The sequence below is a fragment of the Delphinapterus leucas genome, chromosome 2 (genome assembly GCF_059928025.1).
Source record: "Delphinapterus leucas isolate spDelLeu-1000000601 "Yukka" chromosome 2, BTC_Dleu_Yukka2, whole genome shotgun sequence".
Classification (NCBI taxonomy): Eukaryota; Metazoa; Chordata; class Mammalia; order Artiodactyla; family Monodontidae; genus Delphinapterus; species Delphinapterus leucas.
Window position 1 is genome coordinate 178460587 of NC_143130.1, and position 245759 is coordinate 178706345.

Consider the following 245759-nt stretch of genomic DNA (forward strand, 5'->3'; position numbering starts at 1 on the left):
ACAAGGGCACAGACTGTGAGATTCCATTTAATATGAATTTCTAGGGACTTCCCTGGTGGTACAGTGGGTAAGACCCCGCGCTCCCAGCGCAAGTGGCCTGGGTTCGATCCTGGTCAGAGAACTAGATCCCACATGCATGCCGCAACTAAGAGTCTGCATGCTGCAGTGAAGATCCCGTGTGCCACAACGAAGACCCGGTGCAGCCAAAATAAAATATATATATATATATATTTTAAATGTAGACATTTGAATTTCTAGAAGAGGATACAGGGAAACAAAACAAAACCCAGAACAGTGGCTACCTGCGATGGGGATGGAGAACTGAGTAAAAAGGAATATGAAGGAATTTTTGAGGGTGACAGAAATGTTCTATGTCTTGATTACATGGAGATATCTACTTGGCAAAATTATACAGTTAAAAAACGTGCATCTCTGGGCTTCCCTGGTGGTACAGTGGTTGAGAGTCCGCCTGCCGATGCAGGGGACATGGGTTCGTGCCCCAGTCCGGGAGGATCCCACATGCCGCGGAGCGGCTGGGCCTGTGAGCCATGGTCGCTGAGCCTGCGCGTCCGGAGCCTGTGCTCTGCAGTGGGAGAGGCCACAGCAGTGAGAGGCCCGCTTAACGCAAAAAAAAAAAAAAAAAAAAATGTGCATCTCAACATATGCAAATTTTGCCTTTAAAAAAAAATAAAATTGTTGGGACTTCCCTGGTGGTCCAGTGGCTAAGACTCTGCACTCCCAATGCAGGGGGCCTGGGGTTTGATTCCTGGGCAGGGAACTAGATTCCACATGCCACAACTAAAAAATCCTGCACACTGCAACAAAGATCCTGCGTGCCGCCAACTAAGACCCGGTGCAGCCAAATACATAAATAAATATTTAAAAAAAAGAATTGTATAATAATAACCAAGTGGGGAAGGAGACTGGATGGAGGTATAGGTTAAATAAAAATCACAAGGGCTTCCCTGGTGGCGCAGTGGTTAAGAATCCGCCTGCCAATGCAGGGGACACGGGTTCGATCCCTGGTCCAGGAAGATCCCACATGCCACGGAGCAACTAAGCCTATGAGCCACAACTACTGAGCCTGCGCTCTAGAGCCCGCAAGCCACAGCTAGTGGAGCCCACATGCCACAACTACTGAAGCCCATGCGCCTAGAGCCAGTGCTGTGCAACAAGAGAAGCCACCGCAATGAGAAGCCTGCCCACTGCAACGATGAGTAGCCCCTGCTCACCGCAACTAGACAAAGCCTGCACATAGCAATGAAGACCCAACGCAGCCAAAATATAAAGAAAGAAAAAGAGAAATTTATTAAAAAAAAAACAAAAACAAGAAAAACAACTTGGTCGTGTTGCAGACCTTACACAAGTAACTAACTTCATTATCTCCAAACTAAGACTTTGAGCCACTGAGGAAAACGGTCCTCAGGAGCTGAAAGCACGCCTCCTGACACAGTACTAATGAACTGGTTTATTATACCTTACCCGGACTTCATATGAGCAAAGATTACTGCAAAAGCCATCAATTTCTGGGAGGAGGTGGGGTCAGAGGCTCCAAAACCAAGCTCCTCCGGCCTGTGTGACTCAGTGTGCTTTTCCCGTTACTGACTCTTGTTTCTCACATCACCCACACAGCGGCACGAGTTGAATGTGAGGGTTCAGTTAGGCAACGATAAGCAGAGCAGAAATGGATTTTTAAAGGAACCTAAAATTATTCTTCAAGTGAATAAGATTAAACTGTTTTATAGTGATGATAGATACTCTGGAACTCTAAAAGCTAGAGATATTATTTTCACAGTTGAAAAACAAAAATAAAACCAAAGAACAGCATAAAACTTGTGGATCAAGGATCAGTGACACTGGACCATCCAATAAATTATTAGCAATAATATTCCTAGAAATGACACCAAAAGCAGTTGTCTTTCTTCTAGAACTTTCTTCTAGAAACTATAAAGTCATTTCTTCCTGTAAATCAGAAATAACAGCAATACCCTTTTCAACGTTAGAAGCTATGTGCAATATGACTCATTCCAGGTCCTCTATGGTCATTTTCTGTTTGTTTTGATTTTTTTATATAAGTTTATTTATTTATTTTTGGCTGTGTTGGGTCTTCGTTGCTGCATGCGGGCTTTCTCTAGTTGCGGCGAGTGGGGCTACTCTTTGTTGCGGTGCGCGGGCTTCTCACTGTAGTGGCTTCTCTTGTTGCGGAGCACGGGCTCTAGGCACGCGGGCTCAGTAGTTGTGGTTCACGGGCTCAAGAGCGCAGGCTCAGTAGTTGTGGCGCACGGGCTTAGTTGCTCCGCGGCATGTGGGATCTTCCCAGACCAGGGCTCGAACCCGTGTCCCCTGAATTAGCAGGGCTAGAACCCGTGTCCCCTGAATTAGCAGATTCTTAACCACTGTGCCACCAGGGAAGTCCTGTTTTGATTTGTTTTTTACTTTTAATTTTGAAATTATTTTAGACTAACAGAAGAGTTGCAACAATAGTAAAGGAAGTCCCCTTCACCTGGCTTCCCCTAATGTTAACATCTTACATAACATTTATCAAAACTAAAAATTAACATTGGTACAAATCTATTAACTACACTAGACACTTTATTTGGATTTCCCCGGTTCTTCCATTAATGTCTTTTTCTCTTCCAGGATCCAGAAGACCACACTGCAATTAAGATGTCACGTCCCCTCAGTCACCTCCACTCTGTGACAGCTCCACAGTCTGTCTTTGTTTTTCGTTATCTTCACAGTTTTGAGGAGTACTGGGCAGGTATTTTGCAGAATGCCCCTCAATTTGGTCTCTTCTGATGTATTCTCATAATTCAGCTGAGATTATGGATCCGTGGGAAAGAACACCATGGAGGCGACATGCTCTTCCCGTGCCGCTTTATCAGAAGGTACATGATATCAATATGTCTTATTACCGATGATGTTAATCTTAATCATTTAGTTAAGCTGGTATCTACCAGGTCTCTCATTGTAAAGTTACTATCTTTCCCTTTCTATTTTCTATTCTTTTTCAGCAAGTCAGCAAGTCCAGCCCACAGTCAAATGGAAGGAAATTAAGCCCCACCTCCTGGAGGAAGGACTATCAAACAATTTGTGGATATAAGTTAAAACCACCACAGTAATTAATAAATATCTGGGAGGAGATCACTCGAGGCTGTGCAGAAATTCCGTCCTGTTTATTTATTTAAACTTTTTTTGGCCACACCACAGGGCATGCAGGATCTCAGCTCCCTGACCAGGGATCGAACCCGTGGCCCCTGCAGTGGAAGATCGGAGTCTTAACCACCGGACCACCAGGGAAGTCCCAGAAATTCTGTTCTCTTTAAAGTTTCACCTTACTAATTTTAGCATTCATGAGGTTATCTTGCCTGCAGAAATTATTACTATGTATTCTAATGATGATTTTCCATTTCCCTCATTCCTCTGTATTTATGAATTAGAATTCTTCTGTAAGGAAGAATTTTCCCTTCATCCCAATTTGTTTATTCATTCGGCCATTTATTTACATCAGTATGCACTCATGGTTATTTGAATGAAGAGGGAGAGAGAGAGGTGCACACATGGGTTAGTATACATACACACTAGCTCTGTCTGCTCAGAGGACCCAGACGTGCTGACATTGCAGGAGCAATGAGCATACCTGGTGCCAAGGCCTGATTTTCTAAATACCTTTCTCCGATAAAAGGGACCAAAACTCCTTTGAGAAATGGAAGATTCTAGGGGCAGGGAAAATACAAGATGAGCTTAGAGAATCTTGTAGTACCAAAAAGTAAAGTGTTAAAAAAAAAAAAAGAAAATGCTGGGTGATGTCAAAGGAACATAGGAGCCAACGTGAAAGTGCTCCCCACAGCCAGAGCGGGCTCAATTTTAGCTGGAACAATTCTCAAATAATGATAGCACTGGATTATAATCGCCTATAGTTTTGGATATGTGTATCAAGAGCAAATGAGAACTCACAAGAGGAAACCCAAAATCCAATTCCCCATGGGTTTAGATTACACAGGCTAGCAGACACCTATCAGAACTAAACTGGAGACTCCATCACTGATTCTGGACATCAAAGGGCCACAGGCCACCACCAGCTCAAAGTGCATTTCCTTTTAAGTAAAGGAAATATGTGACAATGGTTGACAATAACTCCCCCCCAACACACACACACAAACTTTGAAAAAAAAGTAAAGTATCACTGATTCAGTGGTATTTTATTTTAAAATATCTTTACTTATTATGGGATTTTAAAAGAAAAATATGTGTTCTAATCAACCACTTTTAAAGTTAAGACAATGAATTGTTTCTGAAATATGACAAACAATCACACGTCCTGTAATGCAGGCCACCATCTACTGAGTGTCTATCACGTGCCCCACGTTGCCAGCTCCTGTCTCCTCACTGCCTTGGTCAGTCCTCCAGCGTCACACGACAGGAAGCCAAGGCTCGGGAGGATGAGGCACTTCCAGCATCGGGGACCTGATGGATCCAGGACATGCTTCACTGCTAGGAAACCACGTCCCTCAGGTAACTCCACATTCTCCCCAGGGATTCAGGTTACCCGAAGGTACTTTTCCAGATAAACTGAGTGTTTCCGCCTCCCCAGGGAATTGCCCTCAAAGCATTCTAATCTTCTTTCATGGGAACATTTCTAAAATGTTACAGATCTCTCTACCTTCCTGAAGGCACATCGGTGACCCAGTATGACCTCTCCTTGACGGCTGGCTCAAGAGAGCGAACCCGACTGTGCATCGTTCTGACACAGCAACAATCCCAGGAGCACCTAAAGTCTGCAGGCTGTATGTCCGGTCCACTTTTGTATTTATCTCTTCACCAAAATAGCACCTGGCAAGTCCTGCTGTCTGCAAGTACATCTACCCCTGAGCCCGACAGCAGGAGGGACAGGGATCCGGGCCTCTCCGACGGCACAGATGCATCACACCTGCCGCTCAAAGCCCCTTCTCGGCTCTGCTGGGTTTGTGGAGCATTTCTCCAAGGCGGCTGATTCAGGCAGTCTGCTCTTTGGATATGGGATCATCAGAACACTGTGCGTCAAATTCTCTACCACGAGTAGTTTAAAGGTAAAGACGGAATGTGGGTGGGGGGAGGCGGGAGATAAAGAAGTACAAAGAATTCAGAATACACAGAGGAAGCCATGATAGAAGAGAGGAAAAGCAGAAGCCCCAGTGACTTCAGAGTCTTGGCAGTGGTAGGTAAACACCATATGCTTTGGCCTGGCTCTGCCCACCTAGTGACCTAGAGTGACAACTCTCTAGTAACTTCACATCACTAACCACCTTTCCTCACGTGATTACGCCTACCGTCTGGGGATGTCATGAGGATGACATTACTGTTCTCCATGCTCCCTGACACGGTTAACTGGCCTATACTCCTTCCTGATCTGAAAAACTATCTTTCATACTAAGAGTTTGAAATCAAGGTCTATACCCCAAAACACTTCGGAAGGCTCTACATCAATGTAGGGCAATTACTGTGTTTTTTAAAAACTTTGCTTTAGATATTTAGAGGCTTCAATTCCTTTGAGATTAAAAAAAAAAAATTGAAACCAGAGTTTCAAACCTTTTTTTTTTTTTCCCCATTTTTTTTTTTTTTTGGCGGTACGCGGGCCTTTCACTGCTGTGGCCTCTTCCGTTGCGGAGCACAGGCTCCGGACACGCAGGCTCAGCGGCCATGGCTCACGGGCCCAGCCGCTCCGTGGCATGTGGGATCTTCCCAGACCGGGGCACGAACCCGTGTCCCCTGCCTCGGCAGGCGGACTCTCAACCACTGCGCCACCAGGGAAGCCCCAAACCTTTTTATTGAAAAGTTTAACAGTTGCAGTGAAGCCATCGTTTACTTCGTTATTCTGACAGAGTTTCCTAAACACATCTGGTCTTGGACTCCTTAGTGTGACACATGTGAAGAAGCTGTAAGCTCAAGCACTTTAGAAGGCTGCTCTGTGGGAGAAGCCCCAGCAGTCTCAAAGGGGCTGATCTAGAACCGGAGAGTTGCCCTCTCCACAAACTGCAACTGGTCACTCCCAGGGAATACATTTCTCTAACCCTATCTGAAACTTATTTTTCAATATATTCAATAGTAACTGATTTACAACTAATTAAATCACAAGGACCTCTAATATCTTTCTTTTTAACTTTCTTTTTTTTTTTTTTTTTGACCACATGGCATGTGGGATCCTAGTTCCCCGACCAGGGATCGAACCCGCGCCCCCTGCATTGGAAGGGCAGAGTCCTAACCACTGGGCTACCAGGGAAGTCCCCGGACCTCCAATGTCTGAAATCTAAGGTTTCAATTATAAAAATCCAACATACACACAACTCTTAGGAACATATAAACTGTTTAAAGTGAGGCATACTTCTACCGCTTAAATTCTTTGTGAACATCAATCATTGATATTGTAGTAAACTTGGACATGAACAAACTCCAGTATGATAATATAAAATTAGCCTATAATCCTCACTGCCCAAAGAACTCTGATATGACATGTTATCACATGAATACAATTTCCCCATTAAGTTGCTCTCATCGATTTAAACCTGTGTCTGCAGATGTAGAGAACAAACGTATGGACACCAAGGGGGGATGTGGCAGGGGTAGTGGTGGTGGTGGGATGAACTGGGAGATTGGGATTGACACGTATACACTAGTATGTATAAAATGGATAACTAATAAGAACCTGCTGTATAAAAAAATAAAATAAAATTCAAAAAAACGAAAACCAAAACCTGTGTCTGTATTTAGTCTCAAATAGGTCTCACGTTGCCTACCTTTCAAAGTGCTGCTTCATTTGTTTACATGCGTAATAGTTTCCATCTCTCAGGTTCTGCATCTTCACAACTTCAGAAAACGTTCCCTCTCCTATTTTGCCAATTGCTTTATAGTCTATAAATGAAAACAATTATAAAAATAAAAGTTTATTTATGCATCTGTTTTGTACTCACTTCCAGATAGCAGACGTCTTTATCTGTAAAATAATCCAACGGCAATGTATTGAGGATACTTCGCCTATGTTTTCTAAGGTTCAGTGTTTCCCTCATTTCAAGAGAGACTGGGTTGTATGTTGGCAACACGCAGTCTCTGCTCCCGCTCGTGCAGCGGGGAACCACATGACCTGAATCCTGACCAGCGAGGAAAGGCTCAGCTCCCCTACGAGATGCTCGCAGACCAAGCATCCACTGAGCCTGTCGGCCCAGGGAAAGTGGCGGGAAGAGTCAGAATGACAGTGCGTTGAACACTACTGACTGCCTGGGCAAGAGATCTCAGGACAAAAGTGAGCTCAGGAGAAAACAGCTACTTTCCAAGCAGAAATGGAAGCAATGAGAGAAGCCCAGAAAGCAAAAGTCTCTTTAGGTTGGAAAAGCTTCCGCAGCCCAAATAATAGGAGGATAAAACCAAAAACATCTTGACAGAAAGCAGCTGTGAGACTTGACAAACAACCTAGTCAGCCTTGCACCAAGGTCACGGGAAGGCAGCCACTCCCCACCCAACCCAGGCGCTTGCCTCAGAGAGGAAGGAGGCTCCTGCAGATTGAGACAGAGAAGCAAAGCAGCAAGGCCCCAAAGAAATAAGACAGGCTTGAGAAGAATGTTTAGAAAAGAACCTTGAGTGTGGAACTGACCAGAAGCAAACAGATCAGAAACCTATTAAACAAACTTGGACCAAAAGGAGCCCATCACCTTTGGGTCCCAAACCGACATCAACACAGAGCAGGCTTTTAAAACTGTCCCCGCTCCAAAGGAGGGCCTCCCCTTCAACACCTCTTTTAGACAGAGCACATTTTTAACACCTTGTGTGAATTCTGATTTGAACAAACCAACAGAAAAAAGGCACAAATGTTTTTAGAATAATGTTTTTTAGAAATGATATGTTTAAAGATTTTAAAAGTCCTTATCTGTTAGCAAGAAGTACTAAACTGTTTTAGGATGAAATGATACTACGTTTAGATTTGCTTTAAAAGTCTATACATTCCCATTCACTTCTGCCGGAAGTATAAACTGGTATAGTCATTTTGGAGGGCAGTTTGACAATATCTATTAAATATTTTAGATGTGTATATCCTTTGACCCAGCAATTCGAATTCTACAACTTATCCTGCAAAACATACTTGCTCAAGTATATGTGAGATGAGAATGTTAGCGTAACATTACTTAATAGGGAAAAACTAAGGCCCCCAAACAGAAAACTGTATAAATTAAATACGGTTTATCTATATAATGGGATGTATTGAATATATTTGAAAGAATGACACAGATACACAGATCCTTAAAAATAATGTCCTTAAAGGCAATACACATACACACACACACACACACACACCAGTTTGTGGCTGCTCTGAGGGATAAGGTTGCAGGTATTTCACTATCTAAGTCAGGTATATTCCATAATGAAAGTACTATTTTATTTAAAAAACAACAATAAAAAATAAAGACTCCAGGAAAAAAAAGTGATGGGGGTAAAAATGACAAAATGTTGATCACTGTTGAAACTAGGTAACAGATACACAAGAGCATTCACTCTACTAATTTCTCTACTTCTGGCATGCTTAAAAGTTTCCATGATGAAAAGTTAAAAGAAAAGGGCAAAACCTCCTCCAGGATCCTCCCTGTCAATGTCCCCTTGTGACTAGCCAGAATAGAAATGACCTCCAGGAGACCTTGGGAGTCATGACATAAAGATGGTGGAAAAGCCACCAGGAAAGACTCTCAAACAGGAATACCCACGTAGGACATTCATACGAACAAGAGAAATACCTTTCTGGTATAAAGGCCATGAGAATTGGGGGTTTAACCATTACAGCACCTAGTAAGCATTATCCTAACATACTAATATATAAATAAATGTCATAATTTACAAAACATATAGAACAGTAGACTTTTCAGAATTTGTATTTGCAAGATTTCACTTGTTTATATTTGTCTGAGATTTTATCCCACTTGTAAGTTACTATCTTAGCCTGCCACTGTTTCATGGATGCTGGCAGAAGACACAGCCTCTTGGGTCAGCGACAAAGGACTTCATTTCTCATGGTACAGCAACATATATGAGCATCAGCATATTAGCATTGGTTCCCGTTGCCCCGAAGTCCCACAGGGGTGACAGGATGGGCCCACGTGACACCTGCACACGCAGTGGATTGCTTTACAGGAGAGGAATCTAGGGCCAATGGCCCAGCACTTTTTCAACAAGCAGTAAACAAGATGAATAGCCCTTGCCATCTGGCACACCCAGCAAGAACACGCAGGGAAGCTCAGGGCCTGAGGCAAATTGTTTACCCAATGGTTCATTACAGTTTAATACCTACATTAATTAACCAGTTTTGCTGATACAGGGTACTTGGTATGGTATTACTCTTATAAAAATTCATATATAGGTAATATTGATTTTAATGCTGTTTTTTTTTCTTCTTTTTTGGCTGTGTTGGGTCTTTGTTGCTGTGTGCAGGCTTTCTCTAGTTGCGGCGAGCAGGGGCTACTCTTTGTTGTAGTGCGTGGGCTTCTCATTGCTGTGGTTTCTCTTGTTGCACAGCACGGGCTCTAGAGCGCAGGCTCAGTAGTTGTGGCGCACGGCCTTAGTTGCTCCGCGGTATGTGGGATCTTCCCGGACCAGGGCTCAAACCCATGTCCCCTGCATTGGCAGGTGGATTCTTAACCACTGAGCCACCAGGGAAGTCCCTAATGCCAATTTTTTTTCTTTTTTTTAGCAGATATTCATTTTTAATTATTATTTATTTATTTATTTTTGGCTGTGTTGGGTCTTCGTTTCTGTGCAAGGGCTTTCTCCAGTTGTGGCAAGCGGGGGCCACTCTTCATCGCGGTGCGCGGGCCTCTCACTATCGTGGCCTCTCTTGTTGTGGAGCACAGGCTCTGGACGCGCAGGCTTAGTAGTTGTGGCCCACGGGCCCAGTTGCTCCACGGCATGTGGGATCTTCCCAGACCAGGGCTTGAACCCGTGTCCCCTGCATCAGCAGGCAGACTCTCAACCACTGCGCCACCAGGGAAGCCCCCTAATGTCGCTTTTTAATCTTACTAAAAAATAACAATTTCAGTGTACATTTTCATATATACTAGCTTCAGGCCATGCAAAATAAGAAAATCCTATTTGTAATCACATATTTGTAGAAATTGGAAAAACTACTTTTCCCCAAAAACAGCATCTAACCATGTTATTACCATTCAAAATACCGTATACCACTACCAGTCTGTAGTAACTGTCACAGGAAGAAAGAAGAACCTGTAACTGCTGTGCATATGGTAGATGCCCAACAACTCCTGAAGAGAAGGTTTGAAGAAAATAATTCTTAAAGCTTTACACAGGGCTTCCCTGGTGGCACAGTGGTTGAGAGTCCGCCTGCCGATGCAGGGGACACGGGTTCATGCCCCGGTCAGGGAAGGTACCACATGCCGCAGAGCAGCTGGGCTCGTGAGCCATGGCTGCTGAGCCTGCGCGTCTGGAGCCTGTGCTCCGCAACGGGAGAGGCCATAGCGGTGAGAGGCCCGCGTACCGCAAAAAAAAAAAAAAAAAAAAAAGCTTTACACAAAAATTTATTTTCCAAAGATGATTTCTAGGGAGGAAAATAAAAGCACTGAGAGTGTGAAGTGTGTTGAATGGTGGTCCCCAAAACGACATGTCCTTGTCCTAAGCCCCAGAACCTGTGAATGTGACCTTATTTGGAAATAAGGTCTTTGCAGGTGTGATTAAGTTAAGGCGCTTGAAACGAGAACATCCTAGACTCTCTGGGTGGGTCCTAAGTCCAATGGCAAGGGTCCTTATAAGAGACACACAGAGAAAGTAGAATGGTGGCTCCAGGGGCTGGTGGGAGGGGGAAATGGGGAGTTGTTACTGAATGGGTACCGAGTTTCAGTCATGCAAGATAAAAAAGTTGTAGAGATTTGTAGTACAACAATGTGCACACAGTTAACAATACTATACACTTAAAAATTTATTAAGAGGGTAGATCTCACGTTATGTGATTTTTACGACAACAAAATAAGAGAGACACACACATGCAGACATAGAAGAGGAGCCCGTGTGAACACAGGGGCAGAGACTGGAGGGACGCGGCCACAAGCCAAGGGACGCCCGGAGCCACCGGGGGGTCGGGGTGGGGGGTGGAAGGAGGGGTCCTGCCCTGGCGGCCTCGGAGGGAGCGTGGCCCCGCCCACACCTTGATTTCAGGCTTCTGCCTCCAGAACTGGAGAGAAGAAATTTCTGTTGTATTAAGCCACCAAATTTGTGACAAAGTGTTGCAGCAGCCCCAGAAATTTAACATAGAATGTAACGGATATCTTTTTTAATCTAAGGAAAACATTCATTTTTTTCACTAAAGGAAAAAGCCTTTCTAAGCATAACGAGGTAAGAAGTCACTCAGAAGAGGCTGATTTATTTGACTACATAAAATTAAAAAGTCTAGCACCTCAAGAAACACCCGAAAAATGGTTAACTAAATTATGAAAAAGCCATACAAACGACTATTATATGGCAGATAAAGAGGGGTAAGGCAGCTCTTTAGCTTCTGACAGGGAACATCCTTTCAAGATATAGTATTAAATGAAAAAGACAAATGAAAGAACGGTGTGTAAACCGTGTTAACATTGCTTTCAAAACAGTTTACACACTGTATCAGGCAGTATGACGGCGCCCAACAATGTCCGTGTTCTAATCCCTGGAGCCTGTGAATGTCAGGCTGCACAGCAAGAGAGAGTTAACGGCTAAGACTGCTGAGGAGCCGGCCTTAAAACAAGGGTATGATCTTGGATTTACTGGGTGGGCACAATGCGTCAGCCACAGGGAGCTAGCTCATCAGTGGCAGAAGGAGGCAGAGGAAACAGAATCAGAGACAGATGTGAAGACATGACGCTTTGCAGACGGAAGACAGACGGGAAGATGTGACGCTTTGCAGACGGAGGACAGACGGGAAGATGTGACGCTTTGCAGACGGAGGACAGACGGGAAGATGTGACGCTTTGCAGACGGAGGAGAGGCTACAAGTCAAGGAGCACAGGTGGCCTCTGGAAGCTGGACAAAACCAGGAAACAGATTCTCCCCTGGAGCCCCCAGAAGGGACGCCACCTGCCAGCAACTTGATCTCAGTCCAGGGAGAGTCGTTTAAGTTGTGTGGTTTTAAGCCGCTGAGTTTGTCACAATTTGTTATAGCAGCAATAAAAAACTTATACACACAACACTCACACATTTATGCTAACCTATACACAGAAGGAGCACAAGAAAGTGCCACAGTGGTTACCTTGCGGGGGAGGGTCTAGATGGGTGGGAGGGCAGGAACGGAAGAGAGACTCACTTTTCACTATATATAAATCTGTGCTTCTTTTTGTGTTACGCTTTGTATATGGATTAATTTTTTATTTTTTTAATTTTTATTTTATTTTATTTTATTTTATTTGCGGTACGCGGGTCTCTCACTGCTGTGGCCTCTCCCGTTGTGGAGCACAGGCTCCGGACACACAGGCTCAGCGGCCATGGCCCACGGGCCCAGCCGCTCTGCGGCATGTGGGATCTTCCCGGACCGGGGCACGAACCCGCGTCCCCTGCATCGGCAGGTGGACTCTCAACCACTGCGTCACCAGGGAAGCCCATGTATTAATTTTTTTAAGTAATTAAAAACAATTTTTAAAGGGTGAGAGAGATTTTCTTTGTGATTCCTTTAAGGAAAATGGCATTTGAGATTAAAAGCTAAGTATATTTATTTTTATATAATATCATCGTAAAGAAAGTGGCAATTTATGAGATATAAAGAATTGACAAGAAAATTAAAAACAACAAAAACATAAGACACCACTTCACACCCACTAGAATGGCTAGACTCAAAAAGATAGATAATAACAAGTATTGCTGAGGATATGGATAAGTGAGAACTCTCATACATTGCTGGTGGAAATGCAAAATGGTGCAGCCACTGTGGAAAACAGTTTAGCAGTTCAAGATATTAAATGGAGTCCCACATGACTCAGAATTCCACTCCTAGGTATATACTCAAGAAAAATGAAAACATATGCCCAAACAATAACCTGTACACATATGTTCACGGAAGCATTATTCATAATAGCCAAAGGTGGAAACAACACAAATGTCCATCAGCTAATGAACGGATAAACAAAATATGGTCTATCCATACAATGGACTGTTACTCAGCCACAGACACATGGACGAACCCTGAAAACGTTACGCTAAGTAAAAGCAGCCAAGCGCAAAAGGCCATTTACATGAAATGTCCAGAAGAGGCAAATCCACGGACACGGAAGTAGATTAGTGGTTGCCTAGGGTGGGTGGGGTCTGGGGGAAACGGGGAACCGATGCTAATTTCTTTCGGGGATGAAAGTGTTTTAACAGATGATGGTGGTGGCTGCAGCCCTCAGTAAAAGCACCTAACCTCACTGAACTGTATCCTTTAACTGGGTGAACTTTACAGTATGTAAATCGTATCTCAATACAACTGTTAAAACAAACAAATCTGTGGTGCCCGAGTCAGAGCAGCGGTTACCCTGGGGACCTCCAGGACACGGATAACGCTCTGTTCCTTGATCCTGGAGCAGGTTACACAAGCAGGTTCACTTTCTGAAAATTCACCAACCTGTACTTGTAATCCGTGCAGTTTTCTGGATGTATGTTATACTCCAATATTTAAAAATCGGAAGAAAAAAAGCAAGCCAAAGTTAGGAATAAGCAGGAAGTATGAGGAACAGAAAAGATATACAATAAAGAGTATATTCAAGGAAAGGCCCAAAGAAAAACAGATTCAGATCATATTAGTGTCGGAATAATCACATCCACAAATTCCCACTGCTGAGACCCAACAAGGAGCTGCTTTCACCACGGTTCTGGTTCCCAGGAGGGCCAGGCCTTCCTGCTCTAGAGTGTTCCTGTTCTCAAGCTCACCCTTAATCGACTGTTATAATTATAATACACTTCCATATTGTGAACTGTAGTCTGACTTACTGGTCTTCACAACTGAAGCAGACTAAAACAACCTCTTGAATGAGAACAAAGTTTAGGGGCCACGTATATTCTTCAACAGACGCCCCCAACGGGGAGACTGGTTATCCTCTGCCATGGTTAGCTTCAGAGAGCCTCTTCTGGTTCCCTGCAACAGGTCTCCATCCTATTTCCCAGGCGGCTCCTTTGTCCTAAGTGAAAACCCTCTGGGAAGGACTGCCAGCCCCAGCACTAACATTTCTTAGTCCTGGCAACTAACAAGAGTTGGAGATAAACTACATTGCACCAAGACAAAGAAACACATAAAAACAACAGCAGAAACAAAGAATGCTTGGGGCAATGGAATATGATTTTAGTACTAAGACCATTCCATTCATAAGTAAGGAAATCTGTACACTACAAGCCACAGCCCTCAGCAAACACTGCGATGGAAGCCAAGCCTCGTGATCGCCTGTGCTTTGTGTGAGAAGAGGGTGGGCCATCACACCGGGAGGGGCCTCCCTGCACGTCATCAGCAGGGAAAACCACCTGAGGGTGCTGAATCTCTAGACTAGCATTTTCTGAATTGAGTTCCTCAAAACACTAGTACCCCCCAAACACTAATGGGTATTCCACAAAAGGGGGTTCTATGAGCAAATAAATCTAGGAAATGCAGGGCTAAATAAAGAGAAACACGTTTGACTACAGACCTCAGTCCTTCTCTCTGAAAAGGCAGTGTGTCTCCAGGGCACCAAGCAGCACACAGGAGGGGTGTGCTGTGTGCAAGCAGACATGTCTCCCAAGAATACCAGTTAATACCCCAGCGCTGCTCTATGCCCGCAGACTGAAGACCTTTAAACTAAGCTAGCAGAATCCCTCTTAACCACGTCTTCCCTGAATAAAAAATTAACTGGCCTAGTTCCCAGCAAGGCAGGACTTCAGAGCTATTCTGCCAGTTTTACAGTCCTCCCCGCTCGCCCTCTAAGAGAAGCTGGCTAGAGCAAGGCAGGGCTCAGCCCTGGTGGAGTCTTCAGGACTGAAGTGTCAGATCCCTGCTGATAAAACTCAGAAGCTGTAACTTGCTTGACAACCACGGCTTAAACTGAATCCCAGAGCCTCTCTAAAACAGGTAACCTGCGCAGTAAGTCCTGGAAACAAGACAAGTAAGATTCTTGGGTGAATCTCCCGAAAAGCTTCTTCAAAACAAACTGAACAAAATACAGGCCCTGTGGCTTACCACTAATCTGTCCAGTTTGGAACTTTACAAAACAACTTTGACCAATTTCTCAAGGAGCCTCCAAACTTGAAATTCTGCGGGAAAATTCAACCAGCTGGACCCTTTTACTGAGTCATACATCCTCCTGCCCTCGAGAAGACCCACCCTGAGCTGCCTAACCCCACTCTCACTCGTCAAGCAATAGCCAGGGAAGAGCTGCTGCTTGTTAAAACAACACCAACCCTTTCCCTTCTCTTGGATGGACTAGACTGGAATGCCCAGAAATTTCCCTGAAAGGAGACACAGTCTATTACTGTGCAGAAAAGAGCTCACATGGCAGGCCTAAGACCGCTCTCCGTCTGCTTGCAAGGTTGGCCCTTGGGCAGGGTTTCCACCAGTCCCTGCACAATAAGAGTGACCCACTCCGACTCACACTGTCGGAGCGAGAAATGGGGTTTACGCTGAATCTGCTTTCCTCCTGGGAGCTGGGATTTGCTATGTTCTGGGCAGAGGGTGCCTACGTTATCAGCGCCCAATAAAAATCCTGGGCACTGGGGCTCTAATGAGCTGCCCTTATAGAAAATATTTCACACATGTTGTCACAGTTTGCTGTTGGAAGAACTAAGCGCGTCCGTCCTGTGTGACTCCACTGGGAGAGGACTCTTGGCAGCTTGTGTCTCGTTTCCTCCAGACTTTGCCCCATGTCCCTTTCTCTGCTCATCTCGCTCTGTGCCCTCTCATTGGAGTACGTCGCAGCCGTGAGTATGAGCATATCCTGAGTCCTGTGAGTCCTCCGAGCAAATCATGGAACCAAGGGGTCATCTTGGGACCCGCCCCCCCAACGCAATTTATGCTGTACTTCAGCCTAAATGAATTAAACATCCCTGGTGGTATGACTACATCATTGTGGGTGTCAATAAAGATTTATTAGCATCAGCTATGCACTGTGCCATGCACTGAAGACACAAAGATCAGTAAGACACAATCCCTCACACTGAGGACTTAGAGTGTGTTCCCATGCCCCCAGAGAGGCAGGGGAGGGGCTTCCCTGGTGGCGCAGTGGTTGAGAATCCGCCTGCCAATGCAGGGGACACGGGTTCGATCCCTGGTCTGGGAAGATCCCACATGCCACAGAGCAACTAGGCCCGTGAGCCACAACTACTGAGCCTGTGCGTCTGGAGCCTGTGCTCCGCAACAAGAGAGGCCGCGATAGTGAGAGGCCCGCGCACCGCGATGAAGAATGGCCCCCGCTTGCCGCAACTCGAGAAAGCCCTCGCACAGAAACAAAGACCCAACACAGCCAAAAATAAGTAAATAAATAAATAAATATTTTTTTTAAAAAAAGAGAGGCAGGGGAGAGAGCCACGCTCCTGTTTAGATAATATTAAAGGCCAAATTAATGAGTACACGGTATCCAAAATTGAGTACATGGTGCTGTAGATTCTAATCCCCCAGGACCAACCCGGTAGGTAGGCGTTAGAGCAGATGTTTTTCCACCTTCTGTATGTACCCTGTCCTCTGTCACAGACCTGCTCATGGTCTGCTTTGCACCTTCTCTCCATAGGGCCATAAGCCTCTTAAAGGCAAAGTCTACTATCTATTCTCTTTCGTGCCCTGTACATACTCAACAAATGAATCAAAGAGGAAATGTCAGGTCACATGCCCCATAATCTAATATTCCTATAATACCCCGGACATATACTGCAGGGGGAACTTTGCTGACAACTGAATCACAAAATTATTACTATTGACTAATTGGCAACCAACACTTTTTTATTCATCTGTCTTTAAATATTGGGTATTTCTGATCACAGTGAGAGAGAACTCTTGTCCCTTAGGTTACCTCCGTTCCCAGATCAGACCAGCCACATAAATGTAACAGTGAGATTAGAAGGGTAAGAAGAATAAAATGACTGGAAGGATGCTATTTAAATTAACTTCATAGTCCTCTTTTATAAATTTATTTATTTATTTTTGGCTGCATTGGATCTTCGTTGCTGCGCGTGGGGTTTTCTCTAGTTGCGGCGAGCGGGGGCTACTCTTTCGTGGCGGTGCACAGGCTTCTCATTGCGGTGGCTTCTCTTGTGGAGCACGGGCTCTAGGTGCACGGGCTTCAGTAGTTGTGGCTCATGGGCTCTAGAGCGCAGGCTCAGTAGTTGTGGCGCACGGGCTTAGTTGGTCCGCGGCATGTGGTATCTTCCTGGACCAGGGCTCGAACCTGTGTCTCCTGCATTGGCAGGCGGATTCTTAACCACTGCGCCACGAGGGAAGTCTCCAAACTGTCTTTTAGAATATGTTTTCATTAATATTAGTATGGATCCATGGATATTTATTTTATACTTCGGGATAATCTAATACTACTTTATCTTGTTGCTTCAAATTGTTCCAGCTTTGGCCTTAGGGAGCTCTTTCAGTTGGCTCCTTTGTCCCTTTGACATGCTCCCATCAATAAGGGGTTTGTTTCTTTTTCAGTACTTTCTTACTTTCTAGCACTACAAAATCTTATGCATTTCCTGCTTCAGTCCTAGGATAAGCCGCTTCACCAAGGAGCCCTGGCTCCTTCTATCGGAAAAAGATATTTATTAAACACCAAGATCTGAACACTAGGTACCAGGCACCATTTTTCACTTAGTCATCTCAAAAATCCCATGCAGTAGGCATCCCATTAACCCATCTTACAAACGAGGAACTAAGGCACTGAGAGGTCAGGTAGCCTGCCCAAGGTCACTTCAATAAGCAGTAGGCTTTAAACACAGGGAGTCTGACCCCAGAAGCATTTCCCAACCACGCTGCCACTGCGGTCTTCCCTGAGCAGAACACTGCCCAGGAGACACAGATAAAGTCACACAAATGTACTTATAAGAGCAGTGACCACGGTAACAGATCCTTTCCAAAGTAACTGGCTCAGCTGACAAGGTCCATGACAAAAGCAGAATCTGGGAACCCCACTGCCAATGACATAGGGACACATTCTTCGGTGTGAGGAGCAGAGAAAGCACAGCTCCAGCTGGGAGTGGAATAATGATCTCTGGAGTCGGGAGTAGGGAGAGGGGGCTGACTGCAAAGGAGCACAAGACAACTTCTGGGGGTGACAGAAAGGTTCTATGTCTTGTTTTTGTTTTTCTGGGTTTTTTTTTTTTTTTGGCCACACGATGCAGCTTGCTAGATCTCAGGTCCCTGATCAGGATTTGAACCTAGGCCCTCGGCAGTGATAGCACAGAGCCCTAACCACTGGACCACCAGGGAATTCCCAAAGGTTCTATCTTGACTGTGGAGACACTACTGTCTATATTTGCCAAAACTCATCAAACTATACTCTTAAAATAGGTGAATTTTATTGGGTGCAAATTATACCTCAATAAAGCTGATTAATCTGGAGATTTCACATTTAAAAATTCAAGTTAGATCCTTATTCCACAATACACTTAAAAATTGGTAAATGAGAATTCCCTGGTGGTCCAGTGGTTAAGACTCCACGCTCCCAATGCAGGGGGCCCAGGTTTGATCCCTGGTCAGGGATGCTGCCTGCTGCAACTAAAATATCCCTCATGCCGCAACTAAAAGATCCCGCATGCCGCAACTAAGACTCGGAGCAGCCAAATAAATAAACTAAATAAATAAAGATTTAAAATAATAATAATAATAATAATAAAAGCTGGAGAGGGTGTGGAGAAAAAGGAACCCTCCTACACTGCTGGTGGGAATGTAAGTTGGTGCAGCCACCATGGAGAACAGTTTGGAGGTTCCTCAAAGAACTAAAAATAGAGTTACCATGTGATCCAGCAATCCCACTCCCATGCATATATCTGGGGAAAATGTTAACTCGAAAATATACATGCACCCCTATGTTCATAGCAGCACTATTCACAATAGCCAAGACATGGAAACAACCTAAATGTCCATCAACAGATGAATGGATAAAGAAGACGTGGTACCTATAAACAATGGAATACTACTCAGCCATAAAAAAGAATGAAATAATGCCATTTGCAGCAAATGGATGGACCTAGAGATTATCATACTAAGTGAAGTAAGTCAGAAAGGGAAATACAAATACCATATGATTTCACTTATATGTGGAATCTAAAATATGACACAATGAAATTATCTATAAAAAAAAAAAGGCTCGGGCTTCCCTGGTGGCACAGTGGTTGAGAATCTGCCTGCTAATGCAGGGGACGCGGGTTCGAGCCCTGGTCTGGGAGGATCCCACGTGCTGCGGAGCAACTGGGCCCATGAGCCACAACTACTGAGCCTGCGCGTCTGGAGCCTATGCTCCGCAACAAGAGAGGCCGCGATAGTGAGAGGCCCGCGCACCGCAATGAAGAGTGGCCCCCACTTGCCACAACTAGAGAAAGCCCTCGTACAGAAATGAAGACCCAACACAGCCAAAAAAAATAAATAAGTAAATTAATAAATTCCTACCCCCAACATCTTAAAAAAAAAAACAACAAATAGGAAACAGATTTGTGGTTACCAAGGGGAGGGGGTGGGGGAGAGATGGATGGGGAATTTGGGATTAGCAAGGTCCTACTGTATAGCACAGGGAACTATGTTCAATATCCTGTGATAAACCATAATGGTAAAGAATAAGAAAAGAATATACATGTGGGCTTCCCTGGTGGCACAGTGGTTGAGAGTCTGCCTGCCGATGCAGGGGACACGGGTTCGTGCCCCGGTCCGGGAAGATCCCACATGCCGCGGAGCGGCTGGGCCCGTGAGCCATGGCCGCTGAGCCTGCGCGTCTGGAGCCTGTGCTCCGCAACGGAAGAGGCCACAACAGTGAGAGGCCCGCGCACCGCCCCCCCCCCAAAAAAAGAATATACATGTATAACTGAGTCACTTTGCTGTACAGTAAAAATCAACACAACATTGTAAATCAACTATACTTCAATAAAATAAATTTTGTTAATGATGCTTTCAAATAACATTTAACAATATAAGAAATTGTTCACCCATAATTTAATACTAAGTGAAAAAAGGATGGTAGTGATCATACAAATACATATACATGCAGACTTGCTTTAAAAAAAAAAGTCAACTCTGCACTTTATTTATTTATTTAGGCCAAGCCCCACAGCTTGCAGGATCTTAGTCACCAACCAGGGATTGAACCCGGGCCACAGCAGTGAAAGTGCCGAGTCCTGACCGCTGGACCACCAGGGAATTCCCAACTCTGCATTTGAAAGTGGTTTAAGTACAAACTCCAAGTGTGCGCCAGCATTCCAAGCTGGCTCCAGACCATCATGACCAGCCAGCAATAATTGGAACCCATGGCCCTGGAGATAGCCGCGGGGGATAAAGAATTACTTGTTTCCTCCATGGTCTTCTAATAGACAAAGGGTCTGGGTGTAACAAGGATGAAAGGCAGGGAAGAGAAAAAGAGAAACACCCCTATGAGAAAACACTTAGGAAAAGTATCTTCCTATTCTCTCCAACAGGATGTCGCATATTTTCACAGGCCTTTACTGTTAGATAAGAAACATTAAGATGAACACAAAGCACAACACAAAGCTGTGAAGGATATAGAGCTATGCTAGCAAAAACAATCCTGCCCCACATCAATGGGAATAGAGAGAGTAAACAATCACTAAAAAACAAACCAACCAGAAAATCACCCAGACGCAAGGACAAAGAAAAGTTTAAATAACATAGCTATATGACAAGGGTAGAGAGGGACTTCCCTTGTGGTCCAGTGGTTAAGACTCCGTGCTCCCAATGCAAGGCGCCCAGGTTCAATCCCTGGTTAGGGAACTAGATCCCACATGCCGCAACTAAGACCCAGTGTGGCCAAACAAGTAAAGATTAAAAAAATAATAAAAGACAAACTCAAGGGTCAAGACCTAACAAAATTAATACTTTTTAAAACAGGGTAGATAGAACAAGGAGGATAAATAGGTCCGTTCATATTAATTAAGATTCTATTCATTTTTACCAAACCAAGGCTTGTTTAAGTGGAATTTAAGCCTTATTTAAAGCATGAAAATGGAGTTCAGATTCATTTTTTGTGAAATTCTAAACCTGTCACACCCAAATCCAAATATTTGTATTCAAACACTGCTTCTAAAGATTTTAATCAAGGCAGGTGATAAGCATCAGAACGATGGGGCTTCACCAGTGGAGGGGTGAAAAGAATTGAGGGAGGTTAATTAGTGAGTATAACCCTCAACTAGAGTTTAAAAGGAAGAGGATTCAGCTTGTAATTCCCACTCTCCCTGAGAGATTAAGTAATTCAAACCAAATCACTAAAACAAGGTCAGGAACCTTCAATAAAGAAGGCTGTGCCCAATTAATGACTTGCTGTAGTGTGGAAAATTGTGACCTGAATTACCAAACATAGTGAAAACACAAAAGGATGTAAAAGTATTCATAAACTCATAAAAATGGTGATCATTTTGTAGTGTGCAGAAACACTGAATCACTATGCTGTGCATCTGGAGCTAGCATAGCGCTGTAGGCCAATTATACTTAAAAAAAACTTAGACTTTAAAATTTAAACTGCACCCTTTAACCCAATCAATGTACACCACTGATAAACATGAATTACTCAAAGGTCTATGTTCAAACATCCTCATTGAAGCATCGTCCTAAGAGGTTACAGTACAACTTATCTAATATAATCACGTCTAATTTTAGAACAAATACCTACATATACACACACACCCACACACAATATGCACAGAAAATGTATGGACGTACATCTAAGAAAATGTTAACCAGGACGGACTCTGCCCAGTAGGGAAGGGTCCTGAGACTAATTTAAAACCTTTCACTGCTTGAATTTATCACAAAGCTATGATCATTTTTCCTTAATTTTGTTTTATTTAAAGAGAAAAAGTTGCTAGTTGATGCATCTATTTATAAAACAGAAGGTGATATGCACACTAGGAAGGAGAGCATGGAACAACATTATGTGAAGTACCTTGCAACTTTGATTCTATAAAAATACTGACATAAATTGTTACCGAACCAAACTTGGGTCCCCTCGCCAGTTTGCAGTAAAGCCAGTCTATTGACACCAGGTTGTGGTGAAGGAAAGCACAGCATTTATTGTAGGACGCTAGATAAGGAGTCCAGGAGAGCTAGTGCTTAAAATACCTGAGCTCCCCAATGGGTTTAAATGCACAGCAAAGCATTTTAAAAAAAATTTTTTTTTTTTAATTTCTATATATTTATTTATTTATTTATTTTGATTTGTCTGCACCGGGTCTTAGTTGCAGCATGCGGGATCTTCCTTGCCATGTGTGGTATTTTTAGTTGCGGCATGCAGGCTCTTAGTTGCAGCATGTGGGATCTAGTTCCCTTCAGGGATAAAACCCGAGCCCCCTGCATTGGGAGCGTGGAGTCCCAACCACTGGACCACCAGGAAAGTCCCTCAGCAAAGCATTTTTAAAGGCCCAGTGAGGGAGAGGTGTCCCAGGGTATGTGATCAGCTCATGCACAATTCTCTGATTGGTTGATGGTGATGTAACAGGGTGATGTCACAGGGGTTAACATTATCAATCCTTAGGCACCAGTAGGTCTGGGAGCTATTTGTTTATGGTCATCAAGTAGTTAATTTCTCCCATTTGGTGGTGGTTTTAGCACCTGTAAAACAACTCAGGAAATGTGCATCAGATACTCTTATCTGGGTGCTTCAGAGCGGAGCTAAAGCAGAGGACATGGGGGAGGGGTCTGTTCTGGGAAGGCTCCATAGGGTCCTGCTCAGTTACATTATGAGGGACAGAAAGCTTAAACCTCACTGCAATTACAACAGATAATTTTTAAAACTCTCTCTGTGATATAATAGCAAACTGTTACCGCCTTCAGAACATGTAGTTTTTTCTCTTTTTATAGATACATTTTGAATAATCCATTAAAAAGTACAGACAGGAAAAAAATTGATACTCCCATTAGATTAGGTAAGGGTAAGTTTTTTCAAAGTAAGGATCTGACTGATGTTTGCCATTCTTTCCCCTTTTACATCCTTGCCTGCCATCCACTGGGATAGCAAATGATAACTCATTCACATTTTACCATGTACCAGACACTATGCTGTAAGTTTTACGTAGATTATCTCATTTAACTTTGAAACAATCCTATAAAATAAGTATTATTATGCCTGTTTAAAGATGAGTGTGGAAGGTTTTGTTTTCCAAAGATGGCAGCCTCTAGCTATCCCATGCCACATGCTCATCTTACTATGTGTCTTTGTCACTCCTCCATCAAGAGGTGGGATCTATGTTCTCTCCTCTCAAATCTGAGGGATGCAGAAGTAACATTATGCCACTTCTGAGGCTAGATCAGAGAACGTAATGCTGCTTCCACCTCAAACTCTCGGGATGCTCATTCTCAGAACACAGCTGCCATACTGTGAGGAGGCCCAAGACACATGGAGATTCTGAGTGTTATGTTCTGGCTGACAGCCCATGCTGAGGTCCCAGCTGATAGCCAGCATCAACCACCAGACACTTGAGTGAGGAAACTTTTGAGATGACTCCAGCTCCAGCCACCATCTAACTGCAACCACATGAGAGACTCCAAGTGAAACCTGCCTCGTTGGGTCCAGGCAACTCACAGAACCATAGGAGAGAATAATGATTGTTATTGTAAGCCACCAAGTTGGGGTAATTTGTTACACAGCAACAGAAAACCAGAATGATGAAGAAAAACCAGCATAAGAAAAGAAAGGTCGGTAACCTGCCAGAGGATACCTTGTCTGCCTGGCTCCAAAGCCCACACTCTTAGCAACTAAGCTGTGTTACTCCTTGGTCCCTACTACTGCAAATGATGCAAAGCAAAAAAGAGGTGGTCAGGAATAATCCACAGAATGATCAATATGTCCCCAAGCACTCGGTCATTGCCTGGAAAACAAATAAGAAAATACATCTAGGGGCTTCCCTGGTGATGCAGTGGTTAAGAATCCGCCTGCCAATGCAGGGGACACGGGTTTGAGCCATGGTCTGGGAAGATCCCACATGCCGTGGGGCAACTAAGCCCACGCAGCACAACTACTGAGCCTGTGCTCTAGAGCCCGCAAGCCCCAACTACTGAGCCCACGTGCCACAACTACTGAAGCCCGTGCGCCTAGAGCCCATGCTCCACAACAAGAGAAGCCACTGCAATGAGAAGTCCGTGCAACAACGAAGAGTAGTCCCCACTCTCCACAACTAGAGAAAAACCCGTGTGCAGCAACAAAGACCCAGCACAGCGAAAAAAATAAATAAAATTAAAATTAAAAAAAAAGAAAATACATCTAGAAAACCGCAAAATAAAGACCAGCATGATAATCTAGCACTCCCAGCCCCACTCAATGACCTCAAGCTACAAGTCCAATTTCACCATTACACACTCTTCCTGTTCATTCTAATTCCAAGACTCTGTGTCTGTGACTTTCTGTTCTGGAATATTCTCTCCACTGTTAACTATTTGTTCAGTATTTAATGATCAGGACTTAAACCTGAAGGACAATAGGTTACACCAGTTCTCAGACTGGATTTTAAGGTAGAAAGAAGGGAGAATAAAGATGCATCACTAAACCAAGTAATTAAAACTACCAAAATGGCCATCTAAAAGAACATATCAAGTAATATCTAATATATATTTTTAAAACCCCAGAAGTTTAAAGGATATAAATCATAAAATGCAAATGTTAACATATATATCAATGTATATATATACGTGTGTGTATATATATAAATGCTAACATCAGTATTTTTAAAAGAGGCTAGATACACAATAATTTACGCATACACACATATATATAGACGGACAGGAAACTGGTAAGAGTGGTTGACTCTAGGAAGAGAAGCATGAAGCGTCTAAGAGGCAAAGGTGAATAAACGGAACGATCAAATGATCAAACCTAGCTTCAACAAAACTAAGACACGCTGACATCGGACACTCTAGATGGGACACAGTGACAGGGACACGACTTCATCTCTGACATATTCCTGACAAAAATATTTAAGCTAAAGCTAATCATGAGGTTTAGAAAACCGGAAGTGCTCATGGCTGTCATGCAAACCTTGTCCTCCGAGCCTAGCACGAGTCACAACCACTAGCTGTTTGCTTCCTAGGGCACAAGGACCGTCGCTGCTACCTTCAAACATCTACCTTATTAACATGCTTGTGAGATCTTGGCTCCCAGGCCGGACGTCAGGCCTGACCTCCTGTGGTGGGACCTCCAAGTCCAAACCGCTGGACTAACAGAGAACCTCAGACCCCAGGGAATATTAATCAGAGTGGGCCTCCCGGAGGTCCTCATCTCAGCACCAAGACCTGGCTCTAACCAACTGCCTGCAAACTCCACTGCTGGACGTCTCAGGGCAAACAACCAGTAAGACAGGAAGACAGTGCCACCCATCAAAGAAAATAAAATGAAACACAAAAAAATACGTTACAGATGAAGGAGCAAGGTAAAAACCTACAAGGCCAAATAAATGAAAATGAAATAGGCAACCTACCTGAAAAAGAATTCAGAGTACTGATAGTAAAGATGATCCAAAATCTCGGAAACAGAATGGAGAAAATACAAGAAACATTTAACAAAGATCTAGAAGAACTAAAGAGCAAACAATGATGAACAACACAATTACTGATATTAAAAATATTCTAGAAGGAATCAATAGCAGAATAACTCAGGCAGAAGAACGGAGAAGTGACCTGGAAGACAGAATGGTGGAATTCACTGCTGTGGAACAGAATAAAGAAAAAAGAATGAAAAGAAATGAAGACAGCCTAAGCGACCTCTGGGACAACATTAAATGCACCAACATTTGAATTATAGGGGTTCCAGAAGAAGAAAAGAAAAAGAAAGGGACTGAGAAACTATTTGAAGAGATTATAGTTGAAAACTTCCCTAACATGGGAAAGGAAATAGTCAATCAAGTCCACGATGCACAGAGAGTATCATACAGGATAAGCCCAAAGAGAAACACACCGAGACACATATTAATAAAACTATCAAAAATTAAATGCAAAGAAAAAATATTAAAAGCAGCAAGGGAAAAGCAAAAAATAACATACAAGGGAATCCCCATAAGGTTAACAGCTGATTTTTCAGCAGAAACTCTGCAAGCCAGAAGGGAGTGGCAGGACATATTTAAAGTGATGAAAGGGAAAAACCTACAACCAAGATTACTCTACCCAGCAAGGATCTTATTCAGATTCAATGGAGAAATTAAAACCTTTACAGATAAGCAAAAGTTAAGAGAACTTAGCACCACCAAACCAGCTTTACAACAATGCTAAAGGAACTTCTCTAGGCAGGAAACACAAGAGAAGGAAAAGACCTACAATAACAAACCCAAAACAATTAAGAAAATGGTAATAGGAACATACATATCGATAATTACCTTAAATGTAAATGCTCCAACCAAAAGACAGACTGGCTGAATGGATACAAAAACAAGACCTGTACATATGCTGTCTACAAGAGACTCACTTCAGACCTAGGGCACATACAGACTGAAAGTGAGGGGATGGAAAAAGATATTCCATTCAAATGGAAATCAAAAGAAAGCTGGAGTAGCAAGCCTCGTAGCAGACAAAATAGACTTTAAAACAAAGACTAGGGCTTCCCTGGTGGCGCAGTGGTGGAGAGTCTGCCTGCCGATGCAGGGGACACGGGTTCGTGCCCCAGTCTGGGAAGATCCCACATGCCGCAGATCGGCTAGGCCCATGAGCCATGGCCACTGAGCCTGCGCGTCCGGAGCCTGTGCTCTGCAACGGGAGAGGCCACAACAGTGAGAGGCCCGTGTATCGCAAAAAAAAAAAAACCACAAAAAACAAAAAAGACTATTACAAGAGACAAAGAAGAACACTACATAATGATCAAGGGATCAATCCAAGAAGAAGATATAACAACTGTAAATATTTATGCACCCAACACAGGAGCACCTCAACACATAAAGCAAATGCTAATAGCCATAAAAGGGGAAAGCGACAGTAACACAATAATAGTAGGGGACTTTAACACCCCACTTTCACCAATGGACAGATCATCCAAAATGAAAGTAAATAAGGAAACAAAAACTTTAAATGACACATTGAACAAGATGGACTTAATTGATATTTATAGGACATTCCATCCAAAAACAACAGAGTACACCTTCTTCTCAAGTGCTCATGGAACATTCTCCAGGATAGACCATATTTTGGGTCACAAAGCAAGCCTTTGTAAATTTAAGAAAATTGAAATCATATCAAGTATCTTTTCTGACCACAACACTATGAGACTAGATATCACTTACAGAAGAAAAACTGTAAAAAATACAAACACATGGAAGCTAAACAATATGCTACTAACTAATCAAGAGATCACTGAGGGAATAAAAAAATACCTAGAAACAAATGACAATGAAACCACAACGACCCAAAACCTATGGGATGCAGCAAAAGCAGTTCTAAGAGGGAAGTTTATAGCAATACAATCCTACCTCAAGAAACAAGAAAAATCTCACATAAACAACACCTAAAGCACCTAAAGCAATTAGAGAAAGAAGATCAAAAACACCCAAGGTTAGCAGAAGAAAAGAAATTATAAAGATCAGGTCAGAAATAAATGAAAAAGAAATGAAGGAAAAAATAGCAAAGATCAATAAAACTAAAAGCTGGTTCTTTGAGAAGATAAACAAAATTGATAAACCATTAGCCAGACTCATCAAGAAAAAAAGGGAGAAGACTCAAATCAACAGAATTAGAAATAAAAAAGGAGAAGTAACAACTGACATTGAAGAAATACAAAGGGTCATGAGAGATTACTACAAGCAACTCTATGTCAATAAAATGGACAACCTGGAAGAAATGGACAAATTCTTAGAAAAGCACAACCTTCCGAGGCTGAACCAGGAAGAAACAGAAAATATAAACAGACCAATCACAAGCACTGAAATTGAAAATGTGACTAAAAATCTTCCAACAGGGCTTCCCTGGTGGCGCAGTGGTTGAGAGTCCTCCTGCCGATGCAGGGGACACGGGTTTGTGCCCCGGTCCGGGAAGATTCCACATGCCGCGGAGCGGCTGGGACCGTGAGCCATGGCCGCTGAGCCTGCGCGTCCGGAGCCTGTGCTCTGCAACAGGAGAGGCCACAACAGTGAGAGGCCCGCGTACCCCAAAAAAAAAAAATCTTCCAACAAACAAAAGCCCAGGACCAGATGGCTTCACAGGCAAATTCTATCAAACATTTAGAGAAGAGCTAACACCTATCCTTCTCAAACTCTTCCAAAATATAGCACAGGGAGGAACACTCCTAAACTCATTCTAGGAGGCCACCATCACCCTGATACCAAAACCAGACAAAGACGTCACAAAAAAAGAAAACTACAGGCCAATATCTCTGATGAACACAGATGCAAAAATCCTCAACAAAATACTAGCAAACAGAATCCAACAGCACATTAAAAGGATCATACACCACGATCAAGTGGGGTTTATCCCAGGAATGCAAGGATTCTTCAATATACGCAAATCAATCAATGTGATACACCATATTAACAAAATGAAGGATAAAAACCATATCATCATCTCAAAAGATGCAGAAAAAGCTTTTGACAAAATTCAACACCCATTTATGATGAAAACTCTCCAGGGACTTCCCTGGTGGCACAGTGGTTAAGAATCCGCCTGCCAGCACACGGGACACAGGTTCGAGCCCTGGTCCAGGAAGATCCCACGTGCCGTGGAGCAACTAAGCCCGTGTGCCAGAACTATTGAGCCTGCACTCTAGAGCCCATGAGCCAAACTACTGAGCCTGTGTGCCACAACTACTGAAGCCTGTGCACCTAGATCCCATGCTCTGCAATAATAGAAGCCACTACAGTGACAAGCCCGTGCACTGTGATGAAGAGTCACCCCCACCTGCCACAACTAGAGAAAGCCCATGCCCAGCAACGAAGACCCAATGCAGCCATAAATAAATAAATAAATGTATTAAAAAAAACCCAAAACTCTCCAGAAAGTAGGCATAGAGGGAACCTACTTCAACATAATAAAGACCATATATGACAAACCCACAACCAACATCGTTCTCAATGGTGAAAAACAGAAGCCATTTCCTCTAAGATCAGGAACAAGACAAGGTTGCCCACTCTCACCACTATTACTCAACATAGTTTTGGAAGTTTTAGCCACAGCAGTCAGAGAAGAAAAAGGAATAAAAGGAATCCAAATCAGAAAAGAAGAAGTAAAGCTGTCACTGTGTGCAGAGGGTATGATACTATACATAGAGAATCCTGAAGATGCTACCAGGAAACTACTAGAGCTAATCAATGAATCTGGTAGAGTAGCAGGATACAAGATTAATGCATAGAAATCTCTTGCATTCCTATACATTAATGAGGAAAAATCTGAAAGAGAAATTAAGGAAACACCCATTTACCTCTGCAACAAAAAGAATAAAATACCTAGGAATAAACCTACCTAAGGAGATAAAAGACCTGTTAGCAGAAAACTATAAGACACTGATGAAAGAAATTAAAGATGATACAAACAGATGGAGAGATATACCATGTTTTGGATTGGAAGAATCAACATTGTGAAAATGACTACACTATCCAAAGCAATCTACACAATCCCTATCAAACTACCAATGGCATTTTTCACAGAACTAGAACAAAAAATTTCACAATTTGTATGGAAACACAAAAGACCCCGAATAGCCAAAGCAGTCTTGAGAAAGAAAGACGGAGCTGGAGGAATCACGCTCCTGGACTTCAGACTACACTACAAAGCTACAGTAATCAAGACAGTATGGTATTGGCACAAAAACAGAAATATAGATCAGTGGAACAGGATAGAAAGCCCAGAGATAAACCCACACACAGATGGTCACCTTATCTTTGATAAAGGATGCAAGAGTATACAATGGAGGAAAGACTGCCTCTTCAATACGTGGTGCTGGGAAAACTGGACAGCTACATGTAAAAGAATGAAATTAGAACACTTCCTAACACCATACACAAAAATAAACTCAAAATGGATTAAAGACCTAAATGTAGGGCCAGACACTATAAAACTCTTAGAGGAAAACGTAGCAGAACACTCTATGACATAAATCACAGCAAGATCCTTTTTGAACCACCTCCTAGAGAAATGGAAATAAAAACAAACAAATGGGACCTAATGAAACTTAAAAGCTTTTGCACAACAAAGGAAACCATAAACAGGACAAAAAGACAACCTCAGGATGGGAGAAAATATTTGCAAATGAAGCAATTGACAAAGGATTAATCTCCAAAATATACAAGCAGCTCATGCAGGTCAATATCAAAAAAACAAACAAACAAACAACCCAATCCAAAAATGGGCAGAAGACCTAAACAGACATTTCTCCAAAGAAGATATATAGATTGCCAACAAACACATGAAAGGATGCTCAACATCACTAATCATTAGAGAAATGCAAATCAAAACTACAATGAGGTATCACCTCACACCAGTCAGAATGGCCATCATCAAAAAATCTACAAACAATAAATGCTGGAGAGGGTGTGGAGAAAAGGGAACCCTCTTGCACTGTTGGTGGGAATGCAAATTGATACAGCCACTATGGAGAACAGTATGGAGGTTCCTTAAAAAACTAAAAATAGAACTACCATATGACCCAGAAAACCATAATTCAAAAAGAGTCATGTACCACAATGTTCATTGCAGCTCTATTTACAATAGCCAGGACATGGAAGCCTAAATGTCCATCAACAGATGAATGGATAAAGAAGATGTGGCACATATATACAATGGAATATTACTCAGCCATAAAAGGAAATGAAATTGATTTATTTGTAGTGAGGTGGATGGACCTAGAGTTTGTTATACAGAGTGAAGTAAGTCAGAAAGAGAAAAACAAATACCGTATGCTAACACATACATATGGAATCTGAAAAAAAAACAAAAGGGGGCTTCCCTGGTGGCGCAGTGGCTGAGAGTCCGCCTGCCGATGCAGGGGACACGGGTTCGTGCCCCAGTCCGGGAAGATCCCACATGCCGCGGAGCGGCTGCGCCCGTGCGCCCGTGAGCCATGGCCGGGAGGGGCCACAGCAGTGAGAGGCCCGCGTACCGCAAAAAACCCACAAAAGGTTCTAAAGAACCTAGGGGCAGGACAGGAATAAAGACGCAGATGTAGAGAATGGACTTGAGGACATGGGGAGGGGGAAGGGTAAGCTGGGACGAAGTGAGAGAGTAACACTGACATATATACACTACCAAATGCAAAATAGATAGCTAGCGGGAAGCAGCTGCATAGCACAGGGTGATCACCTCAGTACTTTGCGACCACCTAGAGGAGTGGGATAAGGAGGGTGGGATGGAGACGCAAGAGGGAGGGGATATGGGGATATACATATGCATATAGCTGATTCACTTTGTTATACAGCAGAAACTAACACAACATTGTAAAGCAATTATACTCCAATAAAGATGTTAAAGGAAAAAAGAAAAAAAAATAAAGCTAATCATGAGGAAATTATCAGACAAATCCAAATTGTGGGACATTCTGCAAAACACATGGCCTGGATTCTGGAAAAATGTTGTCATCAAAGACACAAAAGGCAAGACACTGTGCCAGCTAAAGGACACCAAAAAGATATGGCAACAAAGTGCAATTTGTGATTTTTGACTGGGATCCTGGAAAAAATAAAAACACCTGTAATGGATATTATTGGGATAACTGGGAAAATGTGAGATATAGACTGCATATTACATAACAGCATTGTATCAACATGTTATTTGTACTGTGATTATGTAGGAGAATGTTCTTCTTCTTAGGGGATACTTGCTGAATTATTAGTGGTGAAATGTAATGACATCTACAACTACTCTCAAAAGGTTCCGCGAAAATAAATACATAATTGAGAGAGACAGAGAGAAAGAAAATGCCAGAGCACAAGTGAGATGGCACACAAACATAAGGCAAAATGGTGCACCTAGGTGAAGGGTGTATGAATATGCAGTGTACTCTTCTTGCAACTTTTCTGTAGATTCGAAATTTTTCAAAATAAATAGTTGGGAAGGAAAAAAGGAATACCGTAAAAAATATGTGTATATAAGTCCACACTTTATGTTGGTATATGCCATATACCAACTACCAACTGACAATTAGAATACAATGCAAATTAAACATTATAACTACACCTAACATAATTTAATCTTTTCACAGCAAGAGGGGTCGGAATTTTTCTGCACCTCTGGCTCACAAGCGTAAATGACAATTATATCTGTAAAGTAATGTAAAAAAAAAAGAAGACCGTTCTAGTTGTTACACATGGATTGTCCATAATCCACAAATCGAAGCACAGGTAAATGTCTTACCCCTACCTCACTTCACAACTTCCCAGTACACTCTTTCACTAAAGAGTTGTTTCAAAATTTCTATAAGGAAGTTCCGATAAAAACACTACTGCTTGACCCAAAAATAATAATAAAAGAAAATATACACAGCCCAGCTTTCCTCTCAATTGTCCACTAAACCAATGTCAATAAAAGGCAGGTAGCCACACAGTAACCGCTCACTACATTACTGCCGAAAGTTCAAGAAAAGAATCTCGGGTTCAATCCAGCCTTTTAAAAAATTAAAAAAAAATTTTTTTTTTCAGTCATCTCCCCAGACTCTAACATAACCTCGCACCAAAATAAGTCTCATCTGGACTCGGGTCGGCGCTGTGGGACCCCTCACGGCCCCCAGAGCAGCCCCGAACCCCTCGGGCTACCCCAGCAGGCTGGGGTTTCGAACAGCCCAGGGAGGTTTGGGGTCCCCACCCTCGGTGCCTCCCACCGCCCTCTGAGAGGCTGCGGAAGCCGGCCCCCGTCCCGCCGCCACTCTCCCTCTCGTCCCGCCCCTCCCCAGCCCCACTCAACTCTTCATCATGGATGCGGAAGCCGGCGACAACCCCTGGCCGATAGTGGAAGGAGAAGAAAGGGACAGAAAGGGTGGCCCTTGGCTTCCACTCCTTTGAGGCAGGGTCCCGAACTAGGACCTCCACGGTGGTCCCTAGATGGAGAGCGTTAGGATCCGGCCGCCATGTTGTATTCCTGTCACCCTAGCAACCGTCTGGCCCTGAACTCCTCGAGGCCTTAGCCCGCGCGTGCGCAAAACGCCCTGTCCGCGCCCGCCAGGCCTACGTGTACGCGTGCGCACTGCGGCCCGCCTCCTCCCTCTAGTTGCTAAGCAATCCCCGGTAGCTTCAGGCAGTTCCCTGCCTAAATTATTGTGTAGACGGCCTTCCCCGGGATCGCTCACCGCAGCGGTCCTGAGAATTTAGCAATTTGGGACCTAATGCCTGGACAACAGCCTTGAGCTTTAACTGGGCTGGGACACACTAAATAATTGTCAGTTGATACCTGTTCTTTGCAGGTATTGTTCTCATCTTACTATTGAACATCCACTAACTTTAATATATTAATATAAAATAGGTAATACATTCACATGATTCAAGATTCAAAAATAACAAAAACAGAGCCAACAAAGTGGAAATCCTCCCTCCCACCCCTCTGTCCGAAGTTCCTCTCCCCATAGGGTAGATCTCCCCAAAGATCTCATGTTATATGAGATCTTTTATTCCCTTTTTCTTACACCAACGGTAGCATAGTATAGACTCTGCTCTGTTTTGTATTTTTTACTTGACCCTTTAACTTGGAGATTTTCCCCTACCAGTACCCAAAGAGCTTTATTATTTTATTTAATGGCTATACTAGTTCATGGTTGTACCATCCCTTATTTAACTTGTCCCCTACTGATGGTCATCTAGATTGCTTCTTTTTTTAAAATTTATTAATTTAAATTTTATTTATCTTTGGCTGTGTTGGGTCTTTGTTGCTGCGCGCGGGCTTTGTCTAGTTGCGGACAATGGGGGCTACTCTTCCTTGTGGTGCACGGGCTTCTCATTGCAGTGGCTTCTCTGGTTGCGGAGCATGGGCTCTAGGCGCACGGGCTTCAGTAGATGTGGCATCCAGGCTCAGTAGTTGTGGCTCGCTGGCTTAGCTGCTCCGTGGCATGTGGGATCCTCCCTGACCAGGGCTCGAACCCGTATCCCCTGCATTGGCAGGCAGATTCTTAACCACTGCGCCACCAGGGAAGCCCTAGGTTGTTTTTAATAGCCTGATCTTTCAAACACTGCTGCAGTGACCAGCTCTGAATATGCATCATTTCCTATACGTTTACGTGTACCCATAGGAGAAATTCCTAAAGTGGAGCTGCTGAGTCAATGCATATCTACCTTGATTTTTTTTTTTTTTTACTTCTTGTGAGTCAAGGGCTTCCCTGGTGGCGCAGTGGATAAGAATCTGCCCGCCAATGCAGGGCACACGGGTTCAATCCCTGGTCCGGGAAGATCCCACATGCTGTGGAGCAACTAAGCTGTGCTCCACAACTACTGAGCTTGTGCTCTGGAGCCAGCAAGCCACAACTACTGAGCCCGTGTGCCACAACTACTGAAGCTCGCGTGCCTAGGGCCCGTGCTCCGCAACAAGGGAAGCCACCAGAATGAGAAGCCCATGCACCGCAACAAAGAGTAGCCCCCGCTCGCCGCAACTAGAGAAAGCCTGCGTGCAGCAACGAAGACCCAACACAGCAAAAAAATAAATAAATAAAAATAAAAATTATAAAAAAAAATGTGAGTCAAAATTCACATAATGTAGAATCAACCATTTTAAAGTGTGACATTTAGTACATCCACAATGTTGTGGAACGATCACCTTTATCTAGCTCCAAAACACTTTCATCACCCCAAAATGAAACCCTAAACCCATTAATCAGTCTCAAAAACATGATGCTGAGTGAAAGAAGCCAGACACTAAAGGCCACCCTATTGTATGATTTCATTTACAGGATATTCCCAGACTAGACAAATCCATAGAGACAGAAAGTAGATTAATGGCTGCCAGGGGCTGGGGGAATGGGTGTGAATGCTAACAGGTACGGGGTTTCTTTTTGTGGTGTTGACAATGTTCTGGAATTAGATAGTGGTGATAGTTGCACAACTTTGTAAGTCTACTAAAAGCCGCTGAATTGTACATATCAAATAGTTAGAATGGTATGTTATGTGAATTTTATCAAGTAAATTGAAAAAAACAAAGGGTGGTTATTGCTGGTATTATTATTGTTGATGGTACTGTCTTTGTTGGCTCTGAAAAGCCACATCTAATCTCTCCAGATCACTGGAATTTGACTTCTCTCTTCTTACCTCCTTGTGGTCTTTCCCCTTATGTGGGGACTTGTCTTTAAGTCACATTTATCTTTCTCTCACTGTCTCTTTCATGTTCCTTTCTGCCACCCAGGTAGGTTCTAAGCTCCTTGGGCAGCCCACCCACCTGTCTTTCATCTCTTCTGGAGGCAGAGCCAGTTTCTGGATATTCATTGAATACTTGTTAAACAGGCGAATGCAGTTAGCAGGTGAGCCCCTGCCTCATCGATTCCAATGTGCATTTTCTGTTCACCTTCACTGTGGACAAGTAGTAGTGAAATCCTAAAGAAGACCAGGTGGGTCCTGATCCTGAGGAGGCGTTAGAGCAAGGCACCCCCTGTAAGTAGACGCAGCGTTGGTGTGCCTCCCCAGGTGAGCAGGGGCTAGTGGACTTCAGCCCTCAAGAGCCACGCAGACTGCACCCTGGTCCACAACCTGCACTTCGTACCTGGAGGCCCTGGGAGAGGGAGCGTGGAAGGGCCTCCGGAATGGAAGATCAAAGGATACAAACAGGGACCTTAGCAGGAAGACAGAAAGGGAATTGGTGCGAGATTTTGCCCAGAGCAGTGGTTTTCAATCTTTAGCCTGCACCGAAATCACCTGCCTTCAGGTGACTCTGGATTCTGCAGGGCCCCACACCCAAAGCTTCTGAGTCTGTCATTCTGGGGTGGGGTTTGAAATTTCCCGTCTCTAACAGAATCCCAGGTGATGCTGCTGCTGCACTTTTTTTTTTTTCCCCCCCCCGCACTGAGTGGCTTGCGAGATCTTAGTTCCTCGACCAGGGATTGAACCTGGGCCACGGCAGTGAAAGCGCTGAGTCCTAATCCCTGGACCACCAAGGAATTCCCAGCCTTATTCTTTCTTTAATTCTAAATAGACTAGGAAATGTTACTTCGAAAAGCAATTGCTGAAGAAGGTCTCTCCCTATAGTTTATAGACAGAGGGGTCAGCCTCCTCGGGTTTCAGCTGTGTGGCCTGGTTAACCTGCTTCCTTAGACCACTCATGCCCTAAATGACAAAAGAAAGTGGCAGATGAGAAATAACAGGCTGTGAGCTCCTCCAGGGAGGGCCCCGCCCTGAGCCCCTTGCCGGCCCAGCGCACACAGTGCCAGCAGCCAGGCATATATTACGTGCTCAAAAGATGCTTGTGAAATGGAGCCAGCCTGCATCCTAGGAGCTCTGCTTTTAAAACTCTGCCTGAACACTACCTAATTATAGCCACTTGCACTTTTGACTCATTCTAAAACTGTTCCTCAGACAGTTCATCCTGTATCCTAGCATTAGCTTTTCGCTAATTCCCAATGTCAAGAGATTCAGCCATTAGGCTATGTTTAGCAGACAATCTGTTTCTGCTGAGCATCTTAATTACGTTCAAACCAGGAAATGGGCAGAAGTTAGAAAGAGAAATTAGGAAGGACAGAAATTTCAAACATGTTAACCTTGGTAAGGTGGGTAAAATGCAAATCTACCTACAGATATTAGAAATTAGATTCATTTTAGAAAATAATAGGGGGTTCCCTGGTGGCCTACTGGTTAGGATTCTGAGCTTTCACTGATGAGGCCCGGGTTCAATCCCTGGTTGGGGAACTGAGATCCCCCAAGCCACGCCACACAGCCAAAATAATAGTAATAATAATAATAAATGTATCTCAGAGGAAACTAAGCATGAGCAGGAATATGAAATAAGAGCAAGGAGAACATTAGACATTCAAATTAACACGAAGAATCGTGGTTAACCAAACACTATGAATGAGATTGTGGTCTAGTGTGGATGCAAAAGAGGCCCAATGTCAGGCTAGAGAGACATCTATGCACTTTTCTTACAAAAAGGCACATGGAACAATAGATTTTTTTTTTTTTTAACGCAAGAAAAGTTTTCCTACAAGGAGAATAGAAAAGTTCTTAAAATGCGGACTTCCCTGGTGGTACAATGGTTAAGGCTCAGTCCTTCCACTGCTGGGGCACGGGTTCTATCCCTGGGCAGGGAAGTTCTGCATGTTGCAGGGTGAAGCCAAAGAAAAAAAAAAGTTCTTAAAGTGCTAGGGGAGTGAGGATCGCACTGGGTGACCCCAGCCAAGTTACAGGACCACTGTTTCCTCATTTCATGTACAATGAGGATAAAAATACAGTCTCCAAACAGTGGTGGTGAAGATTAAATACCATGTCCGTGGTGCACTATACAATACTGTTTGATTTTTGCCCAGAGTCTGAAACTGACTAGGACCCTGTGGGGCTCCAGGGCACAAAAGTCTTTCTGTGTACCCCATTTCTTGTTTGCAGGAAATACACTTCATTCAGCCTCCACGACCTTCCCTGAATTACAAAGGGGAGGTTCAAACAGTTGCTAATCGGGAAGGGAGGGGACTCAGAGAGGTGCGGGGTGGTCTGGGAGTTTGGGACTAGCAGATGCAAACCGGTACATATAGGATGGATAAACAAGGTCCTACTGTACAGCACAGGGTACTGTGTTCAATATCCTGTGATAAACCATAATGGAAAAGAATATGAAAAAGAATGTGTATATGTGTATAACTGAGTCACTTTGCTGTACAGCAGTAATTAACACAACATTGTAATTCAACTATACTTCAATAAAAAATAAATTAAAAAAAAGAAACAATAGTGCAGCCTTGGGGCGGAGTCCTGGTTCCCCCTCAAGGGACACACATAACAATATCTTGGGCTTCCCTGGTGGCAGAGTGGTTGAGAGTCCACCTGCCGATGCAGGGGACACGGGTTCGTGCCCCGGTCCAGGAAGATCCCACATGCCGCAGAGCGGCTGGGCCCGTGAGCCATGGCCGCTGAGCCTGCGCGTCCGGAGCCTGTGCTCCGCAATGGGAGAGGCCACAACAGTGAGAGGCCCGCGTACCGCAAAACAAAAACAAAACAATATCTTGAGCCGTTTTGCAGATACTGAAGCCCCCACCAGCCGGGAAGTTAACTGTCGGCTGCCCGCAAGCACCAGTTGGAACCAGAAGGTTGATGATGCCGACACCCACTTACCTCACCACCAACCAATCAGAAGATTGTCCACTAGCTGATCACGCCCTCTGTGAACCGTTACTAGAAAACTACCCTCTCCAGGTTGGGACACACAGTTTTGAGGGCATTAGCCTACTGTGGCTCCCTTTGCCTGGCAAAGCAATAAAGCTATTCTTTTCTACTTCACCCAAAACTCTGTCTACGAGGTTTAATTTGGTGTCGGTGTACAGAGGCCAGATTCGACAGCAAGTCTAACACAGGCCTGGCACAGAGCAAATGTTCAATAGATGTTGTTGACTAATCAAGAAACATCATCAACTGTCACGTGCTCTGTCATTCCGCTATGACAGGGGCAAGGGGATTTTCACTGATTATTGAGCATCTAGGACAAACCTTAATCATTGATAGGGAAGAATGAAACAGGCAGACTGACAGGGTGTAGAAGCCATGTGGCCTGTTGTTGGGGACCCAGAGAGGGGAAGGGCTTTGCCAAGCTCACCCACTTGCTGGTGGCCACCCGGGGCTCTGACCCGAGTCTTCAGCTTCCAGCTCCCTGTGCCTCTATAGCTGTCTCTCGTGTCTAAAAGAGACCTTTGTAAAAGCTTTGCAATGACTGTACATACTCTAAGGAAGTACATTTTTTTAAATTAATTTATTTTATTTATCCTTTTTTTTTTTTGGCTGCGTTGGCCATTGCTGCACGGGGGCTTTCTCTAGTTGCGGCGAGCAGGGGCTACTCTTCGTTGTGGTGCACGGGCTTCTCATTGCGGTGGCTTCTCTTATTGCGGGGCATGGGCTCTAGGCGTGCGGGATTCAGTAGTTGCAGCACGCTGGTTTAGTAGTTGTGGCGCACGGGCTTAGTTGCTCCACAGGGTGTGGGATCTTCCCAAACCAGGGATTGAACTGGTGTCCCCTGCATTGGCAGGTGGGTTCCTAACCACTGTGCCACCAGGGAAGTCCCAGAAGTGCATTTTTTAAAGTCCCCGGAACCAACTGATTTGTTGTAGCAAATTAGAAGCAACATCTGAAAAACCCTTCTATTTTTTGTCTATTTTTCTTTTGTATTGTATAACAGCTTTGACATAGTACATATTGTACAATGAAGCATTTCATTTCTCTTCCCCCCCTTCCTTTCCTTTTTTTCCAGAATCAACTGGCAAGAAGTGAGCTTCAATAATGAAAGTGTTTTGCTTTCTCCTTGTCTGTGTGTACCAGGGCCCCGAGTCAAAATAAAAATGTAAAAAGAAGGTTGAAAAAAAATTCAAGGAAATTGTCCAGGAGACAGACAAAAGAGAGAAGAAAATTAGAGAATCAACCCAGAAGGTCTGACCTCTGAAGAATGGTGTTCCAGAAAAAGAAAAGAGAGCATATGAAGTGAAGGAGATGGTCAAATCTCCTTCAGGAACATTCTTCATCAGAAATGTTGCCAGGATGAAAGGACATATTTCCAACTTGAAAAGTCCCGTGGGATGCTCAGCACAATGAATTTAACATTCATTCAACAAATACTTATTGAATACGTCCTACGTGCCTGGCACTGTTGTAGGAAGTTGGGATCCATGAATGGAGGCAGAGATCAGACTGATGCTTCTACAAGCGGAGGGACATCAAAGATAGCCAGCAAACCACCAGAAGCTGGGGAAGGGGCATGGACCAGATTCTTCCTCAGAGCCTTCAGAAGGAACCAACCCCAAGGACACCTTGATCTTGGACTTCTGGCCTCCAAAACTGTGAGAGTATAATTCTGTTGTTTAAGTCACCCAGTTCGTGGTATTTTACTATAGTAGCTCTAGGAAACGACTACAGTGTGCCTTTATTTTCATACCAAAGGATCCAACTTATAAGCAGAATGACAAGTTTTATAAGTTGAATTTAAAGCAAATGACTATTTAAAATCCAAGGTAGCGGCATGAGCCAAAGTCCCACCCTCGGACATTTAAAAACCCGAGTAATAATACTCAATACCGTTTAATTCTGATCATGTATGTTTGCGTTTTCCTAACTCAAAGAATGAAAATTGGGGCTTGTTTGTCTTGGAAGTCCTGTAAGGTGGAGTGAGAATAGCTGGACGAGTTCAGAGACTTTTGGAGAATAGCGGTGGGTAAAGGCCCAGCCCTCCGTCAGCACCGGGCTCCGAGGAGCCCGGGCGCCCAGGTGCGGAGCTGACTACGTAGATCTAGGGTGCCCCCTGCCGTCTATATTCAGTCACTGTGTCTCCCCAACCTCGGGTCTTGGCCTTGGAATATAGACTTGGCCAGGAGCGCCCCGCCTACTCAGGACACGCGGCTGGAACACCAGGAAGGAGGGTGATGGTGGCAGAGGGAGTGGGGGAAAGGAGCTGGTTAGGTGGGGACTTTCAAACGGCTGTTACTGTGGCTGCGGGATGGACAGATACGGTACAGGATGCCCAGTTGAAGTTGAATTCCTGATCAACAACTAACAAGTATGTCCCAAATATTGCATGGGACATACTTACTATGCTAAATTAGTTGCTAAATCTGGCAACCCTATCGGGGCTGGGCCAGAAGGGGAAGGTGTGAACAGAATAAAATAACTTTATCTGACTTGCTTTTTTGTTGTTGTTTTTGATGTGGACCATTTTAAAAGTCTTTATTGAATTTGTTACAATATTGCTTTTGTTTTATGTTTTGCTTTTTGGCCCCAAGGCATGTGGGATCTTAGCTCCCTGAACCTGCACCCACTGCACTGGACGGTGAAGTCTTAACCACTGGACCACCAGGGGAAGTCCCTATCTGACCTTGCTTTAAAGTGTAAGATAATTTTGGAATTAGCTATTTCATCCATTTTGTAACTGAGCACAACCCTATGGGGCCTTCTCGGAACAGACCCCTCCCCCATATCTTCTGCTCCAGCCCCTCACCTGGCCTTTAAAAATGCTTTGCTGAAACCCATCGGGGAGTTGGGGTATTTTGAGCACTCACACTCCTGAATTCCTTGCTTGGTGCCCTACAATAAACGCTGCACTTTCCTTCACCACAACTGGGGGTCAGTAGATGGGCTTTACAGTGAAGGGGCGAGGGGACCCAAGTTTGGTTCGGTAACAACCTGATTCCTATTTATTAAACACATATTATTGCAGACAGAGTGCTAGGCTCTGGGCATTCAGCTGTAAGCAAAATGGACAGGATGGCTGCCGTCACGGGCAGCTCACTCTACCGCCTTGGCCTACATTTATCTGTCCTAGTCAAGTGTCCCAGTCTCCAGGAACCTGCTCAACCCTCCACCACCAGCACAGTTTACTTACAGCACAGCACCTAAACCTCTCCACTCACTCTAACACCTGTCTTTGCTAAACTGAGCTCCGTGAGGACAGGATTCGGCCTGTTTTGCTCACAGCTGATTCCCTGGGGTTAGGGCATTGCCAGGGTGAATGAGTATGTTTTGACCGAGTGGCTCTTTGTCCGCACTTGGTTCTCCAGCCTTCCTGGTGGTGGGGTGAGCTACTTCACATCTTTTCAGTTAAATCTCTTCTGTTAAGATTAGCTAGAGTCTGCTTCTGCTGCTCGCAACAGGGAACCTTGATGAGACATCTGCCGTGGGAGATGGTTACAGTTTTTTGGAGTAATCAGACCAGAGCCGTGGACAGTGTGAAAAGCTGGTGTTTCTCTCCTGTACTTCTGGAGCGTCTGCCCCAGCAGCACAGGCGGCTAGGGCCTCTCAGAGACCAAGAGACCCCTGGGACATACAGGTGGGGGAATGGACATCTTTGAGTTTTGTCTTTCCAGCATTTTTTCTCCTTTTTTTTTTTGCATACAGACCCTATCCCTTTGCAGTGGCTGTCATATTGCCCATTCTGCCCCTATTTTATGATTTATTCATGTGCTGTATAGCAAGAGAGGACAAAATGACAACAATTTCCAGACATTCCAGAAGGAGGGGGAAGGAAGAACTATGCCTTACCTACTTGAAGAAACACTGAGGAACCATTTAAAATGACATTTTCAATTACTGAACGACATGCTTATAATAGAATATTAAGTACAAAAAGCAACATAAAAATTATATTCTCAGGGTTTCCCTGGTGGCGCAGTGGTTGCGAGTCCACCTGCCGATGAAGGGCACACGGGTTCGTTCCCCGTCCCGGGAAGATCCCACATGCCGCGGAGCGGCTGGACCCGTGAGCCATGGCCGCTGAGCCTGCGCGTCCGGAGCCTGTGCTCCGCAACGGGAGAGTCCGACACGACAGTGAGAAGCCCGCGTACCGCAAAAAAAAAAATTATATTCTTTTTAACAAGGTTGAATTGAATCATATATATATATATATATAAATTTTTTTTTAATACACCGTACAGTGAAAAAAGATTGGCCAGAAGGATGCCAAGTCTCCAGTAGCCGTTGTTTCGGGGCGGTGGGGAATTCGGTGGTTCTTTTGTCCTTTATCTGGTTTTCTGCATTTTCCAAGCTGTATTTAGCCTCGCCAAATGCTCTTGATACACGAAGTTTCCATGCCGCAAGGATTCTCAGAGATGAATAAAAATTGCACCGAGTTGCAATATTGGAAAATCCTGCTCCCGAGTTAAGTTTTAAGATCAGCTTGCATTTCCCCTGCGAAAGCCTCCGATTCGCTGTAAGAAGTCACTTCCCTTCTCCTTAAAGGCCCCGGGTCTCAGTTGTTTCATCTGGCCAATGGGGATGACAACAGCCCTCCGCGGGAGCCGGCTGGGAGTCAGCACGGCTGACTCCGCCTAGAGGCGCTTGGCCAGCTCACGGCCTGGAGCAGGCGGAGAAATCTCATAGGTATGTCGGCGGCGCGGGTGCGCTCAGTGGCCGGTTAGCTCAGTTGGTTAGAGCGTGGTGCTAATAACGCCAAGGTCGCGGGTTCGATCCCCGTACGGGCCACAGGTGCCGGTTTCCTTTTCCCTCCCCCACGTTATGGGTTGGTTTTACAACTGTAACTGGCTTTGAAAAATATGCCTTTTGAGTGCTGTGAGCCGCGTGCAAACAGGAGGGAGTCGCGGAATCATTCTGGACTCGGCCCGGAAGTTGGGGCAGGCTACCGGGTGGGGAGGGAGGGCAGGATCCCGCGCGGGCTCGGGCTTTGACTAGTTACCCCAAGTCCCCGCGCGTTGCAAGCCTGCAGCCCACTTTGGGTCCTTTTTTAGGATGCTCTCAGTTGCCACCGCCGGTTGCTACCTAATGCAGAGCTTCTGAGGGTCCTCGTGGGGAGACCTCAGTTTTCTGGAGTTCTTAGAATTGAAAATCCAGGGTTGGAATTCATTCATTCCACACAACTTTTTTTTTTTTTTTTTTTTTTGCTGTTGTCTTGTTTTTTGAATATGGAACGCTTCAAGAATTTGAGTGTCATCCTTGCGCGAGGGCCATGCTAATCTTCTCTGTATCCTTCCTATTTTAGTATATGTGCTGCCAAAGAGAGCACATGTCCACACATGTTAATGGAGAGCCTACTGCATGCCCGGCACCCTAGTCTAGGCAGGGAGCAGTAAATGAGAGACACAAATTCCAACGCACATGGAGACAGTGACCAGCCAATGACTGCCATGTTTTTAGTGAGGCCCTTCTGGTTGTGGAAGTGTAAGCAGGTTGGGTAGCAGGTGGGAGAAAGAGAACCAGGCATGGCTTTCTTGACATGAGAGAAGCCCTTTCAGGCCTAAGTCATTTTGTAATCTAAGCCTGGCCACAATGCTTGCCCTTGAACAGGTCTCAGTAACAACGATCTTAAGGGAACGAAAGAACAAACTGTTATTGGGCTAGAGAAGTAACAATACCAAAGATAATAAATCAGTTGTAAAGACTCCCAGTTCTGTTTCAGTGGTAAAGATTAGCCGGAAGCACTTTCTTGAGCTGTTTTGCAGAATCTAAACTTTCTTCACCGGATCTACTGGAACCTAAAGATTCATGATGTCGACCTTTTCTGACCCTCGTGATTTCAATCAACAACTCTGCCCCAATTCTAGGCTGAATTCTCCTCTGCTCAAGCCCCTTTATGAATATGCATATACCACCCAAGCCCCTTCATGAATATGCACATACCACCCAAGCCCCTTCATGAATATGCATATACCACCCAAGCCCCTTCCGCAATTTTGCTGCTTGGATTGACACCGCTTTGGGAGAGCTCCCTGGTGTTCTCCTTACTCTGCAAGTAATACATCCTTCCTTCTCTCAATTTTTGGCTTGGTTGTCTTTTGGCTCCCCACCCACCAGGAGGCGAACCCAGTTTTTGGGTAACAGAAGCATCTGGAAACCTCTTGCTGCTTTTTTGTTTTTCAGAGAGCTCTTAGACTTCACGTTTCTTCCTCCTGGTTCTGCAGTATGTAGCCAGAGGGTCAGCTGGATGAATTTCTCACTCATAGTCCAAGTCAGGCATTTTTAGTTTAACAAAGTCTAGCTTTTTAGGGTGAATGCCATATTATATCAGGGTCCAACTGTAACCGAAAGTGGGGTCTGGCTGCTCGCTGCTCAAAAGCCAATAAAGAGGCAAGGTTGGTGGAAAGGAAAGTTTGCTTTATTTCAGTTGCCGACAGTGAGGGGAGGCGGGTGGCGGGGAGTGAGGCCGGACTCCTGTCCAAAGGCCAACTCCCCACCACTGACAGCCAGTGGGCAAGAGCTTTTATAGACAGAGGGAGGGGGCTACATGCAGAAACAGCACAGTCAGCTCTGACAGTCATCTTGAAATCTGTCGTGCGGTGCTCTGATCAGCATCATCTTGATTGTTTTCAGTACAGTTCATCTTCAGTTCCAGGGTCGGTTTGTTCCCATTTCTTTGAGGCCAATTCTCGGAGTTGTGGCAGCTTATGTCATGGCTACGGTCTGGTCATCATGGAGTTACTTTCTTCCACCTGGTGGGGATTTCAGTACCTACAAGACAGCTCCCAGGATACGGCTCAGAATACTATGTATAGCCCTTGAGGAGGAACTAAAGCTCCTTGACTTTGCTTTCTGACTAAACTATTATTGTTTTGTCCTGTTTGACTGTTTTCCTTTCTTCTGTATTTTCTCACTTCTCTGGTCACGCTTATTCTTTGGCTAAAGTTTTTCTACAGACAAAAGGCAGGTGGAGGACATGGCGGGGAAAGACCATACAGTCCTGCTCCATTTCAGAACCATGCTTGAAAAATCTCCAGTGAGAACATCTACTAGATCATTCATTCTTTTTCCCAAGCCCTGCAGCTTGCTCGACCTTAGTTCTCAGACCCGCCCGGCAGTGAGGGCACCGAGTCCTACCCACTGGACCCCGAGGGCGCTGTTCTCAGCTTGTCACGGGGCCATGGGGGCAATCATTCATTCTTTCCTCAAATAAGTCTTAAGCTCTGACTTAAATCTGTAACGGCTCAAGGCTTAAAGCCACAGACCACAGGCTTAAAGCCGTTGGCAAGTGCTCAGTGTGTACTAAAAGTGCCCATTAAATGCCAGCTATGGGACCGTTGTTATTATGAACAGTTAGAAGGAGAACCTAGGGCTGCTGACCTCTAGAATAGACACCCGTACACTGGTTGCATTTCACACCTTGGATGTGTGTTACAGGCACCCTGTTAGATGCGGGGACCTTGCAGAGGAGGAGCCAGCTGAGGTTGCTGCCCTCAGAGCCCGTACTTTCCTAAACAAGGGCTTGAAGGGGTCCGGAATACACCTCTGTGGCATAAAAATTATTTTGAGCAGAAGCCATTTGAGTTCCTGAGAAGCCTCATCTGCCTAAAGTAGAGCCTTCCAAAAGAACTCAGAGCAATTCAGTTGTCATAAATCCCAGGAAACAATCAGGCAAGACTGACTTTTATCACTGGAGAGGAGAAGCTGGCATCACCTAAACAGGCATTGTCTTAAAACTATCTTATCTCCCATCTACTCTAGGTAAGAGCCTATTTATCTTTCCTAAGTTGTTTGTTGTCCGGTAAGTGCCCTCTCCACCCATCCCCTCCCCTGTTAAGATAATACTATATAAGCCCCACATTCTAACTGCCTCTTGGAGTCACATTTTTCTGTGAATTCCTGTAGGTACATGAATAAAAATACATTATTAAAAATGGTCTTTTTTCTTGTTAATCTGTCTTTTGTCAGTTTAATTCACACTCCCCCAGAGACTGAACCTGAGAGGACAGAGGAAAAGTTTTTCCTCCCTTCCAGGCTCAAAAAGATAAATGGGATACTGTGTTCTAGATGAGGGGCAGTTCTTGGCTTAGAGATCAGAGAGGATCTTTCTGACATCTGAGCATGGAAGGATGAAAAGATCTTTCTTTCAAAAGTTTAAAAAAAAAAGAAGAAAGAAAGAAAGGAAGGAAGGAAGGAAGAAAAGAAAAGAGAAAGACAGACAGAAAGAAAGAAAACAAAAGGATTAAGAAATTGAAATAGGGACTTCCCTGGTGGTCCAGGGGCTAAGACTCTGCGCTCCAAATGCAGGGGGACCCCGGTTCGATCCCTGGTAGGGGAAATAGATCCCACTTGCTGCAACTTAAAGATCCCGCATGCCTCAAGGAAGATCCTGCACGCTGCAACAAAGATCCTAGATGCTGAGTGCCGCAACTAAGACCCGGCGCAGCCAAATACATAAATATTGAGAGAAAAACAAAAGAAAGAAAGAAAGAAATTGAAACAAATTCCACAAATCTAATCTCCCCTTTGGCCAATCCTTAGTGAGGCTACTAATGATAGACACTGCAGGGAGCATAGCGAACGCAAGAGTATTGACTACGATGACGATGCGATGGTGGTCCTGTGGAGAGAAAAATGATCAGCAAGTTCACTGGAAACTTCTCAGACACCAGCCTGGCCCCCAGCTGCCCCCACCATGAGCATCATGGCATTCATCATATCATACAGCAAATGCTGGTTTTGTCTTCCTTCTTCCAGCCTAGACTGTATACAGAGGGCAGCGATGATGACTCACCCAACAAGCGCTTAGTGTTTGTTGACCAATGGCTCTACTGCCCCCTTGAGACAGGTGCACGCACTAGCGGCTACAAGACACGCGGAATCAGGAGAGTAAAAGGAGGGGAGATTGGGAAAGGATGGGCCGAAGAAGTGGGGGCGGTAGAGCTGCGGACTGAGCTGTGAAGAGGGGTGGGGCTGTTCATTCGCTCGTTTGTTCATTCATTCATATTCGTCCATCATTCATTGGCTGAGCGTGCACCGCTGGACACTGAATGAGTAAAACTACACCCTCGAGGTGCGCCCCGCCTGGGTGAGTGGGTAGGGAGGAGCGGGCGGCATGGAAACAATTTCGGGGTTGGGGAGCACACTTGTTAAAAATGCACACTTTGAGGGACTTCCCTGGTGGCGCAGTGGTTAAGAATCCTCCTGCCAAGGCAGGGGACACGGGCTCCAGCTCTGGTCCAGGAAGATCCCACATGCCGCGGAGCAACTAAGCCCGTGCGCCACAACTACTGAGGCCGCGAGCCACAACTACTGAAGTCCGTGCGCCTAGAGCTCGTGCTCTGAAGAGAAGCCACCGCAGTGAGAAGCCCGCGCACGGCAACGAAGGATAGCCCCCACACACACCACAACTAGAGAAAGCCTGCGTGCAGCAAAGAAGACCCAACGCAGTCAAAACTAAATAAATAAAATAAAATAAATTTATTTTAAAAAATTCACACTTTGAACCACCTCTCGGGTATATTAAATCGGAAGGTCTGGAGGTGGGGCCTAGGAGTCTACGTCCAGGCAGGGTCTTCACGTGACATTGAGAACATTTGGCCAGGGTGATGTTAGGGCCGGGGCTCTGGAACCTCGAGGACCTTTGCCTGAGAGTTCCCGGACAGCTCCTGGAGGAGGTGATATGTGAACGATAAATACGTCTACGACAAGCCATAAGAAAAGTCGGCCGGGTCCTGTTGTTGGTGAAGCGGTGGCAGAGCCGGGCCGGCTCAGGCCCCGCCTACCGATCTGCTCGGTCAGGTGCATTCGCCTTCCGAGGTGTCTTGGCCTGCGGGGCACTCGTAGCTGCCCCCCTTTCCCAGGTGACGCACATTTGAGCGGTCGGAGCTCAGTGACTGGGGTTCGAGTCCCCGCGTCGGCCGTTATGGCGGACGCGGAGCCTGAGGCTGAGGACGGCAGTGAGGATGGCGGCGGCGGCGGCGGCGGCGGCGGCGGCGGCCGGGCTCCCGCAGGCCAGAGAGGCAGCGCCGCGCGCGTGGCCCCGCTGGGCCCCGAGCAGCTGCGGCGGGTCCTGGAGCAGGTGACGAAGGCGCAGCCACCCGCAAAGCCGCCGCCGCCGCCGCCCTTCGTGCTGCAGGACGCGGCGCGGCGGCTGCGGGACGCGGCCCAGCAGGCCGCCCTGCAGCGGGGCCCCGGGGCCGAGCCCCCGCGCCCGCGGCGCCTGCTACCGCCGCAGGTGAGGCGCCGGGAGGGACCTCCGGGGAAACTGAGGCCCGGAGTAGGACGAGGTCTCGCGGCGGGCAGGCCGGAGCCCGCGCTTCCCCTCTTAGGCCTTAGAGGTGCTCAGCCCGAGAGACCGGTGTCCGCCCGCGTTACAATTCAGGGCGTCCCCACACTCAGCTCCATGGGGACCGCAGGCCACCCGCACCTGTCACCGCCCCAGCGTTTTCAACTCCTCCCCCGCTCCGGGCTCTCGGAGCCTGTGCCCATGGCGGCCCCTGCCTGGGACCCAGCCCTGCTCAGGGCTCCTCCGTGCCGCCTGGCTCCTCTCGCAGGCCTTCGTCCGTTCATTCGCCTTGATCACTCACGGTGTTCCGGACCCTGCCCGAGGCGCAGCGTCAACCACAGCCCTGAAGGATGTGAGGCGTGTTGTGGGCCTGACACGGGGGCTGCTGGAGAGTGAGCAGTCCTTAGGCCTGACACCGGAGTGGAGACCAGAATGGGTTAGAAGGACATTAAGAGGAGAATTTTCCATGTGGAAGGTGCTGCAAGTGGCACGGACGAGACTCGGGACAGAATTAAGTACATTACAGTAACTTGGTGCAGGGCTTGTGGCAGTGCCTGTGTTTGTAACCCCAGTTACAAATGGCCCAGCACGTGCCCGACATTCGCTTAATGAATGAGACACGTGAAAGCACTCTGTATACTAGCCAACATCCCTTCTCAGCGGCGCTATTTTCCCGTCACACAGCTCTTGGCTGCTAGGGAAGCTGGATCTAGAACATGGTCTTCCGAGCCCAGAGGGTCCGGTGTAGCACCTGAAGCCTGAGGTCCTTCCCATTACGTGTAAAGGCATCCCCTTTCAGCACTGGGCTTGTAAAGGACAATGCTTCTCACTTCAAAATTGCCATAGATTTTTCTTCCACTAGAATAAATAGGTAGAGAATAGAATCAGCGATCTTCACGGGGTTTCCCTTACGGTTTTGTTTTTTTTTTTTTTTGCGGTACGCGGGCCTCTCATTGTTGTGGCCTCTACAGTTAGGAACACAGGCTCCGGACGCGCAAGCCTAGCGGCCATGGCTCACGGGCCCAGCCGCTCCGCGGCATGTGGGATCTTCCCGGACCGGGGCACGAGCCCGCGTCCCCTGCATCGGCAGGCGGACTCTCAACCACTGCGCCACCAGGGAAGCCCCGGTTTTGTTTTTGACTGAGTGATTTTGACAGTTTAGGGTCATACCCAGTTGGTCATCAAGACTGGAAAGGTTGTCTCACTAAAGTTTGGGAAGACAAGTATGATTCTGCTCAAATGCCATACTTCTTAGAGGTGTGACCTTGGGTAACGCGACCTCTTTGGGCTTTAGTTTCCTTATTTGTAGGAGGTTTGGCTCCTTGGGTGAGCTTTCCAGCTCGTACTCTGCTGTTGAAACAGATGCCTCTCACATAAGCCCTGCACAGCAGGTCTGTGGAGTCAGAAGGGTGCCAGTGGCTCATTTGCTGGCCTCTGCTCCGTGCCTGGCACTGTGCTGAGCCGCTTGGTTCTCAGCAGCCACACAGAAGTGCTTTTATCAGTGTTTTACAGATGAAGAACTAGCTCAGAGGGGTTGAGTGATTTTTGCCCAGGGTCCCCTAGGTGTGGCTACTCTCCAGGGCCTGTTGAATGTGGCTACAGCTTTTTGGGTTTGGTAGCTTAGGAAAGAGTCCAAAAATGACGTATTCCAGAAAATGAAAGCAAACTTAGGTAGCATGGTCATGTTCGGTAGCTAATCTAGTTGGAATGCTATAAATTCTACTTGCATTCACGACGATGTAATTTTGCAGTCTGTTCAGCTAATATTCTTTGCCCGCCTGCCCCCCCCTCCCACAAGCTGTGCCATGGAGGCCACAAAGACAAATCAGATGTGTACCTTGCCCCTAGGGAGGTTATGATGTTACCAGGCAGGTAAAACATGACTCAGGATAACTTCTGATCAAGGCCAGAAAGCTAGAGGTACGATAAAGAACTAAATGCATTGAGAGAAAGGGAGAGGTTATTTCTGGCTGAGGGGATCAGAAGAGGTGGCATCTGAACTAGATCTGCAGGGTGGGTCCAAGTTGAAAATACAGGAGAGGAGAGGCAGTGCTGGAGGTGGGGCAGGGTGTGCCTTTGGAGATCCCAGGCCTTGTGGTTCTCTATCGGGGGTGGTGTGGATTAGAAGGCACAGACCAAGTGGACACACTCCCACAGGTCAGCCCCTATCCCTCCCATCCTTCCCATTCCTGCCCCACAGAAACATTTCCAGTTTCCTACCACACAACGTGCCCTTTTTCATGCATCCCTGCATTCACACGTTTTTCCTTACACCTAGAATAGGTGTTCCATCTGGGAAAAATTCTACTCAGCTTTCAAGGCCCCCCGTGGAGGTCACCGCTTCTGGGAAGCCTACCAGGCCTGAACTGTTCTGCCCCTCTTACTGCACCTGTTGCACCTTGGTGTTGCTTTCCTATCGGTGTTCCTTAGGAAACCTAGTCTGCTTTCAGAATCATCAGTGGAGCTTTGAAAGTACAGATTTTGAGGCAGGATATCCTGAGTCAGCAAGTTTGTAGGTGACTGAGGTGGGGCAGGGGAAACACCCCCTCCCCAAGGGTGAGGCTGGGACTTAACTTTTGTTTGTGTATTGACACCCAGAGATACTTAGTAAAACTTTGTTGAATGAAATAGACATATAACAAAGTATCAAGTATAGTACCCACTTGGTAAACTGGTCTGGAAAGCAGATGAAAGAATTAGACCAGCTTGGCCACTTGTGGTAATTCTAAAACAATAGGATTTGGCCTGGGGGGGTGGGGGCGTTCTATCTGTCTGTCTTTAATGGCATTATCTGGTAATACCCCAAGAGCTTAGAGACACATTCGAAGTGATTGGTAGTAAAGTGAAACAAATGTGATTCTTAAAAGATGTGCAAGTAAATCTAGCTGTCATTGGATTCACAGTAGCCCAGGACCAGCTCTGTACCCTTCCTCAAAAACCAATATGTTGACTTGTCTCTGCTGTTTGTAGTAAGTGTATAACATGCACTCAGACAGATACACTCCAGCTTGATTTCAGTGAGGGTTTCCATTCTGTCCTGTGTGATATTTTTATTGACCCTCTACTTGGTAGAGGGTTGAGTCCAAAGAGGGCCTGTTGGTGACCCCAAATTGGTGGTTCTCAACTGGGGGCAGTTTTGCCCCACGGGGGGCGTTTGGCGCTGTCTGGAGCCATTTTTGATTGTCACAGCTTGGGGAGTGCTACTGGCATCTGGTGGGTAGAGGCTGGGATGGTGCTCAACAGTGCACAGCACACCTGCCACGACACACTTACTGGTCCGAAATGTCAGTTGTGCTGCAGTTGAGAAAGCCGCTCTGGGTGATGAGGTTTGTCTGTCTTTTCTCCCTGGAGAAAGATGCTCATTGTTTCTGCTTGGTGAGGGCAGGAGCCTTGTTTTGCTGCCCTCGTCTGAGCCCATGACAGCATTTAGTCTCCGTAAAGCGCTGTGTCGGGCACCCGGTCACTGCTCAGTATTTGTGGAACCTTGTTGGCAGCAGCCCTCCCCTTTGGTGGGTGTTTTGCTGTTACAGACAGTGCTGCCTTGAACCTCCCAGACATACATCTTTGTGCCTGTGCCGGTGTTTCTTCTGGGATCCAAGAAGCAGGATTGCTGGGGATCAAAAAGCACATGCGGGGCTTCCCTGATGGCGCAGTGGTTGAGAGTCCGCTTGCTGATGCAGGGGACGCGGGTTCGTGCCCCGGTCCTGGAGGATCCCACATGCCGTGGAGCGGCTGGGCCCGTGAGCCGTGGCCGCTGAGCCTGTGCGGCCGGAGCCTGTGCTCTGCAACGGGAGAGGCCGCAGCAGTGAGAGGCCTGCGTATTGCAAAAAAAAAAAAAAAAAAAAAAAAGCATATGCATTTAAAACTTCATTAGATGTCAAAAAAAAAAGTTGGTGAAGAAATGCAGCCCCGCTCCTAGGTGTGTGCCCTGGAGGAACTCACACATGTATACACACACATACGTCACAGCACAGAGCAGACCAGAGAGCGCAGGGTTGGTGACCACCTGTCCTCTGACAGGAGAACATTGTTCTCATGCTGCAGAGCAAATGAACGCCTGAGAGCTGCACACCTCAATATGGATGAATTTCACAAACAAGATAGGGAGGAAAAAGCCCCAACAAGATACCGGAGATGATATTCACTTACCTAAGCTTAAAAACACATCAAAACAGAACTGCATATCTTTAGGGATATCTACAAGTGTAATATAAAGAATGCATGAGAATGGTAAAGAGCAGATTTAGGACAGGGTGAAGAAAAAGGCATGCGGGTTGGGGGCATAGCAGAGGGCTTTCCCCGGGTAGTAATGTTGCATGTTGTAAGGTAGGTGGTAGCAACCTGAATTACATAGTTCTTTATGGCTTTTTTGGTTTCCAGAATTTCACTGAAAACTTTTAAAAAAGAGGCCACATATTGAATTGAGTCCAATTTAGAGTAGTAAGAACTCCAAGTTAATACAAATATGGTAAAACTATAAAGAAGGATATTCATGAGCTTATTAGTGGATCTTGACTGGTATTTTTTTTTTTAAAGTGATGTAGAGTAGATGCTATCAGAAGGCCTTTATGTAGGAATGGTAAGTGCATGAACGTTCTATTTTGTTTATATATGCAAATGTTTCTGTAAGCACGAGGGGTGTGACGTAAAATAGATTACTGTGGACTGGGCAGAAGGGTTGAGAAACACCACTGTAAACACTACAGATACATTATATAGACTCCTTTCTATGTAAGATGTATAAGTTAGAAAAAAATCTCAACAGTGGATTTAAGATGAGAGTAAAATTGTAGAAATGTTGATAAGCATAGTCCTTTTCTCTTTCTGTGTTTAAGCAATTGGAAGCCATCTGTGTCAAGGTTACATCTGGAGAGACGAAAGGTCAGGAAAAGCCGATGCCTGCACTGGCCACCATCCAGCCCAAGACAGCCAGGCCGAGCCAGCCGCTAGGGAGACACTGCAGCGTGCTGGGGCTCAGCGTCGCCAGCTCTCAGCCGCTCAGGGCGCAGCCCCTCCTGAGCACCGGGCCACAGCCGCGTTTCCTGAGTCACTCACCTCAACCTCCTGTTCAGGTGTTCGTCCAGAGGCCACTGCTCGCCCTCCGACCAGACCCTGCAAAGAGAGTCTTGGCCTCTGAGGCCCTGAGTGGACAAGGCACCACGTTGTCCCCTCTGTCAGCCTCTGACCCGCCAGCAGGAACATCTGTTTCATCCAGTCCAGCAAATTTATTTATTTCCAACTCGCAAACAAAATGCACCAAGAAACTAAAAAAATCTTTAAAAGTGAAAACACGTTCTGGACGGATATCTCGACCTCCCAAGTATAAAGCTAAAGATTATAAATTCATAAAAACAGAGGATTTGGCCGGTGGTCACCCCTCAGACTCTGACGACTATTCAGAACTGAGCGTGGAGGAAGATGAAGACCACAGCGGAAGGCAGGTGCTCTTTGATTTATCGAGCTGCTCTCTGAGGCCCAAAACTTTTAAGTGTCAGACCTGTGAAAAGTCATATATAGGAAGGGGGGGGCTTGCCCGGCACTTTAAACTGAATCCAGGCCATGGCCACCTGGAGCCTGAGACGTTGCTGTCTAAGAAAGCCAATGGGAGCATGATCCTGGGCCCCACGGAGGGCAGGACCACCAGCCTGGCATCTCGGGAGCTGTCCACGCCAGCTCTTCTAAGTGAGGAAGGGGCCCGCTCAGCACGGGGTGGCCTGCAGGTAACGTTTCTGTCTGGTGATAGCGTCCTGATTCCTGCCCATCCTTTTTTTTTTTTTTTTTTTTTTAATCTTTTTTTGGCCACGCCACACGGCATGTGGGATCTTAGTTCCCCGACCAGGGATCGAACCCACGCCCTCTGTATTGGCAGCATGGAGCCTTAACCACTGGACCGCCAGGGAAGTCCCCTGCCCATCATCCTTAAATTAACTTTACATTGTCTGCACTGCTGCCAGATAATCGAGGAGAAGTGTGTCTTCCGTCCAGTGCCGACGGTTTACTGATGGGAACGCAGGCATCAGTCCTGTAGATCCGGTCAGTAAAACTAATCGCAAGCACTCTCGGCTCATGCTGACATGACTGTGGGCCTGGGAAAGGTCCAAGTGGGGGGCGCCAGTCCACAGGGCTGCTGCCTGGGGCGTCCGCAGTAAGACGTCTGCTTGCCGTGTTCTCTCCTTGCTTTGCCCCTTCCGAAACTCAATCAGACAAAGCAGATATGAGTCACCATGAGTTTGCATCACCACGTCAACGTTTATTTACTGAAATTTTAACTTACCCAACATGTGTGGTGAGCATTTGTGTGCCATGTACAGTAGGTCAGTTATTTAAAAAACAGCAGGTGGATCACTTTAACAAGTGGCTGGCCTCTGTGGTCGCCCTCATCCCACTTTGTCTTAAGCTTCCTTCCTTTTCCTTTGACTTGTGTTAGCTGTTGTTCGTTATTTGTAGTTTTCAGACGTTAAATAGAGAAACCGGTGTTGGAATTGATGTGACTACTTGATGGGAGTTTGTGACTTTAGGGACCTGGGAGCTGTTGAAAATGCATGTTTGCCTGCTCGTGGCGACCTCATTCCCAGCAGCAGACGGGGTTCCTGCGGGAGGGCTGAGGCCAGCGGCTGCTTCCGCTTTCACATCCGCTCCTTGGGGCCTGAACAGACACCTCCTGGGCCCAGGAGATCTGTACTGAGTGAGGCCTAGTGGTAGAACCATGGGACAGCCCTGTGTTAGGATTCAAAAATATTGTCTCACCTTGCAGCCTCAGTAATAATAGTAATAACAGTAATACCGTTTATTGCACGCCTGCTTTGGGCAGGAACATCACATACGTTTTCTCATCCTGTGAGAGCCCTAAAGGCAGGTGCAGGAGTCTCTACTGGAGACGAGGCGCGTGGGGCTCAGAGGGGATGACGGGCTCCCCGTCGAGGCACGCCTAGGACTCTGTCCAGGCTGGGGTTACACCCAGGTCTTTTGACCTCAAAGCCTGCACTCTAGGCCCGGCTGCCTCTGCTAGGAGGTTCTACGCCTCTCACAGCTGGCAAGAGCCCGACTTTCGAGAGACCTCTAACTTTTCTTAAGTTGTAGTAGGACCAGCATGACCATGTAGTTTGTCACCTAAACCCGGACATTCTGAGAATGAAAGGGGCACTATTAATCATTCCAAGGGACAGCAGGCACAGCCAGGACTGCCTCCGACAAACTGGACGACCAGGCCGGCTGGCACCTTCCATTTCCTTCAATAATGAAATCTTACACCACAGCAAAAGCAGCTTCTGGATATCTGACTTCTGGAATTGAGGCACCTAGCCTTGCTCCAGATGGCTTTGAGGCCGTGGGGTCCCAGAGCGGCTCCCTCCAACCAGAACTATGTCTCGTCTCCTCTCCTGAGTCGGCCGTGGATGGCCACGTGGTGCTTAAAGCCACAGGCAGACCTGGCGTTCCTCCTGAGGCTCCATTTTAATGAAGATTTGGAGGGAAAATTCTTTAAGAGGACACACTTTGTGCTACCTTTCCTTGTATTTAACCTTCCACCAGTCCTGGGAGATGTAGGTGTATTATTCCTATTTTCAGAGGAGGAGGGAATTGGCACAGAATGAGGAAATAGCTAGATAGTGTTAGATCCCGATTCTTTTCACAAAGCTGTGCAAATCCATGGAGACAGAAAGTAGATTAGTGGCTGCTGGGTCTGGGGGGAGGGACGAATGTGTGATAATGTGTAGGGTTTCTTTGGGGGATGATGAAACTGTTCTGGGATTAGATAGTGGTGATGGTTACACAACCTTGTGAATATCCTAAAATCCACCTAATTGTATATTTCCAAAGGATGAACTTGATGGTATTTGAAATATATCCAATAAAAAATAATTTAAAAAATCTAAAAGTCATGGGTAAATTATGAATTAACAAAATTCAGGTCAATTTTTAAGATGGTAGTGACATCAGAAAAGTCTTTTGTTTCATTTTGGGCAACACCCCAGGGTTAGGGTTTGTCAGCCCTGACCTGCAGGGTAGTATTCGTCTGGTGTCTTAAAGGGATACTTGGTTTACCTGTAAGATGCATTGATTATAGTTAATGTGTCTTAATTATGCAAAGAAGAAGAATTTAGCAAGTTCCTTGCTTTTGACTTGACATTTTTCTGCTTTAAGGTTTTCATCATGGTGTATAAAGCATGATTATTTTATTTTTGTTTGGGTGTGCAACCCTATCTAGAATGGTCAGTCCGTAGACGTTGAAGAGGCGCTGGTGCCTGAACCAAAAAATGGAAGTTTTTCAGCCCTTTTGGGATCAGAGAGACACCCCGGACGTAGAAGAAGCGGCTACTCCGTGGCCCTCCCAGAGCCCAGCGCAGCCGTCCTGGAGCAGAGTGGAGCGGTTGGCCCGCAGGTGGGCGTTGGGGCAGCGTGTGTACAGGGCCCGGCAAGGAGCAGAGCCAGGCTCCTGGAGGTGCGTCGCTCTTAGAACCCTGTTCTTGAAACCTGTGTCTCTGGCATGGTACGTGGCAGTTCACTATTAGGTTTCTGGATTTAGAAGTAAAATACCCAGTTTAGGTCACCTGATGTGTAATTAGATGAAGTGTGTAATAAATTCAAAGACAGCATTATCTGAAATGACTCCTAGGTGTACCTGTTTGAAATGACCAGAGGGCCTTAAACATAGAGCTGCTTGCCTTTTTCAGTTTTAGAATTATTATAAGCTGTGTTTTCATGGAAGCAGTTTAGAAAACAACAGAAATGGTTTTCTTTTTTTTTGTAAAAAGTTTCAAGGTATAAAAGCATGTTTCAGGTTTTGAACTCTAGAATCTCCATTCCATCCCCTTGAAAGTAAGTTTATCGAATTTAGTTGGATTGGCTTAGAAAAGCGGAAACCCAAACTTACCCGAATTGTCTTTGACTAGGATGTATTTATTTGCCTGCTAATGGCTGGATGAGTATCTTAAAGAAAAGAAGTGAAAAACAGCAAGAGAGAGCACGAGATAAGTTAGTGAGACAACTGGCCCCAGAAAGAGTGGTTTGCTGTCAGCAGCCCCGCCTCCCAGCCCCGACCACGGGCTTCCCGCAGGCACCGCAGCGGCACAGCTGCTGTGCCTCGTTTCACTGAGTCCCTGACCATAGTAGCTCCACTTAGGTGAGAAACCTGAACCTCACAGGGGCTGTTAACTTGTACCCGGTCACCCCGCAGGTCGGTGGCGGATCCAGAATTTGGATCTGAGACCAGTGAGGTGACCCTAACACGTCACCTTGACTCGCAGTGCCGCACCTTTCATACTGAGAGTCGAGGACTGCTCCGAACAGCACCGCTCTTGATCTTACAGATGGGAGTCTCCCCAGAAACGGGCATTCATTTATACAGGAACTGGGTGTCCGTCCAGTAACGGGCCCTGTCCTGGCTGGGCGGGGACGCTGTGCAAGGGGAGAGGTGGCGGCCAGAGCAGTCAGTGGCAGCACGGCCAGGTGCGCGTGGCTGGGAAGCGGGGAACTGAGGAGGTGCCCTCTCTGCTGCTGTGATGCGCGTCCTGGACGTCCGGACGTGGGCCAGGCCGCAGAGGGGCCATGCCCCACACACCCACCTTCTCACGCCTCCTGAGTGCTGGAAACCAGCTGGTCGTTTTGCTCTAAGGGCTCTTGAAAGTCACGATTAGACATTTTTATCTTGCAAATGAAAAGGTTTTCCTTTTGCTTTTTGACTGTTTTATGACCATCTGTGGCTTCCTCGGAACCCCTGCCAGTTTGCAGCTCCCAATTGATGGCCCTTCCTAAGCCCTGAGCCCGTGACCTCCCTGAGCCTTGTATGACTGTTTCTAGGACTTGTCGGTTTCGCCCTGACATTCTTGCCTCCCTGGGTGATCTCACTCAACCTCCTGCTTTCTCAAACTACCTTCCGTCTGCTGACTCTCACGCCTGTACTTCTGTCCAGACCGCTCCGGAGCTTCAGAGCTGATTTCAGGCATCCCCACCTGCTGTCCTGTAGAGCCCTCCACATCCTGCCGGAGCCCACAGTCTGGCTTCCTGCCCCACCCCCTATTATCAGGGGTCTGCCTGGGTGCTCAGCTGGGTGCCCAGAGGCACCCATGGCTCCTCTTTTCCCCCTTCACTCACCCCTCCCCCATCCTGAGGACTGAGGATGGTGCCCTCCCTGCATCCTCTCCCCCCCTCCCCCCCCCTCGTCTGTCCTGCCTGTACGTGTGCTTTGGTGGTGGTCTCCTGGCGGCGGGCTGCCCCGGGATTTGCTTGCATTTTCGTCTCGGGCACTAGTTGGTGAGCCCTGGAGAGCAGGAAGCACATTTCCCCACCGCTGTGTCCTTCTCCAGGGCCTGGCGCCCACCGCTCGTTCAGTGCTGTCGCACGGGAGCCAGACTCTGAACCCACCGTTGACCACGGGGCTTTGTCAGCGGGTGAGCAAGTGCGATACTTAACAAGGCAGAACGTTTACAGTTGAGAGGCGCGTAATCACTGAGAATTTAGGGAACTTTCTGCCTTCTGTGTTCTTTGCTACAACAACTCGTTGGCTGCTGGGAAATTCTTTCCATACTGTCAAAGATGTCAAACGCTTTCTTCTGGTAGTTTCTCCACCAGTGTGACCGGGAGGATCTAGTGGAGTTGGCTCTGCCTCTGCTGGCTCAGGTCGTGACCGTGTCTGAATTTCTTCTGATGAAGGTGAGTCTCCTTAGTGTTTCTAAGTGATTGAGGGGATGATTTGAAGTTATTTAGAAAGGTGTCCTTCATATTTACTTAGAAGGAGCCAGGCCCGTGGAAATCCTCTCCCTCCCCCAGGACAGAGCTAAAGTGAGCCTGCCGGTCCTGCCCGGATGCCCAGCACACGGCTCTCAGGCAGGCCGCTCGTGGACCCGTGACTGTTTTCACTTTGTGGGGAGGAGCGACAGTCACCTTTCTCCTGGCTCCCACCCACCTGCCAGCCTCCTCCACTGCAGCTCTGCCCCCGATGAGCCCGCTCTGAGATGCGGCCTCACCGCCGGCACCCACGCTCCCTGGAGGCGCCCCAAGGAGCAGAGGCCTGGCCCTCCCTGGCCTGCAGGCCCTGGAATGTGCCCGTTTTCGTCCTCAGGGCCTTTCTGCCTTCCCATACCGCTCCCCTGGCCACCATCCTCTTGTGGCCCTCATCTGGGGTGGTTTGTTTCCTGGGCTGCTTCTCCCAGGCCCATTCTGGTGCCCCGCCGAGCACAATGCTGGGCACACATAGGCTCTCGCTGGGGAGCGAAGGCAGTGCCTGTGTTCATGGCTGCTGAGGGCTGAGGAACTTGAGTCCTTCCCTCTTTCAGATTTCTCTCTGTATTTTCCATTTCATTGCCTTGGGTTTAAACATTTTTTTTGTCATCTTTATCTTCACTAAGGTTGAAAAAGGTCATCTAGCAAAACCTTTCTTCCCAGCTGTGTACAAGGAATTTGAAGAGTTGCATAAAATGGTTAAGAAAATGTGTCAAGATTACCTCCATAGCTCTGGTCCCTGTTCTCTGGAAATAAACAACAGTAAGGTAACAAGCTCACAAGAGAGACTCGCTCTTATAGCCAAAAGAAGGCTGTCCATTAAAAAGGAGGATATTTATTTTTGTAGTGACATCTTCCCAGTCAGCTTCTTCTAGCTTTTTCTACTGTCAAGTGCAGGGTTTTTTTCTTAATATAAAAGCGATACATGCTTTTTTCAGAAAATTCGGAAATGCAGATAAATGCAAACACCCATAATCCTCCCACTCACCAATGATCACAGTGAATAGACTGTGTCTTTCTTCAGTGTGTAGGTGTTTGCAAAGGGCTGAGTTACACAGGGACCAGTAGTTATTTTTTGCGGTTGTGTCGACAGAATTCTCATTTCAGTGTCATTGCCTTTAGCTATATTGGGTCCTTGACAAAATATGTCATGAACTGATGAGGATTTACTTGTCTCGGATCAAACCCTTTTCTGGGCAGAGTGTGGCCCGTGGTCAGGTCACCCAGGGGCCTCTCACTGTGTCCAGCACGGAGACTCAGGTCTGCGCCTCCACCGAGCAGCTCACTGACTCCCGGCAAGTCCCTGCACCCTCCACCCCTCTGCCAAAGGGCAGCACTGAGCTCACGGGCTTTTCCGGCTCTCACGTGCCGGGGCTGTAATAGTCTGGTTTCGCCAGACTGTTGAACAACACGGATGGGCTTGGAGGGCATTATGCTGAGGGAGGTAAGTCAGAGGAAGACAAATGCGGTATAGCATCAATTATATGCGGGATCTAAGAAATACAACCAGCTAGTGAATACAGGTACGTAAGTAAGTAGGTCAGAAGGTAAATAAGTGGTGTCAGGTTTACTAAAAGGTCACTCACACAACGATGAAGACTGCTTAGGCCATGGTGACTTCGACTGCTCCTAACGTGATCACACTGACGATGGAGCTGCCTGTCTGTGATTGGAAAGGTGAGTGTTTTCTCAGTACAGAGCAGTTAGTTGCTTCTGTAGCAAGAAGTCTTAATCTACAGTGTAATATAATACATGGGTTTTTTGGGTTTTGTTTTTTGGGGTTTTTTTGGCCATGATCATTAGTTTTATACAAATTCAATATTTAATATAACCTAATAAACTCTTGTGTTTTATTTTCTTAAATCATATATTTTTAAAATGCAATGGATTCTTTGCTAGGCCTCCCATAGATGCCCCAGTTGGCAGTGGTCACCTACCTGTTCATAAACTGTGGGTTAAGCCGGTGTGGGTACCATCCTGTTACGGAGCAGACAGGACGTGCACGAACGCTGTGCATGCTCACTGGGACCCTTTGTGGGCAGTTCGGGATGTGACGCAGCCTCTTTGGAGCGAACACAGTGGCTCTGTTGGTAGGGGACACTGTCAGGTTGTTGGGCACTAAGCTTGCCGACCCCTGTTCTCTAGCTTAACCTTGACCTGCTACCCTTCCTTCCTTCCCCACCCCTTGCCTGCTCTGTGGTGTTCTCTTTATGCTGTCCAGGTATCAGTGATGATGGCTGTTGGTTATTACCTTAACATCCAGTGCTTTACGTAGGTTTTGCATAGGGAGTCTAACCTAATCTTTACAAAGTCCCTTCAGGGCAACTGTGGTCTCCCTCATAAGATAAGGAGACTTAGCAGGTAGGTGGCTGCCAAGGTCACCCAGGTTCTGAGCAGAGGTGCTGGGGTCCAGCTCTGGCTCTCAAACCCACATCTTTTCCATCAACTGGGAAAGGAGATCTGGTCCCAGAATAGGCAGGATTATCTTTCTGAAGATACCAGTGAGAATTCAGAAAAGGAGGAATAATGGGCAAGAAAGTTACCATGGTGTCAGACTAACATGATGAAGCTTGTGACGACAATTTATCTTCATTTTCCCCACTGTTTAGGTGGCACCTTGCTGTACAAAGGGACTTCATAGATTTAAACTCAGCCCTTTGTTCTTAAGTGTTGACATGATTCCGAATCTTGTGTTTTGAGTGGAGCGTCTCTGTGGGCCCCTTTCTGCTCAGGTTGCCGAGTCCTTAGGAATCACAGAAGAATTCCTGAGGAAAAAAGAAATACACACGGACTACACTCCTCCCAAGTGCAACAGCCGAGAGGACGACCCGGAGGACCTGGAGGGTGCTGGCCCGCAGAAGAGGGAGAATGAGGTGGGCGTGGCCGTGAGGGGCGCCCGGCTACTGTCTGCTCCACATTGCACTATTGGGGTTGGATCTCTTCAACTCACAACACTGTTTTCCAGGAAGAAAAGGTGCAAGGTGGCCTGTTTCTCCCTAGTCTTAGCTGGTTGCATCTTCTCTTCCTAGACCGCAGAGGACAGGCTGGCTTCGGTGAAAAGGACCAGAAGAGAAACTGTGCCCCAGGACACCACAGAGTATTCTGCCGACAGTGGAGGCCGGCAGAGGCTGGCCTCTTGTGCCCCAGCTGCCAGTGCGGGTAAAAGACTCTTTGCGGGGTGCACCCTGGGGCTCAGAGGCCTGCTGCTCGGGTGGGTGCCCCTATGGCCACATCTCAGAGAACCCTCTGGTTTCTCAAGAGTTTTACCCCAACCTCCCAGTGTTCTGTGGTTCCATGTTTATTCCCCATGAGTCTTGGGGTCTTTGGGGTTTTCTTGGGTCCTTTCTTGAAACGAAGACCTGCCTCGTGGTACTGAGTCGGTTGTACCTGGCGGGGGTCCCAAGAAGTTAGGCAGACCTGAGACCAGGGACAGGTCCCAAGGACACACCAAGTCCATGGCTTGGCTTTCGTGAGACTTGGCTCTAAGTGCCAGCTGAGGGTTAACGTTCGAAAATGGGACGTGTTCCGGCTTTATTTCGCCAGAACTGATCAATGAGACAGCCCTGACGTACGGCAGGCATGCTGAGAATGGTTATATAACTTTTTAAAATCTTATCAGGGCCGCCTGATACCTCGCCTGATCCTAAAGTCTCTAATTTAAAGAGGCATTCTCCCTTCTAGAACTTATTACTTAATTCTTCCGGAGGGGAGGGCAGATTTATTCATTGAGAACCATGAAAACCCTCTGGCACCTGCTTGGAACACAGCTCCTCTCCCCTAACTAGTCTGCGTTTCCTCTTTTAATTTCATCCATTCTTGGAAGCTACCAAGCAACAAGGAGGGTTTATGTTTTCATCTTTGGGCAGGAAAATGACTTTGGACTAGCTGGTTTTGCGCAGTGAATACAGTGACCGGCCATAGCAGTACACACATGATTGTCTGTTTCTCCCAACTGTTTAGGTTTTGCCGCTGGAGTAAATGGGGGCGCGTCTCACCTACCTGAAGAAAGTCCCACGATGCCCGTTTCTGAGCTCGACGGCAGCACAGCACAGGCGGGCCAGCAGCTGAAAGCATTTGCTGGCTCAGCCGCCGGGAGTGGGTCTGCAGACCCTGCTCTCTTGTTTCGAGAAGCCCGTGGGCTGGGGGTTTATACTCAGTTAGGAGAACCAGGGTCTCTGGCCCAGGAACACTCGCCAGAACAGGATGCTGGGGACGGCCAGGGAAGCCGGGCTCTCTGCGGCACCTCGATGGCCCTGCTGCCTGGCCGGCCTGGAAATGCAGAGGCGGGAAGCCTTCGCGAGGTGCGCGGCTCCCACCTGAGCAGCCCGCAGTCCGGCCCCAGCGAGGTCCTGCTTCTGGAGGCCGCGGCCCCGCCGCAGGAGAAAGCATGGTCCGTGGACGTCATGCCAGCCGGCTATGCCTACGGCACCACGTCCGAGCCGGGGCCTCAACCCAGCCGGGGTGGATTTCTGGGTCCTGAAGGGGGCCTCACAGGCCACGCGGGGGACTTGGACCAGTCGCCCTGTGGGACCGAGACACACGCTGACCGGAGGGAGCTGGAGGGCATCACTGCTGTCAGGGAAGCCCTGGCTTTCGAAACTGCCAGTGGGGGCCCCACGTTGCCGCCCCAGCGACAGGAGCAGGTGTTTATCCCAACTCCTGATGGCGCGTCTCGTCCCACCCAGGCTCCGTAGTGTCTGGGGAGGGGGACGTTGTCATAGTGACCGACACAGAGGGGCCTGCCCTGCAGCCGGGCCCCTCGGAAGGGGGTCCTCTGGAAACCATGGAGACGGAGCCCTCTCAGTGAAATGGAGCCAGAACCGCAGTCCTAGATTTGTATGTATTTTACCTGGACGTCTACTTCAAGGAATGTTTATTTTTCTAATGTGAGTACTGATACAAGTGAACATTTTATTTATAAAGAATAATGTCTTTCTACCCCACTGTCTACCTTTTCCTACACCTTCCTCATTGTAATAATGGCAGATACGTTACCTGATAACAAATTCCCGATACATCTAACTCCTAGGAGCTTTTGATCACTATTGCAGTTAATACCACTACACTGTTTCTTGAATCTCCCCTGCTCCCCAGTTCCAAAAAACTACGCCCCCTTTCTCTTCGGTGATATGCTGCTCTTTCACCAGACTTGGTCCATACTAGAAGCTTCTTTTGGGCTCAATAAAAAAATAAATACGTAAGCTTGCCATCTGGGCAGCATTTTATTGGGAAGTAGGAAAGAAAGTTGTTTCTACTGACACTTTATGGATGAGGAAAGTGAGGCATAGGGATGGGACCCCCAGTCCTTTGATGTCCCACGTGTAAAGTCACTTATCAAGATCTCTCTTTTTTTGGAATGTTTTCCTTGGCTCTATTACAGGGAGAGAAAGGGAGGGCCATTTGCCCACACGCAGACGACAGCATCAAGAGGGCACAGCTGTCCTCTGCCCCCACTGGCAGAGACTGTCAGCAGAGGCCCTGGGCAAGCGGAGCTGTGGGTTGTGGGCTGCACCCCCTGGTTCTGTGCTCCCGTCAGGCCCGCTGTGGAGGGGCGGGCTTTATTCTTCGGGGGCCACATTGCCTACAGCCCTCTCAAGTGACTGGGGGCGTCTTCCTGTCCTCTAACTTGATATCAAAGCGGGTCCAACAGGAACGGAAGGGTGGGCATCCCTGCAGGATGGAATGAGTAAACCACAGCTGCTCAGGAGAGTCGGGCTCGAGGGTCAGGCCGCGGCACTGATGCCGAGAGCTCAGCTTCTCTGCACACTGGTGCCCAATCGAATCTCAGAGACAGAGTTTTGGGTGAAGTAGAAAAGGACAGCTTTATTACTCTGCCAGACAGAGGGGGACACAGTGGGCTCCTGCCTTGGAAAAACTATGTGTCCCAGCCCGGGAGGATCTGATAAGGAGCTTTATAACAATACCTCCCAAGGGCGGGGTTGCTGACAAGATGAGTGGCCGCGGTCTCAGGCGCGGGCCTCCTAGCCTTGATGAGCTTCTCGAGGCCTTGCTGAGCTTCTCGGGTCCCTGTGATCTCGCCTCCTAGCCTTGGCCGCTCCTCCCTTGATTAGCAGCTGTTCGAACCTGCCCTTTGGCACTCAGGGGAGGTCATGGAGGCTGGAGTCTTGCCTACAAGAAACGGGGGACAAGAAGGCCTCCATGCCCGGAAGCCCCACAGGGCCCCGCTTGGTTTCAGCACATCCTGTGGACTCGGGCACTTCTCGGGAACCCAGAGCCGCGCGAAACCACTGGGGGTCCAGTCCTGGGGGGCTGGGGCGTGGGGGTTAGGACTTCAACACACGAACCTGGGGGGACATATCCAGAGCATGGCACCTCTCAAGTAAAAATGTGAGCCGGTGGGCATTCAGGGAGTTGAGTGGCTCTGCTCCAGAGGTGGTCCAGACCGAGGTCGCTTCCGCACCTAGGGTGGCCCTCTTCCCAGAGGTCTCAGAAGGCTCGCTGCCCCGTGTGTCTGCTCCATCCCTTGGAGAGAGGAGCCTGTGAGGGTCACGATCTGGGAGATGCACACAAGGCCTCTGCTCACATCTCATTGGTCCTTGGCCACACCTTGCTGCAAAAAAGGCTCTGAAACCTCCTCCTAAACTGGTAGCCATAGCCAGGTAACACTTAAATGAAGCAGAGAATCAACACCAAAGGAGGACCAGCCAAACGCCTCCCCCTAGAGTGGTTAAAATTGCTTCAGGTCAGTCTGGAGAGGTGGTAGTAGCAGCTCTGATAAACCTCAGCAGCTCGAAACAACAAAGGGGTGTGTGTCTCCTGCTCACAAGTCATGTCACTCAGAGGTCGGTGGGGGACCCAGCAGGGGCAGCCACATCTCAAGCACTGCTGGTGGCGCCACCAGAGGGAGAGAGCTTTGGGAGAGGTTAGACCCACCACGAGAGGCACTTCAGTGGCCACATGGTCCCACCCAAGCCCAAGGGCACTGAAGTGCAGGCTTTCCATGGGCCGGGAAGGCAGGAGTCTGGGAATATTTGGTGAATAGCGTGAGTGGCTGATCAACAGAAGTCACATTATCACTGTTCACAGCTGTGCTGTGTTCAGTACCTTGTGATTACTTTCGTGGTTTGTCTAAGCTTTTGTGTTTCCTGGAAAGAGAGAGAGAGGGAATTTGTTTTTTAGTTTTCATTAAATGTACTTATCGTGAATTCATCTTGAACTGCTTCCCCAACCCAGTTCTGTTTTTGTGGATTCTACCTGTTAATATTTCTTTACTGTCTATTTCGCAAGATTCCCAGAGGCAGAGGAGATATCTGGTGATCAATCCACTATGCTTAGAAGTCCAATATGGGTTCTCCAATGGCTTCATTGTTCCTTTCAGATAGAAATTGTCCTATAGTTGTGTAATGACTCTGGAACTCAGCAAACTCAACAGCCGAGAGCTCTTCCATCAATCTGATGCCTCTTCCGCTGTGTGAGGGACCCCTGGGCTAATGCCACTGGACACCTGGCTCATTCACTTGTTTGTCCTTTGCAGTGAAACGGAGCAGGACCCTGTGGGACTCCTGGGCACAAGTCCTTCCATGTCACCCATTTCTTGTTTGTAGGAGATTGGTTTCACTCAGCTTCCATGGCCTTCCCTGAGTTCCAAAGGGCAGGTTCAAACAGCCGCTAATCAGGGAACGGAGGGGATGCAGAGACAAGAGGAGTAGTCAAGAAACAATAGTGCAGCCTTAGGGCAGGGTCCTGGTTCCTCCTCAAGGGATACACAGAACAATACCTTTGAGCTCTTCTGCAGAACTAAAACCCCCAACAAATAGAAGACGCTGACTACCTGATGAAGCACTCTTTACTCCAGAGAGGCCACAGTTCGATGATGCCAGATATTTGGACTGAAGGAACGAGGGCCCTGCACACACTCTATCCTTATCAGCAACCCCACCCCAGGTTGGGACACACAGTTTTGAGGGCATTCGCCCGCTGTGGCCCCCTTTGCCTGGCAAAGCAATAAAGCTATTCTTTTCTTCTTCACCCCAAACTCTGTCTCCGAGATTCAATTCAGTGCTACTGCACAGAGGTGGGGTTTTGGCACCAGCAGCATTGATCGTTTCCATTAGTTCTTCTGGGCAACCTGGGTGTCCGAGGACGAGGCATCACGAACACAGGAAATGTCCTAGAAAGGGCTAGAAATTCTTCAGGGTCTCCTCTGAAGAGCATTTGTTCTTTAAGTAACCACACCCCACCCCAAACACAAAACTGACCTCGTGCCTCGGAGGGCCCCGTCCTGCCTGTCTGGCTCAGGACTGCAGCCTGCTGTCTAAGCCGCAGGAAGCAGGGGGCAGGGTGCCACTTTTGCCGAATGCTGACCAGGCGGTTTCCAGACTGCAGGACATCTGACAGGATGCTTTTCTGATGGTTAGATTTTAATAAATACTGCAAAGGAAAGAGAAATTCTAAGACATGTTGCCTTTAAATGCTTTGGCTATGCCAACTTACGCAGTGAGATATCCTTTCGCTCAAAATACATTCCCATGATATATAAAGTCTTTTATTTTGGGAATATTTTCTTTCTTTGCCTGGGATGCTAGAAGTTCAGTTTCATGAGGCTACATCCTGTATCACACAGCACGAAGTTTCTTAGATTTCTGTTTCTGGGGAGCAATGGCAGGACTGACCCCGGATATCTGGTTGTAAATATTGCCAAACTATAGGATTTATGCCCGGAGAATGACATGGAAGACACTTCACTTGGCCTGTCACAGCCTCAGTACAAAAATAGGGGTAATTTTTTGGTAGCCAGTTTTCATTTCCATGATGCTGGTCTTTGCTCAGTGACTCTATGGTACTTTAAAGATTAGTTGTGATTACAAAACTAATACGGTCCCACAGTTTAAACAATACGCAAAAATATTAAACCAGGGATTTTCTAAATAAATGTAATCTATGTAAAATACACCTAATTTACAAAAACAAGATCACTTAGTCATTCTGTTGAGGAACTCATTTATTTCGGGCAGAAGTCTTCATAGTGACACATTCACAGTAGGTGCAGATGACGCTGAGTGGTGGACGGCAGGCAGCAGCGATAACCGCAGAGAGCTGGTGAAATGATCAGGTCTGGAAGATCCTAAGGTCAGTGGGTGGCTGAGCCAGAGCACAGGTGAGATCCCAGGTTGCGACAGGGGCCGTGACCCCGGCGTAAGGCAGGGGCCGTGATTGGGGTGAGGCAGGGGCCGTGATCCTGGGGTGCGGCAGGGGCGTGATCCCGGGGTGCGGCAGGGGCTGTGACCCTGGCGTAAGGCAGGGGCCGTGACCCCGGGGTGAGGCAGGGGCCGTGATCCCGGGGTGTGGCAGGGGCGTGATCGGGGTGTGGCACAGGGCCCACCCGAAAGACCGTCCGCCGTGGGAGCTGCAGAAGCTGAGGTCCAGAGCCCGGAGGAGCGCAGAGCCACGCTGGGAGGTCACAGCGCTCGGTGCCCGGTTTCAAGCAGCATGCTTTCCAGAAGCAGCCTGCTGTCGCCCTCCACGTAGGGCTGGTGCAGCCACATGGACAGGTAGCTCAGGGCCAGGTCACGGTCGGCCGTGTGCGCCAGCTGCTCCACGACGGTGCGCTTCAGGTGGAGCTCCCGGCCGTACATGTCGGAGAGCTTGCGGGAGACCTCGTCTGAAAGGAACGCGAGCCATCCTTGAACAGTGGCATTCAAGGGGGTACCCTTGACTAGGGACGACCCGCCACTTTTTTTTTTTTGGCCACGCTGCGCAGCTTGCAGGACCTTAATTCCCAGACCAGGGATGGAACCCGCACCCTCTGAAGTGAAAGCACTGAGTCTTAACCACTGGACAGCCAGGGACTTTGCAAAGCTCCTCCTTAAAAGCTAGAGTCAGCGACAGCACAAGAGGAAGAAGGGCTCCAGCCAGTGCAGATTAGAATCAGATAACAGGGTAAATAAGTGTCATGAAATTAAAAAGTACCTGTTACCTTTCCACTCGACTCTTAGGAACTGGCAATCACTACACATAGCAGATTGACCTCGAACTGACAATCTTCAATAAACACATTACGTGAGGTGATTTTCTCCCTTATTTAAGTCTCAAAGCAACATCAAATAGCTTAGTCCTTCTTTTAAACCAATAAAGCAAAAAAAACAGCCCTTACCTCACAGCTTATTTATGTAATGGAGTTTGTTTTCCCAGCGGTCCTCTTCCATGGGGCGGGCTGAAGTGACCCCCACCCCCCCGCCATGTACTTTTTAAATAAAACAAAACAAAAAGCAAAAACCCATCCTTCTTGAAAAACAAAAACGAGATTTCTGCCTCTACAGAGGAGGCAAAGTGCATTCTACCCGTTGGCCTTAAAGGGCTAACAATGGCAACTTGCTTCATGGGTCTCTAATTACATTTAATATTCTTTGCTTATTAGTAGGTAATTAAAGGCAAGAAGAAACCCTCCTCTAAGATGTCCTCATCTCCTTCCTTCCCAATGGATCCTATTCAATTGAATTTCAAAGGCTGTCAGCTTCTTAGAGGGCCAGATCTAAATGACACCAAATGCTCTCATAACCTACCCTTGAAAATCAACGCAGGAAGAACTACTTACAAAAATAGGCTGTGGGCCACGTGTGGAACAGGGGGGGCCGTTTTCTCTCCTCCCCGTAATGGTAATCTTCTAGCTCACAAATCCCCTTGGTAGTGGAAGACAGCTTTTCCATTTTCATCTGTATTTTGGTCTGAAAAGATATTAATTTAGAATATGAGATTGTTATTTGAAATCCTGTCTTAGATTCAATAACTCTAAGATTTCAAAGCTAAGAAATGTAAGTCTGTTGAGATCGTAAGTCCAGTGATCCAACACCATTAACTCCATGTGCAGCAAATTTCCAGGGAGAAGGAGACTGACAGTTGCTACGATTTCACTAATTTGGATTACTTCAGTAATAAAGCCCACATATCCAGTGCTGGAGAAGAGGAAGCTTGCTGGGTCCCGCTTCATTAAGATTTCCAAACATCACTAATCTTTAGCACCACAGACCTGGAGGGGTGGCAAGGCAGGCTCTCGCTTTTATGGAATGAGAGGAGAAGAGGCATTAAATGAGCTCATTTCTGACTCTTTTTTTAAAAATTAATTAATCTTTGGCTGCGTTGGGTCTTGGTTGCTGCGCGCGGGGGCTACTCTTCATTGCCGTGCGCGGACTGCTCACTGCAGTGGCTTCTCTTGTTGTGTAGCATAGAATCTAGGTGCACCGGCTCTGTAGTTGTGGTTCGCGGGCTCTAGAGCGCAGGCTCAGTAGTTGTGGCGCACGGGCTTAGTTGCTCCGCGGCATGTGGGATCTTCCTGGACACCAGGGATCAAACCCATGTCCCCTGCCTTGGCAGGCGGATTCTTAACCACTGCACCAACCAGGGAAGTCCCTCATTTCTGACTCTTATGAACTGCCTTTGAGTTTAATGCCAAAAGCTCGGCCTCTGTGCACCAGTGTCGAGTCAAATCTTGGAGACAGAGTTTTGGGTGAAGCAGAAAAGAATAGCTTTATTGCTTTGCCAGGCAAAGGGGGACACAGCGGGCTCCTGCCCTGAAAAACTATGTGTCCCCAACCCGGGAGGATCTGAGAGGGGTTTTATAGCAACAGTTCAAGGGTGGGGTTGCTGATAAGATTCGAGTGTGTGTGGGGCCTGCACTCCTTTAATCTGGTCTCACCGATGGTCCTCTCCTAATCTTTTTTTTTTTTTTTTTTTTTTTTTCCCGGTACGCGGGCCTCTCACCGTTGTGGCCTCTCCCCTTGCGGAGCACAGGCTCCGGACGCACAGGCTCAGCGGCCATGGCTCACGGGCCCAGCCACTCCGCGGCATGTGGGATCTTCCCGGACCGGGGCACGAACCCGTGTCCCCTGCATCGGCAGGCGGACTCCCAACCACTGCGCCACCAGGGAAGCCCCTCTCCTAATCTTGATGAGCTTCTCGGGTCCCTTTAATCTCGCCTCAGGTGGTTTCTTGGCTGCTCTTGCTTTGCTCAGCAACTGTCTGAACCTGCCCTTTGGAACTCAGGGAAGGTCATGGAGGCTGGAGTCTTGTCTACAAACAAAAAACGGGGGTCGGAAAGGCTTCCGTGCCCAGGAGCCCCACAGGGTCCTGCTCTATTTCCAGTTTACTGAAACCTCTTTGAGGCTTGTTTCCTTGTTTATAAAATGGTACTAACGAAAGGCAGCCCTACACACTTGACACAGGAAGGAAGTGGTGAGGATGTGATGTGGACGGTGCCTCAGCGCACGCCAGGCTCTGTGCTGCACAAAGTGGCGCTTCCACGGGGTGTCGGGGGACTAAGTTAGTACTTGTGGAGCACCTGATCAGAGCTACGTAAGGGTTTGTTAAGTAAGACAAATGGGTGAAGTAACAAGGATTCCAGATATCAGTAGCATGGGTCTACTAAGACCACAAGTCTAGGTCCTAAGTATGTCGGGGGACTAAGTTAGTACTTGTGGAGCACCTGGTCAGAGCTACGTAAGGGTTTGTTAAGTAAAACAAATGGGTGAAGTAACAAGGATTCCAGATATCAGTAGCATGGGTCTACTAAGACCACAAGTCTAGGTCCTAAGTATGGAGTTAGCTTTATGTACACAGGGGGTACAAGCAAAGATATATAAATCGTCAAAATCTTAATTCCTTGCACTTAGTCCTTCAACCACCCTCCAATTACATCTGAAGAGGCATATGCACTAAATTTAGCGAACATTAATTTTTAAAGGACTAGACTCCTTTTCCCAAATCTTTCCAGGTTCGATATGTCACTTGACCCAACCCCAAGAGGCAGGACTCATCATTTCCGTACCACAGGTGGGAGAATTCTCTAGGTTGCTGAGCTAGGGAAGGACGAGGCCAGGACTTGATAACACGCTTTCTGACCCCAAGTCTCTTGACACCCAATCCTGAGCTCTCTCCTCTGTGTCCTGCAGCAGCTCCACCTAATGCTAAGAAAAGCTGATAAAGGTCAGGAGAGCCAAGAAAATCCTGGAGGCTTGACACCACCGGGCCAGAGGTGCCAGCCGCATTCTGGGGCTCATTCATCAATGATGATACCAAAGTCTCACGCACGTGCAGCCCTAAAGTGACAGCAGCTGGACACGCTCTCAGCTCCACGTCCCCTCCCAAAGCCAACAGCCCACACCTCGAGACGTTCGTCCAGCTTAGGGACAAGGGTGCCTCCACCCTCTACCAATTTCAGATTCAAGACAAAGTCAAGTTTGGGAAACCATTCTCTCTAAAGGATGGAGGAAAATAGGAAAAATAATATCAATATCCTTAAGGATCAACATTGGTTTTGAACCTAAGAATGAGAACTAATTCTCAAATCACTTTATTTTACTTTATATTTTGGCCGCGCTGTACGGCTTGCGGGATCTTAGTTCCCTGACCAGGGAGCGAACCCAGACCCCCGGCAGTGAAAGTGCAGAGTCTTAACCATTGGACTGCCAGGAAAGTCCCTCAAACCACTTTAAAATAGAATAAATTCACTGGAGCAGAACTTTGGGGCCTGACAACTAGCACCCGTGGTCAGCCCAGGCTTTGTCTGAAGACCTTGGGAACTCAGGTCACTATGGGCACGCAGTCACCTAAAACCTTGCAGCCACTTTCAGCTGCCCTGCCAGGCCACACCCCCTCACCCTGGACCCGTGCTGTGGGTAGAGGGACCAGGGACAGGACGTGTCACCTGTTACTGCTCAGTCCATCAAGCCGCTGGCTGGATGTTCTGGACCTTGACTCTACCTCCTAACATCCTCCCAGGCCAACCCCCCTCCGTGCGGGTCAGTGGGACTGAGGAAGGGGTCCCGTGGTACCAGACAGCCACTTAAGAATGGGGAGAACCAAGGATGGACAAGTAAAACCAGTCAGTCATTCCTGACATGCCTGAAATGGAAGGCAAAATACCTCTTCCCCCTCGTCCCGCGCAGGCGCTCTTCCCTAACGAGGTGTGCATAGGTACAGAGTTATAAATGAGGACTTGTGAACTAAAGAAAGCCAAATGGCATTTAGAAACAAAATCCTTCCCAGGGTTTTCACATTTTATAAAAGTCACATTAGTATATGTCAAAAGTGTTTCTCATTTTAACCCAGTTTGGGGATTCTGTGAAATGTTTGTTTTTTTTTTTTGCGGTACGCGGGCCTCTCACTGTTGTGGCCTCTCCCGTTGCGGAGCACAGCCTCCGGACGCGCAGGCTCAGCGGCCATGGCTCACGGGCCCAGCCGCTCCGCGGCATGTGGGATCTTCCTGGACTGGGGCACGAACCCGTGTCCCCTGCATCGGCAGGAGGACTCTCAACCACTGCGCCACCAGGGAAGCCCTCTGTGAAGTGTTTTATGCCAGAAAGGAAGATGGAAGGTCAAGGATGAAGAGGTTCTGGTGGGAGTGTTGCCACATCTAACAACAAATGACTGAGCCCAGCATCGTGTGTTTAACTTTGTTGGCTATTTAAAGTATTTCAGTATACACAGGGAACTATATTCAATATCCCGTAATAAACCATAATGGAAAAGGATATGAGAAAGAATATGTATTTATATGTCTAACTGAATCACTTTGCTGTACACCAGAAACACAACATTGGAAATCAACTATACTTCAGTGAAACAACAAAAAGAAAAACTGACAATTAAAAGCTAAGTGTGGGACTTCCCTGGTGGCGCAGTTGTTAAGAATCTGCCTGCCAATGCAGGGGACACGGGTTCGAGCCCTGGTCCAGAAAGATCCCCAATGCCACGGAGCAACTAAGCCCGTGTGCCACAACTATTGAGCCTGCGCTCTAGAGCCCACGAGCCACAACTACTGAGCCCGCGTGCCACAACTACTGAAGCCCATGCGCCTAGAGCCCATGCTCTGCAACAAGAGAAGCCACTGCAATGAGAGGCCCACGCACCACAAGGAAGAGTAGCCCCCACTCGCCGCAACTAGAGAAAGCCCGTGCACAGCAACAAAGACCCAAAGCAGCCAAAAATAAATAAATAAATTAATTAATTTTAAAAAAAAAGCTAAGTGTGACCAGGAAATAAATAAATAAAATATTTCAATATAGGAACTTAGCCATTCAGTTTCTTCTCTTTCAAACAATATGTGTGCCCATGCTTGGTCCAAACAAAACCACTTGCCATAATCAAATGGGTTAATTTGGGGAAAAAACATACATGTGGTCAGTTTTCAATTGGGTTATTCTGGAAATTTCGATTGATTACTCTGCCTGTGTTAATTCTCTACTGGTCCAGAAGTCTAGGTCTAGAACTCAACTACTGGAGACACAGCTGTGAACCTGGAGATAAAACAAGGAAAACACCAAGCTCACACACCTTATCCTCCAGCCTTCCTGTGAGTGGGGCTTAAAACAAAGTGACTGATGACCCAGGCCTGTCTTGTTCCTGCTTGAGCACGAGGTGGAGAGCCTGGGCAGGGGGGGCAAGTGTTTCTTATCACAGCACAATCCACAGGCAGCATCACAAAACAGACGGGACAACTACAAAAACCTAATCATTTATTTAGAGGAGACAAATAGCCCCATACAGGGCAAGATATCTTGAAGACAATATTGCATTTCAAGCAAAGAAAAGGCTAAATCACCAAAATGTTCTCAATGCACTATTTATTTTTCTCATTTTAATGTTTCAGAAACCATTACATCTTACAATGGATGTGATGTTTAAAAGGGCAGTGCTTCTTTCCTGAAAAACTCTTAAACCTATAGTCTGCCTCATAATATGTGGCACCCTAACTTTGAATAAGTGGTATCTTGAAGAAATACAATTATATTTGACATATTCTGTTTAAAAAGGCAAGGAAGCATGTAAAACATTAGAAACATTTCCATCAAGAAACGTTAAACTATACAGACTTTCTATGTTTGTGGGAAGCTTTAGTTAGTTAGTTCAAAGATGTGCAAAACCTTATCCCTGTGTCTGGTTGAGATGAGGTGTTTCGTGCACATGTGGTGGCCAGCATGGTGGGTACTGGCATCCAGACTTTAAACAAACATATAAGAGCATCTCTTATGTGCAAGATCAAGGCTCACAGGCCCAATCCAGCTTAAAGCCTATTTCTGTGTGTCCCTTGAGCTAAGAATGGGTTTTACATTTTTAAGTGGTTGGAAAAAAAAAATCAAAAGCAGAATATTTTGTGACACGTGAAAATTATCTGAAATGCAAAGTTCAGCATCCATAAATAGAGTTTTATGGGAACACAGCCGCACCCACTTGCCTCTGTACTGTCGATGAGTAGAGGTCAGAGTGCCTGCAGGGTCCCCAAAGCCTGACACACTTCCTGTGGAGCCTGGGAGTGGGTGAAATTGCCCTGGCAACGTGCAGAACCAGAAGAACCAAGGTCTAGGACAGCCTCTTGGGAAACAAGATTTATGGGACACGTGGAGCGAGAGAGACCAATGGAGGAGGTTGAGGAAGGAAAAACGAAAGCTTGGTGAAGGAAAGCACAACCAACCACGTGGAATGCTGCAAGGTGCTTGTGCAAACGCGACACCCGAGGATCCCTGCACCTTACCAAAGCATCCAGGGTGGTCTGCAGCCCCTCGCACAGCATCTCGAGCTCCCTGCTGTATTCTGGGTGCTCCTTTTCTGCATTTTCATCAGAAGCCAGGCTGCTGCTCTCTAATCCTATCGTGTCTTTGCTCCTGGACAAGATGGAAAAGAGTGGGAACAAAATACACTCCACAGGCTCGCTTCATTTCGTTGTGATGAACCCTCGAAAACTCAATATCCATGTACTGACGTCATCATCGACTTTTTCCATTGGCGTCATTTCACGTCATCACGTTTACATGTTATTTATATACACAACGAATATGTCCATCCGCTACTCAATTCTGCCCTAGAACAAGTCAATTCAATCCAGCCCTGTGGCATCCTCAGGGGGTAAGACACGGATCATTTCCTCAGAGTCCACCAGCTAGGAATGCATTTTGTAAACGGAAGGCTGTGACCCACAGCACCTGAAATAAATCTAGTGGGGCCACAATCAACAATTAAGGAACAAAATTAGGGACTTCCCTGGTGGTTCAGTGGTTAAAACTCTGTGCTTCCACTGCAGGGGACAAGGGTTGGATCCCTGGTTGGGGAACTAAGATCCCACATGCCGTGCAGCATGGCCAAAAAAAAAAAAGAAGTTTAAGGAAAAAAATTAAACATTAGAATAGAAAATATCAGAGAGCATCTTATGCAGTAAGGTAAGAACTGTTTCATAGAACTTGCTAAGCAGGAAAAGGCGGCAGAGGGCCGACGTGTGAGATATGTTTGAAAGAACTGGAAAGAGCCAGGGGCCCAGGCCAGAAAGTTAAGACTCTAGACTCTGGCCAGTAGACAAAGATATACAAATATATAATTACAACTTTGAGAAATTAAAACTACACATATATAGATCCATACTCATGTTTCTCTTCAGATCATATAAATCTTTTGCATTTTACTAAAGATTCTCGTGGGTAGGAACAAGCTTGAGTCTTGCTTAAATTTTTTGAGGTCTTGCATAAGCAAAGCTGATTAAAAAAAACCAAAAACCTATATATAGGAAAGTGCAAGAACAGTAAAGCAAATCTTCCAATTAGAATTGGCAACTGTCAACAGTTTTTTTCCATAACCCGTCTTTTTTTTTTTTAACATCTTTATTGGAGTATAATTGCTTTACAATGGTGTGTTAGTTTCTGCTTTACAACAAAGTGAATCAGTTATACATATACATATGTTCCCATATCTCTTCCCTCTTGCGTCTCCCTCCCTCCCACCCTCCCTATCCCACCCCTCTAGGTGGTCACAAACCACCTTGCTGATCTCCCTGTGCCATGCGGCTGCTTCCCACTAGCTATCCACCCTACGTTTGGTAGTGTATATATGTCCACGCCACTCTCTCACTTTGTCACAGCTTACCCTTCCCCCTCCCCATATCCTCAAGTCCATGCTCTAGTAGGTCTGTGTCTTTATTCCCGTCTTACCGCTAGGCTCTTCATGACATTTTTTTTTCTTAGATTCCATGTATGTGTTAGCATATGGTATTTGTCTTTCTCTTTCTGACTTACTTCACTCTGTATGACAGTCTCTAGGTCCATCCACCTCATTACAATTAACTCAATTTCGTTTCTTTTTATGGCTGAGTAATATTCCATTGTATATATGTGCCACATCTTCTTTATCCTTTCATCTGTCGATGGACACTTAGGTTGCTTCCATGTCCTGGCTATTGTAAACAGAGCTGCAATGAACATCTTGGTACATGACTCTTTTTGAATTATGGTTTTCTCAGGGTGTATGCCCAGTAGTGGGATTCCTGGGTCGTATGGTAATTCTCTTTCTAGTTTTTTAAGGAAGCTCCATACTGTTCTCCATAGTGACTGTATCAATTTACATTCCTGCCAACAGTGCAAGAGCGTTCCTTTTTCTCCACACCCTCTCCAGCATTTATTGTTTCTAGATTTTTTGATGATGGCCATTCTGACCGGTGTGAGATGATATCTCATTGTAGTTTTGATTTGCATTTCTCTAATGATTGATGATGTTGAGCATCCTTTCATGTGTGTTGGCAATCTGTACTCCTTTGTCTTTTTAGAAGAACTTGCTAAGGGAAAACATGCTCTTGTGTGTCTCCTCTGCTCTGAATACCCCTCTCTACTTCTGACACCTGGTCATCAAAGGGAGGGGGGCGCTTCTCCACACCAAGCAATTCTCAGGTTCTCCAGACACCAGCTGGGTGTCTTACAGTGTAACTCAATCCTGATACTATCTATCAGAGACAGCATCAGATCCCACAGGTTAAGGGCTCTGTCCCACAAGACTGCCCCCGTCTTAACTTCAGACACCAATCACAAGTTCAGGTTGTTACCTGTGCTTAGGACGGAGCAGCTGTCAATTGGAAGTTCCCACGACCCCCTCCTTGGGTTCAATTAATTTGCTAGACCAGCTCACAGGACTCAGGAAAACAGTTTACTTTCTAGACTACTGGTTTATTACAAAGGATATTAAAGGATACCAATATCCTTTATTCGTATCCTTTATTCATATACCTGTAGACAAGAGGTACTCAAGCAAGGTCTGGAAGGTTGAGCAAAGGAGCTTCTGTCCCTGAGGAGTCTGGGGTACATTTCCCTTCAGGCACATGGAAGCGTTCTGGTTCCCCAACCCAGAAGCTCTCCAAACCCCTGTCCTTTTAGGTTTTTACGGAGGCTTCGTTATGAAGGCATGATTGATTAAGTGATTGGCCATCGGTGATTAATTCAACTTCTAGCCCTTCTCACCTCCCTAGAGGTGAGGTAAGGGGGTGGGGCTGATAGGGCCAACTCTAGTCACGTGGTTACTGCCTCCCTCCTTAGGGTTTTCCAGAAGCCCCCTCATTAACACGAACTCAGGTGTGGTAGAAAGGGGTTTGTTATGATAACAGGAGACTCCTTTCCCCTTTACCACTCTGGAGCTAGTCCAGGAACTGGAGAACGAAAGAACAAATCTCAGCATAACTAAAGATTCTCCCATTGCTCACATCCCTAAGGATATTATAAGGGTTTTAAGAGCCGTGTGTCAGGAAGGGACAAAGACGAAACATATGTATTTTTTACTATAAATCACAATACCACAGAAATAAAATGCAGCATTATGAAGTGATACTTCTTCCTAGAAGATACCAGTGTCATGAATTGAGTCTGTATCCTTCCAATCCATTTTTATAATTTTATATACAGATGTAACCATGAACAATTTGTAGTATAATTTTGCATTTAAAATGTACATACACAGTTCATAGTTGCATGCACTATTTTATCACTTGCTTTTTTTGCTTTATATAATTTATCCATGTTCCTAGAGACTACCCTTCCCATTCTAAAAGACTGCCATGAAATTTCTGCCCAATCATTAAGGGTGAAGCATACAGAGCACACTTTGTAGGTACTTACAATAAACTGATTTTCAGGTTGGCAATATTATTTGCAGTTGCAAAACCTCCATCATTGAGGGTTTCCCATTTCAGGATTAAATTATGCCAATCGGCCGCATTGTCCTTAATTTTCCTTGCACTGACAGATAAGACAGGTTTCCTGGGCGTTGCACTTCCAAGAGTCTTTGCTGATAGGGAGCAAAAGAAACATAATATTATGAAATTCGTGATCGCGGTTGGGGGGAAAACCCAAACTATTCTAATTTGCAACAGTAAAACTATTGGCAACACTACATCCACTGAACAAAACACGTAGTGGAAACGAAGACGTGTGGGTGAATGTGAAAGTCCCTGCAACAAGACGAAACAGAATTGCTTTTATGTTTTTTAGGTCTCACCAGATATACAAATCCTCTCGAAGTTTAACGGCTCCACAAAGTTTTACCCCGAACACTCTGACCACTTTCAAAGGTTGGGAAGGAGGTGGAACTGTGACTTTCCGCTGCGAGGCTCCGATGCCCCTGCCTTACCGCGCCCGTTCTCCAGTCTCTGGAACTTTGATACCTGACGTTTGCTCAGAGCTTTGTGGGTCACCAGAGTTCATCACTCCAACACACTGACAAGCTGAACCCCAGAGATGCGGTGATGATCTCCACGCTAGGAATGCAGGAGGAGGTCCAAAGTCCTTCAGGACCTGGCTACTTCTCTGCCTCAACACTCACCTCAACCCCGACCTTGAAGCCCCTCGATCTCTAGCTAAAGTCAACTACTGGCAGCTCTTGAAAAGTCCTTTGCATGTGCAGTTCTCTCTGCTAGAAAGCTCTTTCCTTCCTCGGGCTAATGCTGCCCATACCCCAGGATTCACCCAGATCCCAGCTCCTGTGGGAAGCAACACCCAGACCACTCAGGCTCTTTGGGCCCTCCCAGCCCTCCTGTGCCCTCTCTTCTTCTCTACTTAGAATCCTTCAAAGGCGTCTCATGGCCCACAGGATAAGGTCCAAATTCTGAGAGAGGCCCCTTAAGGAATCCAGGACAACCAATGGCAGTATAGTTTGGAGTCTAGACTCTGAAGACCAGAATGACTGGGTTTGAATCCCAGCTCTGTCACTGCCAGTTGTACAATCTTGGGTTAAGTTAGTTAACCTCTCAGAGCCTCAAAGTGCCTATCTGTAAAATGGGGATAAAATATATCTACTACAAAGAGTTGATGTGAAGATCAGATAATATATATGAACCTAGGAGTTCCTTGGCAGTTCAGTGGTTAGGACTCCACGCTTCCACTGCAGGGGGCGCGGGTTCGATCCTTCGTCGGGAAACTAAGATCCCACACGCCACACAGCGCGGCCAAAAAACCCCCAAATAAAACATATACATATATGTAAAGCTGTGAGGGTGTGAGGGCCTGGCACATGGCAAATATCCAGCATAGGATGTATTACCACAAGGGCATCTCCAACGTGTTTTTCCCACTACCACCAAGCAGTAAATTCAATTCTGACGCTATCTATCTGGAGACGGCATCAGATTCCACAAGTTAATGACTCAGTCCTGTAAGACTCCTCCCCCGCCTCCACTTTAGACACCTGTCTCAAGTCCAGGTTGTCACCTGTGCTCCTGACCTACCAGCTATAGGTCGGAGGTTCCAAAGACCCCCCCCTCCCTAGGGTTTGATTAATTTGCTAGAGTGGCTCACAGAAAACTCAGGAAAACATTTTACTTACTAGATTACTAGAAAGAGCCAGATGGAAGAGATGCATAGGGTAACGTACGTGGGCAGGGGTACAGAGCTGACAAGCTCTCTCCAAGTGCCACTCTCCCTGCGTCTCCACCTGTTCACCAACCTAGAAGCTCTCACAACCCTTTGCTTTTGTTTTTTTATGGAGGCTTCATTACATGGGCAGGATTGATTAAATGACTGACCATTGGTGACTGATTTAACCTCCAGCCTCTCTTGCCTTGTTGGAGATGGGGCTTTGGTGGGGTGGGACTGAAAGTTCCAACTCTCTAATCACATGGTTGGCTCCCCTGACAACCAGCCCCCATCCTTAGGTTACCTAGGAGCTCCACTTTTAAATATCATATTGATTTTTCATTCACTCTTTACTTATACAACTAACCAATATTCGCCAAGTGCCTACATTATGCCAGCTGTGGGGGCTGAAGTGACTAAATTAGATAGACCAGGACCATTTTCATGGAACTTACTTTCCAAAGATGAGGTGGATAACAGACAATTAGATGATCGTCAGTTTAGATCATAAGTGCCACAAAATAAAACAGGGTCTTGTGTTAGCGTGAACCCCTGAGACGTTGTCATTTAGGCTGAAACCTGAATGATGACAAGTCAACAGCAGAGGCCCTAAGGTGAGAATGAGCTTGGTGAGTGTGAAAAAAGAACAAGACCAGTGTGGCTAGAATGAAATGGAGAGAGAGGAGACAGTCAGACAGCTAGAAACTTATAGTCCAAGATAATAAGTTTGGGTTTATTCCAAGTCAATGGAAAGCAAGCAGTAAGCTTTGAGTTGGGAAGTGACATGATCTGATGTAGGTTTTTAGAAAGTCACTTCCACAAAGAAGTCCTCCTAGATCCACAGGTTGGGTAAGGACTCACTGCACTATATATCTGGAACACGCTGTACTTCATTCAGCTTCATTCATGACACTCACCAGTGTAGTGTATTTGCGTGTTTAATGTCTAGTACATTCCTTGATAGACTGTTAAGTTCCACCAGAGTAGGGACTAAGACTGTCTTGGTCCCTCTCATAATCTCAGCACCTAGTAGGTGCTGACTAGAATGTGTTAAACGGAAGAAAAGCTCTTACCACCTGTACTATAATCTTCTAAGGGTTTCCCTCCCCCAGTAGGGGCTCCTTGCGGGCGAGGACCACGTGTGATTCATCGTGTCTGACCCATACCCAGCACATATTTAGGAATCAAAACCAATATTCTGACTTCAAGAAACTCACAGTCTAGCTGGGAAAGATCAGTTATCAATCACAGGGCAGGGCAGTAGTATAGTGACTACGTTACTTATCCCCTCCGAGCCTCGACTCCCCACCTGTTGACGTTACTTCATGGGATCGCTGTGCGCCTCAAACGATCTGATCCACTGAAAGTACTTAGAACACGACTTGGCGCACAGTGAGCGCTCGCTGAATGATAGCTTTTATTACAAGCAGAAAGCTCTGTAGCCGGGAATTCTGAGGGGAGTTCAGGGAAAGTGCTCCGCTGGTGCTAATTTATAACGACAATTAGAATTTGAGTGTCAGGATCTGCTAACACTCCTTTGCATCATCTCGTTCTACAAATGAAAAAATCGAGGCTCGGCAAAACTGAATCCCGGGCCGACCGCAGAGCCTGATCGGGGCCAGCGGGCTGGGCTGGGGCAAGGGACGGACCGCCATTCAGCCCGAAGATCAAACTATAACAATGGTACCCTCCCTGCCTGGGGGAACTTGCCCTTCTCACGCACCTTCCATGCTGGCTGCAGAGATCCCAGGAAAGAGACCCGGAGCCCCGCCTACGCACGCCGGAAGTCCGTCTACGTCACTTCCGTCCCGCCCATCGCCTCCTGAGGCTCTGCCGCTCTAGCCGCCGGCGGAGCCAGCTGCCGCTCGTCGTTGCCGGCCCCGTTGCCCAGGGAACGGGCTCCCGGCAGTCCCCGCGGCTCGGAGTTCATCCCGGCCTCCTCCGGCCCGGCCGGGCCGAAGAGTCCGGAGGGGCTGCAGCGGGAGGTGAGTCCCGCGACGCCGCCCGCGACGCCGCCCGCCCCACCGCCCGGCCCCGCGCCCCTTCCTCGGCCTTCCCGCTGCCGCTCACGCAGCCCCTGGGCCACTCTCCCTCGCCTCAGGGTCTCATTGCCCGTTTCCCTCCGTTTCCCGGACTCCGTCTCGCCCGTGCCGGACGGCCGAGGCCGAATGCCGTGGCACACGAAGCGCCGGGCTGCCAGCCTGGCAGAAGCTGTCAGTCCGCCGAGGGAGTGGTCGTCGCCCACCTCTCCTGGGCGCCGCGGGTCGGCCGACGCCTCCCGCGGGCCCTGCGCCCCACGCGACCCGGCTCGCTCGCCCCTCCCCTTCCGCGCTTTCCCTCCCCTGTGCCGCACCCTGGCATCCCCTTTGCGCCGCGGGCCCGAGGCGCCGAGCTCCGTGGTCTAACGATTGACGCTGCGTCTTATCCCCCGACCCTCTCAGTCCCCCCTCTCAGTCCCCGTCCCTTCATCCGCCCACCAGCGCCTGGCACCACGCCTTGGCATGTACCCAGTAGGTGCTCAGTAAGTGTTCGTTAAATGGATAAATGAACGACTCGTCTCCCAGTCCTGCCTTAAGGCCTCAGAGGCAGAATAGTGAGTGCAGGTTGAAGAGTGGGGTACCCTCGAGTCAGACCCGGCTCACAGTGCTGCCCCTTCCTAGCTGTGTGCTCAGGGCAAGTGATGTCTCACTAAACTTCAGGTTCATTATCAGTAAAGTAGGGATGGTAATAGTTTCTAGCTCTGGCTTGGTGGAAGGATTAAATGGGTCAGTGCGTGTGAATTGCTCAGCACCGTGCCTGGCACGTGGTCCATTTCAATAAAGGCTAGCCCCTGCTCTCCTTACCCACATACCCTACTTCCTTTTCTCTTCCCTTCCCTTTGTTCTTCCTCACTTTGTCGCTGAGATTCAGGAATTTTATTCTGTTCTGTTGCTTCTGTTAACATTTGTAGGCAGAACGTGGGGTACCAGCATGGATGCACCTTTGCCTTATCTGCTGGAGTGATCAGTTGCCCTTGGGGTTAACTTCCTCCTTGTAGCCAAGGTCTTAAGAACTTTAAGGAAAGGAGTTCTGGAAATCCCCAAACCCAGATCCCAGCATGGGCAGAATCGGGGAATAAAGCCACTGTAGCCCTTGTGGTCACCAGTGACTCCTGCAGGGAGCTGCAAGGCATTTTGTACTTTCTCTCACCCAGCTACAATGTACCTTGACAAAGTTCTGACCTTGCTTTTTTTTTTCCCCAACATCTCTTGTTGGTTCATTCAGCAGATCGTTATTTGGGGCCTGTTGTATGCCAGCCACATACCAGCTTCTAGGGATGCTGTGGTGGACCAGACAGACCCAGTCCCTGCCCTCAGGGAACTTTCAGACTTGAGAACCAGCAGACATAGATACAGGGGATGCTCTATTTGAGTTTTCAGGACTGGCTTGGAGACTGGTGGTGGGATAAGGAAAGTCCTCTTCTGAAGGAGTGACTAGTAAGTAGCTTTTGTTAGGTTTAAGTTATTTTGTTGTCACATTGTCTTTTTCAATAGAAGATTGGCTCCTACTGGATTTGTTTTCAGTTTTCTCTTAGAGAAATTACACTTCAAGTTTGAGGAAGGTCTCATTTCATATTAGCTTCTATGTAGTTTGAGCAAAATGGCTCCTGGAACTTCATGAGGAAAAAGGGAAGGAAACAGGTGTCAGGCAGAGCAGTTGATTAAACTTAGAATAAGTGAAGAACAGATGAGGAAACAGTTACATAATGAAGACAAGCTTCGGAGTCAAGGATGGAGAGATTTCTAGATATAGTGGAGCTCAAGGAGCTTGATAGAATCCAGAGGGAGTAGTTGATGGCTCTGTGAACTGCTGAGGTAGAAGTGAGCTGTTGTTGCAAGTGTGTGTCAATTTTAAATGAACGTATTCTTTGGATCCAGACATAAGAGACCAGTGAATTTTTGCATAATCATGGACGTAACTGAGGTAGAGTGGCTTTCTGTTTCGTTCTGTCAGACTTGGGGAATTCTGGCTCAGTGTTTTGAAGGAGATTAATTCAGCAGATATGTGTTGAGCGTTGATTGTACCACACTCCCTATTGGTCTTTTGAAGCGCTGCAAATTTGTGGATGAACAGGATGTAGATGAAGACTAGAAAGAAGCCATTGAGGAAGATAGAGAACAAATCATGATGGTGCCCTGTGATAACTGCCCTCATAGCGTTCTGTGAAAGAGGGAGGCTGAAGGCTTCCTGTGGAGAACTTGTTCTTACAAGATGTGTATGGGGGACGGGGAAGGAATGAAAGGGACTTTGCAAAGACACACAGGTCATGGTGTGTTCAGGGACTGTGGTGGGAAGCTCACTGTGGCTGCAGTGTGGAGTATGTGGATGGAAGAGTGGCCTGAGATGAAGCTGGATGCGGACCGGTTTGTTGAACTGCTCAGCTTCATACTGTCATCAGGCTTTAGATTCTGAGCACTGGCTAGCCAGCGGGCTTGGGATCAGAAAAGTGACAAAACCTCATCTGGAAGATAAATGACTGCCTCCATCTCATTATGTTCAGCCATAAGATTTTAACATTTAAAAGAACAGTGGATGTTGTAGCCAGACTTTAAAAATAGACTGTATGGGAGGGAGACGCAAGAGGGAGGAGGTATGGGGACATACGTATATGTATAGCTGATTCACTTTGTTGTACAGCAGAAACTAAAACACCATTGTAAAGCAATTATACTCCAATAAAGATGTTAAAAAAAAAAAAGACCCTGCAACAGGGAGTGACTAACTGTCACTTCCTAGAGATTTTGGATAGAACCCTTAAACCATTAGAGCTGTCAGGGTGCTCTGGCAACTTCCGATCGTTGTACTAAGTGGATGATTTAGACTATGTGTTATTAGTCCTAGCTCCAGTTTTTAAAAACTGCCCATCAGGCATTTGGGTGCTATCAGTCAGCGTGAAGGTCAGCTTCCACCTTCCAGGTGTATGGGATTGTGGTGTTAATGGGGGAGAGAATTATCCTGCCTCAAAGAAGAATGTTTTGATGTTTTATATTTTTAATGGAAATATTCAGAACCAGGGAAGCATTATTGATTTTAAAGATTGGATTGAGATATTTTTTTGCAGTAAGACCTGAAGTTAACATTTTACTTATTCATTCAACAAATCTTTACTGAACATCTACTCCGTGCCAAAGATATTGTTAACGTACAAGGCTTTTCATTGGTAAACAAGAGAGGGTTTATGTTGCTTACACTCTCATGAGAGAGATGATCATTAAACTGTTTATCAAATAAAGTAATTAAAGGTTGTGATGAGAATTATGAAGGACATAAACAAGATGATATGTTAGAAGGAGGAGGGGACTGATGGATACTGTGAGTGATCTGATCAGGGAAGGCCTTTCTGAAGCCTGGTGTGTGGAGAGAGATGAACGATCGATCGTAGGGGGAGTAGTCAGTTCTGAAGCCTGAGGAGGGCAGAGTGGACCAGTGGAGCTAGAGCTTGGGGGATGAGTGGAGAGAGGTGGAGATGTGATGGGGGAGCCAGGAAGGGGTCAGACCACACAGCCTGTAGGCCACAGAAGGGTATTTGCTTATTCTCAGAGCACTGGGGAACCACTGTAGAATGTTGAATAGGGTGAGTGGTATGAGATCCACCCATTTCTCTTTCAAAGAACTTCTTTTTTTTAGACACTTTTTTTCAGAGCAGTTTTAGGTTCACAGCAAAACTGAGGGGAAGCTACAGAGATTTCCCGTTTGCTCCCTGCCCCACCCGCGTGCATAGCCTCCCCCTTTATCAGCATCTCCCACCGGAGTGGGGCGTTTGTTACAACTGATGAACCTGCAGTGATACAGCGTAATCACCCAGAGTCCATCGTTCACCTTAGGGTTGGTGGTGTGCGCTCTGTAGGATTGGGCCAATGTATAGTGACACGTATCCATCTTTATGGTGTCAGTATTTTTATTGCCCTAAAAATCCTCTGTGCTCTGCCTACTTATCCCTTCCCCTCCCCCACACAAACCCTGGCAACCACTGATCTTTTTACTGTCTCCATAGCTTTGCCTTTTCCAGAAGGTTCCAGAGTTGAAATTATACAGCATGCAGCCTTTTCAGATTGCCTTCTTTCACTTAGTAATGTGCCCTTCAAGTTCCTCCGTGTCTTTTCATGGTTTGAGAGCCCATTTCTTTGTGGTACTGAATAATATTCTAGTGCCTGGATGTACCAAAGTTTATTTATTCATTCACTTACTAATGTGCTAGTTGCTTCCAGATTTTTACAATTATGAATAAAGATGTTGTAAACATTCTGGTGAAGGTTTTGTGTTGGCATAAGTTTTGAACTCGTTTAGATAAGTACCAAGGGCTGCAACTGCTGGATCATATGGTAAGATTATGTTTAGTTTTGTAACAAACCTTCAAATTGTCTTCCTAAGCGGCTGTACCATTTTGCATCCCCAGCAGCAATGAATGAGAGTTCCTGTTGCTCCACATGCTCACCAGCATTTGGTGTTGTCAGTGTTCCAGATTTTGGCCATTCTACTAGGTGTGTGATGGTATCTCGTTTTAATTTGCATTCTCCTGATATATGATGTGGAGCATCTTTTCATAGACTTATTTGACATCTGTATGTCTTCTTTGGTGAGGTGTTTATTAAGATCTTTGGCCTGTATTTTTTTTTTTTTTTTTTTTTGCAGTACGCGGTCCTCTCACTGTTGTGGCCTCTCCCGTTGCGGAGCACAGGCTCCGGACGCGCAGGCTTAGCGGCCATGGCTCATGGGCCTAGCCACTCCGCGGCATGTGGGATCTTCCCGGACTGGGGCACGAACCCGTGTCCCCTGCATCAGCAGGTGGACTCTCAACCACTGCACCACCACCAGGGAAGCCCTGGCCTGTATGTTAATTGGGTTGTTGAGTTTTAAAAGTTCTTTGTATATTTTGGATAACAGCCCTTTATCAGATAGGTACGTTTTGCAGTTTTTCTCCTAATCTGTGGCTTGGCTTCTCCTTCATTTGACATTGTCTTTTGTAAAGCAGAAGTTTTAAATTTTAATGAAGTCTAGCTTATCGGTTACTTCTTTCGTGGGTCATGCCTTTGGTGATATTATTTAAAATGTCATCACCATACCCAAGGTCATCTAGGTTTTCTCCTGTATTGCCTTCTAGAAGTTTTATAGCTTTTGTGCTGTACATTTAGGTCTGTGATCCTTTTTGGGGGGCTGCGTTTGGTCTTCGTTGCTGCGCGCGGGCTTTCTCTAGTTTCCGAGTGGGGCCTACTCTTCATTGCAGCGCTTGGGCTTCTCATTGTGGTGGCTTCTCTTGTTGTGGAGGACGGGCTCTAGGCACGCGGGCTTCAGTAGTTGTGGCTCACGGGCTTAGTTACTCCGTGGCTTGTGGGATCTTCCCGGACTAGGGATGGAGCCCATGTCCCCTGCATTGGCTGGTGGATTCTTAACCACTGTGCCACCAGGGAAGCCCCTGTGATCCATTTTGAGTTAATTTTTGTGAAAAGTCTATGCCTATATTCACTTTTTTACATGTGGATGTCCAGTTGTTCTAGCACCATTTGTTGCAAAGGCTGTCTTTGCTCCATTGTATTGCCTTTGCTCCATTGTCAGAGATCAGCTGGCTGTATTTATGTGGGTCTATATCTGGGCTTTCTCTTCTGTTCTGTTGATCCATTTGTTCTTTTGCCAGTACCACTGTCTTGATAACTGATGCTTTATAATAAGTTGTGTAGTTGGGTAGTATCAGTCCTCTGACTTTTTCTCCTTCAGTATTGTGTTGGCTATTTTGGGTCTTTTGTCTTTCTATACAAACTTTAGAATTATTTTGTTGGTATCCACAAAATAACTTATTGGGATTACACTGAATCTGTACATTCAGTTGGGAAGAATTGACATCTTAACAATATTGAATTTTCTTATCTGTGAACATGGGATATCTCTCTATTTATTTAGTTGTTCTTTGATTTTGTTCATGTGAATTTTATACTTTTCCTTGTATAACTCTTTACATATTTTGTTAGATTTATACCTAAGTGTTTTGTTTGGGGGGGATGCAAATGTAAATGATACTGTGTTTTTAATTTAAAATTCCACTTGTTCATAGCTGGTATATAGGAAAGTGATTGACTTTTGTATATTAATCTTGTATCCTGAAACCTTGCTATAATTGCCTATTAGTTTCAGGAGTTTTTTTATTGAGTCTTTCAGATTTTCCACATAGATGAACATGTCATCCACAAACATAGTTTTATTTCTTCCTTCCCAATCTGTATACCTTTTATTTCCTTGTCTTATTGCATTAGCTGGAACTTCCAGTAAATGTTGAAAAGGAGTGGTGAGAGGGGGGACATCCTTGCTTTGTACCTGATCTCAGTTGGGGAAGCTTTTTTTTTAAATTTATTTACTTATTTATTTTTTATTTTTGGCTGCATTGGGTCTTCGTTGCTGCGCGCGGGCTTTCTCTAGTTGCGTTGAGCGGGGGCTACTCTTCGTTTCGGTGCGCGGGCTTCTCATTGCGGTGCCTTCTCGTTGCGGAGCACGGGTTCTAGGCGCATGGGCTTCAGTATTTGTGGCACATGGGCTCTAGAGTGCAGGCTCAGCAGTTTTGGCGCACGGGCTTAGTTGCTCTGCGGCATGTGGGATCTTCCTGGACCAAGGCTTGAACCCGTGTCCCCTGCATTGGCAGGTGGATTCTTAACCACTGCGCCACCAGGGAAGCCCAGTTGGGGAAGCTCTGGGTTTCTCAACATTAAGTGTAATGTTAGTTGTTAGGTTTTTTGTGTAGATATTCCTTATCAGGTTGAGGAAGTTCCCCTCTGTTTCTGGTTTACTGAAGTTTTTGTCATGAATGCATGTTGGAGAGCTGATTCTTCTTTTTTTTGTTTGTTTTGTTTTTTGGGGTTTTTTTGGTGTGTTTTTTTGGGGTAATAGCTTCATTGAGATTTCACATACCATATATATTAACCATTCAAGGTGTACAATTCAGTGTTGTTTAGTATATTCACAGAGTTATGCAACAATCAGTTTTAGGACATACCACCCTAAAAAGAAACACCATGTCCTTTAGCAGTCATGCCCACCCCCACTCTCTTCTCTCGGCTTCAGGCAGTCATTGCTGTGCTTTCTGTCTGTAGATTTGCTTATTCTGGCCATTTGCTATTTCATATAAATGGAATCCTGCAAATGTGTGGTCGTTCGTGTCTGGCTTCTTTCACTTAGCATAATGTTTTCAAGGTTCATCATATTGTAGCATATATCAGTACTTCATTCCTTTTTATTGCTGAATAATAGTCAGTTACATGGATATACAATGTTTTGTTTATCCATTCATCAGTTGATGGACAGTTGGGTTGTTTTACTTTTTGGCTTTTATGAATAGTAATATGAAATTCTGTATACAAGTCTTTGTGTAGACATACGTTTTCATTTCTCTTAGGTATATAACTAGGAGTAGAATTGCTGGGTCATATGGTAACTGTATGTTTAACCTTTTGAGGAACTGCCAGTGACTGCCACATTTTATTTTCTACCAACAATGTATGAGGGTTCCAGCAATGTTCCAACAATGTATGTGTTTCTCCACATCCTTGTTAACACTTATCTGTCTTTTTGATTATAGCCATCCTAGTGAGTGTGAAGTGATGTCTCGTGGTTTTGTTTTGCATTTTCCCTGATGATTAATGATATTGAGCATCTTTTCATGTGCTTATTGGCCATTTGTATGTCTTCCAGGGAGAAATGTCTATTCAGATCTGCTGCCCACTTAAAAATTACCTTTTGGGCTTCCCTGGTGGCGCAGTGGTTGAGAGTCCGCCTGCCGATGCAGGGGACATGGGTTCGTGCCCTGGTCTGGGAAGATCCCACATGACGCGGAGCGGCTGGGCCCATGAGCCATGGCCGCTGAGCCTGCGTGTCCAGAGCCTGTGCTCCGCAACGGGAGAGGCCACAACAGTGAGAGGCCCGCGTACCGCAAAAAAAAAAACAAAAAACCACCAACAACAAAAAAAACCCTTTTAATTATTAAGTTTTAAGCATTTCTCATATATTCTGGATACAAGTCCTTTGTCAGATGTATGATTAACAAGTATTTTCTCTCATTCTGTGGGTTGTCTTTTTACTTTCCTTGATGATGTCCTTCAGAGCACAAAAGTTTTTAATTTTGTTGAAGTCAGAGAGCTTATTCTGACTGCTCTGTATGAATCCGGATTCCAGGGACAGGTGTAGAAGCAGGAGAGCAGTTGTTACAAGAACAATGCCGTGGTCCACGTGAGAGGTGTACTGGATTTGTCTCAGGCATGGCCACAGAGTTGGTGAGAAGGGGCCAGCTGTGAGGTAGGTTAGGACATAGAGCTGATGGAACAAGGTGAGGGATTACTGTAGGGGTGAGGGAGAGGGAGAAATCATGGATGAATGCTAGGGTTTCAGCTTAAATAATTTTGATCCAAAATTTGATTATGCTGTCTGTTACCTGCTACAGAATTATGATAGTTTTTAATGGAGTTTGGCCAGCGAGTCCTGCACTCCCTTCTTACACATTTGAAATTGCTTTTGATTGTATGATCACTGATTGTGCCAAGGAGATGGTTCCAGAGACTCTGACCTTCCATATTATCCTCTAATACTGCCTACGCCACCTCAAATAAACATATTTTCTAAGTGAGACTAGTGTGCCTGCTTTACAAGTGCAGTTTCAAGGCAAGTCCTCTGCCCCCTTCTAACCAGACTGCAACCTCAAAGCCCCTTCTGTGTAGAGATTATGGAACTCTCAGTGAATAGTATCAGTTCAAGGGAATGAGTTTTTGAAATCTAAATGTCATAATTTGACAGGGCTACTTTGAGGAAAAAGACTTTTAAAGGAGGAATTAATATCCGCTGACATTTGTGAAGTGCTTCGTACCTCTGCTTGCTTCCTAGGAGATCTCATCAGCTAAAGTGGAAATTAAAACACTTTGAGAAAATCTTGGTTTATGACTGGAGCATGTTCTCTGCAGTTTTTTTATATGGTCACTAAAAGTCTTATTCTAGGGAAGTATTTAATGACATGGCAAATGCTCATGATTTATTAAGTGAAAAACCCTGTGTGTGTTTACACACATGTAGCTGTACCCTATCTATATATGTAACATGTCTCTACGATGGGGTTATGAGTGGCATTTATTTCATTCTTTGTACTTTTCTATATTGCTACGTTTTTGATAGTGAACATTTATAACTTTTATAAAAATAAAATTTTATTTTAAAAACATCACGTAAATTATGGCACATCAGTGTTTGTGTGCACACACCCATCAAGGAAATACATCTTTTCCTGCTCCTGTGATGCCCTTCTGCTTGAAGGTGGAGAGGAGCTGTTGAAATGAGAACATTTCTCGCCTGTAAAGTGGAGATAACAGTGGTGCCAACCTCCTGAGGTTTTTTGTGAGGATTTAATGAGTTCGTGTGCTAAAACAGTTTCCGTTAGGTAATAGTGTTTACTGTTACCACTGTTGCTACTTTCATTGTTATTTTGGCTTTAGTGTCCTCCTTAAAATGATCTACGTGCTTTCCCAAGGTGTCTGATTGTGGCTGTCCTCGCTTGTGTTTGCCTGATAGCCGTTTCATTTTCATTTGATTTCGGGGTCATGTGGGTTTTGCCCACCTCTCTGGAGTACTTGTACAAACCAAAGATTGGGGAGCATGGATATCTTTTAGCCAAGGCAGTCTTGACCTTACAAAGTTGTAAATTTATGAAGTATGCTGCTGTATGGACAGGATCAACATTCACTGTCAAAATTTCACTTAAAATTATATGACCCTGGGCAAATTTCTGAACCTCCCAGAGCTTCAACTTCTGCTAAAAGAGGGTATATTAATGTTCTTAACCATCGCAGAGGGACTTACTACTGTTTACTTACCTCTAGGAAAGGTGTTTGTGAGTTACCCTGCCTGCTTCACTGTGTGTTTCATCTATCATGACTGTCAAATGAAATAGGAGTCTGAAAATGACCTAGAGGATGTTTATTCCAGCGTTGAACTGGGGCCATATTGGAGAAAAGATGAAATTTCGTTTCTTTTCCATTCTTGAACTCACTCCTTCCTTGCAGATTTTCCTTTTTTATAACTCATTCATTTATTCAATGAATACTTAGTGTGGGACTTCCCTGGTGGCGCAGTGGTTGAGAGTCCGCCTGCCAATGTAGGGGACACGGGTTCGAGCCCTGGTCCGGTAGGATTCCACATGCTGTGGAGCAACTAGGCCCATCCCATGCGCCACAGCTGCTGAGCCTGTGCTCTAGAACCTGCGAGCCACAACTACTGAGCCCGCACATTGCAACTACTGAAGCCCGCACACCTAGAGCCCGTGCTCCACAACAAAAGAAGCCACCGCAGTGAGAAGCCCGCACACTGCAATGAAGAGTAGCCCCTGCTTGCCGCAGTTTGAGAAAGACCGCGCACAGCAACGAAGCCCCAATGCAGCCGAAAATACATAAATAAATAAAATAAATAAATTTATAAAAAATTAATTAATTAATACTTAGTGCCTCCAATGTGCCTGACCCTTTTCTAGGTTCCAGGGGCTAGAGGGGTAAATGAGGTGGATGTGGCCTCTGCTCTTGGGCTTACAGACCAGTGGTGGAGGGGACCAGGCAGAGATGGCCATCAACAGGAGAGGAAGAGGATGTGTGGAGAAAGAGAAGCAGGGGGTGGGGATGTGATAGAGAGTCCTTTGGAAAGGGCTGAGGACTTGAAGGGCAACGGCCTAGATTCAGGTCTTGCCCGTGTGGTCTTGAGCAAGTCTTGTGACCCTCTGGCCCTCAGTAGCTTATGTAAAAGTTGTTTTTTTTTTATTAGAATATAATTGCTTTACAACGTTGTGTTAGTTTTTGCTGTACGATGAAGTGAATCAGCTATATGTATACACGTATCCCCTCCCTCTTGGACCTCCCTCCCACCCATCTAGGTCATCACAGAGCACCGAGCTGAGCTTCCTGTGCTTTATGGCAAGTTCCCACTAGCTGTCTGTTTTATGCTTGTTAGTGTATTTATGTCGATTCTAACCTCCCAGTTCATCCCACCCACCCCTTCCCCTCCTGTGTCCACATGTCCATTCTCTGCGTCTCTGTTCCTGCCCTGCAAATAGGTTCATCTGTACCATTTTTCTAGAGTCCACATATATGTGTTAATAAACAATATTTGTTTTTCTCTTTCTGGCTTACTTCACTCTGTATAACAGACTCTAGGTCCGTCCACATCTCTACAAATGACCCAACTTCATTCCTTTTTATGGCTGAGTGATATTCCATTGTATGTATGTACCACATCTTCTTTATTCATTCATCTGTCTTTGGACATTTAGGTTGTTTCCATATCCTGGCTATTGTAAACAGTGCTGCAATGAACCAGTTGGGGTACGTGTGTCCTTTTGAGTTATGGTTTCCTCAGGGTATATGCCCAGTAGTGGGATTGCTGGGTCATATGGCAGTTCTATTTCTAGTTTTTTAGGGAATCTCCATACTGTTCTCCACAGTGGCTGTATCAATTTACATTCCCGCCAACAGTGCAAGAGGGTTCCCTTTGCTCCACACCCTCTCCAGCATTTATTGTTTGTAGACTTTTAAAAAATAAATTTATTTACTTTATTTATTTATTTTTGGCTGAGTTGGGTCTTTGCTGCTGCCCACGGGCTTTCTCTCATTGCGGCGAGCGGGGCTGCTCTTTGTTGCGGTGCACGGGCTTCTCGTTGTGGTGGCTTCTCTCGTGGAGCACGGGCTCTAGGTGCGCGGGCTTCAGTAGTTGTGGCTTGCAGGCTCTAGAGCGCAGGCTCAGTAGTTGTGGCGCATGGGCTTAGTTGCTCTGCAGCATGTGAGATCTTCCTGGACCAAGGATCGAACCCGTGTCCCCTGCATTGGCAGGCGGACTCTTAACCACTGTGCCACTAGGGAAGCCCTGTAGGTTTTTTGATGACGGCCATTCTGACCGGTGTGAGGTGATACCTCATTGTAGTTGTTTTTTGTTTGTTTGGGATTTTTGGCTGAGTTGGGTCTTCGTTGCTGCAAATGGGCTTTCTCTAGTTGCTGAGTGGGGGCTACTCTTTGTTGTGGTGCGCAGGCTTCTCATCGCAGTGGTTTCTCTTGCTGTGGAGCATGGGCTCAAGGCACACCGGCGCAGTAGTTGCAGTGCGTGGGCTCTAGGGCGTGCAGGCTTCAGTAGTTGTGGTGCGTGGGCTCTAGAGTGCAGTGCTCAACTAAGCACATGGGCTTAGTTGCTCCGTGGCATGTGGGATCTTCCAGGACAGGGATCGAGCCTGTGTCCCCTGCATTGGCAGGTGGATTCTTAGCCACTGTGCCACCAGGGAAGTCCCCTCATTGTAGTTTTGATTTGCATTTCACTAATAATTAGTGATGTTGGGCATCCTTTCATGTGCCCCTTGGCCATCTGTATGTCCTCCTTGGAGAGATGTCTGTTTAGTTCTGCCCATTTTTCAATTGGGTTGGTTGATTTTTTGATATTGAGCTCCATGAGCTGTTTGTCTATTTTGGAGATTAATCCTTTGTTCCTTTGTTTGCAAATATTTTCTCCCATTCTGAGGGTTTTCTTTTCGTCTTGTTTATGGTTTCCTTTGCTGGGCAAAAGCTTTTAAATTTAATTAAGTCCCATTTCATTTGTTTATTTTTGTTTTTATTTCCTTTACTCTAGGAGGTGGGTCAAAAAAGATCTTGCTGTGGTTTATGTCAAAGTGTGTTTTTCCTATGTTTTCCTCTAAGAGTTTTATAGTGTCTGGTCTTACATTTAGGTCTTTAATCCATTTGGAGTTTATTTTTGTGTGTGGTGTTAGGTAGTGTTCTAATTTCATTCTTTTACATGTAGCTGTGCAGTTTTCCCAGCACCACTTATTGAAGAGGCTGTCTTTTCTCCACTGTATGTTCTTGCCTCCTTTGTCCTAAATTAGGTGACCATATGTTCGTGGGTTTATCTCTGGGCTTTCTATCCTGTACCATTGATCAATATTTCTGTTTTTGTGCCAGTACCATACTTGTCCTGATTACTGTAGCTTTGTAGTATAGTTTGAAGTTGGAGAGCCTGATTCCTCCAGCTCTGCGTTTCTTTCTCAAGATTGCTTTGCTCTTCGGGGTCTTTTTTGTTTCCATACAAATGGTAAAATTTTTTGTTCTAATTCTGTGAAGAATGCCATTGGTAATTTGATAGGGATTGCACTGAATCTGTAGATTGCTTTGGGTAGTATAGTCGTTATCACAATATTGATTCTTCCAATCCAAGAACATGGTGTATTTCTCCATCTGTTTACGTCATCTTTGATTTCTTTCATCAATGTTTTATAGTTTTCTGAGTACAGGTCTTTTGTCTCCTTAGGTAGGTTTATTCCCAGGTATATTATTCTTTTTGTTGTGATGGTAAATGGGATTCTTCCCTCAATTTCTCTTTCTGATCTTTCATTGTTAGTGCATAGGAATGAAAGAGATTTCTGAGCATTAATTTTGTATCCTGCAACCTTACCAAATTCATTGATTAGTTCTAGTAGTTTTCTGGTGTCATCTTTAGGATTTTCTATGTATAGTCTCATGTCATCTGCAGACAGTGACAGTTTTACTTCTTTTCCAATTCATATTCCTTTTATTTCTTTTTCTTCTCTGATTGCCGTGGCTGGGACTTCCAAAACCATGTAAAAGTTTGTAGGGTAAGGATTAAATGGGTGAATGAACACTTCATAAAGTATAACACGCTGTGTGATGATATATAACACACTTCCCTTTATTGAGGGAAGCTTTGAATCCAAATTTTCAAGAGGTGTGGGTGTCAGTGCAGAACAGATAGAAGGTGTTGTGTAGCTGATGTTCTGAGTGCTGTGGAAGCTGTAGCTATCCAGCCGGGGGACACGTTTCTCCACCACCTCGACACAGTGAGCTTATTCCTACGTCTGGATTGGTCCACTGTTCTTCTAGTACAGTGTCTTTACTGTTTTTTTTCCACACACTTTTTTTTTTGGCCATGCAGCTTGCGGGATCGTAGTTCCCTGACCAGGGATCAAATCCGTGCACCGTGCAGTGGAAGTGCGGATTGCCAGGGAATTCCTCTTCTCCACATTCTGTCCTTCCTGGTGGGCTTCAGAATTTTGGATGTTTCCGGTGAAGCTTTCTCCACTCTCTAGTCCACACTGCTCTCTCCCTCTTCTCATTGAGACCCACAGATTAGCACCTAATCACATCTGGTTTTATGTCTCTTCACAGTTTCTTTTGCCTCCCTAACTAGATCATAAGCTACTTGAGATTAAGAACTGTTTTTAATATTTTTTCCACCCCTTCCCCTCCATAGCATTTATCACAATATAAATTACAGGGGCCAGCACATATTGAAGTGAGTTTTGAATTAAAATGCTCAAAAGTGATCTTAATGGCACTTGGTTACTTTCTCTGTTTAATTCAGCTCTGACTATAATTCATACCCACCTGAAAGTTCCTCATTCCCACTATTATACCTGACTTCTCTTTGCATGACTAGATGTTGAAAGCATTATAATGCCTTGTTCTTCAGCCCCCAGGTTTCCCTAGATGCCAGTTAAAATTCCTGTCCTGCTTGAAGATCATCTGTGGAAACGTTGGCCATGGCATCCGTATCAGAGTCTGTTACATTCAGAGAGTTCTGCCCTTTGTACTATCTCCTCAATGCCATTCCCACAAAGATCCAGAAGGGGTTCCGCTCCATAGTGGTCTACCTCACGGCCCTGGACGCCAACGGGGACTACATTGCCGTGGGCAGTAGCATTGGCATGCTCTACCTGTACTGCCGGCACTTGAACCAGATGAAGAAGTACAACTTTGAGGTGAGTCTTGCTTGTCCTCACCTGAGCATGTGTGAGCCCAGGCTAATGTTTAACATGCTTGTGAGTTCCAGGATGGGGTAATTTACTTCTGATTTGCTAGAATATGGCCTGAGTGCCCTTCCCAAACAATACTTTATGACCTTTTTTTTTGCCGTACGCGGGCCTCTCACTGCTGTGGCCTCTCCCTTTGTGGAGCGCAGGCTCAGTGGCCATGGCTCACGGGCCCAGCCGCTCTGCGGCATGTGGGACTTCCCGGACTGGGTCACGACCTCGTGCCCCCTGCATCGGCAGGTGGACTCTCAACCACTGCGCCACCACGGAAGCCCCGACCATTTTTAATTGAGGTGGAGTACAGCTAAAAATGTTGATGTTTTAACTTTTTTTCCTGCCTCCAAAAATCCAGAGTTACTTTAAAAGAGAACATTATAGTGTTTAACACTTAATAGAAAACTTTGAAAGTAGGCATGTTTTTCTAAGTGTTTTCTTTTGGTTTTTTTTTTTTTTTGGCTGCACCATGCGATATACAGGATCTTAGTTCATCGACCAGGGATCGAACCTGGTCCCCCTACAGTGGGAGCGTGGACTCTTAGCCACTGGACCACCAGGGAAGTCCCTCTAAGTGTTTTCTAAGTGTTTTGTTTCTCAAAATACCTTACCTGACTTACTCAAATAATCACTAGCTATTCTGGTGAAATTATTGTGAAAAAAGGATCAGGATCAATGTTGGCTAGCTGCCAGAACACGTACGTCTTAACTGAGGTCACTTCTGTAGAACACTGCCACTGGGGTCCTGACCGACCTCTGTTCTGTGTTGGTTGGCTCAGGCATCTCTGTGTATTGTAGTTATTGGGGAGGTGGACTGAATTCACCCGCTGAGTTGATATCTGTGATTTATGAGTGCTCAGGTTTTGTGAGAGACTCAAGGGTGACTGAGTTGTGGCTCCTGCCTCACAGCCTTATGGGGTTCTACTCTGCCTGTGGTTAGTAGACTTTTACAGCCTAAGACAAGGCTTTTGTGTTTAAGAGAAGTATTTACAAATATCTATATTTTAATCAATATTCAACTTAAAGCTTAACTTAAAAAGTTAGTTTTTGTTAAGCCTCTATACTCAATTTAAAATAACACAAATGGTTAGCATGTATATAGCACTTACTATGTGCCAGGCATTATTGTAAACCTTTACATATATTAACGCATTTCATCCTCACGAGACTCTGTGAGGTAGATGATGTTTTCTCATCCCCATTTTACCAGGGAGACAACTGAGGTACAGAGAGGTTGAGTGACTTGTGAGGTGGTTAGGAAGTGGTGGCACCATTGTCTGAACTTGGGCAGCTTGGCTCTAGAGTTTACATTTGTATTTTTTGTACGAAAATGAAAACTATTGCTATTTCTTTTCTTTATTTAATAGCTCATGGATTTGACTGCTCAAATTCCCCACACATTTAAAACCATTACATAGTTAATCTTTAAAACTATGGTTATGGATTAATATATCAGCTCTCTCAAATACTTCAACACTTAACAAAAAAGACTTATGAATCCAGCAGTGAACCCCTAACAGGATAGACCAAAGAAACCCATGCCCAGACATACCCTAATCAGACTTCTAAAAACTAAAGACAAAGAGAAACCTTAAAAGTAGCCAGAGAATGACACGTTACCTGTAAGGGACAATGCTTTGAATTCCCGAAAATTTCTCATCAGGAACTATGGAGGCTAGAAGACAGTGGTACAACATTTATAAAGTGTTGAAAGAAAATAATGGTCAGCTCAGAATTTTTACCCAAGAAAAATATCTATTAGGAAAGAAGGTGAAATAAAAATATTCTCAGACGAAGGAAAACTAGGGGGATTCATTGCCAGCAGACCTGCTCTAAATAATTGTTTCAGGAGATTCTTTAGGCAAACGAGAAATGATACCAGAAGGAAACTTGGAACATCAGTAATGAAGGAAGAATAATAGTAAATACAGTAGACTGTTTCTCTCCTCTTGAGTTCTTTAAAATATACTTGACAGCAAAAATTATAACACTGATCGAGTTTTCAGTGTGTATACATGTAGTAATATATAAGATAACTGTAACGTAAGAGGGGAGAGTAAGGGACCTATATGATAGTAAGGTTTCTACATTCTTTTTTCTTTAATATATATATAATTTTACTTATTTATTTATTTATGGTTGTGTTGGGTCTTCGTTGCTGTGCGCGGGCTTTCTCTAGTTGCAGTGAGCGGGGGCTACTCTTCGTTGTGGTGCGTGGGCTTCTCATCGCCGTGGCTTCTCTTGTTGTGGAGCATGGGCTCTAGGTGCATAGGCTTCAGTAGTTGTGGCACGTGGGCTCAGTAATTGTGGCACGCGGGCTCTAGAGCACAGACTCAGTAGTTGTGGCGCACGGGCTTAGTTGCTCCATGGCATGTGGGATCTTCCCGGACCAGGGCATGAACCCATGTCCCCTGCATTGGCAGGCGGATCCTTAACCCCTGGGCTACCAGGGAAGCCTGGGTTTTCTACGTAGATGATCCTGCTTTCCTCTGAAGAAAGAGTTTTACCTCATCTTTTCCAGTCTGTATGCCTTTAATTTTTTACTTGACTTACGGTGCTGGCCAAGACCCCAGTATGGTGTCTGCAGTGAGAATAGATATCTTTGCCTTAGCCTTGGTCTTCACCATTACATTAGCTATAGATTCCTCACGGACGCTTTTTATTTCTGTTTATTTCTATCCTAGTTTTCTGAGAGTTTTTATCATGAATGTGTATTGAAGTTTGTCAGATATTCACTTGAATCTGTTGTGATGATATGATTTCCTTCTTTATTTATGTGTTATGTTACATGAATTGAGTTTTGGTTATTATTCCAACCGTGCATTAATCTTTTAAACCCCATTTTGTCATGATATATTATCCTTTTTTTTTTTGGCCTCGTGGCACAGCTTGTGGGACCTTAGTTCCCTGAACAGGGATTGAACCCAGGCCCTGGCAGTGAAAGCACCAAGTCCTAAACAGTGGACCACCAGGGAATTCCATATTATCCTTTTTTTTTTTTTTAAATCTTGCTGTATTCCTTTTAGTAATATTTTGTTCAGATTTTTTGTATCTGTATTCATGGAGGAATATTGGTCTGTAGCTTTCTTATGATGTTTCTGTCTGGCCTTTCTTATTATACACATAACTATCTAGTGTTTTCATTCTATATTTAACTGCTCAAGTTGGACATTATTATTATTATATTTTATAGTCACTGTTTAGATTCCTTCACAGTTTTGCCAACGTCTTTACTCACCATCCCTTGTTACATCTCAGTTCTTCCCTTTGCAGCCATTCTCCTTGCTGGAGTACATCCTTTTTTTTTTAAATTTTTGGCTGCATTGAGTCTGCGTTGCTGCGTGTGGGCTTTCTGTAGTTGTGGCGCACGGGATTAGCTGCTCCACCGCATGTGGGATCTTCCCGGACCAGGGCTTGAACCTGTGTCCCCTGCATTGGCAGGCGGATTCTTAACCACTGCGCCACCAGGGAAGCCCTGGAGTACATCCTTTAGTAGTTCTTGTGTTGAAGTCTTTTGGTGGTAAGTACTCTTGATTTTTTTGTTTGTCTGAATGTCTCTCTGTCTTTGAATTGTTTAGAGGTATACTATTCAGGGCTAACAGTTTTTTCCTCTTAGCACTTTGAGGATGATACATCTCAACATCCATTGTTGAGATGTCTTTTGTTAATAATTGTTCATATTTAGTTATTTCCCTTTTTTCTCTGACATATTAGTATCTTCTCATTGCCTTTGAGGTTTTACTGTTTCACTACAAGGTGTGTATGTGTGTATTTCTTTTCATGAGTCTTGTTCAAGGCTTGTGCTTCTGAGGATATAGGTCTTTCATCAGTTTTGGGTAATTTTTAGCCCTTATCTCTGAAGATGTTTCCTTCTCTTATCCTCTGTTTTCTTTCCTTCTGGAATCCCAATTAGATGTAGGTTGGACCTTCATATACTATTCTCTATGACTCTTATCTGTCATATTTTTTTTTTTTTGGAAAGAGACTCCACCTCTATTTTTTATTTTTTTTTAATTTTTATTTTATTTTATTTTTTTTTATATGTTGGGGGTAGGAGTTTATTAATTAATTAATTTATTTTTGCTATGTTGGGTCTTCGTTTCTGTGAGAGGGCTTTCTCTAGTTGTGGCAAGCAGGGGCCACTTTTCATTGCGGTGCACGGGCCTCTCACTGTGGCGGCCTCTCTTGTTGCAGAGCACAGGCTCCAGACGCACAGGCTCAGTAGCTGTGGCTCACGGGCCTAGTTGCTCCGCGGCATGTGGGATCTTCCCAGACCGGGGTTCGAACCCGTGTCCCCTGCATTAGCAGACAGATTCTCAGCCGCTGCGCCCCCAGGGAAGCCCATCTGTCACATTTTTTCTCTCTCCTTTGCCGCACAGATCTGTCATCTGGTTCAGTAATTTTCTTTCATCTGTGACTGGGCTGCTACTTAGTCTACCCCTGACATTTTACATTCTTTCGGTTCTTTTTCATTTCTGTTATTTCTGATAATAGTTTGGTCTTATGTTTCAATTTCTTTTTACATTTCTTTAACATTTTTAAGCATATTTCTTTTTTATTACTGAAGCATAGTTGATTTATAATGTTTCAGGTGTATAGCAAAGTGATTCAGTTATATATTCTTTTTCAGATTCTTTTCCATCATGGGTTATTACAATATTGAATATAGTTCCCTGTGCTATACAGTAGGTCTTTGTTGTTTATTTTATGTATAGTAGTGTGTATCTGTTAATTCCCAATCTTTCCCTCCCCTTAAGCATATTTCTTTTATGTTCTGGGTCTCCTCACTCTACATGAAATGCTTGAGTCAGGATGAGGAGTTGTCCAATTCTGTTGTTGCTTTCTTTAGTTGATTTTTCTTGAGGGGACCTATTTCCCTGTGGTCATGTCTAATTGTGAGGTATGTGGCTGATCCTAATATGTGGGAGTGCTGAGGGGCCTGGGTTGAGACTGTTCCACAGATGGGGTTGATGGTCACTCTGCCAGCCGCCTTGGAGTGCTACAAACACGGAAGCATGTCAGGTGAAGTGCCTGGCATGAAGGTTCTTTTCAGTGGGAAGGGAGAATAAATTCAAACTCTGGTGCTGGATATGGCAGCTTTGTGATTACAGCATCTTTTTTATTCACTCCAGTCAATGCCTGAGATAAGACAAAGGTCCTTGTCAGCTTCATTTCCCAGCAAATTGATTTTTCCCTAGTTTACACTTTCACTGAGAGTTAGGTCTTCAGGGATTCTGGTTTTAGCAGGGGATGTCAGTTCCAGCTCCCCACGTCACCTGGCCTGAAGCCTTGTCCTCATTAACCGTCCTCACCTCAGAAAATCAAGGGTGTAGGCGTTGGCCAGATTGCCCTATGGAGCCTGTAGCTTCAGGGCTGGCTTCTGTTCTAGTTTGACAGCATTCTTTCTGTTTTCGGCTCTTGTAGATTTTCTTTACTTTTCTAGAGATCAGCTATGCGTTTAAAAGAATGTTTTATGTATCTTATTCAACATTTCTAGGTGTCTGGAGAGGAATGCTTTTTCAGAATAGCTAGAGTGGTATACCGTGAGAAGTTGAAACTTCATATTTTGTTTCTGTCTGAAGTATAGTTAGATATTGATAATCTGATTCTTCGGATGTTTTGGTTCTTAAGTCAAGAACCAAATCTATTTAATAATCATATTAAATAACCTTAAGTCAAGTTTAGTACATTGGTTTATTAAAAAGCACGTGTACAAGCATTGCATATAGATATTCAGGCTTCCAGCCCATCTGAGCAATGATTTTGAAACCATTCATTCAGGAAAATTACACAACCGTTTTGATTTTGTGCTACGATGTGGCAAGATCTCCAATAAGTGATTTTGATTCTTGTTGTAGTAGCAGTTTTTATAATTACAAATTCCCAGGAAAAATATTCTCTTTTTAACATTCTGTTGCTATGTCAGATGATACACATCTAAAGCATGTTATGTTACTTTCTTCCCTCAAAGCAGAGATGGAACCATCACTCACATTCCTGCACTCCTTTCATTCTCCTTCTTTCCCACAGCCGACCACACCTTCCATCTCCACGGCCATGGATCTGCTCAGAAGGCATAGGGCAGCGAGGCAGAGCAGGGCCTCTGTAGGGTCACACTTGGGTGTGAGTCCTGACTATTGATTCTCTCTAGCTTTGTGACCTGAGACAAATCGCTTCACCTTTGTAAAATGAGGATAACTCCAGCACCTGCCCTCTTGGTGGTTTGAGGACCCCAGGAGATAATGCCTGTGAAGCGCTGAACAGGGTGCCCAGCACAGGACACGTGCGACTGACAGAGCGTCCCTTACAGAGAGAGTCGATGTGCTCTGTTCATCACTGCTGCCCTCCTTCTGACCGGGTCTTCATACTCTTCTTTCCTCGTCAGGGTTTACTGCCCTTGCACCTGTTCAATTTGCCACTTCCCTTGACTGGGTGCATACTACCTCCACCTGAACTATCACAGGAGGCTCCCAGCTGGTCCTCCTGCCTGCCTGGTCCCACGCCTTCCTCCTTCCATCCTGTTCCTAATGGGGTTACCAGAAACACCTCTGACTGATACACCTGCAAAAGCAGGCATCTTCAAGGGTCCCCCTTTTCCTTCCTGTAGGTTGAGATCCAGGTCCCTTACCCTGTATCACGACGTGGCACCAAGTGTATTTATAGCCCATGAACATACGCTGCAAGCTGTAAAGTGGCAGGTGAAAGTGAGCTCAGTCGCTGCCACCCCCACTCGTGGGGGGCAGCTCTTCATGTGCACGTCTCATTGCTACAGCTCAGCTGTGAGAGGGCGGGCCTGCGCCCTACTGTGTATTACCACAGCAGCTGACTCAGTACCCTGAATGCAGAGATTGATTACCATCTAAATTACTGCATCAGGGATCAAAATGGCTTATGGAAGATCTTGCCATATGTCTTAGTGAGGTTGAAATGGTTGTGTAATTTTTCTGAATGAGTGGTTTCAAAATGAAAAATGATCATTCAGATGCTCTGGAGGCCCGAATATCTGTATTCAGTGCTTGACGTGTGCTTTTTAATAAACCAGTGTGTTAAGCTTGAGTTAGTGTTATTTAATGTGATTATTGATATGAGAACCAAAACACGCCAGGAATCAGTTTATAAAGCACTCTCAAATGTATTGTCTCACTGATCCTCAAGCAAGCCTGTGTGGCAGGTACACACCATGGACTACAGTCGGTGGATGACTTGTCCACGTTGAGAGAGAAGAAAGGAGAGCTTGCGTCTGGGATAGCTCTTCTGACTCCAGACTCCAGTTTTGAGGGGAACTACCTCTCCTATCCAAGTTCCTTAGTACTCTCTTGATAAGAGCTCAGTGTATTCATACTTGATTGAACAGTATTTCCTTTCTCAGAAATGCAGTTTTAAAATTTTGTCATTTCAGGGACTTCTTTGGTGGTCCAGTGGTTAAGACTCTGCACTTCCAGTGCAGGGGATACAGGTTCAAATCCTGGTTGGGGAACTAAGATCCCACATGCTGTGTGGCACAGCCAGAAAATAACACAAAAACAATTGTCATTTCAAAGATAAAAAACCTAGAAAGAAAAAGAGATTAATTATCTTTCTGAATTGTATACATTTTCAATCAGGAATATATATAGGCTGCAGTCCAATGAGGTTTTCCATTCCATTGGTAGGTAACGTTTCATAGTCTGAAAGCTGGCCTGGTGACAGGCCCATTTGTTTTGTTTTTTTGTTTGTTTTTTTTTAACATCTTTATTGGAGTATAATTGCTTTACAACTTTGTGTTAGTTTCTGCTGTATAACAAAGTGAATCAGCTATGTGTACACATATATCCCCATATGCCCTCCCTCCCCACCCCTCTAGGGGAACACAAGGCACCGAGCTGATCTGCCTGTGCTATGCGGCTGCTTCCTACTAGCTATCTATTTTACATTTGGTAGTGTATATATGTCCATGCCACTCTCTCACTTCGTCCCAGCTTACCCTTCCTCCTCCCCGTGTCCTCAAGTCCATTCTCTACGTCTGCGTCTTTATTCCTGTCCTCCCCCTAGGTTCTTCAGAACCTTTTTTTTTTTTTTTTTAGATTCCATACATATGTGTTAGCATACGGTATTTGTTTTTCTCTTTCTAACTTACTTCACTCTGCATGACAGACTCAAGGTTCATCTACCTCACTACAGATAACTCAATTTCGTTTATTTTTATGGCTGAGTAATATTCCATTGTATATACGTGCCACATCTTGTTTGCATCTTTTTTTTAATTTGTTTATTTTTGGCTGCATTGGGTCTTTGCTGTGCTCTGGCTTTCTCTAGTTGTGGCGAGCAAGGGTTGCTCTTCATTGCGGTGCGCGGGCTTCTCATTGTGGTGGCTTCTCTTGTTGTGGAACATGGGCTCTAGGCGCATGGGCTTCAGTAGTTGTGGCATATGGGCTCAGTAGTTGTGGCTCGCAAGCTCTAGAGCACAGGCTCAGTAGTTGTGGTGCATGGGCTTAGTTGCTCTGCGGCATGTGGGATCTTCCCGGACCAGAGCTTGAACCCGTGTCCCCTGCACTGGCAGGCGGATTCTTAACCACTGCGCCACCAGGGAAGCCCGTGCCACGTCTTCTTTATCCATTCATCTATTGATGGACATTTAGGTTGCTTCCATGTCCTGGCTATTGTAAATAGTGCTGCAGTGAACATTGTGGTACATGACTCTTTGAATTATGGCCCATTTGTTTTTGAATGTTTCCTCTTTCAGGGGAAAACGGAATCCATCACGGTGGTGAAACTGCTGAGCTGCTTTGATGACCTGGTGGCTGCAGGCACAGCCTCTGGGAGGGTTGCAGTCTTTCAACTTGTATCCTCGTTGCCAGGAAGAAATAGACAGGTAAGTACTAATCATTTTAGCATTTCTTAACTTCTTGGCAAATTCCTCATGTCTTTTAAAATGAGGAGTCCTCATCTGCCAAGAAAATACTTGCTCAGAAAAGCCTCACTCTGTGCTCCTTATAATCAGATGACATTTTTGTTCCTGGTAGGACACTTGGCAAAAAGCGTATATGGGTAATTTTGCTTAATGTTCTCTGGCTCTTCTCTGTCAGTTTTAAAGGTGGACCCTTGTGCAGGTTTTTGCATGGAAACAACTTGGGAACACCAGCTTTTCCATAAACAGTAGGGATTGCGTACCACCTTGTTCACATCTCACAGTGTTTATCCTTGTCTTTTTCTTGTGTGTATTTTCATCGTTTATTCATAGCTTCGGAGATTTGACGTCACTGGTATTCACAAGAATAGCATAACAGCTCTGGCTTGGAGCCCCAATGGAATGAAATTGTTCTCTGGAGATGACAAAGGGAAAATTGTCTATTCTTCTCTGGATCTAGATCAGGTAAAATTATTTTCAGAAATATTGGTTGTCTTATATTTGGAGAAGTTGGTCAACTTGAATTTTTGATTATTGTCCCTTTTTAAAATTTTTATTTATTTATTTATTTATTTGTCTGCCGTGCCGGTTGGCTTGTGGAATCTCAGTTCCCCAACCAGGGATTGAACCCAGGCCACAGCAGTGAAAGTGTGGAATCCTAACCTCTAGGGCACCAGGAACTCCCCATTGTCCCTTTCTAATCTCAACTGTTGTTTGTAACATTTTCTTTCAAGGGCTTTTCTAATGCTTTATAAGCTTCTACTTCTGTATCTAAAGAATTGGCCTTTGTTTCTTCTGGAACATGCACTTTTTTTATTCTCCTGTTTTCTATTGCTACCAATTAGAAAAGTAGCCACTATCAAACGTATTTCCTTGGAGAGTTTGTAGGAGGATGTGAAGCGTTTCACAGTCATGACTATTGTCAACTGAAAAAAAAAAAAAAAGCACAACCTAAAAGTCGAGAATTTTTATTCCACGGACTTACTGAGGACTTAAGCCCGACAGACAGTCTCTCACATGACTCTGAGGGACTGCTCCAAAGAGATAAGGGAAGAGCCAGGATATATAGGAGTTTTGCACAAACCAGGTAGTTGAACATCAAGATTTCTGCTAATTAAAGAAAAAACAAACATCTCAAGTTAATGACTTTAGTGCTTTTCTATGTATGGGAAGATACCAGAATCTGGGCTCATTGAAATCATTCCTTTGATATACACCTTAACTGTCTAGGGCCAGTAAGTATCCTGTTCTTTTCCATCTTGAACCCCTTCAGCTGCACTGTTGGGGGAGGCTGCAGTGGCTGATAGCTGCAACATCCTTTGCTCATCTGTATGGCGGGCAGCATTCTTTGTCCACACTGTGGACAGAGGTCAGTGCTTCCAGTGGGTGGTGAGCTCACCCCCAGCCAAGCTCTGGTTGTGTGGGATAGAGTGGTGGGAAAGGAGGAGGGTTGGTGGCAGCAGGGAGCCTAGCCCCACCCTCGTATTTGTCATTTTATTTAAGCCTCACGACAGAGCCCTAAGCTGTGTGTGCTGATCTTCAGCCAGTAGATAAGAAACCCAGGCGCCAAGGGATCCAGTCACGAGCTGATGCCTGGCAGAGCTCAACTTCAAACCTAGGGTGTGCTCCCATCGCGCATGTGGTTTTATGCCTGCCTGTGCTTTGTTTTGTCATACCTCTGCTCAGTTAGAATGAACCCCTTGGTGGCACGGTCCTTTCGTTTTCTTATTTGTAGCCATCATTCCTAGTGCATCTAGGAATTCAGCAATTACTAGCTGGATGACTTTTAGTCCCTCTGATCCAAGACTGACCTGTCTTCTACGAATATTCTCTAGCAGTAGTTCTCAAACATTTTGGTCCCAAGACCCCTTTACACTCTTAAAAAGAGGATTCCAAAGAGGTTTTGTTTGTATGGGTTTTATATCTACTGAGTGTACTATGTTAGAAATTAAAACTGAGAAATTAAAAAATTTTTATTTTATTTTGAAATAATGAACTTATTATATGTTAACATAAATAACATACTTTTGTGAAAATAACTATTTTCAAAACTACTGCTGAGAATTCCCTGGTGGTCCAGTGGTTAGGACTCTGCACTCTTACTACAGAGGGCCTGGGTTCAGTCCCTCGTTGGGGAACTAAGATCCCACAAGCCGTACGGCGCGGCTGAAAAAAACAAAGCAAAACAAAACTTCTACTGCTGTTTGCAAGAGTAGCATCGGTTTACATTTTTGCAAATCTCTTTAATGTCTGCCTTAATAGAAGACAGCTGGATTCTGCATTTAGTCTGTCACAATACATTGTTTTGGTTAGAGTATGTAAAGAAAATCTGGCCTCACACAGACATGTAGTGGGAAACAGGAGGAGTATTTTAATAGCCCTTCCAGAGAATTGTGGACATTCTTTAACCACATCCCCAAATTGACTAATGGCAGTTTCTTTAAAGATTGGTTACAACGTGGAATCTGAAAGCATATAGATGAATTTTTCTCACTCTGTTACAGTGAAATCTATTGGTCTGTCTTGCACTTAGGATGGCTCCTTGACCCACGTGTGATTTTGTAACATCTTGCATTGATCACTTGGAAAATACTGACCTACTGAGTGATGCACATCTTCCAAATGTTGAAACATTTAATTATATAATATCAAAGAAAGCACCTTTGTTAATATTGCCATCATTCTGATGAGAAAAGTCTTTAGCTGTTGGGAATCTGTCAGGTTCACAAGGGTGGATACAAGTTTTCAAATTCTAATCTTCACTTGTAAACTTGCATTTTGTTATCAGCAACAAATACTGTTACTTATTTTCCCTGAGTTGACAGGCTTACTTTGTTCTTTCTGAGAAGATGCCTGCCAAATACCCAAGTTTGAATAATTATAGTATTTCAAGTAAAAATGTATTTTGTGAAAAAAAGCAGCTGGTTGAGCTCACAGCTCATACAACCACACAAGTGCTTCCTCCTTGAGAGAACCGAAGTACTTCAGCATCAGCAGGAGGGCTGCGTGCATGCCGTTTTGTCACACAGAATACAGAGATAGGCGTACACAAGGGTCAAGATGAGATGGAATTATCATTTTCCTGCGTCAAAGACCTTCTGAAGTGAAATTCATGTTTTTGCTGCAAGTGCACAGTGGCTAAGGGCACCGTGGCAGCTACCGGATTTTGGTGCCCTGCTCATCTTGGGCCCGTTTGAGCTTTCAGTAGCTCTACCAACCATCAGTACAAACCACAGCTTGGTGGAAAAGGCAGATAAAACCTAGTATTATAAAGAAAATGGTTTTGACCTCGCCTGGGGACCCTCAGGGACTGTGGACCACACTTTGAGAACTGCTACTCTCCAGGAAAACATTTTGTTAAGGTTTTAAGGGTCCCCATATTTGTACTTGCCTGCTGTCACTGCCCCAGCCTGAGTTGCACAGAGGGGACACTGCTCATGCATGATGTCAGGAAATGGAGAGAAAAATCACACACAGAAAGCACTGTCCTTAGCATGCTGATCATTTTTTTCCCAGCTTTATTGAGGTTCTGATCATTGTTTTTTGGAGACACAGGTATTTCATGAGATTTGCAAAAAAGACGTGTGTTTTTGCACAATACGGTACAATAAATTTAATTCCATTACAAGCTAAGTCAAAAATTGAAAAGCTACAGTCTGCATAACTGCAAAGGTGGGAGGGAAATCTGCCTTGATGTCCTTGATGTTTGCGGGGTAGTGGGGATTTCCCTGTCTTGATTGTGCTGGTGGTTACATAACTGAATGCATTGGTCAAAATGCATAGAATTGTGTATCTAAAAAGAGTGACTTTTACTGTATGTAAATCTTGCCAATGGATCTGATCGCTGCTCCCTCTTTCCCTGCAAAGGTCTGTGACATTGCACCAGTATCTCTAAACAGCTAAAGGAACGGCTTCAGGAGAAGAGCGGCTTATGGCAGCAAATATTTGACCCCAAGAAACACAGTTTGCGTTAGCAGTAAAGCGCCTTCTAGAACTTTACTTTGTTCTTCAATATGCTTACTACCATTTTAATTTCTTTCTAACCTGTCTCTTCTGGCCCTTTCAGTAGGCAAGGATATAATGTCCCCACGATTGCTTTGAACCCTTTGTGGAGGAGGAGTGCGATATGGACTTTGACCGTTGTCATAGTAATATTATAGAAAGCCCCACTGTGTTCTCTTGGAATTAAATACACATGGCGCAACATATTCCTGCTGAATCTTTATGGATTCTTCTTTGAACCGCGTACTGGGAACATTTTTAAAAAATTATACAGAATTTGTAAATGTTTCTTGGCCAACTTGATGTAGCCTGACATAGATGGTAACCCTGACTGTTTTCTCATTAGTGAGGACTTTTGCAAATAATTTCATTGCAGTGGGTTGACATTGAATCTGGTGAGAATTAAAGCATTCGTTTTAAGGTAGACATTGATCAAAGTCAATGTCAGGCACAGGAGGGACGTGGGCCAGTCCTCTCAGACTGACGTGGGGTCACTGTAGCCTGCTGCGCTGCGTGCCTCACCTGTGAGCCTCACCTGGCGTCTCTCCGCAGGGCATCTGTCATTCCCACCTGGTACTGGAGGAGCCGGCTTCCATCGTGCAACTGGACTACAGCCAGAAGGTGCTGCTGGTCTCGACTTTACAGAGAAGTCTGCTTTTCTACACCGAGGAGAAGTCTGTCAAGCAAATCGGAACACAGCCAAGGAAAAGGTGAGCATCACTGGTGTCGAGGCTCGTGGTGACGCGGCTCCAGGCAGGTCCCCAGCCTGCCCGCCACATGTGGCTGCTGCAGTCTGCTCCCTGCGGGCCCCCTCCTCCACAGCCTGGGTAGGAGGTCAGGGGTCAGGCTCAGGGTCGGGTGGGAGCTCGCCCCTCACTCCCTCCGCGTGCCGCGCCATCGTGAAAACGGAGTGACCTCGGCAGGGGAGGTGCTATCAGTTGTGTCACCTGCTGTGGAGCCGAGTGGGGGACGCAGAAAGAGTTCATTCACATGGGCTGTAGCCCGGCCTGGGGCCGGGAGGCATCCTGAGGGAGGGGGCGGGTCTGGAAGGGGTCAGGGCTCCTGGCCGGGAGAGGGCCCCTCCCTTGACCTGCTCCCTGGACAAACAGCGGCGAGCAGGGTCGGTCCAGTCCCAGCCTGCCTGGGGGAGAGGCGGAGGGGCAGGACGGCATGTGGGCCAGGGGCACGCGGGGGCCTGGGTGGCGTGGTGCTGGAGAGTGGGTAGGAGGTGGGCGGGCGTCAGTGAGGGCCAGCTGGTGGTGCTGGGGGTGCCAGCCTCCGGTCCTCTCAGCGTCCGTTGTGCTGTGTCCCGGGCTTTGCAGCAGCACAGTGCAAGTTTATTCTTTTTCTGCGTGGCGGTCCATGGCTATTAAAAGACACTCGCGCTTCCCCTTTGGCTTCTACTTTCCACGCTGAATACCCCCCTAATTCCACCAACAGTCTGGTGTCTCTGTAACAGTGATCTCCCTGTCGGCCCCGGATCGCTCAGCAGAATCTGTAGCTGGGCTTAGTGGTGTGCAGAACTTGGTCGTGACTTTCCCTCTGCCAGGGTCCCACTCTTCTGCTTGACGTCTCGTCCTGGCTTGTCTGTCAGTGTCTTACTGCCTTGTGTCTTTTTGGAAGGAAGGTGGAGTGTAAAAAGAGAGATTTAAAAACCAATTACTGCCACGTGGATCGTATACCCAACAGTCTTTCTCTTCAAACCTGGCCTTGTAACCTCCTGTGTGAAACCTGAGCAACTTTGCGTGAACCTCTCCTGGTGCGTTTGTGTAGCCAAGTCTTTCGGCAGCTTGCATTAGAAGCATACTCTTGCCAGGCACCGTTTCAGGATATAGAAACAGATAAACGGGTCCCGTTTCTCCTAGGGAGCTGTATTAGAGAAGTGAGGGATGATAGAATGAACAGAAACGTTTTTAATCTCTGTGTCCTGAAGGCTTGTGTCTGTCGTGTGCTGTGTTAGGCTGTGGTTAGAAAAGGACGTTGGCCATGTCTGCCTCCTGGAAGTGGTGCCCCATGCAACAGTGTCCCTCTGGGTGGCACACGGTGGGACAGTGGTGAGCCAGGGGACGGGCCTCTGCCCTCAAGTAAGATAAAGGTCTAGGCTGCGGTCAGTGATATAGAGGCAACATCAGAGTGAGGTGTCGGCTGGGGGCAGGGCCTCTCTTAGACAGAATGGTCAGGAAAGGCCTCTGGGTAAGAGATCTGTGGGCTGAAGCCTAAAGCGTGGGAAGAGCGTTCTGGTCTCAGGGGACAGCAGATGCCAAGGCCCTGGATCGGGCCAGGGCCTAGAACGTTCGAGGAGCCAGGAGGGGGCTGGGGTGGCTGCAGAGCAGTGGGCCGGGTGCTGAAAAGGAGGGCCTGAGCCTGCGTGAGGCGAGGGATGCTGTCAACCGCGTTATTCTAGGTGAGATGGAAAGCCAGTGGGGGGCTTCAGGCAGGAGGAGGACTATCTGGGCTACCCTGGATCTGCCTGGAGACTTAGTTGGAGACGGTCAGGCAGGGAACAGTGAGAAGGCTGCTGCAGGAGCCCAGGAGTAGCACGGAGGCCTCGCCTGGGTACCTGCATGGAGAGGAGAGGGGAGGGGGATGGAGGGTAATGGGGTGAATCGGATGTAGGGGAAAACGGAGAGAAAGGAACAATAAGAAAGGGTTTCCGTGCCCTTGGCTAAAGCAACTAGACAGATGGTGAAGCCATTTAACTGAGATGGGAAGACCAGGGTTAAGGTCTAGGCTTCAGGAATTCTGTCTTGGGGCTGTTGCATCTGAGATGCCTGTTAGGTAACTAAGCAGGAATCACAGTCCAGCGTAACATACACAGGTTGGAAACTCAGGGAAGGGGTTTTGGCCAGAAATGAAAGTGAGGTCATCAGATGCAGGTGACATTGAGACCCCTAGCCTTGGATGAGGTCACCCAGGGAGAGTGTTTATTCATTCAACATTGGAAAATCCTTACTAAGTCTCTGCTGTGTGCCAGGCGCCCTTCTCAGTCTGGGGAGACAGCTGTGAACAAGGGGGACAAGAGCTCTGATCTTAAGGAGCTCATGTCCTGTGAGGGAGACAGACATTAAATGTGTTCTAGAATGTTCAGTAGTAATAAATGGGTATGGAGCTAGCGAGGATGCCTGCCTTAGCGGGTGTGTGTTTAGGGCAGGCAGGCGGGTGGAGCCTGAGCAGATTCCTGAGGGTGGATGGGAGGGGCGGCAGAAGCCCTGCCTGTACGAAGGGTCTAGGAGCACAGACCAGGCGCTGGGGGCAGGGGTGCTGGGGGCGGCCCATCCTGTGGGCCCTGCTCAGGGGCTGCTTTATGCCACTGCCATCAAGAGACATGAGCGGCCTTGACCCGGGGAGTCAGTCCTGCTGCTGCGTGAGGGGGGTGAGGGCTGCTGCTCAGGGAGGCTGGCGGGGGCTCCCGGGCGATTCAGGTGACAGCAGGGCCTCATGCCAGGCCGGGATGGTGGGGGCGCTTTGAAGGCAGAGCCAACGGGTGTGTTGGCTCCTGGGTGTGAGAGAGACGATCCCTTGGAGATGGTGGCCTGAGCACTTGGCTAGGCGGGGCTGCCGGCTACTGGTGTCGAGAAGGCTGGCGGAGGAGCCCCAGCCGATCTCAGGAAGCAGGTGGGGCCGCAGCTGTGCACGCTGGGGAGCCCGTTAGCCGATAGACAGTGTTCAAAGCTCTGGGACGGAGGAGCTCACCTGGGGAGTGAGTGTCACTAGGGAATGGGGAGGCCTCGCATTCTGGGGCACTCCATTGCTTCCGTGTCAGAGAGAGCCGTGTCGGAGCCGCTGATCGGCCCGAGAGGTGGGCTGAGCCGGGCCTTTGTGTCTGGCAACGTGGCGGCCGCACGTGCCCACCCTCGTGGGGCACAGGCCGTGGCATTGGAAGGGCGGAGGGAGGGGGAGTGGGCAGTGAGTGTAGGCAGGACTCTTTCTGTGTAGATGGGAACGCAGAACTAGCGGGTGCCTGGAGGGGACCGTGCGGGCTGGCGAGACGTTGGGCGGCTGCTGTGGGCCAGCGGGGAAGCCGGGCTCGGGGACAGGCGCAGGGAGTGCCGGAAGACAAGGTCGTCCTCTCCTGACCCAGTCTGCGAACCTCCTCAGGTTGACAGAACAGCGTGCATGTTTCTCCTAGAAAAATCTCGAAGTCCCCAGCCATCCCCCGACGTGTGTTCCGTCTCGGTTCTCCTCTGTGTGTATGCTGGCGCCCTCCCCGTGCCTATCGCTGTGTCCTGCAGTCCAGTCGGGAGGACTGTCCTGGGTCGGCAGCGCCTGCGTGTTGCAGTCCAGGCCGGGTGTGGGGTGTGGAGCCTGCGCCCCCGCCAGAGCCACATCGTGCCCGTCTGGTGGCCTTTGGGCATTTGGCTGTGGAGACAATTGTCCCGGCTTTGACTCGTTCTCCCGTTTCAGGCTCTCTGTCTGTGCTCAGCATTATTAAACATAAGTTAGAAAACACCATTTGCTGGTTCGAATTTGATCACCGGCAACACTTCTTTCATATTAATGTGGCTCATAAAGGGAACTAAGGTGTCTTGTAAAGTCATCAATGGATTTTCTAGAAATCAGCTCCACCAAAATTAAGAAACTAAGTTAATGTGTTTATGATTTTAGAATCCTGCGGTGCTCAGACCTTAGAAGTTGGAGTTTTTGTGTCTGATTCAGAACGGCATCAGCAAGTGCTGCAGAACCACCCTGCAGTCAGGCGATGGCCGAGTCTGGGGTAGAGGACAGTCTGCGCCCGGCTGCAGATAGTTATCCCCAACTTAACTGCCTCCGCCCAACCCGCTCCCGACACATTTCCGCGGCGCCTCAGAGGCAGCCCCACGCCAGGCCCCCGCTCAGCCTGCCCTTCCCTGGAGTGCCCCTTCCCCTTTCTCAGTCTGGTCATTGTCCACTCAGTAACCGAGGTGTAGCCTTTGATGCCCAGGTCAGAACGTGTCCCCCTTGTCTGTAGTCTTCGAGCAGCCCTCTGAGCCTCAGAGATGGCACCTCGCAGACGTACGTCTGCTGCAGGGCGTTCTAAGACAGGGCCAAGACCTTCCTTTTATGCATCTTTCACGTTGCCTGCAGCGCATAGTCTCTTACATGGTTCAGGAGCTCACTAAATGTTTGTTGAAATGAACGCTTTAGTCACCTAAGGTGAACTGACAGGAGCTTTTTTTAAAACAATTTATTTATTTATTTTTGGCTGTGTTGGGTCTTCATTGCTGCACGCGTGCTTTCTCTAGTTGCGGCGAGTGGGGGCTACTCTTCGTTGCAGTGTGCGGGCTTCTCATTGCAGTGGCTTCTCTTGTTGCAGAGCGTGGGCTCTAGGCGCGTGGGCTTCAGTAGCTGTGGCTCACGGGCACTAGAGTGCAGGCTCAGTAGTTGTGGTGCACGGGTTTAGTTGCTCTGCGGCATGAGGGATCTTCCCGGACCGGAGCTTGAACCCGTGTCCCCTGTGTTGGCAGGTGGATTCTTTACCACTGCGCCACCAGGGAAGTCCAGCAGGCGGATTCTTAACCACTGAGCCACCAGGGAAGTCCAGCAGGCGGATTCTTAACCACTGAGCCACCAGGGAAGTCCGATGAGAGATTTTTAAGAGGACTTATTAGTAGAAGAAATATAGATTTGAAAATTGGATCACCAAATAGAAATTGATTTGACAGGAAAGGCAGGAGGAAGAGGTTACAGGCTACCGTGCCAGAGTTCCTGGGTGTATATTTCATTATTAGGCTTCAAAGCATATATATTCTTTTGTTTGTGTTAGATATTTCATGATACTAAAAATAGAAGGAAAAAAACCCAAGCCGGAGGATCAGAATGGAGATTGGTCCCTGTGATGGGTTTAAGAGAAATTCTGAAAGTGCTGCCCCAATTCTGGACATAAAGCTCATTCACTGGGATGTTGGGGTGAGCACAGCAGTCAGATGTTAGAAGGAACAGAATTTCAGAGCAGGGAGAGGATGGTCAGTCCTGGGTCTGTCACCTCTGCCTCCGTTTCCTCTTCTCTGAAACGGGAGTCGTGATACTTGCCTCACAGGGCTGTGTTGAGGGTTAAAGGAGAGTGGAGATAAAGCACTGTGTGCAGGGTAGAGGCATAGAGTTGGTGGGGTGGGATGAGCCGCGCTACAGGTGGGGCCGGGGAGCCGAGCGGGAGCCACGGCCGGTACAGTGGTAGCGGTTGGACTGACCATTGCTGCTGCGGGTTTTGCAGGGGGTTATGCTTTGCAAGCCATGAAGCATATGGGACCTCAAGTAAAACAAGTTGTTCAAAGTCTGCCGAAATCTGCCTTTAGTGGTGGCTATTACAGAGGTGGGTTTGAACCCAAAATGACAAAACGGGAAGCCTCATTAATACTAGGTGTAAGCCCTACTACCAATAAGGGAAACATAAGAGATGCTCATCGATGAATTATGCTTTTAAATCACTCAGACAAGGGAGGATCTCCTTATATAGCAGCCAAAATCAATGAAGCTAAAGATTTACTAGAAGGCCAAGCTAAAAAGTGAAGTAAATGTATGATAAATGTTAAGTTCTTACTCATTTATGTATATGAGTACCAGCTTTTTATAATAAAACGCCTCAAAGCTACACATTTTAAAAATTAGCATAAGCTAAATCAAAGCCTTGGTATAAATTGGAGGATTTGAAATCGGATTATGGAATATTTGTAGGTTAATACTCAATAATTATGGATAAATGCATGCCATTTGAAGTGTTGTTCATTACTCATTTGTCAAATAATTTGGTACCTGTTTCAAGACAAAGTGAACAAGGTAGTCTCTCCCTGAAGGAATCCCCAATCTGATGGGAGACTGATAAAGTGATAATTAAAATACAATGTGATAAATATGATGGAATTAGCACAGGTTGTTATAGTAGGGGCTCATCTCATCAGGACAGAAGGCTGTTCAAGGTACAGAGGACTCCCCCAGTCACTTAGAACCTTGAACTTAAAAGTCAATTTAGCCACAACTTAACCTAAGAAACTGATCTAGGTATGTACTTATCACTTTGTCAGTGATGAATCTAAATTGTTTCAGATTAAATACATTAAAAACTATAACAGCATGATTTAAAAAAAGAAAAAGCACCGTGCGCAGTAACTGTGCGTGTGCTTAGCGGGGCGCACGCTTCTGAGGGTGCTGTAGGGGGTGCAAGACAGAGACCGGCTCCTCTGTGGCCTCGGGGTTGGCCAGGCGGTTCAGTTAACCAAAAAATACACTGTAGAAAAGGGTTCGAAAAAGAATCAATCTTGTTTTGGCTTAGTCCAGAAATTCTTGTTAGAGTTAATATCGGGAGTTGACAGCTAGCACTTTAAATCAGTCCATTCTCTTTCTTTCTTTCCTCCTTTTTTTCTTGTAATTTCAGCACTGGGAAATTTGGTGCTTGTTTTATACCAGGACTTTGTAAGCAAAGTGATCTAACCTTGTACGCATCACGGCCTGGGCTCCGGCTGTGGAAGGCTGACATCCATGGGACCGTTCAGGCCACGTTTATCTTAAAAGATGTCTTTGCTGGAGGAGTCAAGCCTTTCGAGCTTTACCCGCGCCTGGAATCCTCTGACAGGGGAAGTTGCAGCTCACCCGAGAAACACCTGGGGCTTGTTTCATGTTTCTTTCAAGAAGGCTGGGTGTTGAGTTGGAATGAATATAGTATTTACCTTCTAGACACCGTCAACCAGGTAAGTAAAGTGATTGTACCACATCTTTGGTGTCTAGAGGCAAGAGAATGTTTATGGACTATTCTGCTTCATTTCTCAGACGATAGAAGGAACAGTGTTGATTCAGATGCTTTGCTTTTTCCACTGGGCCAGTCAAGGAATCCAAATGAAGGTTTGGTTGTTTTTGTAGATTTGAAAAAATATTTGGTTTAAATATTCATAGTCCTGTCCCCTGCTAAGAAAGTGTGTGTGTGTGTGTGTTTTTGTTTTTGTTTTTTTTTGCGGCACGCGGGCCTCTCACTGTTGTGGCCTCTCCCGTTGCGGAGCACAGGCTCCGGATGCGCAGGCTCAGCGGCCATGGCTCACGGGCTCAGCCGCTCCGCGCGGCATGTGGGATCTTCCCGGACCGGGGCACGAACCTGCGCCCCCTGCATCGGCAGGTGGACTCCCAACCACTGCGCCACCAGGGAAGCCCTGTGTGTGTTTTATTTAAGCACAAAATTAAACTTGTTCTTTATAATTTCTTTGAATCACGTGTTTTCTGACTACCAAATTACTGTGAGCGTATTAAATGAAAACTCAAACATGACGGAAACAGTAAGATAGGGACTCATTCCCCAAGGCCTCCGCAGGGCAACACTGAGTTGGGCAGGGGGCTGTTTCTCTAGCTTTCTTGCCACCCTGTTCTTTTACCCTTATTTCTCCTACCCAAATGGAGCCACACTGTTTTGCCGTTTTTCCCCACTTTACTTACTGATGTATTTGGACAACTTTCCAGCGTTATTAAATCATGGTAGGAAACAATTTCTGTTTAAATCAGGCTGGTGAGAGGTAATTGCCAACAGAGGTGAAATTAGGAATTAAAAAAAAACAAAGCTGTGTAGTTTCAGTTTATCCTTAAGAGCAGAGCTTTTGCTGTTTTGTACGTCATCTCCTCACCCCACCCCCCACCCCCATCCTGCTCACGTTCTTCCTTCTTGAAGTCAGCAGGCCTCTAACAGACGCCCTTTTCTTTATAAGCAGCACTTCACTGTAGAAATCAAAGGGTTTTCTTAGTTGTGTGAACAGAAAATGAAATTCGTCTACAAGGCTTCTTAATGATTGTTATCAGCCATGCCTGGTACTACTGGTTTAGTAGAAAGAAAAACTGACCTTTTTCTTCTTCCTGGGAGATTCTGGTCTGGTTCCACCTATAACCAGGAGTCTCTCGTCTGCCTGGCTTGGTTTCCCTACCTGGAACAGGGGGAGGGGACTGGTGAGTTGGGTTAGGGAATCACCAAGTTGCCTTTTAGCCCTGAGTTTGTTTCTTTTCTTAAGGAACGTTTTGAAAGACATTTTTGTATTCTTCCTCAGGTGTAGAGAACACAACTTTTCTTCTTTTTCTGGGTACTATTTGAACTTAATGTGCACTTGTTAATTGGCGGGGTCAAGATGTGGTGTAATTGTACCTCAGGTCCTCTCTTCTGAGCACTTACCCAGGGCTTTCCCCAGTAGGTATAATTAACTTCATCTTATAGATGGAGAAGTGGAGACAGAGGACCTGGTCATGAGCAGACAGTCTGAACATGGCAACATGATTAAAAGCTTTCAAACTACTGTCAGGATTATTAAGAATTTACAAAGGACTGAGACTCATTTTCTCTTCTATAATGAGCTAGTCTCTTATTTGCACTGTTGACTGAGAAGCAAGAATTTTTTTTTAAGTCAGGGATGTCCTGTGTTTTGTTTGCTGTCTGCTTTCAGGTGACGTTAGGGGAATCCTCCCTCCCTCACTTATTCATTCAAAACCAAGGGTTGCAATGCCTATTAGTCTCTCCCACAGGACTCCGCACGGTAGGGGACCTAGACCTGCCAGCACACATTCCAGCCCAGGAGAGACGTGCCAGGTGGGGGTTTGTGTAAAGTGCTGTGAGCTTTGAAGAGCCCCGGGCATTGCTGAGGAGGGTGAGCTTGTCAGGGATGCTTCCCAAGGAGGCGGCCTCTGAATCAAGTTGGAACTCTCCCAGTGAGCAAGGGTCAGGAAAAGAATTCAAGCAGAGCGCGTGACGTCGTGGAGGAACAGGGCTGGGGTTTGGACTGGCCAGTTGATGCACCTGAAGCCAGAAGAGGGCGATCAGAGAGCGGGGAGCAAGGCGGGGACCGGTTCAGAGGGTGGCCGAGAGGCAGGGAGAGACTGCTCGCTCAGTCTCATAAATTTACTGGCAGGGGTTGTGACTCAGTCACACATCCGTCAGGTATTACCTGACTTTGATTGAATTTCCCTGAGTTTCAGAACCATGACAACGAAGAGCAGTTGTCTGACTTATTTGGATTGCTACACATGCTTGTACGATTTGAACTATTACTATTGCCTGGTTTTGTGATTTTTTTTTTTTTTTTGGACAGGCCACAATTGCTGGTTTGGAAGGATCAGGTGATATCGTGTCTGTTTCCTGCACAGAAAATGAAATATTTTTCTTAAAGGGAGACAGGAACATTATAAGAATTTCAAGCAGGCCTGAAGGACTAGCATCAATAGGTTTGTATTTCTTGTAAAATGTTATAAAATTTATTTGTTACAAAATTTGTTATAAAATGTATGTAATTACAGTTTGTGATGTATAAAACGTACCCTTTTTTTGCTCGTTAAATGATTGTAGCTTTTTCGAAACGAGGTGTTCAGAGGGTTTCCTTTGATTCTGAAAAGACGGTTTGTGATACTTTTCTTGAAGGTTACCTGCTTTCAGGCTTACATCAGCCAGGGTCTCACATTTGGTGGAGTTGCTTCTGCGGGTCTGGAGGTCAGGGAGGTTGGGTGAGTAGGAAGGAGAACTCGGCACCCACCTGACTGATCTCCGTCCGACACTCTGAGACAGCCTGTGGGATTGATGCATAAGATTTTAGAACATTTCAGTCTGTCACCTGGGACACGTTTTTTTACCTTTAACATAGTTCTTCCTTGTAGTATTGATTATTCTCTGTGCTTTTGACTTTTTTTTGGTAATTCATATTTAAGCCCAAATTCTAATGAGTAAAGAACCTTACTCTGTGTTGTCGTGCATGCACACGACCATGGTACTTGATGTATTTGTTCCTGGTGGTCGCAGCAACAGCTGTGTGGCCCCTGCCCCACTGCCCCTCCCCGCCTTGTCATCAGTGAGTTGTGCTCACCACCTTCCGGACTCTGCTAAGCACTTAACATTCACGATCTCATCCAGTCCTCCGAACAGCCCCGTGCGGGAGGGCCCGATGCCCGAGGTGAGGGCGGTGCCCACAGATGCCAGCGCCTCGTGGGGCCTCTGAAGTTCACTGGGCAGTTGCACAGGCATCCTGCCCCCGCCTTTCCCTAACCAGGCGGCCTTCCTCCCTGGGACTGGAGCGGCCTTGGCCCTTCCTCGCTCGCTGTGCCCCTGTCCTGACACTGCTGCCTGGATCTCCCCGACGAGGCCTGCCCTCCTCGGGTGCTGCCCTCTGCACCCCTCCCCCTTATCATTCAAGACTCGGTCGGTATCGCCGCACTTTTGATAACTTCTTCCAGTCGCCTTAGTTGAGTCAGTCTCTCCTCACTGCGTTCCTGGGGCCCTTTTCCTGCTGCTCCTTGACTTCAGAGTCATTGCCTTACCACTTACCTTACGAAAGAATAGATTTTTGATTGCAAGGCTCTCGTGACTCACCTTGTGGCCCTAACACAGCACATGGTTTGAAGAAGACCCTAGCATGTTAGTCAGTGGTGTCCTCCTTTCACAGATTAGAAAATTGAGGATTGGGGTAGTACGTGACAAGCCCCAAGTCACCGTCCAGATTTCCGCTTCAGCCGCTGTTTCCCCTGCCTCGCCAGGTTAGTCAGGAGGGCCCGCCCTGTGCCATGGCTGTGGGCACGCCACTGCTTCCCTCGGGTCTCTTGGCCACAGGGCCATCCTTAGTGTTTCTACTCTGACCAGCGTCAGCTAATGTCTGAGTGACCTCAAGAGAGGCAGCGGAGATCCTGGGCAGGAAGTGGGGCTCCCTCCCTCCAGCACGGGAGGGAGCAGCCTGCCTGGGACATGGCTATAGCGTTTGTCTTATAAACGTTAGAATACAAGGTTTGGCTGCTGGGAGAATATAAAAAACAGCCTCACTTTAGCCAGATATTTAGCCTCAAAAAGACAAAAATGAAGTACTAGCTGTCACTGTCCTGAATTTATAATCTCCCAAGAGATGGCAAGAAGAGAGTGAATTACCTCTTAAGTCACAGAGGGCGAGTTGGGGTGAACATCATTCCAGGGTCGTAACTTTCATAGAAAGGGAGTGAGCTCTGCTCTTGAGCCTGTGAGCTGGGGGCCTTAACAGTGTCACCAAGTGGCAGTGCCACTTACAGGGGAGAAGTGACCAGGAGCCACGAGGCCAGTAGACTTCCTGCAGGCGTGAAGATGCTCTGTAACTACACTGCCCACACGTGGCTGCTGAGTACTCGAAATGTGCTGAGTGCAACTGAGGAACTGGATTTTAAGTTTTGTTTCATGTCTATGAATCTGAATTTAAATAGCTACATGGCTGGTGGCTACTGTACTGGACGGTGCAGCTCCAGACCAAGATCTGCCTGTGTAATCTTGTGTGACCTTCTGCAAGTCACTTCCCTGCCCTGCTCGTCCCCACTTGTGGCCCCCGGTCGAGGCTGGAATGCCCACCTGTCTGGGTAAGGGCCGTGTCTCCATGCCTAGAACGCGTCTGGCATGCGGTAGGTACTCGGTAACAGAAGGATGGCTGGATGGATCAAAATGGGCCCCCAGTCCTGTGTTGAGGGTCCTGTGGCTGGAACCTCCTACTGTCGTGTTGAGAGGAGGACGTGTCCATGGAGGTGGGGACAGAGCGCCAGGCCCACCAGCCCACTGCCAGTCCTGCTCTGCTCTCTCTCCTCTTCGCACGTGGACTCCTTTAATGAACTCCTCTGTTTTGAGTTTGCGCTGGTGAAAAATTACCTTTCCCTCCTTGAACTTTGAGAATTTTTATTATAGTTACATGTGTGTTTTTCAAAGGTCCCTGGAGGAGTAGTTTTTTGGCTGCACCACGGGGGCCCCAGCAGTGAAAGCACCGAGTCCTAACCACCGCACCACCAGGGAATTCCCTCTAAGCCCTTTTTTCTTCTTTATTATGATTTTTTCCTACGCCCTTTTTTAATAGGCACCTCACCTTTATATGTTATTCTGTGAGTTGAAGTGAGAAGTGCTCTACCTTATGAGAGCCCCTTACTTTGAGTTACTCACAAAAGACAGCTGCTGTGAGTTATTTTACTGATTTTGATACATGAACTTCCTGGAGAACAAAAACCATGTGTTGGAACCTGTTGCACAATTCTTTTAGTTTCGCTGGTTTCTCTGAATTTAGCAGGCTGGTATTTAGGGCTGGCAAACCTTAATAAGAGCACTCCATCTTTCCCTCCAGTAACCATAAAACTGACTCTTCTTTCTCAGTGCGCGACGGTCTGGAGCCGTCAGGATGCCCAGAGCAAGTCCATGGGCAGCGTGCGGAGAAGCCACCGGGGGCCACGCCTTCTGAGGTGAGGCTCAGAGGCTCTTCCGTGGCCAGCGAGCCCAGAAGCAGGAGCAGCTCGCTCAACTCCACCGACAGCAGCTCCGGGCCGCAGGCGGCTCCCGAGCTGGGCAGGAGCGGCCAGCTCACCTCGAAGAGGTTCAGTGTGATCAGCTCGGAGGACTTCGACCAAGAGCTCATTGTGAAGCCTCTCAAAGTGAAAAAGAAGAAGAGGAAGAAGAAGACAGGTACCATCCACGGCAGAGCACACACGACCTCCTTCCGCCCCCGTGGGGTCTTTTACCAAACTCTCTGGGAAGGCTGCTGCTTGCTGAGTGAGCACTGCCCGTTCGCTGGAAAGCACAGAAAGCGAATGTCTTTCCTCCTCGAAGGAGTTTTACTGTGAAATACGTATACATTATACACACACACAAAGCATTAAACTATAATGTAACATACCACCCTGCTTAACAGGTCTGGGTGTTATACTTTTCAATATTTAAGTAAAAATTTCAGTTTATTCATGTACATCATTTATTAGACCAGAGATTCTATAAACCTGTAAGGAAGCTCATGGAAATCTTTAGATGGATCAATTTATGTTTAATGTAGGGTATGTCATCAGATATGGGCTTTTTTTTCTCTTTTCTTTTTTTTTTTTTTTAGGCTGCACTGCATGGCTTGCAGGATCGTAGTTCCCCAACCAGGGATTGAACCTGGGCCTTTAGCAGTGGAAGCACCAAGTCCTAAGCACTGGACCGCCAGGGAATTCCCAGATATGGGATTTAACACTGAGTTTTAAAAAATTTTTTACTTCTTGGTGCCTGTTGAGCCTCTCTAGCTAAAGATCACTGCGATATTGAAGGAAAATGTTATCAGATCCCTTAGCATTTTAATAATTAAAAGAAATTGGTCTGTGATCCATTTGTTCCTTTGTTTTTCTTAGTTAACGTTTCTTGAAGGAGGCCTCGGAGCCCATCAGTGTGTACAATATTTGCCTCCATTTGAAACATCCCTGCATTGGGGTAATGTGTACTTAAGAGATTTATTCTTCACCATTTAGATATCCTTCATTTAAAATGCTTTTATGTTAAGCCAAAATTTTGTTTTTTAGTTAGTGTTTTACTAGATTCATACCTAATCTTAAACGTTCTTCTTTTAAACAGAAGGTGGAAGCGGGACTACCTGCCCCAGTTCCCTTGAATCGACTCCCTGCTGGGAGTGTCCTGGTGATAGCCCCCAGTCCTTGAACACAGACCTGCTGTCCACGACCTCGAGTTTGGGCAGCATCGTGGATCAGTCCAGCACAGGGTCTCCTGACCAGGAGTGCAGTCTCAGTGGTGAGGCCAACAGTGTCCTGCCAGAATATAGCGACCCTGAAACGTTTAGTGTCTTGGAGGTGCCCTTCCCCGCCCCTGACTCCCTGAATGAAGAAGGTGACGGAAGAACCGAAATCCCACTATGTGACGGCGCAGGCGAGACGCAGCCGCCTAGCGGGGTGTTGAGCTCACCCTGGCATCTGAGGGAGGACGCGGAAGGGAGTGATGGCATCGCGGAGCTCGAAGAGGAGCCCTGTCCCGTGAGCGGTGGGCCAAGGAGCACACAGTCACCCTGCCGAGAGTGGGGCAGCTCAGCGGAGGCCCGGGAGGTGGGGGGCATGGAGCCTGCTGAAGCCCAGAGCACTTTTCCGGAGGCCCCCCTCCAGGGCTCCCCCCCGGTGCCTTCCAGCCTCAGCTGGACTCCCAGCGCTGAGCGGTGGCTTCCAGGGACCAGCGCTGAGGAGCCCAGTGAAGAGCACCTGGGGGCCCCAGGCCACCTCGGCTCGAGCCCCCGGCACGCTGCTGCTGACGACGACACAGGCCAGAAAGCGATGGCTGCTCGACGGCCTCGCCGGGTCTCTGCCTCGGTGGCCAGCGCCCGTGAGCAGCCCTCACGGGACCAGGCGTTGACGTCCAGTGACGAGGAGGACATCTATGCCCACGGGCTGCCCTCTTCATCCTCGGAGACGAGCGTGACAGAGCTGGCAGGGAGCCGCTCCCTGCAGGACCTGCACCCGCCGGGCACAGACGAGCCCGGGCTGCTGAAGTCAGAGGAGGTATGTGTGCTCCTTTCTTAAGGGAAGTCATTGGCGAACTGATTATATTTTTCTGTTTATGCAAAGAAATTATATTCCTACTGTAAAACCTGTATGCCAGAGGTGTTTGGAAGTCTGCCTTTGGGGGATTTCCAGCGCAGGGATCTAGAATGGCTTGGACTCCTGCTGACGTGTCACCCCTGCTCAGTTACCCACTTTACCAACAAAAGCAGCCTCTCCTTGTTGATTCCGGCGGGGCCGGCCCAGCACGGGCAGCTAGTGCTAGTCATCCCAGAGGACGGCTGGATTGGCCTGGGGGCCGCTCCCAGAAACCAGCGGCGAGAGGCCCGTCCACTTGTGGAGGGGAAGGCGCTGCCCCTCAGACAAGCGTCTCGAGGAGCCGTGTCTCCCTGACCTCCAAACAGCGGCGCCAGGGCTCCCCTGCAGGCTGTACAGAAACCAGGTTTCGAGTGTCCAGTTTCCTGGGTCGGGTTCTACCTAGCCTGTGCAATTAAAAGACGATTATTAGCTGTTCTTGGTCATTTTATATAAAAAAGTGGCTCTTAAAAAGTGCTTGTTTTCCTTAGCAAGTAATTATTATTTAGATGTATTTGGTTTCAAAACTAACTGTGTATTGTAACCCTTTCTGCTAAGTGGATGTGAGGTGTGGATTGTGCGTGTGAACTTACAGCCACGTGTGCTTTCCCCAGATGTGCCTCTGGATTCTCTGCGTCCTAATGACGTGTGACATTGGGGCGGCTCTCACCATGTGCCAGGTGCCATGCTAAGCACTTTACAAGTTTAACTCATATACTTCTCGAAGAACAAAACCCACAAACTAGGTGCTCCCGTTTCACAGGAGGAAGTGGAGACTCAGACAGATAAATGGCTTTCACCAGGTCGCATGGCAAGTGGGGCCAGGGCCCTCTCTCTCGAACCTCTGTGCTGTCTGTCCTACCTCGAAAGTGAAACGTCCTGCTTATTTGTTTTAAGACAGAATGCCCTTTCACTCAGTCTTCCGCGCATTCACCCTTTCGTGAGTGCCTTTGGCTGCCAGACTCTGCGTCGGGCGCTGGGGACGCTGCAGTGCCCGTGACAGGCAGTCGTGGATCTCAAGAGTCCTGGACACGTGTGCAGATCCTCCCAGTTGAGTGGAACTCGGGCCATGGTGATGAGCAAAGTGCAGGAGGGGCGCGGCGCCCACCAACCATGGCAGGAGCCAAGCAGCTGAGCCAAGGGCATGGGCAGTTGGCATTCTAGACCAGAACTTTAGAAAAGTCCTAGGTGAGAGGGCACCTGGTACTTTGAGGACCTCCCCCAGCCTTCACCGCTCCCCCCCTTGTCCCCCTCCAGAGAGCTGGAAAGCCACATTTTGTTGCGTTGGGGGGTGGGTAAGGCGTGTCCTGGTGAGCCAGGGCCAGATCGAGAGGGATTGGGTGCCATACTCTGTGAAGCAGTGAACGTCCATGTGTGGGTGATTGTGCAAATACATGGGTTTCTTTTGCAGTTTTGGAAAGCTGTTAAAGTACACACTTTATTTAGCTTTGATTTTTAAAAGAACCCTAACATCTAAACCTTAGTCTACAAGATTCAGTCAGGCAGTGTCTTGGCCAGATTTCCATCAACCACATGATGTGCCACGTGTCCGATGATTGGATCAGCACTTAAAACAATATGGTGAAAGAAACAAAGATAGTGGTAGTGCCATTTCTCCTAACACATCTCTAATGATTAGCTGTACAAAAAATCAATTTGCATACAAGTGGGAAGTGAGGTATCCCTGTAAAATAAAACCAGATCCTTTGAATGTAAGCACTAGGTGAGGGAAGAGGTTGTAGTATCTGTGACAGACTGTTTTCCAGGAACGTTATGGGGTCTTTGTAGGGGACAGCCGCTCCCACTTCACAATGTTTCTGTTAGAGCTGGTCGAGAGATAGAGGGCCTACTTAAGTGATTGCACGCTTTTCTTATTGACGACAGAACGACACATGCAGCTGTGTCCTCTGCCGCAGAACTCAGCAGGCTCTGTCCTTGTTAGTTTGCAGAAAGCTGGATGGGTTACTCCGGGCCGGGCTACGGCATTCTCAGCTTGGCGGTCTCCGAGAAGTACATTTGGTGCCTGGACTACAAAGGCGGCCTGTTCTGCAGCGCGTTGCCGGGCGCTGGGCTGCGCTGGCAGAAGTTTGAAGATGCCGTCCAGCAGGTGGCAGTCTCACCCTCAGGTTCGCCTCCCAGCTCCCTGCTTCTTGCCCCAGGTGTAGAGGCCCGAGCACACAGGAACCAGTCCATTTAGCAGACTTGCCTTTTCCCCGCAGGTTTGAGGGGTTTTCTCCAAAGAACGCGGATTGCTGCATTTGACATCAACTGAAAATACTGTAATTGCAGTTCAGTTTTTGGTTTTTTATTAATTGCAGTGGTAACACATGAACATGTTTTGTAAGTTAGACAAATAGCTTCCATTTTTGAGGGTTTTTTTAGAAATATTAACATCCAAATGCCTTATAACAATAAATCTGTTTCTATTTCTTAGTGTTGTTGTTTTAAAACTTATTTATTTATTTATTTTTGGCTACGTCGGGTCTTCGTTGCAGTGCGCGGGCTTCTTGCAATGGCTTCTCTTGTTGGGGAGCACAGGCTCTAGGTGCGCGGGCCTCAGTAGTTGTGGCACGTGGGCTCAGTAGTTGTGGCTTGTGCGCTCTAGAGCACAGGCTTAGTAGTTGTGGCGCACAGGCTTAGTTGCCCCGCGGCATGTGGGATCTTCCCGGGCCAGGGCTCAAACCCCTGTCCCCTGTACTGGCAGGCAGATTCTGAACCACTGCGCCACCAGGGAAGTCCGTTAGTGTTGCTTTAAAGCAGCTGAACTCATGAAGATGGGCCCGCGGTTGTGTTGGATAAGTTTGGATCGTTTGGTTTCTTTCTTAGAAATTACTCTGTAATGAGCTATATATATGCTTTGGGTGAATAATCTACTCCCTGACTGCGAAAAGAAAATGCCTTCCTTCCTTCATGCCATGATCAGGCCATTTTCATGAGCTGGAGCAGACGCTTCCTGGATGAGGTTCTGCCCCCTCATCTATACAGAATAATTTGCTTGTTTGTCACAATGTTGGCCACTTTACCTATTTGGGGGATGGCGAGTGGAACAGAAGTGTGTATGTGTATCGTAGCTGGTTTACTGTTAGGACGTTGGAATGGAAGGCAGACAACACTGAGCCTGTGACCTCCCCTCGCCCTCTGTGCTTTGAGATGGATTTCCTCTAACTCTCCTGGTCTTTGTCACTACGTAAAATACCAGTTTGTTCAGGGTTGTTTTGTTCTATCTCTTTATCTCTTTGAAAAATATTTTTCCTTAGAGACTAAGATAATAGCCTGTCCCATTAGCTGGCTTTATATAATTATGGGTTTTAATTCTTTTCCTCTCATTTACCTTCGGGTCCATCTCCCCAGCCATTTATAAACTTTGGTTTTTTCCTGATTATATGAATTACTGTGTGTTTCCAAACGATTCAGTCTCGCGCTACTCTAGCAGGAGCTCTGTCTCCACCAGGGTTGGTGCTGTGGCTGAGAGGTCCGGCAGGGCCCCGTCCAGCGTGGGCACCCCGGGGGCCGCGGGCTTGGCCGCCGCCTCACTTCCCACACCTCCCTTGGCACCTCGTGCCAGACCCTCTAGTCCAGCCCTCTGTGCTCTTGGTGACTCTGATGGTTTCTTAGACGCCACCTGCATCTCCATAGACCACCTTCCTGTCTGCCCTTCTCCTTCCCTCCCCTTCTTCTATGTATCACAGTCCCTTTCTAAGTGAAAAAAGGGACAGCCCAGCTCAAGTGCTTCCTTTCCATCTGCACCTTATCCATTTGGCTGGTCCAGAATTGACCCACTCCCTTTGAATCCCTGTAGGACTTTCAGACTTTCTCAGGACACTAACTGTGCCTCCCGAAGGTCGTTTAGGGCCCTCACCTGGCACACCTAGCAGTGCTGGTGGTGCCTCTCTGCTGTGTGATGAGTGCCTCTGATGTGCCAGCTCTGTGTGCTGTGTCCTTGATACAGCCTCACCTACAGCCTTCCTAGCAGCCTGTATGGGGCAGACGATCCCATTTCACAGATGAGGAAATGAGGCTTGGAGACATGAGCCCCAAGCCACACGGTGGGGGGTGGTGGCAGGGGTTCAGACCTTGGCGCCGCAGGCTCTTTCCCCATTCGGGGTAGAAGCAAAAGGGGGGGTGCTGTAGAAATCTCTCTTCCCCACAGCACCCAGAATGGACTTTTGGGGGTGAAAATTCTCAGTAGTTATTGGACAGTGAATATAATTTTTATTTCCACAGGAGCCCTTCTCTGGAAGATTGAACAGAAATCTAACCGAGCCTTTGCTTGTGGAAAAGTGACCATCAAGGGGAAGCGTCACTGGTACGAAGCTCTGCCCCAGGCGGTGTTTGTGGCCCTGAGCGATGACACGGCCTGGATCATCAGGACAAATGGGGACCTGTACCTACAGACAGGTAGCTGCAGCCGGCGCCCCAGCACCCGTGGGATCTGGTGTGATTGCGCTTTGGTAGCCACATGCTTAGAGACAATGACCAAGAAGCTAGAAGTCAATTTAAATGAAAACACTTCTGGAAAGAGAGTATTTGCTGTTGGAATCTATTAGCAGTTTTCTGCTACTGACTCACATTCAACCCAGGACAAATTTAGGGCAGGAATTAATAGAATTATTTAGCGAGGCACAGAAACAGAATCTTATTCTCCGTACAGCTCACCATTGCGTATCCCTTATCTTGCAATATCAGATCTGAAGAGGAAAGAATAACAGAGAAATGGCATTAGAATCATTTTTCCCCTTAACTTATGGCTGGATTTTTTCAGCCAGGTCAAAGCCCTGCTTCTATACGCTTATTTACACATGGGTCAGGAAAAAACAATGAGAAATAATTTGCTCTAAATAGGAGTTTATCTCATCCTAGGAAACTGCCCTGAGAGGGGGGACCTTTAGCAGCTGGAAGAGACACAGTGGGACTTGTTTTTTAAAAATAAACTGTAATGAGAGCCAGTGTTTACATACTGTCAGCAAAATGAGATATGGGTTTCCAAAAGCAATGTGATTCACCAGTATCTGGAAACGATTATGGGGCAGGAGCTCTTTTTCGGATGTCAAGAGGCCATAATAGATTTATGTAAATATCAATCTTTTAACCATTTAATATTGCTGATTCCAAGAAAAGGTTTGTTTTTTTTAAAATAGATTTATTTTATTTATTTATTGGCTGCATTGGGTCTTCATTGCTGTGCGCAGGTTTTCTCTAGTTGTGGCGAGTGGGGTCTACTCTTGGTTGGGATGTGAGGGCTTCTCATCGTTGCAGAGTACAGGCTCTAGGCATGCAGGCTTCAGTAGTTGTGGCTCATGGGCTCTAGAGCGCAGGCTCAGTAGTTGCAGCGCACGGGCTTAGTTGCTCCGTGGCATGTGGGATCTTCCCGAACCAGGGCTCGAACCCGTGTCCCCTGTGTTGGCAGGTGGATTCTTAACCACTGCACCACCAGGGAAGCCCCCCAAGAGAAGGTTTTAATCTCTGTTATGAACTGTCAGCCAGGGATGATTCTCTGAGATTTTTTTTTTAACATCTTTTATTAGAGTATAATTGCTTTACAATGGTGTGTTAATTTCTGCTTTATAACAAAGTGACTCAGCTATACATATACATATGTCCCCATATCTCCTCCCTCTTGTGTCTCCCTCCCACCCTCCCTATCCCACCCCTATAGGTGGTCACCAAGCACTGAGCTGATCTCCCTGTGCTATGCGGCTGCTTCCCACTAGCTGTCTGTATTACATTTGGTTGTGTATATATGTCCATGCCACTCTCACTTTGTCCCAGCTTACGCTTCCCCCTCCCCACATCCTCAGGTCCATTCTCTATGTCTGCGTCTTTATTCCTGTCTTGCCCCTAGATTCTTCAGAACCTTTTGGGTTTTTTTTTAGATTACATATATATGTGTTAGCATATGGTATTTGTTTTTCTCCTTCTGACTTCACTCTGTATGACAATCCCTAGGTCCATCCTCCTCACTACAAATAACTCAGTTTAGTTTCTTTTTAAGGCTGAGTAATATTCCATTGTATATATGTGCCACATCTTCTTTATCCATTCATCCGATGATGGACACTTAGGTTGCTTCCATGTCCTGGCTATTGTAAATAGAGCTGCAGTGAACATTTTGGTACATGATTCTTTTTGAATTATGGTTTTCTCAGGGTATATGCCCAGTAGTGGGATTGCTGGGTCGTATGGTAGTTCCATTTTTAGTTTTTTAAGGAACCTACATACTGTTCTCCATAGTGGCTGTATCAATTTACATTCCCACCAATACTGCAGGAGGGTTCCCTTTTCTCCACACCCTCTCCAGCATTTATTGTTTGTAGATTTTTTGATGATGGCCATTCTGACCGGTGTGAGGTGATACCTCATTGTAGTTTTGATTTGCATTTCTCTAATGATTAGTGATGTTGAGCATCCTTTCATGTGTTTGTTGGCAGTCTGTATATCTTTGGAGAAATGTCTGTTTAGGTCTTCTGCCCATTTTTGGATTGGGTGGTTTGTTTTTTTGGTATTGAGCTGCATGGGCTGCTTGTAGATTTTGGAGATGAATCCTTTGTCAGTTGCTGCGTTTGCAGATATTAGATTCTCTGAGATTGAAAGCCCTTGAACATCTGGCTCGCTCTCAGATGTGGGAGAGCCGGCATCCTAGCAGCTCCTGCTTGAGCCCAGAGGGCAGCCTGGCCAGCTCTGGGCCACATGCCAGCCCTGGTCTCTCCAGCCTGGTTCCTATGTCTCCCTTGAAAGTGAAAAATAGCTGGAAAAGCATACGCATGTCCAACTTCCAGTGGCATCTGAGTTTCGTTCCTGCTGGGGAAACAGGGTGCTTCTGGCCTGGGGGTGAGGAGGGCCTTAGGAGTCACCTGGGCAGTGGTTGCAGACAAGCTCAAACCACCCAGAGCTACTGGCTTAGAGTCTCCAGGGTTGTCCTGAAGGTTTGCAGTGTAAGAAGTCCAGGAGGTGATTCCTACCTAGCTGAGTTTGAGGAAATGCAGCCCAAGGGCTGTGATACCGTAGGGTGCTGTTGTGATCGGGCAGGGAGCATGCTGAGTTCCCGAGCCCTGACTGCAGGCTGAGGCTGCGGAATAATACGGGGCTTTAGGTAACAGCTGTTGTGCCAGCTCCCTTACGAGTGGCCTTGAAGCTCATTAGACAGAGATTGCAAAGAGGCGGGGGAAGAGCCTTGGATGGGGAGTCGGGGACCCTGAGCTCTGGCCCTCACCTTCCATCTAGGAATTTCGGGGTTTTCATTTTAGTAGTGGAAACACCGCGTACCACATACAAAGCAGGCGGAGGGGAACCACCCTGTTGGAGGTGCTCTGCAGAGGATGCCTGGAGCCCTCAGATCCCTGTGGGTCCAGTGGCAGCTGAGGCTCCGAGGGGCGTGGCCACAGAAGACGTCCCTTGGTACTGGCTCCTCTCGGCCTGGGCCCTCCTGGCTCCGGAGCTGGCTGCTCTCCTGCACTGGGCTTTCACGTTCTTTCGGAACATTTTTAGCTACTTTGGGACACCAGAGTATTCGGAATTGTTATTCCTCCAGTTTTCAAAGAGCATCTGAAAACAGTTCAGATGGATATTATATTTAAGCACAATCTAACTATTTTATGTTGACTAGACCTTGAAAAGAGAAAGTACTTATTATGAAAGGATATAGCAAAATACCAAAAAATAAGCAAACAGAATGAAAATGAGGTGTGAAGTCCTGATTGTGTGTCTTTGGGGGCTTCCTGTCCTTCTCCCCGGCAGGTCTCAGCGTGGATCGCCCCTGTGCCAGAGCCGTAAAGGTTGACTGTCCATACCCACTGTCCCAGGTCGCAGCCCGAAACAGCGTGGTGTGGGCGCTGACGGAGCAGAGGGTCCTCCTGTACCGGGAGGGTGTAAGCAGCTTCTGTCCCGAAGGGGAGCACTGGAAATGTGACATCGTCAGGTATCGGGGGAGGAGCAGACACATTTTCAGCGTCCTGTCTGTCCCACTGTCTGTTCTTTGTCAACTTGACTCTTCTTAAGGGACCCATGTGAGCCTCTCCTGGGCAGAGCTGGTTCCCTGAAGGTTTCCACGGTCGTGGTGTTCTCTGGGATTGCCAGAGCCAATTTCAGCAGCCTGACCTTGAAGACACTCTGTGCCTCCTTCTGACTGGCAGACTGGACATTGGGTCAGAGCTCAGTTTTAAAAATGTTACTGCCCTCACGTGTAAGCTCAAGCCCCACATGGTCCCGAGTCTCTCGTGATGGTCTTTCTAGAGAACTGCCCAGTGTCAGATAGTTTCTGTTTAGAGTCTCAGATGACTTAAGGCCAAATATTTTTCTTTATTATCCTCCTAGTCAGTTGAAGTTAATCTCTGAATTGCAATTTATTTGGTTACTTTCTACCAGTCAAAATTTTAATTAAAGAGTTACTGTCAGATCATTTTGCTGGTGTGAAATTATCAGTAGTCTTTAGAAAAATTAGATTAGGATATTCTCGGTTTGAATTGAGCAACCCAGTAAATTTGAGTGAGCACCTGTTGTGAGCACTGAGTGAACATGACCTTGTCCAGCCCTCGAAGAGCTCCCCATCTGGGGCAACCAACGCCAGTTAGTGTAGATGGTCCCGAGCCGGAGAGGGACGCGCAGCACCGAGGACGCCTCAGCTCCCCCTGCAGAGGTCAGGCAGGCACCGTGCAGAGTGGACCCGCAGCTCAGCCTCGAAGCTGGTGGGGACGTCACCGGCTGGGTGGGAGGAGGGCGTTGCCCGCAGAATGGGCAGCGTCTGCCAGGCTGCAGCTGCCCAACACAGCCTGGCACGCTGCGGAGTTTCTGTTCGCTTAATTGGTGAAGGCAGGGGTGGGGAGATGGGCCACTCGGGGCCTGAAATCCCTCATGAGCCTGCTCTCTTCTTCCCTGGGTTAGTTTCCCTTAAGAGCTCCCCCTACCGTCCTGGGCCTTCAGGGATTCTTCAGACACCCCCTCGCTTCGGAACAGTATATATTGCACAGTCATTTAACTCGAAACTCAAGCTTCCTTCCTCGGAACTTGTCTCTTGTCCCACACTGAGCCCCCCAGGACGCTTGATGCCGGCATCCTAGACGCGCTGGGGGCCATGAATGCGGGTGCTGACTCCACGCTCTTTTCCTCGTTTCCAGTGAAAGGCAGGCTTTGGAACCTGTCTGTATCACTCTCGGGGACCAACAGACCCTGTGGGCCCTGGACATCCGAGGACACCTGTGGTTCAGAACTGGCGTCGTTTCCAAGAAGCCCCAAGGGGACGACGACCACTGGTGGCAAGTAGGTGTTGAGCTTTCGGGCCACGTGCCTGGGTGCCTCCCTGAGTCGGGGGCTCTGCTCTCCCTCTTACAGCCCCTCTCTTTTCCCTGGAGATTGGGGGCTTGGAGTAAATAAACGGTGTTCGCTTTTACTATTGGATGAGTTAGACTTTGCTGTATTTGAGCACACTAGAAATATCGGCACAACAAGGCTCTCCTGTATTTAATATCCTATGATGAACCATAATGGAAAAGAATATTAAAAGAGAAAGAATGTATACATATGTATACCTGAATCACTTTGCTGTACAGCAGTAACTAACACAGCATTGTAAATCAACTATACTTCAATGTAAAAAAAAAAGAATTATCAGGGATTTCATCACAGGACGTAACTTGTGAAGCTCTTTTTGCTTAAATATGTAGGCTTTGTTTATTTATTTTTTAATTTTGGTGTTATTTAGAAATTTGTCATTATATGTCAAATAAATCCATTGATAGCCATTTGAAGACCTAGATAATAATAACGATTAATTCTGGAGGAATGTACTAAGAAGAAGAGAGATTAGACAATAGATGTGAAAAACCCAACCCACAATTAAAATCCACTATCTCTGCTTGTACAAAAGGCCTCGTAAGTAAATGGTATTTCAACGAAGAAAGGGGAATTTTCCTACATGCCCCCAGAAAAGTAAACACTTTGAGAAATAGTAAGGTAGGGGCTTCCCTGGTGGCACAGTGGTTAAGAATCCACCTGCCAATACAGGGGACATGGGTTCGAGCCCTGGTCCAGGAAGATCCCACATGCCGCCGAACAACTAAGCCCATGCGCCACAACTACTGAGCCTGCACTCTAGAGCTTGCGACCCACAACTACTGAAGCCTGCACGCCTAGAGCCCGTGTTCCACAACAAGAGAAGCCACTGCAGTGAGAAGCCCACACACCGCAACCAAGAGTAGCCCTTTGCAGCCAGTTAAGCCGACTGTACCCTTTTCCCCATGGGGGCCCGGTGCGCAGTGGCTGCACCTCGGTAGTGTGTGCGGCCTGTTGCCTGTGTGGGCTGCCCTAAGGGACCCTGGAGACAGCCCTTTCCAGTGGACATTCATGACTGGCGTGCTGTCCCCAATCCAGGCTCCAGACAGGTATGCATGGTGCCTTTGGAAAGCCCCAGGGCACAGTGGCCAGGGTCCACATTGGCCAGGTCATAATGTCCATCCGCACCAAGCTGCAGAACAAGGAGCATGTGATTGAGGCCCTCCACAGGGCCAAGTGCAAGTTCCCTGGCCGCCAGAAGATCCGCATCTCCAAGAAGTGGGGATTTACTAAGTTTAATGCAGACTAATTTGAAAACATGGTGGCAGAAAAGTGGCTCATCCCATATGGCTGTAGGGTCAAGTACATCCCTAATTGTGGCCCCCTGGACAAATGGCGGGCCCTGCACTCGTGAGAGGCTTGGCACTGCCCCCTCCCTACCCATGTCCACCAATAAACCCTACTTTCTTGTCAAAAAAAAAAGGGTAGCCCTGCTCGCCGCAACTAGAGAAAGCCCGCGTGCATCAACGAAGACCCAATGCAGCCGAAAATAAATAAATAAAATTAACAAAAAGAAATTTTTTAAAAAAAAAGAAAGAAGTAGTAAGGTATAATCAAGCTAACTTTTGCCCTTTTGGTACCATTCACTGTAAACGTAGCGCCCGTGGTTCCCCAGCGTGGCAGGGAAGGCTGTGCTGGCATTGGCGGCTGTGGGGTACACAGCAGCTCTTGAGTGTTCTGTCTCCATTGATTGGTTCAGGTGTTATTGTCGCCTTAGACTTGCCTCATCGAGGGCAGGTCTTCCAGTGGCCGCTCTCAGGTCTTTCACATGAGGACGTGGAAAAGTAAGTTGTGTTTGCTCTTTGATGAGTATGTGTGTATATACACAGTCTCTAATTTAATATGCCAGGTACTATTTGAAAAGTTATACAATTGATTCAAAAGTATCCTCCCTGCATTTGTAACCATATTATATGGTTTTTTACACACACACACACACACACACACTCAAGTGTAGCGTATGTACTAAATTCTGTCTTTAAGTAACCTAAAGAAAACTAGTTATCATTTTATCATAATATTCAGAACATTGTCTTCAGAGAAATTTGACAGAATCATCTCTGAGGTGTTTGGAAACAGAGTTATTTTATTTATTATAAGATTGATTTCTCTGTAGTGCTAGAGCCAGCATTATGTTTGGCTGTTAAACCTTTCTTCTTTTTTGTTAATTTGCATCCTGCTTATCTGCCAATGCTGGGTGCTGGGACTGAGCGTGTCACAGACTTTCTGTGTGGCCTGGCGTCATACACCCCGAGGAAGGGCAGAGCTCCTGGGCCATCACACGGCAGCGTGGCACTGGTCCCCAGGTACCTGCCCAGCGTCCTGTGGGCTCTGATGGAGTCCGCCTAGCCGGGCTGGCACGTGCTCTGCTCTTCAAGAGAAGCAGGGCCGCGGGCTCCGCAGCAGGGCCTTGGGGTTGACGTGCTGACACCGTTTGCTTAAGCCTCAGTGCAGGCAGAAGCTCACAGTCAGTGCGAGCCCTTTCACAGAAAAGAAGGGCCGCATTGCACATGCACTACAGCGCTGGGTTTTACGATAGTGTCCTTTCTGTGTGTTTCGTTTATTATATGTTAAGTTCCCTACCCTAAGTGGTATCACTTGCACTCAGCACTTCGCTGTGCGTGACCTGGGAGTGTGGCCTGCACGGGGCTGTCCTAGGCGTAGGGCGGTGACGTCCTCTAACCCAACCCGGCAGGGCAGAAGTACGTGGAAGGTCCCGCAGAGTCAGAGAGCTTTCTAACAGCCGGAGCTGGCCGGCAAGGGAGAGGCTTCCTTAGAGGGCAGCACCCTGGAGAAAGATCTCTTGCAGGAATGTGAGAGAAGCGTGTCTCGAACCTGAGCTCAGGTGCACTCTGCACGTCCAGCACAGGTCCTGTCTGTGCTGTCCTTCTGGCCTGATTAGTAACAGGCGCAGTTAGGGCATGACTTGCTTCTTTTTAAGCCCGTATTATGATCCTAAGTATTGTACATTTGTCCATTAGAAATTCCTAAATTTTAAAGACAAAATAATCCTTTCTCACTGATTAGAATAAAAGACTTAATAGGGTGCGAGGGGGTGATAATCATAAAAGTAATACATGCTCTTTGTAACAGGTCCATGTAATAGAAAAGTGTATAAAATAAAAGGTGAACATTTTCTTACATCCCTCTGAGCCCACCCCTCAGAAGTAATCACAGTCAGCAGTGGGGGGTGTCCTGCCACACTCCTCTCCAGTCCTCACACAAACATGCACGTGGGTATCTGGGTGTTTGACGGGTGGGGTCGGGCCCTTACCTCTCAGGCAGCGAGCATGCAGAAGGCGCTTGTAGCTGCGCTGAGACAGGGTGTCTGCCCGTCTCCCCTCCAGGCGAGCATCACAGACTATGTGGTGTTTGACCAGTGCAGCTTGTTCCAGACCATAATCCATGCCACACACTCGGTGGCCACAGCGGCCCAGGTGCCTGTTGAGAAGGTGGCGGATAAACTGCGCATGGCGTTGTGGCCTCAGCAGCTCCAGTGCCAGCCGAGCCTTCTAGGGGCCAACCGCAGCGGCGTCTGGATCTCCTCGGGCAAGAGTGGAATCCACGTCTCTAGAGGAAGTCTCGTCGGTGGGTGCATCACTTCATTTCCACGCCGGCTTCATAGGCAGCTCCTCTTTAGAGGCAGCATTTAAGGAAAAGCCTTATGATCTGAAGTGGAAAAGATAATTTAGTGCCAGTGGTATGAAGTGTCTGGAATGGAGGCATTCCCTCTGCTTTCTGTCAGTTCCCTCCTTTTAGTCTGTCATTCCTACGACTTGGATACCAGTGTCTGGATGGTGTGCGATTAGCTTCCATTAGGAACCGATTAGGCTATAAGAAGAGCACATGGAGCTCATTTTTATGTTAATAATTTCCAGCTAGATGAAAAAATCCTCCCATTCCTAAAGAGCCTAGTAGAAAAAATTACCACACTGTTGAAAATGCAAGGCTCTGGCCAGATCTGTAAACGTAGGTGTAAATCCACATTTACCCACTGGGGCTTCATTTCTGTGAGTGAACCCTGCTTTGTGAATTTTCTCCAGCTCTTCTCCCCCTGCGTGGCCTCCCCCGACCCTGGGCTGGACGGTGCTCTGCTTGTCAGGCTGGCTTTTGCAGTGCTGGCTTGGGTCTCCTACTTTGAGGACAGTCTAGAACCAGCTGTAAGGGGTTTTGAAGACCAGATGGTCTAGAACTGAAGTTCTGAAGTATGTATGGTTTTTCTTTCTTCTTTCTTTAACATACTCTTCCCATTATTCTTTCTAGGCACTTACTGGAATAATGTTGTTCCCCGGGGGACAGCTTCTGCCACAAAGTGGGCCTTTGTGTTGGCTTCCACTGCTCCCACAAAGGAAGGTTGGTTGGGGAGTGCAGTGCACAGGTTGGCAGCTGAACAGTTAAAACCGTGGTCTGACGTGGCCTAGTTGGGGCGGGAGCATGGCCGTGGGGCCCTCAGGGACTGGATGCAGTGGTGTCACAGGCCAGCAGCCCTCGTTGGCTGAGCTGAGGGCCCCCGAAGCTGGATAGGCCTGCCCAGGAGAGAAGGATCTGGTGTGGTGATCTGAGTGGGTCTGGAGGCGAGCTGTCCTTCCGAAGGAGGGGAGTGTACAGTGTGACCTCTGAGGCCGGCAGCTGCTGACTTCAGTGACATGTCTCAGGGCCATAGCACAGGGCCAGTAGGCACCAGGCTTCTCTGGGTGCCTGGCCATTTCCCCTGTGAATTCTGTCACCTCCTCACAGGCTGGTTTACAGCCTCTGGCTGGCCTAAGTCCCACTGTCATGCCCCTGGTAGGGCAGACCTCCCAAAGCCCTGACCACAGCTCGGGGTTTGGAGCCAGGAGAGACAGCGCAGCTACCCCAGGAGATGAGAGCTGGGGCAGTCAGGCGGCCCCAGCGGAGGCCGAAGCCTCCTCCCAGGATCACGCTGAGAGTCAGATGAGAAGATGTCGGGGGTCTCTGCAGTTGGTGAGTTCGAGCTCATAGTCCCACTAGGATGTGTAGAACTTGGTCAGTACAATAAAATGCTTCCTCGCCAGATCGTTCTGACCGCAGTTGTGCAATAAGTAAGCTCTGCAAACCATAGGTGCTTTCCCAAGCTTGGCACAAATCATTCGGCAGCAAAACCTGACCTGAGCTGATGGGAGGCTCCTTATTGCCTCCGTCTGTCCTGCAGACTGACTGTGACGTGTTTTGTTGCAGGAACGTTGCTGCACTTCTTGCGGGGGGCGGGGGGGGGCGCGGTACTGCCTGGCTCCCAGGCTGTTCCGTAAACGTATGGCATGCCCATTACCTTATGTTTTCAAGGTCCAGGGTAATTTTGAATTCCAGACCATAACTGGTCCCAAGTTTTCGATATACTTTAGATAATATATTCTGACTGAGGTTTTAATTTCCCCAAGTGTGGTTTGCATTTTAAAGTGAATTAAACCTGAAGGACTCTAAAAACGGGGGAGAGAATGAAAGCATGCCATTTTGAGGTGAGGATGGGAGGAAAAGGCTTTCCGGCTTTCCGGGCCTTTTCCAGCAGCCTCCACCCTGCCAGACCTCCCCTCACCCCGCCCCCAGGACAGGAGAGGGTCCTCGGTGCCATCCTTCCGAGGCATTGCTGACCTTGCTCCCTCTAGGACACTGGTTAACACACCAAGTTGAACGCTTCCCGGTCCATTATACAACGTCCAAGGTCCGGGCCTCTGAGGCAACGTTGTGGGCCTCCTAAGGTCTCGTTAGTCCAGCCTCCTTTCATTTCTTTAAATGTGTCGGACTTGTTTCCTATGAACTGGCTGGTCCCGGTGCGTCCCCCTGAGTCCTGGCTGCTCCTTCCCCGAGGTGGGGAGTGAGGGTGGGAGCTGGGCAGCCAGCCTCTGAAGGCAAAGGCTGCCCCAAGAGGCTCGCCGGTGACGCCATGACCTCTCCGCAGGAAGCTCCCTGTGGCTCTGCCAGAGCAGCAAGGACCTGTGCCGCGTCAGCGCCCAGCACGCCCAGTCACGCCCGTCCACCGTGCAGCTGCCCCCCGACGCCGAGATGAGGGCCTACGCCGCCTGCCAAGACGCCCTGTGGGCCCTGGACAGCCTCGGCCAGGTGTTCATCCGGACACTGTCCGCGAGCTGCCCCACGGGCATGCACTGGACGAGGCTGGACCTCTCGCAGCTAGGTATGCCCGCCCCCGCCGCCAGGCCCTGCCTTCCAGCCTCATCAGGAGGGGTGTCTCACCTGCTTCCCGGGGCCCTGTGTCCAACTCTCGTGAATTCTTGTAGGTTGCTTGGTCGGTTGCTGGATTTCAGGAGGTGGATTAGCCGCTCTTGCAGGGTAATGGGCCTCTTAAGAATTTTGTGAGGAGCTTTTCTTTCCCACGCTTTACGCGTCACAGGGTTTTCAGAACCCAGGAGGAGCATGAACTCAGAGAAAGCTGCTGTAAGACACGCTCGAGATGATCCTGTGGATGCAGCTGCCTCTGCTGGTCTGTCTGAATGTGGCAGTTGCTTTGTGCTCTTTCCGACGTAGGGTCGGGTCCGCGGCCCGCAGCCTGGAGAGTGCCCAGTTCTCCCTCTGCTGGAGGGGTGTGTGCCGCCTCCCGCTGCCGCCCTTCTCTGAGTCTCCCCTACAGGGCTGCAGGGCAGCCAAGCAGCATGAGGCCACTTATAAATAATTCATTCCTGTTCCAAGGAATACGATGATGGAATGAACCCACACCCTTAGGTTATCCTCTGGGCAGATGGGCAGGTGTGGCTGTCAGAAGGTGCAGGCTGCGCCAGGCAGCTCCAGAGTCCATGCAAGCCTTAGGAATACTTCCCTGCCCAACAGTTTCCCGTTCTGGTGAACTGATAACCAGTGTTTTGTTTGTTAGGTGGTAGAATTGAATTTTACAAGCATTGTCATTTGAGAATTCAGCCACATGTACTCGTTTGAAAAAAAAAGGACAAAGAAGGCAGAAGGGAAGGGAGGACGCCTTGTCCACCTCCCGCCCTGGCAGCCCCTGGCTGCGTCTCCAGCTGACGGCCTCTCACCATCCCATGACGTGCAGAGGTATCGTCATTCTTTTGTCCCACAAGGCCCCCAAATACAACCCAGCTTAGCTAAAGAAGCAGGTTGGTTCTCCACTAAAGAAGTAAGCTTTGTTCCAAAGCTAGGAATTTTCCAGGGTCATTTTGATCGTGCTTTTGGCCTCACTCGCACCCTGTGTTTTGAACCTAATCCCGGCCCCAAGGCCGGTCACAGTCCAGCTTCTGAGAGTGCCTGCCAGCCGCCATCATCAATGGTGATCGACCAGAGAGGCTGCAGCTGGCCGTGGCTCTGCCTGCTAGTGCGGGGCCGTCTTCCCGCCTGCCCCGGGGAGCCTTTCCTTGGTTCAGAGATCCTGTGGGCCTGAGCCATCCTCCTTTGGCCCCCAAGCAGAGCAGTTTGGGAGTTTCTGGAGGTAAAAAGGCCAGGGCGAGGTTGGTGTCCTCCTTGCTACAGGATCCTGGGAGCGCTGGGGCCCCTGCCCTTGCCCCCTCTGGGGCAGAAGCAGAGCTCTGCCCGGCACCACCGCTCAGAGGAGGCCTCTGTGCTGCAGCACGTGCCGAGAGAACGGCCTCGAGTGCGGCTTGGCCTCCGGGCTCCGGCGCACAGCTCATGCCTCCCTTCCCATTCAGTCCAGTCCTCCCGCGCTGGCGCACTAGCCAGAGTGTTACAGGCCTCTGAGGCGGCTGGCTGGGTTTCCCTGGGGTCGGTGGCCGTTCTTTCAAGGGCAGTGACTGGGCTTCGGTGGGATTGAGTCTCCCTTTCAGAGTGGGAGGGGCCAGGCAGGGCCACCCTGAGTCCAGGTTGTGCTTTGGCTTCCCCTGCGTGCTGGGGGCAGGGCTGCGGGAGCCGAGAACGGCAGGCTTTCACAGAGCCGCCCTGCCTCTTGCCTGCAGAATCGTCCGCAGTCCAGCCAGGCCTGGAGTGGCTCACACAGACCGCAGGTGAGGTGGTTGGGCCCTCACCACCTCACCTGGGGCTCCCGGCAGAGGCAGGGCGGCAGCGGGAGCAGTGCTAGCCAGGTTACCTTGAAACCTCAGTCCTCACCTTTCTGATGGTAACGGCAATCCCCGCCCCAGAGAGATGGTGCAAGCAAGCATCATGTGCAAACGCAACCTGTCTCAGGCAGGTGTGGCGGCCTGAAAGCTGCCCAACTCCTCAAGCTGCTGGGGGAGGGGTGGTGCTCGCTCGGGTCTGGCGCCGTACGTGACGGGGGCCGAGTCCAGGAAGCTCTGCCTTGCTTAGTCTTTTTCCTGCCCTGAGCTCTGGATTTTGTTTATCTGGGTTACTGGCCGTTGCTGAGAGGATGGATAAAGACTTATTTTACCATATTCTGAACGTCCTGGGAGAACGAAGCAAGTCCAGAGTTGGTAGGCAGGAGAGGCGTGCAGGGAACAGCAGGAGGGGTGCTGGCCTTCCACTTGCCAGGGTGGGGGCACAGCAAAAGGCAGGTCAGGGCCACCGGCTACTCTGTTGTTTGGCTCTTTCCAGGGATGGTCTGTGTAGCCTGTGGGACAAACCGGTGAATCGAGGTTTCTAAAAAAAGTATTATATTAGGGGATGCAGATTTTGAGTTCAGGTGTGTGCTCCCTGCCAGTGTCCATGGCAGGCTGTCATCTGGCAGCACTCATTGGGGGGTAGTGAACAGAGCGTAGTAACGCAGGTAACGTTAATGCTGCCTTGCTTACTTGCCTGGGGTTACCTGGGGTGCTTCATTGTTCTTTTAAAAGTTGGCCATGGTGGTGCTCACAGCAGTGAAAGGAAGCACAGCCTTTTCAAGATTGTGGTTCTACCTGTGAGGATTCTGTTCAGTAGCAAACTTCTCTTTCCCAGATGCCCTTTTTTGGGAGTAGAGTTGACACACGATATTACATCAGCTTCAGGTGTGCTGTGTAGTGACTTGATATTTTTATAGATTACACACCATACACAGTTATTATTATTGTTTATATTCCCTGTGCTGTATGTTACATCTTTGTAATTAATTTGCTTTTTATTTTATTTTATTTAAATTTTTAAAAATTTTTTTATAAATCTATTTATTCATTTTTGGCTGTGTTGGGTCTTCGTTGCTGTGCGCGGGCTCTCTCTAGTTGCGGCGAGCAGGGGCTACTCTTCATTGCGGTGTGTGGGCTTCTCATTGCGGTGGCTTCTCTTGTTGCGAAGCATGAGCTCTAGGCGCGCAGGCTTCAGTAGTTGTGGCGTGTGGGCTTCAGTAGTTGTGGCACACAGGCTCAGTAGTTGTGGCTTGTGGGCTCTAGAGCACAGGCTCAGTAGTTGTGGCACACGGGCTTAGTTGCTCCACAGCATGTGGGATCTTCCCGGACCGAGGCTCGAATCCATGGCCCCTGCATTGGCAGGTGGGTTCTTAACCACTGTGCCACCAGGGAAGTCCTTAATTTGCTTTTTAAATGGTAGTTTGTATCCCTTAATCCCCTTCATCTGTTTTGCCCCTCCCCCCATTCCTACACCCCTCTGGTAACCACTAGTTTGTTTTCTGAATCTGTGAGGGTATTTCTGTTTTGTTATATTTGTTCATTTATTTTGTTTTTTTAGATTCCACATATAAGTGAAACATACATTTGTCTTTCTCTGTCTGACATTTCACTAGGTGTAACACTCTTCAGATCAATCCACTTTGTTGCAGATGGCAGGATTTCATTCTTTTTTAAGGCTGAGTAATATTCCAGTGTGTGTGTGTGTGCGTGTGTGTGTGTGTGTGTGTGTGTGTGTATTGATGGACACTTGTGTTGCTTGCATATCTTGCCTATTGTAAATAATGCTGCAGTGAACAGCATGCTGGGGGGCATATATCTTTCCAAATTAGTGTTTTCATTTTTTTCAGATGAATACCCAAGAGTGGAATTGCTGGATCAGGTGATAGTCCTATTTTTAAGTTTTTGAGGAACCTCCATAATGGTTTCCGTAGTGGCTGCACCAGTTTACATTCCCACCAGCAGGGTTCCCTTTCCTCCACATTCTTGTCAACACTTGTTATTTGTTGTCTTTTTAAATCTTTTTTTTTTTTTTTTTTTTGGCTGCACCAGGTTTTAGTTGCAGCATGCAGGATCTTTGTTGCCACGTGTGGGACCTTCGTTGTGGCATGCAGGATCTTTAGTTGGTGCAATGCTTGTGGGATCTAGTTCCCTGACCAGGATCGAACCTGGGCCCCCAGCATTGGGAGCTCGGAGTCTTAGCCACTGGACCACCAGGGAAGTCCCTTGTTGTCTTTTTGATGATGGACACGGGGCTCGAACCTGTGTCCCCTGCATTGGCAGGTGGATTCTTAAGCACTGCACCACCAGGGAAGCCCTACGTTCTTCTTTTAAATATTCTTTTCCATTACGGTTTATCACAGGATATTGAATATAGTTCTCTGTGCTCTACAGTAGGACCTTGTTGTCCATCCAGTCTATATATAATAGTTTACATCTGCTAGCCCAACCTCCCACTCCATCTGTCTGTTCTCTACGTCCGTGATTCTGTTTCTGTTTCATAGATAGGTTCATTTGTGTCATATTTTAGATTCCACGTATAAGTGATAATCATATGGTGTTTGTCTTTCTCTTTCTGACTTACTTCACTTAGTATGATAATCTCTAGTTGCATCCATGTTGCTGCAAATGGCATTATTTTGTCTTTTTATGGCTCGGTAGTAGTCCATTATATATATGTACCGCATCTTCTTTATCCATGCATCTGTCGATGGACATTTAGGTTGTTTCCATGTCTTGGCTATTGTGAATAGTGCTGCTGTGAACATAGAGGTGCATGTGTCATTTTGAATTATAATTTTGTCCAGATATATGCCCAGAAGTGGGATTGCTGGATCATATGAGCTCTATTTTTAGTTTTCGGAGGAACCTCCATACTGTTCTCCATAGTGGCTGCACCAACTTACATTCCCACCGGCAGTGTAGGAGGGTTCCCTTTTCTCTACATCCTTTCCAGCATTTGTTATTTGTGGATTTTTTTTTGTAGATTTTTAAAAATCATGGCCATTCTGACTGGTGTGAGGTGGTATCTCATTGTAGTTTTGATTTCCATTTCTTAGATTAAGAGAATTCTTCAAGTAAATGTCTAGCTACTGAACCCAGTTATAGAGACTGAATATGGAATTTTATGATTTATGACAATCCTAGTTTTTGGAAGAAAATTTGCGTCATTTAGCAGGTATTTAATATGCTCATAACGTTTGATTTCCCAGTACGCATAACTATGCATATGTCAGGCATTGGAGTGTTTAGCAAACTAATGCAATTTGTAATTGAATACATCTGGTCACAGCATTTAATGAAGAAATACTCAGTGTCGGTTCGTGCCTTTAGATAACAAATAGGCTTATATAGTAATTTATGCAGAAAAGTGTCTTATAAATAGTAAAACACCAAATAAATGCCACTTTTTGTTCTAAAATATATGTTTAAAAAGTAATCCTAAAGGGAAAATGTCTCATCTGTTGAGTAAAGTAATTAAAACTTTTTTTTTTTAAATGGGAGGGAAGAACAAAATAGGGGGAAGACAGGAAAATCGCAGCATGTCTGTGTTAGTCAGACTAATATTGTTATAGTAACGAGTCCCAAATACCAGCCATGTAACACAGTGAAGGTTGCTTTCTGCTCCCGCGAAGTTGGCTCTCAACCTGTCAGTCTTTCGATGGTTGTGGTAGTGGTTCCCAGGTGGTGGCTTACTGACCCCCTGCGGTGCTCTGTGGCTCTGCCCCTCTGGTCACTGCGGCAGGGGACAGCTGAAAGGCAAGGCCCTCTTGCCAGCTCTTTCATGGTTCAGTTCAGAAGTGGCAGATCCCTTCTGCCCACAGCCCATTGTCCAGAACCAGTGATGGGAGCCCGCTTAACTCCAAGGGACACTGACGAGCCAGGGAGTGCTGGGGAGGCCAGTGCTCTCTGCCACCTGCCCTGACCTCACACACCTGCACCCAGGCAGCCTGGGAGACCCTCTGTGAAGCAGGAGACTACGGAAAAGCCCTCGATTAAACGTTTTCTTCTTTGACCTGTCTCTTCAATTCAGAATAAGCTGATTTATACACTGAAGTGTATATTCTAGCAACCTTTTATGTTTGTTTTAAAAGAGCGCTTGCCTCGTAGTGTGAACTCCGTGTCTCACTGGTGGTGGCGTTATTTGCTGCTGATTCTGAGATGCTGACCCAGTGTGTTTTTGTCACCATGTAACTCTCTTCCCGTGAGCAGCTACCACCTGTAGTTCCTGTTAGGGCAGCTTGACGACTCCAACATCAAATTATTTTTAATTAGCATTTTAAAATTAGAATTTGTTTCTCGGCCGTTTCTGGAATTTACTGCTGAAAGTCCTTTATTTGGATCGCTACAGATCTTTTCATGGGTAATGTTAGAGCTCTAGGATGTCTATTTTAACTCCCTGGTAAGACATTCTATAAAAGATTTTTAAAATACAGCTAATTTCAGTATAAGAGAAATCATCATCTTCAGGAAACGTACAAAGGGATACTAAGAATTTTTTCAGTAGTAGTGGGTTGATACTTTTAAGCTAAACACATGTGACGAGATTTCCCCATAGCAGGATCCGTGCCTGTACGTTTTGGTGTAGACACATGGGCTGTCATCTGATACCGGTGACAACTGTGTGAGGTGGCCAAGAGCAGCACTGCCAGTGAATGTAGCCGCACCGCCTTTTCCCCCTGCTTTACAGTCAAAATGAGTCATCCTCTAACTTAGTCATCAGAAGACAAACGGTTCACCTTGAAAAAACAGGCAAAAGACTTGACAGATGCTTCACAAAAGAAGGTATACAGATGCCCCCCGTAAGCACATTAAAAGATTCTCAACATCACTAGTTACCAGGGAAATGCAAATAAAACCATGATGCCACTTTACACCTGCTAGAATGGCTGACAGAGGTGCCAGAAGTGGACGCTGGTGAGGGTGTGAGCCACCAGCACACACCGCTGGTGGGCGTGTAAAACGGGAAGGCTGGTGGTCTCTTTCCACGTTAAACAGATATCTACCCTATAGCCTGGAGCTCCACTCTTAGGTGTTATTCAAGAAAAACAACACATGTTCACAAAAAAATGTCTTCTGCAGGAATGATGATAGCAGCTTTACTCCTAATAGCAAAAAGTGGAAATGGCCCAAATGATCAGCAGGATGCACCGGTAACTGTGGCGTTCGCATGCGGCGGACTCAAACTCAGCAGTAAAAAGATGAATGTCATGAACGGAACATCACGCCGAGTGAAAGAAGCCGGGCCCAGGGAGTGCATACCTGTGATTCTGTTTTTACAGTCATCTAGACCAGACTGAACAGATACATGGCGATAGAAATCAGAAGAGTGGCTGCCTTGGGGCAGAGGGGCAGAACTTTCTTGAGGAAGGGGCTTGAGGGAACTTTCTGGGGCAATGAAAACATTCCATAACTTGATAAGCCGTGGGTTACCCAGGCATGTTCATCTGTCAAAAGCGAGGGAACTGACCGTGTAAGATCTGTGTGTTCACGGGATGTGGGGCCCTGGAGGTCAGAGGTGACTGGCGGGGTGGGTCAGGCAGGCCTGGGTTCAAGCTGCGGCCTGCCCTTTGCCTCCCGGCTTCTCCACGTTCTTTTCCGGGGTCTGCGTCCTGACGGCCTCACACATGAGCTGGGGCGGCAAGAGCCATGCTGCATCATTGTCGTGCAGGTCAGTAACTATGGGCTGTTGCTCTTTCTGCCAGATAAACTATTAATCAAGTTTCTCTTTGAAGACTCCTCCCATTTCCTTTCCTCTTAAAATTGGTTTAATAAACAAGGAGAAATGTAAAAAGAAAAATGAAGATCCTGGGAGGCTTAGTTAGTTAATTTTAATTCTAATTAGGATCAAGATTACCTGAAAGAGGGACTTCCCTGGCGGTCCAGGAGTAAAGAATCCGCCTGCCACTTCAGGGGACACGGGTTTGATCCCTGGTTGGGGAACTAAGATCCCACATGCCGCGGGGCAACTAAGCCCGCGTGCCACAACTATTGATCTCTCGCGCCTCAGCGAGAGAGCCCGCGTGCCCTGGAGCCTGCACGCCACAGCCAAAGAGAAAACCCACATGCTGCAACTAGAGAGAAGCCCGCGCACCACAATGAATATACCGCGTGTTGCCACTAAGATCCTACGCAACCAAAAAAAAAAAAGATTACCTAAAAGATGAATTCCCTTGCCCCAAATCCAGAATTTGCTGGTAATAGTCACATATCTATTGACGGGGCCCACACTGAGATATTAATTGCCGGGCTTGGTGGCTCAGGGCACTGTCCGGATGGCATCTTGATTATTTTGCCCGTGGTGTGCAAGGGCTGCTCTGTGGTGCGGGGCAGGTGCCGGGGCAGCCAGAGGCGTTGGTGACTCCCGTGCACTGTAATGTCCTCAAGCAACAGAGTTCACCTGCAAAGGCAGCATCATCTCTTTCTTTGAAGTATAAAATCAAAGTTCATAGATTAAATGAAACGTGAGTCATCTCACAGGAGGAATTAACGTGTGTACTTTTTCTCTGTTTGTCTATAGGAGCTGTAAAACTGATGAGCCTGGCATGTGGGAATCAGCACGTCTGGGCCTGTGATTCCAGGGGTGGAGTTTACTTCCGCGTGGGTACCCAGCCTCTGAATCCCAGTCTGATGCTTCCAGCCTGGATAATGATTGAACCGCCTGTCCAGGTAAGCAAAAGTTAACTGATACCAACTTGCTCGTCGGTAAGCTGCTCGGGTGCTGGTGTTGGGGAGAGGACCGTGCCTGCTAGGGTGGCCTCCCAGCAACTGGGGGAGGAGGGGCGTGTCAGGGAGCCTGGGGACTAAGGTGTGCCCCAGGTCAACACACACTCATTCACTGGCATCCCACACCCAGAATTTGATGTTTGTGAAGTTTAGGGCCGAACAGATTAACGATTATCTGAGCCAATGCTGCTTTTTTTCTTTCTCAAAGTAAAAGTGTTTCATTTCTAACTTTTTACAGAATGAACATTATTTTTGAAAACATCAAACAATATCCAAAAGTATAGAGAAGAAAGTAAAAGTCATTTTCAAATCTTGTCATAGAGAGAATGTATTATTATTTTGTGAGTGCCTTTCCTGGTTTGTTGAAGAAATTCTTCTCCTCGTGCGCCCCGTCCCCTCCCCCGACCCCGGCCGTATTTCAGTTTACCACGTATCCTACATGTTTTTCCGTTTCTTTTGACTGTCCCACCGCTCGAATCAGAAGCGGGAGTGTGATTTTAGTGCACTGTTTAGTTACCCTTAAGTGCCTGACGGGCCTGGTTGCTACGTTAAATGTATTTCTGCTAAAATTTATAAATGGGGGGCTGTGACTTAGTGAGAGTTATTTGCTCTAACTGTTGCTAGTCCCCACTTTGTGACTTTGTTGGGGAAATAAATGAAGTTGCCATATGCAGAGGTGGCAGTGTGGCACGAGTGGTTAGTCCTTGAACAAAAAGTGCTCAACGGGGACAAGAAGGAAATCAGGTGTTTGGGTGAATGCCTGTGTTCATGACTGTCTACATTTTGGGCATCATGAACCCTCAGGGATGGGGCAGCTGAGGTCAAGGTGCAGGGCTGGTCATGAGGACCACCAGTCCTGCCCACGGGACACAGGGCCTGTGCTGGGAGACCCTACAGTTGGGCAGGAGTCCGGTCCCGAGTTCTTTGAGGTCATTGGTCAGCGCTCATGGCCACGGGGAGGCTGGCTGCACGTGGATCTTCCTCCTCACAGGGTCCTGCGAAGAGCGAGTAGAATCGTGTCTGTGAATTAGAAAGCGCTGTGGCAGACGCCCACTCCGCATTCGTCTGCACACGGCGGTGCGCTGACAGCCACGGTCAGGCGACAGGGGCAGGCGTTGTCGCGGGCACTGTGGGCTCTGCTGGTGCGCAGCGAGGGTGAAGGCAAGCCGACCTCTAGCTGGTTTCATTGCTGATGTGACGCCCCCTCAGACGAGGCGCCCTCTTGTTGCCTGCTCCTGTGGTATGGCGCTGTCAGCCTCTGGCGGCTTTATGTTATTTCTTAAAGAGTTGTAATTACCATTTTACAGCAATACAGCTCAGTGGTTTTTAGTGTATTCGAAAAGTTGTACAACCATCACTGCTATCCAATTCTAGAACTTCTTCACCACCCCGAAAAGAAGCCCCCTACCCATTGGTAGACACTCCCTTTTCTTCCAGAACCCCTGTCTCCTCAGCCCCTGGCAGCCACTAATCTACTTTGTGTTTCTATGCACTTGCCTATTCTGGATTTTCCTTTTTCATATAAATGGAATCATATAATATGTGGCCTTTTCATCTGCCATCTTTCACTTGGCTTCATGTTTTCAAAGTTCATCCATGTTGTAACGTGTGTCAGTACTTTATTCCTTTTTATGACTAATATTCCATTGTATGCATAGACCACATTTTGCTTATCCATTCATCAGTTGAGTGACATTTGGGTTGTTCCTACTTTTTGGCTACGATGAATAATGCTGCTGTGAACATTCGTGTACAAGGCTATGTGGACATGCGTTTTCAGTTCTGCTGGGTGTATAACTTTAAGTGGAATTGTGGGGTCATATGGTGATCATATGTTTAACTTCTTAAGGAACCGCCAGACTGTTTGCCACAGTGGCTGCACCATTCTACATTCTACCAGCAATGTATGAGGATTCCAATTTCTCTACATCCTCACTGCAAAATTTCTCTTGCCCAGTTTTTAAATTCTAGCCACCTTAATAGTTGTAAAATAGTATCTCATTGTGGGCTTCTTTTAAAAAACAGGGTAAAAAAGTTTATTGAAACAGGAAAAATTAATTTTTATATTGTGTGGGTTACTGAATGTTCTGATTTATATTAGAACAGACCTGTAGAGAAAGGAAAGCTGATCTGATCCAACTTGGCACTTTTTGTTATAATTCATTTGGTTTTTACGGTTTGTTTGTTTTTTTAAGATCTTTTTGATGTGGACCATTTTTGAAGTCTTTATTGAATTTGTTACAATACTGCTTCTGTTTTATGTTTTGGTTTTTTGGCCACAAGGGATGTGGGACCTTAGGTCCCTGACCAGGGCTCGAACCCGCGTCCCCTGCATTGGAAGGAGGATTCTTAACCATTGGGCCACCAGGGAAGTCCCTCAATAGGGTTTTAAAAAATTTAGATATAATTGACGTATGGCATTGTATTAGTTTCACATGTACAACATAATGATTCAGTATTTGTATATCTTGCAAAATAATCACCACAATACGTCTAGTAAACATCTGTCATGATACGTAGTTACGAATTTTTTTTTCTTGTGATGAGAACTTTGACGATCTACTCTCTTAGCAGCTTTCAAATATGCGATACAGTATTAACTATAGTCACCATACTGTACATTACATCCCCATGTCCTTGTGATTTTGATTTGCATTTCCCTAACGACTCATGAGCATCTTTTCATGTGCTTATTGTTCATTTGCATATCTTATTTGGAGAACTAAAATATTCACATACTTTGCTCATTTTGTAATTGGGTTGTCTTTTTATTATTGAGCTGTAAGACTTCTTTATATATTCTGGATACTAGACCCTTTTAAGAATTATGATTTACAAATGTTTTCTCCCATTCTCTGGACTGTCTTTTCACTTTCTTTATGGTGTCCTTTGATGCACAAAAGTTTTTTATTTTGATGAAGTCCATTTTATCTACGTTTTCCTTTAGTTGTTTATGCTTTTGGTGTCACGTCAAGGACTGCATGAAACTGCGAATTCCTCTTCCTTTCAACATTTAGATTCTAGAATAACCTCTAGGAAGCAAAGCTAAAACTGGGGGAAGAAAGCTTTACTTGCAGTGCTCTATTGACTGTGGTGATCTACAGCTTTGCCCAGGAAAATGGCCAAAATAGAACAAATTCACATGAAAGGGCCTCAAAGCTGTGCTTTGAATAAAGTAGTGGTTGCTAAATAGGCTGTTAAACATTAACTGTTTCATAGCTCCACTAAACGAGACCACGTTTTCTTATTCAGTAGCTTCAGTGCGCTGGAGAAGAAGTGCACTTGGCCGTGGAATTTGTAGGTAGAGAGTTGGTTCCTGTGGGGACAAAAAACAGGCCTTACACTTGCACAGGCCCTTTGCTGCGCTTTTCCAAGCCCTGCTGAGGACCAAGTCCTGGGCCAGCCACTGTCTGCCGGAGCTGTGATGGAACGCTGTGCCCAGGCAGCGTGTCACATGCTCGGTGGCCTCACACTCAGTGTTTTAGGACAAAACCTACCTTTAAATTGAATTTCAAATTGACCTTAAAGTTGCAGAGGGTCCTGAGAAGACTAGTCCAGTGGCGGGGTGGGAGTGGGGTGGGTTGAGGCCCTGTTAAAAGATTTAGAAAGGGGATTCCCTGGTGGCGCAGTGGTTAAGAATCCGCCTGCCAATGCAGGGGACAGGGGTTCGAGCCCTGGTCTGGGAAGATCCCACATGCCGCGGAGCAACTAAGCCCGTGTGCCACAACTACTGAGCCTGTGCTCTAGAACCCGCCAGCCACAACTGCTGAGCCCGTGTGCCACAACTACTGAAGCCTGCGCGCCTAGAGCCCGTGCTCTGCAACAAGGGAAGCCACCGCAATGGGAAGCCCACGCACCACAACAAAGAGTAGCCCCTGCTAGCCGCAACTAGAGAAAGCCCACGTGAAGCAACGAAGACCCGACGCAGCCAAAAGTAAATAAATTTATTTAAAAAAAAAGATTTAGAAAATCAGGACAGTTTGGTTGAATTCAAGTATCAGAATGTAAATGGGGTTTCCATGTTTTGATCATAATCGACCTCTTTTTTTAAAAATTTATTTATTAATTGTTTTTGGCTGCTTCAGGTCTTCGTCGCTATGCACGGGCTTTCTCTAGTTGCGGCGAGTGGGGGGGGCTACTCTTCGTTGCAGTGCGTAGGTTTCTCATTGCGGTGGCTTCTCTTGTTGCGGAGCGCGGGCTTCAGTAGTTGTGGCGCACGGGCTTAGTTGCTCCGCGGCATGTGGGATCTTCCCGGACCAGGGCTCCAACCCGTGTCTGCTGCATTGGCAGGTGGATTCTTCACCACTGCGCCGCCAGGGAAGTCCTCGATCTCTTTCTAGTTTGTTTTATTTCTTCTTGGGCATGCACATCCTGGTCTACAGGTAGGATGTGTGCAGCTGAAGCAAACGGAAGCGGTAACAGATGCTAAAGGGCACAGAGAAGTGAAGTCACAGGGATCTTCTGAAATTAGCAGCGGTTTCTCAATTTCTGTGTCCCTTACTCTTCTCTGGTAAAACATCCCTCCTGTAGGAGTTTTGGGGTGAAGTTTTAACAAAGTACTCAAAACGAATGACTCAGTTTTCAGACTTGCCAACATTTGGAAGGATTTGGAGAAAATATTTATAGTTATGTTTAGCATCTTTTCTTTGGAGTTTGCTGCTTCAGTGGGAGAATTTTCTGTCCATAGTAGAGGTGTGTGTAAAGCGAGCACAGTTGATGCTGTGATTTCGCTGCACTGGGGGCACTGTATGCCCGAGGGGAAGAGGCTCGTCCAGCTAGCCCCACCCGCACTGGTCCCACCTCTTCCTTCAGAGGACCCTCTCTGCCCTCCCTTTGCCCCCTCCGCCTCCAGAGCAGCCCCTGCTCTTCCCTAGCCTGCCCAGTGTCCTGGCCTCCCCTATGGGAGCCTCCAGCTGACTCTTCCTGTGTGGACTGGCCCATCTGGTCTCCGTGGTCGTTTACTCTGCCTGGATTATAGCTTTTCCTGGAAAAGAGAGAAACTAGGAAAACTAAGACTAATATGACTGGTAAGTGGCCAAACGAACACTTAAAAACTTACTTTAAACTCAGCTGCTTTGGGTATTTTTAGCTATATGAACAGAAAAAAACCAAAATAAATATGCAAACGTGGTAACAGGTAATCCCGTGAGAATGCCGTGCTCACAGATGCTGCCAGCGGGCACAGAACTTGATGCTGCTTTACACATCCAGATCTTCAGAGAAGTTCACAGCTAACGTCAGGAAGGCTTGCGTTGGAGAGGCGTTAGGGTTAGAGAAGTCCCCCACCCCTGCTGGGCCTTCCATTGACCTGTCTCGGGGCACCGGGAGCGCACAGGGCGCAGGGAGAGTGGCTGTCACTCTCTGCTCCCGTCCAGGGCGGCTCTGGGCGACCCTGGATGCTGCTCATACTTCCTCCGCGGCTGGCATAGGTCACACACACACAGGGGATGGGGATGGCAGAAGGAGCGGGGCACCCACACCCCAAAGCCCAGCTCTGCAGGTCCAACCAGCCGCCTGCTTCTAAGAATTTTGGGGTGTTCTGAAGACTCGTGTTCCCTCCTGACATAAAAGTACAAGACCTTGGGGGTAATTAAACCAGATTCCTCTCACTGCATTTGGGGCACCATGGGTTAAATCCCTCCTCACATCCCAGTGAGCGATACCACACGGAGACACGACACGGCATCCTGGGACAGGGAGCTCAGAGCTCCGCGTGCCAAACATGAGACACAGTTGCATCTGACAGTACCGGTTTTTTAATAAGAGAAAGAGAGCAGCGTTGCTAGTTACATGCTTAGTGTCTAGGAGGTCCCTGCTCCTGAGGATGTTGCCAGGGGTTCATGCTGAGGCCCAAGTTGAGTTCTGCAGGATGCGTGCAGCATGGGCAGCGACATCCCCTGCACTGTGCTTCCCAGAGGAGGTTTTCTTCCCATGGAGAATAAAAATGTCAGTTACCAAGTATGTCTGATGATTCTGTTTTTGTTTAAAAAAAAATAAAATTATGTGCGGGACTTCTGTGGTGGTCCAATGGTTAAGAATCCGCCTTCCAGTGCAGGGAACGTGGGTTTGATCCCTGGTCAGGGAACTAAGATCCCACATGCCGTGGGGCAACTGGGCCTGTGTGCCACAACTGTGGAGCCTGCGGGCCACAACTAGAGAGCCCGTGTGCTGCAACTACAGAGCCCACGTGCTCTGGATCCTGCATGCCGCAACAAAGAGCCTACGTGCCACAACAGAAGATCCCATGTGCCGCAAGTAAGACCCAACACAGCCAAAAATAAGTAAATAAATATTTTTTAAAAATTGTGTGTACATTGAAAAAATCTATAAAGATATATAGCAAAATGACAGCAGTGGTTATAGCTGTGTGGTGCTGTTGCGCCTGATTGCTTTTCTTCCTTTAATTCACTTCTGTTTTGTGAGTATCTTGCAATGAACTTATATTACTTATGGAGTAAGTTCATAACTGAATAATCTAATAAGAATCAGTCTTGGGAAATAATCAGAAATGTTCCCAAAGCTCTTTGTTTTTATGCTGTTTATGACAGTGGAAGCTTGACTGTGTGCAGTGCAGACAGCGAGGCCGCGTAGGGGAGTGAGGCAGGGGTGGCACCCGCCCTTGTAAAGAGTCTGCTTAGCAGATTATTACAATGACAGTTATTATAATAATTACGGATGGGGACTTCCCTGGCGGTCCAGGGGTTAAGACTTGGTGCTTTCATTGCCGAGGGCCCGGATTCAATCCCTGGTTGGGGAGCTAAGATCCTGCAAGCCACGCAGAGCAGCCAAAAAATAAACAAATAAATAAAATGCATAGGCAGGGCATTACAACAGTTGTTATGGCTTTATCCTTTATGTTCTAGAAGCTGGGGAAAGATTGCACACGTTAGGTAGAAAAATGGGAGCCATAAAAAAGACCGAAATTGAACTTGCAGGGATAAAAATTGTAATCCCTGAGATGCAAATCCCCTGGATGAGATCAGCGGCAGTGTAGACATCGCAGGAGAAAAGATTGGTGAGCTCGAAGACACAGTGATTAAAAGCTTCCAAACTGAAACAGAGAGAAAAGAGACTGGAAAGAAAATGCAGGGCGTGAATGAGCACAGGACAACTTCACGTGGCCTAATATAAATATAGTCAGAGCTCCAAAGGAGAAGAGAGGGGGGAGGTGACAGGAAAAATACTTGAGGAAGTATGGCTGAAAATAACCCGAACTTGATGGAATTATTATGTTGAGTGAAGAAGTCAGGTGGAAAAATACTACGTATTATAATGATTAATTTACATGAGATTTAGAGAATGCTGATTCATCTGTAGTTCCAGAGAGCAGTGGTTGCTTGGGGACCTGTGAGGGCAGCAGGATTGGAAGGGGTTATGAAGGAGGGGTGCGGGGTGTGTCAGCAGTGTAGGCATATGGCAACAGGGATCAAATTGTACCCCTTTTTCCTTTTTGGCTGTGCCACGCGGTTTATAGGATCTTAGTTCCCCAACCAGGGATTGGACCCAGGTCCCAGCAGTGAAAATGCGGAGTCCTAACCACTGGACCGCCGGGGAGTTCCCACAAATCGTACGCTTTAAATGTGTGCGTTTTATTTTATGAGAGTCACACCCCTGCAGAGCTGTTTAAAATGTATCAGACAGTAAAAAAGTGTAAAGGAATGCGAGAGTGCGCGGGGCTGTGCTGGGCACTGCAGGGGAGCAGGGGTGAGGGAGGCCGCCCCTGGAGGGAGATGAAAGCTCGGTGACCAAAGGCAGAGGGGGCAGTAGGTCAGGGTAGCAGCCAGGAAGGAGACCCAGGTCACCAAGGGTTGCCAGCTCTGGCTCCTGTGGACGATGTAGTCCTTGAACTGGGCCTGGCAGACCCAGTGGGCACTTCCAGTGACCAGCAAGTAATTCATTTGGCCCAGTGTTTCTGAGTAGGGAAAAGTGCTGCTCCGTGGTGCTTTGGGCAGGACAGTTCGTTGTTGGGGTCCATTCTTGGGGACCATCCTCAGCCTGGTGAGACATCAGTTTCTTGTGCCTCTCGGCTCTAAATCCTAGTCGTACCCAGCAAGACCCTCTGGGAGGGTAGGATGCAGGAAGGGCATCGTGTGACAGGAGACTCAAGAGGTCCTCGGGCTCAGGTTCTGGGGGAGTTGGCCCTTGGCCTGGAGAGTTTGCCATTGACCCCAGGGGCAGTCGGTGTCCCCGACGGCTGGGGCGCGACAGGCTGTAGGCGAGGAAGGCCTGCAGTGAGCCGTGAAACTCTTCGGCCTGGCTCCCTGAATCCAGAGTGCACATCTGTGAGACGCAGGGCTGGGGTGGCAGGTGAGTGGGGACCCTGACGACGAATGTTTGGGGTACAGGAGGCCAGTGTGTGTTGGGGTCCAGGCCTTCTCTCGGTGACGAGACCGGCTGCCCCCGTTGGCCTGCCAGCTCTGTCGCAGATGCGTCAGGTCTCGCTGACATGGCGGGAAGGTGTGGCGGCATTTCCCCCTCAGCAGCAGGGGACAGTGCTCGGGGACACAGCGGCCCCTGGGGCTCTGCCAGCCAGGACCTTCAGTGTCAGAGTCTGCTCTTTGAAGTCAAAAGAACCTGAACTGGGCTTCCCTGGTGGCACAGTGGTTGAGAGTCTGCCTGCTGATGCAGGGGACACAGGTTCGTGCCCCGGTCCGGGAAGACCCCACATGCCGTGGAGCGGCTGGGCCCGTGAGCCATGGCCGCTGAGCCTGCGCGTCCGGAGCCTGTGCTCCGCAACAGGAGAGGCTGCAACAACAGTGAGAGGCCTGCGTACTGAAAAAAAAAAAAAAAAGAACCTGAACTAAAAGTTATTTTTTTCCATATGAGACCAAATGACCTTGGGCACGTTGTCCAAACTCACTGGCCCTTCATCTCCTGACCAGTAAAGTGAAGAATCACATCCACCTGGGGACCGGCTGAGGTACTTGCTGAGAATGTCCAGGCCTGGGTCCCTTCCCTGGAGATCAGCTCAGCGGGATGGGGCTCAGGCATCTTGATTGGTTGGTTCTTATTTTAATCAGAGTCACACACGTAACTGTACAGGTTACACGTCAGCTGGTTCTACAGGTGTGCTACAGGAAACGCGTCTGCCCGCCCATCATCCCCCGTCTAGAGAACTCCTTTCTTTTGGCATCATCTCCCTGAGTAACTTCGTAGGGAGCTGTGTCTCTATCCTTCTAGCTCTAGAGGTTTTCAGTTGACTCCTGCTGGAAGGGAAGGGTGCCTGTCCCCCCAGCCATGCGCCCGTCTCCCTGCTTCCATCCTCGGGAGCTGCGGTGCTGTGATGGGGCGCACACCCTTCAGAGCTGAGCCGGGCAGTAAACTGCACTCCGTTTGCTTGTCCACACGACTCTCTGTTTTCCCTGGGCTCGATCGTTGTCTTTTCTTCCCATCTGGTTTTCTGTGTTTTACACATTCAACCCCAGGCTCTCCCTGCCAGCTGTGTCCGTTTCCCTTCCGTACACTTGGGCGTGTGGGCTCCATCCCATTCTTGGAGTCATCTGTCCTGGATGCTCTGGCCGGCCCTCTGGCCTGATCACTCTGTCCTCCTGGGCCCCCTTTGCCTTGCTCGTGCTTTGGATCCCTTCTCTCCTGGATCCTGTGTCTTCTTCTGTCTCTTTTTTTTGGTGGAGTTTATCCTCCGGTCGGTTCCTGAGAAGGGTCTGTAGAGGTAACTTTTGGACGCATTGTGTGTCTGAAAGTCTTTGCCCACGTTCATCCTTGACCTTGTATGAGTATAGCAGTCTAGGTTGGAAATAGACTTCCTTTAGAATTTTAAGGTCTTCTTCCGTCATCTCCTGGTGTCCAGTATTGCTGTTGAGAAGTTTGAAGCCATTCTAATACCTGATCCTTGATATTTGACCTGCTTTTTCTCTCTGGAAGTTTGTAAGATCTGTTTGTTCCCAGCGTTCTGAGAGCAGAGTGATATGTGCCTGGGGGAGCCTGTTTTATCCTTCGTGCCAGGAGCCCTTTCAGCCTGGAGCTCACGGTGTTTGTTCTGGGATGTGTCCTGTTCCCATGCTGGCAGTCACCTTCTGGCCTCTGCCCCTCCCATTTCTGTGTCCTCTTTCTGGGCGTCCTGCTTTCGTACTGTGGACTTCCTAAAGTGGCCTCTACTTTTCTTACCTTTTCTCTCCTATTTTCTTTCTCTTTATGTTTTTATCTTTCTTCTTTATCCTGCAACCCCTCTATTGGGTTATTTCGATAAAAATACACACACACACACACACACACACACAAACATACACTTTTTTTGGGGGGGGGCCACACTGTGAGGCTTGTGGGATCTTAGTTCCCTGCCCAGGGGTTGAACCCAGGCCCTCGGGAGCGAGAGCATGGAGTCCTAATCACTGGACCGCCAGGGAATTCCTCTGTGATTATATTTTAAATTTCTGGACGCTCCTTTTGCTGTTTCACAGTGGTCGAGTCTTCCCTTGCCCTCAAGGACGTTTTTGAAGTTTCTTCCCATGCGTGGTCTCCGTGTCCCTTGAGTTGCCTGCTTTCTGTCTCTCCGCTGTCTTCTCCACGCAGGGGCTTTCTGTAGACGTTGGTGACCTTGGTGTAAGCGGGGGGCCCACAAGCCTGGCTGGGGCCCCTGAGCGTGCATGACACGTGCTGGCTGCGGTCTCTGCACGGCGATCGGGCTGTGTGGTTTGCTGGGGGGGGGGGGGTCCCTGCTCTCAGCTGCTGAGTCCTTTCCTGCTCATTCTCCACTTTCCAGCCTCCAAAGTTGTGTGGCAGTTTTCTCCTCTTGTCATTATCCTTGTGAGATTTGAACTTAACAACAAAAAAACCTCTTCCACTCTCGCTGTAGTGTTGTTTCTTTCAGAAGGGACTGCAAGGATAGATGCGTGTGTTTCTTCTGTTATCATTGCCCAGGAGGCTGTGGGCTTTTCAAAGCACTGCAGGTGATTCGGACACACACCCAGTGCTGAGAGCCATGGTGTAGGTCCTCCCTTCCAACTCCGCACTCGTGGTGGTAGGGCTCCTCAGAGGATGCCCCCTCCCTCCTGTCCATTTTCCTTTAATCCTCTGAGCATCTCTGAGTGGTGTCGAGGTATCGGTGGAGCTCTCTGTTACACACTGAGTCGTTGACGAACACAGTGGTGCTGCCTGCAGGTGAGGGAGAAGACCTCCAAAAATGGAGTCTAACGCTGTTGGACGGAGCGGCCCCACTTTGAGGGCAATTGGTTTTCTGCCACTTCTTTACTTTTTTCCCCACATCGCCTTTTTTCCCATGGCTCCATTTGAACACCTGTTGTTTTGAGCTTTCATCCCTTCAAGCCCTGTTCCTAAGAAACATTAGCCTTCCCTGGAGTATTTGTCCCTAAACCTTTCTTCTCATTCTGGAAGGCTGTGACCCCCAGTCCAGGGCCGCCAGGGTACGGATGGGCCTCCCCAGCCCTGCAGCAGTCCGCTTACCGGTCTCTAACACCCGATGATCCAGAGATTAGAACAAACACCCAGGGATCTGTCCCAGCTGACAGGTGTGTGCTAGTACCAGGAAGGGTCTGCATGCGGTCCCAGGGGAGCAAACCATAGGGTCACCTCCAGGGACCTTTCCCTTCTGGGCTTTGCTGCTCTGGGCAGCAGCCGGTGAACAGGGCCTCAGCACCAGGCATTCAGTTGAGCAGCTGAATGTGAGAAACTCTTGGAGGCACTTGCACCCTGGGATAGAGTTTCTGCAGACCTCGTATCACAGCAACGCTGGAGCCCTGCTGCTGACCACGGGCACAGTCATCCGGGCTGGGGTCCGCTCCCCAGTGGTGAACAGAAAGAGTGATCACGGCCGACCTCACCAGCCCCTGCTCAGGAAGAGCGGAACGTAACAGCTGCCCAGGAAACCTGTTTCCGAGTGTTTTTCTTAGCACATCCCCCTGCAATTAGCAGATGCTATGTCTTGCTGGATTCAGACCAGATGCGGGGGCCTAGGAGATTGCAGGAGCCGGCGCAGGAATCCCCAGGGGGGAGGTCCTCTGGCTTTGCAGTCGGCCAACTAGAGGAAGAAAGAAGCAGAGGAACTTTGCTCCCATCCAGAGCCCGGCATCTGGTGGCCTCGCTCAGCTGGGTCAGCAGTTTTAGCAGTGCAACTCATTCTCCAGGTAAAATCCTATACTTCAGCCAAACGTGTTCCACCAGTACTGGCAGAGCTGCTCCCGTGCACCTGCCCTGGGTGCCTGCCACAGGGGTCCAAGGCAGCTCGCAGAGCGGGGCTCGCAGGCCTCAGGGGAGACCACTGGGCGGCACAGCAGGCCCAGGGCAACCAGAACTGCCATGTCCCAGACTCAGAGCGTGAAAACCTGGTAGGGGAGCCTCGCAGGTCACCTGCTCATCCTCCAGCTGAGGACACAGAGCCCGAGGAGGAGGGGGTCTGCCCCGGGTCACGCGCTGAGTTGAAGGCCAAAGTGTCTGAGAGCCTGCTGGTACTTTAAATACAGGCTGTTAACACTGGTATCCAGGTTTGAAGCTTATGTGAAATGAGAAGGAATAGACCAGAGGCAGCACGAAGATCCCCTACAGGAGAAAACGCGGAAGAACTAAAATGACCCGACAGACCTCAGAAAGTGCGACAACTCTGGGGCCACGTGCCCAGGGACAGCCTGAGGGCTTCCCTACAGCAGCCTCGGGGTGCTCGGTCCAGACCCCAAATCCTCAAGGAAAGGCAAAGTTCACCGTGTGTCACAAATGTTAGGTGGATTCAAGGTTCATTAGGACAGAGGGAGGGCACAACTTGGAGGGGAAGGAAGGGGATCAAGAAAGTGGGACTGGCCACCATGAGGGGTTAGGGTTTCTCTCCAGAAAGCATCTTTCGTGGTGTGGCCTGTGCTGCTCTGCAGGCTCTCCGATTCATCCGCCTTGGTGTTCCTGAAACATTCCTGCTGAGTTTTATCCAAGGCCACATAAAGTCCACACCAGAAGGATCTGTCTAGATAAACATTACCTTTGGTTGCGAAATTTTCAATTTTTTTTCTTTTCTCCTGGATTTATTCACATTCTGGCTGAGTGAGGGTGTGTGTGTGTGTGTGTGTGTGTGTGTGTGTGTGTGTGTGTGTGTTCCTTGGGACAAAGGCTCAGTCTGCTACAAGTCTGGAGAACTCTGGTCTGAGCCCCAGAGCCATGGGCAGGACCCTCACTTCTCAGCCTTAGTTTTGTCAGTTTTCTCACCCAGGATATGAGGGGGTTGGGCTTAGCCGGTCTCCTGCATCCTTTCCAGCCCCAAATCGGTTTTGGTGAGCCCTTGATTCAGAAAAGCCAGAGCTTTTTAGTAAGAGGCTGTGTTTTCTCTTGAGCTGGAGTTGCTTGTGCTGCCCTCCCTCTCCTCACGTGGGGTTCCTGAGCCTTGCTGCCCCCCGATATGCCAGTTGCATGAGGGTTTCTTGAGCAGAGGCTCTGTGAGACCAGCCACGCTTGGAGCTCTGCGGGCTGTGAAAATGGAAAAGCGTGACGGATTCCGAGTCTGCCCAGCCCCTAGGGGAGTGGGGTGTGGGGGGCACACTGGGGAAGGCCTGGTGGGATGAGCCTGGATGGGGCCCCTTTGGGCTGGGAGATGGGGCAGGGGGTCCTTCAGGAGGCCAGCGAAGCAGGCGGTTTGTGAGCAGGGACGGTTTTCGCAGCAGTCTTGCAAAGGGGAATCCAGAGGTGGGGTGCAAAGTCCTGTTTGCTTAGAGCCAAAGCCCAGCGCTGTTGGGCCTGGCCAACCGTGAGGCCAGAAAGGGGGTGCTGCTGGGAGAGGGTGCAGGGTTGTGGGGGGTGGGGGTTACCCTGCAGGTAGCAGGGACCGTGGCCAACGGTGCAAGACAGTTAGATGCCCAGCGCAGACTATCCTGCAGCCCCAGGTAGGATGGAGACCAGTTCGGAGGCCCCTGAAGCAACTGAGGCCACACACCACAGGGGCCAAGCTTGCAGTCTCACGAAATTGGGTAGAAAACCAATGTTAGTGAAAATAGCTGAGGGAGGGCTGAACAACTTCTGGGTTGCACACTTCTGCCTGCCTCAGCTGCCACCAGCGGAGGGCAGGTGACCGGTGACCAGAGCCATCAGCTGTATCTCTCCATTGTCTGTGATTACCAGAGTCATTTATCCTATGAGTGTGTGGTCTTTTTTTTTTTTTTTATTGGAGTATAGTTGATTTACAAATGCTGGGTTAGTTTCTTCTGTACAGCAAAGTGAATCAGTTATACATATACATATAGCCACTCTTGTTTAGATTCTCTTCTCATACAGGCCATTACAGAGTACTGAGTAGAGTTCCCTGGGCTATACAGTAGGTTCTTATTAGTTATCTATTTTATATATAGTATAGTGTGTACGTGTCAATCCCAATCTCCCAATTTATCTCTCCCCCCCATCCCCTGGTAACCACAAGTTTGTTTTCTACATCTGTGACTCTGTTCCTGTTTTGTAATTAAGTTCATGTGCACCCTTTTTTTAGATTCCACATATGAGCGATATCATATGATATTTCACTTTCTCTGTCTGACTTACTTCACTCAGTTTGACAATCTCTAGGTCCATCCATGTTGCTGCAAATGACATTATTTTGTTCTTTTTTTATGGCCGAGTAACATTCCATTGTATATATGTACCACATCTTCTTTATCCATTCCTCTGTCAATGGACATTTAGGTTGCTTCCCATGTCCTGGCTATTGTGAATAGTGCTGCAGTGAGCACCGGGGTGCATGCATCCTTTCAAATTATGGTTTTCTCCAGATATGCCTAGGAGTGGGATTGCTGGGTCATATGGTAGTTCTGCTTTTAGTTTTCTGAGGAAACTCCATACTGTTCTCCATAGTGGCTGCACCAATTTACATTCCCACCAACAGTGCAAGAGGCTTCCCTTTTCTCCACACCCTCTCCAGCATTTATTGTTTGTACACTTTTTGATGATGGCCATTCTGACCGGTGTGAGGTGATGCCTCATTGTCGTTTTGATTTGCATTTCTCTAACAATTAGTGATTTTGAGCATCTTTTCATGTGCTTTTTGGCCATCTGTATGTGTGGTCTTCAGAGTGTGTGGTCTTACCACAACTAACTTAGTGACTGTAGTCCGAATTCTTGGGGGAATATACGAGACGAGAAGCTTGGAGTCAGAGTTAACAAGTACTGTATGTAACTCAAAAACAAGCTTGTCTTGATTCCAGGAAACACGGAACCTGTCACATTTCCAGCTCATGTTATCTAAACTCAGCTGTATTTTTGCTGCATCTGGCAGCTAAGATGAATCCCTTAACCTGAAAACGGTCACTCTGGGCCCCCAGGCCGCTGCGCACAGCAGCAGAACCTTCGGAGTCCCAGTTTGGGAACAGTCCATCACGTGAAAACTTCACCCCTTAACTTCAACATCATGTCTAGTCAAGATCTCAGTTTATAAATTGTGGAGAGTCTCAGTTAATGGGAGAGAGTAATGGTATATCCTGTAACACTGGTGTTACTTGTTCATAATAATGAGTAACTGAGTGCTTATCTTCTGAGAACATGGGGTGTTTACAGTCATGAGCAGCCCCTTTGATTTGTAAATATCAAAGCAGGTTGGTGACTGTGATCTGGGTGCTTCCAGAGAGGGGGTGTGGCTCCCTCCCCATCACCTGCACTGCAGCTCATCTTTAAAGGACACTTAAAAATAAGCAGGAATAGGCACACACCCACACACACTCACACACTTGCACACGTGTACACACACACATACACATACTGTCTCACAGACTTTGGAAGCACACCAAGATTATACATAATTTTTTAGCATTTCCAAATGATGTTAAATCTTAAATTCCTTATTTATTCCATTTTACAAATTGCATCCGTCTTTCTTTTTTTCATTTTTATGAAGTTTTGAATATGAATAAACCAAAATTCTAACCTGCCTGCTTCTTTTTCTTATTGAGATTTTTATTGTGAAAACTGCAGGTTCACTTGCATTTGTAGGAAATAATAGAAACCCTGTGTACCTTTTACCCAGTCTCCCCCAGTGATGACATCTTGCAAAACAATAGTACATTGTCACAACCAAGCCTGTCTACTTTTTGTTTTTTAAAAAATTGTGGTAGGGGCTTCCCTGGTGGCGCGGTGGTTAAGAATCCACCTGCCAACGCAGGGGACACAGGTTCAAGCCCTGGTCCGGGAAGATCCCACATGCCGTGGAGCAACTAAGCCCGTGCACCACAACTACTGAGCCTGCGCTCTAGAGCCTGTGAGCCACAACTATTGAGCCCGCATGCCACAACTACTGAGCCCACATGCCACAACTACTGAGCCCGCGCACCTAGAGCCCGTGCTCCGCAATAAGAGAAGCCACCGCAGTGAGAAGCCCGCACACCACAACAAGGAGTAGTCCCCGCTCACGGCAACTAGAGAAAGTCCAGCACAGCAACGAAGACCCAACGCAGCCAAAAATAAATAAGTAAATAAATTTATTTAAAAGAAAAAAAAATTGTGGTAAAATACACACACATAAAATTTACCATCATTGGCATTCAGTGCATTCACAGCGTTGTGTAACTTTTATCACTGTGTGATTGCAGAGCAGTTTCATCATCCCAGAAGGAAGCCCTGCACCCAGTAGCAGTCCCTCTCCGTTCTTCCCTCCCCCCAACCCCTGGCAACCACTAATCTGCCTCCTCTCTGTATGGATTTTTCTCTCCTGGATGTTTCATATAAGTGGAGTCATACAATATGTGGCCTTTTGTGATTGGCTTTGTTCACTGAGCATCATTTTTTAAAAAAAATATTTATTTATTTATTGGCTGCGTTGGGTCTTAGTTGCGGCACGTGGGATCTTTCGTTGGCTCTCTAGTTGAGAGGCGTGGGCTTAGTTGCCTCACGGCATGTGGGATGTTAGTTCCCCAACCGGGGATTGAACCGGCGTCCCCTGTATTGCAAGACATTCTTAACCACTAGACCACCAGGGAAGCCCTGAGCATCATGTTTTTGAGGTTGTATCAGTATCAGTACTTCATTCCCTTTTTTTTTTTTTTTTTTCTTTTGCGGTACGCGGGCCTCTCACTGCTGTGGCCTCTCCCATTGCGGAGCACAGGCTCCGGACGCGCAGGCTCAGCGGCCATGGCTCACGAGCCCAGCCGCTCCGCGGCATGTGGGATCTTCCCGGACCGGGGCACGAACCCGTGTCCCCTGCATCGGCAGGCAGACTCTCAACCACTGCGCCACCAGGGAAGCCCTCTTCATTCCTTTTTATTGCTGAATGCTATTCCATTGTATGGATAAGACCACATTTTGTTTACCCACTCATCAGTTGGTGGACATGTGGGTTGTTTCCACTTTCTGGCTGTTGTTAAGAGTGTTGTCATGAACATTCGTGTAGCTTCTGTTTGAACATCTGTTCCAATTCCTTAGGTATATATCTAGGAGTGGAATTTCTGGGTCGTATGGTAATTCTATGTTTAACCTTGGAGGAACTGCCGAACTGTTTTCCACAACAGCTGCACCATTTGACATCCCCAGCAGCATATATGAGAATTCCTGTTTCTCCATATCCTTACCAATACTTGTTTTCCATTTTCTTTTTTTAGCCATCCTAGTGGGTGTGAAATGATGCCTCACTGTGGTTTTCATTTATATTTCCCTAATGACTAATGACGTTGAACATCTTTCCATCTGTTTGTTGGCCATGTGTACGTCTTCAGAGAAATGTCCATTCAAGTCCTTTGACCTTTTTAAAGTTCAGTTGTCTTTTTGTTATTGGATTTTATTTTATTTTTGTTGTTGTTGGATTTTTAAAGAGTTTTTAATTCTGGATACTAGACCTTTATCAGATATATGATTTGGAGATATTTTCTCCTATTCTGTGGGTTTTTTTACTTTCTTTATGGTGTCCTTTGATGTACAAAAGTTTTTAATTTTGATGAGGTCCAATTTATCTTTTTTGTTATTGGTGCCATATCTAAGAAACCATTGCCAGATTTAGCTCTTACATTTATTTATTATTTATTTATTGGCTGTGTTTTTGTTTTTCGTTGCTGCGCGTGGGCTTTCTCTAGTTGTGGCGAGCGGGAGCTATTCTTCGTTGCAGTGCGCGGGCTTCTCATTGTGGTGGCTTCCCTTGTTGTGGAGCATGGGCTCTAGGCACTTGGGCTTCAGTAGTTGTGGCACGTGGGCTCAGTAGTTGTGGCTTGTGGTCTCTAGAGCACAGGCTCGGTAGTCGTGGCGCACGGGCTTAGTTGCTCTGCGGCATGTGGATCTTCCCGGACCAGGGCTTGAACCCGTGTCCCCTGCGTTGGCAGGCAGATTCTTAACCACTGTGCCACCAGGGAAGCTCTTACATTTATTTTTGATCCATTTCAAGTTAATTTTATATACCATGTGAGTTAAGGGTCCAGCCTCATTCCCTTATGTGTGTGCTGTCCAGTTTTCCTAGCACCATTTGTTGAAGACTACTCTTTTCTCATTGAATGATCTTGGCAACCTTGTCAAAAATTACTTGGCTGTATAGATTTATTTCTGAACTCTCAGTTCTATTCCACTGATTTATATGTCTGTCCTTATGTCAGCATCACACTGTTTGATTACTGTAGCTTTATAATAGTTCTGAAATCAGGCAGTGTGAGTCTTCCAACTGTGTTTTTTATTTCAGGATTGTTTTGGCTGTTCGGGGTCCCTTGTAATTCCATACGAATTTTAGGATCAGCTCTTCCATTTCTGTAAGAATACCAGCTGGGATTTTGGTAGGGATTTCATTGAAATCTGTAGATCGCTTTGGGTAGTATTGCCTTGTCTACTTCACAGTGTAGAGCACTGTCTTACAGAAGGTAGCGCACAGAAGGAGGGCTTGTTTAGTCACTTCTGGGCTCCAGCCCCGAAGTCTGATGTGGAAGGTCTGGCCCCAAGCCCAGGAATGTGCCAGTTTAACAAGGTCCCCCACGAGTCCTAGGGACTCCAAGGTTTGAGAACCACTCTGGCCTTACCCACCTTCCCTAGGGAGGGGGTCTGGGGTTCAGCAAGAGCGAGTTTCCTAGTTTGAAAATGGCCAGTTCGTGGGCAGGAGCAGTCTTCACAGCTACTTCCTGTTCAGCCCCCTCTTGGCATTTTGGCCCTGCTTGACCTCTGGGAGTAAGGTCATTGGAATGTGTTCCAGTTGACTTTTGTGAAGCAGCATTTCTTGGGCCGAGTTCAGGAGCTCTCGGGGTGGCAGAGGGTGGGTGACATTTATGGAATCTCCCTGTCTTTTCCATACTGCCTTTTCTCCCAGAGGCCAGGGTGGTGTGCCTGTCTGACCTGCACTGAGTCCTCGATTCGGCTGGGAGGTCCTCTTGTTCATTGCGTCTTGTTTCTTGCCATCAGACCTCGGATACATTTCCAAACCTCTCTCTATCTGAGCACCTCTGATCTCAGAGCCCTGGGACCCAGCAGACCTTGCTGGGATCTGCTGAGGAGACAGACCTTGCAGGTGGTGCCCGGCCCTGCCCTGCTCGCTCCAGGGCCGCGCTCCCTCCTGTGCATACGCTCTTGCCCCCCGGCACACGCCTCCCTGCCCTTTTCTCCTGGTTCTTTCCTGATCATCCTTCAGTCTCACCTCGCCGACAGCTCCTAGGGCAGCTCTGCCTGACCGCCTGTCTGACCCCAGGTTCGTGCTCTCAGAGCACCACGTTCTTCACCGCTGTAGCTCCCCTTACCTGTGGCAGCCTTACATGTCCTCGTGTGACTGTTTGATTAACGACGTGTCTCTCACCAGACTTGAAAATCCAGGAGTCAAGAAGATTGATCCCCAGCACCCAGCACAGTGCCTGGCACGGGGCAGGTGCTCAGCCAAACACCTGCTGGGTGGTTGGGGTTGGTGGGAGGTCGGTGGAGGCACGAATGGGCGGGTGCAGTGATGGGTAGGCGGGGTGAGCAGTGACAGGTAGATAGATGATGGCTGAGTGGCTGGCTGGCTGGCTGGCGGGGAAGCACCAGTCAGTGAGTTTCCAGAACCTCCTTCCTCTCCACTTTATCAGACAAACGCTCCTTGGGACCTGTTGTTTGACTGTCCTTCAGGACACACAGGTGACTGAGACACCTGGAAAAGACACAGAACATCGCCAGGGCTGGGACCCAGTGTCCCAGAGGATGGTGGCAGCGTGTGGGGCTGGCGGGGGCGCCTGACGACTCTTCTGTGCCGCCTCTCCCCTCCCAGGACAAGACCTTCTCTGAGGAAGAAGTCCTCTGCTCCTCTCCCCACCTCCCACCCCCCAGCGACCCCAGGACTTCACCGGCCCCTTCTCCCCTCCTGGAACCTTAACAGCCCGCCTCCCTGCGTCCCTCCCTCTCCCATGAGTTGACTTGTTCAGGTAGTGCCCCAGCAGCCTTGTTCTGCCCTGTGGCCTCTTCTCCTCTTAACCCTTTGCAGTCTGGTTCAACGGCCCCGGCTGGGCCCTCCACCGCCCCTCTGCAGGCTTCCAGGGGCTGCTAATGGGCTCATTTTGTGTTCCTCCTGACCTCTGAGTAACACTTGCTACCACTGCCCAGCCCTTCCCGCCGCTTCTTTATTATCCTATTAGTTAAAGTGTTTTCAAAGAGCCCCGCCCCCACCTGCCCACCACCACTGGACGCCAGAGTGACCAGTGGGGCATCTCAAATGCCGAGGCCTGGGCCCTCAGGGTGGTTGGCGTGAGCAGCCCGTGCTGAGAATCAGAGTGGGGACAGCGTCTCCTGGGTCCTGCCCAGCGCCCCCAGCCGAGCTGTCTCTCACCTGGATTATTCCACCGGCTTCCAACACGGGACTCCGCTCCTTCCAGCTTCCCTGAGGGCGGTCCTCGCAGCAGCCGTGTCCGCTCACATCACTCCTCTCTCCACACCTCCCTTAGCACGGAATCTGCTGCCTTCTCGCATCCCCCTTCTCACCGGCCTCCAGGCTGGCGTGCCCCTGCTGGGGCGGCAGGGTCAAGGACCCCCACCCCCACCCCATTGCCGTGGTGTTCCCCTGGCCCCTCTCTCCCTGTTACATGACGCAGCCCTGGTGTGTTTGCCTGGCCCACCCCCAGTGAAATGGAGGCTCTGTGAGGACAGAGGCGCGTGGTTTGTCTGCAGGGGAGGTTTCCCCGGCACCCAGCATCTGAGGTGCTCGGCGCTTGCTGAGCAAATGACCGCGTGGCTTCACGGGGAGGTGTGTGTCCAGGAAGCAGCCGATCCGAGAGCTGCGGGGGTGGCATGGTGTTCCGCGGAACCCAGCCTGGGAAATGGTGCAGGATGACACCCCTCGTAGGATGTGTCCATACGGGTGCCTTGCTCATCCTCGTAATGTGCAGTCAGCAACGTCCCTGCTTGTATTCCAGCTGCTTCTGCTCTCCTGTCCTTTGAGAACTGGCTTATGTCCTTGCCCCTCCCGCTGCCTCCCCTGGGAGTGAGGTTCAAGTCCCGTCCTGATATCATCGAGTTTGGGGGTGGGGGGCAGCGGCTGCCACTCATGCCCTGAAAGCCCGCCGAGCTGTACACTTGGGTTTGTGTTGTTTTTTAAAGGTGTGTGACCCTTCAGTAAAAAGCTATCTTTTTATTGGATGAGAACAAGTGAAGGGCTGGGCTCAGGCACCGTCTCAGAGGGAAGCAGGGAGCCTCGTGTCCATGCCCCCCCTCAGCCCGGGCAGGTGTAGCTCCCCCGGCCAGGAGCTGTGTGGGGTTGTGCAGGGTGGGTTGCAGCCTGCCCTGTGCACGAGGGCGTGTGGGGGGAGGGTAGGCCGGCCGAGGCCCCGAGGAGGCAGGGGCGTCACGCCGAGGAGTTCCCGCTGTACTCTGGGCAGTCGGGAGGCAGGCGGGCAGGCAGGAGGGGTCCCACAGTGTCTGGGCAGCCTGGTGACTGGCGGGTGGCAGGCAGGACCGTGCCCAAACCGGGCAGTGGGGCCGGGGGGCCGAGGGGGTCCAGGTTCAGAGCTGTCCAGGAGATGACGGGCGCCCAAGGAGGGAGAGGAGAGAGAAGGGGCGCCGACCCACCCTGGCCGCCCAGTGGCGGTTCTCCTCCCGACCCTCCTCCTCCTCCGAGGGCTTCTCCCCGCCCGCCGGCTCTTCCCTGCCTCCGCATCACAGTGTCTTCTCTGTCTTCCCACTGCACCACTGCCCGGAAACTTCGTGGCTTCGAGCAGCGCTTTGCTACTCATACCTCTCAGGACTCTGGGGCTGGGATGCGGGCGGAGTCCAGCATGGACGGCTCCTCCCTGCTTCACCACGGCCGGGCCTCTGGGCCCCGCACACCTCTCTTCCCTCCGCGGGGCCTCCGCACTGCAGACTTCTCCATGCCAGCTGAGCTCTGAGAGGAGAAGGTGACGCTGCCTGCTCCTCGAGACCAGGCTCGGCCCTGCCAGCGGGATGCTTCCGCCATGTTGTTTTAGTCAAAGAAGTGAGAGGCCGGATTCCAGGGGAGGGGCACAGACCTCCCGTCTCCGTAGAGCGGAAGTCACAGCCGCACCAGCCATGGGAAAGCAGAGAGAGCTTCAGTACCTATGTTCTTGCCTGAAAAGCATTTAGGATGCTCCTCAGCTGAGAGAGCCCATGAGTTCTGATCGCATCTCCCACAGGCACACAGGGCGTGTCAGCCGCGTCTGTGCCCAGCGTGGTGTGCCGATCGATCGCAGGGCTGTCCATCCGCTCCCCGCAACCCCTCATCCTCTCTGGAGCGGTGGGGGGGGGGGGATGCTGGGCCTAGGGCACCCCTCCCCGCACGCGAGGCCGAGCGGGCTCACTGGCCGCCTCGCCTGCCGGTTCCTGTTTCCTGCGAAGCTCGTGGCAGCTGTGCACAGTCGGCCTGGCTCTCGGCCTGGCCCTGTCTGTATGCCAAGCAGAGCAGAAGAGGGGGGCTCGGGGGCATGAGTGGGGAGACCCATGTCCACAGACACCCACCTCGACCCCTCCCCAGGCTGCCCAGCCACCCTTGATCGAGCTCCCGGGCCGGTCCACACACCTTCTCCCCGCGGACCCTCTGTCCCAACGCTCTCAATGGCAACTGCATTTTTTGGTGTCTTTTACCTTTATAACTTATAAAATTTAACTTTTCATTTTGAAAAACTTCAGACCAACGGAAAACTTGCAGATTTCAGTAACTCCCATAGCCTCAGGTCCACCCAGAGTCACCCACTGCCAACACTGGGCCACGTTTGCCTTCTCTCCGAGCATGAAGCTGTGAACAGGGGCTTGTGAGGACCCTCAGGCCAGGCCCCCGGCCACCTCCCCTTCCCCTGTGGCACCTGCCGTCTGTCGCTGCCCGTTAATGCAGCCCGCTCCTCCTGGCCCGGCATCCCGCAGGTCTCCCCATGTCCTTTCCTTCTCCTGTCACCTGGCCCATCTTTGTTCCCTAGGACATGCAGCACTGAAGAGTTGGGGCTCCCTGCTTGGTGGGAGGTCCCTCAGCCTGGGTCTTCGGGGCGTTTCTATCCCTGTGAGGCTGCGCTCTGGGGACAGGCCTGGTCCCCCCACCCCCTTGCCCGCCGCTCCTGCCGTGCCGGGCTGCCCTGGGCGGTGCGGGAACTGCCCTCCCCAATCATGTGCGCCCACTTCCTTCCCTGAGGAAAGGCCCTTCCTGCTTCCAGCCCGCCGGGGTCGCCCTGGTCAGCGTCCACTCCAGCCCCAGCGACCAGATGCTGTGGGCCCTGGACAGCAGGTGGAACGTGCACGTCCGAGTTGGGATCACCGAGGAGATGCCGGTGGGGACCGACTGGGAGCACGTGCCAGGTAGAGGCGCTGGGTGGGCGGTGGCCACTGCGGCCACACTGGGGCCTGGTTTGTTTCCGAGGCTCTGCTGAGGCAGGTGACAGCAAGCGTCTACCTCAGTGTTCCCCAGCGTGGGCACCCCACAAGCAGAGCACCAGCCCCGTGTCCTTGGGGTTCCTTGTCGGATGACCGTTTCTGGACCGCCTGGGCTCTGGTCCTCGGGTCTTGGGCTCTTGCAGCCTTGCCGGCCCTGCAGACAGGGCGTCCTTTCCCTGGGCTCCCACTCGGTGCCCAGCCAGGGGGAGAGCAGGCTTGTGGGGAGGGTCGGTCCGTCCCTTCTGCGGCCGGGACTGAGGGCAGACAGATGCTCCGTTTGCCTGCAGGGTTGCAGGCCTGCCAGCTGGCCCTGAGCGCCAGGACCGTGTGGGCCCGCTGCCCCAACGGGGATCTCGCCCGACGGTACGGCGTCACTGACAGAAACCCTGCCGGAGACTACTGGAAGAAGATTCCCGGGCACGTGACGTGTTTCACAGGCAGGTGCCAGGGCACCGGGGCTCCCGTGGATGGCGTCGGTGGGGCTCTGGCGGGGGGCTGGGGCGGTGCTGCTCCCATGGGGCTGGTTCACCCACATGGGAGCCCATCCCAGGGTCACACCTGCCGGGGGCCACGCAGCACCCGGACTCTGCCAGGGTCTCCCGGGAAGAGGACGGGGCGCCAGGCCGCCCCCTTGAAGGCCGGGGAAGCCGAGGTGCCGGTCGGGGGGTGCCCGGGGCCCCACCGCTAGGCAGCGCATGTGCAGACGTGGAGCCGGGCTGGGGAGTAACGGGCGTGCGGCTGGCTCTTGTCCCTGCAGTGACCTTGTCAGACGAGCTGTGGGCAGTGGGCCCCACCGGCTCCCTCCTGCAGCGGCTAACTAGGACTTTCAGCCACTCTCACGGCACCCCGAGCAGCCAGGCCACCGCCCCCCACCCCGAGGACCTGGACGACGAGTGGGAGGTCATCTGAAGGAGCTCTCGGCGGGGAGGCCACCGAGACCCGTGTGGCGGACACGGGCGGTTTTGAGTCGCTTGCCCTTGGACGTGCCTCGCCCGCTCTTGTCAGGCACGTCTATCCAGGTGGGACGCTCCGCTCTTGCTTTCCTCCGTATTTGTTTCCATCTCATTCCAGAACCCACAGCCTTGGCCGAGAGGTCCGGAGCCGTTGCTGTAGCAGCAGTGCCTCTGAACTCCCGCTGAGGCCGTCCCCGAGTGGGACGGTGGCTGCTCCAGTTGCATGCACTATGGTTACCGCCGTCTGCTGTGGTCACCTTCCCATCACTGACCGCTCCCGGGCCCGTGGAGCCCAAGGTCAGTGCCGTCCATCCACCGAATGTGTTCCTGGGATGGCTTCGTCTCCACCACAGGGTCCCCCCACCTCCTCTCTGAGACGCAGGTCCCAGCGCCCATTCCCTGCTGGCCACACCAGATGGGAAGCCAGCTGTGCCAGGACGAGGACACACGCATAGCGACATGCACACGCCACACACACCCTCCCTGCCCGCTCCCAGGGGGCCGGGCTCGCCTCCAGCAGAACAGTAAAGGCCAGTGGGTGACCCGGAATACGGAAGTGTGCGTGTGTATCCGAGGCAGGTGTGGTGGGACGTGGGAACCTTAGCCATGTTAGTGACATAGGAATGTCTTAGGGTGACACTCAGCCCTGCTGCTGGTGACGTCGTGAAAACCAGAAGCACCTTCAGAGGATGAATCTACTAATTCTTGCCTTTTTTGTTTGTTGTATTACAAACCTACATGAGATACCTCACTTGAAATCAGATCTTACAAATTTAGAAGAGAACTGTATTTTCTGAAACCAGGGGAAGGCCTTTGATTCCTTCCCCTGGTCTGTCCTGAGCCTGCGCTGTTCTTGGCTGCAGCTTCAGAGGACGGACACCGCCCTGTGTGTCCTCGATGTGTGGGGCAGCCACGGGACCTGCCTGCTGGCTGCGAGTGGCAGCCAGACATTGTCAGCGGGTATCTGGGGGGGTGCCCAGCGAGGTTGAAGCTGGGGCCTGCTGTGGCCACGTCAGACTTCAGTCCATGGGCTCGGCCTGCAGTGCCTACCCTTGTCGCTGGCATCTGAGCTGTAGGACTCTGCAGCCCAGCCAGGCATCCGCCCTGAGCCCGCCACCCCTCCCTCTTGGAGGCAGCTCCACGGAAGGACTCCAGCCTGGCTGCTTTTTTTAGCCTGCCCTTGGCCCGGGGCCCAGTTACTCAATGCCTGTTTTCTACTAAGCAGGTGTGTCCGGGAGCCCCCAGGCCACAGGTGAAGAGCGATAAGATTTGTTCTCTGACAGGACCCAGCTAGCCATGAGGATGGAGGTTTTCCAGGTCTAAATGAGGACAAGATGCTGAAATCCCAGACCTTACTTACTACTTCACTTTTATAGAATGCGTTTTTTCAGAAGTCTGGTGACAGCAGAGGGAGCGCAGGCGGCTGAGGCTCCTCTTCTGCGTATGTTGTGCCTTTTGCCGGGCTCCTCAGATGGCAGAGCTCTCCTGAGCCCACGGGACTTTAGTGCAGTTAACCCAGTCTAGTTAGTTTGATACTTTTAAACTACTTGTAGCCTCAGTGCTTTGTACGGTTTTCTTTTCTTTTTTCTTTTTTTTTTTAAGTTGTGCTTTGAGACAGTGCAATAAACTAGACTTTTCCGAGCCTAGTCGAGTCTGATGTCTGAGTGGTGAGAAGGTGCCCTGAGTGGGCACTCAGGAAGGCTGTTCCCACTGGTGCTGCAAAGAATCTGCTGCTGGTGTTGCCAGCCCAGCCCCACGGCCAGGAGGGTGTGGGCAGACGTCATTTCGTGACCATTTTGCCCGGGGGCTGTCCTGGGGGAGTGCCACTGCAGAGGTGGCCCTGGGGAGGACACCGTAGCGTGAGGCAGAGCACAGGGCCGCTGTGGGCAGGCTCTGGGGGCTCGAGACCCTGGGCCTGAGTCTTCATCCAGGACACAAAACCAGACACCAGAAGTGCCCTAGTGGAAACCAGCACATGGAAAAAAGATCACGTTCACGACAGCAGCGGGATGCATCACGTGCCGGGAAACAGCCTGAACAAGAAATGTCAGACTCGGTCGAGAGCTGGCCAAGCTCTACTGAAGACTTCCAAGAGAGCCCGAATTGGGAAGGCAGTTGACATTCCTGATGGAAGACCACAGCCATTGTGCAAAGAAAGACACCAGTCCTTTCCAAAGACATTTATGGCTATCACTCAATTTGTCAAAATTCCCACTGGGATTTTCTTTGTTGCGGGTAGGCAGAGAAGAATCCATAAAATAATGTTCATACCCACAGACACCCCCCCCCTTGACTGTGCCAGATATGCTGTGAGGGTCTCACGCGTGCAGCTTCACGTCCTCAGTAGGGCCCTGAGAGGTCAATACCATTAGCCCCAGTGAGACTCAGAGAGGTGAAGTAACTTGCTTAAGTCAGCACAAGGAGCGCTGGGATTGGAGCCCAGCTCGGTGGGACTCCAGACCTGCGCTGTCTGACGCCACCTCACTGTCTTGAGAAGAAGAAACAAATGAGGATTGCCAGGAGCGATGACAGGGGCCAGCAAACGAAGTGGGATGTGGATGGAAGGGCCAGTGACGTCGGGCAGCCCAGCGAGGTCCACGGGGAGTTAACAAGGTGAAGGCGGCACGCAGGTGAGAGGACGGGACAGTGACTTCACAGTTAACTGATGCGGCCCGCCACTTAACCATTCAGACAAACGTTAGTTAAGTGGATTAAAGAGTCTTAAAACTAGGGGGCAAAAAACTATCTGATTTCTGGATGGCAAGCACTTTCTAAACTCACAAGTAGTGGGAAAAGTCAGAGGAAAATACTCTATAGACTTGATTTCTTCAAAATATAAAGATGCTGTGAATGAAAAACCCCGCATAAAACTAGAAGGGGAAATAGTTGCAACAAGTCGGAGGAACACCGAAGACACACGTATGGACAAAGGAGATGAAAGGGCACTGCTTAGTGCACACCCAGGGCAGGCGTGCACATGGAGCAAGCGGGGAGCCGCCGTTGGCACGGCCCTTCGGGGAAAGCCACTGGGTCCGGCAGCAGCCTTAAAACCCTCAAGTCCCGGAACTCCTCCTACTTCTGGAAGCCTGTCCTCAAGAACAAATCCTAAGTCAGGGTTAAACATACAGCGCAGCATCGTTTGTAATTGTGAAACACTAAAAACAACTGACATTCGGGAGCATTCCTCTCATGAAACAATATGCAGATGTTAGAAAGCACGTGTCTTCCCGGGGGATGTGCGTTCTGAGCAGTCAGTCATGCAGTTTCATCACAGCAGCGTTAAGTCTCTTGGGCGTGGTAATGATCATGTGAGTTTGTAGGAGATCATACATACAGGGAGAGGTAGATAATGCCAGTGGACACGTTGTACTCTTCTAACTTATGGTGGGTTTGAAATCTTTTTCATAATTCCAGGGCGCAGAGGAGGGGCAGAAAGACACTACACAAGCAGCTGGTCACGGTGGTCACCTGTAGTGTGTACCTTTTTGTATCTTTTGAATTTGAGCCATGTAAATGTGTTATTTATTCCAAAAATAAATAAAATTCACATTTTAAAGACTCAGTTCTCTCTAACATCAACTCTTTATCGTATCAGCGCTAGCTGAATCAAATACCACAAAGTAAACACCAAAGGCTTCTCAAAAATCGTATTTACACAATGTTTTACAGTATACGGAAATGCTTACTCTACAGTAAAGTTTTTAAATACTAGATTTGATCTGATGTCATGTGAAAAAGTATGCATAGAAAAAAATTTGAACATATGTATATATGTGCATAGAGAAAAACAGAAGAAAATACACCAAATGCTAGTAGCAGTGGTTGTCTGGGTGGTGGGATGCCGCCAGGCAGGCGGGCAGCCTCTTTACCTGGGAGCTGCATGGAGGGGCCTCTGCCACATCCTGCCCTGGATTTCTCTGCACAGTCCGAGCATTCTCCCATGAGCATGCATTCTATCAGCAGAAATTCTTTATAAAAGTCACTGAAGATGTGGGAATTCCCTGGCAGTCCAGCGGTTAGGACTCCTCGCTTTCACTGCCTGGGCCCCGGATTCAGTCCCTGGTCGGGGAACTAAGATCCCGCAAGCCGCACGGTGTGGCTTAAAAAAAAAAAAAATCACTGAGGGGCTTCCCTGGTGGCACAGTGGTTGAGAGTCCGCCTGCCGATGCAGGGGACGTGGGTTCGTGCCCCGGTCCGGGAGGATCCCACATGCCGCGGGGCGGCTGGGCCCATGAGCCATGGCCGCTCAGCCTGCGCGTCCGGAGCCTGTGCTCCGCAGCGGGAGAGGCCACAACAGTGAGAGGCCCGCGTACCGCAAAAAAAAAAAAATCACTGAGGATAGAAATCTCTTATCTTCAACCTCTGCCTTGGTTGGGATGGTTACACGTGTGTTGACATTGGTTATGACCCCTCAAACCACACCCTTAAAGTCTGTGCATTTATTATGTCAAGTATGCCTCAATTTTAAACTGTAGCAGGACAAAACCAGTCACCGTGGAGCAGGGCTGCTTCACATCCACACACTTCTGGAGCAGAAGCCTTCCCCAACCGTGCCTGTTTCCCCTCCATCCCGACTTCAGGAAGCACCCTTGTTCTGAACAGGATTTCAGGTAACTTAGGAAACTGCTCTCAATACAGTATTTTAAAGTTGAAGAAATTGACAGGAAAGGAAATCAGTAGGAATATCGAGGTAGTAATGGGGTAAGTTAGCACACGACACGGCCAAAGTGGGGGCAGAGCAGGGGCCTTGTGGCCACAGGCCGTCACAGGGCTGTGTGTCCCTTTCGGGCTCCAGGCACAGGGTCACAGTACCTTGGGGACGAGCAGCCCAGCCTTCTCTGTCCTCCCCGACAGGTGTCTGGGGTGCAGGGATTCTGGCCCCTGAGCTCTCCGGAGTTGGAAGTTCACTGGGCCCCTGGATGGCCATGGCAGGGGCAGTACTGGCAGGAGTGGGGTTTTCCTTAGACAAGGTTCATGGAATGAAGGAAGTGAACGAACGAACCAAGGTGCTTTGTCCCAGACACGTGGGCCTTGTCCCAGGCAGAGCCATTGCCTTTGAGAAGCCATCAAGGCTACCTGCCAACAGCCAAGAAGTGAGTCTCCTGGCTGACTCTGGCCCTCCCCAGGCCTCCCTGCTCATCACCAGGGTGACAGTGGTGACGGGGTGCTGGAGGGCCCAGGGGAGTGATAAGGCCAGTGCTGAGGCCCGCCTGCCCGCCCTCACTCGGCCGGCAGCAGCGGCCAGATAACCCTGAGGCTTCTCCGCCCTGCACTGTTGCTCTGGGTTCTCTGCTCCCACGGACGCCTGGGGTGCCCTGGGCCAGGGGTCCCCAGTGGGACTCAGTGGGAGCTGTGCCAGGAATCAGGCCCCACTCTGCTGCCACAGGGCTTCTTCAGCCTTCCCTGTGGCTCCCTGTCCCACCAGGCCGCGGCCAGGACACCCGGGGCTGACGCCCCCCCGCTGCCGTCCTGCCCTGCACCCCTCCAAGCTATGAAGCTGTGCTCCGGGGCTGGGCCCCCTGCTGTGGTGCCCACAACAACTCCTGCCTGGATCCTGCCCTGCGTGCCAGGACCAGCCCAGGGGCTGCCTCCTGCTCCCCGGACAATGGGTTCTGTAGGGTCCCCGCCAGGGAGCCCCCCCAACCTTGCATCACTCCATCCCCAGCCCAGGGGGCTCAAAGGAGTTCATCACCAAAGGGGCAGCTGTAGGTCTAACAGGGAAGCGGATGGGGGCCTAGCCCTGGGCCTTGGGCCAGGAGGGCTGACCCCACAGAGGACAGAGCTGGGACCTGGGAGACATGAGGGGAAGTCTGCATGCCCAGGTCCCCCGTCGGGTGCCCAGGTTCTTTCCAGGCAGAAGCTGCTTGGGCACGAGGGTGCCAAAAGTTCCCAACATCTCCCTAAGCCCAAAGCCCAGAAGCCACGGAGACCTGCTGCTCTGGTCTGCCCTTTCCACCTCCTCCAAAGGAATGCACCCTCCCGCAGCAACGCATCCCCGGTTAAGAACCAGGGGACTCCTGATGTCCCAAGTTTTAAGCTAGAGATGCTAGTATCCACTGCCCCCAAGTGTCAAGGTTCAGAAAGGCTATTTAACTGGGCCAGGACACACAGCAGGAGGGGAGAAGCCCTCGCTCCCACCCAGAATCTAGGATCAGCACCGGGCCGTACACCCCTCCATCCCCCCCCTCCTCCCCACCAGGGCTGTGTGCCCACCCACCCCACGCTTCCCAGCAACGGGGGTCACATCCTTTCCAGGGCAGGTAGGGAGCTTGGAGATGCTCCAAAACCCCTTTGTAAACAGTTGGGGACACTGAAGCCCAAGGCAGGGGTTTATCCAAGGTCACCCTCAGAGTGGGTGGCAGGTGCAGACCAGAACCAGGCCCCCTGGCAGAGCTTCCCGCTGCCCAGGCCCCTTCCACAGCCCCCCTCTGACGGCCCATCACCCTGGACTCTGCCACCACCACCCAAAGCCCCTTCGGCCCCCAGGCATGCCCCCCTCGGGGACACTGGGGGCAGGGTGGGCAGTGGGTGCCCCCAGCCAGGCGGCCACTGTTCATCGGGCAGATCGTTAGCCCTCTGCTCCTGGCAGAACATCGTGGCCCTCCAGCCCATGCCGGCGCGGGTTGAATTTCACGGCCCAGCAGAATTCCCGGGCAGGACAGCCTGGCCATCCCTGATCCCAAGGCTCCTCGGGGCACGGACCCAGCTTCTCAGCCAGGGTCCCTCTGTCCTGAAGGGTCAACCAGTCTCCATCTTCAAACCCTTCCTGCGGAAACCAGGTCTACTGGCTGAGGCTGGAGGGCCCGCCACGGGGTGACGCAGCCACGCCCGTCAGGAGCCCCAGGATTAGGTACCTGCCAGTCGCCAGAGGAGAGCCAATGGGGCGACTGCGACAAGTCCAGGCCTGGGCTTCTTTGGGGAGGGCGCGGTCCCAGTGACAGCCGAGGAGGAGGCAGGTGGCCAGGACGGGACGGGGGCAAACAGGAGGCACAGCCTGGGTCCTGCCCTCCACAGCTCGGGACCTGAGGCCCAGCCCCACAGGGGAGTGGTCGAGGCCCCACCTGCTGACGGGGCAGAGAATCTCCACCCAGCGCCCACGGGCGGTTCCCTCGGCCTCCAGGCCTTTGCACACGCCGTCCCCCTGCCTGGACACGTCAGTCCACCCCCCTGCACCTGCCCAGCTCAGCTGTCTCTCCCTCCGGGACACCTTCCCAGAGGCTCTAAATCAAGATGGGAGGCCGCTCCTCAGGGTCTGGGTAGTGAGCTGAGGGCAAGGCCCGGCTCTCAGGCGTCGCCTGACCCCGTAGCCCAGCTCCACGCAGGGAGGTGGGGAGCTGAGCGCGGCCGGATCCAGAAGACCTGCAGCTCCGGGTCCGCCTGCCCGTCCTGGCCCAGCCCCCAAAGCACGCTACAGACAAAGCAGAGATTCTGCTGTCCAGAGAACAATATATGTAAAGTGCAGGGTACAACGCTCTGAAAAATAGTATTCTGCAAAAATCCAGCACCCGGGGTGCCCCCGCGGTCTAGCCCTTGCCCGTGAGGTCCAGTGGCTGTAGGAAGGGCGGCAGCGGCAGCTCGTCCAGGGCCTCGGGGAAGCGGCCGGGCGAGATGGCGGTGACCAGCACCTGCATGGCGCGCGCGAAGAGCGAGGGTGGCGCCAGGCCCGCCAGCCACTGGAACTTGTCCTCGCCCAGCAGCCGCTGCCAGCGCGGCCGGTCGCCCAGCAGCTCGCGGCGGGCCGGGCCGGCTGCGTCCGCGGGCGTGTACAGCGCCAGTAAGTCAAGCAGCAGGAGGCGGCGCTGGCGCGGCTCCCCGGGCGCAGGCGCCCCGACAGCGGGGGCGGTCCCGGCATCACGGCCCAGCTGACGCAGCAGCAGCTCGAGCGGCGTGAGGCCGCCGCCGTCGCGCAGGCCGGGCGAGGCGCCGTGGCCGAGCAGCAGGAAGAGGCACTCGGGTCGCGCCAGCTCGCAGGCCACGTGCAGCGACGTGCCGCCGCCCTCCACGCGGCTACAGCCTCGCCGGTCGAGCAGGCGCGCGCGCTCCTCGGCCGGGAAGTCGCGCACGGTGCGCAGGATGCGGCGCAGGATGCCCACACGGTTGTAGCGCACGGCCAGCGCCACGTGCGGCCCGGGCGCCGCGCAGCAGCGGAAGCCGGCGCTGGGCGGCGCGAGTGCGCACCGCGGGAACGTGGCCAGCAGATAGTGCGCATACGCCTGGTGGTCGTGCACGAGGGCGTAGAGCAGCGCCTCCGACGGCGAGTAGGCGGCGGCGCGCCCGCGCTCGTCCCAGTGGAAGGCTTCGCTAGCGCGCATGTCTTCCAGCAGCCACACGGGCAGCAGGTCGCGAACGGCCTGGTAGAAAGCGAACGACGACTTGCGGCACTGCTTCTGCGCCCGCGAGCGCGCTGCGCCCGCGCCTTCGGGCCCGCCGTTCGCGCCGCCCCCAGGCCGCCGTGCGTCCCACGGCATGCTGGCGGCGCCTCCCGGTCTCACGGCATGGGCCTGGGGCCGACCACCTGCGGGCAGAGGGAAGCGCGGTGAGGGTTGAGGGTTGAAGTTCCGGGTGGAGAGGGGTCTCCCGTCCAATCCTCACACAGCCCCACCTGTCCGGGCCTCTCTCGTACCTGCCCCCAGCCTCCGACCGGCCCTCCCAGTCACTCCTCACAGCTTCCCTTCTCTCCCAGGCCCTGAACCACCTCCCACATCCTTGATCTAGCTGCGCCTGGTCGCCCTCCCCAAAACTGTCTTGTTCTCCGGTACCTCTGCTAAAGATGCCCTTCCCTGTCCCTGCCCTCACAGCCCCAGCTACCGTCAAGGCCACACAGAAACCCCACACCCCGTCCAGCCCAGGGACCCACTGGAAGAGTTCCTGCTCCCACCTGTGAGAGCTGCATCCAACTCCAAGGGAAAAGCCAGGTAGGGGACTAGGAAAGCTGCATTCCACATCTCAAGCTGAGCCAAATCTTTTCTGTAGCCCAAGCTCCCTATCCCCAGCCCCATCTAACCTTGACCCTGTCGTCTGACCCCCGACTGCGGTCGAGATCCCTACCCCAGGCCAGGCAGGGTCAGAGCTCTAGACTCAGACCTACCTGGCTAGTGCACCGCGATTACCTAGCTCTGTGTAGGTGGGTGTATTACTGTTGCCTGAGCCTCTGCTTCCTCATCTGTAAGAAAGGGGGAAGGCAGTCTGTGAGCCATAGCAGGAAGTGGGGGCCTGTAGCCTTCCACCCAAACATGGTGTTTACTGGATGTCACCGCCCCTAGCTCCTGGGAGGAGGCAAGAGGATGAAATCAACCTAGAAACTGGCGTGTACACTCTTCACAGTCTGTAAATCCCCTCCAGGTCTGCTAGTTCCCTGAGTCTTCCCAATGACTAGAAGAAGCAGGTACTGTCATCCCATTTTCCAGTAAGGGACTAACTAGTCCAAGGTCAGTCGGTAAGTCATGGTAGAGACAGGCCTGGAACCCAGATCTCCTAACTCCTATATCGGGCTCATTCCAGAAGTGGGGGGGCCCCCAACCCACGGGGAACCCAGCTTGAGCTCTAACCTTGCCCTCTGAGCCCCCTGCGCCAACCTGAGCCCTGACCTCCAACCCCTGGCCCTGGCCCAAGCTCCCCACTGCGTTTTCTCAAGGGTAAGCCCTTGGTCACAAGGGACCTGGGTCAGCGGATAAGCTGCGTCCACACACACTGTGTAACTAAGTTACAAAGACGGGCACAGGGGTTGGGGGCTGGAGCCACAGCACCGTTTTGGGGACACCGTAACTGGAGCACCACGCCTGGGTCTCCGCGACCCGGGTGCACCCTGTGTGGACACTGGGAGCGGGGCAGGTTACGTAAAGTTGAGCCGCCCCACGTCACCGGGCAGCGAGTCACGGTCGCGGCTCAGTGAATGGGGGGTTGGGCCACCGAGGGCAAGGCCGCGCGCCCAGGGCCGCCCGCCAGTTCCTCCCCGTCCCCTACTGGCGGCACGGCCGGACCCCGGGTGGCCGCGGGTCGCGGGTCGAGGCCAGAGTGCGGGCCGGTGGCCGGCGCAGCGAGGGCTGCACCTGCGTGCGCGTGTGTCTGGGGGGGATGAGGGGGGCGGCGGCTACACGCCGAGCCGGCCGAGGAAGGGGGACTCACCGTGGGGGTCGGAGGGGCCGCTAGCCTGGCGTCCCCGCCCCCGCTGCGGGCCGGAAAGCTTGCTGGCCCCCCGCGGGTCGGCGCGCAGGCGAAGCTCCCAGGACAGACGGACGGGAGGGTGCCGCCGGCGCCCGCGCCCGCCGCAGCCGCGCTCTGAGCCGCCGCGGCCAGATCGCTGGGCGGCGGTGCCGGCGCCGGCGGCTGGCGGGCTAGCGGCGGGCGGCGCAGTGCGGCCCCGGCCGGGCAGGACCGCGGGGCCGCCCGCCGCCGCCATTGGCCCGCGCTGCCGGCCCCCGCCACCACCCATTGGCCGCCGCGCTGCACCATTGTTACGTCACCGGTCGGCGGGCGGGGCGCCCAGGGGGACCCGCGGAAAAGTTGGGAGAAACTTGAGGGCGCGCGGGGGGCGGGGCCGGGATGAGGAGTGAACGGGGCGGGGCTCCCGGAAACCCGAGTGGCCGGCGAGAAAAGGCTCCGGGTTTCGAGCTCCCGGCGACGGGAGACCTGCGCCGGGAAGGGCCCCTGGCCCCCGCCTGCTGTGCCCCGGCTCAGTGAGAGACTGGGCGCGCACTTAGGCGCTCCGGCTCCGCCGAGCGTGACTTTCTTCGGCACCCCACGAGTCGTATTCCACATTCCCTTTACGCTGACCCTCTGTGACCTTGGGGATGACCTCCTCCGGGACTGTTTTCTGGGACTGTACGTGGAGGGGTCGGGGCGTAGGAACTGTCACCCCTAAGGGCCCTGGCCGCTTTCTGCCCGGGAGGGTCGGGGCGTCTCGAGCCCCTGCTCCATGCTGACTTTCCCAGGGTACGAATGGATGAACGAATGCAGACAGCCATTTATGAGGGCCTGTGTGTACCAATCTCTGTGCTAAACATACTTGATTTCAATTCATTTTCGCAACCGGTAGCCGTGCGAATTATGACTCCTAATTCACCGGCCAGGAAATCGGGGCTCACTGGGAGGTGACCTCCAAGTGAGGAGCAGCTAAAAGGGAAACTGAGCGCTTCCCTTTCTTTCCTTCAGACATTTGTGGTGGATGGGGCCCTGACCACCCCGGCCTCTCCACAAGGGGGCCAAAGTGTGGAGCACACACGTGCCGGAGACCCACCAGATACCCCCACCCAAAATGCCACCCACCTCAGTGCGACATGGCCCTGCAGGCCCTACCATACCTCTCAGGGGGTCCATGATCACCACCAGATTTACAGAAAACGATCATGGGCCAGGGGTGGGGGGGGTACAGGGAACACTGGGCTGGGAGTCCAGGGTCTACCTCTGCCCCACCTCACCTGTCCTCTCCTCCCTGCTTTAGTCCTCAGTCTCCCTACAATTTCTCCCAGCTATCCTGTTCCAGACCTCTCTGATGGGTGGGGCAAAGTGAATGGAAATCCTGGGGTTGCACGGTTGACACTGGCCTTCTGGAGCCCCCAGACCCTGGGAGACAACGTAGGGAGGTGGTGTCCCAGGTGAACTACCTGCGGCTCAAGACGCTAGCTGCCCTGCTCCCATGTCCCCATTCTGTTCTTCAAGGGCTGGAGGGAGACCTCACACCATCTCCATGGCTGCTGGTGGAATGAGGGTGACAGGGCATCGGCTGTAGGCGCCTGGTGTGCAGCTGGCCTCGGGGCAGGTCTCTCTCCACCCCTCGAACCCTCCTCGCCTCCCCCTTTGATGTGCCCTCGTCACTCTTCGCTGGGATTCCCGAAGGCCTCTCTCAAAATCAAGTCCGACCCTGAAACAGGAGAGAAGGGGGCAGGGCACAACCTTTAAAAGAATGACACAGCCCGAGGACACTACACAAACTGATTAGGCCCAAAGAGGTCCAAGATGGTGAAGGAGTCAACTTCCACTAGACCTTGAGCCTCAGTATACGCTCCTTGTAATATATTAGCATATGCTAAATGACACACCCACAGGCGCCAAGACAGTTCCAAGGCCAGCCATAAAGGTCTAAAAGTGGGCGGTGGCCCAATTCCTGGAAATCCCGCCCCTTCCCTAAAATAGCTGGAATACTCCTCCCACTCATTAGCCTGTGAAACTACCCACCCCTGTAAGAACTGACAACCCTGTACCCTGGGGCCACTCTCTCCTTCTGAGATGGCCCACACTCTGTCTTGTGGAGTGTGTTTATCTCTAAAGAAATCCACTTCTTACCCATCACTTTGTCTCTGACTGAATTCTTTCTGCGATGAGACATCAAGAACCTGAGCTTCATTAAGTCCTGAGACCAGGTGTGTGATCTCAGTTAAAAGACCGTGGGTTCGAGTCCCAATCTAAGCTGCATGGTTTCAACCCCATTTCTCCACTACTTAGAAAGCTTCCCATGGACATGGACTTAGCCAGAAAGACCAAGTGGGGCAGAGGAAAGGCATTCCTGGCCCGGACACGGCTGCAGCAAAGGTCTGGAAGCGGCAGAGGGAGGCTCCAGAGGTCAGTTGGGAGGGGCCGGGAAGCATAGGGCCTTGAATGGCTAGACAAGGAGCTTGGGTGTGTCCAAGGACCTGGAGGTTTGGAAGTTAGTGGATTATTTCAGGCATACAAAACGATAACATAACTTTGAAATGCCTGGGAGCCCATGAGCCAGTTTAAGAACTAACATGTGGGGAAATCTGAAGGCCTGCGTGCCTGTCCTGCCGCCCAGTCCCAGCGCCGGCGCTTTCCCACGGTGGCAGCTGACACTGTAACCCTCTCCATCACGCTGTCAGCGCGCCCTCTCAGCAGCTTGCCTTTTTCTCCCACGGTCACTTTTAGACTCACCCTCTGGGGTACGCACCGCTCTGGGTCACACGTCATCTCTGTTGAGTTTTCTGCTGGTGAAAGCTGTCCCCTGTGCCCAGCACGTGTGTGGTCCCCCAGTGCTGCTGTGAACAGCCTGCCCGCGCCTCCATGGGGCTGTGGCAGAGTCTGGGGCGGCGATGGGGGGAAGTGCTCCCCCTAAGGAAGCAGCATCCTGTGCCCGCTGAGGCTGCGAACGGGGGTGGGGGTGGGGAGTGGGCGGAGGAGGGGCAGAGGGCTCAATTCCCAGAGAGACTAAGGGGGCCTGGGAGTGAGAGGACTGCCCGGCTCAGGCCTGGCTCACCAGCACAGCCTTCTAAGTATGGCTTTGACCTTTGACCCTGTCATGCTCCCCTCTCTCCTGGGAGAGCTTGTCCCGCCCCCCCGCAGGCTGGCAGCGTCAGTGTGCGGCCAGGTCGGAGGGGTAGTGGGCGAGGCTGCAAATACAGACGGACCCCAAGGTCAGTGCGAGGACTTCGGGGGAGCCAGGCCTCCGAGCAGGGGCTGCCTTGGGTTTTCTCAGGCTCCCTCTCACCACGGGGAGCAAACCCCAGGAGGAGAGGGTGGAAGCCCCAGTAGCTGACTGGCCTGGGAAGGGGTGGCAGGGCGAGCGGCATGGAGGGCACTGGGACAAGCAGCGAATTCTGTGTGGACTCTGACCAACTAGGGTGGGTGTGAGAGGGAGAGAACAGTCTAGAATGCCTCCCGGGTTGGGGAGGAGCAGGGGGTGGGGCATCCCTGAAGATGCCTGTCAGCCACCTTGGGGTGTCCATGGTAACGGGAGGTGGAGGGAGAAGCCCTGCTGGTGACTTACAGCTGGGGGTCAGAGGAGAGAGAAGGCACTGAAAGCATGACACCCGGAGTGAAGGCTTGGGGACTGCCCTGGTGGTCCAGTGGCTAAGACTCTGCGCTCCCAATGCAGGGGGCCCAGGTTCGATCCTTGGTCAGGGAACTAAGATCCCACATGCCGCAACTAAGACCCAGCGCAGCCAAATAAATAAATTAATTAAACAAAACATTAAAAACAAAATGGAGTGAAGGCTGGGAGGCCAGGCTGGAACATCTAGCAGGTAGGGATGGGGAGAGGCCCTTGGAAGTCAAAAGAGCCCAGGTGTCCGGAGGAGGAGGGAGTGGCCACCTGGGACAAGTGCCACCAGCGGGTCAGGAGGATTTGGCTACATGGAGGTCATGGTGCCCTTTACAGAAGGTCATGGGACTGCAGGAGAAGCCTATGTGGAGAGGAGCGTTAGGGGAGGGACTGGGAAAGATGTGTAGGGAGGAAAGGGGGGCTGGAGGTAAGTGGGTTAAAGAATAAAAGAGCAGAGAGACACCCCTGGTGGTCCAGTGGATAAGACTCCGGGGTCCCAATGTAGAGGGCCCAGGTTCGATCCCTGGTCAGGAAACCAGATTCCGCATGCTGCACCTAAGACCTGGTGCAACCTCAATAAATAAATATTTTAAATAATAAAAAAAAAACCTGGAGCCACGTGTGTGTGTGCATGCATGTGTGTACACGTCCGTGTGCAGTGTGCTGCACATGTCTTGCACATGTGTGCATGTGTGCAGCACACTGATGCGCCAAAACACTGATGCAGGAAGGACCTGTGGAGCCATGACCTGGAGGCCAGCAGGGACTGCGCTGCCACGAGTGGAAGGAAGGCCCCTGCCACAGGCAGGGACAGTTTTTCCTGAGGGACAGAGGGTTGGGCATGGATGCCAATGAGAGCACAGGTAAAGGTGAGTCAGAGAAGTCTACTCAGATGGCTTCTATTTTCAAGGTCATTCGCTTAGAGAGACAAGGGGTGGAGGGCGGTGCTTGAGGAGAGGGGTTCATTGACCACAGGAAGATCCTCCTTGACCTGAGCCCCAGCTGCCCCCAGCAAGCCCAGCAGAGCCTGTCATCAGAGCAGGGGGGATCCGGCAGGTGGCCCAGGACTGGGAGCACGGCTTGGGGTTTGTGCTGCAGGTAGAGAGGAGGGAGGGCAGCTTCCTGGGGGAGGAAGCTGGCGCCAGACAAGCTGGGTTCTAATCACTCACTACTCACCAGCTGTGGGACTTGGGCTGCGTGACTACACCTGTCTGAGTGCCAGTCTCTATCTGTGACACGAGTCAGGTGGATTTTCGGATCTCAAAAGGAAGTTGTTCCAGGGGACAGGATTGGCCAAGGCCAGTATGGGAAGTGGCCAGGACCAGGGGAGGGGGGAGGGGTATCCCTCATCCACCCCCACCTCTCCTGGGTCCTGCACTACCACTACCTGGATGGACTGGGCCAAAGCCCACCTGGCCTCCAAGGGTCTGCATTCAGAATGTATAAGGAGCTCCTGCAACCTGTTAGAAAGATTAACCCAGGCAAATGGGCAAGGGGTATGAATAGGCAATTCACAGGTTGGCCGATAAACCCATGAAGATGTTCAGCTCTGTAAGAAATGGGCAAACGTACAAGCTCTTGTTTTGCCTATTGGCAAAAACTGAGGATCCCGAAAACAGCCTGTACTGACAAGGTCAGGAATCAAGCCCTCACTCTCAGGCAGAGAAGGGGAGGGCACCTTGGAAGGCGCCACCAGCAGGGAAAATGCTCATGCTCTTGGGTCCATCAATTTCTTTTGTAGGTATCTTATCCAGATAAATACTGGCCCAAGTGCCAAATTCCATGTACGATGCTCACTGCTATGGTTTTGTTCACTTGTTTAATTCTTTACAGTTTTATGAAAGAATTCAACCTTAATTTTACAGGCAGACCTCAGAGGTATTGCAGGTTCTGTTCCAGACCACCACAATAAAGCAAATATTGTAATAAAGCGAGTCACACAAATTTTGTGGTTTCCCCGGGCATATAAAAGTAAATTCATTCTATACTGTAGTCTATTAAGTGTGCAATAGCACTATGTCTAAAAAAACAAGGCACACACCTTAATTTAAAGAAAAACTTTATTGGCAAAAATACTAAGTATTATCTGGGCCTTCAGTGAGTTGTCGTGGTAACATCAAAGATCACTGATCGTACATCATCATAACAAACATAATAACAATGAAAAGATTCGAAATATTGTAAGAATTACCAGAACGTGACACAGAGACAGGAAGTGAGCAAATGCAGTTGGAAATATGGCGGTAACAGACTTGCTCGACGTAGGGTTGCCACAAACCTTCAATTTGAGAAAAACATAGTATCTGTGGAGCACAGTAAAGTACAATAAAATGAGGGTCTGCCTGCATATTTTATTTCTAACTATTTCAGAGTAAAACCTTTGAAGAGAATACAGGTTAACTACCAACTGTTAAGGAGGTACAGTCCCTGCTGTGTTTTTAATAATAAAAAACTGGAAACCTGGGACTTCCCTGGTGGTCCAGTGGTAAAGAATCCACCTGCCAATGCAGGGGACATGTGTTCGATCCCTGGTTAGGGAACTAAGATCCCACGTGCCACGGAGCAACTAAGCCCGTGCGCCACAATTACTGAGCTCACGCGCCTCAACTAGGGAGCCCGTGTGCCACAAACTACAGGGCCCACGTGCTCTGGAGCCTGCGCGCCACAGCTAGAGAAGAGAAAACCCACACGCCACAACTAGAGAGAAGCCCGCGCACCGCAACGAAGAGCCCATGCACTGTAATGAAAGATCCCGCCTGCCGCAACTAAGACCTGATGCAGCCAAAAATAAATAATAAAATAAATAAATAAATAATAAAATAAAATCTTAAAAAAAACCCAAAAAACGGAAACCTCCTAGGTGACCATCCAAAGGGGAACACCAAAAATAATCATGATGCATCCATCCCAGCTGGGATTTTTGCATCCTTCCCAGCTGGGCACTGCTCCTCTCCTGGCTCTTGGATAGGACCTTGTGTCGGCCTGGAGCCTAGGGAGCATCTCCCTCAAATCCGCCCCCACCACCAACCCAATGTGAGACTCTCGCTGGTGTCTCTGGGTCCATGTAGGATCCCTGGAAAGAGCCGTGCCTGAGGACTCAGGCTTCCTCATTAAATGAGCCAGTTGAGTTTTTTATTTTTTAATTTAATATTTAATTAATTAAATAAATGTTTTATTTAATATTTAAAGTATATTTAGTCTTTAATAATTTATTTAATAATTTATTTAATATTTAAATAATCCAGTTTTGGGATTAGGCCAGTTGGAGACAGGGGTTTATCACTTGAAAAATTCCTGGCTCCTTAAGAGTATTTGCTCAGGACAGTCCTTGTCATCCCAGCATAATTATAATAGTGTCCCCCTCACTCTCAGGTCCTGGTTTAGGAGGTAAAACCTACAGCTGCCACGTGACTAACGCACAGCCCAGGTATCACGCAGACACGGGCAGTAATAAAGAGCCTGAGTTTCCTCATCTGTCAAGAGGAGATAAGAGAGCCTTCCTGAGAAGTCACTGAGTTCTTGCAGGACACAGCAGTAACAGAGCTCCTAGGATTAATTTTCAATACTTCAACACAAAAATGTTAAAAGACCCGTGCCCCTTGTGTTGGGAGCGCAGTGTCTTAACCACTGGACCGCCAGGGAAGCCCCCATATTGTTCGAAAAATACTGGAAGCCACACACTGATCTGTGGAGGGCAGGGCCTCCTGGGGAGAGCATCAGGGAGGGGGAGGGGGGGAGGAGGAAGGAGCTCTTAGTTTTTATTCTCTGTACCTTCTTTATGGTTTGAGTCATTCACAAGGGACATATATTCAAATATTATTTGCATAATTAAGGTAAGTTTTTAAAGAGGCAGGTCCCGCGGGCAAAATGCTCTCTCAGCCGTCATCTCATGGGCTCGCAGGGGTGGTAGGCTGGATTGTCAGCCCACTTTACAGGTAGGGAAACAAGCTCAGAGAAGGGACAGGGCTTTGCCCACAGGGCTGGAGCATATAAGCCTCGTCCGGGCCTAGGAAGGGAAGGCTTTGGTTTCGTGAGTTCCCAACCCCTTGTGAAAGCTGAGGAAAGTTCTGCTAGAAATGTCTCCCACTCACAGGATGGAGGGGCCTCAGACGCAGGTTGGGATGGTGGGCTGGGGACTCAGATGGTCCGCCTCGCCAGGGGACTCATGGTCAGCCAGCCCTTCTGAGCAGCTTAACTCAGTAATTCAACTAACAAGCCCCTGCAGCCTGCCCTGAGGATCACAGGTGAGTGGGCAGGAGAGGCTTCCTGGAGGAGGAGGCTACCTGAGATGAAGAGGAGTCACCTGCACCCCTCACATCATCCCCTGGACTCTGTGTCCAAACGCCCCACCCCGCCCCCCTCACTACTCCATCCCACCTCCCAGGGCCAGGCTGCCCTGGACTCTGCAGGCTCCAGCTTCAGCCCCAGCCTCTTGAAGCCTGAGGGGATCCCGTCAAATCCAAGTCAACTCAGCCCTTCTGCTAGGAGCCCTCCCTGCTCAAAGATGCCACCCACCCGAGTCGAAAACCCCTGCTCTGCCTCAGGACCAGACCCCTTCACATTCCACGAGAACCTTGGCCTTCAGGCCTCAGGGCCTTGAGCCCTGGCTCATGCCGTGCCCTCCGCCTGGACGGCCCATCCCCAGAAGCCCACACGGACTCACCTCAGGCGCCACGTGGCTGAAGGAGCTCGCTCAGCCTCTCCGGGCTCCACCACAGCGTCCTGCGCTCCTGGGGGTTTCTCCTCTGCCCACAGCCTGTCCCTGCGGGGGGCAGCAGGTGCCCCATAAATGCTGATGACTAAGTGCAGGAGTTGATCAGGTTAGGGGTCACCCTCTGGGGAGTGTGGGCCGGTCCCTGGAGGGCGGGGAGCAGGAAGTACATGATTCATCTCTTTTGCACCAGAGTCCCAGGCACCAGGAGCCCTGAGCACAAGGGGGACTCGGCCGTGGCCCAGCCCAGGTTCCAGCCCACCCAGGCAGAGCTCAGACCTGGCTTCTCCTGGGGGAGGCCAGCTCTGGCAGGGGCAGGACACTGGCGGGGCAGGCCGGCTGGCCCTGTCCCTGAGCCTCCCAGCACGCAGGGGCTGGATGCCGGCCTGGCTGTGTCACCTTGAGCGCATCGCTGTCCCCTCGGGGCTCCATGCCCAGGCCTGGGGCTGCCCTGGGGAGAGCGGGCAGCACCCCGTCCCTGGGTGCTGAGGGGGCACAGCCGAGGTGGGCCGGGCCAAGGGCAGCCCCCCACTTCGTTGCACCTCCCGCTTTCTTTCCCACTGTCCCCTTCGGTAAACAGTTGTGGTTTGCAGTGAAGAGAGTCAGCAGGGGAAACTAAGGCCTGGCCCTGGTCACACAGCTCAGATGAGTCCTAAGGATAACAGCGGCCCCGCCTACCAGCCGCGCACAGGAACCTCCCGCTTCCCAAGACCCCCCGAGCAGTCGGGCCTGGATCCCCGCGTCTCACTATCACTTTCTCTCAGGTGACACGAGAGGAAACTGAGGTCCGGGGAGGCGGAGCCACTCAGCAAGGGGCTGGAGCGGGCATGGGGGGACGGGGACCTCAACTAGGCTTATGGGACTCACCGGGTCCGGGGCTTGGGGAGGGAGGTCCCCTTATCGGATCCCACCGTGCGGCCCCACGGAGGAGGGGGCGAGGCCCTGGCTGGAGCCGCTGTGGGCCGGGCCTCAGTTTCTCCATCCGCTCAGAACTGGAAGCGGTGTCCTGTCCCACCGCCCGGCGCGGGCCGACACCGCCCCCTGGCGGCCGCGCGCGTCGTTGCGGCCCTCAGCCCGGCACGGGGCTCACTGAGGGAGCGGGGCCGGGGCGCCCCAGGTCACTAGCGGACAGGGGACAACTGAGCGCCTTGCCCCAGCGGCGGGATTCGCGGGTTTGGGTCTCCACCCACGAACAGCCCACCCCGCTCTCCACTCGCCACGTGGCGTGACGGGGGGGGGGGGTTGTCCGATGGGGAGGGAGCGAAAAGCGAGGGGGGCTCCCGCTTTGCGTTTCCCCCTCCCCTCGCATCCCTTCCTGGGGCTCCCCCTTCCAGGGAGTCCTCGAACCCCGGCAGGACGCAGGGTGCGGAGGGCAGCTCTCTGGGAGTGGAAGAGGCCGAGGGGTGCTTCTGTTTTCCATCTTCGAAGTGAGGACGATCGCTGCCCCCCTGGTCCCCGTAGGTAGACAGCCACAAGACCCCCAACCCCGCCTCTGCCCTCCAGCGCCTGCAGCGGCCTACGGGCCACAGTGGCCCCTGGTGACCGGCTTTGCCCGAGCGCTTCGCCCAGCCCTACCTCTCCCCCAGGGAACAGAACTTCCTGCTAGCTGTTCCTTGGCTTGGAATGCTGTCCACCCAGCTGAGCCTGCTGCTTCTGCAAGCGGCCTAACTGCTCCTCTCCAGGGGAGGGTTCGTCGTACCCTGGCCCATTTTACAGAAGGCTGACACTGAGACCAGAGTGTTCAGAGAAGCCGGCCACAAGGTGCCCAGCTGGGAGGTGGCTCAGAGGGAACCTAGCTGTCGGTTGTGACCCACTCCTGGGCCACCCACCCCCATGTCACTGCGTCCCAAGCCTGTCCTCTGCTCCCACTCCAGGGAGCAATGGACGGGACATGCCTAGCGGAGCCCACTGAGGGTCCAGTGCAGTCTGGATGGGAGGGTCAGGGATCCTTGGGGTGTGGCCCCTCACTCTGCCACCCCTTGTCCAATGGGGTGCTGAGGTCCTAGAGGGGCAGGGAGGGCCTTACCAGGTGTCGCTAAGGTCCTAAGCTTTCCTGATGACTACTGTGGAGGGAGCACAGAACTGGGCAGGTGAGGAGATAGGTCAGTAAGGCCTGGGAGGGGCTTCCCAGCTCCAAGGAGGGGGAAGATTAGGCAAACTGCCAAACTCCAAGAGCAATGAACAGGAAAGCGGGAAGCAGGGTTGGATGGGTAGGTGGGCTACAGTTATTATGCCAATGAGCCCTGAGAGACAAAAGAGACTTCCACAGGTGTATCAGTTACCTACTGCTGTGTAACAAACAACCCCACAACTATGGCTTGAAACAACAATGATTTTTTGTTTCTCACCATCCTCTGGATTGACTGGACAGTTCTTCTGCTTCATATTTTGTCCTCTGGGATCATTTATACAGCTGCAATTAGCTGAGGGCTCAACTGGGGTGAAACGTCCAAGGTGGCTTCACACACATGGCTGCAGTTGATGTTAACTGTCAGCTTGGGAACTCAGCTGGCTGCCAGCGTGGGCTGTCATCTCAGGTACAGTGGCCCTCTGTATCCACAGATTCCACATTCCTGGATTTAACCAATCAAGGATTGAAAATATTTGGGAAAAATATTCCAAAAAGCAAAACGTGAATTTGCCTGGTGCCAGCAAGGATTTACACAGCATTTACATTGTCTTAGGTATTATATGCAACCTGGAGATGATTAAAAATACAGAGGAGGGTGTGCCTAGTTTATATGCAAATACTATGCCATTTTATATAAGGTATTTGAGCATCCTTGGATATTGGTATTTGCGGGGGTCTTGGAACCAATCCCCCGTGGATACCGAGATGACTGTACTTTGATTCTCCTCTACTTGGCCTCTACACAGGGCTAACTTGGGCTTCTTCACAGCATGGCAGCTACGTTCCAGTGAGAACAATCCTCAATATGCAAGAGAGCATCAAACTTCTACTTCCATCGTATTTGCTAATATTTCATTGGCCAGAACAAGTGACACGGCCGAGCTCAGCAACAATGTGGAATGAGACCTCCCCAGGATATGAATACTAGGAAGCATGGTCCATTGTGGGGCACCAACTTTACAGCTTACTGCAGTGGGAAAGGAAGGAAGACAGACAGGAGACAGGAAAGCTTTAGCGGCTGGAATAACCAAGGAAGCCTCCTGAAGGAGGAAGGGCTTGCCTAAAGAGGGCCTGGGAGCTCTGTTCTCCTCCCTGCTCCCATCTTGGGGCCCATGGAGGATGGAGGATAACCACCCACTAAGTAAATATATATAAACTGGGAAAATATCTGGAGATAAGTGCTCTGTGGACAATGAAAATAGGGTGGTGCTAGTGTGATGGGCAGGTGGGACAGCTGTTTTAGATGAGGTGGTCAGGGAAGGCTTCTCAGAGGAGGTGATGTTTAGGCCGAGTTCATACTGACAAAAGGAGCCAGGCTTGGGGAACGCAGAGGGAAGTGAATCACAGGCAGATGGAACAGCTGAAGCAAAGGCCCTGAGATGGGAATGAGCTTGACACCTTTGAGGATTAGAGGGAAGATCGGGGTGGTAGGAGGGGAGTGGGCAAGGGGGCAGAGTGGGTACGGTTGGATTGTGTTGGATCTTGTAGGCCTGAACAGTGAGGCTGGCCTTTTCTCCAAGTGCAATGCAGTGCCTCCCGAGGAACAATATGACTCAACCCAAAGTGCATCTACTGAGCACCTACTGTATACCAGGCATTGTTCTAGGCACTTGGGACTCATTGGTGAACAAAACAGAGGAACATCGCTGCCCTTGTGGAGTGTGATCTGATTTGGGGATTTTTTAAAAAATCACTGCTGAAAGGGAACAAAAGGAGGTGGCTGAGTGCAAAGAGAAAAAACGGAGGAGGTGGAACTGTCAGGCCTAGGAAGTGGGGGGGTGAGGGATAAGAAGATAAATTTAAGAATGAGCTTGGGAGATCATCTTCATGACGTTGGGTTAGACAAAGAGGCCTTAGATTTTTTTCCTATAAAACAAACAAACAAAAATGATAAATTGGACCTTATCAAAATTGAAAACATTTGTACTTCAAAAGATACCATTGATAAAATGACAAGATAAGCCACAGACTGAGGTAAAATATTTGCAAATCACATATCCAGATGATATCAAGAATTCTTTGAACTAATAATAAGAGACACAACCCAGTTTTTTTGGGGGGGGGGTTGGCTGTGCCGCGCAGCCCTCAGCAGTGAAAGCGCGGAGTCCTTTCACATTGGACTGCCAGGGAATTCCCACAACCAACCCAGTTTTTTTTTTTTTTTTTCTAAATGTGCTGTAGTTTATTTATTTATTTTGGCTGCGCTAGGTCTTAGTTGTGGCGTGCGGGATCTTTTAGTTGCAGCAAGTGGACTTCTTAGTTGCGCCATGTGAACTCTTAGTTGCGGCATGCATGCAGGATCTAGTTCCCCGACCAGGGATCGAACCCGGGCCCCCTGCACTGAGAGCGTGGAGTCTTACCCACTGGCCCACCAGGGAAGTCCCCCACAACCCAGTTTTTAAAGGGGGCAAAAAATTTGAACAACACTTCACCAAGGAAGATATATACAGATGGCCAATGAGCATATGAAACACGTTCATCATATTAGTCATTAAGGAAATGCAAGGCGAAGCACAACGAGGCACCACTACACACCTATTAGAACGTCTAGAATGAAAAAGATGCACCATATCAACTGTTGACAAGGATGTGGAGCCACTGGAATTCTCACACTTCGGGAGTGGGGTGCAGCCACTTTGGAAAACAATTTGACAGTTTCTTAAACTTACCGTATGACCCAGCAATTCCACTCCCAGGTATCCATCCAAGAGAAATGAAAACCTGTGTCCCCACAAATACTTGTACCTGAACATTCACAGCAGCATCGTTCGTAATAGCCAAAAGGTGGAAGCACACGTCCACATGCCATTAACTGGTGAATAGATCAAGGGATTGTGGTCTATCCATACAACGGGAAATTATTCAGCAATAGAAAGGAACAAACTCTGATATATGCCACAACAAGGAGGAACCTCAAAAACATGATGCTAAGTAAAAGAAATCAAACACACCAATGGTCAACAAGAATGTATTGCACACTTAAAATTGTGTTAGGACGGTAGATCTCATCACAGTAAAATACAACTTGACAGCGCTATTTACAATAGCCAGGACATGGAAGCAACCTAAGTGTCCATCGACAGATGAATGGCTAAAGAAGATGTGGCACATATATACAATGGAATAGTACTCAGCCATAAAAAGAAACGAAATGAGTTATTTGTAGCGAGGTGGATGGACCTAGAGCCTGTCATACAGGTGAAGTAAGTCAGAAAAACAAATACTGAATGCTAACACATATATATGGAATCTAAAAAAATATATATAGTTCTGACGAACCCAGGGGCAGGACAGGAATAAAGACACAGACACAGAGAATGGACTTGAGGACACAGGGAGGGGGAAGGGTAAGCTGCGACGAAGTGAGAGAGCGGCATGGACATATACACACTACCAAATGTAAAATAGATAGCTAGTGGGAAGCAGCCGCATAGCACAGGGAGATCAGCTCGGTGCTTTGTGTCCACCTAGAGGGGTGGGATAGGGAGGGTGGAGGGAGACGCAAGAGGGAGGGGATATGGGGATATATGTAAAAAAAAAAAACTTAAAAAAAGAGAAAGAAACCAAACACAAAAGACTATGTATTGTATGATTCCATTTTCATGAAGTATACAGAAAAGGCAAGTACAATATATAGATATGGGAGCAGGTCAGTGCTTGCCTGGGGCTGGGGGTGGGAGCAGGGATTAACTTCAAAGAGGCGCAGAGAATTCTGTTGGAGGGTGGAAATGATCTAAAACTAGATTGTGGTGATGGTTGCACAATTCTATAAATGTACTAAAAATCATTGAATTATGCCCTTTCAACTCCAGAAATTTCATGGTATATAAGTTATACATCAATAAAGCTCTGGAGAGAACAAGAGAGAAACCAGGGCTAGGCCTTCAGAGTGGGCTGGGGCTCAGCTGAGGGCCCACCAGTGCTGGAGACAGCCCTGAGCCTTCCAGGTTTCAGATCCCAAACCCTTGGGGGCCTGTGTAGTGTTGCAGTGCCCTGGGGTGCCACCCCTTGTCCCTTAGGCCAGGAACCCCAGCTGGGTAGGAGCCCAGATGATGTGGGGATACCTTCTAAGTTGTTTACAGAAAACCCTCCATAAGGGAATGAGGCCTGTTTTGAATGATAAATGCTAACCAGATAAACCAGAAGAAGTTACCCGCCCCCGCCAAGTCTGAATTCTCCCAGTCTGGAGAAATGCGTTTCCTCCCAGTAACAAGCTCCAGGCCCAGCGGAGGCCCCGCCCAGCTGCACAGGTGACGTAGCCATTAGTACCGGGCAAGTAGGGATGCTCCTCTCTTGGGATGCGGGGCCCGACTCCCCTGGGCCGGCACTTCGGGGAGGGGAGATCCGCTGGGAGAAGTAGACAGAGTGTGTGCCTGGCGGAGAGAGCAGTGCACACACACCACTCCTCCCCCGAGCCCCGTGGTCTGGAACCCACGGACCGCTGTGCTCAGAGGCTCGCTGAAAAGCCGGTGCAGAGGGTCCCACCTCCCAGCAGGACACCCTAGGACCTGGGTTTTTCTGATCTAGGCAAGGCCGACAAAGCACAGGAGCTGAAGTCCTCACTGTCGGGCTCCCTGAGTGAGAAAAGGGGCGCTGGCAGGAAGGCACGGCTGCCCAGGAGAGCAAGGCGGCGTCTGGGGAGCCCCTAGGCCCCCTCCTCCACACACACAGCTGCAGCAACCAACTCCCCAAACACCAAGACCCGGGTGCCTCGTTAGGAGAAGGGGCGCCGGCGGGTCCCAACCGAGCAGCAGGACTCCCCCTCACTCCTCCCGCCCTTGTTTATCGGCAGACTTGGGGTTCAGGGGCAGTCAGCTTAGACCCTGACCCTCAGCCTCCCACCTGCAGGGGATCCTCCAGGGCCCACCTCGGAGGAGCCACGGGAGCTGGGAATCTGAGAGCAGTGCGGCCGCCGGGAGAACCACAGCTCCCCAGGCAGCCCCGCGTGAGCCCGCTCTCCCCACCGCTGATTGGACCAGGCAGAGCACCTGACCACGGAGAGCCCATCCATAGGCTGACCAGTGACCTATCAGGGTGGCCTGGTGAGAGCACAGCTAATCAGATGCCTTCCGGGATTTGGAGCCAAAAGAGGCGGAGAGGGACAGGCTGGGCAGTGGCTGGCCTCCGGGCTTGGTCTGGGTAGGGCTGACGAGAGAGAGGAGGGCCTTGGAAAGGGAAAGACAAGGAGAGAGGCCTGGGTTTGGCCTCCGCTCGACGGGGCTCCGACTTTCTCAAAACCTAGTGGTACCCAAGGCACGCGGGGCCTTTCATTCCTCCGCCGTCATTCTTGGATGTTTATCCTTAAATCACCATCACTTTGGCGGCGCCCTAAGCGTTCATGTCTGTGAAGTGTGGTGTACCCGTCATTTGCTCCAATATGTGTTCAAATGAATTCGCCACCATCAAAAAAATCTACCTCATTTGCACACCCATGTTCAGAGCTGCATTCTTCACAGTAGCCGAAAGGTAGGAAAATACCAAGTGTCCGTGGATGGATGGATGGATGAATGGATAAAAAAAAATGGAACCTATACAGACAATGGAGTATTAGCCATAAAAAGGAAGGAAATTCCGGCACATGCTACAACATGGATAAACCTTGAGGACATTATGCAGAGTCAAAAAGGACAAATGCTGCATGATCCTGCTCCGATGAGGCACCAAGAGCCGTCAGATTCGTAGAGACAGAAAGTAGAAACGGGTGGTTGCCAGGGGCTGGAGGGAAGAGGAGAGGGGAATTCTTGTTTAATGGAAACAGCTTCGATTTTGCAAGATGAAGAAGTTCTGGGGATGGACGGGGGTGAGAGTTGCGCAATAATGTGAGTGTATGTAATGCCACTGAGCGCCACACTTAGAAATGGTCAAGGGGGTCCATTTTACGTAATTTGTATTTTATCACGATTTTTTTTTTTTTTTTTGCGGTACGCGGGCCTCTCACTGTTGTGGCCTCTCCCGTTGCGGAGCACAGGCTCCAGACGCGCAGGCCCAGCAGCCACGGCTCACGGGCCCAGCCGCTCCGCGGCATGTGGGATCCTCCCGGACCGGGGCACGAACCCGCGTCCCCTGCATCGGCAGGCGGACTCTCAACCACTGCGCCACCAGGGAAGCCCTATCACGATTTTTAAAAATGAAATTCCTCCAGGCACCCAAGAGCTCATCCTACCCTCGGATCCACCCACTGAGCGAGACTGGAGGGCCTCTGTGCTGTACAACCAGACGTATTTGTCTCCTGGGTGGACTTGCTGTGGTCCCGGACAGGGCAGAGCAGCCAAGCCAGAACGCCGTCACCCAGCCAGGCCTTGAGACTGAAGAGTGAAATCTGGGCATTTCACCCACCCGCAAGGGGACATCACAGTTGCCAGTGGGAAAACTCAGATCCGAGTGGCCGGGCAGGCTCTCCTGCTGGACCATCAGTCCTAAGCGGATTTAGCAGCCTAGAGTCAGGGGAGTCAGTTACGGGGGTCAGCTGGATCTGCTCCATGTGGCTCCCCTGGAGAGAAGCCTCACAGCAAGGCAGGAAACCCTCATGAAGCTCCTCTTCCTGGAAGCGGTGAATGGAGGACAGGCACTGTTCACAGCGGCCTCAGTAACTCTGCGTCTTCAGTCTCCTGAGTCTGCCCAAGACGGCTTCTGCTGGACCCGGTCTCCCTGTACAGAGTGAAGCCCTCCACAGAGCCTCTTTAAAGTTCTCGGGGACCTGCTCTGTGCCAGAAAAGAAAACAACATCCTGACTACCACCCCACCTACCTCCATCCCCACACTGGCCTTGCTGGGGAGTGAAAGCAGAGAGGAAATGGAGGCTCAGAGAGGTTAGGTGACATGGCCAGGGTCACACAGCCGACAGCATCAGAGCCAAAACTGGAAACCAGTCACTCTGACTGCAAAACTCATGCTCTCCTAAAACTTTGTTTCTCAACTAGGAGTGTGTGTGTGTGTGTGTGAGTGTGTGTGTGTGTGTGTGTGTGTGTGTGTGGCACGGGGTGTGGGGGAACAGCCGCGGATAGACACAGCTCAGCTTCCAGAGCATCGGGTTTAGTCAGGCATTTGGGGTGAGAAGTGGGAAATTGAGTGACTGCATAAAACTTAACTCTTGTTTCTGAAGCATTCCCATCTTAAAGGGAAAGAGCCCAACACCCACATGAATGTTTCGATAAACCAAGGGATTCTGTGCTAGCAGCAGGTCCCATCCTCTGAGCTCACTGGCCTCCACAATTAAGGAAATGTTGGTGAAGAAGTTCGAGAAGCTTGTGTTCCATCTGCCACTTTGGGGAGAAAGCACCACCCTGTCTCATGACGCGCTTCATGATGACTCATCAAACGGAAGGATGGGTCCCCTGGAACGCAAGGGTCAGCAAGGGTTCATTTGCGGCTGCCTCCCAGGCCCCCTAAGTTGGCAACGTGCACAGCAGCCCCTCACCCCAGAGTCCTGCTCATCTGTTCTCTCTGAGTCACAGAGAGAGGCAGGCAGGGCAAGGTGCCATGTGCCCACTCGACAGAAGGTAGCACTGACGCCCAGAGAGGCCAGGGGCCCATACACACAGGAGGAGAGGTGGAGAGGTGCTGAAGGGGTCTGGTGGGGGGACTGTGGCCCCAGCCCCTCGTGCTTCTCTGCGCTTGACCCTGATTCCAGCTGCCCAGCCATTGCCAGGCAGTATCCTGGAGGGGGCTAGGGGGCTGCTGCTTCTCTCGCCTGTCTCGGCAGGATGAGGCGGGCTCAGGGAGGGATGCAGCTACACCCTGAATTCGTGGAGCCCATGCCCGGCCCCAGGGGGTAATGGCTGTTTGCACCTCCAGGCTAAGTCATTATAACCTTCCGTTAGTCTGTTTGTCAATAAGGGGGAGCAGGCAGGTGCTTCTGAGAACAGAGCCTGGGCAGGCGCTGGGTGGGCTCAGAGGCTTTGGGGCCCGCGAGGGGAGGCTGAGCAAGGGAGCTCCCACCCCACTCCTTTCAACGGGAGCTTCTCGACTTTAAGAAGGGATTTCGTTGTTGTTCTCGGGCCTCTGAATAAGATTTCCTTCCTCGGGGGTTAAGCTACTAAAACAACATTAGGGGCACCTGCGCTCCCGTGAGGCGTCAAGTCACGAGCCCCAGGGTCTGCTCTGCACCAAGACCTGCTTGTTCCCTGTGGGGCCTCCTTAGAGAAGACACCCTGGGAGAGGAAACAGACCCAGCTGGCAACCCAAACTACCAGTGGCTACCATAAGATGGAAGTTTAGTTTTCTCTCATCAGGAGCCTGGGCTCCTTCTATACGTGGCTCTGCCATGCACAGTTTTCGTTCCAAAGATCACCTTGTGCTCCAGGATGGCTCCCGAAGCTCCTGCCATTATATCTGCATTACAGGCAGCAGGAAGGAGAAAGGGGAACAGGGCGTGCCTCGTCCTTTAAGGACCCTTCCTGAAATTAAACACTATTACATCTAGGCCAAAACTTAGTCATATGGCCACACCCAGGTGTAAGAGAGGCTGGGAAGTATCTTATCTCCAGGCAGCAAATGGCCAGATAAACCTTCAGAGGCTCTATTTCCTCGGACAGTGGAGGTGGTGGGGTGGGAACAGGAACCTGAGGGGCGGTGAGAGGCCTCTGCCCCAACCACTGGCAAGCTGTGTGCCCTTGGGCAAGTCCCTTCACCTCTCTGAGCTCCTGCGTGTCTCTGTGAAATGGGGGTGTAGGAAGAGTGTCTCCAAGGCCCTTCCCTGCCCTGACATTTCGTGACCCTGCAGCAGAGTGCCCACGGAGGCCGAAACCAAGGGTAGAACAGCTCCCGTTTAAAAGGTGCCTGTTCCAAGACTTACAGATTCGCAGCAGCCTAAAACTTGATTATTGATTTTCAACCTGCAACCTGATTAACACAGACAGGGAGACCGTTGGGGGGTGGGGGGAGGGAAGGCCCCCCAGGGTCATCCTGCGACAGGAGGGATCTGAGGGGACAGAGGACGGCTGGGCATCATATCTCTTAGGGTCACAGAGGTGGCAGGGGAAGAGAGGACCAAGACTGGGGATGGGTGCCATGGGGGAGGGACTCGGGCGCTGGTGAAGGGGGACAGGGGGGAGGGAGGAGGTCATCACCAGGCCCTGACATGGCTCTCTGGGGGCGGGCAGGTAGGAAAGAAATCATGGGTGCTTTTCCTCCCAAGCCTTTCTATAGCTCCCTTTTCTCCTAACCTCACCCCTTGTACTACTGTGATAACAAATATTAAAGAGCTCTAGAGAATTCCCTGGTGGTCCAGTGGTTAGGACTCTGTGCTTTCACTGCCGGGGCCCATGTTCAATCCCTGGTTGGGGAACTAAGATCTCACAAGCAAAAAAAAATTGAAGTAAGGCAAAGCCATCTGGCCTGCTGGGGAGCCAGGGCTCCGGGACACTCCACTTGCTGTTCTCAGGCCCCTGAGGGGCTGGCAGGAAGGGGTAGGGTCCTGGGGAACTGCAGGGGGTCTGCTATGACCCAGGCCCGGGGGTGGCTTGCGACATGTGTGTAATCAAAGGGCGATTCCAGGCAGCCAAGCCCTGGGAGCGGCCCCTCCTTCCTCCCTTCCTGTCCCTTGACCCCCATCTCTGTGGGGTGGCCCCAGCAGTCAGGCAGCCGGGAAGCATGTCCCTGTGACAGAGCAGATTTCCTAGTGTTTCTCCAGGCCTGAGCAAGGCCCAGGAGTGCCTGCACTTACTGTGGATGGGGTGAGGGGTCCAGGGGGCCAAGAAGAACATTCTCCCTATTTCAAGACGGGCGCTCGAGCTGTTTAATACAAAAGCCTTGTGACCTTGGTGGTTAAGAGCAGGGATTCTGGGCCAGACAACCTGGGTTCAAGTCCTGAGCCCTACACACACTGGCTGTGTGACCCCAGACAAGTTGCATAGCTCTCTGTGCCTTACTTTCCTCTGTAAGACCGGGAGCTGTGAGGTTAAGTGAGATCCTCCAGAGTAGCCCTCAGAGCAGCCGAAGTAAGTGCTTAGTGAAAGCTGATAGGATGACTGAGCACTGCGGTCAGTGACAGTGACGGGAAGCGTAGGGGACTGACCTGCCCCTGACGAACGTTGAGGGCACTGGCCACACCACAGCCCTGCAGATAAGCCAAATCCATACTGGCCGGCCTGCTTCCCCTGGCGAGGCAGACAGGAGAGGGCGTGGAGGTGGGGCTTGTTTAAAAGGCAGACGCCAGCCTCCTGCCCCCCCCATCCCCCCACCCCCCACATCCCTGTCTGGACTCTCTGTTGTAATTCGCTCCTGGGCGATTCCCACACAGACACTCTGAGGGCAACAGGGCTGGCAGAGGGCTTCTGGGGTCCCCCAAGCCCTCAGACCTCAACTGCTGTGGAGAGGTGACCTCCAAGGGAGCCCAGAGTAAGCATTGGGCACCTCGACCATCAGGGATGCTAAACACAGTCCTCTCCCTGGGCCTGCAAGGCCTGGGACCAGCTGCCCAGTCATGCCCCCAGCCAAGCCCCCGACCAAGGCCCTCAGGGGCCTGCGTGCTCTCAGAGGCCCCAGGCCGGGGCAAACCTGCTTTCTTGGTATCTGAGCCCCTCTCTCCGTGGGTCCCTGATGTGGAAAACTTCCTTCCTCAGGCAGGAAGCTTCCTCAGGCTGTTCCCCCTCCTCCCAGGGCAAGACCAGGAGTCTCCGTTCCTGTGTCTGTCAGCCCGACTGTGAGGGCCACGGTGTCTCTGCCTGCATCTTGTCAGGGGCCCAAGAGGCAAGTGCTGAAGGCTCACTGACCTGGCTTCAGATCAGCTCTGCCACTTCCAGGCTGTGTGGCTTCAGGCAAGCCACTTAACCTCTCTGAGCCCACTTCATCTGTAAAATGGGGAAAACGTGAGATTCTTGTGAGGCTGTGAATAGCATCTGTTGATCTGTGTGTTTCTGTCATTCAGACTTTCCTACTTTCCACAGACATTTGCTCAGCAGCCCTTGGTGCTGTGTCCTTGGCTCCCAGAGCGGGAGGTGCAGGCACCTGCCCTGGGGTGTGCCCACTTCAGTGGGGGATAGGAGGTCAGGGCCCACCACGCCGGCTGATGTAAATAGCAAGAGCTGTGATAACGTGGGAGGGGGGAATTAGTTCAGAGGACGGACAGATGGAGAGGGAAAGCAGAGCCTGGCCGGCAGGGCCACGGCGTGAGCAAAGGCCTGAGGTGTGGACACTTAGGGCTGCAGGCAGGGTGACTGTGTAAGCAGTGTGCAGCACAGTGGGGGCAGGCGGGGGAGCCTGGGCAGGCAGGGAGGTGCCATCTGTAGGGGTGAGCTGCGGGGAGGGGCTGAGGGGAGCTCCAGGCCGTCCGGGCCAGTGCGCTGCCCACCGCACGCCCTGGGGTGCCTACGGAGAAACAGGCCACGGACAGAATCTGCGCTTGAGCCCAGCCTCCACCCTCCGGGATCTGCACTACCCGCCTGGCCTTCCAAGACTGGGGGTGGAAGGGTTGGGCCCCAAAGCCCTGCCCCAAAGTGGACCTGGATCTTGTAGAAGGTTCCAGGTGTTTAAAAACCAGCCTCCAGCCCCGCCCCTCCGAAGTTCTTGGCACTACTTCCAGGTTAACGGGGTGGGGCGGGGGACAGGCAGCCGGGGCAGGCCATGTGCCAGGCTGGCACTTCCCCGGTGTCATCTGGTCCTCACCACAGCCCCTGAGATGGGGTTATTACCATTCCACAGACTGGAGACTGAGAGCAGGGAAGCGTGAAATGCCAGGGCTTTACATGGACCCCTGGGGGCTCAGATCCCCTCCTCTAGGCCTGGCCTCCGCCATGATTTGGGGCTCACTGAGGCTCTGTGGAGGTCCGGGGTCCGATTAGGACATCACTTGACGCTCTAGTCAAAGAAACTCCTCCCAGGGCCTCCAGAGACACTCAGGGTGTGCCCACACCCCAGCCTGGGGTGGGCTCCGGGCATGCCCTCTGTGCCCATGACCATGATGCTCCCGAGGCTGGGCACGTGCCAGCTCCCCGGCCGCCCAAGCAGGGGTGTGCAGGCCCCTGGCCAGGTTTCTCACACGGTCCCAAGCGGGGGAGGGGGGATGCCTCGTTACATCAGCCCCCAAAGCCGCTGAGCCCGAGAGGGCTGGAGCAGACAGCACACTGGGAAGTGAGACGCTGGAGGCTCCGGAGGCCCCGCCCCTGGGTCTCCTGGAGCCTCGCCCCATCCTGAGCAGCCGCTGGGGCCAGGACCAGCAAGGCATCCTCAGGACACTGCAGTCCTGTTCTGAGAAGGATGGGTGGGTTGGTGGGTGAGCTCTGCGGGTCCCTGGTTTCCTCCTCCACAGATGTGGACATTGCTCCCTCCTGGTGACCCTGCAGGGCAATGACAGGAGCCTCCAGGATGGGGTTGAGCCCCAGTGGCAGAATTCACTCACCCAGGCTCGGAGACTGGGAGATTCCGGAGAAGAGCCCCAAGATTCTGCAGGAAGAGCTCCGTTCTGCCCGGCCTTGGTCCTGGGAGACAATGCAAAGCACTGAGCTGCATGGAGGACAGTGAAGAGTTTACACTCTACCCGCAGCAGCCCAAGCTCTGGAGCGCGTTCCTGGTCCAGCATTCCCTGGGCTGGGGCTCTGGAGTCTGGGATCCCGGGAACTGGGTTTTGAGGCCCTGGGTTCCAGCATCTGGGGTCCACAGCCCCTCTGCTGATCTGGGAGGGAGATGAACGTAGTGGGGTGGAGAGGGCGGCTCCCAAAGTCCTCGAGATCCACGTGCTCAGAGCCCGACCCCGCCCAGGCAGCTGAATCGGAAGCCCCTCGTTGCACAGAAGTGGAGACTGAGGCCCGGGTCTTCGGAGACGGCCAGCGATCTGTCCCAGAGCGCTTTTGAGCCAGGGATCTTGGGGGTGGGGGGTATGGCCACCCATGACCCAAGACAACAGCCGCATGCCCTCCTCCATCAGCAGGAGGCCACTGCCCTTTGGGGTCCAGCCTCTCTGGGTGGGGAGGATGGAGGCCCCTCCTCGGGAGCCCGGAGGCTGTGCTGCTCCTTTCCCCAGAGCTGGCAGCCTCCCACCCCCATCCGGGCTCCTCCTGCAGAGCCCGGGACTGGCTGGCTCCTGCCAAGAACGCCCACAGCCTGCCAGGCCGGGTGGGAAGCACACGCATGCCTGACACCACCCCGTCCTCAGGGTTCCTCTAGGCTCCTCTAGGTTCTAGGCTCTAGGTGGGTCTTCCTGGGAGAAACTGAGGCCCAGGGGGAGTCAGGGCCCCCCGACCCACACCCAGGCTCCACAGGAGTTTCCAGACACACTTTGGAGGCTGTGCTTCAGTGGGGTCTCCCCACCCCCTCTTTTGAACCGTGAGAGTGGTAAAGGGCAGGCTGCCAGGCCTGGAGCCAGGGCGGGGGGTGGGGGGAGTGGAATGGGGAGTTGGCAGGGGTCCTGGCAGGAGGCCGGCGGGGAGAGGGACCAGGGACCCCATTGGTGCTCCCTCCTGATGCCTGCCCCACCCCCTCCTCAGCCCCCCTTCCGTAGCCCTCATCCTCCCAGCAGGCTGCCCAGCAGGCTAGGAGGGGCCCCGGGGCCCAGAGGGGCTACAGGGCTGCACTGGGAGGCCCTCTCCACCACACACACTCCCAGGCAGCACAGAGGAGGGTCCTGATGGGACCCAGGGCTGGGGAAACTGGCCATGCACGGCCTCCTAGGAAGGGTACACGTCGCCCCTGCAGTTTGTCCTGGGGTGCTTGGCAGGGTGGTGCCTGAATTCAGAATGAAGGAGGCCAAACATTTTCTTCCGCCTGCTGTGTCACCTCCCAGGATGGAAGTTACGCCTGCGCGCGGGTTGAGCATGTTGGGTGACAACAGCATAGGGGCGTTTTTGTGTGTATGTGGTGGGGCTGTGGGCTGGGATGTGCCCGTAGGTGATAAATCTCTGTCACACACACACACACACACACACACACACACACACAGGTATTGGGATATCCAGGGCAGACTTCCTGTTCCAAACACACCTCTGCCCCTCCATCAGCTTGTCTGCAATTCCTCCTGAGCATCTTCTAAGTAGAGCACACGTTCCCTAAGATGGAGGGGCCACGCCCAAGCCTGAAAAACAGACAAGGCTTAACCTGCCTGAGTGGCAGCTTCCTCACCCGTAAGGCAGGTGAATTACCTGCTCCCACCTCACAGGGGTTCAATGCACGCATGGCACATGCTGACGCATGAGAAGCACTCAGACGACACGCCCAGGACGCTGGGAATGTGGATAGGATGTGGAGGGCTCCTGTCCCTCAGGCTGCTCTGCTCCTTCCTCCGGAGGGGACCCCAGCAAGGCCGGTGGAGCTCTGTCCACCCGCTCTAGTTCCCCCGCCTCTGTTCCACCGGCTGGAGAAGGTGGAAAGGGTCTGTCCTCTCCAAAGGTTTCCTTGTATCTGGTTCACTCTACTCTCTCTTCCTTTCTTTCCTTTCGCACTTTCGTCATCTTAATCCCTTTAAGCCCCATGAGGCCTGGACCTTGTTGGCCTCTCTTAAACTGCGTCTCAGGTGCCAGAGCAGTGATCAGAGACCCCGCTGGATGGGTGGATGGAGGAGCCCCCAGCCTAGCACCCAGGCTGCATGGCTCACTCATCCCCACGCGGCTCATACAACCACACCCATGCTGGAGGCCAGGAAACTGAGGCTCACGATGTGAAAACCTTGCCCAGGGCCCAGGGCCACGCCTGACTCTCAGACACCTGAGGGACTTGGCCTTCCTGGGCTCCTTCCTCCACACAAAACAAATAACAAAAAACAAAAGTTCTATTTTATGACTGCATTCGTATAAAGAATATATTAATAATATATATTAGAACATTTTCTTCGCCCTAAAAGTTCCTTTTTTTTCTCCTTTCTGATTTTAAACAGAATTGAAACAATTCATGGTCCCCTAAAGGACTGTGGCCTCAGGCACTGTGTCGCTGTATCTGAGGAAGGGGAGCTGGCCTGACAGCCTCCTCCCATTGAAAGCTGACTTGAACCCAGGTCTTGAATCCAGGTCTTCTGCACCCCCAACCTCTTCTGCCCACCGCCTGCCACTTGGGGAAGGACCTGGTGGATTTTTGCTGCTTTTTGGCATTTCTTACTAGCCATCCGATGACTTTGAATGTCTTGTTTCTGAGTGCTTATAACAACAACGATAATTAATAATAATAATAGGGTGATGAATTGGGAGATGGGGATTGACATATACACACTACTATATATAAAATAGATAACTAATGAGAACCTACTGTGTAGCACGCAGAACTCTACTCAATGCTCTCTGGTGACCTAAATGGTAAGGAAATCCAAAAAAGAGTGGCTATATGTATATGTATAACTGACTCACTTTGCTGTACGGCAGAAACTAACACAACATCGTAAAGCAACTCTACTCCAATAAAAAAATAAAATAAACTGTTAGCTGTAATCCAAAACAGAATAAAAAATAAAATAACAACAGCAATAATAATAATGCTAGCCCTTCACAAAGCCCTTGACACTTTTCAAGCCCTTTCATCTCTGTTATCTGATTCCCCCAACAATCTAGGGAAGAGCTAGGACAGCCACCGTTACTTCTGTTTTATAGCTGGGACAACTAAGACACCTAGGACAGATAAGTGTCCCAGCTGGTAGGACCAGAGCCCCAGGCTCTTTGCACACCCTCTGTCTGCAGTTTGGTGAGCAGGTGGCAAGGAGGGGCCTCGGAAACATACCTGGTCAAGGTGGGAAGGTTGGACTTCAAAGGGCAGGAGGGGGAGCAGTGAAAGGACTGGGTGGGCAGGTGAGGCAGAGGGATGGCTGAATGGCTGAAGGGGAGGAAGCAGGAAGGTGTAAGCAGGGGAGTGAGAGATGGCTTCTGGCTGCCCATGGGAGCAGGAAGTGCCCAGTGCAGCTTTCTGGAAGGAGCTGAACTGAGGGGGGCGGTGTGATTACTGGGAGGAAGCCAAGGGGACCACGGGGATATCTGGGAGGCACAACCACTGAGCCTTGGTGACTGATGGGGTACAGAGGTAAATGTGGGGGTCGACAGAGATGTTCCCCAGGTTTAAGTACTTAGAAGCCCCAGAAGCTGAAAAGGCCATAGCATGGTAGGTAATTAAACCATAACAACACAGCAGAAGCTTTCTTAACCCAGCTGCACTTAACCAGCTCACTACATGGAGCCACTCCACACCCTCTGTAAAGCACATGGGCAAAAACTGACGTTTGCTACTGACCCTTTCCAAAACCCACACACACCCATCCATGACAATAAAGTGGGTACACGTCCTAGGAGCTCCTGGAACCTTTAAGCCATCCTCCCACCCCAGCCAGGGTAGAAACCCCTGAGAGAGGCTGCTCCATGTGTACCCTAAGCTTCTGCCCTACTCGTTGAGATCACTGCCTTGTTCTCCAACCTCTTTACACCATGAAACACGTTAGTGTGAGTCCTTTAATTGAGTAATACACAAACTGCCGAAATATAAGTGTGAAAAGAGAGTCACTGTGCCTATGAAAACTAAGTTGGCAAGTTGGAAAGACCTGTTCATAGCAATTTAGTTTTTAAAATTGCTAGTGAATTAGGTATAGATGAGACAGTTGTGAAGACCAGGGGAAAATGTAAACTCTTAGAAGGACCCTGAGCATAGATCTGCTCCCAAGCTCCCCTATGGGAGGCTGGCGGCTTCAGGTCCTGGCGAAGGGGGCCTGGCCACAGGGCTGCTCAGGGCATGGCACCCCACGCCCCCAGCAAGAGGGGGAGGCTGAGCACCCAAAACAGAAGTTAGGCTTTTTATAAACTAATCTCAGAAGTGACGATGCCATCAAGTCTGCTCTCTTCTATTGCCTGGAATAGGTCATTACTTTCCGCCCACACTGAAAGGGGCGGAGATTATGCCCAGCTGTAAATGCCTGACACGGGATCATTTGGGGTCTTCTTGAAGGCTGCCCACCACAATCTCCCGGAGAAGACGTCCCTTTTGAGTGGGATGAGGGGTCTTCTTAGACTCTAACACCCTCGGAACGGAACCCTTATTGTGCCGGGAACTTTACGTGGACCCCTCTCTCCCACCCTATGAGGTCAGCACTATTGTTACCGCCATTTGGGGGGGGCACAGGGAGGGAAGTAGCTTGTTCTCAAATCCCACAGCCTGTAAGAGCTGGAGCAGGCTGGAATTCAAATCCACACGGCTTTCAGCCCGAGGAGGAAGCTGGGCCGGGCATGGTGTGTCTGTGGAGTCTGCGGAACGTGGGCACTGAGTTCCCCCAGGGTAGCCGTTATTTGGGTCTGAAGTTCAGGAAGAGGCAGGTTGGAACTGGCACGGGGTGGGCGCCCTTAGCTTGGGGGTGGAGGTTGATGAATCCCGGGGAGGGGAGCTCCCCCCAGGGAGAGTGGGTACAGACCTGACAGAAGAGGGCTCTGTGTCCCAGGGCGGCCCGGGAGGTGGACGCCTTTGGGGAGCAAAAGGCAGAGCGAGGGTGAGGGAGGCCACAAGGGAGGTGGCGGCAGGAGGGCTGGATGCCTCTAGGGAGCAGCCTGGCTGTGGAAGGGCACAGAGGGCTGGACAGCTGTTGAGGAGGTGTAGGGTCAAGGGCTGAGGGGTTAAGGCTTCTGCTCGGGGTGGCCAGGTGTGGGGCTGGGGCCACGCCCTCTGCGCTCTCTACAGCGCGGTGCTGCCCCAGACCCCAACCAGGGTGACACCCCCGGATGCGGCCTCTGAGGTCACCGGCCTCCAGGCAGGAGTGTGTCACGGGCGCCCCACCCAGAGGCTGTGCCCCCTCCCCAGCCGGTCCAACCAGCTTGCTGGGCACCCTGTTGGCTGTCCTCTGCCCTCAGCCCCTGCTGCCCCTACCACCTTTCATGGAGGAACCCACCCCCTCAGACCAGGCTGTCACATTGCCAAGTGCCTCCTCCTCCAGGGAGCCCTCCTCCTCTGGGAATGGTTAGGCCTCCTAACCATTCCCAGACCTTTGGAGGGGGCAGAGGAGGGATTTGCGCAGAGAGGGCTGCAAGAATCACCCCCCTCCCCCGGCAACAAACACAGATATTTGGTGGTTTCTCCCCAGAACCAGCTTCCCAGCACTCACCAGGTGCGACAGGCCCCACAAGCCCTGTCCTCCTTCCCAGTGGCCCTCCCTGCCCCACTCCTGATCAGAGGCAAAATCTCTCCAGCAAACACTGGACAACCTCCTGGCTGCTCCCCTGATGCCATCTGACCGCCCGGCTCCTCAGATGCCCAGCTAAGCCTCAGTGCACTGGGGGCGGATGCCATCCAGCGTGCTGGGCCCTCGCCATCTGGCCCGACCTCGCTCATGGCTGGCTTCCACCTCTCTTTGTAGCCCCCTGCATCCTGGCCCACCTCCATGCCTTTGCCCAAGCTGTTCCCCTGCCTAACACCAACCCTCCCTTCTCCAGATGAACAGATCTCTCCCATCCTTCAAGGCTCGGCTCAAAGCTTGCCTGCTGAGCTTGAAAAAGCTACCTAACTTCTCTGGGCCTCAGTTTCCCCGGCCGTAACAGGAAGCAAAGTGGTCCCTCCCTTGGGGAGCTGGGAGGAGGGAAGAAAGCTCTGCTTGCATGGGGCCTGGCGTACAGGAGGGACCCCCCGAGCCTCGCGGCCTTCTGGGCACATCCGCCCAGCCCGCTGTTCTCATCCCGGCCAGGTGCTCGCTAAGCCTTGCCAGCTGGTGACGAAAGCACGGGCGGCCCATTCCCATCCCCCAAGAACCAGCGAAGGGCCCCTAAAACGCGGCCCAGGAGGCCCAACGGGAGAACATCTGGAAGGAGCTGCTGGGAACGGGCGGTGGGATGAAATCCGAGAGCCCAGGGCTCCCCTCCCGGCCGCGCCACAACCGCTGGTGCACAGCCTGACCCGGGGCTGGATTGTGTGTGTGTGTGTGTGTGTGCGTGTGCGTGTGTCTGTTTCTGACCGCTCAGCCCCATCTGAGCTCAGGGAGGACCCGGCCCCGCCCCCAGCCGTGCGCCTCGGCTTCCGCGACTGTAAAATGGGGCGATGGCACCGCCTCCAAGCCGTGCCCCTAACTGCGGGCCTCTTGGAGGACAGTTTATTGTCCAAGACCAACAGTAATGAACAGTCACTGGAAAAAAAACACAAAAAACTCAGAAAATAACTCCCCCTCCCCCCCAAAAAAACACCCCAAAATATTTGTGAACCGGGCTCCACCCCCAGAAATACCCTCGCAGCTGCCGGGAGCCACTAGAGGAGCGCTCGACTTCACGAGGCAGCTTTTATTATTATCCCACGTTTCGGGTGAGAGGGAGGCACAAAAGGGGCTAGGTGGCCTCCAAGGTCTCAGGAGGGTGGGGTGTCGTCGAGATTTGAACTCCCGCCCCCACCCCATCAAGGGCTGCACGGTTTTCCTTGGTAAGGACGCGCCCCTGCCGCGTCACCTCCCCCAGCTCAGCCTGGGGGGTAGCACCGCGCGCCACCACACGGCCCGGGGACCGAGCAGCCCGCTTCGACACCCGCACGGATTGCGGACGGGGGGTGTAGTGTGCGGACGCGCAGTCTGTGGACTTGGGGCTCCGCGCCTCCGGGGACCCGCGGGTGGGCGGCTCCCCCAGCCCAGTGCGCATGCACCCCTCCGCGTCACACCCGAGGAGATTAAGTTGGAACTTTAACCCCTGTCCCCAAGACCTGATGGGGAGAATTAATCCGATTGTTTTCAAACCCTGGCCTTGCAAACTCCCCCGCAGCCAGGCTGCCCGTCCCCTCTCTCGGGCTGGTCTGCAATGCTCCCTGGCCTTGTACGGAGGGGGATCGTTGACCCATTTTACAGGCGGCAAATGGGGCAGGGCAGTGACTTGACCAGGCATTTGAGTCTTCCAGGGCTCTTTCCTGTGCGTGTGGACGCCTCCCTTCCCCCGCTGGAGGCCCACCTTATCCCGGAAGCCTTCTCTCCACTTTGTGACTCACCCCGCCCTCCCGCCCGGGATGGGTCCTTTGTTCAGTGCCCTGGGTGCCTGCTGGGGAGGGCACACATGTGACTGCTTCTTCCTCCAACTCGCCAGCCCTGCTGTCTGGGCTGGGCCACTATGGGGTCTGGAGCAAAGGCATCCTGCAGCCTTGCAGTCCGGGCGCTGGGCTCCGTGACCTGTGACAGCTCTCCAGGGCTGAGTCTCCTGGGGCCGGAGGGCTGCTCCCACTCCTCTGGGCTCCCCTGAGGGTTACTCTGGCCAGCTTCCAATGCCTCCTTCTTCAGATAAGAGCACGCCGGGTTTCCAAGGGGAACCCTACCCAGCCAACCTGCAGGCATACGGTATGGTGGGTGGCACCCCACCCTCCTAGTTATGGGCCTGGCAACCAGCATTCTGACCCATTGGTTTGGAGAAGGGCACCCAGCCCTGCAGGTGGGGAGGGGGCTGGTGACCTGATGCTGCCAGGGCTACCTCAGGCAGGGACCCCATCTGAGGGAGGGTGAGGGGCAGAGAGCATAGTTCTGGTGTCACAGAGCCCTGGGCTCAGCTGAGGCTGAGGCTGGGTCCACACTGCACTTGTCCGCTTGGCTTTTTGGCTTCAGGCTGCTTACAGCACGTCCCCCTGACCCTGAGCACCCTCTGCGCTTGGTTATCTGTGCACGCTCTAAGCTGCAAAGTGGGTGTTGCTGTCCCGAGTTCCATGTTCCTGCAACACCTACTCTCTGAGATAGCCTCGGGACATGTCCTGAGCGGCACAGACACAGCCACGCCCCCCGCGGCTCTTACAGCCTGGGGATGGTACAAGGTGGTCTGTGTCCCAGAACTACAGGGAGGGGGATGTCAGAGGGGCAGGGGCCCAGAGAGTCCCTGAGGAAGAGGCACTGAGAGACCTGCAGGGTGAGCTTGGAAATGACTAGGGAAAGGTCTGGAGTTGGAGAGATAGAAAGGGCTCTAAGCAGCTGGCCCTGAGGCTGGAGAGGACTCCTGGTCTCCCTCGAAAGAACAACGAGCTGGGGGCAGGGAACAGAGGCGGCCCCGCAGAGCACTGTGGGCCACTCGCAGGCCTTTGGATTTTGGCCTAACAGCACAGAAGGGCCACAGATGTGTTGTAAGCAGGGGCGTAGTGCAGCCAATTAGGGTTTTAATAGATCCCTCTGGCCTTGGTGCCTTCTCAGGGCTCTGACAGCTTGGGAAGAAAAGAATTTCTTGCTCCATCAGGCAACCCTGCAACCTCCTCGCCCTGGTCGGCTTTGTGGGAGGATGAGGGAAATGGATGGGATGCCCATTGTGCAGATGTCTGTCGATGCAAGACCCTGGACCACTTAGAGAAGGCGTCCCAGGAGAGGGGCCTAGCCTGGAGATGAGTAGGAATCACAGGAAGATATGCCGAGAGGCAGGGTGGGGGTGGAGGAGCGCCAGAGGGGGAGCAGCATGTGCAAAGGCACAGTGGCAGGAAAGAGCACAGTGCGCCCAGAAAACCCCCGAATTAGAACTTGAGTGCGAAGAATTCGGAGTGTGTCTGCGCAGGTGTCAGTGTCTCTCTCGGAGGCTGCGAAGGTGCAGGCAAGGAGCAGCAACAGGCCTCTGAACTGGGTGGGCTGGTGGTTGCAGGAGGTGGGTGGCGGAGGATGGGCAGAGGGGGCAGGGAAGACCACATCAAAGCCAAGGCTGTCAGGTGGGGGAGGGTTAGCTGGTGGATAGAGGGGGGAGGTTAAACCTGGAGAATAAATCTCATGCTTATCTCCGCTTCCTCTGGGAACTCTATAAAAACGATGGCAAAAACGTTTTAAAAGGTATAAACACGAGAGAGGAGAGGACTGCAGGTGAGAGGTCCAGCACATTTTAGGAAGATAGAAACTGACAGGGCTCAGCAGAGAAGGGCGACAGCTACCTGTGTGCCTCCCTGAGGTGGTATATACCTTAGACCAGCAGAGACTGGGAGGACTAGGCTGGGCACTGTGGAAGGTGGGGGCGGGTCTGATGACAGCCCTCATGGTGGACAGACCCTAATGTGACCCCAATGATTTCCTGCCCCCTGATGTTCACACCCCTTTGTAAATCCCTTCCCCGGAGTGCAGGCAGGACCTGTGACTTGCTTCTAACCAATAGAACATGGCACAGGTGATGGGACATACCGCCTCTGTCTAAGCAGATGAGGGAGAGACTCTCCTGGCGGGCTGGATGAGGTAAGCAGCCATGTAGAGGAAGCCCGAGAGGCAACGGACCGCGTGTGGCTTCCAGCCGCCAGCCCGCAAGAAGCCAGGGCCCTCAGTCCCACAGCCACAAGGACAGAGATCCTGCCAGCAACCGACAGAATGAGCTTGGAAGCAGATTTCTTTTCCCCCAGCCGACCCTCCAGATGAACACACAGTGAGTGGCACCTTGATTGCCGCCAAGCGAGACCCTGAGCAGAGGACCAGGTCACCCAGACCTCCAACCCCTGGGAAATGTGAAAGAATAAATGTGTGTTGTTTTCAGTTGTTCAGTCTGTGGTCATTTGTTACACAGCATAGAAAATGTGTATACTCCCAAGTCCTCCCACGGCTGCTCACCATCTACTTCCCTGTTTCTACCCACCCCACCCTCCCCCCCCGCAGAAGACAAGATGCATCATCTCTGGAGAGAGATTCCAAAATCGGGTGTCAGGCATGGCAGAGGCAGGAATGAGTGTGGAGGTGAAAAAGACGCTTGAGTGACCACAGCTTCCCAATCCTTCCCTGCCCTGCTTCTGGAATGCCAGGAACCAAGCATGTGTCCCCAGGTGGGAGATTGGAGGGGTCTTCTGTGGAGACCCAAAAGCACCATCACGGGAAGATTCCTGGTCACTCACTGCCCCTTGCTGTAAAGGCCATGCAACCTGCTTTGGTGAATGAAGAGAGAGTGGAAGTGCCATGCTGCATTTGCTGAAAACTTGAAGAGTCATCCTGTGGTCCTGCCATTGCTCTTTTCCCTCTGCCATAGAAGAGCATGTCCTAGAAGGGGGCAGCTCCTTCAGCCCAGGTCTCAGGATGAAAAGGACACATGGAGCAGAGCTGCAGCAACCTGCAGACACCACATAACATGAAGGAGAAAGAAACCTTTGCTGTTGTGTGTCCCTGAGATTTGGGGGGTTGTTTGTTACTGTAGCATAACTTAGCAAAGCTGACTGATGCACCCAAGAAAGCTGTCTGGATGCCTGAAAATCCAACAGGGAGTCCTTCAACACACAGAGATTCCAGCTGGCCTGTCCGTGCTCTACGGTAGTGTGAGTGGCAGCCGAGGATCACCAGGCATTAGAGGAAACCCTCCAATGGAAGAACAGAGACCAAAACGAAGAGAGAAAAGGAAGTAGGATGAAAAGAGAGGATTCAGGCGGCAGAAGAAAATGTCAAAATAAATCCTAATTCCTTAGAGAGGACATTAAACCAGAACGATGTTATTTGTTTTAATGGAGCAAAGAGCTTGTAGACGTTTAAAAGACAATAGTCAAAATAAAGGGTGGAAGTGAAAGTTAGGGAAATCCGCTAAAGAGTAGACCTAAATGACAAAGAAATGGGAAATAGGAAAAGAGAAAAACAACAAAATTAGAGGATGAACTCAGGAGGGCTAAGTCCAAGTACAGGAGTCCCAGAAGGAGAGGTCTGCAGGGTATGAGTTCCCAGAGCATAGACGCCTGCCCTGCACAATAGTTGCACAAAGACCACCCCACCCTGCCCCCCAGGCAGAGGGGTTCCAGAGCACCAGGGCTAAATCAAAGATCCCAAACAGTTCCAGAGAGGAAAAGCAAGTGTCATGAAAGGATTGAGGGTCAGAGGGGCTATGGGCTTCTCCACAGCAGCACTGGGAGCTAAGAAGGCAATGGAGAAATGCCTTCAAAATGCTGGTAAAAATGATTTTCAAGTTGAAATTCTATATCTAGCCAAGCTATCACCAAGCATGCTGTTGGATGAAGACCTTTTCAGAGGTGCAAGGATTATATAGTCTTCCATGCACCTTTTCTCAGGAAGCTGCTGGAGACAAGGAAACCAAGAACAGGAAAGACGTGGGATCCGGGAAACAGGGATCCAACCCTAGAGAGAGGCAAAGGGGGATCCCAGGTCAACAGTAGCTGTGCTGAAGGCCCAGAGAGCAGCTAGCATGGATTGTTGCAGGAGGGGGGCTTCTGGGAGGGAAGTTGTGGGGTGGTGAGGAGGACAGATTTTGTGATAGGTAGGAGACAGTATTGAGAGATTATTCAAGCATTGGGAAGATTTAGCGATGGATGCAAAGTAAACTATTAGTAATCTATTGCTGCATAACAAATGGTCACAAATTTATCTTACAGTTTCTGTGGAAGTCTGGGCATAATTTAGCTGGGTCCTCTGCTCAGGGCCTCACAAAGCTACACTCAAGGTGCTTGCTGGGACTATAGACTCATCAGAGGCTCGACTGGGGAAGGACCCGCTTCCAAGCTCGCTGAAGTTGTGGCTGGAATTCATTTCCTTGCTGCGTAGGACTGAGGGCTTCCGTTTCTTGCTGAAATTTGACCAGCAGCTGCCTTTAGCTCCTAGAGGCCACATATAGTTACGGTGGCCGCACAACACGGGAGCTTGCTTCTCTAAGCCAGCGAGGGCGCAAGAGACGCCAGCATGATGGGCTCTGCAATCTTATACTGTATCACATAATCATGTATATCCTACCGCCTTTGCCATGTTCCATTGGTTAGGGTGAGTCACTGGTCACGCCTGCACTCAAGGACAGGGACTACAAAAGGGTGTGAACACCAGGTAGTGGGGATCTTTGGGAGCCACTTTTGAAGCAGCCTAAACAGAGCTAATTATTAACTTCATGAAAAACTAAAAGTTAAACCGGGAAGGAAATTCAACCATAGTGCCTTGCTTGACTCAGTAGCAAACAATGTTTATATAATCATTACGATGAAACAAGTGAATATTGGTTGAACCAAAAATTGTTACATATTGGTAATGAGAAGTGACACAGGGAGAGTGTGTTGTGTGGGTGTGTTGGGGGGGATATGTGAGAAAGCTCAACCCTTGTCTTCTGTAAGAGGAAGTCACTAGATAATGGCTCAAATTGGTAAATCAAGTTAACAGCAGCACAAGCATGTCGTTTATAAACATGGAGATAAAATCCAGAAGAAGCCAGAAGCTTTGACTGGGGTTGTTTCCGGGGAGGGATGGGGGTGGCGCAGTTGGGGAGGAGTTGCTGATTTACATTACAGGCCTATTTATCTTTTAAAATTCTTTGCATGTCATGTGCATATACTTTAAACTATTGCATTACTTCGATAAAAATACACATTAATTAATAGAGAAAGAGATAAGGAGGAGGAAGAACATTCCCTGGTGTGAACAGTGATGTCCCCAGGGGTCCTGAACAATCGAGCTTCTCCTTATCCTGGGGGAAGGGGCTCCACGGATCCAGGGGAGCACCCAATTGGCACATACACGAGGGAATATGGTAACCGGAGCTTCCACAGGGAGAATATGGTAACAGCCTGGGGACGGGGAAGTTGTGGTGCTTGGAGGGTTTGGGAAGGCAGCGGGGAGGGGGGAATGGGGATCCCTCCCCTAGGGTGGGGGGAACCTCAGGCCCAGGGTGATATGCCCCTACCCTGGTAGTCCCCCTCTCCGTAGACATTTCTTGGGAAAACTCTGAAGGCTGCAATGAGGTTTCGCTTTGTTTTTCGTTCAGTAGATTTTGTATAATTTGTTTTTATCTAAGTAATAAATGTTTCTGGTAGAAACCCTGGGAAGCACAGGATGGCTTGGAAAAGCGCAGCCCAGCTCTGGTGCCCAGCAGGGTGACCGCTGTCAGGCTGTCTGGGTTTCCAGGTGTCTTCCAGTTCCTGTCGATGTCAGTCTCTCTCCTCCAGGCACACAGTGGTCTCTCTCCGCACCCATGGCCTGCGCCCGCTTTATTCACTTAGCCACCTGTCCAGGTGCTCTTTCCATGACAAGACCTCCAAAGAGGGCCATCTTACTCCTTTTCCAGGCCCTTGTGCCAGGAGCGCCCATTCATGCGCCCAGTCCCCAGTGGACGGGTGTTCAGGTTGAGCGTAGGATTTTGCTCTTAGTAACTCAGCTGTAGCTGGGACACCTCCACGCGGCCTGCCAGGCTTTCTTGCCCCCAAGGCCCTGGGAGTCTGGCTGGGAACACCTGTCACAGGCCCTCACAACAGTGTGGCCTGAACATCTGAGGAGGGTCTGGTGCAAAGGAGCTGGGAAGAGAGGAATGGTGTGAAGGGTGGGAGGAGAAAGGGATTTCTGGGGGTGTCTGGCAACCACTCAGGGCACAGGGCCATGCTGGGCTGCCCACCTGCCGGGTGGGGCTGGGACTAGCGGAGACACCCCCTACCTGGAGCATAGTGGTTGGAGGGCAACTCTGGCTTCGCCACTCCCTCCCTGCACATACTTTATTTTTTAAAATTAATTAATTAAGTTTTGGCTGCCTTGGGTCTTCGTTGCTGCGTGCAGGCTTTTCTCTAGCTGCGGTGAGTGGGGGCTACTCTTCGTCGCGGTGCGCGGGCTTCTCATTGCGGTGGCTTCTCTTGTTGCAGAGCACGGGCTCTAGGTACGTGGGAGTTGTGGGGCGCAGGCTCAGTAGTTGTGGCTCACAGGCTCTAGAGCACAGGCTCAATAGTTGTAGCGCACGGGCTTAGTTGCTCCGCGGCATACGGGATCTCCCCGGACCAGGGCTCGAACCCGTGTCCCCTGCGCTGGCAGGCGGATTCTTAACCACTGCGCCACCAGGGAAGGGAAGGCTCCCTGCACATACTTTAAAGTGGCCTCGTTTTCCTCATCTGCGGAATTCGGGCGACACCAGCGCAGCTGTCGTGGGAGGCGAGGCAGGAGACAGCGGGGAGGGCAGAGAGAGGAGTCAGGGGACCCTCCCCAATGGGGCTGGGCTGTGAAGGCAAGAAAGTCCTCCTGAGTTGCATCGGAAGTGGGTGTGTGTCAGAATTTTGGTCTTAACGGTCTGCCCCTGTGGCTCCAGCCCCTCTGGCGGCAGGGCCGGCATCCCGGCCCTCCCAGCCTCAGCTTCCTCAACGAATAACCCTACTTCATTTCCAGCCCACGTGCCCAGGGGCCCCTGCAGCCCTGGGATGCGCCAAGCCCAGCCTCCCCTTTGCTCTTCCTGGGGACAGTTTGGCCAAGTCCTGCTTGCTGTTCTGCTGGGGAGCCCGAGTTTGGAACAGGCACGTTCCCAGAGACAAGGAGTGTCACCGAGTCCGAGGCCCTGGGGGTGTCTGGGCTCCTTCCCTGAGCTCCCTGGCCTCCCACCATCATGGCTTGGGACCTAGCAGTGGAGGAAGTCCTGACCATGGGGATGGGGTCCCAGAGGAAGGGCTGCTGCAGAGCAGAAGTGGGGCTGACCACCAGGCTTTCCCTCTCTAGAAGCACAGCGGGGACCAGCCCAAGTGCAGGGACCTGAGAGCTGTAATGGCCTAAACACTCTCCCAGGGACTGTTGGGGGTCCCAGTGCCTGGTCCCAGATCTCCAGGTCAGGTGGAGGTCTCTTTCCGGGCACAGACCATCCTCCCCACTCCCACCCTGGCTCAGAGCAAGGCCTGCAGAGTTCTGACGCAGACCCGCACTTGCCCCTGACCAGGGACACGTGGAATCCAGAGCTGGCTGCTCCACCATGGCTGCGGGAAGGATTACATTCTATCCCATGCCCTGTGCACTCATATTCAATTACAGAAAGGAAAGAAAAGCTTATGGAACAGAGCTTACCCTTACAAAGTACCATGTCTAGCCTATCTTATTTAATTTTTTTTAACACTTTATTCATAGTTGTCCCAAACTGGAAACAACCCAATTTCCCATCACCCATGAATGGATAAGCAAATGTGGTATATCTGTAAAAAGGAATGCTGCTTTGCAGTGAAAGTAAACAAATTACTAATACACACAAGACCATGCGTGAATTTCACAGACATTACAGTGAGTGAAAAAAATCCTTGTACAATGGCTATGTACTGTATGATTCCATTTATGTGAAATTCTAAAACAGGCCCAGTTAATCTGTGGTGACAAAAAGTGGATCTGGGGTTGCTGGGGCCCCGAGGATTGATGGGGAAGGGGCACTGAGGGACATCTTGGGGTGATGGAAATGATCTATATCATAACTGACGCATACATTGGCTAAAACGTAAAGAACTAGATACTTAAAATGGGTGCATTGCACTGTGTGACAATTTTGCATAAAAGAAAGAAAATGCTAGTTGTTCCATAAATTGATTTCATGACCCACTAATAAATCAGTGGTCCGCCACTGGGCTGTGCTAACATCTGTGGAAAAGAGGGACAGGGAAGTATAAATGTGTACAAGGGAAACCCGACCATGGTGGCGAGGTGGGGAGATTGTTTTGGGAAAGGAAATTTGAGGGGGGAGCATGAGAGCAGCTAAGCGGCAGGGATCAGTACATGCAGGGGACTTGGAGGACTGAAGACCCTGAGGTGGCAGGGTCATGAAGCACTGGGGAGAACTGGTGGCCCTTGTGGCCTGAGTGCCTCTGGAGGCCGGATCTCTGTCCACTTTGTTCTGTGATGTATCCCCAGCACCTGATATGTAGTAGATTTTCATTAAATGATGAACGATAGAAGAATGAGTGCTGGGAGCAGGGGAGGGTAGTGTCAGGTGAGGCTGGGGCTCAGCTGGCGAGACCGTGAGGGACCCGAGGCCACGGGGAGCCCACCGGCTTTATCCCCATGGAAGGATGAATGGATAAATAACGGGGTTTATCCATCCAGTGGAGTATATTCAGGCCTTGGAAAGGAAGGAAATTCTGACAGATGCTACAACATGGATGAACCTTGAGAATGTTATGCTGAGTGAAATAAGCCAGTGACAAAAGGGCAAATCCCCATGACCCCTCTTATGGGAGCGTCCCTAGAGTAGCCAAAATCTTAGAGACAGAAAATAGAATGGTGCTTGTCAGGGGCTGGTAGAGGGGGAAATGGGGAGTTGTTTATGAGTATAGAGTTTTAGTTTTGCAAGATGAAAAGAGTTCTGTGGATGGACAGTGGTGATGGTTACACAACAATGTGTATTACTTAATGCCACTGAACTGCACACTTTATTATTATTATTATTTTAGTTGAAGTATAGTTGATTTACAACGTTGTGTTTAGTTTCTGGTGTACAGCAAACTGATTCAGTTATACATATGTATAAATATATATATATATTCTTTTTCATATCCCTCCGTTATGGTTTATTACAGGATATTGAATAAAGTTCCCTGTGAACTGCACACTTTAAAATGGTAAATTTTATGTATATTTTTACCACAATTAAAAAATAATAATTAAGCAAGAAATCCTCCCTTGGCTCTGCATTGCCTCATGCCAGACCAGCTACATAATTTGCAGGGCCCAGTGTAAAATGAAACTGCAGGGACCCTGCTCAAAAATTAAGACTTTCACATGGGCAACAGCAGAGCATTAAACCAAACATGGGCTCTTCTGGGCAGGGGACCCCCATGGGATTGCACATGTCAGAGCCCAAGGGGCTGGCCTCCCCCCACGCCACCCCCTGGGGTCCTCCTGTGACCGGGCTTTCTTTCAGCTTGGGGAAGGGCCCCAGACTTCTAGCCTCTGGGACTTTGTCTATGCTGTTCCCTCAGCGTTAAATGCCCTTCCCCGGCAGTTTCCTGCATCTTCAGATCCAGGCTCAGCTCTTCTTAACAGCAAACGGGGTAGACTGTGTTGTCTGCTCAGTGAGGGTGGGGACACCTGGGTCTCGTCCTGCCGCAGCCCAGCACCAATCCCGGGCCTGTCCAGACCCCAGCTCGCTGGCCATTAGATGATTGAAGCAACTCAACCCAAGTCATCATGTTTTATTGAGAATAATGACAGTGGCTCTCAAGTAGTGGGTAACTGCCGTGTCCCAAGGCTCCTGTGGCCTTCCCGCCGCATGAGTCTCACCCATGTGACAAGGGCGGGAAGGGGCGCAGAAAGGGGAGGGGCCCGCGGAGGGCCCCGCCCCAGGACACTCAGCCCCGTCCCAAGGGGAAAAGTCAGGGTCTCCGCCTTTCCGGCACGTTTCCAGGCTTCTCCCTGGCGGCGTGCCCGCCCATTTGCCGGGTCAGGAGACCGAGGCCCGGCCTGGAAGTGACGGCGGGGCCGCCGAGGCCACCGCCGGCCGCTTCCCCCCGCACCCCCGGCCGGGCCCTCGCAGGCAGCGGGTGGAGGAGGCGCGGCCGGGAGCTGCCGGGAACCGTAGCCATGGTGACCGCGGGAGACAAAGAACCCGCGGCGCCGGCGATGAGGGCTGCGGGGGTGGCGCCGGCCTCGCGGAGACCCCCACGGAGGCCCCGCGGCCCAGCCGCCGCCAAGCCCTGGCCTCCGGGTGGCCTTGGGCCAGTCTCGCGCCCTCTGGGCCTCAGTTTCCTTATCTGGACAACGGGGTCGGGACCCAGTTGCTCCTCCAAACTCTCGCTGGGTTTGGCGGTTCTTTTCTTTCCTTTCGCCTCCTCCTCCCTCGGAAGAATAAATCAATCTGGAAGGTTCTCGCAAGGGGCACCTGGGGAGGGAGTGCTGAGTTCTGCGGGGGCGAGGGTGGGGGCAGACTCCTCCCTCCATCGTAAGAGGAGACAGGGCTGGCAGGGGGGAGGGCAGGGTCACCTGGCACCTGTTGAGGCCCAGGGAAGCCCCTCCCAGCGTGGGGTAGGCTGTGGGGAGCCATGGGGTGACCCGCGTGACCCCTCTCTTCGCCTGGCCCTGCCTCAGCATCTACCACAAGCCAAGGTCCCACAGGGCCGGGCCCTACTCCCCTGGTGGCAGAGGCCACGTCACTCCACTTCCGGGACACTTGTGCCCTCCTGGCGGGCAGGCCAGGCCCTGCCTAGCTCCCCAGCTCCTTCCTGAGAGCACTATTAGTCGACAGGCTGGGGCACCATGGTCCTCCCCTTTACCCCAAGCTGGGCCTCAGTTTCCCCATCTGTAAAAGGGGATGAGCAGAGGTTTAGACTCTAGCCTCTTGCAGCGATAGGCTCCCCAATGCCTGTTGCAGTCACCATGGGCTGGTCTGAGGTGTGGTAGGGCCCGGGGCCCCTCTGGGCTGTGTGTGCCACCCCAGGTGCGTGAGGAATGTCTGCAGGTAGCAGGTGGTCTCCTTCTATGCCCAGCCCCCTTGGGCTAGACTCCAAGCCAGGGGCCCAGCCACAGTGAGGGTTGGGTCTGGTCCCTGCCTTCCAGAGCCCACAGACCCAGGACCCAGCAGAGGAGGCCAGGTGGGGCCCTGAGCTTGATTCCTCACCTGACACTTGGGCGTCATCCCAGTTCCTCTCAGTTTGTGGTGATTCTGACCCGTTGGGGATGGGATGGAGTGGAGAGGCCATTCCTAATGGGCAGAGAAAAGTGATAGGTCACGCTGGGGGGTCATCAGAGAGGCTCAGCCACTCCTGCTGCTCTAGCCCACCCTCAGGGGGCTCGGTGAGGACACCAGGACCCGCTGCAGGTGTGATATCCTCCCTGCAGGTGACCTAAGGCAAGCCCCACCCGTGTTATCCCACTAGGAAGCAGGACCTGGCTAAGTGCGGCAGTGCTTGCAGCAGCATGAGATGTAGATAAACTGTGTCAGACTGTGAATGTCCCCCTGTCCTGCAAATCCCACCCCCTGCAGCCCTCAGGCCCCCTGGATCCTGAGCCCCGGGGCTGCTGTCCTCTTTGTCCTTCCCACCCTGGCCCTTTGAACCCTGCTCGTGTGTCTGAGGAGCTGCCTGTGATACCGTGGGGTCACCCCATGGAGCCCAGCACTCCTGCCCAACTGGGAGCAGGAGACTTGGTGGGGTGGGGGGGGCACTTTGGTGTCAGCCCTGCCAGGACTCACTCAGCCAATCAACAAACTGCAGCGTCACCCAGCCCGCGGGGTGGGTGTGGGGAGGCAGGGGTGGCCCTGCCGTGCCCTCCAGCCGAGTACTTCCCGAAGTTCAGAGATCCTCAGCCCAACCTCCCTGGGGTGGGGAGCTCCCTTCCGCATCAGGGCAGCCATGGGCCCCCAAACCCTGCCCCACGACAAAGGCCAGCCTTCCTGCGCACACCTGGGCTAACACCTCTACGTACTAAGGTCCCATCGGCAAAGATGAAGATCTCGTCTTGGCCTCACTTCTGTGGAGACTCAGGAAATGTCCATGATGTGGCCCTGCCCACCCCCCTCACCCTGTAATGCAGGGGCCAGCCTGGGTTACCTGGGCTGTGGTCGGGGTGGGCTGTGCGGTGGAGAGTGCCCTCCAGCTGAGCCTGAAGCCTAGACCAAGACAGATTAGAAAGAGCAGGAAGGGCATTCAGGCAGGGGGCACAGCCTGGGCAAGGGTGCCTCGACCTGTGGGCAGCAGCAGGAAGACAGGCCTGCCTGAAACTGAGGCTTTTCAGTGGGTGTGGTGCAGGATGACAGCAGGTTCTGCAGGGTCTCCAGCAGCCCCTCCTCCCTGCTTAGCCAGGGAGGTGGTCCCAGAATTTGTGCACGGGGTCAAATGTGCTGGGTTTTCCTTATGTATAATCTGCGATTCATACCACTCTGTCTTCCAGAAAGAATTAGCAACAGCCTACAGAAAGTCAGGAACAATGAACTCATAACAATAGGAACAGATAATATTGAACAATGAGGAATGTGGAGAGACATGCATTTTCCAATACCAGGGCATTAATGATCAGTAATTGGGCATCAAATGTAGCTAGGAGTTTCCTGGCAGGCAAAGCATAAAGGGAATGAGAATGGGAGTAGGAGCTTCATTATTTGATCAAGGGAATTGCGCCGGGAATTAGGAGACCCACACTTATTCCCAGAAAGAAGCTCCCCAATGAATATATACCCCAAACCTCAGGCAGCCAATGTTTTCTTGTGGGTGGGCCTGTGGGAACAGACCAGAAATAGCTGTGAGCTGGGTAGGCGCCCTTAGAGCCCTGCCTGCTGTGTGGTACCAGGGTGTCCGGTCTTCTCTGGGCCTCTGGGCCAAGGCTAACCCAACCCCGCTGCTCTGGGTCTCAGGACCTTAGGGGCCCGGGGGCAGGTCATCAGGAATGCTGCCCCGGAGCCTCACCCAGGCTCCCACCGTGGCACCACCCTGCCCTCCCTCTCTACACTGCAGGGCGCCTGAGGGCGGAGGCTCTGCTCACACTGGTTCCTCCCCTGCCTTTGCACGTGTTCTTCCCAGTGCCTGGAATGCCCTGCCCACCCTTGTCTGCCTGGCAAACCTCCTCCAGCCCCTGCACTGACCCAGACAGCACTCTTCCCCAACCCGGTCACACAGCCCCTTTACTGGTCTGTCTCCCCCGACAGCCAGGGAAAGGACACCCGCCGCCCTGTGTGGGCATGACGTCTCTGCCCCGCCAGGTCCCAGTGCTCATGCCGGGCTGGCATCGGGAGAGCCGGGCCTGCTGTGTTTGTGGAACCATCTGATAGAGAGTGTCCTCTGGGTAGGAAAAGACAGGATCAGCCTCCCCTCGATGCAGATGGGGAAACTGAGGCCCTGCAATAGTAAGTGATGGGGCCCCAGGCTGCCAATGGTGCCAGAGCTGGGGCCACAGCCAGGGTGGCTCCCTTAGGTGGGGGAGAGTGGCACTGAGATTCAGAGGGTCTAGCTCCTTGGCTTCAAGTCCCTTCTCTGCCACTTTCTCACCCACGTGACAAGGAGCAGGTCACCTCTCCCCCTGGGCTTCAGACTGCTCCTGTGCACAAAGAGGACAATGACAGACGGCAGCTTCACGGGAGCCAGTGGGTTAACCCATGGAGGCAAGAGCTCACTGGGCTGACTCCGATGAGGGGAGCCTCGGCTACCACCTCCTTGACCTCCATACACCCTCCCCCAGCCAGAGGCAGAGCCAGGGGCCGCTCTGCTGCCCTTCCCCCTCCTACCCATCGTCCAGCAGCAGAGACTTGGACCAACCGGACAGGTTAGGGAAGGGCACTCCAGGCGAGGGAACGCAATGGACCAGAAGGAGGGGTGGGATCAGGTAGGGACCATTCTGGGAACAATTTGGGATCAGGTTCCTTTTTCAGGAGCCCCGGGCGCTCAGGTGATGGGAGAGGCTGGAAGGGACCAGACCATGAAGGGCCTCAAATACCAGGCTGAGGAGCTTGCCTTTTGCTTGGAAGTGGCTGGGAGTCGTCACACGTTTGGAGCTGGGGTGGGCTGTGGTCATGTAACTGGGGGCTGGACTGGAGGGTCTGGTGGGGGCCAAGTGAGCGGTGTAATGGCCTCCAGGACAAGGGGGCTGTTGGGCTGATGCAGTGCTGGCCCCAGTACCCAGCTCAGGACGGCACAGAGCAGACCCTCCATGAATGAATGAACGAATGAGGCGTGTACTCGGGATTGGAGCCACCTAAGAGGTGGGCCCACCTGTCCCGTGAGTACTGCAGCCCTAGGGAAACTGCCTGGGAAGGGGCTCTGCACGTGGCTGTGATTCCCTCAGGCCCACGCTGGGCCCGAGAGAAGAGTGCCTCTGTGTCCAGAAATGGGAACTCACCAGGTTCCGTCTTGCCTGCAATTATATTTGGGGATCCAGCCGCCCCCTGCATAGCACCTGCCAGGCAGTCTCTCTAGGAAGCCACAGCTGTCCTCCAGGGTGGGACAGGTGGAATAGAGGGGGGCTGCCCTGTAGTCACCCTAGAGCTCTCTCAGACCGCCAGGCGACCCAGGACCTGGGACCCACCAAGACCACAGTTACCATTCCTTGGCCAGGGGACCAAGGCAGGTGGTGAACGGCCAGACCTGCTGCCCACTAGCCATGAGGTCTGGGCAAATCACTTCCTCTTTCTGAGTTATATCATAAGGGAAGGGCTGGAGTATGTGATAGTAACAAACGACCCCAGAATCTTTTGGGTTTTTTTAATTGCCTACAGATTTTTTAAAAATAAAAGGTTTATTGAGATGCCATAAAATTCCCCGTCTGAAATGTACAGTTCAGTTAGTGCATTCACAGACTTGTGTAACTATCACCACAAACAATTTTAGAACATTTTCATCACCCCCAAAAGAAACCTTGCACTCATTAGAAATCCATCTCCATTAACCCACTTCCCCACAGTTCCCGGCAACCACTAATCCTTCTGCCTCTATAGCATTATCTATTCCGGATGTTTCATATAAGTGGAATCTTATATGTGGCATTTTGTGACTAATTTACTTACCATAATGTTTTCAAGGTTAATCCATGGTGTACTTAATTTCTTTTAATGGTTCAATACTATTCCATCATATGGAGAGACCACATTTTTAAAAATATTTATTTATTTATTTAGCCGCGTCAGGTCTTAGTTGCGGCACACGGGATCTTTCATCGTGGCGTGCAGGCTTCTCTCTAGTTGTGGCGCATGGACTCAGTAGTTGTGGTGCACGGGCTTAGTTGCCCCGTGGGATCTTAGTTCCCCCACCATGGATCGAACCCACGTCTCCTGCCTTGGAGGATGGATTCTTTTTTTTTTTAAATAAATTTACGTATTTATTTTTGGCTGCGTTGGGTCTTCGTTGCTGCACGCGGGCTTTCTCTAGTTGCGGCGAGTGGGGACTACTCTTCGCTGCGGTGTGTGGGCTTCTCATTGCGGTGGCTTCTCTTGTTGCGGAGCAGGGGTTCTAGGCGCGCAGGCTCAGTAGTTGTGGCTCGTGGGCTTAGTAGTTGTGGCTCATGGGCTTAGTTGCTCCACAGCCTGTGGGATCCTCCCAGACCAGGGCTCGAACCCGTGTCCCCTGCACTGGCAGGTGGATTCTTAACCACTGAGCCACCAGGGAAGTCCCTGGATAGACCACATTTTGTTCATCCATTCATCAGTTGATGGACATTAAGTTGATTCTACTTTTTAGCTATGATGAACAAGTAATGCTGCTATGAGCATTTGTGTACAAGTTTTTGTGTGGACATAAGTTTTCATTTCTCTGGGGCGTAGACCTAGAAATGGGATTTCTGGGTCTTATGGTAACTCTATGTTTAACATTTTGAGGAACTGCCAGAATGCTTTTCACAGTGACTGCACCATTTCGCATTCCCACCAGCAGGGCATGAGGGTTCCAGTTTCCACACATGCTCACCAACACTTGTGATTGTCTACCTTCTGGATGTGGGATCTCACTGTGGTTTTGATTTGCATTCCTCTCATGACTAATGGTGGTGAGCATTTTTTGATGTGTTTATTGGCCATTTACGTATCTTCTTTGGAGAAATGTCTGTTCAGGTCCTCTGCCCTATTTTAAATTTTTAAAAATTTTTATTGAAGTATAGTTGATTTACAATGTTGTTAGTTTGTGGTGTACAGCAAAGTGATTCAGATATATATGTATATATATTATTTTTCATATTCTTTTCCATTATGGTTTATTACAGGGTATTAAATATAGTTCCCTGTGCTGTACAGAAGGACCTTGTTGTTTATCTTTTTCTTGTTGTTGTCTGAGGTTTATTGAAGATATTACAGCACAGCAGGAAGAGTCAAATGGCTCCACACAGTGCTTTGAAATTCACCCCAGCTGGAGGCTGAGTGACCTGTAGGTTGGACAGATTGCCAGAGTCTAACAGCTTCAGCATTTCCTTAGTGTCAGGATCTACTTCAATGATCTCCTGATCCAGGGCTGAGACCTCAGGCACGTAATTATCTCTTCTCTCTCTCTCTCCTCCTGAAGCCTGATGGAGATACCTCTCACTGGGCCCTTCTGAATCTACTTCATCAGACATAGTCTGCTATCTTGTTGCGGAGCGTCTTCCTGGGAATAAAGATGATATCTTCGGGCTTCCCTCGTGGCACAGTGGTTGAGAGTCCGCCTGCCGATGCAGGGGACACGGGTTCGTGCCCCGGTCCGGGAAGATCCCACATGCCGCGGAGCGGCTGGGCCCGTGAGCCATGGCCGCTGAGCCTGCGCGTCCGGAGCCTGTGCTCTGCAACGGGAGAGGCCACAGCAGTGAGAGGCCCGCGTAACACACACACACACACACACACACACACACACAGAAAGATGATATCCTCTCACACGTGCTTGTCGGTATGGAAGTCGTTGCCCAGATGAGTGTAGTACTTCTCAATGGTGACCCGGGCCGCCTTCTTCACGGTTTTGGTGCAAACGTGGCTCAGGTTGGCAGGTCCTTGGTAAAAGAGTGTTTATTTTATATACAGTAGTTTATATCCGCTAATCCCAAACTCCTAATTTATCCCTCCCCCCCACCCCACTTTCCTCTTTGGTAACTATACGTTTGTTTTCTATGTCTGTGAGTCTGTTTTGTGAATAAGTTCATTTGTATCATATTTTAGATTCCACATATAAGTGATATCATATGGTATTTGTCTTTCTCTGTCTGGCTTACTTCACTTAGTAGGATAACCTCTAGGTCCATCCATGTTGCTGCAAGTGGCATTATTTCATTCGGTTTTATGGCTGAGTAATATTCCATTGAATATATGTACCACATCTTCTTTACCCACTCATCTGTTGATGAACATTTAGGTTGCTTCCATGTCCTGGCTATTGTAAATAAAGCTGCAATGAACATTGTGGTATATGACTCTTTTTGAATTATGGTTTTCTCAGGGTATATGCCCCGTAGTGGGATTGCTGGATCACATGCTCTGCCCATTTGTTTTAAATTAGACTTCATTGTTTAGGTTCACAACCCAGCTGAGTGGAAGGTAGAGCTTTCCCATATGCCCCTCCACCCCTGTCCATTTGTTAGTGGCACAACACAGCAAGGGACATTTTCTTCCTCTTGTTTCATGTCCATCATGGGCTGGCAGGGTCTCTGTTCCAAGTCTTCTCACTCCAGGGCCCAGGCTGATGGAGCTACACTGATCGCCAGGGGGAAGAGGAGGAGGAAGTGTTAAGTCACCCACGGACTCATACAGCCTCCACTCAGAGAGGATGCATGTCACTTCCACTTGCATCTCAGTGGCAAAGTGAGCCACCCAGCCAACCCTATCTCCAAGGAGATATGCAGTCTTCCCATGGGCGTGGAAGGAGAGGATTCAAATCTCTGTGAACAGCTCTAATGACTCATCGCAGTTAAATAAGGTTCTTTCCTGCAGGACTTCTCAGTGCCTTTACTGTACTATTGCTCACTGTCCCTCTCTGGAGGGAGTGGGATGCAACAGGCAGAGTAGGCCAGATTTACTCGCCTGGGGAACCCTATTCTCCCAGAGAATCTCATGGGATGAGTGTTCCCTGGAACCCCCTTTGGGAACCACTGCCACTTCCTAGAGCAGAGGTGGGCAGACTTTTTGGAAAGCATGAGACAGAAAATAGTTTAGGCTTGGCGCGCCCCGTGAACCCACTACTCAACGCCACTGCCGAAGTGAAAAGCAGCCGCAGGTATTATGTAAACAAGTGGGTGTGGCTGTCTTCCAATAAAATGTTATTTATAGACACTGAACCTTGAATTTCATATAACTTTCTGTGTCACACACAGTATAGTCTTTTACTTTTTTTTTTATTGTTTGTTTGTTTGTTTTTTGCGGTACGCGGGCCTCTCACTGTTGCGGCCTCTCCCGTTGCGGAGCACAGGCTCCGGACGCGCAGGCCTAGCGGCCATGGCTCACGGGCCCAGCCGCTCCGCGGCATGTGGGATCTTCCCGGACCGGGGCACGAACCCGTGTCCCCTGCATCGGCAGGCGGACTCTCAACCACTGCGCCACCAGGGAAGCCCTAGTCTTTTTCTTTTGATTTTTTTCAACCATTGAAAAAAGTAAAAGCATTCTCAGCTCACGGGCTGTACAAAAACCAGTGGTGGGCTAGATGTGGCCCTTAGGTGGTAGTTTGCTCACTCTTATCCTAGAGGATAATGCCCGACACCTTCGCCTGGCATTCAAGCTCCCTCACGTTCCCAGGCCTCGTCTGCCATCACATCTCCATGCAGAACCTGGGCTTGGGAAATGGTGGGTTGTTTTCCAGGAAAAAATCATATTCTTTCACTCCAGGGGGCCTTTGCACAGGCTGTTCCTCCTGCTGGGAGTGTCCTTCCAGCTATTCTCGGTTTGGGAACCCTGCGGCCTCTCTTGGCCCCCGGTAGAATCAGGAGCTGCCATCCCTGTTGGCTCCTTCACTCCCAAGATGCCGTCGCCTCGTTGTATTCTGATTTTTCACAGACATATTTGCTTCCCCAACTAGGCCCTGAGCTTCTGGAGGGTGGGGACCTTGTCCTCCTGAATTCTGATCTCCAGGACCAAGGGAGGGAGAGCTGGCATGGAGTAAGGGCTGCTGAGGAGGGAAGGAAATGGGGCCAGGTTGGTGGGGGGAGCTCCACGTGGGGATCCCTGCCCCAGCAAAGGTGCCGAGGTGGGGGTGAGTTTGGGACCTGGAGGAACCTGAAGACCAGTCTGCTGCAGCTGGGTGGGGGGCGTCAATGGACCCATGTGGGGCTTTAGGGTGATGCTAGGGAGGTAGGCTTGGTGCGGCTCAGCAGTGGGAGCCATGGAAGGTTCTTTAGCAGAGGAGTGGCTTGATGAAATTGATGTTTGGGGTGACCTAGCTCCCACCTCGGTCCTGGCCAGTTCCAGCCCCTCTGGCCATTCTCCGCGGCCCCGGATCCTGGTGGAGTCTGTGAGCTGAGCTTGGGTCCATCTGTCTGTGATTGAGAATAGGGGGCCCTTCCCAGCTTTTGAGGCTCCCTTTTGACACTTCTCAGAGGTGTCCAGATGAGAGTCCTGAACCAGCAGTCAGAAGGCCCATGTTCCAGTTGTGGTTCTACCCACCCAGCTTCCTGTGGGGTCTGGAACAAGTCACTTGCTCTCTCAGGGCCTCATTTTGCACATCTGTCAAATGGGAGCAATAAGCCCTGTGCTGGAGGCCTCCTGGGGTTGCTGCAAGGGTCAAGTAAAGCCTGGTCTCAAGGGGACTGGGACCGGGATAGAGCTGACCTTGATGTGGGAACCTGTTGCTGTGTCCCTAGCAGCCAGCATGGCGGAACACTCAAGATGTGTGGAGCTAGCCTGAAGAGGGAAGGAGGCTGATGGGAATTCCCTGGCAGTCCAGTGGTTAGGACTCAGCACTTTCACTGCTGGGGCCCGGGTTCAATCCCTGGTCAAGGAACTAAGATCCTGCAAGCCATGTGGCATTGCCAAAGAGTGAAACAGGCTGAGAGTGGGCTTGAGTGAGAGGGGCTCAGGTCTCTGAGGTTGTTCAGAAAGAACCGCTCAGACCTCACTGGCACTGGCATGTGGCACGTGGGCCCTGCGCTCTAGGATGGGGGCAGCGCAGCTTCCTGCAGCAGGTAGCATCTGGACCTGAACCTGAGGCAAAAGCCCTCTCGTTTTACAGATGGGGAAACTGAGGCCAGAGAGGCCCAGGATGGGCTCAGGGGCCCTCGGTCTGCCAGAGGTGGAGCCAGTCCTAGCCCAGGTTCAAGACCTCACTGCCCTCTGCCCTGGTCCATGTGCAGTGTCCAGAGAGTCTTGGCTCCCGTGCCCTCTCCCCGGGAGACACAGATGCCAGGATGTGTGGGGAGTCGGTGCCGCTAATTAGTCCCATCGTTTCTGGCATCTCACACAGCCTTGGGGAAGTGGAGAATGTCATTGTCAAAGTATTTTTGAACATTTGCCTTCTCAGCAAGAAGATGCTGTGAGAACACTGCGTCTTGAGCACGAGTGGATACTAACAAAAATAACAAGCACCGAGAGCTGGAAGGATCGGGGAGCTCCGGAGAGAGGCCTGGAGGAAACCCTGGAGCTGCCGGTCACAGCTGCATCACTCTGCCCCTCTGGGTCCTGTGTCCTCACCCTAAAACGGTTCATTCACTTATCAGATATTTATGGAAGCCCACCGTGTGCCATGCACTGCTCTAGGTTCTGGAGAAACAAGAGTGAACAAAGCACACAGAAATCCTTGTCCTCAAGAGGTTGCCATCCTAAGGGGGAGAGAGACAGTACAAATCCGTAAAATATGCGAGCTGGTGACATGTGCAAACGAAGAAGTGTGTTGGGTGGAGGGTGGCCTGTTTCAAAAGAGTGGTCAGATCTGAAGGAGGTGAGGAGTGAGCCGAGGGGGTCTTTAGGTGAAGAGCATTTCTGGCACAGAGAACAGCAGGTGCAAAGGGCCTGAGGTCTGGGTGTGCTTGATTTGTTCGAGGATCAACAGGAAGGGTACTGGGGCTAGAGCCAGCTGGTGACACAGAGGAGGCCAGATGACAAAACAGGGTCCAAGAGGTCACTGGGGGCCTGCTTGGGTAGGGCCTTAGGAACCACTGGAAAGCCTTTGTTTCCTTTCCGAGTAAGATGGGAGCCAATGGAGGGTTTAAAGCAGGGGAATGACGTGATCTGGTTTCTGTTTTTAAAAAAATTTTTTTAAAGAATTTTTAAAAAATTTATTTTATTTATTTATTTTTGGCTGTGTTGGGCCTTCGTTGCTGCGTGCGGGCTTTCTCTAGTTGCAGTGAGCGGGAGCTACTCTTCGTTGTGGTGCGTGGGCTTCTTATTGCAGTGGTTTATCTTGTTGTAGAGCATGGGCTCTAGGCGTGTGGCTCAGTAGTTGTGGTGCATGGGCTCAGTAGTTGTGGCTCACGGGCTCTGAAGCGCAGGCTCAGTAGCTGTGGCTCACGGCCTTCAGTAATTGTGGCTCACGGGCTCTGAAGCGCAGGCTCAGTAGTTGTGGCACACGGGCTTAGTTGCTCCACGGCATGGGGGATCTTAGTTCCCCGACCAGGGATCAAACCCATGCCTCCCGCCTTGGGAGTGCGGAGTCTTAACCACTGGACCGCCAGGGAAGTCCTGGGCTCCAACTTTGGTCCCTCAGTTCTCCTGTGTGTGTGTGTGAAAATACACATAACATAAAAGGTATCACTTTTGCCATTTTGGCTTGTATAGCTGAGTGGTTGTTAAGTACATTCACCAGTGTTGTGCAACCATCTCTAGTATCTGTTGCAGAACCGACAGAAAACCCCGTCCCCATAAACAGCCACTCCTGTTCCCTCCTCCCCCAGCACCTGACAACCCAAATCTGTTGTCTCGATGGACTATTCTGTATTTCATAGAAATGGAATCAGACACCGTGTGACCTTTGGGGGCCGGTTTCCTTCACTTAGCATGTTGTTTTCAGGCTCATCCACTTTGCGGCTGGGTCCATACACAGTTCCTCCCTTTCTTTGGCTGGGTCCCTCCATCCTTGGCCAGCTCTGCGCACTGGAGTTGCACAGTCTCCCACCCTACATCGTCGGGTTGCCAGGAGGACCCTTAAATACACCAGGAAGTAGTGAACCCACTTCCCACTGGGCAGAGGGGGCGGGCCTGGTGCCCGCAGTGTGGACGGGAAGGCTTTGGGGGTTTGCATAGTCCGGGGTGACTCCTCGGATTTCCCCACAGCTGGATTTGGTACCAGCTCTATCTGGTGGGTGAAGTCGGTGACCACCCTCCCATCTGATTTTCAGCTTCCAAGATTTTGCTGTTGTTTTTGTCCCTTCGTTTTCGTTTTGGTGGGGTTTGGGGCAGGAGCGAAGGTGAACAAATGGGCCCCACCCACCATCTTTCCATTCCTTCTAAGGATTTCTGAGATTTTTCAAGCAGCCCTTGGGGACAGGCTTCAGCGCTCCTCAGAGCAGAAGCAGGGGCACGGAGGCTGAGTGTGCGGAGGCCACGCCCGGGAGACGGAGCAGGGTTGGCCCAGGTCTGCCTGATTCCTCCACTGGCTCCGCAAATGTCGGGCATTTGCTAAAAGGGTCCCGATGTTATCCGTGTTTTGCCCCCACCTAAAAGGATGCCCTCCTCTTGGGCCACTCATCAGAACCCCTCACCTTTACCGAGGCCCACGTGTTCTAGGCCAGTGAGGGGGCAGACGCCGGCAAGACAGATGTTCGGGGGAATTCCCTGGCGGTCAAGTGGTTGGGACTCTGCGCTCTCATTGCCGAGGGCCCGGGTTCCATCCCTGGTTGGAGAACTAAGATCCCACAAGCCACGTGGCAAGGCTGGAAAAAAAATAATAATAAAAAAATTTTTTTTAAAAAAGGCATGCTCAGGCTGTAGCGAGGAAGGCTGGTGAGACGGTGGGAGGACCGAGGAGGGGCTTTGGCTGAGCCCTGCCCTTGGGCCACGGCAGTCCTTCTCGCAAGCGGCCAGGTGGCCTTCACCGGGCCCTCCCTTCGCCCCCATCACCCCCGGCACCCCCCGACCCCACGTGCGCACCACGAGGGGGACCCTGAGGTGTATTTTCCTCTAGGCCAGGCACCAGCCAGGGCTGGAGTGCGCTGTGAGCAGGGCAAACAGACATGTCCCGGTGCCAAGGTGGAGTCTACTGAGTGAGCAACAGCCAACAAGAACAAAGAGCCACAACTGTCATTGAGAGAAGGCGGAGAGGGCGCTGCAGGGGGAGGCGGAGAGGGCGCTGCAGGGGGAGGTGGAGAAGGCGCTGCAGGGGGAGGCCGGGGGGCGCTGCAGGGGGAGGCGGAGAGGGTGCTGCAGGGGGAGGCCGGGGGGGCGCTGGAGGTGGGAAGACTCTCCGAGCAGGTGATGGCCGAGTCAGGAGGGGAGAGGTGCTCCAGGCCAGGAACAGCCTGTGCAAAGTCCCCGAGGAGGTGAGGGAGAGGCCGGGAGTGGAAGGCGGGGAGGGAGACGCGTTGGGGGCCTGGATCTCCCTCAGGGGGCTTTGAATTTTATCCTCAGCAGGAAGCCCTGGGGGTTGTGAGCCGGGAAGGGCAGGATCCAGTCCACGTTTCAAGGATGTCCTTGGCTGTTCTGGGGCGAAGGGAGGCTGTCCGACATTCAAGCAGGGAGGGGAGGAGGAACTGCCCAGGTACCCCCCACCCTGCCCAGGAGAAGGCCCCCTGCAGCTCCTGTGGCGTGACCTGGCTCCAGGACTAAGCGCTCCCACGCCAACTCCCAGGGCCATCTGTCTCCCCTGTCTGTGTGTCTGTTTGTCTCAGGGGGGCTTTAGCAGGTTTGCCTGTTTCAGAGATAGCATCCTGTGGGGTGAGGGGAGGAGGGGGTCCTACTCCCACTGTCGCTCCTGTAGATAAGGGGTGGGTCCTCGGACAGGAAACCACACGCTGGAAGGCAGGTTCTAGATGCGAGAAGGGGCAGTCCTCTCTCTGAGGGTCTGAATGTCTGAGTGCAGCCAGGCGGCAGCCTGAGAGCCGGCATCTGCCAGCCACGGGGCTACCTGGGAAGCCAGTGCTATGCTCAGCATTTACTGCCCAGCGATGTTTACGCTCTGACTCAGGTCTCGTTTAAATGTCCCAGCCTGACCCCACAACAGTCAGCAGTGGTGATTTAATGAGCCCTGCTGTGCGTGAGGCTCACAGACCACAGAGTAGCCTCATGGAGCTTACTTTCCAGAGGGAGAGAAAGGTAGTGCCACACATAGACCATTATAATTGTGATCGGTCCCAGGAAGGAGGATCTCAGGGACCTGGGCTGGGACAGGGGCCTCAGGTAGTCAGGGAAGCCAGAAGGGCTCCCTGGAGGAGGTGACCTGTGAGCTGAGACATGAAGGAGTGGGCCACGTGGCCTGGTGGGAGCAGCATGCTAGGGGCAACCCCAGGAAGGGAGGGGTCCCCAAAGTGTGGAAACTTGAGACAGACCTAGGGCTGAAGGGCCACTGGGTTCTAGTGAGGAGACCTCCCTCAGCCACCTGTAGGCCTGGGGCTAAGGTCTGTCTCAGCTGGTCCTCTCACAAGCCTGTAGCCCCTTGAGGGGGTCACCCTCGGAGGCCCCACGCTTATCCCAGGCCTGTGGCCATCTCCCAAATTCTCTTGGGGAGGGAATAAAGAGATAAAGAGTGAAACATTCCTGAAGGTACTTAAAGGAAGAGCGGGAGGAACTGGGCAGGAAGAGCCTGGGCCTGATACTTCCACTCCCAAGTCCCACCCTGAAGACAGGCTGTGGCTTGGCCTCTGACTCTCATTGTAACGTGGAGGTCGAGGCTGCAAGACTTGACTTGGGGCTGCCATAATGCACAAGGGGGACCTGACCGAGCAGGGACCTGTGAGACAGGAGCCTCAGGTGGCCTTCCTGTAGTCACCATTGCTGGCCCTGGCATCCGGGCAAAGTCAGAACTTCATCCACAGCACCCGAGGAGGCCGAGAGCCGGACCCGAGATCTCCAGGCCCAGCAGGGAGGCTTTATTGAAAACAGTTTTATTGAAACAGAATTCATATACCGTACAATGTACCCAGTTAAAGTGTGTAATTCAATGGTTTCTAGTATATTCACAGTGTTGTACAACCAGCACTACCATCAATTTTAGAACATTTCCTCACATCTAAAAGAAACCCCATTCCCATCAGCAGTCACTGCCTAATGCCCTCCTCTCCCAGCCCCTGGCTGCCAAAAATTTTCTTTCTGTCTCTATTCATTTGCCAACTCTGGACATTTTATGTAAGTGGAATCATATAGTACGTGCTCTTTTGTGACTGGCTTCCTTCATTTAACATAATGTTTTCAAGGCTCATCCATGTTGTAGCACATGTCAGTATCCTTTTCCTTTTTATGGTTGAATAATATTCCATCTTATGAGGGAACTCCCTGGCCGTCCAGTGGTTAGGACTCTGTGCTTCTAACCGCGGGGGTCACAGGCTTGATCCCCGGTTGGGGACCTAAGATCCTGCAAGCTGCGACACGGCCAAAAAAATAAATTAATTAAAAAATGAAGTTAAAAAAATATTCCATCTTATGGATAGACCACATTTTGTTTATCCATTCTTCAGTTGATGGACATTAAGTTTTTTCCACTTTTTGGCTATTGTGCATAACACTAGTATGAGCATTTGTGCACAGGTTTTTGTGTGGGCCTATGTTTTCATTCTTTTGGTTACATATCTAAAAGTTGGATTGCTGGGTCATATGGTTACTATATTTTTAACTTTTTGAGGAACTGCCAGACTGTTTTTCAAAGCAGCTGCATCATTTCACACCAGCAGTGTATGAAGTGCATTTCTACGTTTCCACATGCTCCCCAATACTTGTTATTACCACTCTTTTTTATTATAGCTATCATAGTGGGCTAGGATACCTAGTGGTATCTCACTGCAGTTTTGATTTTCATTTCCGTGGTGGCTAATGTTGGACAGCTTTTCATGTGCTTATTAGCAATCTGTATACTTTCTTTGGAGAAATGTTTATTCAGATACTTTACCCATTTTATTCATCTTTTATTATTGAGTTGTGAGAATTCTTTACATGTTCTAGATAAAGTCCTTTACCAGGCATGTTTTGCAAATATTGTCTCCCACTGTGTGGACTGTTTTTAACTTTATTGATGGTATCATTTGCCAAAAAAAAAAAAAAAACCCAAATTAAAATTTTGATGAAGTCCAATTTATCTACTTTTTTCCTTTTGTTCCTTATACTCTTGGAATTGTATTTAAGAAGGCTTTGCCTACTCGAGGTCACTCCTTGCGAAGTGAAGATTTACTCCTGTGTTTTCTCCTAAGAGTTTTATAGTTTTAGCTCTTACAGCTAGGTATACAATCCATTTTGAGTTTTTGTCTTTGGTTATTAACACATTAGTAACAAGATCTGGCAGCAGGTCTAATATCTTCTGTAATTTTGGAGATGACTGCACACACTGTTCTGAGATCTCTCCAACATGTAATGTGATGAGACAGTATCATGATTTCTAGGGGTTCCATAGTCCCAGCCATTGCTAGTACCGCCTACATTCATAATTGAAGAAAATACTAGATTTCAGTTAAAGTTTCATTTAAATAAACCTGTAACTACCCTCCCAGGTTCATGGTACCCCTGAAATCTATCCACAGACTGCAGGTTAAGAACTCCTAGGATGGGACTTCCCTGGTGGCACAGTGGTTAAGAATCCACTCACCAGTGCAGGGGACACAGATGTGAGCCCTGGTCCGGGAAGATCCCACATGCCGCAGAGCAACTAAGTCTGCGAGCCACGATTACTGAAGCCCACGCACCTAGAGCCCAAGCTCCACGACAAGAGAAGCCACCGTGATGAGAAGCCCGCACACCACAATGAAGACCCAATGCAGCCAAAAAAAAAAAAAAAAAAAGAAAAAGAACTCCTAGGATGGCTAAAATTCCTGCCCAGTCTCAGTTTCTGAAGAGCCTTGAGGGGGAAACGAACCCTCCCAGGACTGGCTTCTGGCTGTTTCCCTGCCAGCCCACACCCTGCCTTCTGCCTGGTCCAGCTTTGGGGAAGCTACTCCTTGCCTGGCAGAATTTTCTAACAAGCCATCTAACAATACTACTAAAACAAAAAAAAAGCAGCAATAAGAATTATAAACACTATGTGTAGAATCAGACAAGGCATTCTGCCCACATCCTCCTCCCTGGTCCTCCCAACATTCTTAGGTCTCTGGTGAGGCCCGCGGCCGCACGGCTATGTGGCTGAGGCCTGCCAGCGAGTGGGGTCACACGGTTCAGGCGGAAACTTCACCTCGAGGTGCCTCCGTTTCCCTACCTACAAGGCGCGGATGGGCCGGTCATAACCGTGTGCACCCAGTGGGGGCACTGGGCGGATTAAAAGCACTGATGATTTCTACACAGAGAGCACAGCCAGGCACAGTTACACCCTGGAGATACTAGCTATTACCTTTAAGTCTTTCACAGGGGCAGGAAGGTGCTATTTCTAGCTATTATCTTTAAGCCTTTCACGGGGGCAGGAAGGTGCTATTTCTCTGCCAGCGTCTCCTTTCTCGCGTTCTGCACAGGATTAATGCCTAATTATTCGTAACATCCAGGATTCTTTGAGTTGTAACAGAAAGTCCAATCACTCTATTTAAAAAGCCAGGATTTCAGGCCTGGCTTATGCGGTTTGGACAGTGGGGAGAGGTCAAAAGATCCTATCAGGACTCAACCGGCCTTTTTCCACAGACTGGTGGGGTAAGAAGGGCTCCCTGGAACAGGCCCTGGACTGGGGTGGGCAAGCGAGACCCCGGGGCACAAACGTCTCCTCCAGCTTCCAGCCCCAGTGGGGCCTGTCCTGCCTGCCCCATCCCTGGCCCTGCTTTGGAGGTTCTAGGCTTTAGATCTCTAGGTCCTGATTTCAGAGAGAGAGAGAGAGAGAGAGGTCCCTTCCTTCCTGAGAGTTCCAGGAAAAGTTCCAGAAAGACCCTTGATTGGCCTGGCTAGGTCATGTGCCCTTGCGGAGCCAATCACTGTAGCCAGAGGTCTGGGGTGCTCTGATTGGCCAGGCCTGGGTCACGTGCCAGTTACAGATGGGGAAGCCCCAAGCCAACCACCGAGAGGAGGGTGCTGTGGATGGGTAGACACTTGGGAGACGCTGGGCTGACAAAACCAAGGGTCCCCCTTATAGGGTATATTTCATGTTGTCTTGGTCAGACCTCACCTGTGCCAGGAACCTTCCCCCCCCCAGGACTGGCTCCTGCTCTGTGCACCCACAGCAGCCTGTGTTCCCTTTATTTCTCACTCTGCGGTTAATGAGTGCCTACTATGCGTCAGGCACAGAGAAGGGGGCCCAGGAGGAACCCCAATGACTACAGGTTGGAAGGAGAGGGTGGAAGCTGCACAGGGGACTGACTGAGGGGGAGCGGTCTGTGAAGTAGGAGGGGAACCAAGGTCCAGACAAGAGAGGGAATTTCCAGAGGGAGGAGTGGCGGACTCAGGTGCTGCTGAGAAGGGCAGTGTTCCAGGAAGTGACCGCTGGATCGGGCAGCCGGGAGCTTGTGGGTGACCTTAGCAATAGGTAGGAGTAGGCACACAGCCCTGCTGGGGTGGGGTGAGGAGAGACTGGGAAGGGAGGGAGTGGGGAAGGCAGGTATGGACACGTCTTTGGAGTTTTCTGTCTTCTGTCGTGGGAGTAGAGAAATGGGGAGGAGGCGGAAAGGGGCTTGGGAGCAACGGAGAGATTTTCCCCCCTTTTTTGGGAAAATGCTAGCCAAGGGGAAAGAGAGAGAGAGGCTGATGGTACTGGAGAGTAGCAAGGGGCGGGCAGCCGGAGACGGGTGCCTGAGATCAAGATTGGGGTGGGGGAGATGGAGGGGGAGGGGGGTGCCAGGCAGGCAGATGTGTCAGCTTGGGGACTGGAAGATGAGGGCCCATCTGATGGATTCAGTTTTTCCCACTGAAGAATGAGGTGAGGTCACTGGCTGGGAGTGAGGGCAGAAGGGGCTGTGGGAAGTGTGAGGAGAGGAGAGAAGGTGTGAACTCTCACACTCAGGGTGGGAGAGGGTGTCACCGAAAAACATGGTGGGGCTGCTGACTCGATGGAGTGCCAGTTTGAAGTTCTGAGGTCACAAATTCCCAATCAGAAGGGTTGTGTGGGCCACCTTCCCCCACCCCAAACAATAGGCAGGGGCAGGAAAGGGGGTTTCCTTCAGGTTGAGGGGTTCCCTATGGTGGAAGAAGAGGGGCTGGAGAGATGGAATCTGTAAAAACTCCACCAGGCCAGGAGGTAGTTACTATTATCTGTGTTTTACAGACAAGGAAGCTGACAGGGTCAAGGCCAGTATCTGTGTGGCTTTGGCATCAAAATAGAACGGGGCCTGGTACATGTTAGGTGTTAATATTTGTTGAAAAATTGAATGGCTGGAAGGTCCAGTGATGCACCCATTGTTATAACCCAGCCAGGAAGTAGCTCCAACCTTGGGGTTTGGTAGGTGGTGCTGGTGACCCCATGTGCTGTGCCATTCCTGCTGCTCTAATAAATGATTCAATATCACCTTTGTGCCCTTGTAGGCTAATCTATCCAGAGTCTTGTGGTATAACTTCATAGAAACTAAGTGAGCAGGGCAGAGGGCTCTTAACCTCATTCCTCACACAGTGCTCACCTCTAGATGAGTCACAGCCCTCGGCCAGGTGGTTCAGCCCGGGGAATGCCACCTCTGGTTCCTAACCCTTGGCTTTGCTGTCTGCATCCTATCCAGGCCAGCTGTTGGGGAGTATCCCGAGGCACACACCTGTGCTACTTGGGCTCTCCTAGGAGATGAGTGTCCTTTTAAGGGGAATCCAGGAGCTGCGACCCTGAACTTGGCGGGGGCAGTTCTCCTCCATGGGGAGGGCTCCCAGCGCTTTTTCTTACAGTTCATTCAGGCAGAATTGAACATGGTCACTTCACTGAAGTAATAATGATGGCTCATGCTGCAAAAAACGTGGAGAACATCCTGCTTATTTATTCAGGCTTTAAAACCATAAAACTTCAGATTTCTCCCTGTAGCTATTTATAACCAGAGCTGGTGTAAACTGTCCCCATATTAAGCTCAGGTTTGAAGTAACTTAAAAGAAAAATAGCCATCCGCTGCATTAAAAAAATACATATATATTTTTTTCATTTATAGACCTTTTCTCGCCTCCTGATTATTCCTGATTATGTACGAAGAGCGTGTTGTTTGGGGGGATCGGTGGGGGTGGAGCAGATACAGACTTCCAGGGGAGTCACACACTCTCCCATCTCCCACCCCCACCCCCAGCTATAAAAGCAGCCCCGCGTCGGCCGGTGGTCACTCTCTGGGGCAAGGGGTGGAGTGGGGGAGGCAGGGCAGGCAGCAGATCCAGAAAAGTAGCTCTTGGCTCGGAGGAAGTTGGCCCTCCTCCCCTACCAAAGGCTTGGGATGAAAATAGCTTCTTCCTCTTTACCCTTCCCGGACCCCAGCCCATTTCTGTAAGTCCCCCACCCCATTTTTAAGTGTTCCCCTCCCCCTGTGACAATTCGGCTCCTTCACAGCTCTCCAAACGGCCATCCGGGACGGCAGGGACCCCGCGCCCCGACTCTGCTACCGGGCA

At 49.8% G+C, this 245759-nt stretch overlaps 4 protein-coding genes, 2 long non-coding RNA genes, 3 other non-coding genes and 3 pseudogenes across 21 annotated transcripts; 7 read left to right on the forward strand and 5 right to left on the reverse strand.

Annotated features, from left to right (window-relative positions):
• The first annotated feature begins 43072 nt into the window (after nt 1-43072).
• Nucleotides 43073-43146, forward strand: TRNAI-AAU (transfer RNA isoleucine (anticodon AAU)). The gene has a single exon. It is a non-coding gene; the product is annotated as a tRNA-Ile (tRNA).
• A 431-nt stretch (nt 43147-43577) lies between these two features.
• Nucleotides 43578-43684, reverse strand: LOC115802956 (U6 spliceosomal RNA). The gene has a single exon (XR_004023544.1). It is a non-coding gene; the product is annotated as a U6 spliceosomal RNA (small nuclear RNA).
• Nucleotides 43685-48144: 4460 nt separating this feature from the next.
• Nucleotides 48145-68984, forward strand: ZNF839 (zinc finger protein 839). The gene is given in 9 exon segments (XM_022576045.3): nt 48145-48592; nt 53479-54363; nt 56850-57083; nt 59201-59293; nt 59989-60129; nt 62095-62235; nt 62392-62521; nt 63323-64027; nt 64030-68984. Coding segments are annotated over 9 exon segments (2781 nt in total). The 5' UTR covers nt 48145-48280; the 3' UTR covers nt 64170-68984.
• LOC149750366 (uncharacterized) lies at nt 58825-67737 on the reverse strand. Of its 2 annotated transcripts, none has more exons than XR_016392279.1 (3): nt 66578-67737; nt 65668-66468; nt 58825-65491 (listed from the first exon to the last, which is right to left on the reverse strand). It is a non-coding gene; the product is annotated as an uncharacterized LOC149750366 (long non-coding RNA). The 2 variants fall into 2 exon arrangements; XR_016392278.1 differs by having other exon boundaries at nt 58825-65032; nt 65287-66468.
• CINP (cyclin dependent kinase 2 interacting protein) lies at nt 68307-82817 on the reverse strand. 2 transcript variants are annotated; one of them, XM_022576046.2, is made up of 5 exons: nt 82694-82817; nt 79240-79408; nt 75849-75978; nt 69918-70047; nt 68307-68984 (listed from the first exon to the last, which is right to left on the reverse strand). In XM_022576046.2, the coding sequence occupies exons 1-5, from the start codon at nt 82698-82700 to the stop codon at nt 68782-68784; spliced, it is 639 nt and encodes a 212-aa protein (XP_022431754.1). In that variant the 5' UTR covers nt 82701-82817; the 3' UTR covers nt 68307-68781. The 2 variants fall into 2 exon arrangements, with proteins under 2 accessions (XP_022431754.1, XP_089764343.1); XM_089908217.1 differs by lacking the exon at nt 82694-82817 and adding an exon at nt 82081-82225 and having other exon boundaries at nt 79240-79410.
• On the forward strand, nt 76726-76841 carry LOC115802924 (U5 spliceosomal RNA). The gene has a single exon (XR_004023513.1). It is a non-coding gene; the product is annotated as a U5 spliceosomal RNA (small nuclear RNA).
• TECPR2 (tectonin beta-propeller repeat containing 2) lies at nt 82783-178276 on the forward strand. 8 transcript variants are annotated; one of them, XR_016392275.1, is made up of 21 exons: nt 82783-82955; nt 97483-97771; nt 106539-106667; nt 107037-107168; nt 111258-111415; nt 118054-118366; nt 120731-120863; nt 123775-124080; nt 124999-125927; nt 127945-128128; nt 130227-130400; nt 133737-133917; nt 135113-135254; nt 138674-138914; nt 139590-139679; nt 141241-141474; nt 149838-149986; nt 173531-173689; nt 174033-174201; nt 174522-175014; nt 178132-178276. XR_016392275.1 is itself a non-coding variant. In XM_089908213.1 (20 exons), exons 2-20 carry the CDS (start codon nt 97553-97555, stop codon nt 174671-174673), a joined length of 4194 nt encoding a protein of 1397 aa, XP_089764339.1. In that variant the 5' UTR covers nt 82783-82955; nt 97483-97552; the 3' UTR covers nt 174674-178276. The 8 variants fall into 8 exon arrangements, 6 of the variants coding, with proteins under 6 accessions (XP_089764339.1, XP_022431751.1, XP_089764340.1 ...); XM_089908213.1 differs by having other exon boundaries at nt 174522-178276; XR_016392276.1 differs by lacking the exon at nt 178132-178276 and having other exon boundaries at nt 82784-82955; nt 173548-173689; nt 174522-174632.
• On the forward strand, nt 111426-118046 carry LOC149750367 (mitochondrial import inner membrane translocase subunit TIM14 pseudogene; annotated as a pseudogene).
• LOC149750368 (uncharacterized) lies at nt 130091-144781 on the reverse strand. Its single transcript, XR_016392280.1, has 3 exons — nt 141534-144781; nt 138601-138995; nt 130091-130690 (listed from the first exon to the last, which is right to left on the reverse strand). It is a non-coding gene; the product is annotated as an uncharacterized LOC149750368 (long non-coding RNA).
• LOC115802964 (small nucleolar RNA SNORA70) lies at nt 136197-136320 on the forward strand (annotated as a pseudogene).
• On the forward strand, nt 136232-138717 carry LOC149750369 (large ribosomal subunit protein uL16-like; annotated as a pseudogene).
• Nucleotides 178277-182143: 3867 nt separating the features above from the next.
• ANKRD9 (ankyrin repeat domain 9) lies at nt 182144-185082 on the reverse strand. Of its 4 annotated transcripts, none has more exons than XM_089908216.1 (3): nt 184843-184955; nt 183828-183880; nt 182144-183232 (listed from the first exon to the last, which is right to left on the reverse strand). In XM_089908216.1, the coding sequence occupies exon 3, from the start codon at nt 183183-183185 to the stop codon at nt 182241-182243; it is 945 nt and encodes a 314-aa protein (XP_089764342.1). In that variant the 5' UTR covers nt 183186-183232; nt 183828-183880; nt 184843-184955; the 3' UTR covers nt 182144-182240. The 4 variants fall into 4 exon arrangements, with proteins under 4 accessions (XP_089764342.1, XP_022431746.1, XP_022431747.1 ...); XM_022576038.3 differs by having other exon boundaries at nt 183806-183880; XM_022576039.3 differs by lacking the exon at nt 183828-183880 and having other exon boundaries at nt 184843-185082.
• Nucleotides 185083-245759: the final 60677 nt, after the last annotated feature.

Excerpts from the sequence above, each read along its gene's own strand:
- CINP (XM_089908217.1), bottom strand. The coding sequence starts at position 82,145 with ATGTGCTGGGTATGGGTCAGACACGATGAATCACACGTGGTCCTCGCC. Across the intron at positions 79,411-82,080 it reads GCCCGCAAGGAGCCCCTACT|AGCAAAGACTCTTGGAAGTG; the intron begins GGGGGAGGGAAA and ends TTGCTCCCTATC. Across the intron at positions 75,979-79,239 it reads AACCTGAAAATCAGTTTATT|GAGCAAAGACACGATAGGAT; the intron begins GTAAGTACCTAC and ends CATCTTGTCCAG.
- TECPR2 (XM_089908213.1), top strand. The coding sequence starts at position 97,553 with ATGGCATCCGTATCAGAGTCTGTTACATTCAGAGAGTTCTGCCCTTTG. Across the intron at positions 118,367-120,730 it reads TTCTAGACACCGTCAACCAG|GCCACAATTGCTGGTTTGGA; the intron begins GTAAGTAAAGTG and ends TTTTTTGGACAG. Across the intron at positions 124,081-124,998 it reads GAAGAGGAAGAAGAAGACAG|AAGGTGGAAGCGGGACTACC; the intron begins GTACCATCCACG and ends TCTTTTAAACAG.
- ANKRD9 (XM_030761913.2), bottom strand. The coding sequence starts at position 183,716 with ATGGGGCTGGGGATAGGGAGCTTGGGCTACAGAAAAGATTTGGCTCAG. Across the intron at positions 183,233-183,595 it reads GTTGGATGCAGCTCTCACAG|GTGGTCGGCCCCAGGCCCAT; the intron begins GTGGGAGCAGGA and ends CTCTGCCCGCAG.